This window comes from Schistocerca gregaria, chromosome 7 (assembly GCF_023897955.1).
Source record: "Schistocerca gregaria isolate iqSchGreg1 chromosome 7, iqSchGreg1.2, whole genome shotgun sequence".
In the NCBI taxonomy this organism is placed as follows: Eukaryota; Metazoa; Arthropoda; class Insecta; order Orthoptera; family Acrididae; genus Schistocerca; species Schistocerca gregaria.
This window is the reverse complement of record NC_064926.1, coordinates 318,903,219-319,123,119: the sequence shown is the minus strand read 5'-3', so window position 1 is coordinate 319,123,119 and position 219,901 is coordinate 318,903,219. Positions and strand designations below refer to the sequence as shown.

Genomic DNA, 219,901 nt, shown 5'->3' with positions numbered 1-219,901 from the left:
AAGCGATATTGCAGACAATTCAATGGATCTATACAGTAGATCTGACTAACACATGGGAACTTTCCTTTGGCCTTGTCATAGCTAATGCCAGCCAAAATTGTGCCTGCTGAGGTGTTGCAAATTATACCGTATTTACTCGAATCTAAGCTGCACTTTTTTTCCCGTTTTTGTAATCCAAAAAACCGCCTGCGGCTTAGAATCGAGTGAAAAGTAAGTAGAAGTTCTGAAAAATGTCGGTAGGTGCCGCCACAACTAACTTTTGCCGTCGAATATATGTAGTGCTACACAGGCATGCTTTGCAGGCACAAAGATAAATACTGGTGCCAAAACCTCTGCGTCAGTAAACAAATTTAAAAAAAAAAGGTGGAAGACGAGCTTTTTTCCTCTGCCCCGAGTTTCGACCACTGCATTTTCATACATTATCCAACGAAGTAAATACAAATTCCGTGTTGTTCATCTTCGAATGTAGCAGCCATTCCATGTACTACGAAAATCCAACTGGCCAGACTGTTTGGGATGTTTGTCAATATTGACAACTCTACGTTCTGAATTTTTTCATACCTGTGACAAGAGATGGTTGCTAATAGGAACTTTTATGAATTGTGAATCACATGCAGTATTCTCTTCACCATAAGAATTATATGAATGTAAACATTTTGCCATGTATTCCTACTTGTTTCCTACTATCTCATTTAAATCCTGTCTTCCTAATAAACTAAGAAACTAGAGTGAGACAACAGCAAACGCGGAAGAATATACATATCATGTCATGTTTATATTCGTATTATTCCTATGCAGAATAGTGATACAGTCAGAAATGAAGCAGGGCAACTGACTAGATTTTTAAACCTAAGACGACTCTTAATTTCTGTGCAGAATGTAATATACTAAAGAGGTGTCTGCAAAAATTTTCGCTAAACTTTCGTTCATAACATCTATCGTACGCAGTCTATTATTTGGTTCTTGTTGATCATTATCAAAGAAAGCGGCAATGTAAGTAACAGCAAATAGCAGTCTCTTGCTATTGTTTCGCTAATGAGACAATTCCTCCCTCTTTTTTTAAAAAAAAATTGTAAGCGGCGGTAGCATGCACAAAGCAAGCCATGCCGTGAGCGGCGACAAGCCGTAAACGCGCATTATCAGAATGCAACAAACAATGCATGGCACAGTGCAGTAATGCATTTTGAGTGTAGAGTGACGGAAACACCTATAACAAAGAGAACGGCACTTATCAGATCAAAGAAAAATAAGCAATCAATTCAAACCAGACGAAGCACGTGAAAAAGGCTCTAGTATAAATAAGGACGGAACGCATGACGCATAGCAATGACTACATGGTAAAGCCTAACTGCTGCATTTACCACACGTACCAAACTACTGTAGCTGTATCATCATTCATTGGACCGAAATTGTCTCATATTACAATGGACCAACTTTGTTTTAGTTTGGAGGTGCAGTCTAAAACGTTTCTCCCCCTTGAATTACGAGTCTCAAATTTCAGGTGCGACTTAGATTTGGGAAATTTTTTTTCCCTTGATTTCGAGTCTCCTTTTTCAGGTGCGGCTTTGATTCGAGTGCGGCTTAGATTCGGGCAAATATGGTAGTTGGCAACACCATTTCAGGATGGATGAGTGGAAATATAATACACCACCTGTCCCTCCCCAGGTAATCATTTGTTGACAACACCTCATTATATAGCTGACATGTAATGTGATCCATCTTGCCATATGGAGAACAAAAGAGCTCTTGGTGGTAAGATTTGGAGTGGTTCTGAAAATGTGCTTCACTGTGTGTTTCGACAAGTTGATTACAGTTTTAAACTATCCCTTAAAAATGCAGAAACCTTGTTTTATTCTGTGTATTACATATTTTTAATTTTTGTTCATTTTTAATTACATAACTTGAAGAGAGGAATTTTTTGATCACCATCATTCAGCACTAATTCCCAGGACTGATTCCTGTGTACCATGTGTTCATTTCTTTTCTGTATTTTCACTCCCTTTGCTAACATTCACAATCTCATTTTATTTCTGTCTGAGCCTGTGGGTTTCAAGCTGCTTAGTAGATCTGCTGGCAGGGATCTTTTGTTTTATTCCTTTACTGTCCCCTCACTATCAACTTATACTGACATTAGCTTGTTTTCATTAGACTTCATAATTGCTCTTATTCTCTGCATTGGTTGTTGTTAAAGATGGTTTCAAAAATGAGTTTGAAGGGTTATATTTGTAAAAATATATTGGAGTGTGATATTGCATAGTGGAATTTCAGCGACAAAAGTGAAACAAAGAGGCCTAGAAACATAGGTTTGAAAAGAATGGATGAGAAGGGCAATCATCTCAAATGAGAAATGTCAATAACAGTTCATGAAAAATGTCTGGAACAGTCATAAATAAAACTTTCATTGCTGCACAAGTAAAGAGCATCCAGCAAGGTCAGCCCCAATTTACAGTCATTAGTGTCTTCCTGTTCAGTCATAATAAATTTTTTTTTGTTTGATGATAAAAACTCTGCAGATCCTGAATTATCAAAGGTGACTTCCCAAGGCTACATCCAGTTTGTGTACTGTGTTTAGAAGTGAGGAACTTACTGAACTTAAGACACTCCGTAATACATTTGTACAAGACATAATGTGTTCAAACAATTTCAGATTTAGCAGCAAATGGGCAGTATTATAGTTTTACACAAAGAATGATTTATTCTCAAGTACAGAGTGAAGAGAGAGAAGGTGGTGGTGGTTAGTGTTTAACGTCCCGTCGACAACGAGGTCAGAGACGGAGCGCAAGCTCGGGTTAGGGAAGGATTGGGAAGGAAATCGGCCGTGCCTTTTCAAAGGAACCATTCCGGCATTTGCCTGGAACGATTTAGGGAAATCACGGAAAACCTAAATCAGGATGGCCGGAGATGGGATTGAACCGTCGTCCTCCCGAATGCGAGTCCAGTGTGCTAACCACTGCGCCACCTCGCTCGGTGAGAGAGAGAGAGAAGGATTGGTCCTTTCAGGAATAAAACTCTCAACCATCACTGAAGATAATTTTTTTTCTTTTCTTGAGAATTGTCACTTTCTCGGGATGATCGGATGGACGAAACTGAAGGCGACTTCCGCCAGGACATAAAAACTGTGGAAGAAGCCAAGCTTCTTAGAATGTTCGGACATGACACACTAATAACCATAAACCCATATAAATCATAGTTTGAGGTTTCAAAAGAACAGGCTGTAGAATCATATCATATTCTTGATACCAACAGAAAACTTTAAAAGGAACATCTTCGTATTGTTCTGATGACTGCTATCATAATTATCGAAGACATATGGTTCCAGGTTTATACTAGTACACAGTACCCACATCAGACTGTCTTCCAAAAGGACACAGGGAACTAATTCCTGACACTATGCTTTCGGTGATATTGTTGAACATTGGAAAATGGAAGAAAAAGTTGACCGCTATTGCACGCTGCATTAGGAGACATTTGAGGCAAAATTCATTTCTTTCACCATTGCAGGAAGGCTCGTCATCAAATGTTTACGTGCAGGGTTCCCAGAATTTAAATTCATATTGTGGTTTTGTATGCTTATGGTTCAGTTTTATATTTGGGTAACATCCATCTTGAACCTATGTTTGAAACTTTGTGGACAACATTTCTCTGTTTGTTTATGGCAATGCAGACTACGTTCAGTTATTTGATGGACACATTGTTTTTCTACATGATAGGAGGCATTCTGTATCATCTCAAAAACTGCAATTGTTCCAGATCAAAACATTCAAATAAAAGACTTAACAACCAATACAATTTGTTGGAAGTTAACAGGACTGTTTAGCCAAAAACCTTTGAATGAAATAATGATGTAGGTTTAAGTGCAATTATGATGAAAGATCTGCATGATGTTTATAAATATTTAAAAGCACATATTCTCTTCATGTTGGATGTCTTGTGGCTTCATAGGAAGGTCAATGACCTGTGGGGTGGAACAGATCTTTGAAGGAAGTTGCCCATGATAGCCTTTACAAAATAACTTTTGTAGATTGCCAGTAAGTCATAAATGCTCCTTGTAATTACTATGACATCGGATTCAGAGTTTTGTTGCAGGCACTGGAAAGATTCGAGAATTTTGTCAGCAAACTTGTGTAGTAGCATTTGGTCAGCCATTGTATTTAAGTCGGATGTACCCTAGCAATTTGATATTGAAAGCCGATACTTTCAAATGTTGTTAGACTTGATGGATACCATCCTAATGTCTTTCGTGCAAAATAATAGGTGCTGAAAACAGAAATAACTGGAAGCAACTATTCAGCATTTTTCATATCTTTTGTCTGAAAAAACAGTGCAAACAGGTAGGACACTTCTAAGAATAGATGTGATACTCGTACATAAGAAAGGAAAGAAATTCGAAGTGCTTGAAGAACTTGAACTCTTTTATGTCACATATATCGAATAAAAGATCCTTTGGTGTTTGAACATTTCTTTTGCCTATCAGTCATCGAAAAGGAAACTAGGATTCTGTTTCTAAAAACTCATGAAATCAGTTAACATAAGAGACTGCATGAATGATATTAAGGAATTATAATATGTGTTATGGTTGCCTGTAAATGCATAATATGTTTATTCTTACATTCATTATTCTGGAATTATTGCATAAAGTCAGGTTAACTTGCAGTTTTATTAAATACTTTTAATTCTACATTTGAAAAATGTAAGCACAGGGATTTGAAATGATAACCTCATGCTCTATAAGTAATATCTAACTGCTATGCCAGTTTTCCAGTTGAAAGTGATAAAACATTGATACATGATGATTGGTCATTGTAAATATTTTAGCATACGAGCAATTGTATTAGGAACATAATCCTCAGAACTGCATATCGAGAGTCAAGCTTCCATCATCAGGCTCTCTTAAGTTAATCTTGCATAAATGTTTGCACACAAGTGTAAACAGGTAGGACACTTTTAACCTGGGCAACTATGGCAGATCAGTGTTGCCAAATATATGGATGAGTCTAGTCATCCCCTGAAAGGCATGTAAAAGGACTTAGATATGATACTTGTACATAAGAAAGGAAAGAAATTCGACATCCTTAAGGAACTTGAAATAGCAGTCCATCAGGGTAAGTGTGATAATTTAGTTACATAAAATGGGGAGAATGTTTTTGGATCCTTTTTAAATTTGGTATTAGTTAGATAAATGTGGATGATTTTGCATAGGTAACCATTCGTATTATGTCTCTGCATGTCTGTTGTATCATCTTTGGAATGTTGTGGAATGGCTGATGGCTCACTACAGTCTGCAGAACCATAATCTAGAAGAAGGACTTTGCCAGCTGTCAGATTTATCCACCAACAAACCCTGCCACAGTGAACCCACTCCAGGAATCCAGGAGGATCTCTAGTCTTTCCTGAAATCCTTAAGCCCGTCCCAGAACTTCTCCCTGGAGTCCATCTCCCTTCTCACCTCTGCCACTCCCTGCAGTACTAGAAACTGAAATACTTATGGCCACAATGGTGTGGCACTATTTGTCATGGTATTGCCATACGTGCTGGAACATCCATTCTGCAGCAATACTTTGGAAGGCTATAAGCTCATCCAGTGAATGGAGCAGGATGTCATACAAAAAGATTCTGGGTTGGCAACACATCCAGCGGCTTCTCTGGCCAGTAAAATGAAGATTGTGTCGGATTTATTATAGTCATTCCAGTGATGATAGCTGGGAGACCAAAATCATACCCACTATATCATGGGTTGTACCATTTCACTGTCTCATCCTAACCCCATCACTCCTTTGGCACTTCCCTGATTGTAGCAATGTACTGTCACTGTCTTAAACCCAATGTATGACCATGCTCTGAACGTATGGATGTGATGTCAGTACTTCTCCTGACATCCTGCTGTTTTCTGTTACCTACTAATAACTTTATTCCACAGGCTTGTATGTTGGTCTAAACCATCCTGCTTGGATGTATCGTGGTCCTCTCTCTGGCGCTAGTATACCTTATGTGAAGAGATTCATACACGATTACCCTTTGGAGGTCACCAGTGGTAACACCACCTGGGAAAAGGAATTTGCTTCATACTCAACACCCTCTCAAAAACCTGGGTGTACATGACTCATTAGTACAATAGCATTGTATCATAATAGCTCACTCTCTTTCATGTATAAACTGAACACCTACCACACAAGACTTACTAGATTGCAATACAACCACACAACTTCCCATACTGGAACATAATGCCACCACAACGCGGTAGTAATAAAATCATCATATGTAAAAACCACAACAGTCTATGATCACAGCTATTTGTTTTATTCAGTGACCTGTTTTAATCATAATGATCATCTTCAGATTAATCTGCACTCTTGATGTTAATGAAGGAGGCAAATAAAATATATAGTCATGACAGGCATTGTCACGAGTGTACTAACGATGGCCCTACTTTACAGACCACGAGTGTTTACAATAATTTTATCTGTCGCCCCCCCCCCCCCCCCTCTTTATTTTCTCTTACATCAAGAATACAGATCAGTCTGAAGATGACTGTTGAACTGAAACTGGTCATTGAATAAAACAAATACTTGTGATTATTGACTGTTGTGGTTTTTACATATTGTCAAACTGTGGAACACTGTTGTCGTCAAAGTGGCCATGTCACACCTTATCAAAATCATCATATATTTTACTCATAAAGCTGCTTCATGTTGCTAGGCCCACTGATATCTATTGATGTGATCCAAGTGCATAAGGCACTCCTCATACATCCTGCTCATCAACTCTCTTATTTTTTCTCTTCCCTTCTTATCCTTAATGTCTGTCACAGGTAACAACACTGGAATTTGTGGCAAAGTGTCTACAGTTCCTTCCTGAACAGTGGCAGTTCATCTACATCTATATTCCGCAAACCACCGCCCTATAAGTGCATGGCAGTACATCCTGTTGTACCAGTTAGGGTTTCTTCCCACTCCATTCACATATGGAGCACAGGAAGAATGATTGTTTGAATGCTTCTGTGCATGCAGTAATTATTTTAATCTTGTACTAACTATTCCTATGTGAGCAATATGGAGGGAGTTGTAGTATATTCCGAGAGTCATCATTTAAAGCTAGTTATTGAAGCTTTGTTAGTAGACTTTCTCGGGATAGTTTACATCTTTCTTCTAAGAGAGTGCTAGGTCAGTTTCTTCATCATCACTGCAACAGTCTCGCACAGGTCAAACAAACCTGTGACCATCCGTGCTGCCCTTCTCTGTACATGTTTAATATCCTCTGTTACTCTTATATGGTATGGGTCCCAAACACTTGAGCTGTATTTTAAACTGGGTCACATGGGTGATTTGTAAGGAATCTCCTTTGTAGACTGATTGCATTTCCACAGTATTCTGCCAATAAACTGGAGTCTACCAACTGCTGTACTCACTACTGAGCCTCTGTGATCATTCCATTTCAACCTTACAAAATATTATAACCAGGTGTTTGTAAGAGTTGATCATTTTCAACTGTGAATTGTTGATATTATAGTCATAGGACACTTCTTTATTTTCATTTTGTGAAATGCATAATTTTACATTTCTGAGCATTTAAAGCAAGTTGACAATCTTAGCACCACTTTGAAATCTTGTCAAGATCCAACTGAATGTTTATGCAGCTTCTTTGCGACAGTACTTCATCATAGGTAAATGAATCATGTGCAAGAAGTCTTAGTTTACTATTAATATTGACTTTAAGGTCATTAATGTACAACAGGAACAGAAAGGGTCCCATCACACTTCTGTTGGACACACCCAAAGTTACCTGGGACACACCCAAAGTTACTTCTACATGACAATGACTCTACATCTAAGGCAACATGCTGCATCCTCTCTACCAAAAAGTTCAAAATCCAGTCACAAATTTCATTTGATAACCCATATGATCAAACTTTTGACAATAAGTGTGAGTATGGTACAGAGTCAAATATTTTTCAGAAATCAAAAAATACTGCATCTACCCGACAGCCATGATCCAAAACTGTCACTATGTTTTGTGAGTAAAGTGTAAGTTGCATTTCATGTGACTGATGTTTTTGGAATCTGTGCTGGTTGGCATGGAGGAGATCATTGTTTTCAAGATGCTTCATTATGTTTGAGCACAGAGTATGTTCTAAGATAACACAACAGGTTGATGTCAAAGATATTGAGTGGCAGTTTTGTGAATAACTTCTACGACCCTTCTTGTAGATGGGTGTTACCTGTACTGTCTTCCAATTACTGGGCACAGTTTTTTGTTTGAGATATCTACACTCAAGCTCATAAATTAAGGATAATGCTGATACATGGTGAAACAATGCTCTGGTGGGCAGTTTGCAGGTTTAAATTACTTCAGGGTATGAGCATGCTGTGCATTTGACCTGTGGTTTTCACACGGTGGAGCTGGCAGCAGTCCACATATGCAGAGGTGTGTTGGTGCATGTCAGAGTATGGTGCAGTGAGTAACTGTGCAAACATTTTCAGACATGCTAATGGTGACTGTGTGTTGAAAATGGCTCAAAAAACACACAATGATGACATCATGAGGGGTAGAATACTAGGGTAACTGGAGGCTGGTCAAACACAACAGGTCGTAGCACAAAGTGTGATATCAAGATTATGGCAACAATTCCAGCAGACAGGAAACGTTTCCAGGCGCTACATTATGGGACGTCCACAGTGTACAACACCACAAGAAGATCGATATCCCACCATCAGTGCCCACAGACGGCCATGGAGTACTGCAGGTAGCCTTGCTCGGGACCTTACCGTAGCCACTGGAACAGTTTTCTCCAGACACACAGTCTACAGATGACTGAACAGACATGGTTTATTCGCCAGGAGACCTGCAAGTTGCATTCCACTGACCCCTGGTCACAGGAGAGCCCGTAACGCCTGGTGTCAAGAACACAGTACATGGTCATTGGAACAGTGGTCCCAGGTTATGTTCACAGATGAGTCCAGGTGAACAGTGATTCTCACCAGGTTTTCGTCTGGCATGAACCAGGAACCAAATACCAACCCCTTAATGTCCTTGAAAGGGACCTGTATGGAGCTCGTGGTTTTATGGTGTGGGGTGGGATTATGATTGGTGCACATATACCCCTGCATGTCTTTGACAGATAAACTGTAACAGGTCAGGTGTATCGGATGTCATTTTGCACCAGTATGTCCACCTTTTCAGGGATGCAGTGGGTCCCACTTTCCTCCTGATGGATGATAACGCATGGCCCCACCGAGCTGCCATCGTGGAGCAGTACCTTGAAACAGAAGATGTCAGGTGAATGGAGTGGCCTGCCTGTTCTCCAGACCTAACCCCATCAACCACATCTGGGTTGCTCTCGGTCGACGTATCGCTGCACGTCTTCAAATGCCTATGACACTTCAGGAGCTCTGACAGGCACCGGTGCAAGAATGGGAGGCTATACCCCAGCATCTGCTCGACCACCTGATCCAGAGTATGCCAACCCGTTGTGTGGCCTGTGTACCTGTGTATGGTGATCATATCCCATATTGATGTCAGGGTACATGCTGCACATGAAACAGTGGCGTTTTGTAGCACATGTGTTTTGGGACAGTTTTCTCAACTTATCACCAATACCGTGGACTTATAGCCCTGCGTCTTGTGTGTTCCCTATGTGCCTATGCTATTAGCGCCAGTTTTGTGTAGTGTAACATTGTGTGGCACAACATTCTGCAATTATCCTTAATTTATGAGCATGAGTATATAGTAGATTATAGTTGGAAGAGAGGTTAACTCAGCCGCAAATTCAATATAGAATTTGAAAGGGATTTCATCGAGCCCTGTAGATTTGTTCAATTTTAATAATTTCAGCTGTTCCTCAACACCACTTATGCTAATAATGATTTTACACATCAGCTCAGTGGTATAAGGTTTAAATTGAGGCATCTCTCGTGTGTTTTTTTGTAAAAGTACACTTGAAAATTAAGTTAAGCATTTCAGCTTTTGCTTTACTATCCTCAATTTCAGTTCCTGTCTGATTCGCTAGGGACAGAACACTAACTTCGGTGCCACGAACAGCCTCTACATACAATCAGAATGACTTTGGGTTTTGTGAAAGATCATTTGACAATATTTTGCTATGGCAGTCACTGAAGGCTTCATGCATTTCTCTCTTGACAGCTAAACGCATTTCATTCAGCATCTCTTTGTCTGTAGTCCGGTGCTTTATTTTACACCTATTCTGCAGTAGTATCTATTTCTTTAGATGTTTCTTTATAGTGATTGCATACCGTGGAGGGTCCCTCCCATTATGAACTGTTCTACTAGGTACACACACATCAATCCGGTGCATGGTCAACTATTCTTTTAAGCTTGAGCCATCATTCCTTTATGTACTCCTGCCCTTTTCTGAAAGTTTCAAGTTCTCATTGAGACATGACACTACTGATTTTCATCTAGTTTGCAGAACACACTTATCTTTTTTTCTTGTTTTAGTTGCCCTTTGCACTTGCTAATTATTGTTGCCACATCTTGATCACTGATACCAGTTTTGATATGGACATCCTCAAAGAAATCAGACCTGTTTGTTGCTAACAGATCCAGTACATTTGCATCATGAGTGAGGTTCTGAACTATCTGTTCTAAGTAGTTTTCAGAGAAGGCGTTTAGTAATTGATTCGCAGTATGTATGCTCACCATTAAAAAAACTGCAATTATCCCAATTAATTGTTCGATGACTGAATTATCCACTAATGATGGGGAACTTGTTCAAATGGAGTGAGATTTTCTCTATACAGTTTTCTGTTACATCAGGAGATGAGTCTGGTGGGCAATAGAGGGACCCAATTACCATTTTTATGCTCACCCCTGATTCTGAATCCTGCCCAAACAATCTCACATGCAAATTCAGTTTCTATCTTTGTGGATTTGAGTTATTTGTCTAATGCGAAAAATAAACCACCACCTTTTCCCATTAGCCTATCCATTTGATATACACTTAAATTTTTTACATTCATGGGTGATGTCATTTCTCTGACTTGGCCCTTGGTGCCAAGTAAGGATTGATTTTTCTTTTCTGCAGTGTCTGGATTTGCCAGCATGAATGATCGACAAATTCTGTATTTAGGTAATTTACCAACACATGGTACTACTTGCCTTTGACATTGCTTTGTCCAACTATTTCCAAATATCCCATAACAGGTTTGAAAGTTTCTTCAGTGACCACCTCCCCCACCTCTGTTGTTCCCAATTTTAGGCGTAACTGCTTCAGACAGTGATGGTAAATTTCTTTCATGTACTACCTCGTACATTGAAAGTCAGTGGCACATACTTTTGAATTATATGTAGCTACAATGTGGGGTAGCTAAACATCCCAATCATGTGATAGTTGTCCACATAATAACTTAACATCTTGCTGACAGTACAAAAATGTGTTCTGTTCTTCCATTCGTTTTAGGCAGGAAAGGACTAGTTCTGAACTTCTGGATCCACTATAGATGGCATAGCTGTGTGACTCAGACATAAAGTTGGTGCTGTGATCTGTTATTATTGTATCAGGAACACCAAATTTTAATATCCAATTGTTTACCATGGCATGTGCTACTTCACTCACTTTTTGATTCGGGGTTGCAACTGTCATGACATAAAGTGAAAAGTGGTCTGTGATAATTGACATGTAGCTGTTACCTACTGCTTGAATGGACCTAAAATGTCCGTGTCCACCTTCTCAGATGGCTTGGATACCTCTGGTAATCTTTTTAGTGGCAGTCGTTGATTACTGAGATCAGCATGTTGTGCACATGATACACATTTCTTCACATGCTGGTCAGCATCCTGTCCATGTCCTCCACTGGTATTGCTCAGCTATTCTATGATTAGTTGTCCTTTGCCCACCAAAACATGCTGATGTATAGTCTTGTGCTTCCCTCAATACTTCGATGTAGTACCATCAGGCTTGTCATCCTACACAATAGCCCCTTGTGTGTCGTAAACTGTGGCTGTGTCCTAAATAAGTGGCAGTCAGTATCAGCACTCTGCACTTCTTACCACTCAGCAGGCTTCTGACAAGTGCTTGCATGACCCCAGTCTTTCTGCTCAAACTATTGGCATTGCTATGTTTCTTGCTGGGTTTGTGTACCATCTCATGATCGAATTCACTCAACTTTAATGTTGAACAGGTTAATCTACTCAATAGATCTTTCAGTCCTAACAACCACATTAACATCACATGGTCCATTATAACTTTAAGATTTCTACCATACAGTTAACAATGGAAATAACTAATACTGTAAATGACACTCAACATTTCTGTCTCTGTGGCTGAGTAATTTCATTTGGGCTTCAACATTTCAATGCACATGATACTGAGTGTTCCTTTCCATCTATATCCTGACAGAGAATACAATCAATTGCCTGATTACTCGTGCCACAGAATAGGATAAATTACTTTTCTTAATTTGAAAATATTAATACCACACTCGTATGAGACCTTAATTTCTCCTGGTGTATACAGTGTTCAAATGACTTACAGGAATGCAACTGGGTGACATCATCAAAAACTGCTGATATTTTGCCAGGAACACACCCTTCCATTTTCAAGGCCAAAACTGCAGCAAATATGCACTGTGCAAATGAATTTAAAACCTCATTTTTTGGAGAAACTCCATAAAGATAATACACCCACACACTGTAAACAAAGTCCCACCACAGACCAAAGATGACGACGCCAGAAGTTATTAACAGTGAAGTTAATAATCAATTGGTGAGGTAGCATAAACTCACTCTCTCTGTTTTTTGACAAGTGAGGGAGCAGGATTATATGCAGAAGTTAAACAAATACTCCCATCTCTATTTATAAGGTTACTTATTAATTTAATTTCAACAGCATCAGTAAGCTTCCTATAAATGGCATGTCGCAATGTACCATCCACCTTCCTCCTGACCAACACATCAAGAAAGGGAAGACAGCCATCCTCTTCCACCTGAATCGTGGAATGAATATTTGGGTGGATCGAATTCAGGTCATCTAAAAGGTTGTTCAGATTCTCACTGCCATGAGGCTAAACAATATAACTATCGTCTACATATCTGAAAAAACATACAGGTTTTAAAGCCGCTGACTCCAAGGCATGTTCCTTGAAATCTCCCATAAACAAATTGGTAAATACGGAAGATTTCAAGGTACGTGCCTTGGAGTCAGTGGCTTTGAAACCTTTATAGGAAGCCTACTTACACTGATTTGTAAATGTAGGCTGATACTTGTCACCATCTGGCCTCAACATGAAGGGGTACTTCATACCTTGGGTTACAGGGCTCATGAAATCTCGGACCCCGAGAGATTGTCATCTCAAAGTCATCTTTCATCAGAATAGTTATAGTCAAAGGCAGATTAAACATGGGTTGCACTGTTGACCAACTGTGCACTGGTGCATGATGATGATACTAAGGTGCCACCAAAGTCTGTGGCCTTTTTATGCAGGGATCATTTCAAAATGTGGAAATATAATGTGAAGTGTGTTGTGTGACCACCATCTAAGCTCAGGGTCCTTTTTGGTTCCGTAAAGGATGATCTCAGTTTGTGTAAGATGGATATCTATTGCATTCCTTGCAGTTGTGGCATGTCATATATTGGTCAGACTATCAGAGCCGTGGAGGACCGATGTACTGAGCGCAAGTGGCACCATGCTTACAACAGCCTGAGGAAGCCACTGTTGCAGAACATTGTCTTGGCACCTGTCAAGCTATGGTATATAACAAAACCGAGATTATGGCAGGCATTTCCAGCTATTGGGATAATGTCATTAAGGACGCTGTTGAAATTAAATTAGCAAGTAACTTATAAATAAAGATAATGACTTTTGTTTAAATTCTGCATGTAACCCTGTTCCCTCACTTGTCAAAAAAACAGAAGGACAGAGTTTATGCTACTTCACTAATTGATTATTAATTTATGGAGTTTCTCTGAAAACCAAGGTTTTAAATTCACTTGCACAATGCTTACTTGCTGCAGTTTTGGCTGTAAAACGGATGGGTGTGCTCCTGTAGAAATATCGGCAATGTTTGATGACAGCACCTGGCTGCATTCTCATTTGTTATTTACACCAGACTCATAGTTAATAGCCCTTTTAATTTTTCAAACATAGACTAACAGTTGATTGATCATTGGAATTTCACAGCTTTTTCTCAACAAATGAATAAATGGTCTACCAATTTCAGCAAACCCTTTGATGAATTTCCTATAACAATTACACAGTCCTAAGAAGACTGAAGTTGTTTTTTGTAATAAGAAATCATGGACAGCACATATTTACCTTGGGTCAGTCTTCATGCCATCTTGGCTAATCACATGATTCGGATAGATAGGAGGAACAGACCTGCGGTGTTCAGATACAGTATTAGTAGTGACCTGCTTGACACAGTCAAGTTTTTTAAATATCTGGGCATAACATTGAAAAGCAATATGAAATGGAACGAACATGTGAGAACTGTGGTAGGGAAGGTGAATGGTCAACTTCTATTTATCAGTAGAATATTAGGAAAGTGTGGTTCATATGTAAAGTAGACCACGTATAGCACACTGGTGTGACATATTCTTGAGTACTGCTCGAGTGTTTGGGATCCGTACCATGTCAGACTGAAGGCAGACATCAGAGCAATTCAGGGGCAAGCTGCTAGATTTGTTTCCGGTAGGTTAGAACAATACGTAAGTGTTACAGAGATGCTCCAGAAGCTCAAATGAGAATCCCTGGAGGAAAAGAGGCATTCGTTTCGATGAACACTATTGAGAAAATTTAGAGAACCAGCTTTGGAAGCTGAATGTTGAACCATTCTACTGCTGCCGACATTCATTGTACATAAGGACTATGAAGATAAGATATGAGAAATTACGGCTCATACAGAGGCATATAGATAGCTGTTTTTCCCTTGATCTATTAGTGAGTGGAACAGGGGAGGGAATGACTAGTAGTGGTACATGGTACCCTCTGCCACGCACCCTATGGTGGTTTGCAGAGTATCGATGTAGATCTTGATAGTTTATGTCGGTGGATGCAGAGTGACACTTTCCAATACTTAGTGTTAGACACGCTAAACACAACTTCGTTAAACCCTTCTTCAGTCAGTGTGTGTGTTACTCCGGATCTTGAGAAAATACAACAATGTTGTCCAAATAAACTACATATTTTCTTGGTTTCAATCCCCTCAGCATTCCATCTAACGTAGTTGTACAGATAGTGATGCCATGGAATGGTAAACACAGTATTTGGCTAGTCTTTTGGAACTACATTGACCTAGGTTGTCCCATATCTCCATTATGTTCAGTATAGGAGATGCATACGTAACCATCTTTACATTTATGTATACAAAACCAGCATTTATTCATTCCATCTGATGACGTTTTACGGAAGGTCACAACAGCTGGACGGCATGGACTAACACTCTCTTCAGTAATGCCATCAGCCAACTGAGGATTGATGAATTCCTCCATTATAGATTGCAGATGCCTAGGTGTCATTGGTAATGGTTCAGTAGGGCTGAACAAACCTGTGGGTCGTAGTAACAACTTTTCCATAACTGACTTATCCTTTCCTGTTAAATGTTTCACTTTCTTGCATAATCTAGAAGCATTGATGGTTTCACAGTGGCCGATGTCCCCACTCAACCTGTTCTCATTCTCGTTTAGGATTTCCAAAGTGGCAATCAACAATCCTCTTGTCTCGCTGATAAAATCTCAGTAAGTTTTTCCTAAAAAGAAGCCACTATGGTAGCCTCAAGGTGATCTACAGAAGGAATAGATACACTGACAACTGTTTGCTTACACAATCCCAGGTTGTCCATGCTTATTAACTGCCTTCAGAGTGTCTACCTGCCTTTGTGACATGGCATTTTTCTCTGATAATTTTGTCAGTTGTTCTATAAAAAAAAATTAAATGCTCCCTGTGTCGACAGCACTCATGTTTCCAGTGTTTGTGCAACCTTTACCTAAAAGTTCAATAGCTGCTACAAACAAGGAAAATTAGAGTAGTTCTTGTGATGGATCATAGCCCATTGAGACTCTGAATACTTCTTGCCCATATTAAGGGGTATAGCTGGCACTGCTTACATATGCAACGATTTGTGATCCAGTAGATCACAATATTGGCACCTTACTGGCTGTAAATAATACTCTACAGTTTCCTTTAAAATATGATTAGGTCCAGAGGTCCCTCTGGTTTCATTAATTGCAGTTTTAGATTTATGTTTGCTCCCCATCTATTTACCATGGTCAGGAAGGAAAAAGAGCCGCAAAAATTAAAACTGACTCACCAAACCCTTACAGTTGAAATGAATATTGCTGTTGGGGATGTGGTCTTGGATCCCACTGTACTGTGACCACTCTGGTAACGTGTAGCAACTGGGATGGTCGAGCTCCGTGGTGGAGCTGGATAGAATGTGGTCAGGATGCTGGTAGTCGGTGCCAGGTAGATGTCTGATGAGACATCATAGAAACAGCATTGTAAAACAGTTTATTTCTTGCTCAGTATTACAATAGATATGATGTTGCTCCAGGAAACCAGCTGCCTACAGAACACAAGCAGTACACGCCAAGCCCAGTCAGCCCATGGCCCACAGCCATGGTTGGTTGGTAGTGTCGTGGAGCCGAGGAAGTGATGACACTAACTCCACAGCAAGGCCACAATTTGAGAAAGAATTGCAGGATATTGTTGTTAAACTTTTTGGCCATTTTTACTCATGATCGCTATCGTTCACTGCATGAGGTGAGCCATGGAACAAGCTTCTTTATGCCCTCATTAAAGAACTGTCTCATCAGCTCCTTACCCCCCTTCAGAGTCTCTTACTGAACCTGCTTGCCAATTGAAAATTTAATTCTACTCATGTGTTTCTTCAGGAGGATGAAAAGATTATAACCTGAAGCACCAAGTCAGAAATCTGGGGAAGGGGCAGTGTTCAAAACGTCCCAACAAATGAGTCAAAAAGCACCTATGTGGTTATGGCTGTGTGAGGACGGGCATTGTCATCCAACAAGCACACACTTCTCGCCAGCATTCACCACCTTTTATTTCGAATTCTTATTTTGAGTTTCTTATAGTCTCTCAATATTGTTGCGTGTTGATGGCCTTCCCCTGAGGAAGAAGTTTTATCAAACTAATGCCTTTTAACTCCCAAAACACTGAGGTCATGAAATTTTTGCTTGAAATTGTAGTTTTGAATTTTTTGGCTGATGGAGAATTGGAGTGATGCCATTGTGATGACTATCTTGTTATCTTGGGGGATGTAATGAGCCACCAGTGTTTCCAGTCACAACAGCACCCAGAAAATCCTCACCTTCCAATTCAAGTTGATCAAGAAATTTGCGTGCATTATTGGCCTGATTTTTCTTGTACTACTCCGTCAGCAGTTTCTATGAGTCTCTTACAAGAGAGTTCTGGATAGCTGTGGAAACATTGCAAAAATTTCATTTGTTGTCAATTGGCGTTTTTCCCAAAAATAATCTCAGTTTTCTGCACCAACTCATCAGGCAAAATGTTCATTGTGAACATTTATTCTGCTTCCACTAAACTCCCAACGTCATATTTGTTCTGTTCATAATGCCTTTGGCATAAACGTCACACCAGGTGGGATTTCTTACCAACATATTTCACGCAGCTAGACACTGAAACGTGAGTTTATGCACTACTGTGTTCTTGAAATACCCGCTCTGTTCAGGGGATCCTCCTGTACCACTCAGTGTTGCCTATCCTCAACAAGGAAAAAAATCACAGCCCGGTATGGTCACAGTACACTTACATTCTGAACGTCGTGCCTCGTATAATGGCCAAGCCCATCCTTGTTTTGCTAAGGCAGCGATTTTCGTCACATAAGTCACAACAGAACCATGGTTCAGATGTGAAGTTATCAAGCAATCCACACCATGGTATCTTTGCCTTTCTGTGGCGTGATGTTATTTACACTTGTGACCCCTGTGTTTGATGTCAAGCTGAGGGAACCACATCAACACTTCGGCAGCAATACTTTCTGCATCAGCGGGCAACCCCTGACAGAATTCTGCTCAGTCATCTGTATTGATCTGCCTCCCTGGCTTCTTGCATTAACCGAGGTATGTGTCTTAAATTTCACCCATCCATGGCCCCAAGTAATTTATTTGTGACACAACAAAAGATAATGGTTATTTTGTCCCAACACACACACTACTGCTGCAATTTTGTTAATAGTTTAAATGCACTGCCGGTTACTAAAGTCTGCATCATATATCCAGTCTGGGAAGGATTTTGTTACTATATAGTGTGTGTTGGGCAGTATGCAGAAATTTGTTGGTTTTGGTTATGCTGAAGTTAGACTAGAAATAATTGCTTCAATTCAGATTTGAGTGTGCAGCACTCTACTTCTACATTTGCTTCCCAATACAAGTAAGAAAATTTCTCTGCAAAAGGAACTTTCTCTTTTCAATTATGGTGTATGAACTATATACACTGTCAGTATTCAAACGTTTGAAATATTAGTTCCACAGCAAATTACTAAGACATGCATACTTTTTTTAGATTACAGTTCATTAAAGCATGGTCTCCATTTTAAATGTAGCACACATGACCAAATGAATACAAGATCAATTAACAACTCGGGCCACAAAATTCCATTGTTTCTGCTGTTACATGGAATTTACAGATACAAAATCTACTTTTCCCTACATATGTCTAGAGGTGAATTGTGATTTATTAGTCTGATAATGTACCTATCTAAACCATTTAATTAAGATACTGAGGATGTTTCTAATTTATGACTATGTCTGTGATTTGTCCTGTCATTTCAGTAAGTGTAAGCAAGACCATTCCTTTTCCCATTGATGCCCAAATGGGATAACACTCTCAAAACACCCCACTCATTCTTACTCCTCTATGAGAAACAGGCAACAAACGTTATTCATTACATTCTATAGATTTCACTGTGAAGAGCAACCTTTAGTGACATGGAGCAGTTCACAGCACAGAATAAGAGATATAAGCAGATTTCAGAAACTGTCTGTTAATGCATACCAATTATCATTGTCAGCAAAAAAAGTATGCATATTTACAAAAAAAGGTGGACATGTTAATGTCAGGTGGAAGTGGTCTAAAAAAAAAAAAAAAAAAAAAAAAAAAAAAAAAAAAAAAAAAACCTGAATCAATTTTCATTTAAGAGGTCATAATTTTGTAATGTGATTTATAAACTTCCCATTAGATTGTCAGTATCTACGCTTCCTCTTATCTGTTTGAATACAGTAAAAAGTTTGCTTGGTCCATTTACCATTTACTTTTATTGCTACATGCACCACACACCTCTATTTTATGTTCCTTACAAACTATGACTTCCGCTACAATTTGTTCCCAAATCAGTTTGTCTGTTTTCTCATTTCTTAGGAATTGTCACCACACATATTTCCACTGCTGATTGAGAAACCTCAAGTTTTTGAGTAATTTTGAAACAAAAAGGTCATGTCTCACTTCCAAAAGTGAAAACTTGTAATTCATACTGATTGAAAGCTTTTCCTTTTAGACACATTGCTAGCCTAGTATTGAAAGTATATAATTTACTAAAAGCACTCAAGGCTATTTTAACTCTGCCGTTTATTTCTTTTGCTGACCATCCAGTAATATCTCTTCAGCTGCCCTAAGTACAAAAACTCGGTGACTCATTCATTAACTTAGTGTTATGTTGTACTTTCTTGCTTTTTAGTGCTCAGATTATACATTATTTTTCTGGCCAACATTCAAGCATTCCTGGTTTATCTATAGTAACAGTGCAATGACATACATAAAAGGAAATAGTTTTGTTATGTTCCATTAAAACATTTGTTTTTCATTTTCTGAATTTAAAGATCTAACAGCTTCCAGTAGGATTGTTGAAGATAGGTTGGATGGTGCAGAATGTCCTTGTCTGACTCTGCCTTCAGATTTGAATTTTTCAGTATTATGTTTAGGTTTAATTGAAGCTGTAGCACTGATACATGTATTCTTTAATATATTAACACACGTTGAATGTTTGCTTGTTTCTCAAAGACAGTCAGTACAAATTTTTAAAACCAAGTCAAACATTTTGTCAAAATTGTTAATCCCAGAGTGGTAATTCATACTCATTGGTGTGATCTTTAATTTCATTCAAAACTTGTAGTTGGTCTGTTGTGTTCATCTAATTAAAATCTAATGTTTTTCTTATGCAGTATTTTAAACAGTGTCTTGTACAATGTGGATAGAAGGCTAATAAGTTTAAATTTTTTTGTCTCATTTCTTGTGAACTTGCTGCAATATTTGTTTTGAGTAAATTCCTTCACCTGCAAAACAATTTTGCAAGTTCTTTGGCAATAGCCTGAATTTAATTTCATATTTTGTACTACAGTGTGTACCACATTTAAAGATGACTGGCTTTATAATGCACATCCACAAATCCATGTTACTTCTGTTTGAAATGTATACCAAAACCAGCTGACTGGCATGAGGCATACACACTCATGGGTTGTCAGCATTGGAAGACAAACAAGAAAACACTAAATAAATAAATTTCCCCTTTCACATCCCCTCACCCCACAGCAACAAATCTGTCTGCCCCTGCACCCAGCTTGGCCCCTGAGGTGAGCAGTCAACTTTTCGCATGCCTGAATTCCACAAGTATATCTTTGATTCGGTTAAGGACTCATGTACAGCAAACAGTTGCAAAAGGTATGTACTTATCCTTTATCAATTTCAGATATACTTAACTTATTCTTCTTTAGAAGCTATTAAATGTTAACACCTGCTATAAAGAGAAATGTGTATTCGAATAAATAGCTGACAACTTCATCAAATAAAGTAATTGTGCAGTTGCTAACAGTGATCAGCCATGTTTGATATCACAATCCTGGGAGGAGGAGCTGATGGAAATGTGTATTTATTCAATACCTGACTACTTCATCAGATAAACTAATTGTGCAGTTGCTGACAATGATAACCCATGTTTCATATTACAATTCTGGAAGAAGCTGGACAGAAAGAATAGGGAGGAGTAGGTGGACAGAGAAAGTAAGCAAGAGGTTATGGATAGAGGGAGGGTAGAGGAAAATATGATTGTAGAGAGGGGCAGGTGGAGATGAAGGGGCCAAGAGCAGGAGAGAGGATGTTGACAGATAGAGGGGCAGGAGGAGATGGGGGAGGAAAAGTGAAGACAAAGAGAGGGAGGGGGAGTTGCGTGCAATATACACTGACTGGAAAAAAAAAATTGCAGCACAAAAAAAAAAAAAAAAAAAAAATTAATGTAGAGTAATGAAATTGTAATTCTGGCAAAGACAGCTAAAGGACTTAAAAGAACAGTTGAGCGGAATGGACAGTGTCTTGAAAGGAGGATATAAGATGAACATCAACAAAAGCAAAACGAGGATAATGGAATGTAGTCAAATTAAACCAGGTGATACTGAGGAAATTAGATTAGGAAATGAGACACTTAAAGTAGTAAAGGAGTTTTGCTATTTGGGAAGCAAAATAACTTATGATGGTCGAAGTAGAGAGGGTATAAAATGTAGACTGGCAATGGCAAGGATAGCGTTTCTGAAGAAGAGAAATTTGTTAACATTGAGTATAGATTTAAGTGTTAGGAAGTCTTCTGAAAGTATTTGTAGGGAGTGTAGCAATGTATGGAAGTGAAATATGGACGATAAATAGTTTATACAAGAAGAGAATAGAAGCTTTCGAAATGTGGTGCTATAGAAGAATGCTTAAGACTAGATGGGTATATCACATAACTAATGAGGAGGTACTGAATAGAAATGGGGAGAAAATGAATTTATGGCACAACTTGACTACAAGAAGGGGTCACTTGGTAGGACATGTTCTGAGGCATCAGGGGATCACCAATTTAGTACTGGAGGGAAGTGTGGAGGGTAAAAATCATAGAGAGAGACCAAGGAATGAATACACTACGCAGATTCAGGAGGATGTAGGTTGCAGTAGTTACTCTAAGATGAAGAAGCTTGCACAGTATAGAGTAGCATGGAGAGCTGCATCAAACCAGTATCTGGACATAAGACCACAACAACAACAATGAAATTTTGGGAATACATTTGTTTAGGTAACATTGCTAACTGATTAATATTTCAAGATTGCAAGTTACTGTAAATGCAATTTAAATCATTGCAACTGTAATATTGGTACATTAATAAGTGGTGTAACCATCAGAATGTTGAATTCAAATGTGCTTGCATTGTGTTGTTCAAGTGCTGGATGTCAGTTTTTGGGATGAAGTTCCGTACCTTTTGTATGTGGCTGGTCAACACAGATATGGTTACTGCTGTTTGTTGCTGAAGTTGGAGTTGTTGTTTGATGATGACCCATACGTATTAAATTGGTGACAGATCTGGTGATTGGGATGGCCTAGGAAACATGTCGACACTCCGTAGAGCATGCTGGGTTGCAACAGCGGTCTGTGGGCGAGCATTATCCTGTTGGAAGACATCCCCTGCAATGCTGTTCATGAATATCAGCATAATAGGTCAAATCGCCAGACTGACATACAATTTTTGAATCAGGGTGCACGATATAACCATGAAAGTGTTTTGCTGTCATACAAAATCACACCACAGACCATAGCTCCAGCTTTAGGTCCAATGTGTCTAGCAGGCAGACAGACTGGTTGCAGGCCCTCAAGTGACCTCCTGATAACCAACACAAGGCCATCACGGCACTGAGGTAGAACCAGCTTTCATCAGAAAACACTACAGATCTCCAACCTGCCCTCCGAAAAGCTCTTACTTGACACCACTGAAGTCGCAAATGGTCGTACTTTGCAGTCAGTGTAATGCATGATACATGGCATCTTGGCTTGGAGCTGTCCTTGAAGCAACTGATTTGCAAAAGTTCGTTGTATCACTGTGGTGCCAATTGCAATTCAAACTGCTGCTGCAGATGCGGTAAGATGTGCCAGAGCCATACATGGGACATGATGGTCTTCCTCCTTGGTAGTGCCAAGTGGTCATCCAGAGCCCAGTTTTCTTGTGACCGTACATTCTCATGACCACTGCCACCAGCAATCAAGTACAGATGCCACATTCCTGCCAAGTCTTTCTGCAATAATGGAAAAGCAAGAAGCAGCTTCTTGTAGCCCTTTTTTGATGATCTTGTTCAAACTCAGTGACATGTTGATAAGGCATTCTTGACTAACATCAGCTCACAATGTTCAGTCTTAAAAGTAGTTAATGCTCATGACCATTACAGCATGTATTTGAAGCAAACTTGATTTGCATCCTCATAGTGGCATTAACTAGTGCACAATTCCTTCTAGGTGTTGCAATTTTTTTCCATTAGCTTGTGTGTGGAAACATTTGCAAGTGGAGCCTTGGGGAAAAAGACTAGTTTTCAGTAAACTAAAAGAAAGAATACAGTGCATCCATCCAGCTGAATCCAGTGCAACTTACCCAGTAAAAACAAGTTCACCTGTTGTGCATAGTCTAATAATGTTCATGTAACTTGAGAGGTGGATTTGAAGTTAGTAATTTGATCATTTTGAGTCAGTATACAAAATTAATCAGGTATCTGTGTATTTGTCCTTGAAGTCGTCTTCAAAGAACTTTTATGCAAGATCAGCCACTATTATCATTAAAAATTAATTGTAAAATGTAAATGGATAGATAAAAAAATCTACTCATCAAGCAGCAGCTGAGTAGTACACACACACACACACACACACACACACACACACACACACAAAAGGATTTATCATTTACAAGCTTTCGGAACCAGTGGCTCCTTCTTCTACCAGAAGAGTTGAAGGGGAAAGAATAGGTGTGCAGGAAAAGAACTGGAGAGGTTTAGAGAAAGGGTACAGTTCAGAAAAGTCACCTGTAACACCGGGTCAGGGGAGACTTTCTGGACGGGATGAAGGGGAAAGACTGACTGTTGGGGACGGCGTCGGAAAGATTTGAAAACCTGAGATCTTACAGGTGGAAGACAGGGCAATATGCAAGACAGAGATTACTACTGAAACATCATGCATGAGTTAATAAGAGTGAAAAGCTAAGTGCATTGAACGTAACAGAGGTGGGAAGGGGGACAGAAAAAAATACACAAGTCAGAAAATAAAAGATGTAGAAAACTAAAATGGCATAAAGGAAGGAGTAGTTACTATGAATATATGCTGAGACAGAAGGAATTAATGTTGAAAAACTGGTGTCTGGGGAAGAATCCAGATGGCGCATTTGGTGAAACAGGCACTGTGGTCATGACTGTCAGGTTATATGGCATGCAACAGGATATTGTATGTTGCCTATATACAGCCTCTGCTTATGCCCATTCATCCTGACTGATAACTGGGTGGTAGTCAAGCTGATGTAAAAGCCAGAAAAGTGGTTGCATAACAGCCGGTATATACCTTCTCATCCCGTCTGGTAAGTCTCTCCCGACCTGGGGTTCTGCATGACTTTTCTGAACTGTACCCCTTTCCCTAAACCTCTCCAGTCCTTTTCCTTCACCATTCTTCCTTCCCCTTCAACTCTTCTGCCAGAAGGAGGAGCCACTGGCTCTGAAAGCTTGTAATTATTAAATCCTTTTGTGTGTACCCTTTGCCGCTGCTTGGTGAGTACATTTTTTTGTCTAACTATTCACGTTATAAATAATTGATTGCTTTTGTTATAAAAATTGTTATCTTTTTCAAAATACTATTTAAACATTACTCTAATGCTATTAATCTCAACCTTTAAAAATAACAAAAACGCAATGAGCCCCTTCATTTCTGATGCCCTTCACATGGTAAAGTCTGTGTAAAAAAAGATGAGATTTTGTTCTTGAATCTGGATTTTTATTTATTCTAACTGCAAAGTCAACTTAAGTTAAAAAATAAAAATGTTAAGTAATGTGTCCTGCAATGGTTTTCCTTTTTTTTACTATCTTATCTGAATTCACATCAGCATAGGAATCACACAGCCAGCCAGTTGCAAATAACTGTTTGGTACATTGACCTAGGTTTCGAAACTAAGGGTATCTTCTTCAGAATGAAGTTTTACAAAGCTTCACAAAGGTAAGTTAAAAGAAATAATGTTAAAATAAACTGTGTGCACTGTCTTGTAAATTTTTATAATTAGTAGGCATGCATCCCCAAAATTCAGTGTACTCCTGCTTTCATGATGTTCTAGGAATTGAGCTTCTAAGCTGTGTGTCATGTTGAATTTTGATTATTTTTTATACTTCAAATGGGTTCTAAGAAACTCAAATTGGGAAAATTATTTTAGATAGTCATGTTCAATATCCCAAGGATTCTCTACAAGAATGAAACAACCTAGAATCTTCCCAATGTCTGCACATCTATGTTTTATGTCTTCCAAATATTCATCCAAATACAAGACCATGTTATAGAAAACACTGTTGATGATAGCAACAGTTGGAAAACTAGACAAATCTTTTTCTCCAAGTTCTTTTATATACAACTGTAGTTTGGCTTCATTTGGTAAATTATCTTGTTTGGTCTTTGGAGTTCCACATTAAGTTTGTTGAATTTTTGTGTAATATCAGATAAAAGAGCTGTAAGTGCTCAGTATTCTTCAATATAGAGGTCAGCATAATTTGTACCACTTTGTTGTAAGAACAAAGTAATTTCAGATTTCAAAGTGACAAAGTGGTCACTCGTCAATGACAGACAAGATGGTCAGGCTCCAGTACACAGAGACAGTGGTCGTGTGTGTGTGTGTGTGTGTGTGTGTGTGTGTGTGTGTGTGTGAGAGAGAGAGAGAGAGAGAGAGAGAGAGAGAGAGAGAGGTAGGTTTTTGCACAAATGTGTGTGTATGTTCTCTATTTATTTATTTATTTATTTATTTGAAAAAAGGCCTTCTGGCCAAAAGGTTACATGCTTAGTAGCTTTTCATTGTGTTGTCAGCATCCTTTTCATAATTTGAAACTATTCAAAACACGCTCATTCTTCGACCACCTGCATTATGTCTGGCCATCTTTATCACTATATGCTAATCTCACTGTTGCTGAATTTGTGTGGATTTTCAGGTGGTGTAACATTTTGTGTGTGCTAAAAAATGCCATAAAAATACAGAATGAAGAAATTTCAGTTGGGATGCAGTTATTAGGTGTGATCTACGAGTGGAAGCCTGCAGAGCCCAAAAGTTATGCCTCTTTTGCAGGAGCTCCTCCAGAACTTCCAACCGTCACCTTACATGGACCAGAAAATAAGTTAAATGAGAAAAAAGTTGCCAAGTTGGCAATCTTTTTTGTACAAAGTGGAAAATTATCTCAGAAAAGTGATGATGTATTCTGTATGCCTAACTCAAAAAATTTACCATATAGATGCAAACTACATTCAAAACTGTGTGAAGAGTTTTTTCGGTCAGTAAAAACACAGTATTTTTAAGGTGTCAACATCTGTTTTCATTTAGGCAGATACAGCAGACCTCAATACATATTGTTAAACAGAAGTTTGACATTTATTTTACATAAAATAAAATGTATTAATATTTCCTACTTGACAAAAGATTTGGAACCCTCTAAAATGCAAGTCCAGCAGCCCTTAGATGGCTTAGAAAGACCAATCTCCAGTCTGTTGAAATCCACCAGCGTTTGTGGACCTGGGCCCATATGATTTTGACTTCTTCCCACAGAAGATGCCATCAGATGCACCAGGTTTCAATAAATCCCAGGTGGTTATAATTAGAGTGCAGCTGGTCACAGAGGTCTAGTGAGGGCCGAAATTATTGTATGGCAGTGAAACTTACTAGATACGTTAATGCAGAACTAGTTTATGCTGCAAAACAAATTAGTTCCAATTTTGGCCACCAGAGGCAAATATAGTGCTGTACACTGTTTGTCTGATGGTATGACATCCACAATTTGACAAGCCATAACATGAATAAACAGTGTGGCTATTTGGCAGAGAGACTGTTAGTGAAACTGTTTATGTAAATGGCAGCAATTATAAAGCAGCATTGCACGAGTACTGCTGATTGAGGTCTCATGAGGACCCTGATGTCAGTAAATGTTTTAAAGGAGATAATAGTGAAATTTGAAAACATGAATGAGCCTAGTGAAGCACCTGGAAGAGGAAGACGTCCTATTCCGATGAAAATTATTGATGAGGTTGCTGTTGCTGTAACTGACCCTGCAGCATGTTCCCTGGGTAGTGCTGGTACTTGTGCAGTGTCACAAGAACTGTCCATCCTTTGGTCAACAGTACGGAAAGTTTCGCTGCTGCTTTTTTTCACCGGTACCTGTACATGAACCAGATGGCGTAATAACTGCAGCCTCATGATCCACAGCAACATTCCGAACTTGCTCTTCGACTTCTGGCACAATTGAAGCTGATGACATGTGGCCAGGCAATATTCTAGGGAGTGAGGCACATTTTACACTACAAGGCACAGTTAATAAACAGAACTACTGAATTTGGGCTACTGTCAAACTGTGTGTTGTGCACTAAGAGTCACTGCACTCTTCGTGTATGACTACGTGGTGTGGATTCACAAGCACCTTCATCCTTGGTCTGTTGTTCTTTGAAGAGAATACACCCAGCAGGGTTTTCAGTTGTACCGTGATGTCTGCCTGTTATTGAGACAACCTTGCACAGCATGTGATTCCTGCTTTGGAAGAGTGCAAGATCTGTTTAATGGAACCTTCCACAAGTGTGTTATCTCCAGAGGTTTTCCAGATGCATGTCCTGCAAGATCACCCAATGTGAATCCATGTGATTTTTAGCACTGGGAATATTTAAAAGAATACGATTAACAGGGAGATGTTTGGTCTCTACTTGATCTGAAGGCTAGCATACAGGAACAAGTTGCTCAGTTTCCACTGGAACTCCTGTGAGCAATTGTTGATCACATTGTTTAACGGATGCAGCATCTCGTCAACATTTATAGTGCTTATAGTGAACAAATGGTTTAAGTGGCAGTTAATAATAAAATCACCATTATGCTTTTCTCACTTGTTTGATCTTTGCTGCCTATGTCCAACTCCTAATCCATTATATACGAAAAGATTCCTATATGTATTTCTTACATTCACAGTGCCAAATTTGCACATGGTGCCCAAAATTGGAACTAATTTTTTTCCAGTGTAAATCACTTTTGCATTGATGCATTAGAATCTTAAGTTTTTCTATCATATGATAATCACAGCCTGCAGTGGACTTTCGTGAGTAGCTGCACTTTAGTTATAACCACACGGTACCTTGTTGACTAGAGATCCATCATTATTAACTTCCACACAAACAACTGCCACAGATAGGCTACACTGATTCCTATGGATCTGACAAACAGTACAGGCCCATGTTTGGGGAGGAGGTGGAGAGCTGTAAAGTGTACGTTACAGTCACTTTAATACCAAATTTCTACGAATTACATCCATGAGCAATTGAACTAGACATACCACCCTAACAAAATATGGCACCCACTTTTGTAGTGATGATGCCATTATTGCATTGTAACATGGCTTCCATGAGCCAGCAAGCCACACTGATCCATAAATCGTGTAACTCTTAAGAGTTTGTTGGGAGCTTAGCCCAAAGCACATACATTTCCTTAGTGATGTCACATGAGCTCAACAGATTTGAGATGAGGTGACATGAGGCAATGTGTAACTACAGAGTGTCCCTCTGGCAATTCAGGAGCAATGGGTTGGTGTATTTTCCAGCAAATGGAAAGGACTGGACAACAGGTTTTCTATAAATGTTGGTATATGCTGATAGCTGTGCATTAGTAAGCTGAAAACCACATGAGGTGATACATCTTACTTGCACCTGGGCTGACTTTCAAAGAGGCTGTGAGACTGAAGTTTATACAGGGTGAATCAGAGTCCTTGATACATCTGCTATCAACTCACACTAATAAACAACACAGGAACATATCTAATTATGAACATCCATTTGTTATACCACATCACCCAGTAAAGGTGACCTGTACCATTAGCAAGGCAATCCATTATGCACCTCTCCCAGATTATTTTTTCAGAATGGTGCTACATGCTACCACCTAGAAGAGCGTAATTCAACTGCTTATGAATGTAAATCAGAGGCTTTCTGTTTATTAAAATCCATACCTTTCTTAAATTATTAGGTGCATTAAATTAAAAGGAAGGCTGAATGGCGTTACCTCCAACTATTGTGCTGACAGGTAAAATTTTGCATGTCAGAGTTTGCCATGAAAAAGTCCTTCAATAAAGGGTTTAATAGTTCAATTTATGAGCTATTATACTCTTTTTTTATGGAAACTACTGGGCTGGATATCAATATTGCATATTGTATTTTTAATTTTATTTCATTTTTTTCCCTTTTGATCTCAGCCTGTATATGGCTGACAGATTGATCTATTTCTGGAACTGGTAATGATCGACTTCAAAGTAAGAAAATGTAATCTAAGGTATCTAAATTTCTCTTTCTTGCAGAACTATTTGGATATAATCCATGTGTAAAGGGGTGACACTACTGCAGAGTCTTAAAACTTCAGCCTACAGTTTTTTTATAACAATTTATCTTGCATTTTGTCTAATATAAAAAGCACCATACATATTTTTGTTCACTTCACTCCCATTTCATCAATATTGTAGCACCAGTAGATTAATTCCATTAATTAACAAGTAGTGTGATGTTTCAGTAATGCCACTACATTTTTCAGGCATGCCAGTAACCAGCTGGTATGTTTTCTTTTATGGCAGTGGTGTGGCTCAAACACAAAGAAATATTTAGAGACTATAGCAGTACTTTAATGTCTCTCATACTGCTTCAGAAAATGTTACTTTCATATGTATTATGCTGGTCTCACAATACATAAAATATTTTACAGCTTACAACAATAACAAGGAATATGACAAAATAACAATAGAAATATGTTTATAATTTACAGGTGTTATATGTCCATAATTATGACAAGCATTATTCAGAAAATACTGTTCAAACATATACAAAAAGTTAGTGGATTATTCAAACGTAACAAACATTAACTGTAACTCATCATGAAATATATTGCCGGTGATGAGAAACTGAATACAAATTTTACAACTATCAGAAAGACACACTGTAATAATATTTTCAGTGTGAATAATAAAACTTTAATTTTTAAATCCAGCATAAATCAGAACAGCCAGATGAATAATATTTTCAAAAACTAGCAGATAGTTATCCTTTGCTGACAAATTTAGGCACAATTCATTCAGATGAAACTCAAGTAAGCTACGTCAGTTTGTGAAACTCACACAACAGCCAAATTACTGCTTATATGTCAAAAATTTTGCCCATTCACACTATTTATACACACTCACAAAGCATGGGGCTTATTTCCAGATACAGTACACAAAAATTTGAAATAAATATCAACTAAAATGGTACCTGTATATGCAATATACATAATTATTTAAAAAATTCTTTCCTGAAGAATTTCGTTTCCATGTAAATTTTATACTGAACTGATTAACTGTACTGAGGTCTCAAATACAATGACATATTAAAGGGAACATGTTGAATGAAAACCACAGTACACTGATGTGACTGAATAAGTTACTTTTACAAATAAAAACTGTTATTAAAGTGTTTTACACTTTCACAGCTCAAACAAAGGTATATCAATGATGGTGAAATATAAAAATAGAGTAACATCAGAAGAGTATTCATAACATTAGCATAACAACACATTCTCTGACAAAACATTCCAAATGCGAGGTCAGTCAGCTGGGCGGTTTGACAGATTGTTCTGTCATCTACCTCCTGCGTCAGGTCCACCTTCTTGTAGCCTTCACCTTCCATAATCAGTCTTACAGTGAGATGTACTCCAGAGCTTGCTCCATTGTCTCTACATCAACAGTATGTTTCAGTTGCTCCATTTGCGTTGACCCAATTTGGCGTGTCAGTTCTGTCAGCTATCAACAATAAATGAGGTAAGTATACAAGTGATCAAACTTTTTGGGGTGCATAAGCAAAAATGAGATTAAGTTTTCATGTCCTGTCGATAATGAAGTAAATGGAAATGGAGCAAAGGCTCAGAATCGGCATGGAAATTGGCTATATCTTATCCCAATATGAAAATCACAGGTATAGGGCTTAGAAACTCTATTCTGCAGAATGCAAGTCTCATGTCTTAACAATAGCTCCACCTTGTTTGGTCTGGAGACAGACAATATCCTACCTAACTGGTCCACAGACTTGCTTTCTGTGTCATCTGTTTGTGTGGCACCAAATAATCACCATTGTGAACCAATCACTCACCATCAATACCCTTATTAGTAGTGGTCTGCAAGGATGCAATCATCCCAATGTATAACGGCAGATAATCATATAATATATAGTTTGTGAATAAATGTTAAAGGACAGAGACAATATTAAAAAGATTTATCTATTTGCATTATATAGGATAATAATTAATGTTTCAAGTCACCATTATTACCCATTTGGTGTGGAGTACCACTCACTGGCTTCAATCTGCAGCTTGTTGGGAAGGATAGAGGAGTTGTTGATATGTGAAACAGCTGAAGATGATGACATGCCCTTCTTCCTAGTTCTGTGAACAATTACGCATGCATCCCATTGCCATCATACCTATAGCTGTCTTCCATCTGAATTTTTCCTGTTCCATTTACATTAACAGAGGTCACTTGCACAACAAAAACTGCCACTATGCTTCCTGAAGGCTCTTATAGGTTACTCCAGCCACTGGAATCATGGTTAGAAGGTTTAACTCCTGTTTGTGTACCACATCCAACACAATGTTTGGTAGAAAATTAGTGAATATATTAAATCATACAGAACCTATTTTACAAGTACTCAATGCAATGCTTATTACAGTGAGAAGTTTAGCATTTTAATATAATTCAGCATCATAGTGAATTAATGTACACTTGGTAGATAATAAGACTAACTTTAAATAATACACAATATGTGACAACTTTTAACATGACTTTGGTTGGCATCCCAATGGTGATGTAAAGTTCCACAGAAAATTTCACAAAATCCATTTTGTTAGCTCTGAAAGTAAGCTGTAACATATGGAACACATCGAAAATGTGATGGGCTAGAGTGTATTAAGATGTGAACCTAACTTTTTCAACATTGTTGGTTAATGGAATTTACATTAGGAGTTTTGGCTTCAGATGATGAAAATTCAGGCCCAGTCTGAGCCTACCATGAGCACTCCGATGTACTGAATGGGTTAAAAGTGGTTGCATATGTAATATCTGTGGATGCAGATGAAAGACTTGCAAATACTGCACACGTGCAGATAATATTTTTCTCATCTGCATAGACCACTAATTATCACCCAGGCCTTGAAATGCTAGACCACATCCTTTGGCCACAACTTGCACTGAATGAAGGATTCCACGCAAACTGCTATCCTCATCACACAAAGTAGTACTCTATCACCTGCCCAGCCTATTCAATATCTTCATCAATTCTATGCAAATTCTACTTCCAATCCTGCATCATAAATCATTCCCCTGCTGATGATACAGGTGATTGGCTGATTTGAGGAAGGGGACCAAACAGTGGGGTCATCGTTCCCGTTGGATTAGGGAAGGGGGAAGGCTGGGGAAGGAAGTCTGCTGTGCCCTTTCAATGGAATCATCCCGGCATTTGGCTGAAGTGATTTTGATATACTCACAGAAAACCTAAATCAGGATGGTCGAATGTGGGTTTGAACCATCCTGAATGCGAGTCCAGAGTGCTAACCACTGTGCCCACCTCGCTTGGATAATAAGAGGTGCAATACCTGTGTGATACAATCAGCCACCACCTCCCACCAGAGTATAGTAAAAGGTATTTCCTGTTCCGTAAAAGAAGGGCTGCTTCTGTAAGCAGCCACATCATATACAAGATGCACAGCAATTACTGAGCAGTGTTCTACTCGGGGATGACCACTACCCATTCATTTATCAGTAAGAATGGCCACTGACAAACTATTACTAACTGTAAACTTTACCACCCCGATGTTGAATATGCTGCACACCAAAATATCAGTGACTTCAATAGCTATTTTAGTACTTGTGTCATTAGATTTACCCCTTAGCTCCTCTGAACTATGAAGGTGGGAACTTTCCCCTCTTGCCTAGAAAGTCCTCTCAACCCTTCTGCTCTAAGCCTCCTCTAGTCTCCTTGCTGCTTCTGTATCAATACCCATATTTCCTCTATGTGTGTGTTTTTAGTGGTCGTGGAGGGGGGGGGGGGGGGGAGGGGGTGCGTAATGCATGAGTGTGTTTTCTAGCTTTATTAATTAAGACATCTACAACAAACCAAACGTAGTGACTGCCTACAAACCTGCATCTGGAAGTAGTCCCTGAGTGAGACAGTATGCACAGGGTCATGGGCTGCCAACTGCTTGCGTCGATGGTCATGTTCAGATTCGTAGTCCACATCATCATCTTGAATAATTGGGGTAGGGCTCGATTGCTCCGACAGCAGCAAAGAGCTTGAAACAAGACAGACATTCAGTACAAAACACTTGACAGACATGACTGGCTTTCACGGTTACGCTGTAACAACAGAGTTTAATGCCAAAGAGGTGTGCTCTTAGCTTCGGAATTTAAAATGCTCAACCTGTCAGAGAGATAAACACTATTTGTTGAAATAGGGCTTAAAACAAAACTGTATTCGCGGTATGCCACCACCAGTGCATGTGAGTGTGAGAGCCCCGAGTGTCATGTCACCACACGTGTGTGTGTGTGTGTGTGTGTGTGTGTGTGTGTGAGAGAGAGAGAGAGAGAGAGAGAGAGAGAGAGAGAGAGAATTGGCCACCAACTGTCTAAGTGCAGGCCGGCCGGCCATTGTTGGAAGCAGCTTGTGGAAGGCATGTGTGCAACACAGTCTCCGCTGCGAAGTCTGCTGGCCACTCATGCATATATATGCACAGAGCAGTGCTAACTGAGATTCTTTTATGTTCTCCAGTTGTACTGTTCACATCAGTGTACTGTGTATTGTTAAGTGGGGATCTATGAGAGAGTGATTTCCATTATTGTTCATAACTTCATGAAGAACGCCCTATTGTGTTACTTGTACCAATCTTGTGTAGTACTTGGTTACTAAATGATTGGTGATGAGAATGAGATGGTTTGCATGTGCAATCTGTAAGTGAAGTTTCATCAGGTTTATTTATTATGGATGCCATGCTGCCACCCCTAATTGAACAACTTACTACGGATGTGACCACTTTGTTGGCTTCTGTTAACAGACAGGGTACCATTCCAGTGGTCCATCCACACAGACAAGGATTCTTACAAAAAAGTTTCAGACAGCATTTTTCGGCTTTCGGTGTGACAGACTCAAATTTGTGCAAAGCCTTCTTCCTCTCGTGTGGATTCTACCTAAGATCTGTCAATTATTTTGTCAGACTGCCCCTTTACAAGAGTCAGCAGCTATCACTTTTGATCACAAGTGCAGTTTATTGTCAAACTACCATCACAAACCACCCCACGTTACAGTGGCGTGAGTTGAATTGTACCGATGCCGCAAGAAACCAAAACTGTCATACAGCACCCGGCCAGCTGAACTTCACAGCATTAGCCATACATGTCAGTTCATTACTGATGCTCATAAAGACACTTATGCAGACACTATGGTGCGCAATGCAATTATCTGTTTAGCTCCGGACAAGGAAGTGCTTTAGAAGGCTTTATTCTGTGAAAGTCACCCTTGGCAGAAGTTTTGCAAAGCACAATTTCATGAAGTTTCTCGGGCAGTGGGTGACAAAACTGAAGAGTTAGGTGATGTGGCAGAAGTGTCAGAAGATGTGCCCACTAAACGACAGTATCTTGCATGAGGAAGCGGCACTGGTGGTGGTAAATCATTTGGACACAGTGCTGAGCAGATCAAGGACTGTGGGGAGCCAATGCTTGTGACTTCTCCCAAGTTTTTTATTGAATTAAGTGTTTTTCCTCAAATTGTCCAGCAACAGGTCAACACAGGTGCTGTAGTGATGTTATTGTGTTTTCAAACCTATGAGAGTTTAGGCATTGACAACGGCCACACTTAAGCTGGTCCGTTATAACAAACATAGTGCTGTTGGGACAATTTAAGACATTTGCCTCTTACAAGTCAGTGGTTTGCTCAATTACATTTTTGTGGTTGCTGATGTGGAGAACTTGTTCGGAATAGATGCATTTCAAGCATCTCCATCTTCTATAACTGACGCAGTTCATCTTGTGTCTGAGCAGGTATCCTATTCTCAATTGGAAACATCGTGCGAGGAGTCTTCAGTCTCGTTTTCATAAGGTACAGCATGTGCCTTGAATTTTTCTGCTCATATTTCCTTGAAATCCACAGCTCGGTGCAACCTGTTCCTGTTGCCCTGGAAGATCAAGAGAAAGCAGAACTGGACAGCCTTCGCTCTCTTGAGGCGGTGCAACCTGTTACGGCTAGTGAGTGGTCATCTTTGCTGGCTGTAGTTCGGAAGCCACTGGGGAAACTTTGCCTCTGTGGCGACTTCAGCACTACTGTCAATGCACAGTTGATCATGAACACACATCTTCTCCCAGCTGCACCAGAACGAACTGTTGGCGAAAATATCAATGGGCAGTACATTTCTAAAACTGATTTCTCTGAAGTGTATCTGCAGCTTCCTGGGCGAAGAGTCTCAGTGAGTTCTGGTTTTTAATACTCCTTTTGTTCTCTCTGAAATACTTGTGCCTTCCTTTTGGTGTGGCTAGCACCCCTGCTATTTTCAAATGATTTTTGGAGCAACTGACTATACCTGTTCCAGGCTGCATTAATTATCTGGATGATATTGTGGTCATGGGCTCCTCCATGTCCAAACACTTGAAAAATGTATGCACTTTGTTTCCTGTCTTACAGTCCACAGGCCTATGAAGTAACTGTTGAAATCTCAGTTTTTTCAACCTTTTTTTTGTGGTTCGAGGTCTCATGAGATGGGGTTTGCCCTGTGTCAGATCACATCCCTGCTGTTATGTCTATGCCTCTCCCTCGTCCACAAAGGAGCTTCAGGCCTTCCTAGGAAAGATAACCTACTGTCATAAATTCCTGCTGGGGATGGTCACAGTTGCCCACCTGTTGCATGCCTCATTACACAAGAATGTACCTTTTGGCTGGAGCCCAAATTTCAAATGTGTGCCGATGGCTCTGAATGACCTGTTGCTTTAACCTCTACATCTCTCACTCTGGCCCAGCAGCATTACTCTTAGGCAGGAAAATAGGCTTTTGCCATGGTCTATGCTCTCAAGAAATTTCATGTTCTCTTGTATGGCTCCAATTTTCACCTTATTACTGACCATACCTCTTTCAGCCCTCACACTTCCTTGCCTGACAGGGAAGCACACCACATACAACACTAGGCACTGTTCTTGTCTAGCTGTAATTATGAAATCCACTTTCATTTTCGACCAATGCCTACACATGCCAAAACAGATGCCTTGTCTCACCTTCCTGTGGGTCTCGATTTCGACTTTCATTGTAAAGAACTGATTTGCTTCCATTTTGATAGTGAGATACAGGCTACTGTAGGGTGTTTCTCAATTACGGGCTCATTCATAGCAGCTGCCATTGCCGCCGACCTGGTTCTCTGCCAGATGGTTCAGCTTATTCAACAGGGCTTGCCAGATTAACTGCTATGTCGAGCTTAGGAACCCCTGGGCAACTATTTTCCCTTACAGTATCACCTCTGTTTTTGATGGCGTTTTGCTATTGTCCATGGAAGACCTCTCCTCCAGAGTAGTCATTCCTACCGCGAGGTTCTGTGCCTTCTAAACTGTTAGCTAGGAGACATGTTATTTGGCCTGGGATTGAGGGCAAAATTTTCCCTTTTGTTGCAACTTCCCTGTAATGTGCCTGACAACTTGCAGCTCTCAGGGCATCTCCGTCCCCCTGGGCTACTCCACACCAGCCATTGGAATGCATTCATGTACACTTTGTGTGTCACTTCTATAATTTCTATTGGCTTTTGGTTGTGGATGCATTCTCTCAGTTTCTCTACATTTTCAGGTGTGAATCGATGTCGGCTCAGGTCATGAATTATATGCTTTTGACTGTTTTTCTATTGAGGGGTTGCCTTGTACCTTAGCTTCTGACATTGGGCCCCTGTTCATTTCTCACACCTTTCAATTATTTTGTTCCCACCATGGCATTTGTCATGTTACAGCTCCACCCTACCACCCTCAATAAAGTGACAAGGCAAAATGACTAGTGCATGTGTTCAAGTTCCAAGTGAAAAAGTTTATTGTGAATTCTTCACTGATTGAACCCTTCTCCATTTTCTGAGCACCTACTGCTTCATGCCTTCGGGAGAGCGGCACCTGGCTGAGTTGCTTCATAGCCAGTAGTCACGCATGGTCCTACGCCTTCAGCGACCAGTGCTGCACCCGCCGCGGTCAGGATCGCCCAGTTGCTCCAGGCCGGGGTCGCTGATGTGGGTGCGAGAGTTTGGCCACCGGCCCAAGTGTATAGTGGCTAATGTTGTTCACCACTGGGGATGCCATCTTTGTGACATCTATATAGTGGATGGGCTGGTGGTGTGCCATTTTGATTCTTTGCGCCTCCCACCAGCATACCCCACCCTGCTGCCCTCCACCTCGAGCCGGACGAAGCCTTCTGTGGAGGCACCCCTCCAGATTTGATGGAAGTGTGTGTCGCCAGGCTGCTGGCGTCTCCTCCATTGCCTTGGGTGCCCACTTCTCATGAGAGAGAGGTGTGCTGTATCCTGCTACCAGTGCTTGAGAGTATAGGTGTGTTGAGAATGTGTCAACACACATGCATGTTTGTAATGTTTGTATCGGCCGTCAAGTGTATCAGTGCCGGCAACTGGAGGCCACCTGTGGGAAGCATGCAAGTGGTGCTGTTTCTGCCGCACCATCTGCTAATGACTGAAATGACTCATGAATACATATGCACGGACGAGTGCTAACTGTCTCTGTTTTATGTTCTCAAATTGTACCGTTCCAATCAGTGTACAGTGTCTTGTTACACTGGGAAACATGAGAATCTGATTTCCTTTACTGTTCAGAGTTTCATGAATAAAGCTGTATTTGTGTTACTTGAATTGGTCTCACGTATGTCTTTGTTACTACAGTATCTCTACCTTCTGCCATAAGAACTCTACTTAGTTACCAATTGTTAGCACCAATCTTCTGTCAGTTACGATCTTAACTGATAATGTGGGTTTACTTTAGTGTACAATGTGAGAAAACTGTTTGGCTATGTGTAAATTGCCCTTCCCTCTTAGCAGTAGAACATATGTGAAGTTAGGACAAGGAATCAGCAAAATAAAACTGTTCTTTAGAGAAAAAGACTGCTTAGTTAATATAATATGAAATGTAAAATTTCGAGGTTTCCGCTCAAGTACTGGACCAATACACACATTAAATTTATTATATAGGTGAATTTCAGTGCACTCTTATCTGTGGACACATTAACACAACACATTTTGCATAGAGGATTTTTATATGAGAACAAAAGACATTTTTTCTGTAATTCCTATAAGTGCTAAACCTCAAATATGACAACCAAGTCCAGAAATAATTACTTGTTGTTCACTTTTACATAAGACTTAAGATATTCCTGCTGGGGGACGTAAAACTATATACACACACTTCAGCAGCTAATATTTAAGAAGTATCTCTGGAAGTGGTATCTTTGTATGGCATCATGGATGCTTGAAATTGTACTGGATATCTGATACTATTATTCCTGGCTCAACAACGTTGTAGGAATGAATATGGAGCAGAATCGGACCACGATAGATTTTAATCTCTTGATTATGTATGTGATGTTAGTGCACGTGACATCGGTTAGCAGAACCAGTACATATCACAGTATGATTTAACACTTTTGCATGTGGTACATTAAAATAATAGCCTTTAGAAAATGAAATATTGAGAAGTTTATGAAAACAGTGCATGAAGATGAGAATTTTCTGCAGAAAATTATTTTATTCAATAAGATATAGTTTATATTATTGTGTGCAATGTTGTTAGCAATTTAGGCTGTAGTCCCTTTGTCATAACGAAGTGTCATGTGGTCTGTGGTCTAGGGATCTGACTGGGGGAATCTTTTAGAATTACATTAAATAGTAAATATATTTAAAAATGTCTTGCTCACCAACCACTCATTATAAAACAGGATTTTACTTGCAACAGGAGGGCACAATAAAAGTGAACCATCAAAACAAAAAAGGTCACCATTATACTTCTGTCTCTGTGTCATTTTGTAAAAATATTCACGAATATCTTAGGAAGAAGGACCGGCAAGATTGCAAGAAAAACTGTATGGCTTCAAACCAGGAAGATCCAAATACACCTAATTTGTGCAGTACAACAAGAGTACTATTGCAATTATGGAAATTATACGGCAATGGCTTTCCTTGATGTAGAAAAGTGTGTGTGTGTGTGTGTGTGTGTGTGTGTGTGTGTGTGTGTGTGTGTGTGTGTGTGTGTGTGTGTGAGGGGGGGGGGGGGGGGGGGGGGGGCGGGTGCGCGGCATGCGTGCCTGCCGGTGTGGCCAAGCGGTTCTAGGCACTTCAGTCTGGAAACGCATAACCGCTACAGTCGCAGGTTCGAATCCTGCCTCAGGCATGGATGTGTGTGATGTCCTTAGGTTATTTACGTTTAAGTAGTTCTAAGTTCTAGGGGACTGATGACCTCAGATGTTAAACCCCATAGTGCTCAGAGCCATTTGAACCATTCTGTGTGTGTGTGTGTGTGTGTGTGTGTGTGTGTGTGTGTGTGTGTGTGTGTGTGTCGTTGGGAAAATTGGATGGAAAAAAACTAACTGGTTTTCCACCATTGCTTTTAATCTAGGTCATGAATGAAATATAGGGAAGAATGGCAGGAAAGATTGGAGATGTGAAAATGCTAAAAAGCTGATTTTGGATAAATTGGTGGCATGGAAAGGGGGGATTACAAACAGGAGGTCCACTTGCAGTTAAACATATGGGAGGAATGAGTGAAATATAATGAAGGGATGGAGATTAAGAGATGAGCATCCTGTTAATAACAAGGTCATAGACAGAGCACAACCTCAGATTGGTGAAGGATACGGAAGAAAATTGGCTGTGCTCCGTTGAAGGAGTCATTCATTCATCTTAAGCCTTTAGGGTAATGACACAAAACCAAAATTTGGATCATTAGACAGGGATTTGAACTGGCATATTCTCGAATGTGCGTTGTGTTTTACCACTGCATCATCCTGTTTGGTATTATCGGTCAAGTTTAATATCAAAAGATGCAAAGTTTTGATCCACAGAACTTGGTGGCCAGAAATGAGGTAAATGGGGTGACACTATGAGGAAAACAACTTGTAAGGGTTGTGTTTTAGATATTTGGGGAGTGCAACAACAGAGAGGAGGGAGGGAGGGAGGGAGGGAGGGTGTGTGTGTGTGTGTGTGTGTGTGTGTGTGTGAGAGAGAGAGAGAGAGAGAGAGAGAGAGAGAGAGAGAGAGAGAGAGAGTGAGAGTGAGAGAGAGAGAGAGAGAGAGAGAGAGAACTAAATAAAAACAAAGAAATTAATGAATGAGAGTGATAAGCACAGGGTCCAGTGAAGAGCCCTTCAAAAACTGAACACAGATCAAGCAAGAAAGGAGGAAGATGTACTGAACTGTGAAAAAAAAGCAAAATAGTAACAGTGAATGGTCCACAAACACAAAGTGAAATATAGAGCAGCCGCAAGGTGTAATGGTGTCGTGGTCAAGTGGTCAGTTGGAGCCATGTTCAGACATCACTAGAGTCAAATTCCCTTTCTTTTTTATTTATTTGAGCTGTTTGCTGTATTCAAATGTGTGTCTGTGTCATGGTGTAACCTCCACTTGCTAAGCGAGGTGTAATGATAGTTGATTCTGCACAACTTCTCTATTAGCAGCCGAAAGGAAGTGGCTTTCAAATGGCAACCACAAATATTTGATAACAAAGTGACAAGTCAACCAAATCCTCCACCAGAAAACATGTTTGGTGTGTCATCCACAGCATTCGTGACAGAACATGTGTCATACGAGAGGAATTTCTTACTGATGCATCTAGTTTGTATGCCTGGTAAGCGAGTGAGATATGCCTCCTTGCCCGATTTAGGTGTCCATACAAATGTGAATGTGATCATTTCCAAGGAAGTGATGAAAACATAATAGTTTGTCGCATAAGCTGCACCAGATGGATCCAACAGTTTCATATCACAGAGTTTCTCTGTGCTCTGTCAAAACATATGTTTTTAACATTTTTCAAGGTGTGTTACATTTTGGAAGTTTCGACTCTTGAGTTCTTTTGTTGTAACGTAGTTCATAGCCTTTTATTTCCTGTTTTCTTTTCTGTGAGACTCGCCTGCTTTTACTACTCATAATGTCTGCTTTCGACAGTAATGTATTCTTACCACATGACTCATATTCTATAGCCAATGTGTAATATGACAACTGGCAAGAATACAGAAAGAGAACAAACATTTCAGTGACCGGATGGACAGTTCATAATGTTGCAAAATAAATAAATAAACAGATAAAAATAAATGGCACAAAGGGGTTTTGAACAGGGCTCATCCAGTCTATGGTCCAACATCACGACGCTGAGCTGCTCAATGCCTCTCAATATTTCACTTGTTAAGCTTGGACCACTCACTATTTCCATTTTTTTCACAGTTCAGTACACCACCTTCCTATTTTCATGCTTGATCGGTGTTCAGTTTTTGACAGGCTAACCACTGGGCCACCTTTCCACTAAATCTGAGGGATTGCGATGGGGAGTTTTCCCTTGGTAGAATATTGACAGCTGAGTCTGAAGTACAGAAACAGGCCTAAAAAGTAAGAAGATGGTATAACCAATGTATAAACCCTAACATTGATGACAAGGTTAAAAAGTGGGCAGTGACAGGAAGACACAAGTAAAATACATGTGCGAAAAATGAAATTCCTGTGGAGCAGCACTTGAGTCACAAGACAGAATAGAAAAGGAAGCATGGCAGTCAGGTAAACATAAAATTAGGAACCCTTCAGAAAACGCTAGAGGGCTAGACTGAACTAGTACAGGCATAAGAAAATGGTCACTGGAAGGACAATAAAGATGATGCATGGAATGAAAGTAGGGAGTAAAAGGTCAAGAGGAAGACCAAGCAATAAATAATTGCAAAGAGAAGAGAAAAAGGAGTTTTAAAATTAGGGGTGAATGGACAAAAGTGGACTGGAAGAGATGATGGGCAGAAAAATGAAAATTGAGAAGTCTCTGTTCTAACCAGACTTGCAGGAGGTTGGAAAATGTTGAAGAAATTAATGATGAATATGGCAGTATACAGGATCTCTGCAATGACCACCCCATAGGATAATGGATGAGGCAAAAAATGTGACTAAATTCCCCAATATTATTTAGAATTACAGTGGCTAGTCTTCATTTATGAGATCCTCACTTGATGTACGCTAGAAAACCAAATACACAGGCAGATATTTGGGGAGAAGGTTAAATAAAAATATGTAACTGATACAGTGGACAATTTGATACATTCAGCACCAGTTGTCCCAATCAGATGAAAGTCGATGCTAACGCAGAAATTTGAATTGCTGAAAAGACTATGAAAGTCACATTATGGCTTGACAGCAGAAAACTTATGTCACAGAAGTTTCAATTTTATTGTTGCAACAGTTGCAAAATGTGCCATGACGATTTCTTGCAGTGACAATCACTGTTTCTTTGATGGAACTACTTCACATTTTTCTTACATGACTGCCTTGAATTTACAACTAGGATCTGCAATATAGCCACCATCTAAAGTTACCAGTTGTAATAGAACTAGTTATAGGGTGTTCATGAATTCTTCAATATCACTAAAAGTTAGGCAGATTGTATCTTACCCAATGCACAATGTGTAATGGACCAAAGTTAGAAAGTGTGGTTTTTCTTAATTTCTATCAGCATATTAAACTGTATGGTTCACTAATATACCAAAACAACATTATTTCAGATAATTTAATGTAATTAACAGAAAGTTATAGTTAGTTAGAAAACCATAGTGTTGTACATTTCAGCAAAATCTGTAATTTTTGATTGCATTATTACATTCCCACAGAAATGCTAGGAGAAATATCTATGTTGTAATTAAACCAATAATGAATTAGCAAAATTAATATATTTCAAACTTACCTAAAAACAGACTTTTGGATCATTTATCAGTCATCTGACGTATTTGACGTGACTTGTGCACTTAATGTATCATGCCAATAATGAAAAACCCATTAGATCTATTTATTTATTGGTTCAAGAATCAGTTTCGTACATTTTTACATGTGATATAGGACAGTGGTAAACCCAGTTAGTTTACAATACAGTAGTCATTTTGACTACATTGTTGACATAATAAAAATGCATAATAATGTAGGTTGGTGTACTGCATTGCTTCTACATGTGATAATAGCAGTTATTAAGTGAGATGACATGATAAGCACAATGTAAACTACATTATGAATTGACAATTAGTGAAATTTAGTAAATGAGATTTGCTTATTATGATGTTCCATAAACTCAACCAAAGAATAGAAGCAGTGGTCAAACAAGAACTGTTTTAACTTTATTTTAAATGCATTTAATGTTGGTATGCATTTTAAGTAAGAAGGCATATGGTTATATAACATAGCTCCAGAATGGTACACTCCTCTTTTGCACAAGTTTGTATTTACTGTGTTCCTGTGTAGGTTCATCTTCTGTTTAGTTTCATATGTGTGTATATCATAGTTGTGTTGAAGAGATTTCCCTTTTTTAAGATGCTCCCTTTTGTGAAAATTACTATTTCGTCTATATACAAGCAAGGCAGTGACAATAGTTTCAAAGTTTTAAAAAGGGGTCTACAGGAATCCTTACATTTAGCTTTTTTTTTTATCACCCTGATAATCTTTTTCTGTATTTTAAATGTTGTAATTTACTTTTTCATTAATGATTCTTGAACATTCTGATGTACACACTATTAATTTTCAGTCATTTTGTTACTATGAAATTATCATACAGAACTATGAACTGAGATTCTGTTTTGGCATTTCGTACTGTACCTCAATTAAGATTGGGCATAAAATCCAATGTGAAATCAAGATGTAGCTAATGTTTTTATGATGGGTATTGCTACTGTACCTTCATAATCAAATTTTCCCACAGGAAAAAAAATTGTCTTTAAAACTGAGCTAACAGTTTGTTGTAAATCATTAACTTTTCATTATAAATCAGTAAATGTAATTTTTTTGACAATAGGCCAAAGAACATATGTTGTTAAGATAGGGTGTATGTTGAGCAGTGCAAAGCTTTTGAAGCCAGTCACAGTTTGGCCAATGTAATGACACAAAATCTGTAACAGTTGCTGTTTTGTCAGTCAGGTTGGTCGAAAACAGTCGTGTGTGAACATCTTTGAAAATGCTTATGAAAAGTACATCTGCTGTTACAAGGTTTCATCAGTGTGTTGGAAAATATTATTTAACATCCAAGTTTTTATCAAGTTTGAAATCCAGGCGAATCTGCAATATACATCCCCTAATGGACTTCATTGGTGCAAGAGGTTCAAGGGTTCAAAGCTTTTAAGTATTCCAATGCAAAAACTACATCAATCTCATACTATGATGAATATTGCATAATGATAAGTGTTTTAGCCAGAATTGGAGTAACATTGGATGGCCCAAAAAGAACAAAGTCTTAAACTTTCTTTCAAAAGCAAATTTATCTATATGAAAGTATAAGTTTATGAGATAGAATTGCTGGCCTGGGTACAAAAAAACTCCACTCTTTTCTTTTTCCTCCTTGAACTATTACTTTCAACAGTCCACACAATAATTTTTTTCATCGCACTCATGATTTTCTCTAACACGTATCTCGATACTTACATTCCTTCCACAAAAATGCTCTTACAATAGAGGCCTGCTGTTCCATATACATTACCCCCAGTCTTACTTAACCTTTGGTATTGATCCCAAAGGCTTCACATTAAAGGTCACCAGCTCTTGCTGCAACCCATCTTTCCACCAATCTCTTCTCAAATTTCAGACTAATTAATTCTTACAAGGAGAGGCCCCAATGGGGGGCTCAAATTTCTGTATTTGTCTACATGGTGATATCGGTTAAGGTCCCATGTATCACACCCTGCAGCTATTCACCCTGGTGGGAACTAGCTGGTGAGTAACACATGAAATTTTTTTTGGAATTTTGAGTGATGTTCTACAGCTTTACAAAATAAATGTTATCCTGACTGGCTGCATAGTGTAATGGTTAAAGTACTGTCTTCACATGCAAAAGGCTGCAGGTTTGAATATTGTCAGGTGTTTTAAAACGTTTTATTTTTAAATATTTATCAAAATGATTTTTTAAAATATTTTTATTTCTATTCCTTTGTCACATCATTTTTCCTTCCTATTATTTTTTTGCCACTTGGAAACTTTGTTCATGTGATTTTAATTACTTTTATGTATTATTTCGATTCTTGATTTTACATATAATCCATTCTTTGGTTGAAATCTTCATCTATGTTATTTTGTCCATAGTGCAAAAAGAATTTATGCTTTAAATCTTTGTATGTGATACCATCCAAAAACATGTACACCTTGTATTGAAAGATATGTTTGTGACACCATTGCATGGTCAATATAAAAAGGTTATTTCATCTTTCGTTTTTAATCCGATAGATCAGTATTTTCAAATGTTTAAAATATTACTATAATAGATGGAAACATTCCACGTGGGAAAAATGTATCTAAAAACAAAGATGATATAACTTACCAAATGAAAGCATTGGCATGTTGATAGACACACAAACACAAAATTCAAGCTTTCGCAACCCCAGGTTGCTTCGTCAGGAAAGAGGGAAGGAGAGGGAAAGGTGAAAGGATGTGGGTTTTAAGGGAGAGGGTAAGGAGTCATTCCAATCCCGGGAGCGGAAAGACTTACCTTAGGGGGAAGAAAGGACAGGTACACACACATACACACACACAAAAACACACACACACACACACACACACACACACACACACACACACACACACACACAAGCAGACATTTGTGCTTGTGTGTGTGTATGTGAGGATGGATATGTGTGTGTGTGTGTGTGTGTGTGTGTGTGTGTGTGTGTGTGTGTGTGTGTGTGTGTGTGTGTGTGTGTACACCCTTTTTTTCCCCCTAAGGTAAGTCTTCTTGCTCCCAGGATTGGAATGACTCCTTACCCTCTCCCTTAAAACCCACATCCTTTCGTCTTTCCCCTTTCCTGACGAAGCTACCTGGGGTTGCGAAAGCTTGAATTTTGCGTGTGTGTTTGTGTTTGTTTAAAATATTATGTTAGATAAACTAAAAATAATGTCATTGACATACGTAGAACTTCCAAGTGGACTAAGAATGATAGGAAGAAAAAATGAGAGAAACTGAAAAAAATAGATATTGTGATTAAAATGACATGCTAAGCACAGATGTAAAAAAATACACTTAATTCAATTAATTGAAAGGAAATAATGATCTAAGTCATTTTGGTAAAGATTTAAAAATAAAAAAAAATTGGAAGTACCTGATGAGATTCAAACCCACAACCTTTTTGCATGTGAGAACAGTACCTTAACCATTACACGGTGCAATCGATCGGGATAAAATTCCTTTTTTTTTTTAAAAGCTAGAGGGCATGATGTAAAATTCCACAGTTTTGTTCATAGATTATTTGCAAACGATGGCTCACCAGGGCGATTGGCTGGGACCTTACCCTAGATCACCATACAGATGGTTTCAAAAAAACTGGTCCTACTGCTTACCAATCCTGTCCTTTACAATAAAGTGCATCTTTAAACCAACAATCCCAACAGCTGCTGTCTGTTTAAAATTTTCCATCTTTCAGTCCATGGATGCGTAGCATACACAATGTACTCTTTGAAGATAGCTGTAAACTTTGAGAAAACACTTTACACTGCCTACAGAAGCTATTCAGACTGTAGGCCAAATACCCCAAAGTTGTGTCCATCTCCAACAACAACCACCATCCACTGCATTATCACCAACAACCTACCCCCCCCCCCCCCTCCCCTGCAAGCCAACAAGCTCATCCTAGCCTTCCAAACCAAGCACATCTTCTAGCCAATAATCAAACTCCAAAACCTCACACCTAGTCCTCATTCAGTTCTAAACCTGTGATTGATATACCTTTCCTATCCTAAGAAACCTGTTCTTTTAAAACTTTCAAGTCACCCGTCCAAATTCAATCACCTCTTCTTAATTCATCTGTACCCACAATCTTAATTGGAACCACCGCTTCACCACTCAATCCTCTTCTTCCCCCCAATCATCTTCTCCCAATTAATCTTCCTGGAAAAATATCACTGAAACCCCAAACCTTTCTCAAGTTGAGCTCTGAGGTATCCAAGATTTGAAGGCAGAACACTCTTTCATCATTCTCACTGTGGGCCAATATTCCACTACTCTGATATTTGACTGTGAGGAGTATGAGGTGGGGAAGGCATTGCCAGTTTTCTGGCACCTCAACAAACAAAACTCAAAACTGTTCCTAATGGCCCCCATTCCTTCCACCCAGATGGAACTGCAGAAAAGCTTTAGAACTTTCCACTGATAAATGCACCCCTCCCCCTTCTAGGTGCTTTCAATTTCACACAAAAATAACCATTCTGGTCATTCAATAAAAGGTGACGTCAAAAGCTCCCACTGACTGTACCTCAGTCCTGTTGAACTAGAACCTCAGCCCATCACACAAAGTCTCCTACCATAAAAAAAGGCACCAACACTTCCTGTAATGTCTTCAGTCAACTCTCATCGAGAAAACACTTTGTCACTATCAATGTAATGTCACTCTATAAAAACATCCCACATAAACATGACCTCTCAGCCTTAGAACACTATCTCTCCCAAATGCTACCTGAAAACATTCCTGAAAACTAAGACAAGATCAGATTACAGTGGACACACAGGCATTTAAGCAACCATTCTTCACACACAAATGGAATGGGAAACGACCCAAATAACTATACAATGGTAAATAGTCTCTGCCATGCATTTCACTTCACAATGGTTTGCAGGGGATGGATGTAGATGGAGATCCAACAAAGGCTTCCATAAAGTTGACCCCCACTAACTGAAGCCTACATTACGTGTCAATCCATATAAAACCAACTAATATGCAACAATTACTAACCTACACTTTAAATGGTCCATTCTCTACAGTCCATGACTTCACAGCAAACATCTGCTCCACTGTGGAACCCCCCAACATCTACACCAACAACTTTTCTTACGCTTTCATCTCCTGCAACTACCACACAGATCTTATTCACAAACAAATCTCCCAAACTGTTCCAGCTCATTACACAGACTGATAAAGGCCCCATTTCCAAAAAAACACAAATGCCTGTCCCTTATCACCCAGGCCTTGAATGCCTTAATGCATTACTCTCTTCCTGATTATCTGCATGGCATCTCACTGGGAATTTATGTTATCCTCAAACTCCGTAACATCTTTGTCAAACTGTATGACATTTCCACACAATTATCTCTACCCCCAGGTGCCTATCCTTGCAATCACTCAAACCATAAATCGTGCTACACACAGGATCACTATCACGTACTCTAGTCCTACCGCTATAATCCAACACCAGAAGCAGGGCAACTTACGAAACCATGCATAGTGTTCACAGTAAGTGTTCACTGCAAAGTGATGTATATAGGAAAGTTCACCACTAAACTGGGTGAGGGGATGATTGGATACAGAATAAATAATCAACCATGATTGGATACAGAATAAATAATCAACCATGTGCTGAACATTAATCCATAATGGTGAGAAAACTTGCAAGATCTCACGAAAAACAGTTCACCTTGTGGAAATCTGGTACCCGGTTGCTGAACATTCTCTACAGCTGCTACACCAGAAGGGCTATTTGGATTATCTCAACTGGTACAAGTTTTCCTCAACTTCAGAGATGGGAAACTACCCTTCAACATATCCTTTACATTCTGACACCATCGTGGACCCATCTTTTGAGAAGGTACACCCTTCCTCTTCCTCCTCTTCTCTTTTTCATTACTTTCTTTACTGCTTCACATTTTGCCTCCTCTCTTCCAACATCCTTTTCCTCTTAGCTCTAAATTGCACTATTAGTTTCATTTATCTTCCTCTTAATCCATGTAATCCAGCTTTAATTTTCACTTTGTCATTGTCTCTGGACTGTAACTGGTCCAGAACTCACAAATGTCCTATCTCTGACCAACTCTTTTTGATGCCTCCCATTTCATATTTGTCTCCTCTCATCCTCACCACATCCTGGGCTCTGAGTAATCTGCCCTTGTTTGTTAACTTTCCACGACTTGCCCTCTTTCGTCCCCAGGAAATGAACTAGTAGGTCCAAAATCTAGAATAGTTTTGAGTATTTTCATATTTGTCTCATTGGCAGCGCTAAAACTTTCACCTCCTGAACATAAGCGCCGGAAAGCAATTCTGTCTCAAAATTTTAAAATTTGAACTTCCTAAGAATTAACCCAGAATATTTTGAACAGACAACAGTTACATGCTTTTGTACTATGGGCTACTGTTTGTCTTCCTGCAACAACTCATATTGGTTACTCTATTTTGCCTGTTGTTACGCCTTAAGAGTCTGATACCAGCAACATGGTTGAATTCTTATGATTACAATGCTGTATGTCTAAATTGTTTAGTTCATGAACTATGCAGAAAGCATGGGCACTCTGAGGAGTTGTGCATATTTGAAAATGGAAATACAACAAAATGAAATTCATTTAACAACAATCACTGGGGGAAAATTTTTATGTGGTGTTACCAATATTTCTCTAAATTTTCTTGCCAAGTTATGAATGGATTTAATTTATTTCTTTTCATACTTCTTTCATTTATTATTTCCTTTTCTTGGTGGGTCTGAAAGTAAAACTTTGTCTTTATGTTTCTGTGCAGCATTATGTCATTTAGCAAATTCCACAATCTGTATAAGATATAACATCAACTGAATTTTCCATTGGTGCTTGGCAGAACATGATAATAATATAAAAAAGGAAAACACTTCCTAATATTCTGCAAAATTATATTTATTTGGTCATGAACTAGCTTTCGGCTTTTCAGGCTATCTTCAAGTGACAACTGAATGTTGCAGGCAGAAGTGTTGTGCTTGTGGACCAGTACCACTGGACACTTAGATACATTACTACAGCATTTAAACTCTCAACATACAAACAACCAGTTTACAAAGGAACCAGGGGGCTCTTCTATGTATTTTGTTGACTTCAATATAGATATTAGTACAAGAAAACACATTTAGCAATTACAGAGAAAACATAGCTACTGATAAAGTAATCCCTGCAAGCTCCCAGCATCCACACACAAACAAGCATGCAGCTTTCCAATCAGTAGTGGATTGCCTCATATCTGTCCCATTATACAAATCACCCTCTCAAACAGAAATACAAACCATCAAACAAATCACTTCCAGCAATGGCTATGGTTCTGCCCTGACTGATAATATTCTACTAAAAAAGAAAATGAATATAACTGCACTACTTCTGTATGCTGACCAACAGCACTCACTCAATAGTTTCAAAGCCTGGTGCAAAATTCCATATGTTGGCAACATTTCAGACAATCTTACAAAAACATTATAAAGTCTTGCAACTATAGACCTGCATTTTCATAATACAATAACATACAAAAAATTTTATACAATAGTCAGGACAAAATGCAACCTTTGGCACAGACTCGTGTACATAAAATCATTTGCAAGCAGTGTGAAAAATGTGTATTGGCCCACCAGGCAGAGCTGTGGCAATTAGGCTATGTGAAAATCAGATAAGCTGATAAGATAAGATTTGATGTTTCCTGATAACCCTTTAGCAGAAAACCGTCCATATCATGTAGAATGTGAAGTTAAACACTACGGGGAGGGGACCAAATAATAGGTTAAAAGTGTAAACTCATTTTATTTCTCATAATTTGTTGTATTTATCTTTGTATAAGACTTTGTTTATTCCCTTTTTAGTTAATGTAATTTTTGCAATATTTTCCTGTGTAAACAATTTGTCATTTTTGTATCTTCTGTTCAAACAATATCTGTCGCACAACATGTTTACCTCTGTCTGTGAAATTCATTTGTCATCTGAAGATGGCATAAGAAGCCAAAAGCCGGTTCTTGACCATATAAATGCAATTTTGCAGAACATAGGAAAAGTTTTCCTTTTTAATATATTATTACTATTATGAAAAAGTATAATTACCTTGATTCTTAATTCCAGAAATAGCGAGGCTCATAATAACATTCATTCTGATATGAACAATCTCTTCAAATATTCAATACAATACGAGTTGATATAGTTAGACATTTAATGTCCTGATATAAATGAAAATAATGATTATTCACAAAACAGACTAAAAATAATACTCACTCAACTTGTCTACCCGTATCTTCAACTTTCATTACATCATTTAAGGCTTCTGTTATGTTTAACAGAACACCACAGAACCTGTCAAGCACTGACCTAAAAAGCCATAAGAAAAAATGTATATATCAGAGTTAGTGGCTTGGCATGAACTTAACATGAGCCTCAAATTATAACAACAGAAAGATGAACACTAACTGAAATGAAGTACGAAAAAAAGTAATAAGTACCTAGAACCTGCAGTAAGCAAAGACGCCAGTGCCAGGCCCAAGAGCTTCCTACGCTCCAGTTGCGTAACTAGTGCCATTTTGTCCAGCCACACATCCAACATTTTGTCTAGAACTGTCTCTTGTGATTGCCTCGATGAATCAGCAACTTTGGTCACTGCCTGGACAGCCAAATAAGTGAATTAAGAACTGCACAAAGTTACACTGCAACTAAATATTGCTGATGTCCATATGGCATATAGTTCATCTCATTTAGACATACTTTGCAGGATCTTGTTAACACTACTTAGTGTACATGAGGCATACTACATTATCAAATATACATGAGACTGAATGTATTTTCAGATAATCCTTCTGGAAGAGAGGCTGTGTTACATTAAAAAGACATGGTCAACAGCTATATAGGATTGTGTACAGGTATGTGTAGCACAATGGGGTCATTAAGGAGAAAATGACGCAGATAAGGTGTTTAAAAGGTAACAAAAGGTAACACACAATGCTTTAACTCAACCAGCTCTGCAAAACAATATACATTACTTTGGTGATTTAGCACAGGAGATTTGGACTCATCCTCCTTATTCCAGTAATTCAATACCTGTGAATTAAATCTACAGCATGTGTGCGTCTATAAAAAGCATGAAAACTCTTAAGATATTGAAATATATATGCTAGCTATGTGTTTCTATGCACTACTTACTAAATCAGCTACTGGCAAGTGGTCCCTTATCATCATTATTGTTTATTGATTCCACTCTGCTCACCCTAATTTATTTTGCACCAAGCATTACTTACTTGTGTGAAGTTTCTGAGAAAGCAAAAAATTATCGTCTGAATTCTTAACTTGCAGAAAAGTTTTGTCAGTTCTTTTGTTTTTCAGTAGTGTCAATTTGCCAGTTCCTTCTGTGTAATAACAGTCCCTTGTTTTATTTTATTTTATTTATTTACTGTGGCTATCAAATTACATGTCCTGCTCCTTTGTTGAGAAGTTGTACGATACAATACATATGTGTAAATAAAATAGAAAGAAATTTCCACAAGGGTATATAATAAAACAATAGATATGTGGTATGATTACAGTTTTAAATTGATAATTTTCATATTTGTCACCATATACATTATGTAAATATAGAAAGAAAAAAAAAAAGATACCAGAGAAGAAAAGTTGCTACTCACCATATAGCAGAGATGCTGAGTCGTGATAGGCACAATAAAAGGATTCAACAATCATAGCTTTCGGCCATTAAGGCCTTTGTCAGCAGTAGACACACACACACACACACACACACACACACACACACACACGTCTGCAGTCTCAGAGAGCTGAAACTACACCGCGAGGAGCAGCACCAGTGCATGATGGGAGTGGCGACTGGGTGGGGGTAAGGAGGAGACTGGGGCGGGGACAGGAAGAGATGGTATGGTGAGAGTGGCAGACAGTGAGGTGTTGCAGCTTAGACAGACGGCAAATGAGAAGGTATGGAGAGGGGAAGGGGTAAGTAACAGGAAAGAGAGAAATAAAAAGACATTAACAGACTGGGCGTGACAGTGAAATGATGGCTGTTTAGTGCTGGAATGGGAACAGGGAGGGGGTTGGATGGGTGAGGACAGTGACTAATGAAGGTTGAGGCCAGGAGGGTTACGGGAACATAGGATGTATTGCAGGGAAAGTTCCCACCTGCGCAATTCAAAAAAGCTGGTGTTGGTGGGAAGGATCCATATGGCACTGGCTGTGAAGCAGTCATTGAGATGAGTAGTATCATGTTTGTCAGCGTGTTCAGCAACAGGGTGGTCCATGTTTTTTGCCACAGTTTGTCAGTGGCGGTTCATGCGGACAGACAGCTTGTTGGTTGTCATGCCTACATAGAATGCAGCACAGCACAGTGGTTGCAGCTTAGCTTGTAAATCACCTGACTGGTTTCACAGGTTGCCCTGCCTTTGATGGGACAGGTGATGTTAGTAACCGGATTGGAGTAGGTGGTGGTAGGAGGATGTATGGGACAGGTCTTGCATCTAGGTCTATTACAGGGGTATGAGACATGAGGTAACGGGTTGGGAGCAGGGGTTGTGTAAGGATTGACGAGTATATTGTGAAGGTTCGGTGGATGGGGGAATACCACTGTAGGAGGGGTGGGAAGGATAGTGGGTACGACATTTCTCATTTCAGGGTACGATGAGAGGTAATCGAAACGCTGGCGGAGAATGTAATTCAGTTGCTCCAGTCCCGGATGGTACTGACTTACGAGGCGAATGCTCCTCTGTGGCTGGACAGTGGGACTTTGGGAGGTGGTGGGAGACTGGAAACATAAGGCACAGGAAATTTGTTTTTGTACAAGAATGGCAGTATAATAATGGTCAGTAAAGCCTTCAGTGAGACCCTTGGTATATTTGGAGAAGGACTGCTCGTCACTGCAGATGCGACGACCACGGGTTGCTAGGCTGTACGGAAGGGACTTCTTGCTATGGAATGGGTGGCAAGTGTCTAAGTCGAGGTATTGCTAGGGGTTGGTTGGTTTGTGGGATTAAAGGGACCAGACTACTATGGTCATTGGTCCCTTGATCCATAAAAACTAAAACCACCTGAAGAGAATAAAAAACGAACAACAGGAAAGACAGCAGACGAAACAGGACATGAAATACTCTCTAAGAGACCAGACAAAACAAATTAAAACACACAGTGTGACGGTGGTAGGCCGACCGTAGAGAAAAAGAGGAAAAGCCAACCACCAAGAACACTTTAAAAACTCAGTTTAAAAACAGAGGCTAAAAGCCAGAATCAACACTAAAAAACAAACACTCAGATTAAAGGATAAAAACCCCCTGCCTGAATAAAACACAAGTCCACCATGGCAGAGTCATCTGATAAAAGAGCAAAGAGCGTGTCAGGCATTGCAAAAGTCTGCCTGAGCACGGTTAAAAGGGCGCACTCCGACAGAATATGGACCACCGTCAAGGACGCCCCACAACGACAAAGAGGGAGATCCTCACGTCACAGTAAATAACTGTGCGTGAGTCGGGTGTGGCCAATGCGGAGCCGACAAAGGATGACTGAGTCCCTGCGGTTGGCTCGCATGGACGACCGCCACACAGTCATCGTGTCCTTGACGGCACGGAGGTTGTTAGGGGTGGTCAGACCGCGCCATTCAGCATCCCAAAACGAGAGAACTTTGTGGCGTAAGACTGCCCGCAAATCAGCCGCCAGGAGGCCAATCTTCAGAGATGGTGCACTGGTGGCCTCTTTCGCCAGGCGGTCAACAGTTTCATTGCCTGGTATACCAACATGACCTGGGGTCCAAACAAAGACCACAGACCTGCCGCTACAGGCGAGAGTATGCAGGGGCTCCTGGATAGCCATCACCAGACGAGAACGAGGGAAACACTGGTCGAGAGCTCGTAAACCGCTAAGGGAATCGCTACAGATAACGAAGGACTCACCTGAGCGGGAGCGGATATACTCTAGGGCACGAAAGATGGCGACCAGCTCAGCAGTGTAAACACTGCAGCCAGCCGGCAACGAACGTTGTTCAGAATGGTCCCCTAGAGTTAGTGCATAACCGACTAGACCAGCAACCATCGAACCGTCGGTGTAGACAACGCCAGAGCCCTGATACGTGGCCAGGATGGAATAAAAGCGGCGTCGGAAGGCCTCCGGAGGGACTGAGTCCTTCGGGCCATGTGCCAAGTCGAGCCGAAGGCAAGGGCGAGGCACACACCACGGGGGGTACGCAGAGGGGCCCGGAAAGGAGGTGGAACAGGGAAACACCCAAGCCAGGAAAGAAGCTGCTTGACACGTACGGCAATCGGACAACCCAACCGGGGCCGACGTTCTGGCAGATGAACGACTGACTGCGGGAAGAGGACACGATAATTTGGATGCCCGGGCAAGCTAAAAACATGGGCAGCATAAGCAGCCAGTAATTGTTGGCGTCGTAACCGCAGTGGAGGGACACCTGCCTCCACAAGTATGCTGTCCACAGGCCTGGTTCGGAAGGCACCAGTGGCAAGGCAGATCCCGCTATGGAGGATTGGGTCCAGCACTCGCAACGCAGATGGGGATGCTGAGCCATAAGCCAGACTCCTGTAGTCCAGATGGGACTGGATTAACGCCTGGTAAAGCCGTAGGAGAGTAGATCGGTCGGCGCCCCACCTGGTGTGGCTCAGGCATTGCATAGCATTTAGATGCCGCCAACATGCCTGTTTAAGCTGCCGAATATGAGGCAGCCAAGTCAACCGGGCATCAAAAACCATCCCCAAAAACCTGTGAGACTCCACCACTTTAAGAAGCTCGCCGTCAAGATAAAGCCGCGGCTCCAGGTGAACAGTACGTCGCCGGCAGAAATGCATAACTCAGGTCTTGGCTGCGGAAAACTGAAAACCATGCGCTACAGCCCAAGACTGCGCCTTGCGGATTGCGCCCTGTAGCTGACGTTCAGCAGCTGCAATGCCAATAGAGCTGTAGTAAAGGCAGAAGTCGTCAGCATACAGGGAAGCGGAGACAGTATTTCCCACGGCCGCAGCGCGCCCGTTAATAGCTATTAAAAACAGACACACTGAGAACAGAACCCTGTGGCACACCTTTCTCCTGGACTTGGTAGGAACTATATGAGGCCGCGACGTGCACGCGGAAGGTACAATACAACAGAAAATTGCGGATATAGATCGGCAGAGGGCCCCGAAGACCCCATCCATGAAGCGTAGAAAGGATGTGATGACGCCATGTCGTATCATACGCCTTCCGCATGTCGAAAAAGATAGCAACCAGATGCTGACAGCGGGCAAAGGCAGTACGGATGGCCGACTCCAGGCTCACCAGATTGTCGGCGGCGGAGCGACCTTTACGGAACCCAACCTGAGATGGAGCCAGAAGGCCTCGAGACTCCAGTACCCAATTCAAGCGCCGGCTCACCATCCGTTCAAGCAACTTGCAAAGAACGTTGGTGAGGCTAATGGGACGGTAGCTGTCCACCTCCAAAGGATTCTTCCCTGGTTTCAAAATGGGGACAACAAGACTTTCCCGCCATTGCGACGGAAACTCACCCTCGACCCAAATGCGGTTGTAAAGAGCGAGGAGGCGTCGCTGGCAGCCCACTGAAAGGTGTTTCAGCATCTGAGAGTGGATGCTATCTGGCCCAGGAGCGGTATCAGGACAAGCGGTGAGGGCACTTCGAAATTCCCACTCACTGAATGGAACATTGTACAATTCAGGATGATGAGTGCGAAAAGAAAGACTCCGACGTTCTATCCGTTCCTTAATGGAGCGGTAGCCCAAGGGGTAGTTGGCAGAAGCGGAATTCATAGCAAAGTGCTCTGCCAAGCGGTTTGCAATGACGTCGGAGTCAGTACAAACTACTCCATTCAGTGAGAGCGCAGGGACTCTGACAGGGGTCCAATAGCCATAGAGGCGTCGAATCTTGGCCCAGACCTGCAATGGAGTGACATAGAGGCCAATGTTGGACACATACCGCTCCCAGCACTCCTGCTTGCGTTGGCGGATAATGCAGCGGGCTCGCGCACTCTGCCATTTGAAGGCGATTGAGGGATGTCGCTTGTGACACTGGAGCGCCCGCCGGCGAGCTTTAATCGCTTCAGCAATCTCAGGCGGCAGCCGAGGCACAGTCTGCCGCCGAAGGGACCCAGAAGAACGGGGAATGGCAGAGTCGGCGGCAGTAACGATGCCGGTGGTGACCGACTGAACCACTGCAATCAATGGCATCGTTAGAGAGAGGCTCAATAGCGGCAGTGGAGGAGAACAAGTCCCAGTCAGCCTGATTCATAGCCCATCTGCTAGGGCGCCCAGAAGACTGACGCTGTGGCAGTGACATAAAGATCGGAAAGTGGTCACTACCACACAGGTCGTCATGAACTCTCCATTGGACAGATGGTAAGAGGCTAGGGCTACAGATGGAAAGGTCAATGGCAGAGTATATGCCATGCTTCACACTGAAGTGTGTGAAGGCACCATCATTTAAGATCGAGAGATCGAGCTGCACCAATAAATGCTCAACAATGGCGCCTCAACCTGTTGACACCGACCCACCCCACAGATGGTTATGGACGTTAAAGTCCCCCAGCAACAGGAAAGGTGGAGACAATTGAGCTATCAGAGCAGCCAGGACATGCTGCGCGACATCACCATCCGGTGGAAGGTAAAGACTGCAGACGGTAACAGCCTGTGGCTTCTACACCCGAACAGCGATAGCCTCTAAAGGTGTGTGGAGAGGTACAGACTCGCTGTGAAGATAGTTCAGGACATAGATGCAGACGCCACCAGACACCCTTTCATAAGCTGCCCGGTTCTTATAATAACCCCGATAGCCACGGAGGGCGGGGGTTCGCATTGCCGGAAACCAAGTTTCCTGCAGAGCAATGCAGAGGAAAGGGTGAAGGCTGATAAGTTGGCGGAGCTCAGCTAGATGGTGGAAGAAACCACTGCAGTTCCACTGGAGGATGGTGTTGTCTATGGCTGAGAAAGGCTTGACGGGACTGGGAAGGGGGATTACGCCGCTGGGTTACCTGCTGCCTCCGATTTAGCACCTGTGATAGTGCTTTCCATGGCGTCTGATGGACCGGCGAGATCGAGGTTCTCAGTGGACACCAGAATCTCCACCGCATCCTCAGACGCAGAGCTGGAAGGTTGCGGTGGGATGGCTGCCACCGCGAGTTCCTTGGGCTGAGAGCTCTTCTTGGGTTTCTCATGCCGTTCCTTGGGTCGCACTGGCTGGGAGGGCTTCACCGATTCAGTCTCCGGGATGGAGGAGGATCATGAAGCCCTATGACCAGCCGATTGCGGGCACTTACGCCATTGTCGTTCGTCAGGCTTCTCGCTGACATAAACCTGGGAAGGGAGGGACCCAAGGGACCCCTTGCGAGCGTGAGAAGCCGAAGAAGTTGGACATTTCTCCGGCTTAGAAGTGGGGACGGATGTCCCCGATGGGTGGGATGGTGTTGCTCCTGAGGTAGGTGGCGCAGGAGCAACCCGGTGGGTAGAGCCCCCCACTGGCGAGGGGGCAGGAGGAGTTTCACTACTCGTCGATCCGGCCACAATTGGAGAAACAGACGGGGCTAGCACAGGTGTTGTAGCAGCAGCGTAGGAAGATGTCATTTTCACAGGATGGAGTCAGTCGTATTTCCTCTTGGCCTCAGTATAGATTAGTCGGTCCAGAGTCTTGTATTCCATGATTTTACGCTCTTTCTGGAAAATTCGGCAGTCTGGCGAGCAAGGTGAATGGTGCTCCCCGCAGTTGACACAGATGGGAGGCGGGGCACATGGAGTATTGGGATGTGATGGGCGTCCGCAATCTTGACATGTGAGGCTAGAAGTGCAGCGAGAAGACATATGGCTGAACTTCCAGCACTTAAAGCACCGCATCGGGGGAGGGATATAGGGCTTAACGTCACATCGATAGACCATCACCTTGACTTTTTCCGGTAATGTATCCCCTTTGAAGGCCAAGATGAAGGCACCAATAGCAATCTGATTTTCCTTCGGACCCCGATGAACGCGCCGGATGAAATGTACACCTCGGCGCTCGAAATTGGCGCGCAGCTCTTCATCAGACTGCAAAAGAAGATCCCTATGGTAAATAACTCCCTGAACCATATTTAAACTCTTATGGGGTGTGATCATAACGGCAACATCCCCCAACTTGTCACAAGCGAGTAACCGTCGTGACTGGGCAGAGGATGCCGTTTGTATCAGGACTGACCCAGAGCGCATTTTTGACAAGCCCTCCACCTCCCCAAACTTGTCCTCTAAATGCTCAACGAAGAACTGAGGCTTTGTGGAGAGAAAAGACTCCCCATCAACCCTCGTACAAACTAAGAAGCGGGGCGAATAACTGCTACTGCCATCCTGAGACTTACGTTCCTCCCACGGTGTGGCCAGGGAGGGGAACGTTTTCGGATCGTACTTTTGAGCATTACACTGAGCCCGAGAATGCTTAGAGACTGCTGGCGGCTGGCCACCAGCGAGAGATGATGTACCACGCTTCATTGCGGGTCATCTGCCCTGATGCCACCTACTCCAAACAAGGGCCCTCCCCACAGGCGCCACCCAGCCACGGCAAGAGCTACCTGGCAGGATGGCCGTTGCCGGGAGTCCCGATACCCCAGGAGGATAGGCATCTACTCCTTGGCATACGTGGAGAGTTAACGGCGCAGGCATCAGTAGAGCGATCCCTGTGTTGTCAGGGGGCTACAACCAACAGGGTATATGGCGGCCCCACCACAACGGACTGGCTACCGTGCTGGATGTTAGGTGGTCCATGGTCGCCGTCTGTGCAGAAAGAGGCACTGCACAGTGCAAGGTGTTATCTGCACGCAGAAAAAGAGTCATGCCCAAGAGATGGAGAGCGGACAGGACTGCAGTTCAACGGTGTATAAGCTGGCGAAAGGTCTGATCGCAAGATGGACACAATGCACCAAGTAAGGCGCTTTTCCCCAATCGGCTCGCTCTTCGAAAGATTTTGAAAGATGGGGGTCAAACCCAACAGGGGACCATCATATAAGGCCGAAAAGTTTGAGACTCCTTTTAGTCGCCTTTTACGACAGGCAGGAATACCGCGGGCCTATTCTAACCCCCGAACCCGCAGGGGGCTATTGCTAGTGGTTAGTAGGTTTGATATGGACGGAGGTACTGATGTCGCCATCTCTGAGGTGGAAGTCAACATCTAGGAAGGTGGCTTGTTGGGTTGAGAGGGCCAGGTGAAGCAAATAGGGGAGAAGTTGTTGAGGTTCTGGAGGAATGTGAATAAGGTGTCCTCACCTTCAATCCAGGTAGCAAAGATGTCATCAATGACTCTGAACCTGGTCAGGTGTTTAGAATTCTGGGTGTTTAGGAAGGATTCCTCTAGATGGTGCATGAATAGGTTAGCATAGGACGGTGTCATGCGGGTGCCCATAGCCATACCGCGGATTTGTTTGTAGATAATCCCTTTAAAGGAGAAGTAATTGTGGGTGAGGACATAGTCATGGAGACTTGAAAGGAGGTTGTCAGTTTGGAATCCATAGGGTGTCTGGAAACGTAGTGTTCGATAGCAGTAAGGCCATGGGCATTTGGCATGTTAGTGTACAGGGAGGTGGCATCAATAGCGACGAGCTGGGCACCGTGTGGTAAAGGGAGAGGAACTGTTGATAGTTGGTCGAGGAAATGGTTGGTATCTTTTATGTAGGAGGATAGGTTCCGGGCAAAAGTTTGAAGTTGTTGGTCTACGAGAGTAGATATTCTCTCAGTGGGTTCACAGCAACCGGCCACAATAGGGCGTCCTGGGTGGTTATGTTTATGGACTTTAGGAAGCACGTAGAAGGTGGGGGTGCAGGGAGCGGTAGGAGTAAGTAGAGACATGGACTCTGGGGAGAGGTTCTGGGCTGGGCTTAAGGATTTGAGTAGTGACTGGAGATCCTGCTGGATTGCTGGAATGGGATCACCGTGGCATGGTTTGTAGGTGAAGTATCTGAAAGCTGGTGGAGTCCTTCTGCCACATAATCCTTGTGGTTCAAAACAACGGTGGTGGAGCCCTTGTTTGCAGGTAGCTTTATAAGATTGGGTGGACTGCGGTTCTTTCTGTGGATGTAAGGTTAGTAGGCATGTTGGTTTGGGGAATGATGGTGAGGCAAGGTTTGAGGATAAGAAATACTGGAAAATTGACAGGGTGTCGTTTGGAGGGAGTGGGGGTGGATCACGGTTGGATGGAAGAGTGAATTGAGTTAGGCAGGTTTCAATATTGGTCTTTGGTTGAGCCCGATTGGTTGGGTTGGTGGCGAAAAAGTGTTTCCACTGTAGAGACCGGGAGAAGGTATTTAACTAGTCCTGCTTGGTTGTATTTGGGAGTGGGGCAAAAGGTGAGGCCTTTGGAAAAGACTAATATTTCTGTGGGACTAAGGCTTCTGGAGGTAAGGTTCATGACTGTGTTGCGGGTCTGTTGCTGTTGTGCATGTTGCTTAAGTTCCTGCAGGGCAAGAGTTTCAATGTGTGTTATGATTCATGGAATTTTGATTAAATAGCCGGAGAATTTTGCAGATGGAGAGAAGATACTGCATGGAGGATTGAACTTGGTTGAAATGGTTTTGCAGGAGTATGTTGGTGAGGGCTAAGGATTGGGCGAATCTGAACAGGTAGAGGTCATTGTGGAAGGAGGGGTGGCAACCAGAGATGGGTAATTTGATGGTAAGGCCATTAGGGGGGGGGGATTTCATGATAACTAATCATTCACTACTTTGACCTTTGTGACTTCTCACCAATTTTAGTGAGTTTTCACTTTCCACTGTCGTCTTCCTCCTCAGCTTGCATCTCTTTTTTTTCCCCTTGTGCATCCATTTCGCCCTTTTTGTACTTTTCACACGAATTTGGGTGTTTTTTGCGTAATTTTTTGGATGTAATTCTACTTTCTTACGTAATTTTTTGCATTTTTGCACCATCATGGATCCTTGCTCCTTCCGTCTGTGTCAATACAGAAAAGTTTCCTTACCCGTAGGCAGATCCCAGTCCCACATACTGTACCTGTGTAGTCGCTTGGCTCATGGAATCCCCCCCTAATGGCCTTACCATCAAATTACCCATCTCTGGTTGCCACCCCTCCTTCCGCAATGACCTCTACCTGCTCAGATTCCACCAATCCTTAGCACTCACCAACATAGTCTTGCAAAACCATATCAACCAAGCCCAATCCTCCTTGCAGTACCTTCTCTCCATAAGCAAAATTCTGCTGCTATTTAATCCTAATTCCAGAAATCACAACACACACTGAAACTTTTGCCCTGCAGGAACTTAAGCAACATGCAAAACACCACCTCAAAAAGCTCTCCATCCTGCTCATTTCCTACTCCCACCTCGGAGGAGCACTGTTCACCACTTCCACAACAACCTCCAAACCTCCCCCACGCCCCCTCATAGCTGACAAACCTTGTCTCGCAGACCTGCTACACTTACCCCACCTTCCGAAACTCACTCCCACCACCACACAGGACCCAAAACCTAAACAGACCCGCAACACAGTCATGAACCTTACCTCCAGAAGCCTTAGTCCCACAGAAATATCAGTCTTTTCCAAAGGCCTCACCTTTTGCCCCACTCCCAAATTCAACCAAGCAGGACTAGTTAAATACCTTCTCCAGGTCCCTACAGTGGAAACACTTTTTCGCCACCAACCCAACCAATCAGACTCAACCAAAGACCAATATTGAAACTGGCATAACTCAGTTCACTCTTCCATCCAACCATGATCCACCCGGACCTCCTCCAAAACATCCCCTGTTAACTTTCCAGAATTTCTGATCCTCAAACCTTGCCTCACCATCATTCCCCAAACCAACATGCATTCTAACCTTACATCCGCAGAAAGAACCGCAGTCCACCATCTAAAAACTGATCCCGATCTTATAAACCTACCTGCAAACAAAAGCTCCACCACTGTTGTTTTGAACCACAAGGATTATGTGGCAGAAGGACTCCATCAGCTGTCAGATACTTCACCTACAAACCATGCCACAGTGATCCTATTCCAGCAATCCAGCAGGATCTCCAGTCACTACTCAAATCCTTAAGCCCAGCCCAGAACCTACCCCCAGAGTCCATGTCTCTACTTACTCCTACCGCTCCCTGCACCCCCACCTTCTACATGATTCCTAAAGTCCATAAACATAACCACCCAGGACGCCCTATTGTGGCCGGTTGCTGTGAACCCACTGAGAGAATATCTACTCTCGTAGACCAACAAATTCAAACTTTTACCCGGAACCTATCCTCCTACATAAAAGATACCAACCATTTCCTTGACCAACATTCCACACTTCCTTTCACTTTAGCACACGGTACCCTGCTCATCGCTATTGATGCCACCTCCCTGTACACTAACATTCCTAATGCCCATGGCCTTACTACTGTCGAACACTACGTTTCCAGACACCACATGGATTCCAAAACAACAACCTGCTTCCTAGTCTCCATGACCAACTATATCCGCACCCACAATTACTTCTCCTTTGAAGGGATTATCTACAAATAAATCGGTGGTATGGCTATGGGCACCTGCACGGCACCATCCCATGCTAACCTATTCATGGGCCATCTAGAGGAACCCTTCCTAAAGAAACAGAATTCTAAACCCCTCACATAGTTCAAATTCACTGATGACATCTTTGCTACCTGGATTGAAGGTGAGGACACCTTACTCACATTCCTCCAGTACCTCAACAACTTCTCCCCTATTAGCTTCACTTGGTCCTACTCAACCCAACAAGCTACCTTCCTAGATGTTGACCTTCACCTCAGAGATGGCTACATCAGTACCTCCATCCACATCAAACCTACTAACCACCAGCAATACCTCGACTTCGACACTTGCCACCCATTCCATACCTAGAAGTCCCTTCCGTACAGCCTAGCCATCCGTGGTCATCACATCTGCAGTGACGAACAGTCCTCCTCTAAATATATCAAGTGTCTCACTGAAGCCTTCACTGACCGTAATTATCCTAGTACAAAAACCGATCTTCCATGCCTTATCTTTCCAGTCTCCCACCACCTCCAAAAGTCCCACAGTCAGGTCACAGAGGAGCATTCCCCTCGTAAGTCAGTACCATCTGGGACTGGAGCAACTGAATTACATTCTCCGCCAGCGTTTCGATTACCTCTCGTCGTGCCTTGAAAAGGGAAATGTCGTACCCACTATCCTTCCCACCCCTCCTACAGTGGTATTCCGTCGTCCACCAAACCTACACAATATACTCGCCATCCTTACACAAGTCCTGCTCCCAATTCGTTACCTAATGGCTCATACCCCTGTAATAGACCTAGATGCAAGACCTGTCCCATACATCCTCCTACCACCACCTACTCCAATCCGGTTACTAACATCACCTGTCCCATCAAAGGCAGGGCAGCCTGTGAAACCAGTCAGGTGATTTACAAGCTAAGCTGCAACCACTGTGCTGTGCTGCATTCTATGTAGGCATGACAACCAACAAGCTGTCTGTCCGCATGAACCGCCACTGACAAACTGTGGCAAAAAACATGGACCACCCTGTTGCTGAACACGCTGACAAACATGATACTACTCATCTCAATGACTGCTTCACAGCCAGTGCCATATGGATCCTTCCCACCAACACCAGCTTTTTTGAATTGCGCAGGTGGGAACTTTCCCTGCAATACATCCTATGTTCCCGTAACCCTCCTGACCTCAACCTTCATTAGTCACTGTCCTCACCCATCCAGCCCCCTCCCTGTTCCCTTGCGTTTGCATTTGTGTGTGCGTGTGCGTGTGTGTGTCAGTGATGATTTCAGTGGGTGGTCCAGGGTAGTGAGGGCGGAGGGGTGGGGTGGGGGGGTTGATGTCCCCCCTCAGAAATACGCCCCCTCCCCCCCCCCCCCCAAGAGATTCATATCTATAGTTGTGGTGAAACATAAAAATTATCACCTTGTCTGTTAACATGTACTGTTGAGACAAAATTTTAACTAAACCAGCTGCTGTTGCTAACGAAGTTTGGAGTCAACTATGGAGAAGTCATGATGACATGTAGTTTTTACAAGTAAAATGAATGTGAAACACAGTAAGTAATGGCGGGGTCCCTATAGTTTGGTTTCGTTACTTATCGGTTCGGTTTGGAACACTTAGCGTTGATTTTTCTGTTTTTATTATAGTTATTATTATTATTATTATTGCCAACACTAACAAATTAGCAGTTGTATAATAAGTGTGCGGTAAAGCTAAGTGTTCCAAGGTGTATTGGCAATGCAGATTGTGGAATAAGTCAGCCTTTCCTTTCTCATATTTCCCCTCATCGTACCTAAAATCAGCCTAATGTGTAAGCTAAACCCTTAGCTACGCAGCCCACCCTCACTGCGAACTTTATTCTTATCCGCCACTCGTATCTATACTTTATTTGCCCCTAGAATAAACCTGATATCGCAAAACACGTCCCTGGGTATTGCTAAGGAATTGGAAGTAGCATCTGACATTATAGAAGATTGTTTTAATTTTTTATTCAATTACTGGGAATATTTCCAGGATTTAATAGCCATATAGATTTTTCCTGATCGATAAGCCCAAGGCTCAAACCACATATTTGTTGACACTTGACAATGATTTTCGCAGTGTCAATGGGGATACTAAATTTTTGCCTAAAGAAACGGTACATTCCACCATGAGTGGGAAGTTTGGCAACACTGCTCTATAAGTATAATCTAAACTTCCATTGTTGTATAAAAACTCAACGCATTGTTGAAACTGTCGTAAGGTTGTAACAGTCAGTCTACAGGTTACTATGGAAGTGTGATGTGATTATGTAGTGTACTACATGCAGTCTTCGTCAGTTTATAACATAAAAAGAAGTGTTAGTGCCGAAATACAATGTCGAAACAAGAAACTTTAATTTCTTTCTTTTCTAATAAAAGACAGTGTATGACAAAAGATAAAGACGAGTGTGAGTCTACTGAAAGAAGTGCTAGTGATTGTGACGATGAATTGCATAGGTCTACCAAGTCTTCAGTTTCCCTTCCACAGTTTTCAAACGATGAATGTGCTATTTCTGGCCCATCCATAAATTGCAATTCTAAACAAAGTATTGAACACGAGATTAAGTATTAGCAAAAATGGGAGTGTAAGTACAATTGGTTGTACTTTGATCACAAACAGGGTGTTTTTTTTTTTTTTTTTTTTTTTTTGTGGTTTTAGGGCGCACAACTACAATGGTCATTAGCGCCCTTACTAAGTTAGGGATGCACTGCGAGGCACAAGGTTAAAACAGCAACTAAAAGGGACAACACTGTAAAAGACGTATCAACAGGCATAGGATTAAAAAAACAACAACAGCATAATCAAACGTCCTTAGACAGGTGTGTCAAGTTGATAAAACGAAGAACGTGAGCAGCCGCTCCGGGGTCATTCGCTAAAATGGCATCCAGAGTACATGGCAGGCCAAGATCAAGACGCAGTGTAGTAAAATCCGGACAGGACGTTAAAATGTGGCGGATCGTCAGCAATTGCCCACATGGACAGAACTGCGTCGGCACAGCCGTCAGCAGATGGCGATGGCTGAACCGGCACTGTCCAATTCGTAGCCGGGCCAAAACGACCTCCTCCCACCGAGAAGGGAGTGAGGAGGATGTCCAAGCCGGGGGGAAGAGGTTTCAAGGCCTGAAGCTTGTTGTCCGTAAGTGCAGCCCAATCGGCATGCCACAGCGATAAAATGCGCCGACAAATGACCCTGCTACAATCTGATAAAGGGACACACAAGAAGCCGTCCAAGGCTGGAGGACCGCAGCCTTGGCCGCGGCATCTGCAGCTTCGTTCTCAGGGATACCGACATGGCCAGGAACCCACAAAGCTAACTGGAGACCAGTCGTCCACCAGCTGCTGAAGAGTGTTGGATCCGGTGCACGAAAGGGTGAACCAGATACGGATCACTGAGGCTCTGGATGGCGCTCAGAGAATCGGAGCAGATGACATAAGCAGAATGTCGGTGGCGGCAGATGTAAAGAACAGCCTGGTACAGGGCAAAGAGCTCAGCTGTGAAGACCGAACAATGGTCATGTAGCCAGTATTTGAAACTTTGTGCCCCAACAATAAAAGAACACCCAACCCCGTCATTGGTCTTAGAGCCCTCTGTATAAATGAAGGTCATATTAATGAACTTCGAACAAAGTTCGACAAAACGTAAGTGGTAAACCGAACCGGGGGTAATCTCCTTTGGAAGCGAGCTGAGGTCAAGGTGAACGCGAACCTGAGCCTGGAGCCAAGGTGGCGTGTGGCTCTCACCCACTCTAAAGGTTGTAGGGAGTGAAAAATCAAGGTGTTGAAGGAGGCGACGAAAGCGAACTCCAGGGGGTAGCAGGGCAATACAACCTGTATTGACGGTCGAGAGAGCCGTCAAAAAAAAGAACAATACGACGAGTGGTCGGGCATTGACAGTAGCCGACAGACATAACGACAAAGCAGTATATTGCGCCGGTAGGTTAGTGGCAATTCACTGGCTTCAGCATGAAGGCTCTCGACGGGACTAGTATAAAACGCTCCGATCGCAAGACGTAAATCCCGATGTTGTATGGAGTTGAGGCGGCATAAGATGGACGGCCTTGCAGAGGAGTATACGAAGCTCCCATAATCCAGCTTTGAGCGGACGATCGACCAATACAGGCAAAGTAGGACAGTTCGATTCGCTCCCCACCACATACCACTGAGAACACGGAGGACATTTAGAGAACGGGTACAACGGGCAGCCAAATATGACATGTGGAGACCAGCTAAGTTTCCTGTCAAATGTAAGACCTAAAAATTTTGTTGTCTCCACAAATGGGAGAGCAACGGGACCGAGTCGTAAGGATGGTGGGGAAACTCTTTGTAGCGCCAGAAGTTGATACAGACTGTCTTCTCGGCAGAAAAACGGAAGCCATTGGCGACACTCCAGGAGTAAAGACTGTCAAGAGAACGCTGAAGACAGCACTCCAGGAAACATGTACACTGCGCGCTGAAATAGATGGTAAAATCGTCCACGAAAAGGGAGCCCGATACATCAGCTGGGAGGCAATCCATTACTGGATTGATCGCTATGGCGAAGAGAGCGATGCTCAAAACTGAGCCCTGTGGCACTCCATTCTCCTGGCGAAAGGTGTCTGACAGGACAGAACCCACACGTACCCTGAACTGTCGATCCATTAAAAAGGAACGAATAAAAAGAGGGAGGCGACCGCGAAGGCCCCATGTATGCATGGTGCGGAGAATGCCCGCCCTCCAACAGGTGTCGTAAGCCTTCTCCAAATGAAAGAACATAGCCGCGGTCGGGCGCTTCTGCAAGAAGTTATTCGTAATGAAGGTCGACAAGGTAACCAGATGGTCAACAGCAGAGTGGCGCCTGAGAAATCCACATTGTACATTGGTAAGTAGGCGTCGAGATTCGAGCAGCCAAACCAAACGAGAGTTAGCCATTCGCTCCATCACCTTACAGACATAGCTGGTACACGAGATGGGTCGATAACTGGAAGGCAAGTGCTTGTCCTTCCCCGGCTTAGGAATCGGTACAACAACAGACTCGCGCCAGCATGCGGGAACATGTCCCTCAATCCAGATGCGATTGTAAGTACGAAGAAGGAAACCTTTACCCGCAGGAGAAAGGTTCTTCAGCATCTGAATATGAATAAAATCAGGCCCTGGAGCGGAGGACCGTGACTGGGCAAGTGCATTTTCGAGTTCCCGCATGGTGAATGGGAATTATAACTTTGACGATTCGAGAAGTGGAAGTTAGGTGGCCTAGCCTCCTCTGCCTGTTTTCGGGGGGGAGGAAGGCAGGGTGGTAATGAGCGGAGCTCGAAACCTCTGTGAAAAAGCGGCCGAAGGCATTGGAGACATCCTCAGGGGCCACAAGGACATCATTCGCGACCGTCAAGCCAGAAAATGGTGAGTGGACCTTAGTGCCAGATAGCCGGCGCAGGCTACCCCAGACAACAGAAGGAGTAAAACTATTGAAGGTGCTTGTGAAAGCAGCCCAGCTGGCTTTCTTGCTTTCTTTAATAACACGACGACACTGCGCACATAATTGTTTATAATTGATACAATTTGCCACTGTAGGGTGGCGTTTAAAGATGCGTAAAGCACGTCGATGAGCACGTAAAGCGTTTCTACATGCTGCAGTCCACCAGGGGACCGGTACGCGACGTGGAGAAGAAGCAGTGTGAGGGATGGAATATTCAGTAGCAGTGAGAATGACTTCCGTGAGGTGTGCGGCCTGACTATCGCAGCATGTGAAGGTTTGATCCCGAAAGGTCGCCCTGGAAGAGAAGAGCCCCCAGTCTGCTTTGGAGATGTTCCAACTAGTTGAGCAAGGAGAGGGGTTACGATGCAGGAGATGGATAACACACGGGAAGTGGTCACTCAAATATGTATCAGAAAGTGCATACCACTCAAACTGGCGTGCAAGTTGGGTAGTATATACAGAAAGGTCTAAATGGGAATAGGTGTGAGATGTGTCTGAAAGAAAAATAGGGGCGCCAGTATTGAGGCAGACAAGATTTAGCTGGTTGAAAACGTGTGCTAACAGGGAGCCCCTCGGACAGGATGTTGGGCTGGTGTGCGATGTGATGGGATCATAGTAGATATCATCCTGGACCATCAACATAACCGCTCCATGAGCCGGAATATCTGCCACAGGGGGTAGGTCAAAACGCACAGAGGTGTAGTGTGCCAAGGCAATGTGATCGCATGGGCGTAGCTTCGTTTCCTGGAGGGCTACGACGAGCGGACGGTGCAAGCGGAGCAGCAATTTCAAGTCCTCTCGGTTAGAGCGAATGCTACGAATATTCCAGTGAATAAGTGCCATCGTGAGAAGAAGAAGATGCAAAAAGGGGTCATCTCAAAGGCCGCTGAGGGCCCGGCTTTGAGCGAGCACTGCCGCCGCTAGCAGTAGGCGGACAGTCATCGTCCATTTGTTCTATAGGTTCATCGGCCATCTTGTTAAGGTGGCTGGGAGGGGGAGCTTCCTCCGCTGGTGAACGGCCAGATGTTCCACAACCAGCAGTGCGGCCAGGCGAAACGGACGACGGCTTGGGGCGGCAACCGCTGGGTGGCGCAGGAGAAGAAATGCGCCACAGTGGGGAAGGAGAACTGTGCTACCTATGAGCCTTCTTGGAAGGTCGTTTAGTGGAAGTACTGGTCGATAGCTGGGAGTTCGAGGTACGTAGGATGTCTGCACGGGACGGTTCCTTCTTGAAGGCCCGTGCATCTCACTTCTGCGTCTTCATCTTGGCAGAAGCTGTTTGTGTCTGAGGGGTGATGGGAGGAAGAGGAGACGTCAACCGGGCGATCTTAGCACTGGCCAAACGGACGACCGTAGTGCTGAAGGTCAGATCGCATGTCTGCGTCGCCACCTCCCTGGTAGTCCGAGGAGAGGCGAGGACAGTACTTTATTTCCCCGCTGGGAGCAGCGTGGGCTTCCTACTAGCTAATAGCTTGCGAGCAGCCGAGGTGGACACTTTCTCTTTGACCCGAATTTCTTGGATACAGCGTTCTTCCTTGTAGGTGGGACAGTCGCGGGAGGATGCTGATGGTCGCCCCGACAGTTCACACAACGAGGAGACGGAGGTGGACAGTCACCCTCATGGGCATCCCTGCCACAAGTGACACATTTAGCTGCGTTGGAACAAGACTGGCGAGTGTAATTAAAACACTGACACTGGCAGCAGGGCGTAGGTGTCGGGACATAGGGGCGAACAGAAATAACCTCGTAGCCCGCTTTGATGCGCGACGGCAGCTGAACACTATCAAAGGTCAAAAAAAGTGTCCGGGTCGGTACAAGGTCATTGTTGACCTTTTTCATGACCCTATGGACAGCCGTCACGCCGTGCTTAGCGAGGAAAGACTGAATCTCCTCGTCAGTCAATCCGTCGAGTGATCTAGTATATACCACACCACGAGACGAATTTTGAAGTGCGGTGAGCCTCCACTCGGACAGGGAACATGTACAGGAGTGTGGCCCGAAGCAGTTTTTGTGCCCGAAAGGCGCTCTCAGTTTCTAGTAACAAGGTACTGTTACGCAACCTGGTACAAGACTTGACTGATTCGGCTACGGAATCTACACCCTTCTGGATAATGAAAGGGTTGACAGAGGAAAGATCCTTTCCGTCCTCAGATCGAGAAACTACGAGGAACTGTGGGGCAGGCGGTAGTACTTTTGTCACTGGTGGCTGGTCAAGTTTCCGTTTGTGGGCAGACGTCGAGAGAGAAAAAGAAGAGAAATCCATTGCGGAGGAATCCCCCATGATTGCCAGCGTCTCCGATGGCGCGCTCCTTCCTCTCAGAGCGCACCCCCGCCTTAGGTGATTGTTCACACCTCAAGTCACACCTCCCGAGAAACGGACGGAGGGACCAATCGGCATGGTCGGAAGGTGTCAGCTCAGGCAATCACCCCTCCCTGGGCCTGGCCTTTACCAGGGGGTACGTGCATGGCTTACTTGTCTACCCAGGGCGAGGAATTACACGTTACCCCGTCACCGGCGACGCGTGCAAACGCGTGGGTCGGCTTTCAGGCACGCACAGGGAGGAAGGAAGAAGAGGAAAAAGAAAGGAGAGAGGGAAAGATAGAACAGACTGTCTCAAACACCGAGACGGAGAAGGCAAGGAGAAGGAGGCAAGGAAAAGAGTAAGTAAGACAGTGAGATGCAGAAGAACAAAGAAAGGAACCAACCAAAGGAAGGAAGAAACCAGAAGAAGTGAACAAACCAAAATGACCGCAAATATAGGTCGTGGAACCGTCTGTCTTCGGACGCAGGCGCTAACTACCCCCTTGAGGGGGAGGGACTCCTTTTAGTCGCCTCTTACGACAGGCAGGAATACCTCGGGCCTATTCTAACCCCCGGACCCGCAGGGGGGAACGGGGTGGGGATTTCCGCAAATTGTGTGAAATACATTTAAAAAACGATATCGAAGCTCTACAGAAAATAGGATGAGTATTCACTTCTGTACCTTTCACTAAATTTAGAAAAGCTACCGGAAGCATGGGAAAACTAGAAAAACACGCCAACTCAGAAAAACATGCAAGAGCCGTTGCACTAGAAAATGGTAGGTTACAGGGGTTAAACGCTCCAATTCATACACAGATATTTAAACAAAATGAAAAAGCTTTAAACCGCCAAGCACTGTCATCGTTAATTCGAAGTCGGTATTTCCTTAGTAAGGAAGAAATACCCCACATAAAATATGAACCTCTAATTGGTAAGGTAGTACCGAAAAGTGGCATTAATCTTGAAAAGTGGTTAAAATTTCAGAGTGAAAGGTCCACATATCTTATTAAATATACTGCATCAGAATTGTTGACTTGTTTGGGAGAGTCTTTAGACTTTCAAGGTGAAACACTTCAACCTGACAAATATTTTTTATAATGGCAGATGTATCTACAAATGTTTCCAACAAAAGTGAACCATCTTTAGTAGTTCGATATGTTGCACCATCTCCATCGTTTGAAGTGAAGGAAAGGTTTTATGTCTCGTTGAGTTGAAAAGCACTTCAACTGAATCCATATTTACAGCAATTGGTACTGAACTAAAGACAAGAAAACTTTCTTACGACAGATTATTATCTACATTCATACTCTGCAAGCCACCTGACGGTGTGTGGAAGAGGGTACTTTGAGTACCTATATCGGTTCTCCTTTCTATTCCAGTCTCATATTGTTCGTGGAAAGAAAGATTGTCGGTATGGCTGTGTGTGGGCTCTAATTTCTCTAATTTTATCCTCATGGTCTCTTCACAAGATATATGTAGGAGGGAGCAATATATTGCTTGACCCCTCGGTGAAGGTTTCTTCTCGAAACTTCAACAAAAGCCACTACCAAGCTACTGAGCGTCCCTCTTGCAGAGTCTTCCACTGGAGTTATCTATCATCTCCGTAACGCTTTCGCGATTACTAAATGATCCTGTAATGAAGATCGCTGCTCTCTGTTGGATCTTCTCTATCAACCCTGTCTGGTACGAATCCCACACCGGTGAGCAGTATTCAAGCGGTGGGCGGCAAGTTTACTGTAACCTACTTCCTTTGTTTTCAGATTGCATTTCCTTAGGATTCTTCCAATGAATCTCAGTCTGGCATCTGCTTTACCAACGATCAACTTTATATGATCATTCCATTTTTAATCACTCCTAATACCTACTCCCAGATAATTTATAGAATTAACTGCTTTCAGCTGCTGACCTGCTATATTGTAGCTAAATAATAAAGAATCTTTCTTTCTGTGTCTTCGCAGCACATTACATATGTCTGCATTGAGATTCAATTGCCATTCCCTGCACCATGCGTCAATTCGTTGCAGATCCTCCTGCATTTCAGTACAATTTTCCATTGTTACAACCTCTCGATATACCATAGCATCACCTGCAAAAAGCCTCAGTGAACTTCTGATGTTATCCACAAGGTCATTTATGTATATTGTGAATAGCAACGGTCCTGTAATACTCCCCTGCTGAACGCCAGAAATCACTCTTACTTCGGAAGACTTCTCTCCATTACTATCTTGTTCTTTCGACGGTGCTGCTACTTTTAGTGGCTCTATCTCAGAGTCCACACTCAGTTGTCAGTGAGGAAGGGCCATAAGCTGCCATACACTGACTGTAGAGCACATGTTTTGTTAATTTGCTGCATGTTGTTGAAGACATTTACAAACTTTTTCATGGTTCTTCCAAACAAGAAAAGGTTTTGCATGAAATTCGGCGTGCTTTAAAGCAACCTGTTTTAAAAATACCCGAAGCTGTTGACATCTGATGGTTAAGTACCTATCGCAGAGCATATGCTATTTTCCTAACCTACAAGTCCATTGTAATAGCATTTGAACATATACACAAGGACGGTGCGGATTTAACAAGTTTAGTTGGAGGAATCTTGTTAGAAATGACGAATTCCAAGTTAGTTAGTTAGTTATATTACTTGTTCCATGGATCACGAACACGATTCTTTCGTAATGATGTGGAACGTGTTAAAGTACGCACGATTCATTTATCCCAAATAATCATTGTTAGTCTTATATACGGTACAATTGTTAACGCTTACTGTATTTCTTTGGCCTATGTCTAAAAATTCATCTATGGAGTAGAAGGAGTTGTCATTCAGGAATTCCCTTAACTTACTTTTAAATGCCGATTGGTTGTCTGTCAGACTTTTGATATTGTTTGGCAATTTAATTGTAGATTTAGTGATTTTAGACGATACGTTCAATGCAGTCTCAAATTTATGTAAAGTTTTGCAGAGACAATCACTTAAAATTTTGCAAATCTGTCTACTTGTTTCTGGAACTCTGGAACATTTAAGACACATTGACTGTCTTTATGACTGCGATGGACATAGTGCAGAAAATGAAACTCTTAATAAAATTAAAAAACTGCAGGAGGCGGCAATAGAAGTTAAAGGTGTGCTATTCACGAATGTAGAGGAGCAGATTCAAGCTATGAAAAGCGCAAGGAAATTTGTTAAAAGTATGACTGATGAAATTGAGCAATGGTTTGATGAGAAGGTAATAATAGTGCTAGAACTAAGTGCATATTTCGAAGGTTTAAAAAAATTTCTAGAGTTTAGTGGTAATGATTGTAAAGAACTGTGCCTGATTTTGGAACTTACAAACATCGACACTGTTATTGCAGACTTGCATTCTTTTAGGTACATTGTTAGTAATAAATTAGACGATACATCTTCTGATGTTGCTTCTTTCATTCTGAGAGCCGACATCGGCAATGAAGCACTACAGACACTCGCTGAATGTGTACTGTGCATTCCTGTTTCGACTTGCAGTGTGGAAAGGTAATTTAGCACAATGAACAGGGTGATTATAAAATTAAGGAATAGGATGAGTAAGGAAACGCTCCAAGCTTGTGTGAAGATTTCAACTGAAGGGGACGACGAGCCAACAGAAAGTTTTATTGATGATGTCATCAAGAGAGATGCTATAAAAAAGACTCGACGTATTAGTTTGATGTAAATGTGAGTCTTTTGCATGCAATAAAATTATTTTATTATTTAATATAATTAACTTAGGCTTAGCCTAACAGCTTAGTAGTTAACCTACATATTATTTAATTATATATTAGCTATTCATGAAAATTTTTAAATATTAATAGCGCTGCTACGTCTTTGGAATGCTATCACTTAAATTTTAAGCTTATAAACAATGACAGTTACATGGACATGTAGCATGTATTTTGTGCTCATTACAATCTCGCATAAGTGTTGGCACATGCTTTCAAAGTATGAGTACAGAACTTCGAGGAAGTGGGTGATACAGTGCAAAAGAGGGGCCGAAGTGCTCACCAGGTAATGTTGCAAGAGTGCAAGAAGCCTTCACCCAAAGTCCCAGGTGCTCTGTACATTGCAACTTGACATACTGGATCACAGTGTACAGTGAATCTTGCACAAGGAAATGCAATGCCATTAATACAAAATTCAGAGAGTACAAAAACTGAATGCATATGATCTCTCAAACAGACTTTGCTGCTGTCAGGATTTGTTGGAGCTCATGAACAACAATCGAGACCTATGCAACTATTTGAACATGAGCGTTGAGACCAATTTTTGTGTGTTTGGCTTCAATAACAAGTAAAACTTTAGATACTGGTCATGTGAAAATCCTGAAACGCTTCATGAAATGCCACTTCACAATCAGTGATGCAGCATATCATCATTTGGAATCACAGGGCCTTATTTTTTTTAAGACTATTGCGGCAACACTTTTACTGTGAATACAGATACATGTTTACCCATTTACTAGTAAACAGCTTGCTGATCTTCCTGTAACTGCAAACGCATTCGTCCAACAAAACGAGGTCGCATGCCATACCTTGCATCATTCCATTGACATGCCACATAACATCCTCCCTGGTTATCTCACTCCCAGAACAGACTTTTCCTAGCATTCAAGATCCCCTGAGTTCCAGCATGCAATTTCTTCCTTTGGGGTCATTTGCAATCTCTCTTCTGGTGTGAGCCTCACACACTACCCAGGGACTGAAGGATCAAATTCAGTGGGAACTTAATTGAATTCCTGTGCCAGTCCTGCAAGTTGTAATGCCTACCTTCTGCAAAAGACTTGAAATGTGTGTGAAGGAAAATGGCAGCCACCTATATGATGCTATTTTCAAGTGATGGGCATTTTAAATTGCAAGTATTGTAAATTCATGTTGTATATCTTTTAAATCACTGAGAATAAATTTGTAATGCCCTGGAAGTTTCATAACCACCCTCTTAACTGCTACACCTGCTACTCTCTCTCTCTCTCTCTCTCTCTCTCTCTCTCTCTCTCTCTCTCTCTCTCTCTCTCTCTCTCTCATTCAACTACAACTTATTTATTGAGTTGCAAAATAAATAAATATCAGGGTTAGCAGTTTGAGAAACAGAGAGGATGTCATCTGTGAACAGAAGATGCAAATACAGCATGCCACATTCAATGAGAGTATGGAACACAGAACAAGAAAATTATTTTAAACAGTCAAAGTCAAATTTTTTGCTTGTCATTGTATCATTCTAATTTTTCCTCTTTTTCTGCTGTGTGACACTTTTTTCCTTTTCATGACTGATACATAACTTTCAAAATCTGCCTATTTACATACCTGGCTAAAAACATCACGTGAGCAGAGAAGCACTCTTGCCATGATTGAGAGGTACATAGACATTACCATAGGATAGTCTTCACCTCGGTAAATGGCCCTGAAAATAAGCAAAATTATTTAGTGTAATTTTATAATGAGTATTATAGTACTCATGTCAGGATGCAACATTCAGTTACTACTAATAGGCACATTTCAAGGTGAAAACACTAACCTTACTTTTCTGCAAGTTCAATCATAAAAGATGAAATAGGGCTAGGGCAGGGAAGGTTCGAAAGGTGCAGCTGGTCATTTAGACCCCAGAACGAGAGGTATGAGACAGGTCTGAGTGGCATCCAACTTAACCATCTCTAACAATACCATCTTTTGTCCCTGCCATAGGTTAGTACTTGTAAGCCACTCTGTGTCTTTGTAATTTCATAGTTTTCTCAACTAAATTTTCTTTTTGATATTTGTTAATAAGTTTAGAGGAAGAAGGGGAAGGAAACAACTCTATTATGAACGTAGGAAGCCCTTGGTTTGGGCAAATCTCATATTGGAGCAGAATTTATCAGGCCACCTCTGCTCTTGAGATTTTATAATACAGTGTGCTCCGAAGTAACATGTGACGATGGTATGATTTGGCCTTTTGGAAATATTTTCTATTACTGTGGCTATCATTATATGATCTTTGCTTTTCGTATTAGCGAGATTACTACTTGCATGCCAGTACCACCGCCTTATGAAAGAGTTTAGTACCAACAATTTTAAACCCACCCATGTACACCTTTAATTTAGCATAAATAGTTTAAAATATTAAAGCAAGGTTTTGAAAAATGACAGATACTTGTATTTACGTGTCGACAATGTTCGTAACTTTTTATTTATCTTGATTGTGAAACAAATGATTTTTTATGGAAGTGCAGAATTTTGATAATGGCATATACGAGTAGCAGGAAAAGGGATTATGGTGATATGATGCTAGTTATGGTATGTAAATAAAACTTTTCACAAAATGAAAATGGGGTGCAAAAGAGTACAGTTTACAGGGTGTTTCAAAAATGACCGGTACATTTGAAACGGCAATAAAAACTAAATGAGCAGCGATAGAAATACACCGTTTCTTGCAATATGCTTGGGACAACAGTACATTTTCAGGCGGACAAGTGATGTGAAAGATATGCGCCATTCTGTACGTCGTCTTTCTGCTGTAAGCGTGTGCTGTTCACAACGTGCAAGTGTGCTGTGGACAACATGGTTTATTCCTTAGAACAGAGGATTTTTCTGGTGTTGGAATTCCACCGCCTAGAACACAGTGTTGTTGCAATAAGACGAAGTTTTCAACGGAGGTTTAATGTAACCAAAGGACCGAAAAGCGATACAATAAAGGATCTGTTTGAAAAAATTTCAACGGACTGGGAACGTGACGGATGAACGTGCTGGAAAGGTACGGCGACCGCGTACGGCATCCACAGAGGGCAATGCGCAGGTGATCCAACAGCGCCCTCGGGTTTCCGTTCGCCGTGTTGCAGCTGCGGTCCAAATGACACCAACGTCCACGTATCGTCTCATGCGCCAGAGTTTACACCTCTATCCATACAAAATTCAAACGCAGCAACCCCTCAGCGCCGCTACCAGTGCTGCACGAGAGACATTCGCTAACAATATAGTGCACAGGATTGATGACGGCGATATGCATGTCGGCAGCATTTGGTTTACTGACGAAGCTTATTTTTACCTGGACGGCTTCGTCAATAAACAGAACTGGCGCATATGGGGAACCGAAAAGCCCCATGTTGCAGTCCCATGGTCCCTGCATCCTCAAAAGTACTGGTCTGGGCCGCCATTTCTTCCAAAGGAATCATTGGCCCATTTTTCAGATCCGAAACGATTACTGCATCACGCTATCTGGACAGTCTTCGTGAATTTGTGGCGGTACAAACTGCCTTAGACAACACTGCGAACACCTCGTGGTTTATGCAAGATGGTGCCCGGCCACATCGCACGGCCGCCGTCTTTAATTTCCTGAATGAATATTTCGATGATCATGTGATTGCTTTGGGCTATCCGAAACATACAGGAGGCGGCGTGGACTGGCCTCCCTATTCGCCAGACATGAACGCCTGTGACTTCTTTCTGTGGGGACACTTGAAAGACAAGGTGTACCGCCAGAATCGAGAAACAATTGAACAGCTGAAGCAGTACATCTCATCTGCATGTAAAGCCATTCCGCCAGACACATTGTCAAAGGTTTCGGGTAATTTCATTCAGAGACTACGCCATATTATTGCTACGCATGGTGGATATGTGGAAAATATCGTACTATAGAGTTTCCCAGACCGCAGCGCCATCTGTTGTTGACAATTGTAACTACAGTAATTTCGAAAATTTGTCTGCCTGAAAATGTACTGTTGTCCCAAGCATATTGCAACAAACGGTGTATTTCTATCACTGCTCGTTTAGTTTGTATTGCCGTTTCAAATATACCGGTCATTTTTGAAACGCCCTGTAGATTTACGAGCTTTATTGTGCAAATAGTAGGAAATGGGAAGACATGTGGTGTGCTGACAATTGTGTATTTACACTTAATTGCTTTCTGACATTTATAGGGAAATATTTCACTGCAGACGTTAATAAATAATATCTCACTGCTTAATATTCAACAGTTCTTGAATAGCAGAGAATCATTTGCAACTTCCTATTTTTTAAAGGCTGAGATAAAAAAACTATGCACATTAACAATATATGAAAATATTTAGTCCTCCTGCCTGTACCATAAGTGGCAAGCTCACTTTGATGTCTCAAACCAACTGTGAAAGAGTAGGAATGTCAATGATATGTGGGAGCTCGTGTACACAAATCTGTGATGCCTTATGCTCAGCAGATAGTTCTGTAATCTTATTTACAACATCCACAAGCGAAACTGCTGCAATATTTTAAGGATGATGCAGAGCTCTATTTGAAAAGTAAATTTGTGATTGTTAACTGTGGATACCACAGATAACTGGAATGCTATCTTTGGCACTTTTCTGTTCCAGAGTTTTTGTGTGCCTGAAATATGATTTGAGTAGATTAGTCAGTTGGACTCTGATATAAATTTATTAGTAATGTTAACCATTTTTCTCATATTTGAACTCATTAATTGAGCTCTGCAACCCAATTACAGCAGTTATTAATCTATGAACCACCTCATCATTAGAATAACAATGCCTCCTTGTCAACATGCAGTTTTCAAGAAGACAAAGATGATAAACAATTGCAAACTACTCTAAACTTGACCAGTTTGTAGCAGTTGTTCAGTAGATGACTTTTCCATCTTACAGCCAGTATATTGTTAAAGAATATACGTAACTATTGAAAACACTCACTCAAATATTCGTGGAAGCATGGGCTCCAAAATCTCAGGGAAAAGAGTTGGCGCAGCTCTTAGACAAGTTTCAACCAAGCGCATTGTCATGATAACACCTTCAGATCTCATATCAGCCAGCATGTCATTGCATAGGTTGATGATTACCTCACCATATGTCTACAAAGAAAGAACACAATGTCAGTTTAATATTCAAATAATCTTCCACAACATACATAAAAAACAACTTTACTACTGTGGTAACTATATATAAACAAATACTGAATACACATCATACTGCTTGAGCATGTGGCGGAGTGTACTTTAAGCACTACTGTCATTCTGCCACTTTGTTACATTCATTCCCAATTTTTTACATTCATTCAGGAATACTGAGTGAGGAGAACTACTATCAGTAAGCCTTTGGATGAGGCCGAATTCCTCTGATTTTGTGAGATGTGCAAGGGTAATTAAAGTTTTAATTGCCATCTTAAAGAAATCAAGTTGCAACAATGAAACTTGGTGATTGTATTAGTCCTCCTCTACATATTCACTGTTCAATATGACACATTTTCCAATGATGGACGAGTTGGCAGGGATCTGGTCATTGAACTCAGCATTTTGGCTGTTCAGGAAATTTCCCACCTCAAAAAACACTTTGTTGCCAGTCTGGACATGTCTGCCATGCAATGGTTTCTTCATTGCAAGAAAATAACAACAGGTCAATGGGTGCCATGCCAGGAGAACACAAGAAGGGAGGCAAAATCTGATAGCCCAAACAAGCAGCAAGTGTAACTATCGGTGCTGTAGTGGAGCAAACACATTCCCTCAGGCAGGTTCCAGCAACATTGTCTTTATAGTCTTTCTTAACACTGTATGGAGATCTCGAAAGTGTATGTGCCTTCAATGATTTGTCTCTTATGAGCATAATCTATAGCATCACAAGGCAGTCCTGAAAAACACTCAGCATCATCTTGTCCAATGGTGGCTGGATCTTTGCCTTTTCTGGCAGTCATGAATCCACACATTTCCAAAGCTAGCTTTACTCCTTGTGATACATACAGAATCCTTCCAGTGCGATTATGTGGCTAAACAAGGTATCTGGATTGGCTTGAAACAGCAACATTTCAATGCTGTCTTGGTTTGACGGGTTTGGGTGTGACCAGCCCATAAAGTGGCAACCTTTGTCACATTCCTAAGGTTACACAAGATTTTGGAAACTGATTTTCACTTTTTCCAGTACTGATTGTGAACACTAGGGCACCATTTCTTTTGAAATTCCTGGTTCTTCACAGAGATGGTTTGCTACTTTGTTCTTTATCATTGTTTGACCACAATGGAAGCCTCTGCACAACCAATGACTGTGTCTTACAATCATGAGTAGTTGTTGTAAATTTTCACCAAATCAGCATTGATTCTTGCAGTGTTGTTTCCCTACACATAAAAATTGCTGCATGATACTTCACTTTATCACTGAGCTGTGACATTTTGTTTTGACTTCTCTAGGGAGTTGGATGAATGTTGTTTTTCTATACTACCTCTTAAGTAAGTAAATTTCATTTCATTTCATTTCAATTCTTCCAATAAATCTCAATCTGAGATAAGTTTTTCCCATGGCTAGTTTTAGCTGGTTTTGATGCTTCAAGTTGCTCCAGAAGCACATTATACAGCTGTTGCACTTTCCAGCGACAGATCTCCAATTATGTAATTAATATTAATAATAATAACAATAATAATAATAAATCTACCCGCCTACTTACATGAACAATGAAACACACTTATTTCTGAAACAAAAAAATATTGTAATACATAAAAACAGAAGGGAAATGAGCCACACATTCTACAAACACCTGGTCAACCTTACTGATATAAAACTAATTAACCAAGAAATAAATCTGCTAGAAAAAGAACCTAAATACAACATCAACATACACATTGCACACAAGGCAGTGGAGAATCTTATCACTGAAAGTGAATACACAATAAAACAAGAAAAAAGAACCATAACACTAACTTCAATGCAGGTGTGACAAGAGTGTGCACAATACAGGAAAATAAAAACAACACTGACAGAAACCAAAAGTGAAGAAGCAAAAACTTCCAGAAAAATAATCGACAAACTTACAAAAAATGGGGTTCTCTTCTCTAGATCAGACAAGGGCAACACCATTACAGTAATAAAATAGGAGGAATACAGAAACAAAACCTTAAAATTTCTAGAAGACAATAACATAACAAAGCTAACCAGTGACACAACAGAGATACCAGAAAAATACACAGACACTTCTAAAAACATCTCACACATATTCACAACATAGAAAGTGAAATTGCTAAAATAAAAGAACCACAAGGCACCCACAATGAACAGCAAAGTAAAGCTTCACAAGCAGGATATTGCAGTACAACCAGTTGTAAATTTCAGAAGTATGCCTGCTTATCACCTATCCACAGAATTAACACATAGTTACAGGAACATTATGTACACACAGACAACAGTAGTATACACAGCACTGAAGAGCTGATAGAAAAAATCAGACATCAACATACCCACAACAGACATACTCACATTATTCGACATCACATCCATGTACACGAATATCCCCACCACTGAAATCACCAATGTCATCAAACAACAATTAGAACAACAGAAAGATATTCCAAAAACCCACATAAAACATACAGCTAGCATTCTAAAACTAATGACAGAGAAAAAAATATTTCTCATTTGACAAACAGTTCTACTCACAAGATGGGCTTCCCATGAGGTCACTTGTCAGTGGACTCCTAGCCAACAACTTCCCCAACCACATTAAAACAAAATATTTGAATTAATAGTAAGATGCAAACAATATAGAGTAGTATACTGGTATTGATATTTAGACGACATATGCTTTCTAGATGAAACATCCATTTGCATATAACATCACCACAATGACATACGCACAGCTCACCCAAAAATTAATTTCGCCACAGAAACAGAAAATGACAAAATGTTAAATTTCCTTGACCTTACAAGCCATGGCCACAACAGACAACACAAATTCTCCATATTCAGGAAAGTTGCCTCCACCAGCACAACCATACACAAATACTCTAATCATGGGATAACACAAAAGCTAGCTGGTTTCCAACATACGCTGCACAGACTGAAAAAATTCCCTATCAGTGAAGACTGTCTAAAATGAGTTACAGATAAACAAATAGCTGTAGAGAATGGATATGATACAAAGCATTATCGAGACACTGAAACACAAAACTAAACCAAAAATAAGGGGGAAATGTAGAGAGCACACGCACGTGCAAAATAACCTACAGAACAGATAAATCATTAAAGAGAAAATGAAGCACAACCAATACAAACACAAACAAATACAACACACTGCTTTTACTGACTGACATACCAGGATTGCAAATCAATTTGTATAGGATATACAAACAGAAACGTAACATCAGATAAACAAAATACAGAAGATCATTAAAGAAAAACAGTTGTCATTCTACATTTACTGAACACATTATAGGCATGAAAGGCTATCCAACAAAAAACTAATAGCAGAAGAAAACTATCACAGACAAAAAGCTGCAGTCAAAGGAAAACAAATAATAAAGGAATGCACAGCTTCCTGCAACAGAACTCTGTTCTCTGCCCTCAAAGAACTATCAGACACCCCCTACCCATAAACAACCCGACCCCCTCCCTCACCACAGAGAAAACTAAATAATTAAACAAAACATTAAAATCTTCATCTCTCTCTCTCTCTCTCTCTCTCTCTCTCTCTCTCTCTCTCTCTCTCTCTCTCACACACACCCACCCACACACACACACACACACACACACACACACACACAGAGAGAGAGAGAGAGAGAGAGAGAGAGAGAGAGAGAGAGAGAGAGAGAGAGAGAGAGAGAGAATCCCTACAATTATCTGTCATTTACATATGTTATAAATAGCAACAATCCAGTAACACTTCGTTGGAGTACACCATAATCTATTTTCACATCTGACAATTTTGCCCTTCTAAGATCCACAAATTGAGTTCTATCAGCTAACAAATCCTAAATCTCGTATCCCATTATTTCACATTATTTTCATTAGGAAACAATGTGGAAGTACATCAAATGCCTTGGAGAAGTCAAGGAACATGTTACTGATTGAACAAAGTGACCCACATTTCACACAATTACCATTCATAGAAAACTACAGAGGTGATTTTTGGTCTCCAAAAAGGTGTAATACATGTACAAAAAATGTTTTTCATAATTCTACAACAGACTGAAGTCCACAATATATGTTTATAGTTTTGTGTATCCACCTAATTATCCTTCTTGAAAACGGAGACAATCTGCTCTTTATACCAACTGCTTTGAATGCTTCCCTGGATAGAACAGGTATCCTATCAGATCAAGTTGTCTAACACCTGTCAAATGATTTTAGTGATTTTTCCCCAATCATTTATCTCAATGTCCGTCTTTTTGGCAATCCTACAAACTGTACTACAATCTTCCAGACAAACAATATCTAAGGATTAAAATTAGTATTTTTGTTTTCTCTGTGCTGCCCCTGTTCCAGTCGCAGTAAGATCACAAAATAATTGTACAGATGAGTGATTCATTTATTGACTTTACACAACAGCAAAACTACTTAGAATTTTGTGTCAATCATGGAGACACAAAATTTTATTTACAAAATCACTAGACACCTGACCTTATGTTCATTCATTTGTTTACCAATGAAAAACTAAAATGTTATCCCCATAATATGGAAGTTACATAGTCACATGTGAAATACAAAATAATGGTGAATATTTTCCCAGAATCCCCATAAATAATGGACCTTGCCAAGGTGGGGAGGCTTGCATGCCTCAATGATACAGGTAGCCCACCACAATGGTGGGGTATATGCCAGAGAAACGTGTCATTCACATAGAGGGGCTGTAACCTTCTCAGCAGAAGCATGGGGGCAACAGTCTGAATGACTTACTGATCAGACTTTTGTAACATTCAGTCAACATACTGTTATTGCAAGAGGCTGCATAACAAGGGGAAACTACAGCTGTTATTTTTTCACACAAATGCAGCTCTACTGTACGGCTTATGGATGATGGCATCCTTTTGGACGAAATATTCCGAGGTAAAATATTTCCCCATTCAGATCTTCAGGCAGGACTACTGAGGATGATGTAGTCATCAGGAGAAATAAAACTGGCTCTATACAAGTTGGAGGCTGGAATGTCAAATCCCTTAACTGGGCAGGTAGAAAGGGAAACTGATAGGAAATTTGAGAATTGTGGTGGCAGGAAGAACAGGACTTCTGGTCAGATGAGTTATGAATACAAAATCAAATAGGGGTAATGCAAGAGTAGGTCTAATAATGAATAAGAAAAAGAGATATATGATTGAGTTACTGTGAACAATATACTGATTGCATTACCACAGACAAGGTAGACACAAAACCATCACAATAGTACAAACATTTACATGCCTCTAGTGGAGTCAGCTAACGAAAATTCCTAACAGCCGGCAGAGCTGTTGCCACCTTTCAGCTGCACAGTACAAACACATTCAGGCAAAAACAACAGTCATTATACAACTGTGATAACACTGAGGCACCATCACAGAAACATACGTAAAATAGCGTTAGGTGAATGGTTGAGGGAGATGTGCAAAGCAGTCATGCCAACTTCACTGTAACTGTAACTGTCAGGTATCAGTTTCGCCTACTATACCCTCCACAAATGATAAAGCAACAGTAACAATGTGTGACAAAAATAAAAAAAAAATAAAAAAAAAGAAGAAGATAATTTAAGAACAGAAAAATTTGTGAAGGGAGACTGGCATTTTCCTAGTTCAAAAAGAACAAAAAATAGTAGGAAAATACTGACTGGGAGAAGAATGAATAGAGGAAGCCATCTGGTAGAATTTTGCATAGACTTAACAATCATTGATGACTAACTGAAAATGTCAGCTGCCAATAGGTGTTGATGATATACCTCAATGTGGACAGCTGAAAATGTGTGCTCTGACCGGGACTCTAACCCGGGATCTCCTGCTTACATGGCAGACGCTCTATCCATCTGAGCCACCGAGGACATAGATGAATAGCACGACCGGACGTGGAGTCTCACTGGAAGCATGCAAGGGATAAGTCCCTGCAGTCATGCTATTCATCTGTGTCCTAGGTGGCTCAGATGGATAGAGTGTCTGCCATGTAAGCAGGAGATCCTGGGCTCGAGTCCCAGTCGGGGCACACATTTTCAGCTGTCCACATTGAGGTATATCAACAACACCTATCGGCAGCTGAGGTTGTCAGTTAGTCATCATTTATTCCAGGGAAAAGCTGCATGGTCATCAACAGTAACTGTTCTTTAGAGAACAAGTTACTGTCTACGTATATTAACAATCATTGCTAACACTTGGTTTGAGAATCATGTAAGACTGTGTATGTGGAAAAGACTTGGACACTTTGGAAGGATTCAATTTGGTTATATAATGCCAAGACACAGCTTTCTACACCAGATGCCTTCTCTGGAGACTATCTAAACCAGAAGAGTGCAGAACCCCACTCAAGGTGAAAACAGAGTGGTACTTATGGCAACAAATAGACCTGACTCTCTGAGGATGTTCACATTGAAACCATCAGTGAACATGAAGTACTTGTGGCAACAATGATTACCAAAGAACAAATAAAACAAGAAAAAAGATATCTAAGTTCAGTAAACTACACACAAAAATCTGTAGTGTCGTATCTCAATGAGGAAGTTTAAACTTTTACCACATTTCAGGAGCTTGTAGAGGAACTATGCCTTAATTTTGAAGGTATAATTTACCACACAATGAAGAGATATGAATCCAGTAGAACAGTTCATCATGGGAGGGGCCCTCCATGGTATACAGTCACTATGAAGAGTACATAGAGAGATGCTGAATGAAAAGTGTTTGACTGTCATGTGAGCAAGCCTTCAATGACCACTGTAGCAGATCATTGTCAAATGATCTTTCAGCAAACCCAAAGAAATTCTGGTTACATGTAAAGGGTGCTGGGGGCACCAAAGTTAGTGTTCAGTCACTAATGAATGAGATAGGAACTGGAATGGAGGATAGCAAAGCAAAGCTGAAATACTTACTCCTGTTTTCAAATATTCCTTTACAAAGGGAAATTCAGGAGATTTGCCCCAGTTTAATGCTCATACCAGTGGAAAGATTAGTGAAATAAGTATTAGTGTCAGTAGTAATGAGAAACAGCTGAAATCATTATAATTGAACAAAGCTCCAAGGCCCAATGGACTCCCTACCGTATTCTGTGCTGAAATTGTGGCCGAGTTAGCTTCTCTTCTACTACAATCTGTTATAGATCCGTCAAACAAAAAACAGTGCCTAGTAGTTGGAAGAAAGCCCTGGTAACACCCATACACAAGAAGGGTAGTAGAATTGATACAAAAAACTACCATCCAATATCACTGACATATCAAATTTTAGAACATATTCCAAGCTCATATATAATGAGGTATTGCAAACAGAATGACCTCCTCCATATCGATCGCCATGGCTTCTGAAATGATCAGTCACGTAAAATCCAACTCTCACTTTTCTCACGAGACATACTGAAAGTGTTGGACCAAAGCAGTCAGGTGGATGCAGACCCAGTCTCTCCCATCTACTGAATCTCCCACTTCCAGCTCCACTCCCCCCCAACACCTCAAAATTCTAGTCAACACAATCTGGAACCACAACACCCCAATTCAGTAGTTAACCTTTCCTCCAAACCTCTCTTCCAATCTGAAACCTCTGTCCTATCCAAAGGCCTCACCTTCAGCCCCACTCCCAGGTTCAACCAAACTGCCCTTGTCAAAGATTTACTGTCCTACACTCGTAGTCTCTGCTGGAAATATCACTTTGCCACGAAGAAAAATAATCCTGATCCCACTCCTAATGATCCAACTCCCCAAGACACTATCGAAATTGAACCTCCATCACAGCGGGACCCACCTCCTCTTCCTCAAAATCACCCTCTCCAAAACTTCGAAGGAATTTCTCACTTCCAGCCTTGCCTCTCAATCTTTCTTGAAAAACCTTAATCCTACTCCCAACATTACCACAGCCGAAGCCCCGGCTATCCGTGATCTGAAAGCTGACCGATCCATCAACATTCTTCCGGCTGACAAGGGTTCCACGACCGTGGTACTTGATCGTCGGGAGTGTGTGGCTCAGGGACTGCGTCAGCTTTTAGACAACTCTACATATAAAGTTTGCCAAGGTAATTGCATTCCTGATGTCCAGGCGGAGCTTCAAGGAATCCTCAGAACCTTAGGCCCCCTACAAATCCTTTCACCTGACTCCATCAAACTCCTGACCCCACCGACACCTCGCACTCCTACCTTCTACCTACTTCCTAAAATTCACAAACCCAAACATCCTGGCCGCCCCATTGTAGCTGGTTACCAAGCCCCCACAGAATGTATCTCTGCCTACATAGATCAACACCTTCAACCCATTACATGCAGTCTCCCATCCTTCATCAAAGACACCAACCACTTTCTCGAACGCCTGGAATCTGTACACAGTCTGTTACCCCCGGATACCATCCTTGTAACCATTGATGCCACTTCCCTATACACAAATATCCCGCACGTCCAGGGCCTCACTGCAATGGAGCACTTCCTTTCACGCCGATCACCTGCCACCCTACCTAAAACCTCTTTCCTCGTCGCCTTAGCCAGCTTCATCCTGACCCACAACTTCTTCACTTTTGAAGGCCAGACATACCAACAATTAAAGGGAACAGCCATGGGTACCAGGAAGGCCCCCTCGTATGCCAACCTATTTATGGGTCGCTTAGAGGAAGCCTTCTTGGTTACCCAAGCCTGCCAACTCAAAGTTTGGTACAGATTTATTGATGACATCTTCATGATCTGGACTCACAGTGAAGAAGAACTCCAGAATTTCTTCTCCAACCTCAACTCCTTTGGTTCCATCAGATTCACCTGGTCCTACTCCAAATCCCATGCCACTTTCCTTGACGTTGACCTCCATCTGTCCAATGGCCAGCTTCACACATCCGTCCACATCAAACCCACCAACAAGCAACAGTACCTCCATTATGACAGCTGCCACCCATTCCATATCAAACGGTCCCTTCCCTACAGCCTAGGCCTTCATGGCAAACGAATCTGCTCCAGTCCTGACTCCCTGGACCATTACACCAACAACCTGAAAACAGCTTTCGCATCCCGCAACTACGCTCCCGACCTGGTACAGAAGCAGATAACCGGAGCCACTTCCTCATCCCCTCAAACCCAGAAGCTCTCATAGAAGAACCCCAAAAGTGCCCCACTTGTGACAGGATACTTCCCAGGACTGGATCAGACTCTGAATGTGGCTCTCCAGCAGGGATACGACTTCCTAAAATCCTGCCCCGAAATGAGATCCATCCTTCACGAAATCCTCCCCACTCCACCAAGAGTGTCTTTCCGCCGTCCACCTAACCTTCGTAACCTCTTGGTTCATCCCTATGAAATCCCCAAACCACCTTCCCTACCCTCTGGCTCCTACCCTTGCAACCGCCCCTGGTGTAAAACTTGTCCTATGCACCCTCCCACCACCACCTACTCCAGTCCTGTAACCCGGAACGTGTACACGATCAAAGGCAGAGCCACGTGTGAAAGCACCCACGTGATTTACCAACTGACCTGCCTACACTGTGACGCTTTCTATGTGGGAATGACCAGCAACAAACTGTCCATTCGCATGAATGGACACAGGCAGACAGTGTTTGTTGGTAATGAGGATCACCCTATGGCTAAACATTCCTTGGTGCACGGCCAGCACATCTTGGCACAGTGTTGCACCATCCGAGTTATCTGGATTCTTCCCACCAACACCAACCTATCCGAGCTCTGGAGATGGGAACTTGCCCTTCAATATATCCTCTCATCTCGTTATCCACCAGGCCTCAATCTCCGCTAATTTCAAGTTGCCGCCACTCATACCTCACCTGTCATTCAACATCATCTTTGCCTTCACACTTCCGCCTCGACTTACATCTCTGCCCATACTCTTTGCCTTTAAGTATGTCTGCTTGTGTCTGTGTATGTATGGATGGATGGATGTGTGTGTTTGAGTGCGCGCGCGCCCGAGTATTTACCTATCCTTTTTTCCCCCTAAGGTAAGTCTTTCCACTCCCGGGATTGGAATGACTCCTTATCCTCTCCCTTAAAACCCACATCCTTTCATCTTTCCTTTTCCTTCCCTCTTTCCTGACGAAGCAGCCGCCGGTTGCGAAAGCTCGAAATTCTGTGTGTGTGTTTGTGCGTTTTATTCATTGTGCCTATCTACCGGCGCTTTCCCGCTTGGTAAGTCTTGGAATCTTTGTTTTTAATATATTTTTCCCATGTGGAAGTTTCTTTCTCTGCACTGCCGTCACAAGGACAGTGGGAAAAGCCTGGAGCAACTCTTGACTGTTTTAATGAGTGAGCGGAGCTCATCTCTTAAGTCATCGTAGTTTGCATCAGTGCCTCATTTGTGAAAGTGTTTACGTTTTGTGGGTGCTTCCCTCTCTGTTCCATTCCAGCAAGCATCTACCATGGCTTGTTGGTCAGGCAGGTGTCCTCTATTCGGTCCGTGCCCACTGGCGACTTCAGTAGTACTGGAGGCAGCCAGGTGTTCCATATTTGGTCTGCGCCCACTAACAACTTCCTTTGCGGAGAAGACTGGGGTGATCATTTGAGCCCACTGGCCGGCGTGCTTTACATCAGCATGTGGGTAGTGACCATTTGCATCCTTTCCCACAAGAGGCTGCGCTGATACTGCCTGAGGAGGGGGGAGGGGGCAAGGGGCTTGCGATACCCTTTCCCCTCCTGACATTACTAAAACTAATACCAAGAGTAACTCGTCAGACCAGGTTGTTATTGGCACGCTGCTTAGTGTCTGCCTTTCAGAAGTTGTCACTCCTGCGGTAGCGAGCAACATGCAGCACTGGAAGTTTCCTCTGGCTTTGCTTCGCACTCACGACTTTCAGGCTGCCCAGCGCATTTTACGCATTTGGGCAGCATAGTGCAGAATATAGTTACATGATTTAGGCCCTGGCACCGAAAACAATGTGCCCTCTGAGCCTTGATGCAAAACTTTTTGACCTGTATTACATTGACACTTGCGATTATTTTCAGCTGGAATACTTTAATATTTTCTACATTATCAATCAGGATAACCATAAACAGTGGGGTCTGTTTATTGGTGTAGTGCATTTTCATGAGGGAAACCGCTTGGACACTGAAACCTAATTCTTCCAGCTCCTCCTTGAGGTGGGCTGGGTCCATTTGAAATAGGTAGCTAGCAAAAGACTATCGTGAGCAGCTTCTACTTCTACATCTACATCTACATCCGTACTCCGCAAGCCACCTGACGGTGTGTGGCGGAGGGTACCCTGAGTACCTCTATCGGTTCTCCCTTCTATTCCAGTCTCGTATTGTACGTGGAAAGAAGGATTGTCGGTATGCTTCTGTGTGGGCTCTAATCTCTCCGATTTTATCCTCATGGTCTCTTCGCGAGATATACGTAGGAGGGAGCAATATACTGCTTGACTCTTCGGTGAAGGTATGTTCTCGAAACTTTAACAAAAGCCCGTACCGAGCTACTGAGCGTCTCTCCTGCAGAGTCTTCCACTGGAGTTTATCTATCATCTCCGTAACGCTTTCGCAATTACTAAATGATCCTGTAACGAAGCGCGCTGCTCTCCGTTGGATCTTCTCTATCTCTTCTATCAACCCTACCTGGTGCGGATCCCACACTGCTGAGCAGTATTCAAGCATTGGGCGAACAAGCGTACTGTAACCTACTTCCTTTGTTGTCGGATTGCATTTCCTTAGGATTCTTCCAATGAGTGTCAGTCTGGCATCTGCTTTACCGACGATCAACTTTATATGATCATTCCATTTTAAATCACTCCTAATGCATACTCCCAGATAATTTATGGAATTAACTGCTTCCAGTTGCTGACCTGCTATTTTGTAGCTAAATGATAAGGGACCTATCTTTCTATGTATTCGCATCACATTACACTTCGCTACATTGAGATTCAATTGCCATTCCGTGCACCATGCGTCAATTTGCTGCAGATCCTCCTGCATTTCAGTACAATTTTCCATTGTTGCAACCTCTCGATACACCACAGCATCATCTGCAAAAAGCATCAGTGAACTTCCGATGTCATCCACCAGGTCATTTATGTATATTGTGAATAGCAACGGTCCTATGACACTCCCCTGCGGCACACCTGAAATCACTCTTACTTCGGAAGACTTCTCTCCATTGAGAATGACGTGCTGCGTTCTGTTATCTAGGAACTTCTCAATCCAATCACACAATTGATCTGATAGTCCGTATGCTCTTACTTTGTTCATTAAAACGACTGTTGGGAACTGTGTCAAACGCCTTGCAGAAGTCAAGAAACACGGCATCTACCTGTGAACCCGTGTCTAAGGCCCTCTGAGTCTCGTGGACGAATAGCGCGAGCTGGGATTCACACGATCGTCTTTTTCGAAACCCATGCTGATTCCTACAGAGTAGATTTCTAGTCTCCAGAAAAGACATTATACTCGAACATAATACGTGTTCCAAAATTCTACAACTGATCGACGTTAGAGATATAGGTCTATAGTTTTGCACATCTGTTCGACGTCCCTTCTTGAGAACGGGGATGACCTGTGCCCTTTTCCAATCCTTTGGAACGCTTCGCTCTTCTAGAGACCTACGGTACACCGCTGCAAGAAGGGGGGCAAGTTCCTTCGCGTACTCTGTGTAAAATCGAACTGGTATCCCATCAGGACCAGTGGCCTTTCCTCTTTTGAGCGATTTTAATTGTTTCTCTATCCCTCTGTCGTCTACTTCGATATCTACCATTTTGTCAACTGTGCGACAATCTAGAGAAGGAAGCACAGTGCAGTCTTCCTCTGTGAAACAGCTTTGGAAGAAGACATTTAGTATTTCGGCCTTTAGTCTGTCATCCTCTGTTTCAGTACCATTTTGGTCACAGAGTGTCTGGACATTTTGTTTTGATCCACCTACCGCTTTGACATAGGACCAAAATTTCTTAGGATTTTCTGCCAAGTCAGTACATAGAACTTTACTTTCGAATTCATTGAAAGCCTCTCGCATAGCCCTCCTCACACTACATTTCGCTTCGCGTAATTTTTGATTGTCTGCAAGGCTTTGGCTATGTTTATGTTTGCTGTGAAGTTCCCTTTGCTTCCGCAGCAGTTTTCTAACTCGGTTGTTGTACCACGGTGGCTCTTTCCCATCTCTTACGATCTTGCTTGGCACATACTCATCTAACGCATATTGTACCATGGTTTTGAACTTTGTCCACTGATCCTCAATACTATCTGCACTTGAGACAAAACTTTTGTGTTGAGCCGTCAGGTACTCTGTAATCTGCTTTTGTCACTTTTGCTAAACAGAAAAATCTTCCTACCTTTTTTAATATTTCTATTTACGGCTGAAATCATCGATGCAGTAACCGCTTTATGATCGCTGATTCCCTGTTCTGCATTAACTGATTCAAATAGTTCGGGTCTGTTTGTCACCAGAAGGTCTGGGACCTTTCTATAGACGCTCCTGCAGTTTACTATTAGCACATTAATATTGTTATTCCTCGTTGCATTTTGCCTACTCCTGCCTTGCCGCGTCTCAGGAGGCGTCTTGTCGGGCCTAGGGAGGGAATTCTCTAACCTAAAAAAACCCCATGTGCACTCCACACGTACTCCGCTACCCTCGTAGCCGCTTCCAGCGTGTAGTGCACGCCTGACCTATTCAGGGGGACCCTGCATTTCTCCACCCGATAGCGGAGGTCGAGAAATTTGCACCCCAGCTCTCCGCAGAATCGTCTGAGCCTCTGGTTTAAGCCTTCCACTCGGCTCCAAACCAGAGGACCGCGATCGGTTCTCGGAACGATACTACAAATAGTTAGCTCTGATTCCACCCCATGAGCGAGGCTTTCCACCTTCACCAACTCCGCCAACCGCCTGTACGAACTGAGGATGACCTCTGAACCCAGACGGCAAGAGTCATTGGTGCCGACATGAGCAACAATTTGCAGTCGGGTGCACCCAGTGCTCTCTATCGCCGCCGGTAGGGCCTCCTCCACATCTCGGATGAGACCCCCCGGCAAGCAGACAGAGTGAACACTGGCCTTCTTCCCCGACCTTTCCGCTATTTCCCTAAGGGGCTCCATCACCCGCCTAACGTTGGAGCTCCCAATAACTAATAAACCCCTTCCCCCGTGTGCCTGCTCGGACCTTGCTGAAGGAGCAGCCACATGTCCACTCACAGGCAGAGCGGGCGATGCCACACGGCCAGCCTCCACATTGACCCTCCGCCTCGTGCGCCGCGAACGTCGCTGAACCCGCCACTCCTCTTGGGGAGAGGGTGGCCCAACCGCGCCCGGTACCCGCGAAGATGTCTCGACAGCAGGGACAGTGGGTGAAGCATCTAACACCTGGGGTGCACCATGCGACGCACCAGACTCCCCACTGCCGCTACACTCCGAGGCAGCAGCCTGAAGACGGCTGACCGCTTGAGCAGTTCAGGTGAGTAGGTATAGTATGACAAGATGTTGGGTCTTAGCCACACCCATAACTGCAGCGTAATCCTCACGAGATTTTACTATTACTTTGAAAGTGTGGTGGCAAGCTGTTTTAAGAGGAGTTGGAACGTCCTATCCCGACAATGTTAAATTTAGTGACGTGGCTTCCCTGTTTTTCAGGAACCACTGTAGCCATTGACACGAAACTTAACATGATGTTAAACTGTAAGTTATGAGTCCTCTGAACTACAATAATTGCATTTCAACCACTGCTTTTGGAAATACAATTTTTTAATTATGTGGTTAAAATTGTGTGTACTTTTTTGTACATTATCCTAAATAATTTTAATTATACACAACATTATGTTCTTCTTTTAGTTCAGTAGACTCAGGATATGATTGTTATTACTCCCTGAAAATTTGACTACTCTACTCAAAGTTGTTTCTGAGATGTAGGGAAAAATGCGCCAGAAAATGTAAATTTTCAGGAAATTCTAAAGTTTCGAAAGACTGCAACTCACTTAATATATGCTTATTTTTTTTATTTTTAGTCACTCACAAGCACCTTGCGCCATACTGTACATCATCCACTTGTTCTTTTTCCAAGTCTTTATTCTTTTCTTCTTTCTGGACTCATTAGTGGCTAACTGTGTTGCATACTCTGCTTTACCAATGCGAACCTTGTCCACCTGTTCAAGTTGTCTGCTGCAGTTTGCTTCATGATTAATTCCCATATGCTGTAACACTTTCACCCTACCAAAGTTGCCATCATTAGAAGGATCACTGGCCCCCCACTTTAGTGTCTTCATTCCAACAAAAACATTTTTTGCTAAGTGAGTCCATATAAGACTATTGAATGACTCATTGAGATTTTGAGTCTGACCATCAGACACTTCTTCAGTAATTCAGGTCTCTGTAAATAGGTTTTATGATATCCATGACTGCTGCTGGGATGGAACGTTTATGGCTGTATGAACTGTTTGAGTACTGGGCATTGTGGTAATTGCACCATGAATCAGGTCCAGGAGTGCAAGGTGGTGTACTTGTGTACTGGTTTTTGATCAGTTGAAAGTCTGTGGAAAAGGGTAGCCCATACTGCCTGCTTCATTTTCAGCAAATCCTCAGTATTATTTCTAATGGCCATCCCACAATACTGCTGTAGTTCGTCAATCATTTTGTCTGTCAGCGTGCCTCTTATGGTTTTATCATCAAAAAGTTTCCTGTCTCTCAAACTTTGTTTCAACTTCCTCAACCTGGTAACCATCCCCTTCTGGGCATGACCAACACCTTCCAGTGTTGTGATAATCTTCTACCCATACGGCTGAGCAGCTACTGCATTGTTATGAGAGATTTACCAATCTGTTCGTCACTTTTCCTTGGAAAAACATTAGCACTTCAAAATAAAATGCATGTTTATACTATGAAACAATAAGATACTGTTTTTGCCAGTGCTAGCACTACAAATATGTAATTTAACCTATATAACACAGCAATTCACAGCCTTCTATATAAAAATTAACAATTTTATTAGATCTTGAAGTAATGCACATAAAAATTTTAACATTTTCAACTGGTGTGGATTATATTTAAACAAATAAAATAAAATACTTCCCATCATGTTAGTTCATAAGTGATTATATACACTACTGGTCATTAAAATTGCTACACCACGAAGACGATGCTGTGATATGCAAATGATTAGATTTTCAGAGCATTCACACAAGGTTGGTACCAGTCGCGACACTTACAACGTGCTGACATGAGGAAAGTTTCCAACTGATTTCTCATACGCAAACAGCAGTTGACTGACATTGCCTGGTGAAACGTTGTTATGATGTCTCGTGTAAGCAGGAGAAATGCGTACCATCAAACTTTGATAAAGGTCGGATTGTAGCCTATTGCGATTGCGGTTTATCATATCGCAACATTTTGCTCGCATTGGTCAAGATCCAATGACTGTTAGCAGAATATGGAATCAGTTGGTTCAGGAGGTTAATATGGAACGCCATGCTGGATCCCAATGGCCTCGTATCACTAGCAGTCGAGACGAAAGGCGTCTTATTCACATGCCTGTAACAGATCCTGCAGCCACGTCTCGATCCCTGAGGCAACACATGGGGACATTTGCAAGACAACAACCATCTGCACGAACAGTTCGATGACATTTGCAGCAGCATGCACTATCAGCTCAGAGACCGTGACTGTGGTTACCCTTGATGCTGCATCACAAACAGGAGCGCCTGCGATAGTGTACTCAACGACGAACCTGGTTGCATGAATGGCAAAACATCATTTTTGCGGATGACCTAGGTTCTGTTTACAGCATCATGATGGTCGCCTCCGTGTTTGGTGACATCACGGTGAACACACATCGGAAGCGTGTATTCGTCATCATCACACTGGCGTATCACCCAGCATGATTGTACGGGGTGCCATTGGTTACACGTCTCGGTCACCTCTTGTTCGCATTGACGGCACTTTGTACAGTGGACGCTGCATTTCAGATGTGTTATGACCCGTGGCTCTACCCTTCATTCGATCCCAGCGAAACCCTATATTTCAGCAGGATAATGCACACCCGTACGAGCCTTTCTGGATACAGAAAAAGTTCGACTGCTGCCCTGGCCAGCACATTCTTCAGGTCTCTCACCAAACGAAAATGTCTGGTCAATGGTGGCCGAGCAACTGGCTCGTCACAATACGCCAGTCATTACTCTTGATGAACTGTGGTATCGTGTTGAAGCTGCATGGGCAGCTGTACCTGTACACGCCATACGAGCTCTGTTTGACTCAATGCCGAGACCGTTATTACGGCCAGAAGTGGTTGTTCTGGGTACTGATTTCTCAGGATCTATGCACCCAAATTGCGTGAAAATGTAATCATATGTCAGTTCTAGTATAATATATTTGTCCAATGTACACCTGTTTATCATCTGCATTTCTGATTGGTGCTGCAATTTTAATGGCCAGTAGTGTGTATATATATATAAAATTCGGAAAATTGCTAATTTTATACTGAGATAAAAATCTGAAAACATGAAAAAAAAAATTTGCTTTCCACTCTAACTCCCCTTAATCACGACAGATGACTTAAGACTGGGCTGTACTATTTAAGAGCTGTTGAAAGCTTTTAAAATCACTCTACCATTGCGTAACAGTGGGAGGAGGTGTGGCTGACTTTGATCTACTTGGTTGTGCATTGACCTCATCAGTTGGCACGTCAGTGAACGTTACACACCTGTTCGCAATCAGTAATGGCTGTGCCAGTGTGAGTGCAGCTGTCCTGGCAGTGTGCTTCCTACTCGGGACTTGGAAACTGTCCTCGGTGGGGAGGTCGCCTTTGGCAGCGTTCATGCCCAAGGCAGAGGATTTGTTCTTCGTGTGCACCTTATGCGCCTTACTTTTAGATGCAGCGGCTTTTTTGTGGAGGTCACCTTGGAAGACGCTGCTGGGCATTTCCTCGTGGATGCGTCTGCGTCAGGTTGTCCCCTCGTGGTGACGTCCACCTCCATATCTGTCTGGTCCCAGGCCCAGATTAACCCCTTCAGGAATGTCAGACTTTCACTGACAACAGTTGTGGTTGAAGAAGCCTCCGAGATGCCAGTGCAGCTAGTAACTGTGTCATTCATGTGTAGACAAGTGTCTTGTCTGCAACACAGCTTTCACTTGCACTGGCAGTACATGGGACAGGTACCACCGGAAAATAGCCATGGTACGTCAGTGGCCTCCAACTAAATCTACAGCTTGTGCTACTGTGTTTGGGAGCAAGCCCTGCCCACCACACTCACTGAATTATGGATTGTGTCATGTCGTCTGCGTGTGTGATCAAAGCCGCATCTGCTGACATTGCACTCATCGCATTAGTATCAATTAGTAACCCCCCACCCTCACCATCCTGCCCACCCCTCTCACTGTGGTATTCCACAATCCACTGAACCTACACAGTATACTCTTCCATCCCTACATAACCCCAGCTCCCAATCCCTTACCTCACGGCTCATATCCCTGTAATGGACCTAGGTGCAAAACATGATGATGATATCTGGTTTGTGGGGCACTAAACTGCGCGATTATCAGTGCCTGTACAAATTCCTAACCTTTGCTCAGCCCAACCTCACCACTTTCATGAATGATGATGAAACTATGAGGACAACACAAACACCCAGTCATCTCGGGGCAGGTGAAAATCCCTGACCCCGCCAGGAATTGAACCCGGGCCCCCATGCTCGAGAAGCGAAAACACTACTGTGAGACCATGAGCTCAGGACAGATGCAAGACCAAGACCTGTCCCATACATCATCCCACCACCACCTGCTCCAGTCTGGTCACAAACATCACCTATCCCATCAAAGGCAGGGCTATTTGTGAAACCAGTCACATGATCTACAAGATAAACTGCAACCACTGTGCTGCATTCTATGTGGTTATGACAACCAACAAACTGTCTGTCTGCATGAATGACCACTGGGCAACTATGGGCAAGAAACAAGTGAACCATTCTGTTGCTGAGCACACTGCCCAACATGAAAACCTTCATTTCAATGACTGCTTACCAGCCGGTGCCATATGATCTATCAGAGCAGAGATTCTCTTAGTGGTGGCACATTTACCAGCCACAATGGGGCATCCTGGGTGGTTGGATTTGTGGACTTTAGGAAGCATGCAGAAGGTACGAGTGTGGGGTGTGGTAGGGGTGAGCAGAGAGATGGGAGTCCAGGGAGAGGTTTTGGGATGGGCTACGGATTAGAGGAGAGCCTGGAGATCCTGCTGGTTTTCTGGAATCCCATCAGCTTTTCTGAACTGTACATGTGGGAACTTTCCCTGCAATATATCCTACATTCACGTGACCCTCCTGGCCTCAACCTTCGTTAGCCATTACCCTCACCCATCCAGCCACTTTCCTGTCCCCATTCCAGCACTACACAGCCCTCATTCCACCATTGCACTCAGTCCTCAGTCATTTTACATCTCTCCTTTCCTGCTAGCTAACCCCTAGCCCCCCCCCCCCCCCCCGTCTCCCCGGTCTCTCCCTAGCCCTCCAGCTAACCTCCTGACTGCACATAGCTGCCCTACCCTCTCTCCAACTCGTCCCTGCATGCTCCCCAGCAGCATTTCACTGTCTCCCACTTCTCCCCTACTCTCCCTCCTCCTCGTCCCAGCCTTCTCCTTATCCCCACCCAGTTGCAACTCACTTCATACACTGGTGCTGCTGCTCGCAGCATGGCTTCAGTTGCCAGGGACAGGAGTCATGGAGTGTGTGACATCTATTTTTGACATGGACCTTGTGGCCAAAAGTTTTTTTGTGATAGTCCTTTTTTATGCCTATCTGCGATCCAGCATCTCCGCTATATGGCGAGTGGCAACCTTTATTTTTACAATATTGTTACAGGTGAAATATCCCCAGACTTCAGGAAAAATGTAATAGTTCCAATTCTAAAGGAAGCATGTACTCACAGGTGTGAATATTACTGGAATGAAATGATAATTAAATGGACACCCTAGCTGCAAAGAGGCGTTGATATACTTCATAGGTGACATGTTGAAAGTGTGTGCCCCGACCGGGACTTGAACCTGGGATCTCCTGCTTGCATGGCAGACGCTCTATCCATCTGTGCCACCGATAGTTAAAATATGGCTTCCACCTTGTGCGAATGCATACATGCTATTCCCAAACTCTTACGGGACTTGGTAGATTAATCTGCCACGAGTAATGAGTATGATGGGCAAACATCTATTAGGCACACTACGAATGTAGTGGTGTGAACATGTTGGGAATGTGAGTCTCACGGGGAGCGTGCAAGGGATAAATCCCTGAAGGTGCTCTATCCTCTGTGCCCCCGGTGGCTCAGATGGATAGAGTGTCTGCCTTGTAAGCACGAGATCACGGGTTCGAGTCCTGGTCACGCCACACATTTTCAACACATCCCCTATGAAGTATATCAACGCCTCTTTGCAGCTAGGGTGTCCATTTAATTATCATTTCATTCTAACGAAAGCTGCATGGTCATTAATGGTAACTGTTCTTTCGGGAACAGATACCACCTTTATATATAATATTACTGGACTAATATTAACATGAATTGTTTACAGAAGAATGGAAAAACTTGTTGGGAAAATCATTTTGGGGTCTGGAGAAATGGAGGAACATACCAGGCAATATTCATCCTAATATTGATACTACGATTTATATTAAAGGACACGTTTAAGGTACAGCAAACTTGCAATTGTAGAGTTTACGGATTCTGAGAATGTTTTTGAGAATGTTGACAGGAATACACATTTTGAAAATTTGGAGGTAGCAGGGAAAAAAAATACAAGGAATGAAAAGTTCTATACAATTTGTACAGAAACCAGACTGCAGGTACAAAGAGTCAAAGGAGATGAAAGGAAATTACTAATTGAAAACGGAGTGACTCAAGCTGTAACTTACTCCTGATGTTATTCTATATGTATATCGAGCAAAGCTGTAAAGGATAAGCAAGCAGAAATTTTGGATGGGGATATAGTGTTATCAGAGAAGTTATAGTTCTTACAAGGAGAGGCCGCCAATTGTGAAATTCAGATTCGACTCATACTGCGCATAATAAAAGCTCATGGCCAGAGGTGTAATGTAGCAAAGCACCAAGATGCACTTCTCAGCCGTTGTCAAGAAAATCGACAGTTAAAAGAAACCGTCGCGGTGAAATACTCTCTACGATTAATAATTTTCTACAGCGTCGTGGTGCAGCGGTAAGCGCTCGGGTTTGTAATCCGAAGGTCGCTGGATCGAATCTCACACCAAGCAACTTTTTTTTATTATTTGTTTTTTGTAATTAAAAACAAAGAATCCAAGACTTACCAAGCAGAAAAGCACCGGTAGACAGGCACAATAAAATAACACACAAACACACACACAAAATTACGAGCTTTCGCAACAAGACATGTCTGCTTGTGTCTGTATATGTATGGGTGGATGTGTGCGTGTGCGTGTGCGCGTGCGCGTTCAGTATACACTCGCACAAAATTAACAATTAGTGACCAGAAGTAGCTGGAGTATCGCACGAACCAGAGTGATAGTTATCATAGAAAGATGGAAAGCAGAAAACAGCACGACATCGAGCACATCTGATAAACAATGCGTTTTTACAAGAACAATTGTTTTTTTAATTATCTGGTGGGAAACACACCTGATTGACATTCTGAAAAATTGTTCTATCGGTCGTCAGGTTCGATGCTTACCACGCGTATCGTATCATATTGGCAAAAATCGGAGAAGACAATTGGTGGTGGACGATGGATTGGATTTATTTCAAGTATATATGGATGGATATGCGTGTATGTGTGTGTGTGCGAGTATATACCTATCCTTTTTTCCCCTAAGGTAAGTCTTTCCGCTCCCGGGATTGGAATGACTCCTTACCCTCTCCCTTAAAACCCACATCCTTTCATCTTTCCTTTTCCTTCCCTCTTTCCTGACGAAGCAGCTGCCGGTTGCAAAAGCTCGAAATTCTCTCTCTGTGTGTGTGTGTGTGTGTGTGTGTGTGTGTGTGTGTGTGTGTGTGTGTGTGTGTGTGTGTGTGTGTGTTTTATTCATTGTGCCTATCTACCGGCAATTTCCCGCTTGGTAAGTCTTGGAATCTTTGTGTGTGTATACATTTGAATTACAAAAAAACAAATAAGAAAAAAAGTTGCCTGGCGTGAGATTTGATCCAGCGACTTTCGGATTACGAACCCGAGCGCTTACTGCTTCGCCACGACTCTGTAGAAAACTATTGATCGTAGAGAGTATTTCACCGCGATGGTTTCTTTTAACTCTCGATTTTCTCGACAACGGCTGAGAAGTGCATCTTGGTGCTTTGCCACATTACACCTTTGTCCATAAGCTTTATTATGCACAGTATGAATCGAATCTGAATTTCATAATTGGCGGCCTCCCCTTGTTAGATTTGCTGCTGATATTATAATTCTATTAAAGATGACAACGGTCTTGGAAAAGCAGTGGAATGTAATGAATTGTGCCCTGAAAAGAGGTAAGATGAACATTGACAACAGTAAAAGGAAGGTAATGGAATGTAGTCGAATTAAATAAAGTGTTCCTGAGGATATTAAATTATGAAATGAGACACTAAAAATAGTAGATATGGTTTGGTGTGTGGCCACGCAAAATAACAGATACTGGCCGAAGTAGAGAGGTTGTAAAATTCAGTTTAGCAATAGCAGGAATAGCGTTCCTGAAGAGAGAACTTTCTCAACATCGAATATTAATTTCAAGTGTCAGGAACCTTTTCAGAAAATGGTTGTGTAGAATGTGGCCTTGTACAGAAGTGAAACATTTTCAATAAACCATTCAGACAAGAAAGGTATGGAAGATTTAAAATGTGGTATACGGAAGAATGATGAAAATTAAATGGGAATATCGAATAACAAATATGGAGGTACTGAACTGAAAGGGGAAAAATGAAATTTAAGGCACATTCTGACTAAAAGAAGGGGTCAGTAATAGAACAGATCCTGAGGTATGGCAAAATTGTACAGGGAGACAAAGCCTTGAATATAGTAATCAAGTTCAAATGGATCTAAGTTGTTACGTCATTCAGAGATGAAGAGACTAGCACAGCGGCCTGCACCAAACCAGTCTGCAGATTGAATAACACAACACCAACTTTTTCCCAAACAAATTACAATACAGCATTTTTATGTACCTATCTAAGACTCAGCATCTCCACTATTTGGCGGGTAGCATCTATCCTTTTTAATAATATAATTAAATTACAATTATATTTCAAAAATGTGGAGACAACTACACACACCAGCACGCATTTTCACTCTGAGGCGGTGTGTGCGCTCATTTCTAACTTCCTTGCAGATCAAACCAGTAGTCAGGATCAAGGTACGCACCCGGAAAGTTTGCCTTTTGCTGGCATATGCTGTTCTTAGTTATCAAGGCAGGACTCTCAACCCAGCCTCACAGCTTTACTTCCATTACCTCTCTCCTCTCATGAGCCATGCCTGTATATTACAGTAGGCTGCCCATGAAAAGCAAATGTTCTGGGTTTAAGTCCTGGTCCAGCACAAGGTTTTAATCAACCAGAAAGTTTCAACTACACTGCAGTAAAGCCAGTATTTTTAATCGCCACTGAGTAAAATGTCGACACTGCCATGGTTTTGCCAAAGGTCATGGCAACAGGTGACCCTGCCGCTGAAGAAGTCATCCACCACAGGCCTCTAAAATATATACTTTTAATAGGCAGATAATATTTTCAAATGATTAGATAACATCTACTGAGTTGTTCTGCTGTAGAATTTCATTATTTCAACCTAACTCTATTAGAGAAATTATGTTTTAATTGAATAAACATGTGCAACAACATGCCTGGTTCAGTTCCTATTAGCAACCTGATCACAAAATTACAATAAGGCTTTTTTTTTTACATAGCTGACTGAGGGATATCACATTATCTGTATGCAAACATTCCAAGTTTGATCAAGGGCCCTATTGTGAAGCAGTACTGGTCCTTCCAGCACATGACACAAGTAATTTTGCCAAGCCAAGCAAACAAGTATCAAATGAGGAAAGAATAGTAAATTATGCTTCATACAAACAAACTCTGCAAGTTTTGGACTCTGAAAAATAGTGCATCTCTGACTAACATAGTGAATCAGCAAAGGATAATAAGCAGGGTAGAAAGTTCTAAAAACACGCGCACTCTCACACATGCAGACCTCTATGCATCTAACTAAGGAGGTGGGGATATTAAACAAAGCCTCACAGTATATCTATTTATTTAAGAAATATGCTGTCAGCAATTCATTTGAGTTTTAGACTAATAGAAAAATTCTCAATTACTATTTAGTACAATACTAGAAGCAAAAATGACCTGCACTTCTCTGGTGAATATAGCTCTGACAAAGAAAGGAGTAAAATACTGGGTGGTTATAATTAAACTGACAGTGTTCCAAGTGCTGTAGTGCTGGCTGTACACATTGTAGGACAATGAAACATCATAGTTATGTTCATTAATTAGTGGGCTTGCCGAGTATGGAGTAAAAAATAACAGTTACATTTCCTGCTACCAGGTGAAAATATTGTGCTGAAAGCAGTCAGAATATGAGGTGTTTCCTGTTTTGATGTAAGTATGTTGTTTGTTACTTGGCACATGTGTTGATTTCTTTCATGAAGTGACTGCTGGTGTAAGGGGTTTGGAAGGCTGAAGTTTTCCGAACAAAATGCTATGGCTATTGAGAAAACCATGCACTGATGGTAAAATTGTTTTATCACATTGGCAACAATAGCAGCAATATACTGCACAAATATCGCTGACAGAAACAACTGTGAATGGCCCCATGTTCATTTGAAGAAGCTGGTCAATTACGTGGTGCAGCAGGAAGAGGTAGGCGGCCCATTCCCATGGCAGTTGATGATGAAGTTGCTGCAGCTATAGCCAGCTGTGCAGCCTGTGCTTCAAATTTTGCAACTAGTGCTCCAGCTGTGTCACAGGAATCGTCTCTCTCTCAAAAGATTTTGTGGCACATTGTACACTGGCATCCCTATAAGACTCAGAATATGCACCAAATGAAGCTCAAATATAGGCTACACGCTGCGACTTTTCCCTTCGTTTTTTAGCACGCATGGAATTAATGACTTGGCTGGAGAATATTCTTTAGACAAACAAGGCACATTTTACTCTGCACAGTGCTGTGTGAATCCACCGAACTGTTGCATATGGGGTTCTACTCCACCACATTTTGTGCACCAACATCCATCTGATTGCACTGGATATGCTGTGAGTAACTGTTGACGCCAGCATGTTGCTCAGTCAGGAAATCACATGGAACACATGTTGTAACTTGTGCAATACACTTAAGTGACTGTGTGGTGTAGTTTCACAACCTCCTCCAATCTCAGTCCGTTTCCCTTCACTGAGATGACACCTCACAGGCCTGTTAGGTGTACAGTGACAACTGCACATTATAAGAACCTCCTCACGCAACACGTGATTCCAGCTTCGCAAGAAAACAATTGTGTCCACACCACTATTTTCATACAGGATGGGGTGACACCATGTGTCGCACGCCAGGTGAAAGATTTGCTTCAAGAAACCTTAGGCGACAACTGTATCATCTCTAGGTAATTTCAAGATCTGTGGCCTTCCAGATCCCCTGACCTAAATCCATGTGACTTTTGGTTGTGGGGATATGTTAGAGATTGTGTCTATCTGATCTGAAGAACAGCATATTATGACACATCACTCTGATTACACCGGATATGCTGTGAGCAACTGTACACTGTGTAATATTATTGATACAGTATGCTGCCATGTCAGGAGACTATACAGAACACACATTGTAACTTGTGACCATATAGAAATAAATGTGCCAGAACCATAGTTATCATGTGTGTGATTATCCCTCCCCTTTTCCTGCATCCACACCACATTCTGACTGTTTAAAGTGGAATATTTTCAACTGGTGGCAGAAAGTGGAACTATTCCTTTTCTCAGCATGTTCCAGGAGTGCACCAATTAATGAAAATAAGTATGACGTTTCAGCATCCTAAGATTTATACAGTCTGCACCATAGCACTGGCAACACTGTCGGTTTTATTTTAAACACCTGGTACATTACATTCTTCTTTAAATCCTCTCTTTGCCTTTGCTAATAAGCTCATATGACACTTTTGAATGTAGTTAGTAATAGTAACCAACCATTTCCAATGAAACTCACAAGTTTCATGTTCTCTTTGCACTGTTTCTTTGATAGCCTTGCCATATGTACCATACAAGTTCAAGAAACCTCAAGAAACTATAATTGATGATACGCAGTTTATGGTAGTATTAACAGCACTACTGTAATATATACTGTTACATTCATGCCCTACTGTCCACAGCTCATGGTCTACTGATTAACGTCACCATCTCTACACTGCAGCGTAGCTTGTCGTTCAGTGGTCAAAATCACTGCACCTACATTGCAGTGCCCCTTGCCCGATTCCCGGCTGGGTCAGAGATTTTCTTCACTCGCGGACTGGGTGTTTGTGTTGTCCTCTCATCTCAACTTTATTGATGCACAAGTAGCTGAAGTTGTGTTAATAAGATAGTCTTGCACTAGGTGGTCAATCAACATCAACCTCAGACTGTCTCTCCCACCCAATATTGCCATACAATCATTTTATTTCTTTTCATCTGCCCTGCCATCACTTTCTCAGTCTAAGATTCCCAACTGCTTTCACTCACTCCAGAATTTACCGCTTACTTCCTATATCCAGTCTTTTACTTTCTGGAGTAGCATGGTTCATAATTGTGACCTTTCTGTGCTACGGAATGAGTCAGTTTTTTGTTTGTTTGTAAGATTAACATCTAGTAACTCCATGTTATTTGTGATGGTCTGAGCTCTACTATATTTGGTCTTTGTAACTTAGTGAGTCATTCACACTAATACTTTTGTTTTGTTTTACAATACAAGAAAACATGCTTCACTGTGGTAGTTAACAGTGTCAGAATGGTCTAATGTGTGCTTCATATGTAACACGGTGAAATATTTGGTATCCTGGTCTCCTCATTACTGTTTCCTCCCCTTTTTCACACAGTAGGGCATGGTGTTTTACAAAATGGATATATTCAATATGGTGCATTAGCAGAATGATTACCTCAATACTTATTGTGATTTTACCTGATTGGTTCAAACGGTTCAAATGGCTCTGAGCACTATGGGACTTAATTTCAGAGGTCATCAGGCCCCTAGAACTTAGAACTAATTGAACCTAACTAACCTAAGGGCAGCACACACATCCATGTCAGAGGCACGATTCGAACCTGCGACCGTAATGGTCGTGTGGTTCCAGACTGTAGCGCCTAGAACCGTTTGGCCACCCCTGCCGGCTATCTGATTGGCATACTAGCTCTAGACTGTACTGTGTTCAAACGGAAACTTTTTGATTGCTTCTTCTTTATATCTTCCAACTGTTTTGGGGCCCTCCCGATTTTTAACAATGTGTCACAGTGTCCCTGAATACTCTTTGCGGATAGTTAAATGTCCAAGATTTTCATCTAAGGTAGTATTCTTTTTCTTTTTAAACTAAACACCTGTCTTGATTCAATGGTTAGTTCAGTTGATGTTTTGAAACATTGACATTACACTTCATTTGCATGAAAAAACTAAAATATATTGGTTGTCAATTTTGATACAATGTAAGAACTCTTATGGAAAATATGGCATTATGACATTGTACATAACTACTCATGTTCTAACTTTGCTACATTGTGAAATAGTTTATTTCAAGAGCGACTTTGATAGTTTTTATCTTAAAATAAACATTACTTGTGTTAATCATTTAATAATGGACATGGCGAGAATGTTGCGTGAACAGCCTGTGGTGTGAAGTTTAGCATTGCACATAGATGACAGTGTGACAATAACTTCTGAAAGCAGCAAAGTTTCATTCTGTTTTGTGTGTGGCGCTAATGACTCAATGTTTCTGCTATTCAATTTACCAGTACACTGACAATGATATGAATTTAAAGCAATTCTACGAAAAATAAAAAGCAGCATAAAATTAAGACAGTATGTGACATGAGTCATTTGTTGTCATTTAGAGACAAGTTTGATAATGTGCTCTGCTTACAGGGCGCAAACATGGCAACTGGCAAGGCCAGCACAGCCAGGCAGTGGGCAAGAGCAGGATGGAAGATGGCAGAGAGTGAGTGCTCAGCAGCAGATCATTCCATATAGACCTGTCAGTTTCAAATGGCTGACAGTTACGTTACATCAAATGCGGGTTTACCCCATTCCAGCTGACGGTTTTAGGACAATGATTTATCCACATTTGTGTTGATTACACACAAACACAAATTAGTATGGTAAAGTACGATACGGCAAATGGAAGAGAAGTTTGGGATGAATCAGCTGAGATGCTGACACAATTTAAGTGAATATTATATAAAAAGATATTAAATAAACAAATCTGTAATATGTGTGATTTACTGAATAATTTATAACTCTTGACCCAAATGCAGCTGCAGAGTAGAGCGATTGCTCATTTAAAGGTCTGGTGTACTTGTATAATTTGAAGTATTAATTTTTCACTGGTAAAACACCAACTGTATTAATTTGTTGCTAATAATTAATTGGAACAAATAATACAAGACAGATACATGAACAGCAAGGCAGTGTACAACAGTGGGTGCCGTAAAAAAGTATGTGATATCTGCAATTACTATATGATATGTTGTGTTCCCTTTGTTTTTAATAATTTTTGAATAGCTTTGCCCATACTTGTTTACCCTTTGTATATATGTTAATTCTGATCAGTGCATCAGAAAGGGCACTTCAAATTCATACAGAAAGAGGTGCCTTATAAAGTACTGTAAGTTACACAAATGGACAAAAACTATTTTCTCACTCTGCAAAGATAATTACAAAACATTAAAACATTAATTCTTGACAAACTATTGTAGCTACAAATTTGTGTAATGAAAATGTTCTTTGATGAGAATGTGAGTATGCATGTAACGGCGAAAACAGAATTAAGATTGCTCTTCTATGTAAAAAGTTATGCAAAAAAAATGGTGATCAATGTAAAGCAGTTATGTTATGTAGCTTGGGGAATTTTGGATTGAGGGTATTTAAGTGGAGATGACACAAAGCTCCAGGAGAGAGTTCTGTGCTTCTTTGTCGAAGCCGGACCTGTGTTACTCGACACCACATGTTGGTGATAGTTTTTGCAGTTCCAGAAGTGTTGAACTTCGCCGAATATCATGTGTGTGTGAACGGAAGATAGAATTTTTCACGACCAATCCCTTAGGATATTTTCAGTGTAGAACACAATAGGGACGTGGGTTTTTCACGCATGTTGTCTTTTGGTGATTGTTTTTACAAGCAAATGGTGCTTTGCATCGAAATCATAGCTGCGGGACTCTGTTTCCATTTTAACAACATTTAGGTGATTGCCACTGGACTTAACTGTGTTTAAACTAGTCGGGACTTTGGATATTTTGTGGCATCTGACACACAGAAATTCATGCTAGTGTCAAGTGAACTTTAGATCATTAGGATTACGCTGTGTTTTAGCAAACTGATCGATTTACTAAATACCAATAGATGTTCTTCAGCATTCAACAACCTTTATTAAAAGTTATAGTGTGTGTAGTATCATTACTGGGGGCTCAAGCAATAATTAAAATGGCACATAACTGTTTGAAAGATGCCACCAGTGAACTGTATTTCGTTACAAACAAAAGCTGGAGAATTTTAAGGAACTTAACACACACTTTCAATTCGTCATTTGACTTCAGTGTCCTCCACAGTACCCTGGTTAACATTTGTACTTGTTGGTCAGCAGCACTGAGAGTATTTTATTGATGCACTTTAACAGGTATTAAGTGCACATGTCTGGTGGTAGAAGGGGTAAGAGATCATACCCGAGATAAACGACGAGAGTGAGTGAGCAGAAGTATTTGTCACCCTATCCTTCCACTGAATGTCGTAAGTACGTAGGCCAGAGGCAGATGAGGAACTCTCAGAACTCATCTGCAGTGAGAGGAACACCCCCTCCCCCCCCTTCACCCCTTCCCCTTTGCCTGAGCCCAAGCCAGCATGAGACATGCATAAAGCAATGATCTAATAAATAACACTTTTCTTAGCAGACAAAGGTGAAAATGAAGAGAGCTGTTGGGAACACATACAATGGTATGTGTTAAAACATTTTCAGGAAATGATGTACAACACCATGCCAGCATGCAGCTTAAAGACACCCGATCCCTAGCCAAAATCAAATGTTTGTACAAAATAAAAACTTTTTTCTAAACAAAGGGAAGGGCAATGCAATAAAGGAATCTAGAGAGCAAAGGACATAGGAAATATAACAAAGAACATGAAAGACAATAAAAATGGAACAAAAGAGTGTGTCATAGCCAGAAAGTGGGGAAAGGGAGAGTCAAGTCCCTGCCTTGGATTCAGCATATGGCAGAAGATACAGTATTATGTTTCAGTCATGAAAGAAAGTGGGTGTTACAAAGGTTTTGTTGTGCCATGAACAGAAATAATATTGCAGACAGAGAACAAGTTCCGATTAAGTTTTGTCCTTTTCAAATTAACCATCATGGCATCCATCTTAACCACTTTAGGAAAACTGTAGATGAACTATATCTGGATTGCAGACAAGAATTATAGCCCTGCTCCTCCCGAATGCAACTCCGGCCCTTCACCTGACTTGGTGTTTGAAGATGAGAGTATCTGATGAAATTTTAAGTTTATGACATTTTCTTATGAGCATGGCATTTCAACATTACAGCTGGAATTCACCTTCAGATGCCCAGATGAAATATCATGTATAGAAGTAAATGATAGCTGACTATAATCCTGAAACTTCACAGAGTGTTCATTATGCCAGGAAAACTTCAATATGAGTCAGATTAGGACTTGGTTATCACAAAATGAAAATCTCTGTTCATCGACAATGAAGAATTGGCATTTTGTTCATCAAGAGGAAAGTGTTTAAACACTGTGGTTGGTGTCCAAAAGCAGTCACTGCTCTCAAATCACTGTGGTTCTTTACACCACTCAACCAAGTTAAAAATCTAATAGTTGGTTCTTGCAGCAAGGCAGCACACAATTTGTAAAGAGTTTAATATCAGTTGCTTTGATATTCTTCCTCTATAGATCTGATCTAGTCCCATGTGATGTTACCACTTTGAAAAAGTGAAAACTCTAAAGTCATTCATTCTCTGTGTACAAACAGCTTATATACAATAGATGCAGAATGCTTGTGTTCATCAGAATGCTCAGATTTTTCTTTCTGTTTTTAAATAGTAATATAAATGCCAAATAGTACCACAGTTTGGAGTTCACACTAAACACTAGATTGCCCTTCAAAAACTTTCTCGGTCTTGTTTGTTTGTTTGTCTGTCTGTTTATTGATGCCTCAGTTATATGGCGAGTGGTTTCTTCAGAGGTAATTAATGACTAACAATTGTTCAAGGTAGAAAGAAGTTCTTTAGATCGCCTATGAACAGGTTGGCATGCCTATGGCACTGTCGTGTGTGAATGCTTAAGGTTAGATGTATACATCAGATAATTAAGTAAAGGTACTGAACTGAATTGGTGCAACCCGACTAAGAGAAAGGATAGGTTGATGATACATGTACTGATGTTTTAAAGGAGAATTAATTTGGTAGTACCGGGATAAAAATAGCAGAGAGAGAACAAGCATCTACTACAGTATGATGATTCAAATCGATTTAGTTGCAATACGCAGCAATACTTAGGAAAAGATGATGAGTCTTGTTCACGATGAATTCTTGAGGAGAGCTAAATGAAACCATCTTTGGATTGAAGATCGTAACAATAACACATTCACATGAACATAAATACTAAGTGATACAGCTATAAAACTGATCTGGTGTCAAGCAAAAAACATTAACAAAAAAGGGAGGGAAAAATAGACCATAATGTAAAATTCCTTCAATATTTCTACTGAAACTCACCTTCAGGAACTGCTCTGGACCCAACAGCACACTGGCTTGTATGATGTAGTAACAAGTCCGCAGGTTCTCTGAACTGCTCTCTATGAACAAAGTAAGTTAAGATAAAATATAAAACTGAAAATAAGCATGAGTAACTATGATTGTGTCCCATTTTCCATATTTAAAAAACCACTAAGCAGTAGCCTTTACATTCAATTTGTGTAACTGCACCTAGAGTTTACTATGACTACATACAATTTAAAAAATCTTTATTTCCTTACTTTTAAATAGGACAGGTACACTGGTTATTTGGCTGTTCAAGGTATTATACTCACTGATTGGAACTTCCGCAACTAGTACACTGTATGGATATTTAAAAGACGTGTTTACTTGTAATTGAACATTTAGATAATTGAAATTTACCCATTACAATGTAGAGAAAATTAGATGTATATTTGGCAGTTATTGAGATAATACTTGAAATAACAAAAATTATACTGTTTTCTTAATTTGACAATACAAAATAAATGATAAGCAACTTACAATTAGTAAAGCATAGCACATTTCACACACAAAAAAACCGTATTGTATTTTGTATACTGACCAAGCAAAGGAGGCATATTCCTGAAAAGCTGCAGAAGATCTGGACTGGCTGTAGCAGTATTCTCTAGGACAGCCAACCATAGTTCCAGTCCGTCTTCCATGAGATATACATGGCAATCTTGTTGCACATCTGTACTCATTTGAATGACAGGCAGCAAGAATGGGTGCAGAGTTTCGCTTCCACTGCCAAGTGCCTATTTGAAATAGGTGATGATATGCATGGATAATCTGTGTTATAATGTTCTATATACTAAATGATTGTATGCACATACACAAAAAATGTGCAGCATAATAATAATTATGATTTCACAAGATAATTTAAAGACACTGGGGGAAGGAAACAATTGCAAACAAAGTTTACATCACGTGTATCCCTCCCCCCCCCCCCCCCCCCCTCAGAAAAGACTTCCAAACACTTACATTTGACATTAACATATTTCTCAATTTCAGAAGAATACTTTTTTCTGTATTGCCAGTTTGCATTTTATATCATCATAGTTATGTTGCTGCCCAAATAGGAAAACTCACCTATTACTTTTAGTGTGTCATTTCCTAATGTAATTCCCTCAACATCAGCCGATATAATTTAATAACTCTACATTAGTCTTATTTTATTTATGCTGAAATTCATCTTACCTCTTTTCAAGATATGAAAAATTCCATTAATCTACTGATTTTCCAAGTACTTTGCCATCTCTGACACAATTACAATACCGCTGGTGAACCTTATGTTTCTATTTTTCATCCCTGAACTTTCGATTCACTTTCCAAGTTTATGCTTGTTTTCCTTTAAAGTTCGCTCAATGTACAGATTATACCAGTCTCTCATTTTCCTATAAATGGTATCTGTATATCCTATAACCATGTATTGTCTTATAACTTTGACTGTCTTTTGGCTTTTCCTCCTTTGTTACTTCGCACTTTTTTGCAATCTCCTTTTTAGTAATTTGTACTTCCCTTTTGCCTGTTCATTTACTGCTTTATTATGAAAAGGAAAGTTGCCACTCTCTCTCTCTCTCTCTCTCTCTCTCTCTCTCTCTCTCTCTCTCTCACACACACACACACACACACACACACACACACACACACCCTCCACTTTGACAGCTGCCACGTGTTCCATAGCAAGAAGTCCCTTTCATACAGCCTAGCCACCTGTGGTCGTTGCATCTGCAGTGACGAGCAGTCCCTCTTGAAATATACCAAAGGTCTCACTGAAGCCTTCACAGACTGCAATTATACTCCCAACCTTGTACAAAAACAAATCTGCTGTGCCTTATCTTTCCAGTCTCCCACCACCTCCCAATGTCCCACTTTCCGGCCACAAAAGAGCATTTCCCTCGTAACTCAGTACCACCCAGGACTGGAGTAACTGAATTAAATTCTCCGCCATGGTTTTGACTACCTTTCATCATGCCCTGCAATGAGAAATGTCCTACCCATTATCCTTCCCAACCCTCCTACAGTGGTATTCCGCCGTCCACCGAAGCTACACAATATACTCATCCATCCATACACAACCCCTGCTTCCAACCCCTTACCTCATGGCTCATACCCCTGTAATAGACCTAGATGCAACACCTGTTCCCTAAATCCTCCCCCCCCCCCCCACCACTACCACCAACACCACCACCACCACCTACTCCATTCCAATCACAAACATCACCTAACCCATCAAAGGCAGGGCTACCTGTGAATTCAGTCATGTGATCTATAAGCTAAGCTGCAACCACTGTGCTGCATTCAATGTAGGCATGACAACCACCAAGCTGGCTGTCTGCATGAATGACCACCCATGAACTGTGGCCAAGGAACAAGTGGACCACACTGTTGTGAACACACTGCCAAACATGATGTCCTTCATTTCAATGACTGCTTCCCAGCCTGTGCCATAAGGATCCTTCCCACCAGCACCAGTTTTTCTGAACTGTGCAGGAGGGAACTCTCTCTACAATACATCCTACTTTCCATCACCCTCCTGCCCTTCCCTGTTCCCACTCCAGTATTACACAGCCGTCATTCCACCATCACACACTGTCTATTTACTTCTTGTGTGTGTGTGTGTGTGTGTGTGTGTGTGTGTGTGTGCGTGTGTGTGTGTGCGCGCGCGCGCGCGCGCGCGCGCACTCCTCTACATCTACTGTTGATGAAGGCCTTAATGGCCGCAATTTTTATTTATTTGTGACAGTCTTATTGTTGTGACTATCTGCAACTCAGCATCTCCGCTGTATGGTGAGTGGCAACTTTCCTTTTACAATATTGTTACATTCCATCCTGGATTTTCCATTGTTTGATCACTTACTGCTTTCTCATATACAGTCCAGTCACATGTGACCACCACCTATGTTTGACATCAACATTCAGTAAGTACTCAGACACAGCAGTTGTCAGCACTAGCAGTGGATGGTATATAAAGCATGTTGGGGGAATGTGGAAAACAGTGCAGTTTTTTACATAATGCGAAGGTGGAATGATTTATCTGAGGTCCAAAAGGGCGTGCTCATTGGTTTTCGTGCTCTGGGTGGAAGCATTTTGAAAATGGCTAAGTTTGTAAATGTTTGCATATCATCATGATTAAAATATACCATATGCAGCAAAATGACACTATGTGTAACTGGTGCCGAGGTACCTGTGGTGCACCACTGGCCATCGATGACAGGGACATGATGGGTGAACAGATGTGCAACTGTAGAGAAACAGACCAACTGAATGATCCAAAAGGCTACTAAGAGTGCCTCCAAAACAAATGTTCAGGAAATACTGCTGTGTATGGGCCTCTGTACCAGGTCTTTGGTTCATGCAGCCATAATGACTGTAGCTCCTGGCAACAAAGGCCAGAATTTACATGCATGCCAATGCTGCAACTGGACATCCACTGAGTGATGCCAGGTGGCCTTCGAATCATGTTTTATGTTCCGTCTGGGCAGATGGCTGTTGGAGAGTATGGAGTGAAGCATGAAAGCAAACACTCTGCAACAGTGCTATGGTCTGGGGAATGTTTTCATGGCATTCCCTACAGATCCCATTGTTTTGGAACGGACGATCGATCAAACAAGTAAGCATCTATCATTGGGGACCAAGTCCACCACTGCATGCACTTTCCTTCCCTCAGCACAATGAAACTATCTTAAGACAATGTAATGTGTCACACAGCTTGGAGTGTACATGCATAGCTCGAAGAGTACCAGGCTGAGTTTACCATACTCCCCTGGCTACCAAAATCCCTGGATTTAAACCCAGTTGAGAAACAACTTTTATCCGGCTGTTTGTTCCATTGATCTCTAACTAGAAACCCAGTGCCATGATAATGGCACTGCCGTCAAGTGGCCCCATATCCCTGTCAGTACCTTCCAGAAACTCACTGACACTCTTCCTGCACGTTTCACAGCAGTCCACGCTACACCATAGGAAATGTGGTTATTCTGGCTTTTGATCAGTGGTCACATTAATATGATTTGATATTGTATTTTCTCTCCTTTCATAGTTAAATTCATTATCTCATATGCTATGCTAGGATTTCTACTGGGATTTGTCTTTTTGTCTAGTCATTACTCTACTGCCTTCACATGTACACAAACAAAGCTACCAATTTATCTTCTATTGTGTTTCTTTCACTTTTGTCAGATTATCATTCTCTAATGTTCTCTTTAAAACTTCTGAGCCTTTGGTTCTTTAAACTTATTCAAGTCTTCCTTATTTTCCAACCATTCTGCAATTTACTCAATTTTAATTTGTACTCCATAATTAACAAATTATGGCTAGAGTTGACATTTGCTCCTGAAATGTTTTGTAGGTAAGCCCTGGTTTCTAAAACTGTCTTGTCAATATATAACATACCTGAAACCTTCCAGTTCCCCTGGTCTCTTCCAAATACACAACCTTCCTTCATGATCCTTAAACCAAGTCTTGGCAATGATTAAATGGTGCTCTGTGGAAAATTCTGTAAGTTAGCTTTCCCTTTCATCCCCCCCCCCCCCCCCCCGTATTCCTACAATTTTTTCTTCATCCCCTACTATTGAATTGACATTCCCCATCATTCTTAAATTTTTCCCGATACATAACAACTGTGAGGAACATGAGAGAACTGCGACTGAAAATCAGCAGACTGTTATAGAAAATCTCTCTGTTGGCAAGTACTGGATGATTTGAATAGCACTCAGGAAAACCAAGCAGTCTAAATCGACCAGAACATATCATGTAATACATCTGTGGTCATGGGTATTATAAAAACTAAAGGTAAAAATACAGTCTGATTTACTGCATATCTGATTGGTTTGCACTGTTAATATTTAACATCATTACATCTTCATTGACTTTATCTCCATTAATCCACACATTTTATTTCAGGACATTTAATTAATTGAAATATATCCCTTGTGGCAGGGCAAGCCACAATCCTCCACTGACTGTACTCTCACTGTACTATTTTTGTAACATACCCCATAGAAGTATCTGGTACTAGGGTTTGGAAATCTTTAGTGGAAACATAACTGATGATAAACGTTTGAGTCAGGCCCAGATGTATACTCAGGAAGCCTAGTTGTTAAGGTGACTGCATGCAATGGGTATGAAATCGAGGTTCGAGTCCCAGCCTCGTACAAATTTTTAACTGTTCCACTGCAAGTTCAGCGTATTTGAATGATTTGTACAAACACATTTCATGATGTTGCATTTTCACTGATTTCATCTATTTATTTCGTACACTATTTTCCATTAAGTCTAGAACTAAACCAAGCTTCAACTAACTGTAAGGTATCCCTTCTCCAACCCTGTGTGAACATGTGTTCCTAGGTTAACACACTTAGGTCCTAAGATGTTTCTTGTTCAAATCTCAGTTGGTTTTGTTGTTCATGGGGAACTGCAGTACTAACAGTTCAAAGACAGTAGGAGCAGCAGCAGCAGCAGCAGCAGTAGTGATTGTTGCTGACAACAGCCTCACTTGCAACTTGCTATCATGAGGTTTTTCTAGAACGGATAATAGTGGCTTTTTAGCCTCTGCTTATTGTCTGGTTATGGGGCTCATTAAACTGGTTGTCCCCAAACTATAGGTAAACTTTCAGAAGTTAACTTGTCTCTTGAGTGTTCTGGTACAAGGACGCCCCCCCCCCCCACACACACAAATGCACAAAATTAAGTCAACCCAATACCCATTGGGGACGGAGGCAACGAGGCTATATTTAGTAAGTAGATTTTTGATTCTGAATGTGGAAATGGTACCTTTCTGCTAAACTATTTTATCACTCAGGAGTATCAATTGGTTAAAAAATAATTTCAAATGTTCATATGATAAAATTATAGAAACATGCTTCAGTAAACAGTTTCACTACTGCAACACAAATATTACATCTGACACAACCATATTAATCAGAGATATTAATGACAACACATGTCTGTGGAAATTAGTCATAAAATATTGTACTGTAGTTTCATCAGAAGGACCAATTTAATGCCTTTCATAAGGTGACGCCTGGACATGATAGCATGACATGAAGTTTACATATATACGACAAGATAAACTTCATGTCTGTAAACAACCCATATTATCATACTGAACTGTCATCTTATTAAAAGTAGGAAATTTGTCATTTCTTATGACATTACATTTCATGTTCATGATCAATAAGATTGTGTCACTTGCTATAGTGAAAAGTTTCACTCACAAGTGTTACGCAATATATTTTTAAGCATCTGACACTGGTTAATAATAAAACAATGTAACAGGGAAGACAACATTTTTACATTCAGAATCAAAAACCACTTAGTAAAAGTACCCTCCCTCATTGATCCCACCCCCAGAAGGCATTTGAAGCATTGTGTGTGTGTGTGTGTGTGTGTGTGTGTGTGTGTGTGTGTGTGTGTGTGTGTGTGTGTATGGGGGGGGGGGCACACGCGTGCGCGCCTGTGGGGGATTTGGGGGGGGGGGGGAGGGGCAGGTAGAGGGTGGGAGGGGGAGGGAGGGGGGAGGGGAGGACAAACTTCCAATATGTGAAGTTTCTCTTGGCAGTGATTTTGTGTAACAAGAGTCGCATCTGGCTTGTGTGGCACAGAATAATGTTCTCATAAATGGGTAGAAAACAGACAGACGTCTTGTATAGATATTAATAATTTATTTATGTTAATGTGTACAGATTATGGACTGGCTGGAGGTTTAAAGTGAAAAACTATCATGACTGAAATTGGACTGTAGAGTAACAACACATACTCATATTTTCCTGCTGGTGGCACTAACTGCAAATATCAAGCACTCTTATAAGCTCCCAGAATTAAATTCTGCTACTCTCCTATTAAAATGATAGTCTACCCTCTTGGCTAATGAGGGGTTACTACTTAAAATACAATGAGAAACACTTGTTGAATTTATCACCAATCATCAGTACATCAACTGCCAAAACTACACCCAGCTGCACCTGCTGAGTTACTGAAGATCAGTTTGGCATTTGATTAGAATGGGATATTGTGACAACACTGTTTCTAAAAAATCACATTATATTGATTAAATGCTGAGGCATAATGTTGTAAACCAATATGAAACGCAACAACAATGAAAGGGCATTAGTAGAGAAAACGAAGTGTCGATTTCTGTTTATTGTGAGAATTTCAGAAAAGTGCAGCTCGTCTATAAAGGAGACTGCATATACAATACTAGCGCAACCCATTCTTCAGTACTGCTCAAGTGTTTGGGTTCCCCCACCAGGTCCAATTAAAGGAAGGCAATGAATCACTTCAACGCTAGCAGCTAGATTTGTTACTGGTAGTTTAGATTAAAACGCAAGTATTACAGAGATGATGCGTGAAATCAAACGAGAATTCTGGGAAAGAAGACAACATTCTTTTCATGAAACAATATTGTGAAAATTTAGAGAAACTGCATTTGAAGCCGACTGCAGAACGATCCAGCTGCCGACCGCATTCACTTTGTGTAAGGACTACGAAGGTAATATAAGGTAAGAGAAATTAGGGCTCGTATGGATGCATATAAATAGTCAATTTTCCCTCATTACTTACAAGTAGAACAAGAAAGGAAGTGATTAGTAAGGATACAAGACACCCTCCATAATGCACCATATGGTGGCCTGAAGAGTACGTATGTAGATTATTCTTCTTCTCCTTCTTCTTCTTCTTTTCAGCACTCATGGGCCCTGTAGAACACATGCTGCATCAAACTTCTGCTTCCGTCTTCTTCTATCTCTTGCTATCTCTCTCCACCTTGTGAGGATTCCTAATGCTGCGATGTCCTACCCTAGTTATCTTTCCACCACGTGTGAGGTTGGCTCAATGATCTTGTTGCTTGGGGAGAGCCCTCAAATGCCTTCTTAGGAATTCTGTTGTTTTCCATTCTAGCCACATGCCAAGCCCATTGTAGTCTGCTACTTTTTAATTTCTGGATGACAGATTCACACTCTCCACATGCCATTCTCCAACACAGGTCCTCAGATTTTTCTCGTCACTTTTCTTTCAAAAACATTGTTTTGCTCTTTCTTTCTTGGTAAGCGCCCAGCTTTCCAAACTATATAGTACTACTGGGCACATGATGGTGTTATATAAATGCTCATCTTAGTGGTGATTGACAAAGCTCTACTTTTTGAGTGGGCTGCATAGGGCATACAGACATCTTGACCTTGAGGCTATTCTCTTGTTTATGTCCAAGCATTATGATATTTTTACTACTGAAGTGCAATACAAAGTATTTAAACTGATGAACTTTTCTGAATCTAGAATGGTGGTCAATTTCAACGTGTGGATTTGGGTTTATGACTCTACCTATTTCCATATATTCTGTTTTTTCTTGGTTTGTCAAAAGTCCCATTTTGCTGGCACTGTGCCTGAAAGATCTGTATATGTCTTCAGCTTCTCTTCAGTTCCACTGAGTAAAACTATATCAACTGCAGCCACTTTCTATAATGTAAGGTTGAAGAAAACACATGAAAGAGCATCTCCATGTCGTAGGGCTGTTTTGATTGGGCAGTTGCAGGATATGGATCCTCTGAACTTCACTCCTCCCTCTGAGCCACCCATGCAGTTTTACTGGGTATCTAAATTCTCTTACAGTGTTGTAGAGGCTACTTCTGTGGATGCTGTCATAGGCTCGCTGGAAAACACTGAACAGCCTGTGGATGTTTTTGTTTAAGTCCCAGTATTTCTCAAAGATCTGCCACAGAGGAAATAGATTATCATTTGTGGAATGGTTTGCTTGAAATACAGCCTGGTACACTTGAAAAATGTTTTCTGTGTAAGGCTTAATTTTGTAGAGATTGATCACTGACAGAACTTTGTATGTTATGCTCAGCAAATTGATTCTCCTGTGATTTCCACAATCCAGTTTGTTTCCTTTTCTGTGCATGGTGCGCATTATTGCAGTTTTCCAGTCTTCAGGTACTGTTTTCCAGATAACTGTGAAACAGTTATAAATTTCTTTGTATAGTCTGTTTCCATCCTCTTAACATCTGTGCAGACATCTGGTCCTCGCCTGCAGTTTATTGTTTTTCAACTTTTGAAATGGTGTGAACCACTTCCTATTCTGAAATGCTGTATTCGTCAGTATTACTGCTGTTACTCTTGGTCATTGCATAGTTGAAGGTTATGTGAGGATCAGTGCAATTTAGCATTTCTGAGAAATACTCTTTCCATCTTGCTAGAATATCTTCCAACTGTGTTAGCATGTTTTGATTTTTATCTTTTATGAATAAGTTTTCACTTTGATAACCTCTCTCATTGTTCTGTGTATACTGAAACAGCTTTGTTGAGCTTCTATTCCTGCTTTCCACTTTTATAGATTCGAAGACTCCAGTTAGGTATTTCCTCTTCTCTGCTCGTAGAACTCTTGCTGTGTCTTTTTTCAATGTGTTGAAGGTCTCTCTCCTGTCCTCACTCTCCACATTTTGCAACCACAGCATCCTGGTTTCTTCCCTCTTTCCCGCTGTTCTTTCATACTTTTCACTGAACCATTTCCACTTCTTCAGTTTCTTTTTCTTGCCCAATTTGTTTTTTAACAAGCCTTCCCTACACTATTTTCCTCCACAACTTCTTGCAATGCTGTAAACCGGTTATTAATTTCAGTCACTGCCTACAGGGCAGGCAGAGCTTGAAGCCTGGGAAAGGCAGTCTCTCTAGGAAATGGCAACCCAAAATATTACTCAGCAAGCTTAGAAGCTGTGATGGCAAGCCCCACCACCAGGCGTAACCTGCGCAGCACTTAAAGTGGCTAGGGTATTTTATACATGCTGGCTCACATTAATGATATGCCTCGGATAACGGATTTAAAAGAAACAGAACTAGGCTCCGAAGCATGAATTCACAAGATGGACACAACAAACGGGATTTCACATTCGAGTCATGGAACGTTCGTAGTCTTAACAAACCAGCTGTGGCAGCGGCTTTGATATCTGAATTAAAAATATACAACGCACACATTGTAGCTCTACAAGAAACTAGGTGGCTTGGAGAAAGGATAAACACGGAGAATGATTGTGTCATTTTTTATGGGGAGATGAAAAACAGCATGAATCTGGTATCGGCTTTGCTGTAATGAACAAGATTGTTAATATGGTTAAAGAATCATAAACAAAAGAATGTCTTACATCACAATCAAACACCAATGGTACAATATAACATTCATCGATGTTCAAGCACAGACTGAAGATACAACTGAGTATTAAAAAGATGAGTACTATGAAGAATTAGATAGGGTAGTCGAAAGTGTTCCAACAAGAAATAACAGACCTATGATAGTAGATAGGTAAAGAAGATGGTGGTGGTGGTTGTTTGTTCACCCCTACAACAGAAAAAAAACATAGCAAGTATTCCACCACAAACTAAAATGGATTAAAAATGATCAACTTCGCATTGTCAGATTAAAAATGATCAACTTCGCATTGTCAAAGAATTTGAGAATTTTGCTCCATGATGTATGTTGATGAATTACATTTTGTTTGATCCTTCCATTGCGCTAATGTTTGAGAAACATGAAAAACCTTGCATTATTCATTCAAGCCATTTGCTCCGTAGAATACAGTAGGCACAGTTCGTTTAACAGTTTTTAGTCAATGACAACAGTCTGGATGATTGACTGATCTGGCCTTGTAACAATAACCAAAACGGCCTTGCTGTGCTGGTACTGCGAATGGCTGAAAGCAAGGGGAAACTACGGCCGTAGTTTTTCCCGAGAGCATGCAGCTTTATTGTATGATTAAATGATGATGGCGTCCTCTTGGGTAAAATATTCCGGAGGTAAAATAGTCCCCATTCGGATCTCTGGGCAGGGACTACTCAAGAGGATGCCGTTATCAGGAAAAAGAAAACTGCCGTTCTACGGATCGGAGTGTGGAATGTCAGATCCCTTAATCGGGCAGGTAGGTTAGAAAATTTAAAAAGGGAAATGGATAGGTTAAAGTTAGCTATAGTGGGAATAAGTGAAGTTCGGTGGCAGGAGGAACAAGACTTCTGGTCAGGTGACTACAGGGTTATAAACACAAAATCAAATAGGGGTAATGCAGGAGTAGGTTTAATAATGAATAGGAAAATAGGAATGCGGGTAAGCTACTACAAACAACATAGTGAATGCATTATTGTGGCCAAGATAGATATGAAGCCCACACCTACAACAGTAGTACAAGTTTATATGCCAACTAGCTCTGCAGATGACGAAGAAATTGAAGAAATGTAAGATGAAATAAAAGAAATTATTCAGATAGTGAAGGGAGACGAAAATTTGATAGTCATGGGTGACTGGAATCCGGTAGTAGGAAACGGGAGAGAAGGAAACGCAGTAGGTGAATATGGATTGGGGCTAAAAAATGAAAGAGGAAGCAGCCTGGTAGAATTTTGCACAGAGCACAACTTAATCATAGCTAACACTTGGTTTCAGAATCATGAAAGGATGTTGTATACATGGAAGAACCCTGGAGATGCTAAAAGGTATCAGATAGATTATATAATGGTAAGACAGAGATTTAGGAACCAGGTTTTAAATTGTAAGACATTTCCATGGGCAGATGTGGACTCTGACCACAATCTATTGGTTATGAACTGTAGATTAAAACTGAAGAAACAGCAAAAAGGTGGGAGTTTAAGGAGATGGGACCTGGATAAACTGAAAGAACCAGAAGTTGTACAGAGTTTCAGGGAGAGCATAAGGGAACAATTGACAGAAATGGGGGAAAGAAATACAGTAGAAGAAGAATGGGTAGCTTTGAGGGATGAAGTAGTGAAGGCAGCAGAGGATCAAGTAGGTAAAAAGACGAGGGCTAGTAGAAATCCTTGGGTAACAGAAGAAATATTGAATTTAATTGATGAAAGGAGAAAATATAAAAATGCACTACATGAAGCAGGCAAAAAGGAATACAAACCTCTCAAAAATGAGATTGACACGAAGTGCAAAGTGGCTAAGCAGGCATGGCTAGAGGACAAATGTAAGGATGTAGAGGCTTATCTCACTAGGGGTAAGATAGATACTGCCTACAGGAAAATTAAAGAGACCTTTGGAGAAAAGAGAACCACTTGTATGAATATAAACAGCTCAGATGGAACTCAGTTCTAAGCAAAGAAGGGAAAGCAGAAAGGTAGAAGGAGTGTATAGAGGGTCTATACAAGGGTGATGTACTTCAGGACAATATTATGGAAATGGAAGAGGATGTAGATGAAGATGAAATGGGAGATACAATACTGCGTGAAGAGTTTGACAGAGCACTGAAAGACTTAAGTCGAAACAAGGCCCCTGGAGTAGACAACATTCCATTGGAACTACTGACGGCCTTGGGAGAGCCAGTCCTGACAAAACCGTACCATCTGGTGAGCAAGATGTATGAGACAGGCGAAATACCCTCAGACTTCAAGAAGAATATGATAATTCCAATCCCAAAGAAAGCAGGTGTTGACAGATGTGAAAATTACCGAACTATCAGTTTAATAAGCCACACCTGCAAAATACTAACGCGAATTCTTTACAGACGAATGGAAAAGCTAGTAGAGGCCGACCTCGGGGAAGATCAGTTTGGATTCCGTAGAAATACTGGAACACGTGAGGCGATACTGACCTTACGACTTATCTTAGAAGAAAGATTAAGGAAAGGCAAACCTACGTTTCTAGCATTTGTAGACAGAGAAAGCTTTTGACAATGTTGACTGGAATACTCTCTTTCAAATTCTAAAGGTGGCAGGGGTAAAATACAGGGAGCGAAAGGCTGTTTACAATTTGTACAGAAACCAGATGGCAGTTATGAGTCGAGGGACATGAAAGGGAAGCAGTGGTTGGGAAGGGTGTAAGACAGGGTTGCAGCCTCTCCCCGATGTTATTCAATCTGTATATTGAGCAAGCAGTAAAGGAAACAAAAGAAGAATTCGGAGTAGGTATTAAAATCCATGGAGAAGAAATAAAAACTTTGAGGTTCACCGATGACATTGTAATTCTGTCAGAGACAGCAAAGGACTTAGAAGAGCAGTTGAATGGAATGGACAGTGTCTTGAAAGGAGGATAAAGCAAAACGAGGATATAAAATGTAGACTGGCAATGGCAAGGAAAGCGTTTCTGAAGAAGAGAAATTTGTTAACATCGAGTATAGATTTAAGTGTCAGGAAGTCATTTCTGAAAGTATTTGTATGGAGTGTAGCCATGTATGGAAGTGAAACAGACGATAAATAGTTTGGACAAGAAGAGAATAGAAGCTTTTGAAATGTGGTGCTGCAGAAGAATGCTGAAGATTAGATGGGTAGATCACATAACTAATGAGGAAGTATTGAATAGGATTGGGGAGAAGAGAAGTTTGTGGCACAACTTGACCAAAAGAAGGGATCGGTTGGTAGGACATGTTCTGAGGCATCAAGGGATCACCAATTTAGTATTGGAGGGCAGCGTGGAGGGTAAAAATCGTAGAGGGAGACCAAGAGATGAATACACTAAGCAGATTCAGAAGGATGTAGGTTGCAGTAGGTACTGGGAGATGAAGAAGCTTGCACAGGACAGAGTAGCATGGAGAGCTGCATCAAACCCGTCTCAGGCCTGAAGACAACAACAACAACAACAACAACAACAACAGTCATGGGACATTGCAAGGAGTAGCGTTTATAATAAAACTACATGACATTTAGTAATGTACTGTAAGCAGGACTAACAAGGAGAGGCCTGCAGTAGTGGGATCAACTTTTTGAAACAATCTACATGGTGACACAAGTTAAGGGCTAAGTAATCAACTCTGCAGCCATTCACACTGTCAGGCCCTCACTTGCGACTAATTAATGGAAAAAAAATTGGAATTTGCATGATACTGTATAACTTCAAAATTAGTAAGTATGTAAGGAATGGTACTGCCCGACATGCAAAATGTTATAGGCTCAAATCTTAACAGTTACATTAAAATTTTGTATGTTTAAATCTTAATCAAAATGACTTTGACCAGTATATTATTCAATTAACAGGTTTACATACAATTTTTTGTTTGTTTTTCTTTGTCATGCCATTTCAATCAATGTATTAACTTATCAATTGCACATATTTTTTTCTTCCTATCATTCTTTTTCCACTTGGAATCTTTGCGCATGTGAAGTTAATTATTTTTGCTTATGTATTATAAAGGTTGAACACTTGACAATGTCTTCAGTTGGTTAAAAAACAAAAGACTAAATAATCTATTTATATTGACTGTGTAGTAGTGTCAAGAATGAATTTTTTGTTACAAAATGTACATATTTTTGGATAGTAATTGTTAGGCAAACATTTCAAACATAAATTTTATTGCTCTATGGACAAAATAACGTGGATGACGATTTAAACGAAAGCAGAGATAGTAAGTAAAACAAGATTCAAGCAAAATGAGAAATAGAAATAATGGATGCAATACCATGGATGGAAATATAAGATGATAAAATGAAAAAAATTAAACAGAAGTTAATATATGACAACCATCAAAATCACAGGAACAAGGATTCCAAGTAGGAAAAAAAGAGCAAATTAGGTATTACATTTTACAACTAAAATGGGGTAGCAAAGAAGAGAAAAAAAAATTATATTTAAACCAATTAACTGAACAAAAATAATAATCAAAGTAATTTGGATAAAGACCTAAGACAAAAAAATTTCAAAGCATGTAACAAGGTTCAAACCAACAACCTTTTGCATGTGGATGTGCATGTGAGGTCAGTATCTTAATGCTGTGCAACTTGTCAGTATATTGTTACTAGTTTTACAGTTACAGAGCAGCATGCAAAATTCTGAATTTTTTTTCCATTTATTACTTGCAAACGAGGGCCCACCAGGGTGAATGGCTGCAGAATGTGATTCATTGGACCTTAAACTACATCACTGTATACATTGTTTCAAAAAGCTTCCCACCACTGGAGACCTCTCCTTGTCGGTATTTACAGGTGTAAGAATATATTTTCTTTGAAAGTACCTGGTACCATTGTAATCCAGCAAATATTTAGCTACTAATAGTAGACAAACAACAGCTATACATTGAAACTGTGGGGGCAGCATCCTTTTTTCAAAGCAGAAGTGTTCTTTCCAAAAGTTTAGACCTTGAGAATGTAAAGCTGTTTATTTAAGATCACAGTTATTCTTGATTAAAGCCTTAAAAGTTTATTAATTTTTTGGCAGATGGTCAATTATGATGAAAATTGTGTGGACCTTAAGTAATACCCACCACACAATATTATTGAGCATTTTCTAAGACTATATTATCAATTTATATTGCTCTGCACTCCTCTCTTTCAAATTACTTCCTCCTAGCAGTTTTGTGATACATTTTGTGTGCCTACAGAACTATAAAATTTGTTACTGTATGGACATAGTATTTCAATATTGTCAAAATTTTGTTTTAGTTACAACTCTTACCTTCACTAGCTGCACAAGGGTAGACACAATGGCACAGCGCAGCATGTTATGATCAGCGGATTCTTCCCACAACAGCGGCAAGTACTGCACTAAAGCACCAGCGTGAGGCCGGATGGAGAGACCGACACGCTCCACCATAAATGACAGGACATACAGAACGTGCATCTGCAACATTCACACATTAGTTTCTAGTATCACATTATAGTTAACATCCTATATTTTTTATATTCGCACCCATTCTTCCTCAGTTCTAGGTCAATAATTATTTGGCGTTGCCACAAGTTCCCCAAATGAAATTCCCTGATTTCCAGAGAAGTTTTAGCACTTTTCCTTGACAAATTTTGAGACATCAAGGGTAAGCACAGGGGAAAAAAAAAGGGGGGGGGGGTAAGGACTTCTGTATTTCTCCCCTGTGTGAGCACAAATCTAAACTACTAACATCAACATCTTTTGTAATTAAATGTTTTATATGGAGAAAGCAAGCAAATGGTATGTGTGTTTCACGAGGACCACTGTTATTTTATTTTAATACAATGAAACACATCTGTTGAAAATAGAACCCATTTCCTTGGAGTTGCAAGACAGATTTAAAATACCTTCAGTGATTTAAGATATAACCCCAGAAAAAAAGTAGGCTTCTTGAGAGAAGTGTCTAAGGCAGGGAAAAGTTGTGTAAACCAACACTATAGGTGACCACCAATAAAATGTTAGTTTTGCTATGTTCGTTATTGTCAGTCATTACCCACTGTGTTATGTCTATTATTTTGCAGGTATTATGTGAGGAATATGCGAGTACATTACTTACGAACTGCCAATGACTGCCACAATTTTCTTCTTCCTGCTGTCCATACTTTCTAATATATAAATTATTCTCGAGGGGCAAAGTGCACTGGAATAAATAAAATGTTTATAAAAAACTGCACTGTAAAATGTACTTGTGGTGAGACAGTTGCAATTCCTTAAATTGATCACCCTTAGCCTCGGGCCTGCAAAGGAGCACCGCAGTCTTGGGTTCTTGGATAAACCCTGAAAATATGCCACACAAACAGACCTCGCTTCTGGCCAGATCAGAGAGACTAGATCTGATGGGCAGGGCCTGCATGTAAGTGGAAAATGACGGGCTTCAGATTGGCAGGCCCAATCCATTAGACACACCCGCAGAAATGACCTATGGTTTTGGCCGTTTGTGGAAGTCCACTCACGTGGCCAGCTATTTACATACCACCGTGACCAATCCATGTAACAAATAACTTGTGCAAAACATCTGTGAATCAATAATAATGGGACAGGTAGCAACTCCCCGTAAAGATTACCACTGAGCCACAGACAAGGGGTGTGTGGGGGGAGAGGGGGGTGGACGCTGACACCACCACCACCACCACACCCCTCACTACTAAATTTTCAGCTATAGCTTCTGCCAGAAAACAAGAGAGTGCGTGCGCACATCCACCCACACATGCGCACCCCCCCCCCCCCCCCCCCCCCCCGACTTGTGCACAAATGACCTCTGCCTGCAGCGCAGCATGAAAAAATGCCACCCTACATCTCATTGAAGAAGTGGTGGCAGCACTGACTGCAAGCTCACGGGGGTGGTAGGAAGGGCAGAAGCAGTAAGAATGAGGGAGTAGGAAGCGGTCCATGTACTCAGCTGCGCCGAGCCAGTGACAATGCACAACATCTCAGCAAACAAACCATTTCATCTACTGTGACAAAAAAAGAAGAAGTTTTCCAGTGGTTTTTTTTTTTTTTTCCTTTCAAATTACCCTGATATTTCCCTGACATTTGAAATTCCCTAATATTCCATGATTTCCGGAACTTGTGGCAACCCTGTTATTTGTCAATAATAATATATATTTATTCTTCACTACATGTGACATTCTACTTAATGAACTACTAGATTGCTTTCATTAAATAATAATAAACAATACAGACGAATAACTACTAATATTTTGCAAATTTCTGCAATTCAATTGAAGGGTGATGAGCTACAGTGTTTCAGTTACGGCACTTATTGAAAACTCTTCAAAAGAAATGTGATACTTTTTGACTGGGGTTACAACTGAGTCACAATGGTATAATTTTTATTCCTTGAATCAATGACAACACTATATAATACTCAGCTCATTGAGCAATTTTTCTTTGGAAAGTGTGTTATCTGCAACTAAAGATTGCACACTTTCCTCACATAACATATCCTTTCCCAGAGTGTTGACAAAACAAGAACAACATGTGGTGCTCCCTGCAACCACTCTGGAACTTTCTACAGTGGTGTGTGTGTGTGAGAGAGAGAGAGAGAGAGAGAGAGAGAGAGAGAGAGAGAGAGAGGGAGGGAGGGGGGGAGGGGGAGGTGGGAGGGGGGGAGGGAGGGGAGAGGTGGGAGGGGCAGAGGGAGAGGGAGGGGGAGAGGGGGAAGGGGTTAAATCCTTCCCTTGTTGACCTTTTTATCTTCAAAAGAAGAAATTAAGTGTCAATTTCTCACAATGACTGCTACAAGATCACTACTAGTGCAGCAGAGCCACATGCTGAAGCGAATGGTCACCATACGGCAATAAACTTGCTGGTCTTAATAATTTGTACCTGCTTACGCAATTATGAAAACTACAGGTGTATTAATTTTTAATTGGTGAAAGAGTATTTATATTGCTCTGATTATTATTACAGTATATCATTCTCTCTCTCTCTCTCTCTCTCTCTCTCTCTCACTCTCTCTCACTCTCTCTCACACTCTCTCACTCTCTCTCTCTCTCACTCTCTCTCTCTCTCACTCTCTCTCTCTCTCTCTCTCTCTCTCACTCTCTCTCTCTCTCTCACTCTCTCTTGCGCGCGCACTCACCAAATACATATGCTACTTCATATAAAAATATGTTGCCATTCTAAAGTATCACAATTAATTACAATCAATCAAACAAAACATGTTTGCTAACCTTTGTATCACACTCATGGACTTCCTTAAGCAATGCAAACAGTAGTGAAAAGGCTGGCTCAAGGAAAGGCAGGAACTGTTCAGAAATGAATTCAAAGTCATCTATGGCAAGCTTCAAAGTGTTGGAAGCAGCTAGCCTGACAGCTATGTCCTCCCCAGCTTGTAATAGTGGTAATGTGTTGCCATACAAAGCAGGCCGCAGTTCTGGTGATAGTTTCACACTCAGCCACTGACCAATCAACCATACCACTCGACGCCTAATGATACGATAGTTTCCATCACGTACTCCAAGCTCCTGCGTAAGTGTTGTTGAGAACCATTGGTCAAAGTTAACCTGAAAATAAGGTTCATTTATTAGCACACAGCTTAGTTTATTAAATATTAGAGGCAAAGAATGTAAATCTGATGAATTATTTGCATATTAATGTCACTCTACAATATTTTATTTCTATGCATATGTACGAGTACACAGACAACTAGATTGAAGTGTTGTGATTTCAAGGTACGACATTCTTGCGCCCACTTGTTGATAACTGGTGCAACTGTTACGTTTTGTAACCTAGAGAGAGAGAGAGAGAGAGAGAGAGAGAGAGAGAGAGAGAGAGAGAACAAGACTAATCAGTCAGTACTTAAAAACGTTAGTCATCATCTCCGCCCCCAACACACACACACACACACACACACACACACACACACACACACACACATAGCACAAAAAGCTTGACTAGAAAAGCAGCCTAATAAGTTGAAAAGGCTGTGACAGGAATGCGTTTTTAACAGGCAGTGATTTTACCAATACCTTAGCCATGGTAATCATTTTTATAGTAGAACAATTTTCTTGATTATTTGCATGTTTTTTTTTCCACTGAATCAAAGATCAGAGACAAGCTACCTCCACTTTGGCAGGAAGGAAAGATTCTTCGCGGATTTCAAAGGAACTTTGAGCACATTGGCATCAAATAAATGGAAATTATAGAACTACTGAGGATGGGATTGGTGCATCAAAAAAGTTCAATGAATTGCATTACAAAGAAATGAAAACAGAAAATATAAACAAAATATCATTATTTACCTTCAAACTAATCTTCATTAGCCACAATAAATGAAACAGGACAGAAGATAGGCCTACTGAAAGTTATAGGCCAAACAGAACTCACTGGACACTTGATTAAATATAATATTCTTTTGCAAAACATTTCTGAAGGCCAGCCTGTAGGGAAGAAAATGAGGGGATGACTGACAACATGCTGTTTAACAAATATGATCAGCGTAATGGGAAGTTCTTCATGGATGGGGATGAAGAGGACTGCTGAGAATTGGAAGCTGTGGTGCAGAGACAAGGTTTAGCCTTTTGGAAGAAGGAGGCAACAATAAACATTCAGTAATATTTAGGAAGCTGCTGAACACAGACAGCAGTTTTTTTAATCAATAACAGAACTGATGTCACTCAGTTTAGATGGTTGTCAAAATTTGATACAAGTAGTTGTAAAGGTGATGGATGCTTGTGCTACTCCATATCACTGATAGAACTTGGTTTCATCTAGTGATGGTTTGCAGAAGACATGGATCTCAATAATGCATGGCAATGAAAGCTCTAGCATTTTCACTATAAACATAATGGGAACAGCAGCAACTGCAATGAACTGGTAATAAAATATATAGAAAAGTTTTGATCATTTTGTACAATCAAGACTGTTCTTTCTCCAGGATTTTAGATTTTTATCAATTCAAGTAATAGATTTCCTAAAAGAATTTGTTATCATTGCGGATTTTTTCAAATAAAGTCATCTATACTCATGCTCATAAATTAAGGATAATTGCAGTACGTGATGCCACACAACGTGGCACTACACAAAACTGGTGCTAATAGCATAGGCACATAGGGAACACCCATGACACAGATCTGTAAGTCCACAGTATTGGTGATAAGTTAAGAAAACTGTCCTGAAACTCATGTGTTACAAAACACCACCGTACCCCGACATCAATATTGGATATGATCACCATGCACATGTACACAGCCTGCATAACGGGTTGGCATAGTCTGAATCAGGTGGTCGAGCAGCTCCTGGGGTATAGCCTCCCACTTTTGCACCAGTGCTGTTGGAGCTCCTGAAGTGTCATAGGGGTTTGAAGATGTGCAGCAATACGTCGACCGAGAGCCTCCCAGATGTGCTAGGTGGGGTTTAGGTCTGAAGGGGTACTGCTCCATGATGGCAACTCGGTGGGGCCGTGCATTATCATCCACCAGGATGAAGGTGGGACCCACTGCATCCCTGAAAAGGCGGACCTACTGGTGCAAAATGACGTCCGATACACCTGACTTTTTACAGTACTTCTGTCAAAGACATGCAGAGGTGTAAGTGCACCAATCATAATCCCACCCCACATCATCAAACCATGATCTCCATACAGGTCTCTTTCAAGGACATGAAGGGTTTGGTATCTGGTTCCTGGTTCGCGCCAGGTGAAAACCCAGCGATAATCACTGTTCAAACTATACCTGGGCTCGTCCATGACCATAACCTGGGACCACTGTTCCAATGACCATGTACGGTGTTCTCGACACCAGGCTTTATGGGCTCTCATGTGACCAGGGGTCTGTGGAATACACCTTGCAGGTCTGTGGGTGAATAAACCATGTCTGTTCAGTCATCTGTAGACTGTGCGTCTGGAGATGACTGTTCCAGTGGCTGTGGTAAGGTCTGAGGAAGGCTACCTGCAGTATTCCGTGGCCATCTGTGGGCACTGATTGTGAGAATCGATCTTCTTGTGGTGTTGTACACTCTGGACAACCCGTACTGTAGTGCCTGGACATGTTTCCTGTCGGCTAGAATCAGTGCCATTATCTTGAGATCACACTAAGTGGCACACGGAGGGTATGTGCAACAACCTACTGTGTTTGACCAGCCTCCAGTCACCTACTATTCATAACGTAATCAATGTGTGTTCTTTGAGCCATTTTCAATACACAAGTCACCATTAGCATGCCTAAAAACGTCTGCACACTTACTCGCTGCACCATACTCTGACATGCACCAACACACCTCTGCGTATGTGGACTGCTACCAGCACCACTGTGCGACGACCGCAGGTCAAATGCACCGCATGGTCCTACTTTGAGGTGATTTAAACCCACAAACTGCACACCAGAGCATTGTTTCACCATGTATCAGCATTATCCTTAATCTATGAGTATGAGTGTAGATTGACTAATATACTTAATTATTATGATTCTCAGCTGCTGCAACAATTAGATCAAAATTTAGAACTTGTGAAACAGTGTATAGGGTACATCACTTTTTTTTTTTTTTTAAATTTGAGGTTGAAAGAGGGATACAATTATGGACGACAGTAAGTACAGCGTATATAAGTAAAATCTGAGTTTACATGCCAACTGAAGGAATCAAAGATTTTTGTTTTGCACTATGCAATCAGCTAATTGTCATAAATACATTGCTTGGCCAAAAAGTTTATCTGAAAGGCGATATGATTGAGATACCTTATTGATCGGGAGAGAACTTTTCTGGCATTTGTAGACAACCTGCTGACAACCACGAATCTGGGGTGTTGGTAGGAAGATAAACTGTTCCGGATGACCCAATTACGACTGACAGACAATGTTAAATCTTACGTCGTGTGTTGTCAGAAGCAGAGGGGATGGCCATATATTTGAGGAGATCAGGGAAGGCCTGTCAGAAAATTACAGAAAAAAAATGCTTGCACTTACTACAGGGCACAGTTGCATACGAGTTTACCAGAAGCACGGAGAATCAACAGTTTTGTAGAGAGAATTCAGAAGCTCAGTGTTAGTGTCTACAAGCAGCTGGACAGTGACATTGTTAATGAAGTCCTCTTACATTTGGCAGAGCAAATGGCATGAGAAGTGTTCCTATGGGAATTATTGGCCATGGTGTCCAGAAAAGTAAGAACCAAGTTCTTGCAAAAATTAAAACTGAAACAATGTATAGTTTATTTGGAAGACATTATTATGTTTTCAAAAACCATACCAGAACATTCAAAACAAGGTGTGCAGAGCATCTGATGCTGAGTGTGGAGGAGTAATTTCATATTAGAGATGGTACAGTATTTGGGACATGTAATCAGCTTAGCTGGAGTCTGAGAAGCCTCAGATCGTAGAGGCCATACAAAATTTCCCAAGATTTCACACAGACGTGGAATTGCAGTCTGCTCACTGAATAGTGTGGCCATTCACATATTTGCTCAAGAAGGGAGGGAGTATGAAGGAGCTTTTAAGCTTACAACATGAGTAATCAGGCATGTGGGAGTGTTTTATGTCAAAAGATTAATGGGATGCACATCATTTAGCTAATATATCATCTGAAAAAAGTAGAGAGAAATTATGCCACCATGAACAGGGAGATATTGGGTCTTATTTATGGCAAAACATACTTCTGCTCCTATTTGTGAGAAAGGCCGTCTTTAGCCTGTAAAAGAACTGGCACCATTAAAGTGATCACTAGGCTTGAAAAATCCATGCAGCTATTAAACATTGTGGGCACTTGAGTTCGATAATCTGATTCTCAGGTTTTACGTCAACCAAATGAAACGTGCAAAGCCTAAGCTGTAAAGTGTGTGCAGTATGGCACGTAAGCATTTTGTTAATGGAACGGCAAAAGACAAGCTGCTTATAATGACTGTCAATAGTCTATTATGTAAGCAAACCTAGTGGGGTCTGCAAATAGTTGTACCAGTTGTTTTGTGTACAGAGGTATTAAGGCAAGGAAATAGTTTTCTGTTAGCAGATCACAGAAGACACAGGATCACAATGTGTTGTGTCTTTGATAACTACAAGTGGAAAATGCAAAATCAGGATATAAAGCAATATGAAAAGAACTGTGGACCACATGTGCAGTGAGTGAGCTGAGTGAGACTGCAAGCAACCCCACTTCACAGAAAAGCAATCCATGGGTAACGAGTGAGGAGGAGGCTGGGCTGCGAAGGAGGAGGAATACCAGCGTAAAGGTGGGGGAGGGCATGGGGCTGATTGTGGGAGCATGCAGGGAAAGGAGAGTTAGAGGAGATGAACAAGACTAGTGCGTGCATTGGTGGAATAGAAGGCTGTATTTATTGGAATGTGGAGAGGAAGCAGGGAAGAGGACAGGTGGGTGACGACAGGGAATGGCAAATGTCGGGGTCGGGAACACTGCGGGGGAAAGTTCCTGAAGTTGCTGAATTGCAGGTTGAGGTGCTCCGAGGTGGATGGAGGGACTGTGACAGTGCAAACCAAGTAGTGACACACATATATACATTTTATTGCACTATGATACTTACCTAAAGGCGTATGTCAACTCATTGTATGTGCTTGTGGAAAGATAATAAAGCATTACAGAATAGAATGTCAATGAGTATGTCCATCCCAGGGGCCACACTATCAGTAACTGTAGTAAATACTTGTGATGGCTGTAGGTTGCTCCACTTGTATACTAAGTCTCTCTACTGCATTTCTATACTAAGTTTCTCCACTACAAACTTCAACCATGGAATTCTGTACTAGAACTGTCATATGCGAACACTGAACATAATCTGTCCATAGCTGCCTGTTGTTGCCACTTAACACAATGTGGCATTTCATCTCGCTGGCAGTGGTGTGGAGGTTGCTGATTGGGCCGCGCTTATGGCATGCGGTGAACTTCATAGTGCCACCTATGGCACCAGTCGGAAATTGTCTTAGTGCCTAAGCCCTTGTTGCACCCACTTGTGAGGACACAACACAAGTTTTTTTCCCCTCCCCTACTTCTTTCCTGTAGCCCCCCCTCTCCCAACCCAACAGCACCTATCAGTGCTAACCTGTCCCCACCACGTTACTGCATGCTCCCACAAGCAGCACTACATCCTCCCCCATCCCTACCCTGCTATCACTCCTCCCTCCTCACTCCCCACCAACCATGGACTGCTTGTCTCATTGGCCTTGTTGCTCACAGCCTGGCTTCAGTGGCCTTAGACAGTGGTCATGCATGAGTGAATTGTGCTTGCATGAATGTGTGTATGTGTTTTCTACTTTAGAATGTGAAAATTTGTGCTGGACCAGGACTTGAACGCGCAATCCTGCTTGTTGTGAATGGTCACCATAACCACTTCGGATAATTGTGCATGCTCCCCAGACCAACACAAATTTCCTACATCACACTGTCGATATCCTTTATCGTAGCCCACTGAAATCATCATCAATGCTTGCAACATTACTTCGATTTCTGAAACAGTGAAAATAAGACAATAAAGAATCGAGCTGAACATTATTGTAATTGTGTGCCTGCCAAGTGTTGTAATAGTTACATGAATATCTGAAGCCAAGTTAAGTTGCGTGTATTAGGTGATGAATTCAGCAGGCTACGATACGAGTACACTAAGTGATCAAAAGTATCTGGACACCCCCACCCCCCAAAAACAAACGTTTCTCATATTAGGTGCATTGTGCTGCCACCTACTGCCAGGTATGCCATATCAGCGACCTCAGCAGTCCTTAGACATTTTGAGAGAGAGCAGAATGGGGTACTCTGTGGAACTCTCAGACTTCAAATGTGATCAGGTGATTGGGTGTCACTTGTGTCATATGTCTGTACGCAAGATTTCCACACTCCTGAACATTCCTAGGTCCACTGTTACTGACATGGTAGTGAAGTGGAAACATGAAGGGACATGTACAGCACAGAAGCATATAGGCCGACCTAGTCTGCTCACTGACAGAGGCTGCTGGCAGTTGAAGATGGTCCTAATGTGTAATAGGCAGACACCTATCCAGACAATTACATAGGAATTCCAAACTGCATCAGTATTCACTGCAAGTACTATGACAGTTAGGTGGGAGGTGAGAAAACTTGGATTTCATGGTCGAGCAGCTGCTCATAAGCCACAGATCACTCCGGTAAATGACAAACGACACCTTGCTTGGTCAAAAGGGACGTACACATTGGACGATTGAACAGTGGAAAAAGATTGTGTGGAGTGACAATCCACAGTACACAATTTGGCGATCCGATGGCAGGGTGTGGGTATGGCGAATGCCCAGTGAACATCATCTGTCAGCGTGTGTAATGCCAATAGTACAATTCGGAGGCAGTGGTGTTATATGGTCATGTTTTTCATGGAGGGGGCTTGCACCCCTTGTTGTTTTACATTTCACTATCACAGCACATGCCTACATTGATGGTTTAAGCACCTTCTTGCTCCCCACTGTTGAAGAGCAATTCGGGGGTGGCAATTGCACCTTTCAACATGATCGAGCACCTGTTCATAATGCACAGCCTGTGCAGAAGTGATTACACGACAGTAACATTCCTGTAATGGACTGGCCTGCATAGAGTCCTGACCTGAATCCTAAAGAACACCTTTGGGATGTTTTGGGATGCCGGCTACGTGCCAGGCGTCACCGACCGACATCGATACCTCTCCTCAGTGCAGCACTCCATGAAGAATAGGCTACGATTCCCCAAGAAACCTTGCAGCACTTGATTGAACATATGCCTGCGAGAGTGGAAGCTGTCATAAAGGCTAAGGGTGGGCCAACACCATATTGAATTCCAGTATTACTGATGGAGGGTGCCACAAACTTTTAAGACATTTTCAGCCAGGTGTCCTAATAGTTTTGATCACATAGTGTCTGTAGGCAGCGTGACATATGGAAGTTTGGGTTTGCCCAGGAAGTGTGCATGGATAGCCGAAGTGGTTAAGCTGACTACTCATGATAACAAGGAAATAAGGGTTTGATTCCTGGTACGGCACGAACATTCATATGTCAATGTTGGGTAGTAGATTGAAACCTAATACAGCTTAAGTCAGAGAATTCACATTCAACGAATTAATTTTGAATTACTTCATATACAGCTGTTGATTGTCAGCAGTATAATTTCTTTCACGTACGAATGTAAAAATTATATATCATCACTCCTCATTTTACCCGATGATGACTGCCATTATAAATTAGCAGGCTGAAAGAATAGCACAGGCTAAGATTAACAAGTGGTTATGTAAGTTTGAAATCTTGGAAGTACTACTTACAGAGCATTGATCAAAATTTCAAGTCAAAGTTAATTAAGAAGGTACGGTACAGTTATCACCGCACAAAGTACATGTGGGGGAATGGGTAATGTTAACTAGCCCATTCCATCTCTAGTTCTAGGAGAGATGACAAGAACAGAAAACAGCACAACCCAGGACTGAACAGGTAGAACTATTGGGTAGTGGACTGATACTAAATGGCAATTAATGTGACATTTTTGGCCCATCGTTCCAGCTACCCACAGCAATTAAAAAAAAAACTATGATGCTGAATGTTATGTACTCTCTGCTGTAGTTACTGGATCTGCCATCTGAGATTTTACCTGCTGACTCTTCTAAACATTGCCCTATGTCCTACCCTGCTCACTTCCCTGGGAAAGGTGATAAGAGCTCAAAACCGTGAGAACAATATGGAACAATTTTTCCAAAACATCCACCAGTATTGAGACTGCTACCAGCACCATGCCATGGTTCTTTTTGCCTTTACCATGGTCACTTTCTGCGTCCACATTGTATCCTAGCAAAGGTCGTAAACCATGAGTATCCTTGTCATCACAAATCAGTACCTGCCAAGTCAGGAGACTAGTCACAGTATACAAGCATAACCTGGTAGAAAAGACTGTAATACGAAGATACACTGAGCGTAAATACAGAGCTAAAGACTCAGCATAAAAAGTGAAAGTATTCCCAATGTGAACTGGGAAAAAAAATCATTGCTCATACAGTTCTACATATCATCACAGCATAAAATTCAGGGTCCAAATTCCTCTAAGGGAGGAGAGTGTAAAACCACTAGCCTGCTCTTGCGGGTCATCACATGATGACCACACAACTTCCACAGTTAGTTCTAAGCATCATCTTCTGCATTAGAACATCCATCACACAAATGACGAAGCAGAGATCATGTTGCAACAAGGACTTTTGATGAAACCCCTGGTGGAGAAACACACAGTATCTCATAATGAAAACAGGTTGTCTTTGTGAAATGTAGAGGGGAGCATATATGAAAGTCAAAGCAACTTTCAGTGGAATTAAAAGCAAAGGTCGTAACAATAATAGTGCAATGAGAATTTCACTGTTAAATGCAGAGGAGAGAGCAAGTATGTGGAAAAATTACACTGAAGGCCTTTATGAAGGGGAAGATTTGTGTGGTGTGATAGAAGAAGAGACAGGGGTTTATAAGGAAGAAATAGGGGATCCAGTATTAGAATCAGAACTTATGAGAGCTATGGAGGACTTAAGATCAAGCAAGGCCCGCAATATAAATAACATTCCACCAAAATTTCTGAAATTGTTGGGGGAATTGGCAACAAAACGACTATTTAACTTTGGTGCATAGAATGTACGAGTCTGGTGACATACCATTTGACTTTCGGAAAAATACCATCATGACAATTCCGAAGACCACATGAGCTGACAATAGCAAGAATTATTATACAATCAGCTTAACAGCTGATGCATCCAAGTTGCTGACAAGAGTAATATACAGAATAATGGAAAACACAATTTAGAATGTGTTACATTTTTTTGCGTTTAAAAAAGGTAAAGGCATCAGAGAGGCAATTCTGATGTTGCAGTTGATCATCAAATCAAGACGAAAGAAAAATCAAGACACGTTTATACGATTTGTCGACATAGAAGAAACATTGAACAATGTGAAATGGTGCATGATTTCGAAATTTTGAGAAAAATAAGGGTAAATTATAGGGAGAGAGGGAAATATACAATATGTACAAGAGCCAAGAGGGACTAATAATAGTGGACGACCAAGAATGATTTACTCTGATTAAAAAGAGTTTAAGATAGGGATCTAGTCTTTCACCCTTACAGTGCAATCTGTACATTGAACAAGCAATGATGGAAATAAAAGAAAGGTCCAGGAGCGGATTTAAAATTCAGGGTGAAAAGATATCAATGGTACAATTCACTGATGGTACCGCTATCCTGAGTGAAAATGAAGGCAAATTACAGGATCTGGTGAATGGACTGAACAGTCTAATGAGTACAGAATATGGACTGAGAGTAAATCGAACAAAGACTAAAGTAATCAGAAGTATCAGAAATGAGAACAGCAAGAAACTTAAAATCGAGATTGATGGTCATGAAATAGATGAAATTAAGGAATGCTGCTACCTAGGTAGCAAAATAACCAATAACGGACAGAGCAAGGACGACGTCAAAAGCAGATTAGCATTGGCAAAAAGGACATTCCTGGCCAAGAGAAGTCTACTAGCATCAAACATAGACCTTAATCTGAGGAAGAAATTTCTGAGAGTGTATGTTTGGAGCACAGTATTGTATGGTAGTGAAACATGGACTGTGGGAAAAACAGAAAGAAGAGAATTGAAGCATCTGAGATGCGGTGCAACAGACGAAATTTGAAAATTAGGTGGACTGATAAGGTAAGGAATGATGATATTCTGTGCAGAATCAGGGAGGAAAGGAATTTGTGGAAAACAATGACAAGGAGAAGGAACAGGATGATAGGACCTATGTTAAGACGTCTGGGACTGACTTCATATGGTGGTAGAGGGTGCTGTAAAGGGAAAAAAAGCTGTAGAGGAAGACAGAGACTGGAATACAGCCAGCAAAAAAATGAGAACATAGGTTGCAAGTGCAATCTGTACATCGAAGAAGCAATGATGGAAATAAAAGAAAGGTTCAGAAGTGGAATTAAAATTCAGGGATGAAGAGGTTGGCATAAGAGAGGAATTTGTGGCGGGCTGCATCAAACCAGTCAGAAGACTGATGACTCAAAAAAAGGAGGGAGAAAGGGAGACAGAGTGACAGTACAAGGGGGAGAGGGAGGGGGGGAGAGAGTGAATGTGGGGAAGTATGAAGTATTGTATGCATCTAAAAAAGTGGGGAGAGAAAAGGAAAATCTTAAGAAATTATGTAAATGGTCAGCACTAACATCATAAAACGGATTCATTCTCTATCAGACAGGTTGCAGTTACAATCCACAGAACATGCAAATAATTAAGTCAACTAACAATACTACTACAAGCTGACACTCCAATGCACATAATTTTATATACTAATAGTACACACACCAAAGCCCTATCACAGTTAGAGCTGAGGATTAATTATAAAGTTCAAAACAGATTTTTACACTGATCAAGGAAAGATGAGAACTATCGCGCCTTCTCTTCAAGATCTACATGAATGCTATAATAGAGAATTAGACTTCAGGTCAACAAAATATGGTTTTTAAAACCCACAGTTAAACAATGGAAACTCAGGTTGGAATATCAACAATGTAAGGAAAAAGTTACATAGCTACTTACTATAAAGATGACACATTAAGTTATAGACAGGCATGACATTCATTCACACACAGAATGGCATTCTGGTCTGAGATGCTGGAGATGGAGCTCATGTGAGGTGTGCTTGTGTTTGTGTGAATGAATGTATGTGTGTCTTTCCGTTGTGCCTGTCTGCAACTTACCGAGTCATCTTTGCAATAAGTAGCAATCTATTTATCCCTTACATTATTAACTTCTGCAAGATGTTGCATTAATTTTCATTGATGATTTAGTACAGAACACAGTCTACAATGATCTATTCATAAATCTAAAAATATTTCAGAAAATACTACATGAAACCAAAACAGACATGTCTAACAAGAAACGTTTAGATTGATTTTATGTGAGCTCAATAACTATTATTTTTCTTTGTTTAAGGTTGTCTCGGCTCTATCTCGGCTCTGCCTCTTTTACACACTTCATCATCATTAAGCCTTGAACTCTCATAAGTGAGTGCAACACTGAATTAAGAAGGGCAAATTTGTGAGGCTATGAAACTTCAATCTAGTGGAGCTTGAATAAAATAACTTCGTGATAAATTGATCGGTTGTCAGTGTGTAGTCAGCCACACTTGACAAGCCGTGCAACAGGCAACACAGAGAGCGTGTGGAGTTTAAGAAAAAACTGCAACTGGCTAATGGCTGGCCCTAACCACTTTACTTTAGTTGAAACATGTTTCACAGTGACTATGAGTTAGTGTTCTTACATCAATAGAAATTACATTATGTCTACAGTCTGGATTTGTCCTTTTCATAGACTATGAATGAAATTACGTGGGATTTTGCATACAACATGATACGGGTTACCGAAATCTACCCATACATTGCTGCACAAGTCAATTTCTGTTAAATTACAAACCACCATTACAGTCTATTTCCTAATCTTCTTAAACAGCTAGGAAACACACTTAATGGTATTTTAACTGAAACTCGGTTTTTCCTGTTGAAATTTTAGTGCTCATATCTTACTAACAAATGTTATCAATGCCATGTACCTTCAAGAGAATATTATAATAAAGTTCCACATCTGAGGGAAGATCAATTATGTGATACAAAATTATGAATGATATGCAAAAAAAAACTTTGTCTCAAACATTCGAAAATATGGGATGGAATGCAACAATATTGTTAAAATGATAGTTACTACTCACCATAGAACAGAGATGCTGAGTCACAGATAGGAGCAACAAAAAAGACTTTCAGAAAATGAGCTTATGGCCAACAAGGCCTTTGTCGGAAAACACACACACACACACACACACACACACACACACACACACACACACACAAAATCTCTCCCAGTCTGGCTTCAGCTGCCAGAAACTGGACGTGTGTGTGTGTGTGTGTGTGTGTGTGTGTGTGTGTGTGTGTGTGTGTGTGTGTGTTGTCATCGTCTATTTTTGACAAAGCTCATTTTCTAACAGTCTCTTTGTTGCACCTATCTGCGAATCAGCATCTCTGTTATATAGTGAGTGGCAACTATCCTTTTCATAAAACTCTGTAAAAACCTGGAACTCCTGTAACTGGTACATCAAAATAACAAAAGACAATATGGATTTAATTTCACAATATATATGTATGATAATGCAGGTAAAAACAAAATAAAGTTTCAATTTTTATCTCTCCTCATTATTTGTTATCATACTCACTTCATCATACAAATCAAAAGCAGCAATTCCAACCGCATTGTATACAGCATCTTTCCGCAGAATTGCATTCAAGTCTGACGGATCAACAAGAGCATGATTATTTCGTATCATGTCAAGAAGTACCGGTGTAAGAATTGTTCTGTACTCATGAAATAAGGCAAGGAAAAGTGCTTCTGTACATGGCTGAAAAGAATTTCAGAAAAAGTCAGCTGTGTTACAATCTCTCACAAATGAACAGAAAAAATGTGTATTTATAACGATTTCTGAAGCTTAGCAATTACAGCATGTTAGAAAAAGTATAAAAGTTTTATTGTATACAGAATATATGTACATCATTTTCAAAGACAATAATACCTATTTATGCAATAATTTAAAAAAAGAAGAGAGAGAGAACTGGAGGAATACTTACCCTCAAGCTGTATTTCCACGATTCTCCACCTTCATCTGTAGCTGTAGAAAATAAGATTACTATATCAAAATTGTGAAAAATGCGCGACACAATGCAGAAATGAACCTGTTTTACGTATATATGTACAAATTTTTTTAATCTAACTTTGGTAACTGAAGACACACGAAGCCACTTTTATATAATAAGTATATAGGAAGCAAATGAAAAGAGTAATATATCAAGAGAGCAGAAGTTTCTAGATTATAAACATTTTGTTCTACAAGAGAGTGGTGCTCCAGCTAAATTCCCTAAAAAGGCAATGTGACTAATGTTTTAAGGTTTCTATCAATACCATTCAAAGTTAAAAACATCACATGTTCACAAGGAATATTTAAAGGTTACACATAACTGTTCCTGCATGGACTTATACATGGCACCAGAGATGGACCAATTCTGCACAAAATTCTAAAAATGCATCACAACTAATAATAAGACAATATTCAATAACACTGCTTTAGTTGCTATTTTTAATGTAGTTTGTCTTCAAATTTTGAAATTCCTGAGGTATTAAGGCTGTGGTTACCTCACAGCTCAAAATAATGATAAGTTTCCTTAAATAGTCAACAACTTTGGCTTTTGCTTCTCCCATTTTACAGCAAACTGTGAATTAACAGCAACTGTCCTGAGTGCTTTGTGAACACAACAATGAAAATGCTAAAACTACAACTCCAAAGTGAATTGGCTGTTCATTCCTGAACAGCCAAGATGCACACACAAATGAGAGTTTTAGTTTATCTGAACTCAGTAATCACATACTGAAATTTCTGGAATGTTCAGAAATCTGTGGAAAGAAAAGTTCTCCTGAAAAACACATGCTCAATATATTAAAGCAGAAACAATTTTTATAAATATCAATAATAATTATTATTTTGAAACAGTAAAAATATTAACAATTTATTGTCTTTACAAAATATATCAGCATATATATGATTTAATCTCATATCAACAGTCAGATACTCAAATATTCACCTTAAAATATCAATATGCATTCTGTTTTAAGTAAAGGAACAAAGAAAGTACTGTACACATAAACAAACTGAAAATAAAATACATTATGTACTTTGCTACAATATTGTTCAGTTGTACATGTTAGCAAAACCCCATTAAGTGCTACAATACTTCAATGTGTTCAAGAACAGAATTAAGACAAGGAGAGAGGAGAGAAAAGTATTACATCTTTCTACTCACTTGAAGAGTGAAAATGGAATTTTTGAACAATTTTATGCTGAATCTTAAATGCAAGAATTAATAATTAGGTATGAATTCAATGAAGAAGTATGAACATAGGCACTTACACAAGCAAACCCTATTCTCAGGGAAATGTTACCAACTTCAACTTTTGAATTTTTGACTGCAGCACAGCAAACTTTTAATGAAACCTTACATGTATCGTTCCAGTCCATGCTCGACTGGAACACATCAAGTACATCCTCCTTATCGGACTAATGGTTCAAACACTAACATCCAAAAAATAAAGAACCTGCAGTGTCCCTAGTGCAGTGGCTTCACAGGAACCTTCACTGGCCCAATCTTGCAGTAACAGCGGAAGGGCTTTGAAACTAGGTTTCTCAAAGCACCCTCACCTTCAGTGACCATACGAGGAAATGGTGTACGTGTAATGTTACAAACAAGGAAATGTAGTAGAAGCCCTCCATTGCCACAATTTGTCAACCCTGCCAGCTAAGTTCTCACAACACTGACTCAACATGAACACATTTCAGCTACAGCTGAATCCTTTTCAGGGAAGACCACACAACAGTTCTCTCTTGTAAATAAATATTCTTGTGCCTACCATAAATGAGAAAGCCTACCTAAGAATTCGTCCCTAGGGACTTCAGATTACACCAGAAACGCTAAAATCCTGCAGTTAACACCACTGCACATTGTATGGTGAAAGCATAGTAACTGTGTCACACAAGAAAATTGATCATTCAGTTAAGTTTTGAGTCATACACTCACAAAAGACACAAAACAAAGTTGGGATGGACACTCAAACAGTTTTTGAATTTCAAATAATAGATGACATTAACTTAATAACTGGGATCATACCATTTGACAACTTGTATAATCACCATGAACTACATTTCCTGATTTCTTTTCTACTGGTTTCGTATGTGTCAACAATTACAAATCTCATATTCAACTGAAATGTTTTGCAACATCTCACTACACCTGAGCCTAATAAGTACCAGTAGCATTGTAAGAGGACCTCAAAAGTGAGTAAAATCATTTAGTGGAACATGACACCCTTACACTTTACTCGTTTAGTCAATGAGAAACTCAGCAGTTCTATGTAAATGAAATGGTGCCCTCTGTGTTTATGGTGATTTCAAAGCAAATGTAAATGCACAATTGAATATTGATTTCTGACCCACTCCATGGCCATAACAGATAATGACAAAACTATGAGGATTGTTCAATAAGTAATGCAACACATTTTTTCCCGTCAAAGCAGGATAGTGTTATTTGTGATTTAAATATACCATATTGCACCCCAATTCTTGGATTGTAAAACTCTACTTTTCAATGCAATGACCAGTTCTAAGACTTTATGCAAACGTAATTTATGATCTGTCTGCCATCATGGTACCGCTCTACTGGTTTGCATCTTAGCTAAGTTATTGTTGCACAGCAGTAACTTGCTCATCACTTCTGTGGTGTTTCCCCACAGAGTCCGCCCTTTAGTACACCAAGGAGATGGAAGTCGGAAGGTACAAGATCCAGACTGTAGGGTGGATGAGAAAATAAAATACATTATGTACTTTGCTACAATATTGTTCAGTTGTACATGTTAGCAAAACCCATTTTGTGACCTCTTGGATGTGCATATTTGTTTCTGGCCTTGCTTTATTGCAGTGAAGGAGAAGAGCAATCAAATTTTTATTATCACAAACATGCTATAATCATTTCTTCAATTTCTTTATATTCTTACAACAGACTTCAGAGTTGACTGATTGACCACAAGGGAGAACATCAACGAGAGTAATTCCTTCAGAGTACAAGAAGACTGTAGCCATGATTTTACCAGCTGAGGGTAGTGTTTCAAACTACTATTTCTGTGAAGGAGAAGCTACGTGGTGCATCTCCATGGATTGTTTTTATCAGGCTGAAAAGTGGCGTATCCAAGTTACATCACCTGTGACAATGTCTGACTAGAAATCATTAACATTGAAACAAGCAATTTGGCACTGATATTTCTCCTTTCCTTCTGGACTGCCAACAGAGATGTCAACTTAAGCACTGAGACGCTTGATTGTCTTCTATTCATTACCTCGAATAAGGGTGTCTGCACACTGAAACACTGCAGATGTCACATCTGTGTGCAGATGATCTGTGTGTGGGATATAAGATTTCCTTCATCTTGCTCTGTTGACAACAGACACTTTACCCAGCAACCACCTCACTTTTATCTAATTCCCAGTGCCCATAGACATTCTGTTATGAGACAAATTACTAAGGAAGTGGGAGGGTATAAATTTTTCTAATTTCCAACAGCCGGTGTTAACCATATGTACATATCAACAGCTCCCAGTAGGAAAACGTAAACACCATTGCTTGGTCCGGAAGACAGCAATCTCGACATTCTTGAATGAGACTGTCTGCGAGCTTTGCAGCTAGGAAAGTGCAGACCAATTTGCCTTCGTAACATTATGTAAGAGATACTAAGTAATATGCAACATCACCTACCACGGGTTTGACCAAGCAGTAACGACACTGTAACAAATTTGTTGAGCAAATCTAGTGAAACTGAAGACCACTGACGTCTTGAAAATAGCAGAGCTGATTTGGTCATTATGAACAATACCATAGAGAGGAGCTCCCCTCAACAACATAAATACTTAAATACTTGAGGTTGTAGAGTGTAACCTCTCCTTGACATAAATACCCCCTCCCCCCCAGCTTAGAGCATTCTATTAGTGCAATTGATGGCATTCATGCTGTTTGTATTCTATTCTCCGGTTACAGTATGGTAAGAACTTGTGTGTGAGACACTGTTGTAATATTGGTCTTACACTTCGTGCTTTAGGAGAAGATCAGTGATCCGTAGCCACAGATAATGAAGTCCAGCAACCAGTACCAAAGTCAGCGCAGTAGTCAACACTGATGAATAGTTCAGGGGTCTACCAACATAGTTCAGGTCCAGGGCAGAAACTGCCCTAAAACTCGGCAGCACTCCACAAGTTTGACGGCCTACTATACCGGTGGGCGAGATTCTGCATCCAGTATGGTATCCGACATCATGGTCCACCTGATGGGACAATGCAGGCAGCGATCTGGGAGGGATTGAGTACTCTCCGAAATAGCATGTGAATCAAGCATACACATCAGGGTCACCACCATATTCAAATAGGGCTACTGATGGACTGTGTCCACTTCACCAGTGGGTGGCAAACTGCTGCATCAGGGTATCATTGACTTCCAGTCCAAGCTGATGCAGCATCCTTGGCAGTCTTATGTCTACTGTAGGATTCAGCAGATTCCTTCTGAATTATGTAGATGCCAACTGCCACAGAAAGCATGGCAATTACTTACATTCTGAACAATAACTAGAATTATCTCCAATACTGTTTTATTGTTTTTAACAATGATACACAGGTCCTCCATTTGCATCCTGACACAAAGTAGGGGTTTCCAGTCCAGCAGTGGATCAACCTTTCAATTCTATAAACATATTTGAATATTAGTGATGGTCTAATTTTCCAACAAAAGGAATTCAATAAATGCTCTTGGAATGCACCTCAGTTGGAGATGCCATTTTGGAGACTAGTTGTAAAACTCCCATATATCAGGAGTTACTGAAAACAAACAAGATGATGCAGGAATGTTTAAGGATGTTGCAAACTGAAAATACAATCTTTACCGAGAAAAAAAAAAAGTGTTTTCACTTATTGAAAGCCTCTTGTATCTGATGGACAGTATTTCTCCAAGACAGATTTTGCTGGAAGACTAACAGTCACACCAACTCATCTTAACTAATGTCTCTTTTGGATTCTACAAACATAAGATTCTGTCTTTTGGAATTGCTAGTGCACTTTTTCAGACACTACTTGCAACAATTGACTCAACAGATTCTGAATATATTTAACTTCTTGGGAGATATAATTGCCACTGGTGTTACAAGAGAACACCTGGAAAACCTGTGCATGCTCTTATGCACACACGGCAGTAAAATGGACTAAAATGTAATCCAAATAAGTGAGAATAGGTAGGCCACATCATGAGTTATGGAGGGCTACAAACAACCCCGCAACATGTCAAAGCCATAGACAAATATGCAACATGTCAAAGCCATAGACAAATATAAATTACCTGCAAACGAAATATCTCTATATTTCTTGGTAAAATAATTATTACTCCAAATTCCTACAGAATGCCACCTACAGCACCAAATCACTCATAACTTATACAAGAAAGGTGCAAAACATTAATGGCCCTAGTAGTACAGAACAATTTTCAAAAATTAAAAGTATCTTAACTCCACTCCTTGTCTAATGACATATGACCCTCCCAAGCAACTAACCCTCCCTGCCAATACCGCACTGCAAGGCACTGGAATGGTGTTACCCACAAAACTACCAGTGGTATCAAGAATCCATTTCATATGCTCCAAAAAGGGTTTTAGCTCAGATAGATAATCCCAAACTGAAAAAGAAGTTCTTGTGATTATACGTGACACCAAAAAATAAATTACATTTCTTTATGGAACTAAATTCCATCTAATCACCGATCACAAACTTCTGATTTACTTGTAGAGTTTCAAGAACTGACCTTCTGGAAAGACAGATCAGTGCATTCACAACAAGCCCTCTTCCAAATTAATTACAATTACATCTTTATCAGCCTACAGCACAATACATTATAATGTCAATGCCTTGTCCAGACCCCATATTTCACTCACACAAAATAGTATGCTTCCACTTAAGACAATGCTTTGCAAAATTGTTTAGAATTTTTTCTCTCATCACAGAATCCTAAATCATGTCTGCTATGGCTGAGGCTCCACCATTACAACAAATATCCAGACATATTAAGCACACTTGGCCAGACTGCCTCCAACTCCATGATCTCACACAACGTTGCACCTACTACTTCTTAAAAAATAGAATCAACAGTACTGGGAGTGCTGATGCTGGCCAACACTGCAACAGCACGTCATTGACCTGTGCAATGACCACTGTGTATTAATGTGCATGAAGAGACTTACAAGATGGGGTGGCATCATATGTTACATCGGTTGGGCAGCCTGTTCCTGTGAAACCCATTTGTGATGCAAGCAGACCAACCACAATAGTTCCATGCTTGGAAAACACTTCTGTGCCTCTAGGGACTTGGTAGGAACCACTTCTTCAGAATATGTGGCTCATTCTAGTTGATGCACGCTCAAAATTCTTATATGTATTGCAATAGCCCGACACCACATCTCAAGAAACTTTTGTTGCCTTAAAAAAGTCTTTGCTGTAGAAGGCACCCCAGCAAGTCACTGCATGGCTGTCAACATCAGATAGTCCTGGACTTCTGGTGACTGACTATTCACTCACTCCATTCCAGCCACTGCCCCTGTTAATCTGTAGGTACAGAGATTTATACCTGCACCTTTAGATGAGTCCCACACTGACTTCCCAACATTGTCATAAGCACATAGGGCAGACAAAGTGTTCTTAGTGGAAGAGCTGTCACCAACACTTACCCTGCAGCTAGCCCATTAAAATTTTTGGCATATTAACAAGCCCAACAGCTGATTCCTATGTTGAGATGCCGCCTTCACCATATGCAGATGACAATAAGATTGCAGATGAAAGTTAGAGTGCAGACATTGAGATGGCTCCAAAAAAATTGCCAGAACCTCATGTTGGGTTCCCAATCCAAGTCTCACCCACTCCCATTTGGTTCATGGTTCAGTAATCTCCACTAACAGCAGTGACAATGCTGGTATGTGGGCCAGTTAGAACATGAGGGATAAATCTGTTTACGGGCAGCAAAATCAATAGCCTGTGATCATCTCTGCCACAGGCTACACAGACTGCAACAAGACATCAAAGGAAGGCAGTTATTTGGATGGAACTGGTGACATGACAAATACTGTATAATAAAATTCGCTGTCCAGTATAGCGCAATCACTTTAGACTATGCTAAGCTTCGTTAACAACTGCTGCTAATGACTGGACTCTGTTGTGATTACTGACTTCCTTGTTGAATCCAAAGTCTGACTATCAATCAACGTTATAACATCAAGGCAGAGATGCTTTGCAAGCTATAAAGTATTTAGTGTGGCGTTAAGACCATGCTTAGTCTAGGGGTAGTGTCTCTTGGCTAGTAATTAAAATATCCTGGGTTTAAAGCCAACCATTGCTTAAATTTTGTATAAAAATTCCTTAGCAATGAAGTATAAGGAGTCGCTCCTGTCTTGCCAACAGCCTCATCAAAGAAGGCAGATGAACCAACAGTGTTTCAGGGCACTCTCTTCTCCTTGGGATATGAAACTGACCCTAAAAGCCAGAAGGATCACCAATGATCAAAGGCATGAGGATGCAGATGGCACTAGAAACCACTGCATTGCAGAGAGATAATGTGTGTCCGCTGGAAATGGTGCCTGGGACTGAAAAAGTGCAATGATAATCTCTCCATTTGCATTAGTCTCCCATTCAGGTCTCCAGGAAAGGACAGCAAACTGAGAAATAGTCATCGATAAAGACTGAGTAATCAACAAAAGGATATCATTCTACAAGTCAGGGTGCAGAATGTCAGGAGTAGAGCCAATCTACATATACTGGATCAGTGAAGTGAGATGGGAGGAACATAAGGATTTCTGTTAGCACGAATACAGAGTAATATCAACATAAGCAGAAAATGGTGAGAGTTGGATTCATTACGAGTAGGAAGGTGGTGCAAAGAGTGAGTTACAGTCAAATGTTCAGTTTTGGGTTTGATCTCAACAGAATCAACATTGAATCAAAGCCAACAACAGTGGTTCATGTTGTAAGAGTACAACTGTTGTTGTAATGTTATTGCACCCCACGTGACATTCCAGTGATGGTATCGGTTGAATGACGTAGTCGATGGATGGGAAACTGAGAGCATATATATAGTTCAAGAGGGGGAGTATCCATATTTTAATGTATGAAAAATATGTTGCAGAGGATTGGAATACAAGTGGGTGTAGCTATCAGCCACAACCAGGGGACTGAGTACCTGGCCATTGACTGTGTACAGCCTACTGAAAGATTATTAATGACCACAACTGAAAATGAATAAAACATAAAAATGGAATACCTGACACATTAAGTCATTATTGCTGTTCTAATAGCTCCTAGAGAGCTTGTGAACTGGACTTCGATTGTGATTACTAAACTTCACAGTTAGTAAGGGTTGGACGGTGCAAACTTTTATTTCTTATGAGAAAAATATATGAGTGTTAGTGTTAACTGCTGTTGGGCACGATTTAGCAGTTCAGACAGTACTGACTGGAATGGATGAGTCGTGTGATGCATTACGTGAGGATTTTTCAGCAATGCTATACTGAATTTAATTATGATGACTGAACTAATGATTAGTTCAAGAGATATATTTGATTTATTCTGAGCAAGTTGATTGTTCCTTGATGTTTGTGGTTTTTTCCCCACATCTGGGGTTAGAATAGGAACGTTTTACACTAGACTACTTCTGATTAGTGTTAAGTCAGCACTAATTAATGATTAGCAAAATCATTTACGTACAAGGAATTACATTTTTGTAGTTTAGGTCCCAGATTACGACCAACCTCATGACTTCAATAGGCTGAGTTCTGAGACCCATTCGTTACTGACAGTGAAGCCATTGTTATGGCTGATCAGGTCATCAGCTCTCTTATTTCACTAGCCTCATTTATAACACAGTCTCGAAATGATGTGGTCTGTCTTAGCACTTCCCTTTCATAGAGTACCCTGTAGCAATGTAGTGTTCTGCAAATACAGATTTTGTTGGTTGCTGATGTTCAATGTGTCTCCTGTGCCCACTGCACCTGTTTTTGACTATCTACGTAGCCTGTCTGATGAAAGTCTTACACCATTTGCACGGAATACAGTAGACACCATTTACAAAGACATTACTGTTATGTTGAGCCAAGATTCTGCTGATTTTGTTTGCTACTTTGCTAGTGTACGGCACAAATGCCACTGTCTTATCCTCATTATCATGTTCTATCTTCTGGGCCTTTACCTTCTGCCTCAAAGTACGTTCTCCACTTAACAGTGGCTTTTTTGGTCTCGCCTAATTCTTGGGAGTGATTTGACGCTGTCTCTTGATATCAAGTGGACCAATTGTGATGCAGTGCTACAGTTGAACAGTTTGAACATCTGGCAACATGAGAAAAGCCACAAGAAAAGCGATGATGAACTCTAATTAACCTCACCAGTAAAGACATAGGCAACAAAGTGAAATCAGTTCTGGAAAAGGGACTAAATTTCACACCAACATTGACTGCTACATCTGTTGCAAATTTCGTCAGTGGTACAGGGCACGTAATTCACACTCTCTCTAGCAACAATGCATAAGAGATACCTCAAGAAACACACTATGTACTCACTTGAGCTAATCCACTGAAGACAAACTGCCATTTGAGAAGTGCAGAATCATACTGAAATAATCACTCTACCAGCTCACAAAGGAAATGCCACTGTACCAGTACTGCTGTCAGAGTACTATTGCAAAATGTACATCTACCTGAGGATTCAGCACAAAGAAAATTTAAAGGAGACCCAATCAACAGAGTAAAAAGGAGAACTATCGTGCTTCTATGCTAGTCCCTGCTGAAGGAAATCATCAAAAAGCTTTGAACATAGGCTGCTGCACCACCAAGGCTCCATTGCTTACCAAAAACTCATAAACAAGACATTCCTGTATGGACTACTGTATTCAACATAAGTGTATCTGTGTACCAATTTGGCAAACATCTACTGTCAGTGCCATTCAGGAACTCTGCGCATTTTATTCAGCAGCTGCAAGAACTGTGCCTCTGTAACCATAACCTTATGGTGAGTTTTGATGTTGTTTCCCTCTTCAACAGAGTGCTGTTTGTTGATTCCCCTCATTTGATTAGGGAGAAATTCAACACCAGAATGACTAAGCTCTTTGAATTTGTCCTCACATCTACATTCTCTCTCTTCAATGCCAATTTTATGAACAAATGGGTGGCATTACCACAGGTGCCCACTGTCACTGGTTGGGGCAAATGTACTAATGAAGAATTTAGAAGTGAAAGCTGTGAAAAAAGCTGCACTGAACCCCTCACTTTTTCAGATTCATTGATGAGACATTCATGGTGCGGCCCCATGAGAATGGAAAGGCTTCAAGAGTTTGTCCAACACTGTACCCAGCATCAGATTCACTATGGAGGTGGAAGACAATGGCAAACTCTCCTTTTTGGGCATCCTAGCCAATGGCACAGCAGATGGCACTATGGGACACAGTGTGTGCCAGAAAGCCACTCTCAATGATTCGTATCTCCATGCCTGAAACTGTCATCATCCTTCACTGTCTGAGGGTGTGCTATACACTGCTCCACATGGCACATGCTATACAACAAATCTACCAAGGGGGTTCAACCACTGCAAGGATGCATTCAAGAAGAACAGGCACTGTGGGAGACAAATCCAAAGCGCTTTCAGGCAGAAGGTACAGATCAAGCAAACAGACCATGATGAAGAGGATAAGACAATGGTGTATCTAACACACAACGGCAAAGTACCAAACATCAACAGAATCTTGGGTCAATGTAACACGACACACATTTTCGGTCCACCACTGAAAAGACACATACTATTAGGTATGATGGAAGATGGCATGGGGATCTGTAAACTGGGTGTCAAATATATTCTATGCAAAAGCAGTTAAGGCATACATTAGGAAGACTGTGTGGAAAAAAAAAAAAAAAAAAAAGCAAGGAATGAAACCAAACTGTAGCAACCAACTATATCTGTGGTTGCAGAAAATTGCATGGCTACAGGGGACTCAGTGAAATATGAACAAACTGAAATGCTAAGACAGACCTATCATTTGGAGATTGTGTTATTAATGACGCTCCTGAAATACGAGGGCCGACAGTGGCTTCACTCTCAGTAAAGAGAGGCACTTAGCACTAGGTCAATGGAAGTCACAACTTTGGCCAAAACCACTGAATACTGGAGTTGGTGCTCGCCATCTGGGATTGCGTCCTCCCGTCACCCAACCCAACAGGGCATGTAATCAGGTAGTGAGGGAAGGAGTGGTGAGTGGATAGGAGTATAAAGGAGATGCAATGTAATGGAGATGCTTATTCTACAGGTATAACCTGAAGATAACAGCAAGATACGCCATGGAAATATCATATTATGTAAACGACTGCACTCAGCTGGGCACCCAAGATCAATAAACACAGTTGATTTTCCAGGATAGATCACACTCAATGACCCTTTTTGTCCATTGGGGGTGACAACTTCTCTGCTGCCAAATATTGTTAAACATCATCAAGATACTCTGCTTGTTATGGTCACTAAGGTGGTACAGCATTTGATTGTGTATGATATCTGGTCTTGTAGACCTATCTTTGCATTGCACTAGTGCACCATGTAATTCCCCGCCTGTAAAAGGCGTATTATTAGAATCTGTCTACTGAGTGTTAAAAGCTGTGATAATATTTAATATGGAGTAAAATCTGGGTGAAAAGTGTTTGAAACCATCACTTTGAGGTAGAGTCATTAAATTTGGCTGTCTCTGAAGGATTGGTGTTAAGTAAAATGAATGTCAATAGATACACCACAGTTTGGCCCATATCTATGCAAATATTATATTAACTGAAGTAAGTCCCTTCTCCTAAATGCTCTGCTACAGTTGATTAAGTGATGTCTCTTATAGTAGTAGTTTGCATATAATTATATTTTTAGTAGAGCGGTTTCTCCTTTGTTGTTGCAATGCTCTTTGTCTACTTCTGAATGCCTCAGCTATTTCTTGAAACACCACCATGGAACAGCACTGAGATGGTCTGGAAGAGTAGGGTATTCCATTATGGGCTGCACATTTCTTGAACTCTCATACCAATGTGATACACTCCTGGAAATGGAAAAAAGAACACATTGACACCGGTGTGTCAGACCCACCATACTTGCTCCGGACACTGCGAGAGGACTGTACAAGCAATTATCACACGCACGGCACAGCGGACACACCAGAAACTGCGGTGTTGGCCGTCGAATGGCGCTAGCTGCGCAGCATTTGTGCACCGCCGCCGTCAGTGTCAGCCAGTTTGCTGTGGCATACGGAGCTCCATCGCAGTCTTTAACACTGGTAGCATGCCGCGACAGCGTGGACGTGAACCGTATGTGCAGTTGACGGACTTTGAGCGAGGGCGTATAGTGGGCATGCGGGAGGCCGGGTGGACGTACCGCCGAATTGCTCAACACGTGGGGCGTGAGGTCTCCACAGTACATCGATGTTGTCGCCAGTGGTCGACGGAGGGTGCACGTGCCCGTCGACCTGGGACCGGACCGCAGCGACGCACGGATGCACGCCAAGACCGTAGGATCCTACGCAGTGCCGTAGGGGACCGCACCGCCACTTCCCAGCAAATTAGGGACACTGTTGCTCCTGGGGTATCGGCGAGGACCATTCGCTACCGTCTCCATGAAGCTGGGCTACGGTCCCGCACACCGTTAGGCCGTCTTCCGCTCACGCCCCAACATCGTGCAGCCCGCCTCCAGTGGTGTCGCGACAGGCGTGAATGGAGGGACGAATGGAGACGTGTCGTCTTCAGCGATGAGAGTCGCTTCTGCCTTGGTGCCAATGATGGTCGTATGCGTGTTTGGCGCCGTGCAGGTGAGCGGCACAATCAGGACTGCATACGACCGAGGCACACAGGGCCAACACCCGGCATCATGGTGTGGGGAGCGATCTCCTACACTGGCTGTACACCTCTGGTGATCGTCGAGGGGACACTGAATAGTGCACGGTACATCCAAACCGTCATCGAACCCATCATTCTACCATTCCTAGACCGGCAAAGGAACTTGCTGTTCCAACAGGACAATGCACGTCCGCATGTATCCCGTGCCACCCAACGTGCTCTAGAAGGTGTAAGTCAACTACCCTGGCCAGCAAGATCTCCGGATCTGTCCCCCATTGAGCATGTTTGGGACTGGATGAAGCGTCGTCTCACGCGGTCTGCACGTCCAGCACGAATGCTGGTCCAACTGAGGCGCCAGGTGGAAATGGCATGGCAAGCCGTTCCACAGGACTACATCCAGCATCTCTACAATCGTCTCCATGGGAGAATAGCAGCCTGCATTGCTGCGAAAGGTGGATATACACTGTACTAGTGCCGACATTGTGCATGCTCTGTTGCCTGTGTCTACGTGCCTGTGGTTCTGTCAGTGTGATCATGTGATGTATCTGACGCCAGGAATGTGTCAATAAAGTTTCCCCTTTCTGGGACAATGAATTCACAGTGTTCTTATTTCAATTTCCAGGAGTGTATATAGGCTTTAGAGAAATATGGCTATCAATTGACTTTTTATATGGACCACAATGATGGAGTGTCAGTAAGTATCTAGTGTTGTGTCATAAAAATACTGAGTTAATGGGCTCTGATATGCCATCATGTAATAGATGTGAGCCTAGGATTGCTGGGCATTTAGACAATGGAAAAAAAAGTTCCAGGAGTAATGCAAAAATTCACAGGGGTCCCTGTACTCACCAGACAAAACCTAAAACCATAAGGAACTGCTCAACTAGTTTATCTCAACTATTTGTATTCTTGCTGCCCTGTAAATGTGAATGCTGAAATCGCCAAAAAAGATATGGGGGAGGGGTGTAGAGAGAGAGAGAGAGAGAGAGAGAGAGAGAGAGAGAGAGAGAGAGAGAGAGAGAGAGAGAGAAGAGTGATGTCAACTGTTTGACTGGTAACGTCCACCACAGTTCCACTGCTGAGTCATTAAGAGAAATGCAACTGAGGCAACAAAGGCAGAAGTTAGTTCGGTTCAGTCACTATTTGTTCCCTTGCTTGCTGTGGGATAAGTGTAATATCTATATGTGCTGTTTGTTCTGTCATTAGGGGAGATTCTCATTTTCCTTTACCTTTCTCTTATTTTTTGTGGCATATTTACATGAACATTACCTTTCCCAATGCTCAATGGATTCCGAGCCAACAGCCTCCTTCCTAGTTGCCAAAACCAACTATATCAACACCCACAATTACTCCTCTAAAGACCAATATTGAACCCTAACTAGTGATGTGAGCTGGGCAAATGGATATTTGCCCTGAAAATTTGCCCAAAGCAGTTTCAAATGTCCAAAATGTGGGCATTTATAAAGAAAGTACTTTTTAAAGTTTTTTCTGCTAGAGTCTATGATTAATAATTAAATTAAGCGATGGGACAATACTTCCAATATTAGGAGTTAGTAAATATTTACCTTTAAACATACATGAGTCAGTCACCTCTGAATATTACTGAAAAATGATTATTAATAACAATTATTACTGAATGTATTAAACAGCTGGCATGTGTTTCTTGATAGTAAATATATTCTTAAATGTTACACTGTTTTTAACGAAAAAAGAGCTTTATTGTAAGGTGTAGTGACATTTGAGATAGACCACAGTTTTCTATTGGGCTTGTTTCCTTATCTACTTTTATACGACTGTCAGCTGTGAAGATAAAATGAGAACACTAAAATAAAAAAGATTTAATACAAATAATTGATGCCGGGGACCCTGGAACATTTGATTCTGATGCTAGTCGATTTCTAGAGAATTGGTGATTCTTGGACTTGTGGAATCGGAATCAGCACGGCTCATCCCTAATTAAAATAATTATGGATAAACTCTTTTCACTCTAACGTTTTTGAAGTCCACAGCATAAGTAAAAATACCACCTACAGGCTACCTACTTAATCTACATGTACACGATTACTCAGCTATTTACAAAAAAATAGTGCCTGGCAGAGGGTTCAATGAACCACCTTCAAGCTGTCTGTATCATTCCACTCTTGAATGACACCCAGGAAAAACAAGCATTTAAATTTTTCTGGGTGAGCATTGTTTTTTTCTTATTTTATCATGATGATCATTTCTCCCTATGTAGGTGGGTATTCAACAGAATATTTTCACAATCAGAAGAGAAAACTGGTGATTGAAATTTCATGAGAAGATCCCATTGCAATGAAAAATGCCTTTGTTTTAATGATTGCCACTCCAATTCCCCTACTTTGGAATAACACAAAACAAGCTGCCCTTCTTTGAACTTTTCTGATGTCATCCGTCAGTCCCACCTGGTGCAGATCCCACACCACACAGCAGTAGACCAGGATAGGACAGACAAGTGTAGTGTAAGCAGTCTCTTAAGTAGACGTGTTGCACCTTCTAAGTGTTCTGCCAGTGAATCACAGTCTTTGGTTTGCTCTACCCACAACATTATCTATGTGATCATTCCAATTTAGGTTATTTGTAATTGTAAACCCTAAGTATTTAGTTGAATTTACAGCCTTCAGATTTGTGTGACATCATGTAATCAAAATTTAGCACATTTCTTTTAGCACTCACGTGAATAACTTCACAGTTTTCTTTATTGAGGGTCAACTGTCACTTTTCGCACCATACAGATACCTTATCTAAATCATTTTACAATTAATTTTGGTCATCAGGTGACTTAACAAGGCAGTAAATGCATCATCTGCAAACAGTCTAACATGACTACTTAGAGTGTCTCCTATGTTGTTAATATAGGTCAGGAACAAACAGGGCCTACAACACTTTCTTGGGAAACACCAGATATTACTTCTGGTTTACTCGATGACTTTCTATTACTACTTTCTGACAGGAAACCATGAATATGAACGATACCTTATTTCAAGAATTACTTTTAAACTTGAGTTCTGTTTTCCTTTTTTATTATGTACTACCCCACTAATTGATCTAGTTTTAAAAAGTATAGTTACATTTACAGCCCAACTTATTTCCCCTAACAACTCTAATAATAACTAGGACACATTCTGTGGCATTAATTATTTCCAATTTAGTACTGGAGGGAAGCGTGGGGGGTAGAAATCGTAGAGGGAGACCAAGTTATGAATACAGTAAGCAGATTCAGAAGGATGCAGGTTGCAGTAGTTACTCAGAGATGAAGTGGCTTGCACAGGATAGAGTAGCATGGAGAGCTGCATCAAACCAACGACAACAACAAGAACAACAACAACAAAAACAACTCTTCCCTAACTTTCAAACAGCTTTTTCAGCTTGTTTACCCAACCATTACAGAAGCAGCAATGCAAAACACCTTTTCCAAAACAAAATATCAGTTAATTTTTTTTTTGTAAGTGCCACTTATTAATTAATCTTCAAAACATATAATGCATGGCCATTTATGAATTTTGGACATTTACCCCAACTTATAAATGCCCAAGCATTTTACAACGCTAACCCTGTCTGACTCCGTTCACTCCTCCATCCAACCATGATCTACTCCCACTGCCCCCAAATCACCCCCTGTTAACTTTCCAGAATTGTGTAATCTTGAACCTTGCATCACCATCATTCCCCACGTCCATCAACTAGCAAGCTAATGTTACATCTGCCCAAAGAACTGCAATCCACCACCTAAAAACTGGCCCCAATCTTATAATCCTATGTCCTGGCTAAGGCTCGACCACTGTTTGTTTGAACTGTAAGGATTACTCGTCAGAAGGACTCCGCCAGCTGTTAGAATCATGCACCTACAAACCCTGCCACAGTGACCCCACTATGGAAATGTCTCCTCAAATCCTTCTAGGCCCATCCTAGAACCTCTCCCTGGAACCCATCCCTCTCCTCACCTCTACCACTCCCTGCACTCCCACCTTCTACATGTTTCCTGAAGTCCCTAAACCCAATCACCCAGGACAGGACATTGTGGCCAACTGCAGTGCCCCCAGTGAGTGATACTCTGCTCTTGCACACCAACACCTTCGGCCTACCACCTGCAACCTACCCCCCTATTTAAAAGATACCAACCACTTCCTCCACTGACTATCTACAGTTGCTGTTCCTTCACCACATGGTGCCATGCTCATCACTACTGATGTCATCTCCCTTTACAAAGAAATCCCTTATACCCATGATCATGCCTATGCCTACTGAACATTACCTTTACAAGTGCCCAATGTATTCCCAACTAACAACCTCCTTCCTAGTCACAATGACCTATTATATCTTCACCCACAATTACTTCTGCTTTGAAGGTGTTACGTACAAACAAATCTGAGGTATGACTATGGGCACCTGCTTTGCACCATCCTATGCCAACATATTTGATGGCCATCAAGAAGAATCCTTATTGAATACACAGAATCCCAGACGTCACCTGGTTCAAATTCAGTGATGACACCTTTATGATCTGGTCCAGTTGAGGACACCCTATCCACATTCCTCCAGAATCTCAACATTTTCTCCCCCATTCACTTCACCTTGTCCTACTCAACCCAACAAGCCACCTTGCTTGAAGTTGACCTCAACCTCTGTCCATATCAAATCTACCAACCACCAGCAATACCTCCACTTTGAAGCTGCCACCCATTCCATACAAAGAAATCCTTTCCACACATCCTAGCCACTCATGGCTGTCACATCCATGCTTACGAGCAGTCCCTCTCAAAATATACCAAGGGTCTCACTGGGGCCTCCACAGAGCTTAATTATACCCTATCAACCATGTAAAACAGATCTCCTGTGCCTTCTCTCTCTAGTCACCCACCACTTCTCAAAGTCCCACTGTCCAGCCACAGAGGAGCATTCCCCTTGTGAGTAACTACCACTCAGAACTGGAGCAACTGAATTACATACTCCGCCACAGTTTCGTTGCCATGCCCTGAAATAAGGAATGTCCTACCCACTATCCTTCCCACCTCTTCCACACAGATATTCTGCCACCCACTGAACATACACAATATTCTTGTTCATCCCTACACAATCCCTGTTCCCATCCCGTTGCCTCATGATTCATATAATAGTCTCACACATCCTCCCAGAACTGCAGTGTTAATTCTCTATGAAAGATATTGTCTTTGGTCTAGTGTATCTCCCAGCAGTCAACAGTGCTTGAGATTACATTTCAGTTGTTGCTTTAATCAATAAGGATACATTCCACATTTTTTCAAGGGTGGCTACTCCACCTAAATTATCTTAAATATTCTCCACAGAAAGACAATGGCATCACTGTTGTGAACGAGTCACTCTTTATCCTAAAACTAATTAATTATTGAGTAAATTGTATGGGACCTTATTTCCTAACTGGCTCCACACCACGAGTAGAGAAGTGAAGGCTGCTGGCTACAGGAACCTACTTTAAGTCACTGAGGCAGTCTTGTCAACAATTCTATACTTATTCTCATTTCCAAAGTATTGGCCATAATGTGGACAACTCTAGTTGAGGGCTCTCAGCCTGTGTGCCACCTAGCCACAGCAGAGTCCAACAAATTTGATGTTCAGTGATCAGAGTCCCAAAAGAATAGGTACTTATTCCTTTGACTTGCTCCAGGAAGTAACAGCTTGGGTATCTACAATGTGATGATTGCATTGTCAGGGGTCTCTGGTCAAGCAGGTGCCTGATGACACTACAGTGTCCAATTAGGTACTACATTATTTTGGCAGTATAAGTTGTCCTCCCCCATGAACCATGGACCTTGCCGTTGGTGGGGAGGCTTGCGTGCCTGAGCGATACAGATAGCGGTACCGTAGGTGCAACCACAACGGAGGGGTATCTGTTGAGAGGCCGGACAAACGTGTGGTTCCTGAAGAGTCACAGCAGCCTTTTCAGTAGTTGCAGGGCAACAGTCTGGATGATTGACTGATCTGGCCTTGCAACACTAACCAAAATGGCCTTGCTGTGCTGGTACTGCGAACAGCTGAAAGCAAGGGGAAACTATAGCCGTAATTTTTCCCGAGGGCTTGCAGCTTTACTGTATGGTTAAATGATGATGGAGACTTCTTGGGTAAAATATTCCGGAGGTAAAATAGTCCCCCATTCGGATCTCCGGGCAGGGACTACTCAAGAGGACGTCGTTATCAGGAGAAAGAAAACTGGCGTTCTACGGATCGGAGCGTGGAATGTCAGATCCCTTAATCGGGCAGGTAGGTCAGAAAATTTAAAAAGGGAAATGGATAGGTTAAAGTTAGATATAGTGGGAATTAGTGAAGTTCGGTGACAGGAGGAACAAGACTTTTGGTCAGGCGAATACAGGGTTATAAATACAAAATCAAATAGCGGTAATGCAGGAGTAGGTTTAATAATGAATAGGAAAATAGGAATGCACGTAAGCTACTACAAACAGCATAGTGAATGCATTATTGTGGCCAAGATAGACACGAAGCCCACGCCTACTACAGCAGTACAAGTTTATATGCCAACTAGCTCTGCAGATGACGAAGAAATTGAAGAAATGTATGATGAAATAAAATAAATTATTCAGGGAGACAAAAATTTAATAGTCATGGGTGACTGGAACTAGGTAGTAGGAAAAGGGAGAGAAGGAAACGTAGTAGGTGAATATGGATTGAGGGGAAGAAATGAAAGAGGAAGCCACCTGGTAGAATTTTGCACAGAGCAAAACTTAATCATAGCTAACACTTGGTTCAAGAATCATAAAAGAAGGTTGTATACATGGAAGAAGCCTGGAGATACTGACAAGTTTCAGATGTGAAACTTCCTGGCAGATTAAAACTGTGAGCCCGACCGAGACTCGAACTCGGGACCTTTGCCTTTCACGGGCAAGTGCTGTACCATCTGAGCTACTGAAGCACAACTCACACCCGGTACTCACAGCTTTACTTCTGCCAGTACCTTGTCTCCAACCTTCCAAACTTTACAAGTTTCAGATAGATTATATAATGGTAAGACAGAGATTTAGGAACCAGGTTTTAAATTGTAAGACATTTCCAGGGGCAGATGTGGACTCTGACCACAATCTATTCGTTATGACCTGTAGATTAAAACTAAAGAAACTGCAAAAAGGTGGGAATTTAAGGAGATGGGACCTGGATAAACTGACTAAACCAGAGGTTGTACAGAGTTTCAGGGAGAGCATAAGGGAACAATTGACAGGAATTGGGGAAAGAAATAAAGTAGAAGAAGAATGGATAACTTTGAGGGATGAAGTAGTGAAGGCAGCAGAGGATATAGTAGGTAAAAAGACGAGGGCTACTAGAAATCCTTGGGTAACAGAAGAAACATTGAACTTAATTGATGAAAGGAGAAAATATAAAAATGAAGTAAATGAAGCAGGCAAAAAGGAATACAAACATCTCAAAAATGAGATCGACAGGAAGTGCAAAATGGCTACGCAGGGATGGCTAGAGGACAAATGTAAGGATGTAGAGACATATCTCACCAGGGGTAAGATAGATACTGCCTACAGGAAAATTAAAGAGACCTTTGGAGAAAAGAGAACCACTTGTATGAATATAAACAGCTCAGATGGAAACCCAATTATAAGCAAAGAAGGGAAAGCAGAAAGGTGGAAGGAGTATATAGAGGGTCTATACAAGGGTGATGACCTTGAGGACAATATTATGGAAATGGAAGAGGAGAATAATTTGGGTGAAAGTCACAGTTAAAGCAGGCTCAGACATGGTAATTGGATATCTCTATAGGCCCCATGGCTCGGCACCTGTTGTGGCTGAGCACCTGAAGGATAATTTGGAAAAATATTTCGAGTATATTTCCCCACCATGTTATAGTACTGGGTGGAGATTTCAATTTGCCGGATATAGACTGGGAGAATCAAACGTTTATAACGGGTGGCAGGGACAAATAATCCAGTGAAATTTTTTAAAGTGCTTTATCTGAAAACTATCTTGAGCAGTTAAAACAGAGAACCAACTCATGGCGATAACACATTAGACCACCTGGTGACAAACACACCTGAACTATTTGAAACAGTTAATGCAGAACAGGGAATCAGTGATCACAAAGCGGTTACTGCATCAATGATTTCAGCCGTAAATAGAGATATTAAGAAAGGTAGGAAGATTTTTCTGTTTAGCAAAAGTGACAAAAAGCAGATTTCAAAGTACCTGATGGCTCAACACAAAAGTTGAGTCTCAAGTACAGATAGTGTTGAGGATCAGTGGACAAAGTTTAAAGCCATCGTACAATACGCGTTAGATGAGTATGTGCCAAGCAAGATTGTAAGAGATGGAAAAGAGCCACCATGGTACAACAACCAAGTTAGAAAACTGCTGCGGAAGCAAAGGGAACTTCACAGCAAACATAAACATAGCCAAAGCCTTGTGGACAAACAAAAATTACGCGATGCGAAATGTAGTGTGATGGGGGCTATGCGAGACGCGTTCAATGAATTCGAAAGTGAAGTTCTATGTACAGACTTGGCAGAAAATCCTAAGAAATTTTGGTCTTATGTCAAAGCGGTAGGTGGGTCCAAACAAAATGTCCAGACACACTGTGACCAAAATGGTACTGAAACAGAGGATGACAGACTAAAGGCTGAAATACTAAATGTCTTTTTCCTAAGCTGTTTCACAGAGGAAGACTGCACTGTAGTTCCTTCTCTAGATTTTTGCACAGATGACAAAATGATATATATCGAAATAGACGACAGAGGGATAGAGAAACAATTAAAATCGCTCAAAAGAGGAAAGGCCGCTGGACCTTATGGGATACCAGTTCGATTTTACACAGAGCACGCGAAGGAACTTGCCCCCCTTCTTGCAGCAGCGTACCGTAGGTCTCTAGAAGAGCGTAGTGTTCCAAAGGATTGGAAAGGGGCACAGGTCATCCACGTTCTCAAGAAGGGATGTCGAACAGATGTGCAGAACCTATATATCTAACGTCTATCAGTTGTAGAATTTTGGAACACGTATTATGTTAGAGTATAACAACTTTTCTGGAGACTAGAAATCTACTCTGTAGGAATCAGCATGGGTTTAGAAAAAGACGGTCGTGTGAAACCCAGCTTGCGCTACTCGTACATGCGACTCAGAGGGGCATAGACACAGGTTCCCAGGTAGATGCCGTGTTTGTTGACTTCCGCAAGGTGTCCGATACAGTTCCCCACAGTCGTTTAATGAACAAAGTAAGAGCATACGGACTATAAGATCAATTGTGTGATTGGATTGAAGAGTTCCTAGATAACATGACGCAGCATGTCATTCTCAATGGAGAGAAGTCTTCCGAAGTAAGAGTGATTTCAGGTGTGCCGCAGGGGAGTGTTGTAGGGCCGTTGCTATTCACAATATACATAAATGATCTTGTGGATGACATCGGAAGTTCACGGAGGCTTTTTGCGGATGATGCTGTGGTATATCAAGAGGTTTTAACAATGGAAAATTGTACTGAAATGCAGGAGGATCTGCAGCGAATTGACGCATGGTGCACGGAATGGCAATTGAATCTCAATGTAGACAAGTGTAATGTGCTGTGAATACATAGAAAGATAGATCCCTTATCATTTAGCTACAAAGTAGCAGGTCAGCAACTGGAAGCAGTTAATTCCATAAATTATCTGGGAGTATGCATTAGGAGTGATTTAAAATGGAATGATAATATAAAGTTGATCGTCGGTAAAGCAGATGCTAGACTGAGATTTATTGGAAGAATCCTAAGGAAATGCAATCCGAAAACAAAGGAAGTAGGTTACAGTACGCTTGTTCGCCCACTGCTTGAATACTGCTCAGCAGTGTGGGATCCGTACCAGATAGGGTTGATAGAGGAGATAGAGAAGATCCAACGGAGAGCAGCACGCTTCGTTACAGGATCATTTAGTAATCACGAAAGCGTTACGGAGACGATAGATAAACTCCAGTGGAAGACTCTGCAGTTGAGACGCTCAGTAGCTCGGTACATGCTTTTGTTGAAGTTTCGAGAACATACCTTCACCGAAGAGTCAAGCAGTATATTGCTCTCTCCTACGTATATCTCGCGAAGAGACCATGAGGATAAAATCAGAGACATTAGAGCCCACAAAGAGGCATACCGACAATCCTTCTTTCCACTAACAATACGAGACTGGTATAGAAGGGAGAACCGATAGAGGTACTCAAGGTACCCTCCGCCACACACCGTCAGGTGGCTTGCAGAGTATGGATGTAGATGTAGATGTAGAAGAGGATGTAGATGAAGATGAAATGGGAGATACGATACTGCGTGAAAAGTTTGACAGGGCACTGAAAGACTTGAGTCGAAACAAGGTCCCAGGCATAGATAACATTCCATTATAACTACTGACAGCCTTGGGAGAGCCAGTCCTGACAAAATCTTACCATCTGGCGAGGAAAATGTATGAGACAGGCGAAATACCCTCAGACTTCAAGAAGAATATGATAATTCCAATCCCAAAGAAAGCAGGTGTTGACAGATGTGAAAATTACCGAACTATCAGTTTAATAAGCCACACCTGCAAAATACTAACGCGAATTCTTTACAGACGAATGGAAAAACTGGTAAAAGCCGACCTCGGGGAAGATCAGTTTGGATTCCGTAGAAATATGTGAACACGTGAGGCAATACTGACCCTACGACTTATCTTAGAAGCTAGATTAAGGAAAGGCAAACCTACGTTTCTAGCATTTGTAGACTTGGAGAAAGCTTTTGACAATGTTGACTGGCATACGCTCTTTCAATTTCTGAAGGTGGCAGGGGTAAAATACAGGGAGCGAAATGCTATTTACAATTTGTACAGAAACGAGAAGGCAGTTATAAGAGTCGAGGAACACGAAAGGGAAGCAGTGGTTGGGAAGATTAGGAAATGAGACACTTAAAATAGTAAAGGAGTTTCGCTATTTGGGAAGCAAAATAACTGATGATAGTTGAAGTAGAGAGGATATAAAAGTTAGACTGGCAATGTCAAGGAAAGCATTTCTGAAGAAGAGAAATTTGTCATCATCGAGTATAGATTTAGCTGTCACGAAGTCGTGTCTGAAAGTATTTGTATGGATTGTAGCCATGTATGGAAGTGAAACATGGATGTTAAATAGTTTAGACAAGAAGAGAACAGAAGCTTTTGAAATGTGGTGCTACAGAAGAATGCTGAAAATTAGATGGGTAGATCACATAACTTATGAGGAGGCATTGAATAGAATTGGAGAGAAGAGAAATTTGTAGCACAACTTGACTAGAAGAAGGGATCGGTTGGTAGGACATGTTCTGAGGCATCAAGGGATCACCAATTTAGTGTTGGAGGGCAGCATGGAAGGTAAAAATCGTAGAGGGAGACCAAGAGATGAATACACTAAGCAGATTCAGAAGGATGTAGGTTGCAATAGGTACTGGGAGATGAAGAAGCCTGCACAGGATAGAGTAGCATGGAGAGCTGCATCAAAGCAGTCTCTGGACTGAAGACCACAACAACAAGTTGTCCACATAGTGGGAATGCATAGGTGATCTTCATATATTGTGGATAAGGTGTCATCTAAGTTGTCTATCCTCCCCAAATGACTTGCACAATTGGAAAAAAAGGGAGGAACGGGGGAGGGTGAGCAACAGCAAGAGAGGAGACCAAAACTAAAAGTGTGAACTAGACTATTTTATTAAAAAGGTAAAAGAGAGAAGAAATCGAGTAGGGCAATCTAACAGACACAGGAAAAATGTAAGCAATCACCAAGGCCTAAGACTGGAGTCAACAGATCCAAGGAGAGATGGATAGCTGGCGGGTGAGGGTAGGGGTAGGGGTACAGGGTGGGGGGACAGCAGTAGGGGGACGAGGTGGGGGTGGGGAGTGGGGGAAGTACCACAATGGTTCAGGGTTTCACATTTGCCCCTTACATACCTATGAAAAAGCTGTGAGCTCCCTGGAGGGCAGATTCACAAAATAACAGTATTGAAACTTACCCCAATACACATATAACAGCACTCCTGCCTTACAACAGATGATGATAATTCTTCAGAAACTGAAAACTCTGCAAGACGGTACGAAATTCTTGTGAAAGGAACATGTTTTAATGATACAGTTTATTGAGATAAACGTGATTTATGTTCATTTAGGCAAGTGTTGTATGATCAGGTTTCTGTGTATAAGTTCCAAGTAGGTAGTGTTCAACATCTGTGACATTTCTATGACTATTTCTGATAGTATTAATATTAAATGCAAGCAACTGATTTTATTCATATAATAGTGCAAATACCATGTGCTATAATACAAATCTGACAAAAAAGAGCTACAGCATTTACTGCACCAATTAAACAAAAGTTAAAAGTAATTTTCTGAATGAATTATTTATTCATCAACAGAATTTATTCCCATACCTTCATATTTTGGGTTTGTAATAATTTACTGTGTGTGTGTGTGCGCGCGCGCACGCGCGCGCATTTCATAAGTTGTGTAAAGTACATTAAAATAAGCTTCACAGCTACCACTCCAGAAATAATTGGAGTTTGACAACACAGCCTGCTCAGCTCATTTAATTATAAACATTCATCAGATTTTGGTGCAAGAGTAGTTATATGACTCTTGAGAAACCCTTCTGATAACCCACAAAACAGGACAAGGAAAGCTACAATATTTACAGAATATATGTAATATGGAAAATGACAAATGTCTCAGTCTACTAGAGCCCAAGGAAAAAAAACATCATGCATGATGCTATCAACAAAAAGTTATTTCACTATGTCTCAATGAATGACCACATGACAAAGTGATGTCACAAATAGTATATCTCATTCACTGTGCAACTTAATCAGCCATAACACGCAAGCGCCACATCTTCTACAGCCAACATATTACCATATTTCTTTCTTGATTTATTATATAGTGAGGGATACATGCAGAATAGAAAATATTATGATTAGGTAGTAAGGAAAGAACAATTATCAACTGAAGTGAATCAAAAGCGAAGTATCCCTTTCATTATAGAAAAATCATTTAAATATCTACCAACAAAAAGCAATTCTTAGTGAAAAAAATAGGAATATTAAAATCTTTCTGGTTTTGCCATTATGGTAACTGATTTCGGGAGGAGCTTCCAAACCAGAAATTTGTGGCCTGAATAACCATTATTGTCACTGGAAGTTACTCTTGGCAGTGATAAAAATAGTCATCACTGCATATGCTGTAGAAATATTTAGCATGAGAGACCCAAGTTGCTCAGTAGCTGGTATGATCCCTAACATAAGATATTCAATGCATATAGAAAGATTGTCTCCAACAGTCAAGGGGTCAAAACTGAGTGCTGGAATGGGATTTGAGCCCAGAACCTTGTCTTTCATGGGCACTGATCTTAATGACTGTACTATCCCGGCATGACACATGACTGATCCATACCGTTTTGATAGTGGCAGTGCCTCTAACTTTCCAAACATCACAGTTACTCTCCTACATACTTCAAAGGCCTAGTAATCTTGGAAGAAAGTATACTGCAATGAAATGGCTTAGCCATAGTGTAAGGATTGTTGCCAGAATGAATGTCTTACTCTGCGGTTAAGTTTGTGCTGTTCTGAAATGTACTGGCAGACTAAAATTGTGTAGCAAACTGGGTTTTGAACTCGTCTGGAAAGAGCTTTGCCTGTGGAAGGTAAAGTTCCAGGTTTGATTTCCTGTTCAACAAACAGATTTAATCTGACAGGTAGTTTTAAAACAATGCACGATTGATGCAGACTGTGGTTAAAACGTTTCTCTACCATATCTTTTCATCCAGGAGTGCTAGTTCAGCAAGGTACGTGGGAGAGCTTCTGTGAAGTTTGAAAACTGGGAGAGAGGGACTGGTAAACTGGAAGCTGGGGAGGGGGGCTGGTCTTGAGTCCTGCCCAGTTGGCTTATTTAGTGCCTATCAAACACTAATATCCTGGCTCAAGTACTGATAGTGCACCCAGTTTTAACTCTTTTACTTCAGCAGACGACTTTGGCACATGCTGCATTGGGCAGTGACCAATCTAGCTGAACCACTGAGTACCCTGTGTTTGCGATACTATCAGTTACTGGATTTGAGCCCTAGTCCACAAAAGAGTTTTAATCTGTCCAGATATTTCAAAACGGTTTACACACTACTACAGAATAAAGGTACATTTTAGATTATATAACATGTTAAATTTTATACCAAAAAATGTGATCAACATTTTACTTCTAAACGTAGCTGCAGCTGAACTTGCTCAGTATGGGTAAGTACTTCAACATCTTCCTGTTAAGCTCCATGCAGAAGCTTATCACCACGAAGTGAAAGACCTGGTGGATTTTTAATTTTTTTTTCATACTGAAAGCACCATTAAAACATTACAGGTGTTTTCCAAATCAGTTCATTGATAAAGAAATTTACTAGAACTCACCAAAGCTTTCTGGATCAGAGTCCCACAGCTGCAGATCATCTTGCGTCAGGAGGAAGTAGTGAGAGACAAGCTTACGACACATCTCATGTAAAGTATCTTCAGTGAAGAAGTCCTGCTTCACCTGGTGTGCTTTCAGTGTGGCTGGCTCCTTTGTTTCTGAGGCAGACAGGATATCATCCACTGAGTGGAGAAAAATAATGTTTACTTTCTTCCAGTTTCAAAAAAACATTTCTCCAAGGGAAAATTGATGCAAGAAATATGCAAGCACTTTGAACGTAAGTGCATGTGCATGTGTGCAAAGGAATAAGACAATATGAAAGGTAAGAGAGGATCGGAAATGAGACTTAATAGGGAAGAGTACAAGAAAAACCAATTAGACTGACTTGATTTCAATTACAAAAGTGAGCAGTAAAATATATAACAGAACTAAGAAAGAGTTGTTCACTTATAACACAGTGTTGCAGCTTGTTCATCATCATGATCATCATCATCAAAGCTATCTGACATCCAATGATGGGTAAAGGCCTCCTCTATACTTTGATGAATTATCTAGGTTTTGTATATCCATTATACAGTTGTGAATGGTAATATTTATTTATGGTTCACTTAAATTTTTATAATTTACCTTTCTTTAAAAATTTCGCATACTGGTACTGTATTTTCTGTATATGTACAGTAAAGTGCATTATACTGGAGGTTGAAGTTCTTCGTATTGTATGTGAATAATATAAGTAAAATACTATATAAATTGTTTCAAACAATGGAAAATCCAGGATGGTTCAGATTCACTGATGACATCTTTGCTATCTGGATTGAAGCTGAGGACACCTTAATCACATTCCTCCAGAACCTCAACAAGCTTCTCCCCCATTTGCTTCACCTGGTCCAACTCAACCAAACAAGCCAACTTCCTAGATGTTTACCTTCACCTCAGAGATGGCCACATCAGTACCTCCAACCATATCAAACCAACAAACCTCCAGCAATACCTCCACTACGACAGCTGCCACCCATTCCATACCAAGAAGTCCCTTCTGTAAAGCCTAGCCACCCATGCTCATCACATCTGCAGTGATGAGCAGTCCCTCTCAAAATATACCGAGCGTCTTACTGAAGCCTTCACTGACTGTAATTATCCTCCCATCCTTGTACAAAAACAAACCTCCCATGCCTTATCTTTCCAGTCTCCCACCACCTCCCAAAGTCCCACCACAGAGGAGTATTGCCCTCGTAACTCATTCGGGACTGTAGCACATGAATTACATTCTCTGCCATGGCTTCAATTATCTCTCGTCGTGCCCGGAAATGAGAAATGTCCTGCCCATTATCCTTCCCAACCCCCCACCCCCCTTCCGTGGTATTCTGCCATCCACTGAACTTACACAATATACTCATCCATCCTTACTCAAGCCCTGCTCCCAATTCCTTACCTCATGGCTCATTCCCCTGTAATAGACCTAGATGCACGACCTGTCCCATACATCCTCCTACCACCACCTACTCCAGTCCGGTCACTAACATCACCTATCCCATCAAAGGAAGGGCTACCCGTGAACCAGTCATGTGGTTTACAAGCTAAACTGCAATCACTGTGCTGCATTCCATGTAGGCATGACAACCAACAAGCTGTCTGTCCCCATGAACGGCCACCGATAAACTGTGGCCAAAAAACAAGTGGACCACCCTGTTGCTGAACACACTGCCGAACATGATATCCCTCATCTCAATGACTGCTTCACAACCTTTGCCATATGGATCCTTCCCACCAACACCAGCTTTTCTGAATTGCGCAGGTGGGAACTTTCCCTGCAATACATGCTACGTTCCAGTAGCTCTCCTGACCTCAACCTTCGTTAGTCACTGTCCTCACCCATCCAGCCCCCTCCCTGTTCCCATTCCAGCACTAAACAGCCGTTATTTCACTGCCACACCCAGTCTTTTAATTTCTCTCCTTTCCACTACTTACCCCTTACCCCCTCCGCACCTTCTCTCCTGCCCTCCACCTAAACTGCAACATCTCACTGTTCACCACTCCCATCGTTCTATCCCTACCCCTCCCCACCCCAGCCTCCTCCTTACCCCCACCCAGTTGCCACTCCCATCATGCACTGGTGCTGCTGCTCGCAGTGTGGTTTCAGCTCTGAGACTGCAGACGTGTGTGCAAGTTGCGTTTGTGTGCGTGCGCACACATATGTGTACGTGTGTGTATTGCTAACAAAGGCCTTAATGGCTGAAAGCTATAATTGTGTGAATCTTTTTGTTGTGGCTATAGTGACTCATCATCTCCACTATACAATATGTAAATTGTTTGTTACGTTAAATAATTTTGTGATAACCTTTCATACTTAAAATTATTTGTGTGTATAAATTGTTCATGTTAATGTAAATCTGACAATTGAAAAAATGGTCACACTTAGCAACAATATAAGAAATAGGTGTTATGCAAAAGCAAGTGTGCTTTTGTTTAAAACAAAAGTGGCTCTGGGGAGTGGAAAAGGTGGCAAGGGCGAATTGGTGCACTATCTAGAGTGAGTGCGGGGAAAAAGTCCCACAGTCTGTAGGCAGTAGTGATGAGGCAACACCTTTGTTGAGCAGGAGTAGCTTTGCCTACAAATTTGCACAAAATGCCTAAGATGGAGACTGCGGACGGCTTACGGCATAGCTGAGAGTTGTTGGGCTAATGTCTGTAGAATTGTACGATGCCAAGAAGAGGAACAGGCCCATACAACAAGAGACTTGCAGGCCGTACTGTAGGTAGTGTAGCCACCATAATGGTTCACCACATCCAAGCATACAGCTACCAGGTACGACTTTTATACTAAATTTACTTTTGTACAGAGTGAACCATTAATTTAAACTGTGGTTTTAATAATCATTCTTGAACTTTAAAGAAATCTGTTCAGCCTGCTATGTCATCCTAATCACACACTTATATAGGGTTCCTTCCTTGTGTTAGATGAATCTGAGTATCCTATTTTATAAACTTATGAGGTGCCAAGTTAATATAAAGAGGTACCATTTAAATTGTTTTTGTGTTTTCTTAATGATTGCAAAGTGTTACAGTAAAAGTTTACATAAGCAAAATTCAATCATAGTGTAGCCAAGTTACTAGAATCTGGAAAATGACTACAGAGACTTAGTTCAAAGCCGGCCGGTGTGGCCGTGCGGTTCTAGGCGCTTCAATCTGGAACTGCGTGACCGCTACAGTCGCAGGTTCCAATCCTGCCTCGGGCATGGATGTGTGTGATGTCCTTAGGTTAGTTAGGTTTTAGTAATTGTAAGTTCTAGGGGACTGGTGACCACAGATGTTAGTCCCATAATGCTCAGAGCCATCTGAACCAATTTTTTTAGTTAATTCAAAGCCTCTGAAATTAAATTCCAACAAGAAGAGGTTTTCTTGAAGTGAAATGTTCAGTATAAAAAATGAGTGCTTTAGTATCTAAGTACTATAAGTTGTTTATTATAGAATATGCTTTTCTATAGATCCCCCATGGCCATTTTTTTACGTCCCCTGAGGTTATCTACTGGGCTATTTTTCTATTTCTCTTTTAAAAATGTAATGTGTAAGGGCGTAGCAGGGGGGGAAAAAAACTACTAAATGAACTCAGAACTGAGTTGTCCTAGCTTCAAAATAATAATATTCATACTGCTTTTCTATTTAACTGCTGGATAAAATGTTAGAAAAAGAATTGAATAGTCTGATTTACTTATCCATTAGACACAACAAACGGTCAAATCCTGTAAAATGGGTAACTCTATTGATTAGCTTTTCCTATTACTAGGACTATCATCCCATAGTGTATTTTATATGGAAAGTAAACTAAATTTTAGTACAAGGGTTATACATGGCTTTTCCCATAACAGAACTATTTGTTCTGTTGGGGTATAGTACACATCACAACATAGAGAAAGGTTTTTCTGTTATTTAGGTAAAAGCATACCAAATTACAATAGTAGAGGTAGGATTACAGTGGGAATGCAGCTGACAAAGAACTTGTAGAGAGAGAATACCAAAAGCTGTAATGAAAACAGTTGTGTGTGGAGTGTACTCGCTCAAATAACAGACGTCCACAGTATCCAGTTCAATATATATGGGCTTGAAGGTAACGCTAATGAAGCATTGAAACTGGTTGCTTACAAACTAAAATACTTGGGAAGAATTATGACTGTTGGCATCCTTTCTCTACAAATTGACAGATTATTGTCCTCAGCTACATGCATCATGTTATTTCTGCGTGTTTTCTAATGCCATCTGCCCACCCTCTATTACAACACCATCTCTTGAAATCGAGATTCCTTCTTTTATCGATCATTCATTTTGCAGCTACATCTTTCACTCACCTCTACTGAATTTTGATTATAGCTGTAATTACTTTTTTCAATTCTTTTCTGTTACTTGATCCATGTCTTTGTTACCCTGTCTCCAACAGAAATTTCCAAAATTGCTCACCAAGCAACCCTCACTTTCGATGTAAAAAAAATTGTATTACATTGCTGTAAGTGAATACTTGTACTGTACTTTTCCTGTAATCATGCTGTTTCAGGCAAACTGGAAGCTCAGTTCTGAAAACCCTCTTTAGTTTATGAAATTCAATCCAGCAGATTTTGCTCTTTTGTTTCCAATTGGCAATTGTCTGCAGTTGCCCTACACATAACAAACTCGTCAAATGGACCTATTAATACATGTATGTGTCTTTATGGTAACAATCATATGGCAGAGATGTTGAGTTGCAAACAGATATAACAAAAAGACTGTCAACCAAGTAAGCTTCTGGACAAAAGGCCTTCTTCCAAATTAGAGCTCGCTCTCTCTCTCTCTCTCTCTCTCTCTCTCTCTCTCTCTCACACACACACACACACACACACACACACACACACACACACACACACACACACACACAAAATCACTACCTCTGGCTGCTGTATGCTTGATGGCAGAAGCAATCTCGCTGGCAGGGGTAAGGAAGAGGTTGGGGCAGCAGGGTGGGGTGGAAGAAGGTAAAGTTCTGCTTGTGGGAGCATATATGGACAAGATGGAGAGAGGGTAGGGCAGTTTGGTTCAGTCAGGTAGTTAGACAGAGGGCAAGGGAGGTGGATTGGTACAGGTCTTGCATCTGGTCTATTACAGGGATATGAGCCATGAGGCCAGGAGTTGGAAGCAGGCATTGTGTAGGGATGGATGAGGATATTATATAGACTCTGGGGGGGAGAGGGGGGGGGGGCAGAATACCACTGTAGATCAGGTGGGAAGGATAGTGGCTAGGACATTCCTCATTTCAGGGGTGGGGGAGGGGGGCGAAATACCACTGTGGAACAGATGGGAAGGATAGTGGGTAGGACATTCCTCATTTCAGGGCACAACAAGAGGCAGTTGAAACCCTGTATTAGACCTAGATGCACGACCAAGTTCCATACATCCTTCCATCACCACCTTCACCATTCCAGTCTGGTCACGAGTATCAACTAACCCCTTAAAAGCACAACTACCCTGTGAAACCCACCATGTGACCTACAAGCTAAGCTGCAACCACTGTGCTGCAGCCTATGTGAGCATGACAACCAACAGGTTGTCTGCTTGCATGAATGGTCACCGACATCCAGTGACCAAGAAACAGCTGGACCACCCAGTTGCTGAGCACACTGTCTAACACAACAGTTTCATTTTAATGACTGCTTCCCAGCCCATCCTTCCCCTCGTCCCCACCTAACCTCCCAACTGCACCTATCTGTCCTACACTCTCTTCACATCATCCCTGTATGCTCCCACAAGCAGCACTTTATCATCCTCCTCCCCACCCTGCTGTCGCTCACCCTACCTACTCAGCCGCTTCCTTGCCCCCACCACCAAGACTGCTTCTCCCATTATGCGCACGTTGCAAAACCAATACAAACATACTTAGAAATATTGAAATGGAAATTCTACCCCAATCACCAAATTCTCCAGACACTGTTCCTTCTGACTACGATCTTTTACAATCAATGGCATATGGCCTTGCTGACCAGCACTTCTGGTAATAAGAACAAGTGCAAAATTGGATCTCCTCAAAAGACACCCATTTCTTCTGCCGCAGTATTGGTATGCTATCCCAAAGATGAGGGAAAGCAGTGGCCAGTGATTGTCAATACTTTTAATTGTAAGATTTTCACAATAAGCCTTCAACTTTGAGAAAAAATGCCAGAAGCATAGTTGTAGACCTAATACTTTTCTACTACCTTGTCTGCTGCTTTAACAACTCCTACCAAAATGGCATGATCTCCAGGAACATTTCTTTTCTTCATACCTTTAATGGTTTATACGTTTAATCTAATATTACTTCCAGACTACTGCTGTTATATCTATGCGATTACATAAAGACAGGTCATCGTTTAATGATGTTACCAAATATCTTAAAATTTACTTCAGATGAACATAGGCCACACACACACACACACACACACACACACACACACTACTTCACATTTTGACACAATACTTTAATAAATGTTTGGACAGACATAGACTACACATTTTATATGTATACCATTATATGAAAGATACGATGATGATTAGCATTGTTACCAAAAATCTCAAAATGTTCTCAATCAATTTACTTCAAATTTTTCCATGATACTCTAATAAACATTCAGGTGGACATGGGCAACATATTTTTTAAACAAAATGAACAGGTATTACGTTACAACTGAGAAATAAAATGCAGCACTTGCTCTGCTCTGAAAATGTGTGGTTTTATTTTGTTCCTCACAGTCAGTTTTAATTAAGATAGCAGGGTGTTTAAACCATTCTTTTATTGTTATTGCAATAAATTCTGTAGTAGTACTCTAATAATAAGCTGATAAGCCATAGATATCAGTTTCCCATTTTCTGTGAGGAAGAAAACAAAACAGCAAGCCAAAACAGCAAGATCGTTGTGTATTCGATTTTTGTTTAAAGATCTGTATCATGAGAAATATATATATATAGATGGGAGGAGGATGTCTGGGACTGGTCTTGCATCTAGGTCTGTAACTGGGATATGTGCCATGAGGTGAAGGGGTGGGAGCAGTGGTTGAGGAGGGATGGATGAGGATATTGCATAGATTTGGTGGGCAGTGGATCCCCCTATGGGAGGGGTAGGAAGGATAGTGGGTAGGATATTAATCATTTCTGCACATGACAAAAGTAATTGGAACCACGTCAGAGAATGTGATGCAGCTGCTCCAGTCTTGGATGGTACCGAGCCATTATGGGAGTGCTGCTTTGTCGCCAGAGGTGGACTCAAGAGTTGGCAGGTGATTGAACAGGTAAGGAATGGGAAATCTGTTTCTGAATAGCCATCTGTGAGGTGGAGGTCAACATGGAGGAAGGTGGCTTGTTGGTTTGAGGAGGACCAGATGAAGTGAACGGGGCAGGAGGTGTTAAGGATCTGGAGGAATGTGGATAGGGCATTCTCATCCTCAAGCCAGATCAATCATGAGAAGTGGTAAATCCAGGTTCAAGTCTTGGTCAGGCACCAATTTTCAACTTTCCCATTAATTTATTTCGATGTCCATAACCAGCCATTGTCTGTCTTTCCTCCAATTCAAAAGGCATTGTTTGAAGAAGATGTAATGAAGTTCAAGAGGATTTTGAAGATGAAGAGGGCAAAGACTGTGACGATGAACTTTAAGTGTGGCAAGAAGATGCCTTCAATAGGTATGTGATGAGTAAAGTTCTGAGGGATAGAAAAGACCTGCTGTGGTTCAATAGCCATGCTAGAAAAGTGCTAAGAAAGCAAAGAGAGCTTCACTGCAAATTTCAATGTAGTCAATGTGTCACAGACAAACAAAAGCTCAACAACGCCACAATTATTGTAAGGAGAGCTACGTGTAGAGCACTCAACGAATTTGAAAGTAAAATTCTGTCTACTGATTTAACAGAGGATCCTCATGGAATCTGTCCAGACAGCCAAGTGCATTAATGCACGACTTTCAGGATTCAGGGAGGCAAGCTAGTCCCACACCGAATCTGTCTTGCAGTTTAACAATGCAGGACGGTGAGCTGGCCAGCTTGGATGTGGTTTTTGGACTGTTTCCCACATCCAACTAAATTAATACTAGCTGGTACCCACGTCACACCTGAGATACAAACTATGTAAACATTCAGGAAACATTCTCACATTTGTGCTTGATATTTACTCTAGATGTAAACAGGTGCCGTACATGAATTCTGTACTGTGGAGGACTGGCGGCATCAGGAAGGGCAACAGATCACTAAACTGTCACGTGCAAACACTGCCAATGTAACATTGCCAAACCCATAGCAATGGAAAGCGCAAAGAAGGAGAATAAAGAAACAAAGTGGAATGAAGTTCCACCATCACAAAGAGTACATTTCAGGGCCTACAATATTATTCAAAAGTTATATGAACCTGTAGGTGCAAGGAAAGCAGGGAGAATGCCTTTGAATGTTGGAACTGTGGAACTGCCTTGTAGAATACGATTTCTGTCAATTACAGTTCTGTATATTAATCAGAGCATCAATGCTTCATTCCAGTAAGAAAGAAAGGTAAAAACACATGTTGTTGAACTCAAAGCCTTTGTTGGTCACTTACATTTAGCTAGTATTAATAAAAGTAACAGACAAAGCTTAGAGGACCTGTGAGGAACTGATGGGGGATGGAATTGAAAAATTTTGCCTCATGATGAAAATAAAATGTTCACCTTCATCATGCAGTGATTTAGATTTGACTATTGTGGCACTCACGATGAAAGGAGACAATCAGACAACATCCAACAATTTGGGAAATATTTTCTATATTTGTACAGAACTGTCAAAAGGCCTTTTCTTTCAGAGAAAATATTATAGCAGATGAAAAACTGGAATGATTGTATCGAAGATGCCGCTTTTGCTAATACATAACTACAAAAACCAAACTAACATGTCATTAAGATATATGCTCTTCTGGATGGCTAAATGGCTCTGAGCACTATCGACTTAACTTCTGAGGCCATCAGTCACCTAGAACTTAGAACTAATTAAACCTAACTAACCTAAGGACATCACACACATCCATGCCTGAGGCAGGATTCGAACCTGCGACCGTAGCGGTCGCTCTGTTTCAGACTGCAGCGCCTAGAACCGCACGGCCACTCTGGCCAGCGCTCTTCTGGAGGCTCAGCTATTTTGCCTGTATAATTTGGAGATTTATGCTGTGTTGCAACTACAGTATTATATCAGGCGAGCAACAAGTCATCTGATAATGATCTATGACTCTGTGAGTACATTTATCAGTTAGGCCAAAACATGATGGCAAACCACTATTGGTTTGATAAAAGGGTTAGGAAGGAAAATCTTTCTTCCTTCTAGGATGTTGAGGAATAGCAAGCAAGAGATTGGCACCAGTAAAGGAAGGGCGGCCCACAGTTAACGTTTTGGCTTCAAGAAAGCCTGTGAATGAACACTGGATAAGTGAATTACTTCGTAAATATTCTAAGGACGGTGAGCCATTAGCTCGTGGTTATAGCAACTACATTTGGCTCAGTAATTCATACAAATCTTCAAGCAGAGGCTAAAACATTAGAGTATGATGTATGCAGAAGAAGAAGAAGGTAGAACTGGGGTCAAGCGGAAAAGGTGTAATACTTGCATAGTAAAGAAACTACTTATAGAATATTGTTGCAAAATTTGTCAAAAGCAAAATCTGGTTGATGTACACGGAAGCTTCTTGCTTTGACTACAGAAAAATTAACCATTTTTTTATCACTGCTCTGCAGTGATGAGACAATGTAATTATTTTTATTTCTATTGTTGCTATGATCTCATGTGACTTATCTTTCTGTACTGATATGTATAATTTATAACATGTTTAATTAGTGAAATTTAATTTAGAAAGCATGCAAGTAAGTAATCTGACCAATCTGATAAAATGCACTGATCCTATTGAAACTCAGTGCCTGATGGAAGGTTGAAGATGTCTTGGACTGTTCATACAATCTTCTCTCCATTGTTCATATTGCGTCATTTGGCACCTTAACTAATGAAGTGTGGTACACTCCCAACACAAGTTTCATTTGTTGTTCTTCACACTTAAAATACATTTGTTTAAATGTCATATTTTACTATTGTTTTGCAAAATGATTGACTGTCTTAATCCTAACTGTAAAGCAGTTATTCGAGTTTACTGTGCTACTTAACCCATTAAGGCTACAGATAAGTATCTGGTGGGATGAAAGTGGTAATTGAGATCCTGTTACATTATGTAAACAAGCAATAATAGTTCAATGCACTAGCAATTAATAATTACGTATTTCTTTAGTAACAAGCAGAGAGCAAATATTGGCCTGTAGAGTTAATTAATGTAACTGTTTATTGTAGTATTGTGGAAGTCATAAGTGGTCACATACTTCCGATAATCTAAAGGTATAATACATCTTCGTAAAAATGATCCCCCAACTTATATACACTGCAGCAGTATTAAGGGCAGAAGAGGAACACTTCCAAAGAACATATTTGTAACCCTGTTCTAATGGGGAATGACTAAAAAATGTGACTGCAAAGCAGATTGAGGGACTGAGCAATGAGGGAAAGGTATACGAAGCAGGGACAGTATAAATAATTAGTATGAGATGAAGTGGAGGGAAAGGAATGGTAGTGTGAAATAGGTTGGTATTCACAGTATAAAATGCACGAAGTGAAAGGCAACTCTTCTTGGAAACATTCTTGCTCTATCAGCATTTTAGTACTTCCTTAAGCAGGAGTTCTCAGTTAGCAACACAATAAATTTGATTATAGTTAACAGTAGACAGATACAAAATATGATATTCTGAAATGAGTTTTCATATGTCTGCTGTGATGCATTTCGAATTTACCTACCCGACACTGTTTCACCTTAATTAAAATAATTATCTTTATAAGGTTTCTAGTGTCAATAATTATATCAAACCAATATAAATTTTGAAATGTAAAGATTAATCTTATTGCATGCTACTGCATGTGTATTTTTTATTACTTATAAATTAATGAACAAAAATTCAGCAGACATGGACTGCTTCTGTAGCTCCATTATATTAGTGCTTCGCAGACATAACAACATACTTCAATAGCACTTAAGGAACACTATACATCGGACATTCCACTGGTCACAGTAACAATTTTTGTTTACCAGACATTCAGATATTCATCAGTTTTTATTCAAATACTCAATTATACATCTTAAAATAAAAATAGCTTGTAGATTCTTCCTGCATTAATTAGCTATTTGCACTACTAATATGTGCTTGAAATTTTCTTTTAATGGTGTACTTTGTTTTATCATAGCTCAACTGTCACTGGTGATGATCCATACAAATTCTCAAATTGGTGACTTTCTTCCATCCTCATTGTTAAATATAAAATCCCATTGGTACACTCGCACTTGCCATTGGGAAAAAAAAAAAAAAAAAAAAAAAAAAAAAAAAAAAAAAAAACCTGTGGTTACCACACAGTTATCTCCAATATGTATGGACCTTGTGGCCTCCTGCGGTACCTGGCTGGTCTCTTTATTCACACCGTTTCAGTGACATCTCAAGCCACAATATTGACATCACACACATGGCATGTTATGCACACCCTTCCACAATCCACATAGCTTGTTATGTCACGGAGTCTCAGTCCTATTAATGTTCCTCAAGACCCTCTGTGGTGTCCACATCCCATTTCCTTCTACTGAACCCCTATCAGCCTCATATTACCGTTACTTTTCGACTCCAAATTAGATCATCTTTACTCTTACTCTCAATGCTTCACTGTTTTCCTTTATACAATTCTCTCATCACTTCTCATATTACCTCTGTACCTGTTCCTTGCATTTACCTCTTTTGTACATGTCTACATATTATCCACATGCAATATGCTATAGGATTCCTCCTCCCCCCGCACATGCGCAGACACAAAAACCTGTTCTGAAAGTAACAGTATACAAAGCCTATCAAATACAACAGTTAACCAATTAACAGTGAACATAATTCAAGAAATTTAAGAATAAAGTACTTGAGACAAAACTTAACACTTACCTTCCTCTATTTTTGCAGGTTTGTACTCAGCACACATGAGAATACCCTTTATTATATTCAGGCACTGTATAAGAAACCTTTCAAACAGTAAAGGTTCACCAGCTGGTGTAAAGGCATAATATACACAAAGCTCCAAAGAGGGTCGAATAAGTTCAACATAAGAAAATGGATGGTGTTCTAGAACTGACATCAGAACTTTAGAGAGATGAATAATGAATTTTTCTACTGTTTCAACAGGGCCAATCCTTTTCTGCAGCAGCGTCTTTCCTGTGGGATAAAAATTAAGATAATTTGTAATTAAAAATAACGAAACTGATATACTACAATTTATAGGAACTTGTATGTAAGAAGCATATACTTAGTTACATTGTCATATGGACATAGGACACAGGAGGTAGCAAGGAAGACAACTGAAATGATTGGATGGAAGCAAAAGGAAAAAAAGCAAAGTATCAAATCATTTTATAATATTTCAATGAAAAAGACCTACAAACTACTTCACTTTCAAGTGCAATCTACATGACTTCATGTGGTGTTTCACCATTCTCACCCAGCACCAAAAGTGGAAAGCTGCTTGTAACATATTAAGACAGAAAAGAGTTTTACTTACGGCATTCCAGCATAGTTTTGGCCCTGTCAAACACCATGTTGAGAAAGAGGAAACATTCAGACGATTCATGAGGCTTCTTGAATCCATACAACGCTAGTTTACGTAAAATTCGGAGACAGAATAGGGCTTTTTCTAAAGCATTTAGCATATCCTCTTTCCCCTGTGATGCCTGAAAATAAAGAATTTATGGTTATACCAAATTTGAAATAAAACACCCATAGATGGTAAGAACGACCCCTACTAAGGTTTAATGCACAAACAGAGGAATAACCAAAGAACCTAGCTAATGTTGTTGGAGATCAAAACCAACTACAAATATTTTTATTTCACTGCCAAGACTGGTCTATCTATTACGCCCATCTTCAGATGGCAAAACATGTTTTATTACATATCAGAATTGTCAGCAGCAAGTTTTCTGCTTCTGTACTGCACATAAATATTTAAGTAGTTGGCACCACTTTATGGGCTGAAAAGGTGTCTTGCATAACATATAATGAACAGTTAACAGAATCTCCTTGTTTTGCAAGATCAGTCTTTACTATGTACCAATCATGTCCCTCATGAGTTATAAAAATAAATAAATAAATAAATAAAATAAAAAAATTGGGGTTACATCTGGAATGCATTCTTCTACAGACTTTGTCAAGTCACACATAACTACAAGTATCTGATTGGTAAAGATGAGTTTTTACTCCTCCATTGCTATAAAATGTCGATATTTGCCAGAACCCCAGAACCATTACCAAAAGTCAATTTTATTGCGCTGGATGGCAACTACCCATGCCAAGAGTGAGAATAGGAATGGTAATAATTTTTATGTGGGATGGCCAGCATTTCAAGTTTCACCAGATAATAATCTAATCCATCTGCAAACACACATCCAGTCTTAGTGGAATCATACGAAAGTATTTCCAAACTGGATCAGACGAAAGTTTGCCTACTATGAATTTTTATTATTTTACCACTGATGGAGAACAAGCAGTGCACAAAACAGGCATCACAATAAACAATTTTCCAATGTTGTTTTGAAACTCTGAATATCAAAGGGAAGGAAGGGTGGTAGATAGGTTGAAAGATTTATTTATCGCATAACACATAATTTCGAATCTTTGTTGATTTAATATACTGGAGATATATCGGGATTTTTACATTATTTTTTTATATATTTCTGGGGTACAGCTACACAATTACATTCTGTTGTTTCCAGAAAAAAAAGTAAAAGTATAATTTCCCTGTTCAAACTGAAAAACTGTCCTTAAGAAGTTCTTCAACAAAACAGTAACACTTTTACCCCAGATGGGTATACAGTCATCTTTTCAGTGAACCTAACTCATGTTAAATATATTACTGCCTTTTGTTTCACTGTAAATTTTTAATCCCATATACTCTGATGTTTTGAAATAGAGTTGTAACAGTTGTTAGGAGTTTAAAATTCTCTCTGTGGCAAGTGCTGTAGTTGTGGTCAACATGGAAAGAGTTAAGCGTATGTTTACAACAATGTAGGAAAAGAGATTGCTACTTACCATAAAGAACACACATCAAGTTGCAGACAGGCACAGTTAAAAGACACTCACATATAGTTTTTGGCCACAGCCTTTGTCATTTGTGCGTGTGCGTGTTTCACTGATGAATGCTGTGGCCGAAAGCTGCAACTGAGTCTCTCTTAACTGTGACTGACTGCAACTTGACGTGTCTTCTTTATGGTGTCTTTTCCTACATTATTGATATCCCTATCTGGAATTTCTATTGTTTGATAAATGTATGTTTATTTTTATGTAAGAACAACAATAACCCCTGTATGTAAAGAAAAGCAACAGACAGTATTTCAAGATTTTAGATAGAGGAGACTAATTTTGTAGCTATAGTTATTCTGTGCAAAACAGAGAACAGCTTTGAAAATCGTTAAGAGGAATGTGCGGTACAGGTAACTAAAAATCACAAATAACATTTGAATTAGTTGCTGTACAATTAGTAGTGGTTCATACATATTTTTTCTGTTTATTTTGAGAACAAATAAACACCAAAATCATTTATTAAAATTTGTTTGTATATATATTTTAGTACAAATGCACTATTTATTACTTCTATTCATTTCCAAGTACTTTCTGCTTCTCTTTCCCAATTGTCACCCCCTCTCACCTCCAACCAGTCCTTCCTGTCTCCTTTCTCTCTCACCTACTCCATACAATACAATCCCTCATGCCAGTCGAGCTCCTTGTCAGTACATTTTAGCTGAACTAGCTATGCATGTGTGTATTCTGTACTAGTTACCTGAAGGACATCATCCAAATGCTTAGCAACATTTTTAGTGTCATTTTGCATGAACCAACCTCTCAATGTCTCATGAGTTTACCTTCATTCCTTTCTTTATCCATATTCCATCCAGGCCTTTATTATTATATTATTTTATTATTAGCAAATAAGCCCAAAATTAAGTACTTACAGGTGGACAGTTGTCTTCATGTCCATATTTCTTTCATTCTATTTTATTGGGCTTCCTCCTTTCTTTCTTCAGACCATGTTGCTCATCTTCTTTGGTTTTACCTCTTGGTCTACTTAACATTTGTGCATTTTGGATCTGAAGATTTTGTGGTTTTAGACATCTGGTATAATTCCTACAATTTCAGTTCAGTTTTTATCCCGCCAATTCATTTCATCGTGTTTGTTTTGGCTTTACTCCTATTGTCAAAGATTCGGCTATTTGTTTTGTAAGTCTGTCACGGTTCATTCTTTTAATGGGTCTATAGAGTCATAACCTGCATTTTCTAAAGAAACTTTGGGTATTTATGTATTGATCGTCTACAACTTTTGGGCCTAGTACTTCTCTTACAATTTTGTGCACCTTTTTCTCAATGTTTTCAATGTCTGTTTTCCTGTCCAAATTAGTGTTTCTCATCCACAGAGGAATCATCATTTAATTACTGTACTGTAATATTTTGTGTGCTTTGAGACACGTCTTGTTGTAGATATTTTGGATAAGTCAGTATGCAGTTTCCTCTTTTGACATCTAATTTCATTTTCTTTTGTTTTGATTTCATGCTTCTTAATGGTTTCACTAATATATTTAAATCATAGAATGTGTTAATTTTTCTATATTTTGTCTCCATCAATTTTGTAGGTTGTTTGTTACAGGTCATTGTAATCACTCTCTCCAAAAGATACCTGAAGAACAACTTTTTCTGCAGTTTCTTCCAAGAGTACAATCTGATTTTGGACACACAAAACGTTGTAAATTAAGACTGCTAACCTGCCTGTAAATGCCAGGCAGACTACAGATAACTTTCATAGGCCTGACATGATTGGCTGATCAATTCTGAGGATTGATTTCTGTTGTGCTATTTCTGTATCACTTTCTGAAGGGTACAACTGGAAAGTAGCGGAGATAGCTCATTCTACTACTACTACTACTACTACTACTAGTTCAACTATTATTATTATTATTATTATTATTATTATTATTAGTGTTTACATTATTTTTTGTTTTTGAAGTCCTGTCCTTGCATATTTATGGTGTGACAATTTTCCTTATAAGATTCTTCATGAGGCACATACTATCTTGGGGCGAAACATAAATATCCACTATAATGTATAAATGTGTACATGAATCACAGATATGCTAAAAACTGTAATGTAGCATTTTTTTTCATGCACATACCTCTTGTAAAAACTGCTCTAGATGTGTGTTCCAAAGATGTAAAACAAAACCAAACACATTTCCTGTAAGTTCTTGAAAAAGTCTGCGGTCACCAGCTAATCGTTTTGAGGAAAGTGACTTTATAACATGATGCAAGTAAAGAAGAGAACGTTGCTGGACAATAGGTACTTGACTCTTAGCTTCAGATAGAAGTACTGGCACCAAGTCAGGCCACTCACGAGGACAGTCAAACCTGATGCAGCAAATAACACCATAATTAATATAAACAACACTATTATTTACTCAAAAGTAAAGCAAAAATATTATCAAATGTATCTGACATTCGTCCTTCTCTGTGTGAAATACTACTTATAGCACCAAGTTTGACCTACATAGGTTCACAGAATAGTTTTAAAACTGAGGCGGTACAATATGTGCTACAACACTAAAGCAACATGTGCTGGCAGAGTATACAGAAACATAATGGAAGCAACTGAACTGGTTTGCACTGGAATGACAGCAATACGAAACCAATACATATCTCTACTGTATCACCTGGTGCAACTCAACTCAGAGTGCTGATCGCTTCCTGCCATTAATACTGTATAATAAATAGGGAGTGAACTTTCAAGTAATCTGCTTGGCCTAAAAAAAATGTATGTAGATGAAGCAAAGCTACATCCACCTCTGTAGTTAGTTTGTGTTAGAGCTAATACTTCTTGCATGAAAAAATAAAAATCATTGGTTTGGGATCATGTGTTCTCTGCTAAGCAGTCTCTCACATTCAATTTTGAGGAAACTAGTCAGTAAAAAAATTTATTATCTTTCAGCATCTTATAGCCACACATTACAATGAACTGGTTTTCTTCTCCTTACTGCCTGTATTTAATTTGATACTTCAATGTAAAATACAGCACCATGCACATTTTGAAAAGTTTGCAGAGAAAAATATAGCCACTGGCGTTCGTGGTTGATGCATTTTATGGCATACATTGCTGCAGAAGAAATGTAGCTAAAGTATCCAAATTGCTTTTCATGCCCAAAGGAAAGCTGGATCTCTTTCCAGTCTTGAGTAAATAGGTGATACATTTTGGCTTTGGCCACAATTAGCTATGAAACAGCAGGCTCGATGCAACAACCGCTTGCCACGCTAAGTGGAGCTCTCTCCTGTTGCTGCCAATACAAACCAAAGTATTCACTAGCACATGTGCTTTCAATCTGGAAAGATGTCTTGACCTGTGCCTGCCTTTCTGTGCTGCATATAGTCAACATGTTGTTCACACACGACAACTGTTCGAAGCTGCCATCTTTCAACCAGCTTGTTGAGAAAAGCCCTTGTCTGTGGGATAACACTATGAAATCGTGTTTGAGAGTAGGTGTGACCAGCTTGACATGAAGGTAGATAGCAATGGAAATGAAAGAAAGAGATACAAATTTGCTGTGGAATTTGTACCATAATTTTTAACTTGTTATCTTCATTGTTGCAGTTTCTTATTCAGATAATAGACCTATGGCTTTGGAAGATGATTGTAAAATGTTAATCATATTCTAAAAGTTACTTCATTTGAAACTGAAATGGAGGAGCCCCTACTTAAGGTTCTGGAACAATAATTGCTGATATACAAATTGAGCTTTAAACATTGACAGGCCACAATAACGTCCTCTCCAGAAGTGTTTATGGCTGCAACTGAGCCAGAAATGTGATTTGAACTATCTTCTTGTTGTCGTGATGCAGGTCACATCATGTATCATATCACATCGCATCTTGTATCCTCTCAGTGGGAATGTGAGCGTTGTATCGGTAAGTGTCAGGTCATGCGACATTTCTTACTACAAACTGCATCACCTTAAATACCTATGAGGAAGAGTTGGTATCTGTGGGTTGTTTCCTTAGAAGCTCTTTGCTTGCCGATATACATATGGGGTTCACTGGCCGGAGAGGAGGCACTAAGTTTGGGGATTGGCAGTAGCGTCGCAACAAGAGGCGGTCATGAGGTCCGAGCAGTTGAAGCCACGAGCTGTGCAAGGCGGCCCTGCACAGAGTGAAAGTACTGGAGTGCTTCAACGGGGTCAGCATCAACTACAAGCAGCAGGCCAACATTGGCAACATTCATTTCAGGCGACTGCTTGTGGCCTGGCTGACCTCTTCTGCCTGGCTTTCATCAGCACCACTCACTCAGTAACTGCTGCGACACACCATGGATTCATGGAACTGCTTGCTGATAAAGGGGAGTAACATTCTGTAACCCTTGTGGTGATTAGTGTCATTATCTACTTGCCCTCATTATTTTCTGGTTTGTACCCGACCCTCAGAGATTTACTTGGTTGGCTATTCGGTCGTAAATATAGACCATAGTATTGTACTAAGAAAATAGTTGCCATCTGAAAATCTGTACCACGATTATATTGCCTTTCCTTTCTGGTTTGTAGCCGATCATTAATGTTCTAATGAATCAGCTCTTTGTCGTAAATACAGCCAGAACAATTGTACTAAGGCACAAGTTGCTGCTAAACAAAAGAGGGGCTTTGTGGTTAGATTTGGATGTTAACCAGTCCAATTCTTTGATTGCAATTGCATTTCTCGGTCATTATTGGTGTATTTTAGTTGGATATTGTGAGTGAGTTCTCTTGTAATAAGTGTTCAAAGGCAATGTTTTAAGACATTCCTTTAGAACGGTCTTAATAACTGACGATCAGTTTAACTTTGAGAATGTTAACAGCCAACTGTCACGAGGGCTTTAGTCAAAACAAAATTGTCGAAAGGGACGGGATGGGATCAAGTCACACCTTGGTTGTCAATTGAAATTAAGAGGTTGGTTGCTTTGAAGTAAGCCTTATCATTGTCATATTGTTTCCTAATCTTTTTAACCTTTAAGCACAGGTGCCCATCTTAACCCCAAACCTTTCGACAAAGAGCTTTCAAATTAAAAGTTATGTCATCTGTTTTGAGCAATCAAGTCACTCTTTTCATCAATGATGCTTGTATAGTTTTCGTGTGTTGCAGAAGGGCATTTAATAAGACAGACTGTGTCCAGTGCGGTAGTGAACACCGCGATTTTATCCGTTAACGGGTGGGCTGCTGGTCCGGCTGTCTTGTAATCATTGTCATATTGTTTGCTGGTTTGCCATACAGTACTTCAGTTTTCTTTTGCAAAAGCTTATTCAATTTAAGGTTTAAAGTCAAAAGAATTTTGCAAATTTTGTTCATTTTGTTAAAGAAAATTTTATGGTTATATATTGTTAAATAAACAGGTTGTGCGAAAAGAAAGTTAGATTGGTGGTTCCTCCCTTCCACATTATCATTATTTCCAGTAAGTACCAAGTATCATTGGTAGCAGACCGTGATTTTCGACCCGTCAGCGAAGATTGTCAGGAGCTTCATTTCACACAACCTGCTTCAGTCTAAATTTTTGTACTTTATTCTTTTGGGACATAGTCTAATTATTCTCTTTTGTTCACAGCTGCACCATGGATCTACATCAGTTACCCAGTATTTCGTACCTAAAAAAGGATCAGTTCGACTATCAATTGAGCATTAGGCAACAAAATGCTGGCAGCCAGGCTACGTACGGGCAGCGCTGTCAACACCACTATCCATTTCTGTCAGCACAGTCGGCAAGGTGAGCCAAAATTTACAGACTGTCATGGTAGCATTAAATCAGTTACAAGAAAAGCTCTCCTTTCTCCAAAATAATCAACCAACCATTAGGCAGGTGAAGCGTAATCATGCACAATTAGTCCACCTGGGCAACAGAATAAAGAATCTTAAACTTCTAGAAACGAGCCCTGGGCAGTCAGTTCTTTTGATTTGCAAATCCAAACGGAAGCTTTTAAATTAGGAAGTGGGGCTCATACAAATAATACAGAATGTGTTTCTGACAATGCAATAGCTGAAGGTGATCAGTCGCCCAAGGCCTAAGTGATCGGTCTGGGGAATATTTTGCCCACCTCCCTAACCCGACGATGTATCTTTAATAGTATTCCGGAACTGTCAATTTAAACCATAGAAAATATACAACAGGTATTGTGGCTGCTAGTTAAGTTTGAGTTGCATGCTGATGCATTATGGATCCCCCATCATGTAGTATTTATAGCACCCTACCCATTAGCAAGAGGTAGCTTACGTAATCTGCTATCCAAAACATTACAGAAGGGTAAGACGATCGGGCAACTGAGGCAATTGGTCGTAGAGGTCAAGTTATCAGACCGTATGTGTCAAAAGCTAGAGTGTAGATGTTATTAGCACATGCAGGAATCCGACAAATCGTTGTTTGAATATGTAGAGTGGGTTCTTGAGGCAGTATTAGCACTACATATGAATGTTCCTGATTCGAATTTAGTTGCTAATGACTTGGAAGGTATTCGGCCTGAAGATAGGCCATGAGCATTACAGATGTTGGTGTAAAAGGAGGTGGTATCAGTAAGGATGAGCAAGGCAACATGTGGTAGAGGAACAGGAACTGTGGAGTCAGTGGAGGAAATGGTTAGGTTTTGTTATATAAAAGAGTAGGTTGGAGATGATAGGCTCATGGTGTTGAGCTACGAGAGCAGAAATTCTCTCAGTGGGGGCCATGAGAAGAGAGGTGGACCTCAAGGAGAGGTTCGAGGATGGGCCTAAAGATCTGAGGAGAGACTGGAGATCCTGCTGAATTTCTGGACTGGGGTCACTGAGGCTGGGTTTGTAAGTGGATGTATCTGACATCTGGCGGAGCCCTTCTGCCAGGTAATCCCTGCACTTCGAAACAACAGTGGTAGAGTCTTTGTCAGCAGGTAGGATAATAAATTTGGGATCAGATTTTAGGTGGTGGATAACTGTTCTTTTGTGTGGACATAAAGTTAGATTTTATTTTGAAGGATTTGGGGAGTGACTGTGAGGCAAGGTTTTGAGGTTAAGAAATTCTGGGGAGTTAACAGGGGGAGATTTCAGTGAGTGAGGGTGGATCATGTTTGGAAAGAAGAGTGAACTAAGTCAGGCAAGGTTCAAGACCTGTCCCATACATCCTCCCACTACTGCCACCACCACCACCCACCACCTACTCCAGTCTGGTCACAAGTATCACCTGTCCCATCAAAGAAACAGCTACCTGAGATATCAGTCATGTGACCTACAAGCTAAGCTGCAACCACTGCCATTCATTCTATGTAGTCATGACAACCAACAAGCTGTCGATCTGCATGAATGGCCACCAGCCAACTGTGGCTAAGAAACAGCTGGACCACCTAGTTGCTGGGCACATTGCCCAACGTAACATTCTTCATTTTAATGACTGCTTCACACCCTGTGCCATCTGGATTCTTCCTACAGACACCAGCTTTTCTGAATTCCACAGGTGGGAACTGTCCCTGCAATACATCTTACATTCCCCTAATCCTCCTGGCCTCAACCTTCATTAGTTATTGTTCTTTATCCACCCGTTCCATTCCCTGTTCCCATTCCACAGCCTTCTATCCCACAAACCCACCCACAGACATTTTGCTTCCATGTTTTTCTGCTCCCTGCTGTCTAACCTCCCAATTGCATCTAGCTGCCCTCCCCTCTCCCCACCTCATCCCTGTATGCTCCCGTAGGTAGCATTTTACACCGTACCCATCCTTACCCTGCTCCGCTTGAGCTACCCCAACCATCAAGATTGCTTCTCCTACTATGCGCAGTTGCTCACAGTTTGGCCCTGGCACCCAGAGACTGTGTGTGTGTGTGTGTGTGTGTGTGTGTGTGTGTGTGTGTGTGTGTGTGTGTGTGTGTGTGTGTTTGTTTTGTCTATTTCTGAGGATGACCTTCTTACCAAAACTTATTTGTCTAGTAGTCTTTTTTGTGCCTGCCTGCGACTCAATGCATCTGCTACGTGGCAAGTAGTAATCTATCCTTTTCATAATATTGTCATTATTCCATCCTGGATTTTCAGTTGCTTGGTTATTGTACTGTACTATGAACAATACAAAATTCGTGACACATTGTTAACCAGGACCATTAAGATATGCATACTATTCTGATAATCATTAGAGTATTTTCTTTAGATTTCATGACACTGATAAGTATCGCTTTTGAAAATTGTAAAATGTACTTTGTAGGCGCAGGAACTATTTAATAACTCAAACAGATTCACATTCATCATTCGAAAATTTTGATATCGTAATGTAAACTTTGTGTTTACCTTGCTATCTTGGCTAAAAGTACTGCTATCTGTGTCGCAACTTGGTTTACAGGTTCATGGAAATTAGACACAAGGCCACGGCGAAGAGTAACTTTCTCCTCTTCTGATATAGCACTGAAACATTTGTTTAAAGTTGTCAACACAGCTAAAAGAAAAACATGCAAAATACTGAAATGTGCTATTTTGGGCATGCAAAACAAGGCAATGGTGAAAGAAGATATATTCAAATAATTACAGAATTAAGAAAAGTCTAAGTCAAGGATAAGTATAAAGTTAGTCAGTTACATGGAAACTCACTTTGGTGCAGTTTTGCGCCAAAAACGATCCACACCATTCTTGAAATAAAGTACTGCGAGCCAGCGCACGTTAACCTCAATGGAATGGTTTGTGAAAATATTCTGCAAAATAGTTTTGTACACAGTAAACCTGGCAGCTTGAAAAAAATATAAAAAAGAAATAACCTCCAGATATCTATGGAAAAAACAAAAAAAAATGGTGTCTACTTTTCATCCTTGACAGAGTGTTGTTGCTATATTTGTACCTTATGTTTTGGTTCATTACACATGTATTTTTAGACATTCAATCAAAAACGAAAATTCCATATGATAATAAGTGCAGTTAATAAAGAATAACCCAACAGTAACTCTCAATGGAACCTACTGTCTTGCTTGTAAATAATGATAGGAATTTTTTTAGTAAAAAAACTTGTGTGTGGGCAGCTGAAAACAGCTTAGTCTGCATGAGTAAATGAATAGAATTCTGGCGCTGTGACAGAACAGACATTGAATGCCTGATACACATGAGAGGCACCACTAAACAGAAAGTCGAGCTCCTTAATGAGACTTAGCTACGCTATACAGATAAAAGTTTGCATTAATCCCAGCATAAGAAAAGTGGATTTGTCCTCCTTCCTTCAAGATCCCTTACGGTAAGCAACACCAACAATTTTCCACTTAACAATGAATACATAAATCATGCTCTGCATGCAACCACTTACATAAAACTAAACACGTAACGTTAACAACATTATTGATTTTCTAGTTCCACAAATAATACATGTACACACAACACATATTAAAAAAATTACCAGAAGTATGGAGTAGAATCCAGGTTCAGTCTCCCATTCTCTTAGCTTGCTCTCAGCATCAGGTAGGAGTTCCACATTTTGACTAGCTGCTTGTCGAAGTGCACCTAGCACCATTTGTTGTGGTGCTGAGATTTCTGTCATAATGAACAGCTAGGCGCCTTTACGGCGCTGAAAAAGAAAAAATAAACCTTGTAAGTGCCACTGACTGGATACATTTCCTGTCTTTTTCACACCTCTTCTATCTTTTAGTAACTTATTCCTGTGTTTCATTTCTCTGCCTTCTCAATACCTACAAGGCCTGCACATTGTAAAAGAAAATTTAAATTTTGAGACCCTGTAATCTATCACCTATGTTTGAGTCATTCATTTAACTTTAATCTATTTAGATTTTTGCAAAGTGTTCTACACAATATTCAGTACAAAAGTATAACTATTAGTGTTGTAAACTAACAACAACATTTTACATATATTTAAATCATAATTTACTGCTATACTCTCCACATTCGGATCAAGGACATCTATAGTGCCAACCTCCAAGTCTCAGCTAGTTTCACTCCACATACTTCCACTGGGAAAGAATGAATTCATGACAAAGCATCAGATATTGGGGTTAAAATATCCTGGGTGCATCTTTGTAGAACTTGGATCTGCAAGTGTTTTTGACAGGTGCAACTTCTCCCCATGAAGACTTGTCCAAGTGTTACCCAATAAAAATAAACCAATTACTTAACAAAAGTGCATATCATGTGATGAGAAATCTGAAAAGTGCCTTGGGATAAGAAGGCTCACAACTCGTAAATATTGAGTATTAATATTTGTTGCCTTTCTTTCTCAGCTGCTATTCAGGATTGCCACAAGTTACCCCACGTGAAACTCCTTGATTTCCACACAAGTTTTAGCATTTTTCCCTGGCAAATTTTGAGATCTCAAGGGTAAATAAATAAATAAATAAATAACAAGGCCTTCTATATTTCTAAACGTGTGAGCAAATATCTTAAGTATCAACATCATCTGTGGTGAACTGTTTTTGAGATGGAGAAATCAAGCCAAATGGTATGTGTGTTTCATTAAGACCGCTGATGTTATTTTATTTCAATAAAGTGAAACACATTTGGTGACAAAAACACACATTTTGTTGGAGCCACAAGCCAGATTTAAAATACCTTCACTGCTTTCAGAAGTAACCTCAGAAAAAGAAGGCCTCTTGAAAGAAATGTATAAGGTGGGGAAGAGTTGTGTAAACCAACACTATAGGTGACCGCTAATAAAATGTTGGTTCTACTATGTTCGTTATTGTCAGTTATTACCCACTGTGTTATGTCTATTATTATACAGGTATTGTGCGATTTTTCTTTCAAGAAATACATTACTACATAGTGCACAAACTGCCAATGACTGCCATAATTTCCTTCTTCTTATCGTCCATACTTTCTAATATATAAAACTACTTTCGAAGTGCCAAAATGTACTAGAGTAAATAAAATGTCTATAAAATGCTACAATGTACAATGTACTTGCATGAGACAGTCGCAATTCCTGAAATTCATCGCCCGTGACCTCTGGCCTACCAAGGAGAACCACAATTCTGGGTCCCCGTTAAACTATGAAAATCCGCCACATTACGCCACACACAGACAGACCCGGCCAGCCGGCAGATTGGAAAGAGTGGGAAACTATGGGCTTCAGATAGGCAGGCACGATCCGTTAGAGATACCCATAGGAATGGCCTGCGGGTTTGGCCCGTCATGGAAGTCCACTCATGTGGCCAGCTAATCACATGTCACAGACACCATGTTGATGAAATGAGACAACACTGATCACCCACGCAATAGATAAGTTGTGCAAATACTCTGAGAATCAATACTAATGAGGATAGGTAGGAACTCACTGTAAAGATGATCACTGAGCCACAGACAGGAATGTAGAAAAGACAACAACACTCTCACAGCTAAATTTATGGCCACAGCCTTTGTCAGAAAATGAGGGTCTGCACATACATTTAAACAATCTGTCAGACACAACTCACGGACATGAGTGCCGCATCAACTGCACATACATTTACACAATCTGTCAGACACAACTCACGGACACGAGTGCTGCATCAACAATCTCTGAGATTCAGATCCAAACAAACCACTCCTCATATCTCCCTACCTCTCATCGGCAACTGCTAGGCTAGCAGCAAGTGGTGGTGGCAGCACTGACTGCAAGCTGAGGGGAGGGGTGGGAAGAGGAGAAGCAGTAGGAATGACAAAGTAAGAAAGCAGCATATGTACTCAGCTGCACCCAACCAGCGACGAAGCATGACATCTCAGCAAACAAACAATTTCATGCTACTGAGACAAAAAACGACTAGTATGGAAACAAATAAATCAAAAAATGACAAACTAATCGGCTCTTCATGGAAATAGTGATTTTTGAATGGGAACGGTCTTGTCATTAACACCTTGCAGTAAATAAAAATTTTGAAAATATCAGACCCGAGTGGAAAAATAGAGGTTTTTCATCAGGGACATAATTGTAACTGAAGAATTTGCCATGAGACTTTTGTTGGCTTTGGCAAATCACAACTGTACTGTCACCTTCCTGTCTAATCTAAGCCTCATGCTACACTACAGATCAGCCTGTTACCACAAATGGTTCACCTCTTATTTAATTCTTTTATTGTGACACATTTGTTAGCTTCAGCTGGCAAGTTAAATAAACATTTACTCTCTACAAGATGGAATATCTAGCAGAATACTAAAGTAGTGTGCAGCACATGTTAATCTTGTACTTAGTGATATTTGTAATCTTTTTTAGGAATGGCCATTTTCTTGAGCGATTGAAATACTCAGTAGTAAAGCCACTTTATAAAAAAAAGGGAGAAACAGATAATGTAGACAATTTTAAACCTATTTCTACATGATCAGTGTTTGCTAAATTTACTGAAAAGGCTCCGTATGTAAGAATAATTGACCATTTCCTTTCACAAGATCTGCAATCAAATGCACAGTTTGGTTTTACAAGTGGTTTAACAACTGAAAATGGTGTATTCTCTTTTCTCTGTGAGGTACTGGCTCGATTAAACGAAAGGTTTCGAATGCTGTGCATCTTTTTTTTATTTAACTGAGGTGTTCAATTCAGCTGATCACAAAATTTGAATCCAGAAGTTGAACCATTACGGTATACAGGGAGTAGCTCACAAATGGTTCACCTCTTATTTCAAGAACAGACAGCAAAAGGTCATAATCCACAGTACTGAGAATGGTTATGATGTGGGGTCCGAGAGTGGCATGGTTAAACGGCAGTACACCAGGGGTCAGTGCTGGGGCCACACCTGTCCCTTATTTATATAAATGATATGCCTTCTGGTACTACAGGTGATCCTAACACATTCTGTCTGCTGACACTAGCTTCGTAGGAAAGGATGTTGACTGCAACGTTGGTGCCGTTTCAAATAGTGCAATTCAAGACATTAGTTCATGGCTTGTGGAAAATAAAATTATCACAGTGTAGATTCAGTTTTTACAGTTCCTAACATGCAATTCAACAAAATCTAATGTTCTAATTACACAGAATGGACATATGATTCGTGACTCTGCTGCACCCATTTTCAATAACTACCACAATAATTAAAAAATCTTAGCAGTACTCCATGCACTTTCAAATCTAAACTGAAGAGCTTCATCATGGGTCACTCCTATTCTGTTGAGGAGTACCCTGAAAAATTAAGTCGATTCATGTGTTAACACTGTTGACTGGGTTGTCACCTTTTTAGGATTCATAAAACACTATCTATGATTACTTTCCTGTTGTAATTTAAACTACCGAAACATCCGACTACCACAGAAATTTACTCCTCAATTTGGTCCTACAGAAGCAGACATGTAAAAGAAATCTGAACTATCACCTTACAGTCTAGAGCTCAGGCTACACTGGAGACCAGTCTTGTCACCACCACAACCACCAGGGGGGGGGGGGGGGGGGGGTAAGGTGCCAAACAGACTGGCATTATTGTATCTTCATCAGAGAAGAGTTATCACCCTAAATAACTGATATGCTGTTAATGAACACACAGACAGGACTAGCCTATACAATCAAAATAATGCATGTGCTACTGATTTACTCTTGATTAGATGCCAAAAGCAATGGAGGAAATGAATCACCCAAAGTTTGTAGTATTACTGTATCCTCTGGCCAGTGACATAACTGTGTTGTAATGTCACGGTGGTACAGCATTTTTGAACTGAATCGTGTTTGCAGAAGGCATGTTGGCGCATGTGGTGACTTTCTCTAGTATGTGATGTTTATGTTTCTAAATTGTTTGCAAGTGTTGGCGGTTTATTGAAAGGCTTGTGCTGGTCGTAAGAATAATACTTGAAGTGTTTGTAGCAGTTCATTAGCAAGTTACTGGGATATTGGCCGCTATGGTCAATAGATTCATTTTTAGGATCGGAATTATTAGCGGTGTGTGTTGTTTATGGATGGCGATTTAAGTTTATGTTACATATTCTGTTGGTTATGGATATGAAAATGAAGTTCACAAGCAGGTTGCTGCATTCCATCTTCTGTGTGAAGTAGTTGCATCATGGACCAGGGACCAGCATATGTGGCACTGTTGGAAGGACAACACAGGAAGTCCATCTAGATGGTTTCCTGGTATGAGAATTCTAGGTTGTTCATTCAAGAGACTGTGCAGATGACATATTATTTTTTCTATTGCTCCTCGATTTGTGTGTGTGTGTGTGTGTGTGTGTGTGGTTTTAGGGCAGGCCAAAAAAATAAAAAAGTTGTTATATTAACTTAAGTATGTTGTTAAATTAACTTAATTATGTCATGTATTGGAAAATTTGACTCGTTCCACATCATTACGAAATATCGTATTCATGATCCATGGAACTAGTATTAATCTAATCTCTAATCTGTGTGTCAGCTGCAGTTGGTTGGTAAGTATGGATCTTTTTTTGTTTTGTTTTCATAGTTCATAGAATGTGAGAGTTTATGTGCATAATTGAATGTCTCTTGTATTTTAAAAATACTGTTAATGCAATTTTTAATGCATTTTTGGTTTGTATTGTTAGTTATCGATAATTATGTTGGACAGTCATTGGTAGGTACTGTGGAATTTGTTGCATCTACTACACTGTTCAGGTTAAATTATCGACATTAAGTATGAGCGATTCTTTACAGTGTGTTAACATCGACACTTGTTTTAGCCATATAGATCAAGTGAAGTGTTCGATACCAGATTTTGCAACCTTTGTTGGAATCTTGGTACTGCTGATTTCGTTTCAACTATTTACGTCAAGTAAAATTTACAGTACCTGTTTTTGGAGATAGACAGGGGTTCGTGGCATTACAGACTTCTAATAAGTTACACAGGTCAAGTAAAGTTCCAAATACAAGTTTTGTCAGATCTTATTAATGAGGTTTTGATGATTGCTGAGGCTTTTTGTTTGCTTGAGTTTTGCATTTGTGCTTGTTTTGGTATGTCTGCTTAATTACAAAAGCAGTATAATTAGTTTATCCCCATCTACAACCTCCAAATTCCCACAGCTGTCCCATTAGGTTCAAGTTATTTCTGTAGTTAAATGATGTGGATATTATTTTGTCTGCTCGCATGTGTAAAGTGTGGCACCATGGATAAAAGGCAACAGGCGGTACAGCAATCTTCAGTAATAGCTAGAAAACTTATGCGTAATTTGGAAGGGATAGGTATTAAGCCAGGAAAAAGTTGAAGCTTTCAGTCAGTCTGTGAGATGTACCCAGCAGCACAACTCATGATGAATTGCCTACAAAAGTCAAGTACTAAGCCTCAAGCCCCAATCTATAACAAAATTTTAACTTGTGGTGTACAATAGTTACATTAGTTGTAAACTGTTTGAGAAATTTTATTGTTGTAATTGTTTGAGAAAATCATTTGTCTAGACTGTATTGTGTAAGTATTGGAAGAATTGGAAACTGAAGGAATAATATACGTGTAGACGAAACACTTAAGGTTCCAGGTGGGTGGAAGCTTTGAGATGCTGTAACAATATGGTGATAGTCATACTAGGCATCATCTGACTTTTGCCACAAGAGGGTATGTTGTTGTTGTTGTTGTGGTCTTCAGTCCTGAGACTGGTTTGATGCAGCTCTCCATGCTACCCTACCCCGTGCAAGCTTCATCATCTCCCAGTACCTACTGCAACCTACATCCTTCTGAATCTGCTTAGTTTAGTTATCTCTTGGTCTCCCTCTACGATTTTTACCCTCCACGCTGCCCTCCAATACTAAATTGGTGATCCCTTGGTGCCTCAGAACATGTCCTACCAACCGATCACTTCTTCTAGTAAAGTTATGCCACAAATTTCTCTTCTCCCCAATTCTCATCAATACCTCCTCATTAGTTATGTGATCTACCCATCTAATCTTCAGCATTCTTCTGTATCACCACATTTCGAAAGCTTCTATTCTCTTCTTGTCCAAACTATTTATCGTCCATGTTTCACTTCCATACATGGCTACACTCCATACAAATACTTTCAGAAATGACTTCCTGACAAATATATACTCGATGTTAACAAATTTCTCTTCTTCAGAAACGCTTTCCTTGCCATTGCTAGTCTACTTTTTATATCTTCTCTACTTCGACCATCATCAGTTATTTTGCTCCCCAAATAGCAAAACACCTTTAGTACTTTAAGTGTCTCATTTCCTAATCTGATTCCCTCAGCATCACCCGACTTAATTCGACTACATTCCGTTATCCTCGTTTTGCTTTTGTTGATGTTCATCTTATATCCTCCTTTTAAGACACTGTCCATTCCATTCAACTGCTCTTCCAAGTCCTTTGCTGTCTCTGACAGAATTACAATGCCATCGGCGAATCTCAAAGTTTTTATTTCTTCTCTATGGGTTTTAATTCCTACTCCGAATTTTTCTTTTGTTTCCTTTACTGCTTGCTCAATATACAGATTGATAACATCGGGGAGAGGCTACAACCCTGTCTTACTCCCTTCCCAACCACTGCTTCCCTTTCATGTCCCTCGACTCATAACTGTCATCTGGTTTCTGTACAAATTGTAAATCGCCTTTCGCTCCCTGTATTTTACCCCTGCCACCTTTAGAATTTGAAAGAGTATTCCAGTCAACATTGTCAAAAGCTTTCTCTAAGTCTACAAATGCTAGAAACGTAGGTTTGCCTTTCCTTAATCTTTTTTCTAAGATAAGTAGTAGGGTCAGTATTGCCTCACGTGTTCCAATATGTTTACGGAATCCAATAACTTGTTTAAATGTCATGGTTCATCAACCCTTCCACTCAGCTGGAGACCAGACTGTTTTTCCTTCAGTAATATACATTGGGAGTGTGTACACCCGTATGAGCATTCAGTCTCATTGTCTTGCGTTTGGCTGAATAAGTTTCTACCTAAAACTGTTCACTGATGTTGCAAGTCCTCATAGCTCACTTTCGAGGGTCATACCAGAACAAATTTTTAGTGATGTATGCTGTGTGTGTTTACTGTTCTAAGGATAAATACTTATTCATTCTCCAGGCTATCTTTGTTACAATGTCAGCAAGTGTCAGTTCACAAAGAAAAAGTGCACAAATACGTACTTTCCAGTTTGTTATAAAACAGCATTATATGATAATGCCAACAATGATTCAACTTATACAATTCTTTACTCATGACCTCATATACAGACAAAGCACATAATGTCTACAGTTAGCCATTAGAAGCACACAGTTCTGTGCTTTCAAATGGATTGTCAGAATATTTACAAGGAACTCCATCAAACATGTCCAAGTACAGATTTACTATAATAAAGAAGGCTGTCTTATTCAGCATGAGTATTATGCAGTTTACCAGCAACGTGATCAACTATGAGCACAAAAAACTCGCATTAAAACCTTGGCTGTAAATTTCAATTTAATTTGTTTACACATAAATTTTACTAACAGTAGACGTGTAAGGAATCTCAGCCAATTTTGGAAAAAAAAGAAAGGAAAAAAATATTACCAATCAGATGATGGAGGGTGGAACAGGATATGGGGCAGGCAACTGATAAAAAAAGATAGGCAGGGGGAGAGCAATAACAGGCATCACCCATGCAAGGTAAGGGTCCATATTTGAGTCAATGTTTAGTACAAAGTTTTAATTTGTCAGTAAGTTTCATTTCAGTACATGTTCTGATAAAAAGTGAATGGTTCATCCTGGGCTTGACAGATACAATTAGCTACAGTTAGAGAGGGCCAAGAACCAAATACCTGAAGATCTGAGGTTCTGTAGTTAGGTAGGCCTAAAATAATCCATTACTCACATGTAAAGTAAGCACAAATTTGGTAGCTGCAATGATACCCAGCATTATTTCTAAAAGAACTTTGTCAGTTAACCAGAAGAGACTTCTGTTTATTCTTAGTGACAGCTTTGTGATTATCATACTAAAATGAATGGATGTTCAACATTTGTCGTGTAGATTAAGTCTCCCACTTGTGATACTCGTAACAGTTGCGAGACTAGAATGAGATTGTGCAGCATAAGTTTTTCAGCTGGAATGGTCACAATAAAATGAACAAGATTACAAGTAAATGATCCGAGACAAAAAAAAAAAAATATATATATATATATATATATATATATAAGAAACTTCCACATGGGAAAATATATTAAAAACAAAGATTCCAAGACTTACCAAGCAGGAAACCGCCGGCAGACAGGCACATGAACAAAACACACAAACACACACACAGAATTACGAGCTTTCGCAACTGGCAGTTGCTTCGTCAGGAAAGAGGGAAGGAGAGGGAAAAATGAAAGGATGTGGGTTTTAAGGGAGAGGGTAAGGAGTCATTCCAATCCCGGGAGCGGAAAGACTTCCCTTAGGGGAAAAAAAGGACAGGTGTACACTCGCACACACACACACACACACACACACACACATATCCATCCACACATACACAGACACAAGCAGCCATATTTCAATGGCTGCTTGTGTCTGTGTATGTGCGGATGGATATGTGTGTGTGTGTGCGCGAGTGTACACCTGTCTTTTTTTCCCCTAAGGGAAGTCTTTCCGCTCCCGGGATTGGAATGACTCCTTACCCTCTCCCTTAAAACCCACATCCTTTCATTTTTCCCTCTCCTTCCCTCTTTCCTGACGAAGCAACTGCCAGTTGCGAAAGCTCGTAATTCTGTGTGTGTGTTTGTGTGTTTTGTTCATGTGCCTGTCTGCCGGCGCTTTCCCGCTTGGTAAGTCTTGGAATCTTTGTTTTTAATATATATATATATATATCTGGTGAGGTGTTTCAGAGTTACAGCTACTCTCAATGGTGCAGGGAGAATAGTCGGTAGAATGGCATTCATTTCAAAAGTAGGCTTATAATTTAGGAAACTATGCTCCCTCATCTGAATCCTTGGCATTTACAGTACATTAGCAGTCGGACAAAAATTAGAAATCACCAAAAATATAACACACTGCAAAGCCTAATATCGTGTAGGAAACTTTTTGACATATGAAACAACTTCCAGATATCTAGATGCAGAACAGGGAATCAGCGATCATAAAGCGGTAACTCTATCGATGATTTCAGCCGTAAATAGAAATATTAAAAACGGTAGGAAGATTTTTCTGTTTAGAAAAGTGACAAAAAGCAGATTACAGAGTACCTGACGGCTCAACACAAAAGTTTTGTCTCAAGTACAGATAGTGTTGAGGATCAGTGGACAAAGTTCATAACCATTGTACAATACGCGTTAGATGAGTATGTGCCAAGCAAGATCGAAAGAGATGGAAAAGAGTCACCATGGTACAACAACCAAGTTAGAAAACTGCTGCGGAAGCAAAGGGAACTTCACAGCAAACATAAACATAGCCAAAGTCTTGCAGAAAAACAGAATTCATGCGAAGCGAAATGTAGTGTGAGGAGGACTATGCGAGAGGCGTTCAATGAATTCGAAAGTAAAGTTCCATGTACTGACTTGGCAGAAAATTTTAAGAAATTTTGGTCTTATGTCAAAGCGGTAGGTGGATCAAAACAAAATGTTCAGACACTCTGCCACCAAAATGGTACTGAAACAGAGGATGACAGACTAAAGGCTGAAATACTAAATGTCTTTTTCCAAAGCTGTTTCACAGAGGAAGACTGCACTGTAGTTCCTTCTCTAGATTTTTGCACAGATGACAAAATGGTAGATATCGAAATACATGACAGAGGGATAGAGACACAATTAAAATCGATCAAAAGAGGAAAGGCCGCTGGACCTGATGGGATACCAGTTCGATTTTACACAGAGTACGCGAAGGAACTTGCCCCCCTTCTTGCAGCAGCGTACCGTAGGTCTCTAGAAGAGCGTAGTGTTCCAAAGGATTGGAAAGGGGCACAGGTCATCCCCGTTCTCAAGAAGGGACGTCGAACAGATGTGCAGAACCTATATATCTAACGTCTATCAGTTGTAGAATTTTGGAACACGTATTATGTTAGAGTATAACAACTTTTCTGGAGACTAGAAATCTACTCTGTAGGAATCAGCATGGGTTTAGAAAAAGACGGTCGTGTGAAACCCAGCTTGTGCTACTCGTACATGCGACTCAGAGGGGCATAGACACAGGTTCCCAGGTAGATGCCGTGTTTGTTGACTTCCGCAAGGTGTCCGATACAGTTCCCCACAGTCATTTAATGAACAAAGTAAGAGCATACAGACTATAAGATCAATTGTGTGATTGGATTGAAGAGTTCCTAGATAACATGACGCAGCATGTCATTCTCAATGGAGAGAAGTCTTCCGAAGTAAGAGTGATTTCAGGTGTGCCGCAGGGGAGTGCCATAGGACCGTTGCTATTCACAATATACATAAATGACCTGGTGGATGACATCGGAAGTTCACTGAGGCTTTTTGCAGATGATGCTGTGGGGTATCGAGAGGTTGCAACAATGGAAAATTGTACTTAAATGCACGAGGATCTGCAGCGAATTGACGCATGGTGCACGGAATGGCAATTGAATCTCAATGTAGACGAGTGTAATGTGCTGTGAATACATAGAAAGATAGATCCCTTATCATTTAGCTACAAAGTAGCAGGTCAGCAACTGGAAGCAGTTAATTCCATAAATTATCTGGGAGTACGCATTAGGAGTGATTTAAAATGGAATGATCATATAAAGTTGATCGTCGGTAAAGCAGATACTAGACTGAGATTTATTGGAAGAATCCTAAGGAAATGCAATCTGAAAACAAAGGTAGTAGGTTACAGTACGCTTTTTCACCCACTGCTTGAATACTGCTCAGCAGTGTGGGTTCCGTACCAGATAGGGTTGATAGAAGAGATAGAGAAGATCCAACAGAGAGCAGCGCACTGCGTTACAGGATGGTTTAGTAATCGCGAAGGCGTTACGGAGATGATAGATAAACTCCAGTGGAAGACTCTGCAGGTGAGACGCTCAGTAGCTCGGTACAGGCTTTTTGTTGAAGTTTCGAGAACATACCTTCACCGAAGAGTCAAGCAGTATATTGCTCCCTCCTACGTATATCTCGCGAAGAGACCATGAGGATAAAATCAGGGAAATTAGAGCCCACACAGAATTATACTGACAATCCTCCTTTCCACAAACAATATGAGACTGGAATAGAAGGGAGAACCGATAGAGGTACCCAGGGTACCCTCCGCCACACACCGTCAGGTGGCTTGCGGAGTATGGATGTAGATCTACATGTACATCTACATCCTAAACTCAGACAGGCTGGACGGTGAAGGGGGAGGTGTGTTTATAGCGATAAGAAGTGCAACAGTATCGAAGGAAATTGACGGAGATTCGAATTGTGAAATGATTTGGGTGAAGGTCATGGTTAAAGCAGGCTCAGACATGGTACTTGGATGTCTCTATAGGCCCCCGGGCTCAGCAGCTGTTGTGGCTCAGCACCTGAAGAATAATTTGGAAAATATTTCGAGTAGAGTTCCCCACCATCCAATCAGAGTTTAGGATTTCATTACTGTTTACATGTGGTTTCAGCCAACTTTCTGTCCCTAGTACTACATGGGCGTTGTGACCGTTTATTAATGAGAGCAGTTCTGGGACCTTTCTATAGACGCTCCTGCAGTTTACTACTAGCACATTAACATTGTTATTCCCTGTTGCATTTTGCCTACTCCTGCCTTGCCGCGTCTCAGGAGGTGTCTTGTCGGGCCTAGGGAGGGAATTCTCTAACCTAAAAAAACCCCATGTGCACTCCACACGTACTCCGCTACCCTCGTAGCCGCTTCCGGCGTGTAGTGCACGCCTGACCTATTCAGGGGGAGCCTACGTTTCTCCACCCGATAGCAGAGGTCGAGAAATTTGCACCCCAGCTCTCCGCAGAATCGTCTGAGCCTCTGGTTTAAGCCTAGATGTAGTATGGAAAAAAAAAATTGGCCTGTAAAATGGAGCATATCTTATGGATTACAAGCACTTCTTCACCTTAGATACTGTGGAACAGGTCTCTTCGACTGAACAAATGCTCATCGCTCTTATGGAAGGAATTTTTGAGTCCATGTTTACTAGACAACTTTTTCTCGGTTTGGTCCATACTATCTCCTTCCAAAATATGGACAGTAAGCAGCTAGCAGTAGGAGAGATTTGTTTCACAGGATACATCAAAGATTAAGAAGTGCTCACAGCTCTTAAGGTATGAATTTGAGAGCCCTTGTTTACTAGTCTGTTTTTCTTTGAATGATCATATTCCTGTTGCATCCCTGATTACAGAACACTTCCTCCTATATGTTATAAACAGTCCTCAACTTTGTAGCAGTTTCCTTAAATATTTCTCTTTTAAATGGAGCATCAAGTAATCCACCTAAAAAAACTAAAAAATGAAATTTCTATAATAAGTTAAGTAATTATATAGGTACCTAAACTCCTGACAGTACATTTTGTAATTACGTTTTAGTTATGTAGTTTCCACTAAATTTTTGTTTTGCGTGTGGGAAAACACCTGTGAGACAAAGGTTCACAGTGTGATTTGACCAGATAATCCTTATTCAGTTTGCATTATTAACTACTCTTGAAACAAGTGAAGTCCTTAGACCATTCAGTGTTTCTGCAAATGAATTCACTAGCTTAATCAACTAAACTACAGTAACCAAACTTCTCCCTAAGCTTGTACTGCTCATTTCTTTTTACAATGTAGAAAATTAGATGAATAGGTACGGAATTACATCAAATGAAGGCATAAATTTCTACAAACAGGTCCACCATCATATTTAGCATTTTATTCATAGCTGCTCATGTTCATCATACATTACCATATAATTCACAATACAGCACCTCTGGTTTACTGCCATCGCCAGAACTGTTACAAAACAGGAAACAAAAGCACTGCTCTAACAATTATAGGTTCAGTTGGCTGAAGGCCATGTTTACAGAAAGAATCTAAAGAGTACAGGATAACAACAAAATGGTGATATGCCAGGATGAGTATTATGAAGTAGCCTAGTACCATGAAATGCTTTGTACGCTCACATACATGACCAAACGTTAGCAACGGCCTTATGACATCCTACACTTGTGGAAATGAGCTGTAGCTAGTAGAGGGCTATAGTGCATGTGCATAAGTATAGGGCAACTGCAGGCCATTGCTTGCACTTGTTCACGTAACTGTGGATACAGAGAATTTGATATTGATACTCATTATCAGAATGCACTTAATTGTAAGTTTTGATTACTGCTAATGTGATGTTATCACTATCATGTACTCCCACATTCCATCTGTAAAATTGGCCTTTTTTCTGCTTACTGAAACTATTATTGTTACCTTAGTTCTTTTTGTAACAGGTCTGTTGATAGCACAGAGCTAAAACTGGGCTTACTGTGAATTCTATAGCAATTTGCGATGACGACCTCGAAAAACTATACTTATCTATTCTGTGTTTGTGTGTATTCTGAGATATTTATTTTCATGGCACTATTATGACAAATCCTATAAATCATTGTAAGATGATCCCTGGATGAATAAATAATTCAAATCAAATTCTGAATAAAGGAAAAAAGATACTTATGGAACAACTTGACACTGATGTGACACTTCCAGAGGCATTAAAAAATAGTTGTGCTTATTTGGTAATGTAGAGAATGGCGAGTAGTAAAAATTTCAGAAATGGTGATAGTTATGCAGGGGTGATAGGAGTCAAGCTGGACAGACTTGTGTGGAGAGCTACTTCAACTGGAGGAGGAGATGAAAACACACATTTATCCATAAGCAACTGAAACACTAGTGGAAGTGACTAATTGCTGTCAGGACTCATGAGCATGTTTAATTCTGCCCTTCTGTGAAAGTAGTCACAACAGTTGAATCTGTAGTTTGTTACAAACGTTGAGCATTGCTGACAATGATCACCTTGACCATCACAATGATGGAAGAAGTCTAATGTGGAGACTTATGCAATGCCATAAGTAAACAAATGAAAAAAAAGTTTTGCTAATTATGTGTCTCAATTTACGGATAATTAATTAATGGTATCTACCAACAGTGGAGAACGGGTGAATTGGCCATGGAAAAATATTAATTCTGGTGGGCACATGACTACATGCCAATCATTCTATGCAGACTTAAAAAAACACTTGTCTAATCACAAATTTTTCCAAATTAATATTCACAAGCCACTAATAATTTCAATTGTTTTATTATCTATAACCTGGACATAAACAAAAACACTTATCTTTGAGTGAAATACCTAATAACATTACACATCCTTCCACCACCTTAAACCTGCATAACAAAATACGTTATTCCAGTAGCTACTTAATACTACATACCTGGGAGTGAGGTACAAATAAAAAATGATTTCATTATAGAAGTGATATAGGAAAATGTTATTCGAACGGTATAAACGACGGGAGTCGGGTGTGTAAGTCTGACATGTGTTTGTATACAATCCGAGCTAAATGTTTCTGTAGATTTTTCAATCTCTTCAACTCATTTGGTTAGAAAGAGTGCATTTCTTGTTTTCAAAAATTTATTGTCAATGCTACAATTGCGCTTTCAACACAAAGGGGCTACAAGGGATGTAAATATACTCATGAGAAGCCTATATATATATATATATATATATATATATATATACACGATAACAGTTACTGTACCTATCACGACTCTGTTTCTAGGAACAAGTGCAGGTATGTTGAAGTCTATTATTTTCTTCTGTACATATTTCAGAGTTTACTTACTGGCTGGGTTTGCACTTAAATTTTTTTTGACTCAATAGATACCTCTAAACAGAAGAGAAGCCTAATCACCAAGCGAGTAATATTTACTGTTCATATCAATGGTATAAATTTTGTATCCATTTATTCCAGTAATGGGGTAGTTCGTCAAAATCATGATTCAAATGACGTGACACAAGACGCTACGGCATGTTTCAATTCTTTTCAAGTTCCAGTTTCGACTAAAAATTCTTCACTGGACACACTACTTAAATTAGCTATTACATCGATAATTTAAAATTTTTGTTTTACACGGCTGAAAAGTATATGGAACAATACATCACAATTCACTCAAATGCTGCAGATAAAACACAAAGAGGTCATCTCTCAGCTGACACCTTGGGCTGGTTGCCCGTGCATAACCCTTTATCCTGAGCTGAACAGTCACTCGGCGAGAGTTGAGTTCAATATAGGCTAAAAAAATCCGTGTTAACGAAGCCGTAAGGGACACAACAAACTAAATGATACCTCCTCTTTAGTGTGGGCGAACCTATCTGCAATGACAATACTATACATTACTTACGTGCCACCAAAATTCAATAACCGCACCGGCAAAGGATCAAGTAAGTTTTACGCCTAAAAAGCTTCATTACGAAGACCTTCCGAAAAGGTAATTAAGTATGTGTACAGAAAAACCTAATATTTTAATAATTTGCAAATTAAACGATCAATCATGTTATATTTGTAACAAAAGTTAATTTACATTACTAGATCACATGCACTTCATACATAACACAAGGTTTACCTCTTGCGCAGTGAAGTTACTCGCGGCTCATTTGTTTTCGGTGGTTAGAACTCCTGCCAACGTATAAATATTGGAATGTTGGACAGATGCATATGCAGCGATTTACAAAAGCTTGATAGAATCCATGAAATTATGCAATAGTTTTTCAAATTACGAATAACTTTTCCTCTATTATCTCTATTTATTCAGATTTTGTCATTTGATTGACTGTACGTTGCATTCACGGACAATGTAGCCAACATTGAACGACTACGTGAAAAACGTAGGAAAACCAGGTAATGTATTATTTTTCGATCGTGCCTACAAAAAAGTTCGTATTCGAATTTCTTACAATCAGTGTTTCAAATATAAACAATCCGGATCCTACGGCAAAGCCTTTGATCACTTGTACGCTCTTGTCTTTGAGTCCTAAGAACAGCATTGAAGTCTTCGCTTCCCTCTTGCGCTTTTTTCACACGACAGTAATTCATCATGCTTTGCCTGTCATAACACATGAAGCAAGTACAATGAAACAAATAATCTATATTAGTAAATGGCTAACCCTGTTCATGGTTCACGGCCCACAGGTCCAACTGTAGGTTGTCTATCTGACGGCCTCAGGGGCAACAAAAATTTGATTTTCAGTATTTAATATAATTACTGACAAAATTTTAAAGAGCAGTCATAATGTATATATTAAGAGATATAATCTTATGTTAACGTAAATGTACGTTTTAAGCTGCTGACGAAAGAATCTCGGGCTTCCTTGCGGGTGGTTGCGTCGAAATCCCGCGACTTTTCGATGAGTGTCATTCTCGTCATCTTCTGTTGAAGTGTAGAGACGGCGCGTGTGTCCTATACTTACATCATCCGTCCATATTCTCGAACTGTGGCCGTCTTTCCCCAACCCTACCTCCAGCCGTGGCGTAAGGCGACTTATGGTGGGAAAGGAAAGGGTGGCGGTGGGGGGGGGGGGGGGGGGGGTGTTCGTATCGCCTTTCAGTCTTGCCTAAGTTGTGCTTCGTCAGCTGCTGGGGGCGTTTTTGGCTTATGTAGCTGATAGTGCAGGCTTCCACGCTGAACTTAGCTGGTAGCCTTCATTCCTGTTGATGAGATTGTCATGGAGTGTATGATTCTTTGATGAAGCTCTCGCAAAGGCCACTAGCTCGTCACAACATCTTTGTTTTCTCAAATTCGAACGTATATTCCTCGTTGAGGTCGTGTCCTGCCGCTGCTGATTTATCGTTATACCTCAGACGTACACATCTCATGAGTTCGACGCAGCGTTGTGAGATGCAGCAGTATGTTTGCCTAATGTAGTGGCAGCCACACTTGCAAGGAGTACTGTGTGTACCGATATTTGCAGAATTATAGTTTGACCTTTACCAAGCCAAGCATATCTTTAGGTTTGCGTGGTGGCCAAGAGATGGCATAGATGATGTTTTCTCCGAGAACCCTCGCAATTTTGGCTGAAGGGTATAAAAGCGAGTTTCCTTTCCTCTTTGTCTTCCTCTTCTTTGCTGATGGCTATCTCATCCATTTGTTCAATATACGTTTAATCTGCACTTTTCTGTACCCATTTTGGCGAAACACATCCGTAAGCGTTGCCGCTGGCTGGGAGGCTGTCTTTGACACAAATGGCATGTACCCTGTTACGAGAGTAGTTAGAACTGTTGCGCCAGATGACGACAGCTCGTTGCTTGAAGGTATGCATCTGTGTCAGGATTCTTTTTGTAGACCGCATGTTCTAAGGTGCCATCTGCTTTTCTTCTTAAGAGATTGTCCAGAAATGAAAGATATACATGCTAATCTAGCACCATCACGAACTGTACATTTTGATTGACTCTGTTCATGTGGTCCAGGATCCCATTCAAGGCCTCTCTGCCATGTTCCCATATACCGAATGTGTCATCCAAGTAATGGAAGAAGTGTTTAAGTTTGAGCTGTGCAGTTTTCAGTGCCACGTCAACACTCTTCCCTTCTGTTCAAGTATGGAGTGTGGGAAAAATGGTTGTTTGAATGCCTCAGTTTTAATCTTCTCCTCATGATCCCTGTGTGAGTGATACATAGCAGGTGGTAGTACATTCCTAGAGTCATCATTTAGAGCTGGCTCTGAGCACCAAGGGACTTAACATCTATGGTCATCAGTCCCCTAGAACTTAGAACTACTTAAACCTAACTAACCTAAGGACATCCGACAACACCCAGCCATCACGAGGCAGAGAAAATCCCTGATCCCGCCGGGAATCGATCCCGGGAACCCGGGCGTGGGAAGCGAGAATGCTACCACATGACCACGAGATGCGGGCATCATTTAGAGCTGGTTTGTTAATAGAATTTCGTGGGATAATTTGCGTATGTCTTCAAGAGTGTTCCAATTCAGTTCCTTCAGTACCTCTGCGATGCTCTCCTTTGGGTTGAATAACAATATGTCCAATATCCCCGTTAGTCTTAAGTGGTATGGGTCCCAATATGCTAGAATGGATCGCATGAGTGATTTGTAAGCAATCTTCTTTCTAGACTGATTGCACTTCCCATGTATTCTACCAATAACCCGAAGTCTACCATTTGCTTTACTCACAACTGAGCGTATGTGATCATTCCATTTCATATCCCTACAAAGTGTTAACCTCAGATATTTGTACGAGTTGGCCGATTTGGAATGTGAATGATTGATATTATAGTCAAAGTATACTATGTTTTTTTAGTTTTGTGTAGTGCACAGTTTTACATTTCTGAAAATTTAAAAGAAGTTGTCAAACTTTGCACCGCTCTATAATCTTATCAAGATCTAACTGAATATTTAAACAGTTTCTTTAAGACAGTATTTCGTTATAGATAACTGCATCATCTTCAAAAAGTCTAAGGTTATTATTAATATTTTCTTCAAGGTCATTAATACAAATTAATTTCGTCTTAAATCACTTATATACAACATGAACAGTGAGGGTCCCAACATACCTCCTCGTGCATACCCGAAGTTACTTCCACATCTTATGATGACTCTCCATCAAAGATACCATGTTGCATCCTCCCTGCCAAAAAGTCCTCAATTGAGTGACAAATTTAACTTGATACCCCATATGATAGCATTTTGACAATAAGCGTAGGTGTGGTCCTGAGTCATATGATTTTTGGACATCAAGAAAGAATGCATCTACCCAACTGCCTTGATCCAAAGCTTTCAGTATGTCATGTGAGAAAAGTGCAAATTGGGTTTCACATAATCGATGTTTTTGGAATCCATGCTGATAGCCTGTTGGAGGCCATTTTTTCTGTTCTGATACCTCATTATGTTTGAGCTCAAAATATTTTTTGTGATCATCAAATCAATGTCAAGGATACTGGATGGTAGTTTTGTGATCACTTCTGTTACCCTTCTTGTACACAGGTGTGACCTGTGCCTCCTTCCAACTACTGGGCACTGTTTTTGGTTTGAGGGATCTATAACAGGTTGTACTGAGAAGAGGGGCTAAACCACCTGCGAATACGGTATAGAATCTGATAGGGATTCCATCGGATCCTGGGTCTCTGTTCAATTTATCGATTTCAGCTGTTTCTCACCACCACTCATCTTTTTGATGGTACAAGGATTAAACTGGGGCAATTCACCTGGAGTTTCCATTTTAAAGAAACATTTGAAAACAGAGTTAAGTATTTCAGCTTTTGCATTGTTACCCTCCATTTCAGTTTCTGTCTCATTCGCTAGGGATGGGACCCTAACTATGGTGCCATTAACAGCCTTTACAGAGGACCAGAATTTCTTTGTGTTTTGTGAAAGATCATTTGACAGTAATCTGCTACAGCAGTCGTTGAAGGCTTCACGCATTGTTCGCTTTACAGCCAAACATATTTCATTCAGCATCTCTTTGTCATAGCCCTATGCCTTGTTTTACACGTATTATGCTGTAGTGTCTGCTTCCTTAGAAGTTTCTTTATACTGCCTGTATACCATGGAGCGTTCTTCCCATTATGAACTGTTCTACTGAGAACATTTCTATCCAGTGCACAGTCAACTATTCTTTTAAACTTGAGCCATAGCTTCTCTACATACCGCTGCCCCATGCTGAAAGTTCCTAGTTCCTCATTGAGGTATGACACTACTGATTCTTTTATCTAGTTTACAGAACATATATATCTTTCTGTTAGTTTTAGTTGTCCTTTGGTAATCATTGTTGTCACAACCACATCATGGTCACTGAAACCAGCTTCGATAAGGACATCCTCAAAGACGTCAAGTCTATTTGTTGCCATTAGATCCAATATATTTCCATCGTGAGTGGGGTTCAGAACTATTTGTTCTAGGTAATTTTCAGAGAAGGCATTTAGTAATGTTTCACAGGGTCTCTTATCATGCCCACCACTAAGAAAACTGTAATATTTCCAGTTAATTGTTGGATGATTAAGTCTCTGACGATGATTTCAATATGATTGGGGAACTTACTTACAAGCCAGGTGAGGTAGTCTCTAATGTTTTCGGTTACATCAGGAGATGAGTCTGGTGGGTGACAGAAGGATCCAGTTACCATTTTATATCCAGCCCTGATACTGACGCTTGCCAAAACAATCTCAAATGCACTTCAATTTCTACGTCGATGGATTTGAATTTCTTGTGTACTGCAACAAACACACCACCTACATTTCCCACTAGCCTATCGTTTCGATATACAGGTATATTTTCCACAAAAATCTCACTGCTATTAATTTCAGGTATCAACCAGCTTTCTGTACCTGGTTTAATGTGAGCTCCACTGCTTTTCAGGAGCACTTCGAATTCTAGCACTTTGTTGCAAGTGTTTCAGCAGTTAACCACTGGTATTTTAAAGTCTCTCACCTGTGGGAAGCATTTCTACTTCTATGTTTCCTAGAGCTATGGTTATCTGGATTTGATGGAGAGTCACCTAATATAAAAATTAAAAAAAAACCTTATATGCACTCCTCAGACAGTCAGCTACCTGCGTAGCGGCCTCTGACGTGTAATGCACTCCTGACCCATTTAAGGGGGTCCCTGCAGTTCTCAGACCTATGGCGCAAGTCCATTAAATCGCAGCCAAGCTTGTAACAGAACTTTCGAAGTCTCTAGTTCAGTCCTTCCGCTCGATTCGGAACCAAGGAGTTACGGTCAGTTCTAGGGTCAATACTGAAAACTGTGAGCTTTGTTGAAACTCAGTGCGAAAGGCTGGTCTTCTCATCCTTCTCCGCTAGTCACTGGAATTATCCAAGTATGAGATCGGAGGCCAGACAAAAGGCGTCACTTGTTCCAATGTGAACCACAGTCTGTGATTGGTTGCATCGTTTCCTCAATGGCTGTCGAAATAGCCTCTTCATGTTGAATTAGCCCCCCCCCCCAGGCGTACACACTGAGTTCATCTGGTGTCCTTTCCTGTCCCTTGCTGCCATTTCCCTAAGGGGTACCATCATTTGCCATACGTCTGAAATGCTGATGACTAATAGACCCCTATCCTTTTGCATTTGCCTGCTCTTGACACCGGACAAAAAGGGTTTTCCCAAAATTGATAAATTGAGTCTCATTTTCAATTTAAATGAAAGACAACATCTCGAATTTTTTGGTTGGAGGGATCACCCTGAGTCCTCCCTGGTCCCTGCCCACCTTGCACTGAGCGCCTAGATCTACCACTGAAACACCATCCACGGTAGTGAGAGATTCTGTACTTTCTGCAGAGGAGATGGCATCCACAGGAGAGGTACTGCTACTACAGGTTCGTGACTCTCAGGCGCTCTTCCATCACACCGATTTGCAGCAGCTGCCAATCGTTTGACAGTAATAAGGGCGATTTCCAGCTGCTTAGGAACGCCAACCAACTTATCCTGTGTTCGAGAACAGCATTCACAGTGGGGCTGCATTTTGGCTGGTGCAGTACAGTGAACAAATAACTTCAAAGTAAACTTGCAGCTTATCTTTTAGTCAGTTGAACTAAGAAATTACTAATTCTCTTTAAGAATTGAAGCAAATACATAAAAAGAGATTTGTGTTAACGCAACAGAAAAATCTGTGGTAATAATGACTAGTTTCCTAAGGCATTTGAGGTTCGCTACAGTTGTTAGCAAATTCGAAAATAGAAATAATTTACCATAAGGGAAAACTACATGTAGCATGAAACTTCCTGAGAGATTTAAACCGTGTGCCGGACTGAGACTCGAACTCGGGACCTTTGCCTTTCGCGGGCAGGTGCATTATCAACTGAGCTACCCATGCACGACTCACGCCCCGTCCTCACAGCTGCCAGGAAGTTTCATATCAGCGCACACTCCGCTGCAGAGTGAAAATCTCATTCTGGAAACATCCCCCAGGCTGTGCCTAAGCCATGTCTTCACAATATCCTTTCTTTCAGGAGTGTTAGTTCTGCAAGGTTCACAGGGGAGCTTCTGTAAAGTTTGGAAGGTAGGAGACGAAGTACTGGCAGAAATAAAGCTGTGAAGACGTGGCGTGAGTCGTGCTTGGGTAGCTCAGTTGGTAGAGCACTTGCCCGCGAAAGGCAAAGATCCTGAGTTCTAGTCTCAGTCCGGCACACAGTTTTAATCTGCCAGGAAGTTTCATATCAGCGCACACTCCGCTGCAGAGTGAAAACCTCATTCTAGATGTCACATGATATGTTAATTCCAATGTCTGCTACAATAACGAAATCGCAAATGCTGATTTACTACAAATTAGTTTATGCACAGGACAATGGTAACTCCCAAAAATTCTCTAGAATGCACGTTAATTTGCGTTGACAAACAATGAAAGTCGGGGTGATCTATTCTTTTTCTCTGTTAATCAGAAACGCTTATTTACTTCAAGATATGTTATCCAAGACGCTTGTACAGGTAAGTTACAAAAATGTAGTTTTATAAGAATTCGAAAGTTCTAAAAAATACCCTACTTCTCATGTAATTATATAATGAAATTAGAGAACGATAGTTTTGAACGAGAATAGGCCTACTGTTCACATAATTTTCAAAAGAGCATAAATAAGTTTAATCCTGCAATTTTTAGTATCGTCATTGTAACTGATAGCTGCAGTAATTGGATAGAAGTAAACAGATATTGTGGTCTGCTTTTATGGCTAGTATGGGAAGCGCTGAGGAAGGATAGCAAAATAGCAGGGCCAAAATAATCTATATTCCAGAAAGGGGAGGGGGTTGCGGAAAGTTTAAGAAACCCTGAACTTCGCTGTGAGAACAACTGACACAAATAGTATCTGCTGGGCCGCTTGAATTTACTAGCGCAACAGCCTGATTGGCTAACTCAATGCTGATTAATTCGAAAATGGCGCAACATATCGATTTTTCCTTAACAATTATTTATCAGCATAACCTACCGTGCAACACCAGTACAAACGTTTCAGACTGTTTCTGTCCACCCTGTATATGTGCAACTCACACGTTCATTTATATGTAAAAGTCTACTTCAGAATTTCCCTTTGTTTGAGAGCGCATGTGCAAGATTCGTGTACCGATTTGATATTCTACACTCAATTATTTTACTGTTAGCGACGCTTCTAAACAATCTTTCATAGAGTGCACCAATGCCCGTTTTTATTGTGATATACTGTTAAATTTGGAAAATTCGTGAGCGCCGTGATAAACTCGACTGCCTTTGTCAATATGCCATTTTCCTATGTTAAAAATATGGTTCGGATTGTTACTATTTGGAATGATTACAACATTCACATCACGTTTACGGTTAATATTCTCACAAAATATCTCTTATCTTTTGTAATTAAAGCTTTAAAATCCTTAAAATATCAGGATTTGGTCACGGGATTTAAAAAAAAAATCTGTTATTGGTTGAAGCTCTGGATACGTCACAGACCAGGAGTTAAGACGAGGCTATTTGTGTATATTAGGAGGCCTTCACACATCTGACTGTTACACTACGTGATCAAAAGTATCCGGACACCCCCAAAAACAAACGTTTTTCATATTAGGTGCTCTATGCTGCCACCTGCTGCCAGGTATTTTATATCAGCGACCTCAGTAGTCATTAGACACCGTGAGAGAGCAGAATGGGGCAATCTGCGGAACTCACGGACTTCGAACGTGATCAGGTGATTGGGTGTCACTTGTGGCATACGTCTATACCCTAGATTTCCACACTCCTAAACATCCCTAGGTCCACTGTTTCCGATGTGATAGTGAAGTGGAAACATGAAGGGACACGTACAGCACAAAAGTGTACAGGCCGACCTCGTCTGTTGACTGATAGAGACCGCCGACGGTTGAAGAGGGTCGTAATGTGTACTAGGCAGACATCTATCCAAACCATCATGCCGCAATTTCAAACCGCATCAGGATTCACTGCAAGTACTACGACAACTAGGCAGGAGCTCAGGAAACTTGAATTTCATGGCCGAGCGGCTGCTCATAAGCCACACATGACGCTGGTAAATGCAAAACGACGCTTCGCGTGGTGTAAGGAGCATAAGCATTGGACGAGTGAATAGTGGAAAAACGTTGTGTGGAGTGACGAATCACGATACAGAATGTGGTGATCCTATGGCACGGTGTGGGTATGGCGAATTCCCTGTGAACGTTTACTGCCAGCATGTATAGTGCCAACATTAAAATTCGGAGGCGGTGGTGTTGTGGTGTGGTCGTGTTTTTCATGGAGGGGGCTTGCAACAGTTGTTTTGCATGGCACTATCACAGCACAGGCTTACATTGATGTTTTAAGCACCTTCTTCCTTCCCACTGTTGAAGAGCAATTCGGGGATGGCGATCACATCTTTCAACACGATCGGTCACCTGTTCATAATGTACGGCCTGTGGCGGAGTGGTTACACGACAATAAAATCCCTGTAATGGGAATCCTATAGAACACCTTTGGGATGTTTTGGAACACCGACTACGTGCCAGGCCTCATCGACCGGCATCGATACCTCTCCTCAGTGCAGCACTCCATGAAGAATGGGTTGCCATTCCCCAAGAAACCTTCCAGCATCTGATTGAACGTATGCCTGCGAGAGTGGAAGCTGTCATCAAGGCTCAGGGTGGGCCCACACCATAATGAATTCTAGCATTACCGATGGAGGGTGCCACGAACTTGGTGAGCTATTTCAGACAGGTGTCCGGATACTGTTGATCACATAGTATATATACCATAAATTTACTGAGTGCAGTTTAAAATTATTGTAACAAGGTTTTCTGGAAAGTTACGCTCTGAGAAATGTGAGTCCATAAAACGTACTTCACAAACCCCAGGAAATCTCCTCACGAGAAAGTTCCCTGTACATGAAATTGTCACTCGTGAAAGTTGCAAAATAGTGCACAATTCGGCAGAAAAGGAAAACCGTTTATCGATGATAGCTTTATCAAAGAGAGCACACCGAGATGAGAAAAGTCACGGGATAGCAATATGCACATATATAGGTGTGATTATACTAGGTGTAACAGGGCAGCGCTTTGGCGGTGCCGTCATTCGTACTCAGTTGATTCATGGGAAAAGATTTCCAACGTGATTACAGCCGCACGACGGGAATTAACGGACTTTGAATGCGGAGTGGTAGTTGGAGATAGACACACGGGACATTCCATTCCGGAAATCGTTAAGGAATTTAGTATTCCGAGATCCACAGTGTCAAGACCGTGCGGAAAATAACACATTTCAGGCATTCC

General features: G+C 40.8%; 1 protein-coding gene across 6 annotated transcripts; it reads right to left on the bottom strand.

Annotated features, from left to right (window-relative positions):
* Positions 1-29,626: 29,626 nt before the first annotated feature.
* LOC126281848 (importin-11) lies at positions 29,627-210,720 on the bottom strand. 6 transcript variants are annotated; one of them, XM_049981102.1, is made up of 20 exons: positions 210,305-210,720; positions 194,364-194,531; positions 193,574-193,674; positions 193,277-193,390; positions 187,146-187,377; positions 183,491-183,659; positions 182,881-183,147; positions 170,872-171,027; positions 143,585-143,625; positions 143,176-143,358; positions 130,205-130,537; positions 127,281-127,445; positions 112,461-112,653; positions 111,878-111,957; positions 79,865-80,022; positions 76,521-76,617; positions 51,455-51,612; positions 51,231-51,323; positions 33,181-33,331; positions 29,627-30,791 (listed from the first exon to the last, which is right to left on the bottom strand). In XM_049981102.1, the coding sequence occupies exons 2-20, from the start codon at positions 194,502-194,504 to the stop codon at positions 30,687-30,689; spliced, it is 2,937 nt and encodes a 978-aa protein (XP_049837059.1). In that variant the 5' UTR covers positions 194,505-194,531; positions 210,305-210,720; the 3' UTR covers positions 29,627-30,686. The 6 variants fall into 6 exon arrangements, with proteins under 6 accessions (XP_049837059.1, XP_049837055.1, XP_049837056.1 ...); XM_049981098.1 differs by having other exon boundaries at positions 170,872-171,051; positions 210,305-210,457; XM_049981099.1 differs by having other exon boundaries at positions 170,872-171,051; positions 210,083-210,325.
* Between the last annotated feature and the right edge of the window lie 9,181 nt (positions 210,721-219,901).

Excerpts from the sequence above, each read along its gene's own strand:
- LOC126281848 (XM_049981098.1), bottom strand. The coding sequence starts at position 194,504 with ATGACAGAAATCTCAGCACCACAACAAATGGTGCTAGGTGCACTTCGA. Across the intron at positions 80,023-111,877 it reads GTCCAGAGCAGTTCCTGAAG|ACATATGGTGAGGTAATCAT; the intron begins GTGAGTTTCAGT and ends CTTTCTTTGTAG. Across the intron at positions 51,324-51,454 it reads TTGCTTACTGCAGGTTCTAG|GTCAGTGCTTGACAGGTTCT; the intron begins GTACTTATTACT and ends ATGGCTTTTTAG.